General features: G+C 44.7%; 1 protein-coding gene across 3 annotated transcripts; it reads right to left on the reverse strand.

The window, feature by feature from the left end:
* Positions 1-31,551: 31,551 nt before the first annotated feature.
* On the reverse strand, positions 31,552-161,258 carry KHDRBS3 (KH RNA binding domain containing, signal transduction associated 3). Of its 3 annotated transcripts, XR_005454908.1 has the most exons (11): positions 160,996-161,258; positions 110,512-110,630; positions 91,261-91,377; positions 85,726-85,872; positions 79,159-79,298; positions 69,035-69,227; positions 57,523-57,605; positions 40,784-40,842; positions 37,502-37,651; positions 35,994-36,055; positions 31,552-31,946 (listed from the first exon to the last, which is right to left on the reverse strand). XR_005454908.1 is itself a non-coding variant. In XM_038760549.1 (10 exons), the coding sequence occupies exons 2-10, from the start codon at positions 151,439-151,441 to the stop codon at positions 37,560-37,562; spliced, it is 978 nt and encodes a 325-aa protein (XP_038616477.1). In that variant the 5' UTR covers positions 151,442-151,510; positions 160,996-161,061; the 3' UTR covers positions 37,038-37,559. The 3 variants fall into 3 exon arrangements, 2 of the variants coding, with proteins under 2 accessions (XP_038616477.1, XP_038616476.1); XM_038760549.1 differs by lacking the exons at positions 31,552-31,946; positions 35,994-36,055 and adding an exon at positions 151,414-151,510 and having other exon boundaries at positions 37,038-37,651; positions 160,996-161,061; XM_038760548.1 differs by lacking the exons at positions 31,552-31,946; positions 35,994-36,055 and having other exon boundaries at positions 37,038-37,651.
* Between the last annotated feature and the right edge of the window lie 102,324 nt (positions 161,259-263,582).

Raw genomic sequence — 263,582 nt, forward strand, 5'->3', positions numbered from 1 at the left:
ACAGGCAGCTTGTTGTTTGTACAAGAGATAGAGAAGAGATGTCCGTGCAGACACCAAGTGGCTGGTCTGTAGGAGAGCAGTGGGTGGCCCCTGGGTGAGCTGCAATAGAGCAGGTGATGGCCTGGTGACTGGGCTGCATGAGAGCAGCTGGTGGCCCGTGGCTGGGCTGTAGGAGAGCAGTGGGTGACCTGGTGTCTGGGCTACAGGAGAGAAGTGGGTGCCCCAGTGGCTAGTTTGCAGGAGAGAAACGGGTGACCCAGTGGCTGGGCTGTGGGAGAGCAGCTGGTGGCCCGTGGCAGGGCCGTGGGACATAACTGCTCTCCCTCCCTTTTAGACTGTGGGACAGAGACAGTGTTTGATCTGCTCTATCCTGTACCTACCCTAGTGCTTGGCACAAGGTAAGTGCTTTATAAATGCTATCGTTATGATCAGCTTAGAGCCCCATGTGTCTGGCTACATTCTCCTGCCATAGTCTTTCCATTGCATTATTGATTTTGATGCTCACTTTGCCTTTCAATTTCCTTTCTGTCTTAACTGTACTCTTTCCACACTAACTCATCTTTGATTTTTTTTCTTGCTTCAATTTTGAGTCCCTAGTGAATGACTTTCAAACAGATCACATCTCTGTTCCCAGTAGCAGTCACCAAAGGTGTTCTACCCAAACAGAACTCAGGCGGCATGACTGGAAATCAGTAGATACTTCAGAAGGAGTTAGCATTGGACCTCTCCGCAGATGCTGTGAAGTGTAGAGTCCTTTCATCTCTTAAGCTACTTAGAGCCAGACTTAGAAGTCACTGTCTGAGAGGTGTGTGTATGTGCATGTGTGATATGGACATTCTGTCAAACCACGTTCTTTACTCCTACATTAAAGTTATTTCATCACTTCTATGCCACATTAGAATTTGTGTACTTGTGACTTCCCATAACACTTACATACATACCTTATACATCCTATTACTTAAACTCTAATACTTCTGCTCTTATCTCCATTTCTCTGGTCTAATTTATTTTAGTGTCTGCCTCCCCCAGTAGATTGTAATCTCCTTGAGGACAAGGATCATATCTACTAACTCTATTGCCCACCCCTAGATGCTCAATACAGTGCTCTGTACACAGTAGAATAAACTCCTTGAGGGCAGGTATTGTGTATTCTCTTACTGTACTCTTCCAAGTGCTCAGTATAGTACTCAGCACACAATAAACTGTAAGCTCCTGAGAGCAGGAATACTGTCTTCTAGCTCTGTTGTACTCTCCCAACTGCCCAGTACACTGCTCTATACACAGCAGGCACTCATTTGGCACTACTGATTGATTGATAATCTGCTCCACTTCTTTCCTTTGGCAATTTCTCCCCACCCACCTCACCAGGCCCATCTCCAGACTGAAAAAGTCTGGAGGTAGTCTAGATTAATAAAGCAAGATGACAGTTTTATTCCTGTGCATGGTAACAAATCAGCAAGCTTATAAACAAGGAATCTTTTGGTAGAAAGCTTGGTATTCTGGGTCATATGCATCTGTTCAGAATAGCAGTCCTCAAATTCTGATTAACTGTGATCCAGGCCTAATCTTTTCAATTAATGGAAATGGCTACAGTTTGATGTAGTCGATTACCAGAGGGCATCCAGTGATATTTTTATTCCCCACATTTGACCTTAAAAATGTTTTGTAGTCATCAAGGATATAATTTTTCACCCAGTAGGGATGGAGGAATGACTAATTAAGTGGTGTTTAATGACATTTGTTCCTTAAAGGAGGGCTGATTAAATGTAGCATGTAATTTTTTACCAAATCAAGCAATCCAGCCAATTTTCAAATGTGCTTAATAAGCCAGGCCAAAAGCATTAGGCAACTCAGGCCTTTCGACTGAAGTTACTGTGTGTTTGCCGGTTTGGGGGTTTAAGGAGATTTATTGAGGAGCAGCATGGCCTGGTGGATAGAGCCTGGATCTGGGAGTCAGAAGGACCTAATCCAGGCTCTGCCAGTTGTCTGCTATGGACCTTGGATAAGTCATTTCACTTCTCTGGGCCACAGTTACCTGATCTGTAAAATGGAGATTAAGATTGTGACCCCCATGAGGGACAGGAACTGTGTCCAACCTACTTTGCTTGTATCCACCCCAGCACTTAGTACAGTGCCAGGCATATAATAAGCACTTAACAAATGTCACAATTACAATTATTGATTATTGTTTACTCCAAGGCTACAAGGAAGACAGTGTTACCCAGTGGAAAGAGCCCTGGCCTGGGAGTTAGTCATTAGATTGAGGTAACAGCTCACAATATAAAATGTATCGTACTAAGTGTAAGGGTAGGTACAAAATAGGACAGATATAAGCTAAGTCCCTGTCCCAGATGGGTCCCACAGTGAACGGGGGAGAGAAAATAGGTATTATCAATCCACTAGGTATCTCAATCCACTAGAGGGAAAACTCCTGTGGAGCGGGATCATGTCTAACGCTATTGCACTCTCCCGAGCTCATAATATAGTGCTCTGCACACAGTGAGCACTCAATAAATTCCATTGATTGATTTTTCTATGGTATTTGTTAAGCACTTACTATATGCCATGCACTGCATTAAACGCTGGGTTAGATGCAAGATAGTCAGGTCGGACACAGTCCCTGTCCCTCATAGGGCTCACAGTAGCAATCCCCATTTTACAGATGAGGTAACTGAGGGACAGAGAAGTGCCCAAGGTCACACAGCAGACGAGTGGAGGAGATGGGACTAGAACCCAGGTTCTTCTGATTCCCAGACTCATGCTCTATCCATTGATTTACTGATTTTACAGGTGAGGAAACTGAGGTGCACAGAAGTTAAATGACTTAGCCAGTCACATATCAGCAAGGCAAGTGGAAGAGTTAGTTTATCCCAGGAATCCTGTGCTTTCCAAGAAGAGTAAAGTACTGGAGCACAGGCTTAGGAGTCAAGAAACCCATGGTTCTCATCCCCACTTTGCCGTTTGCCTGTTGTGCGACCTTAAGAAAGTCACTTAACTTCTCTGTTCTGTTTCCTCACATGTAAAATGGGGATAAATACCTGTTCTCCCACCCTTCTTTTGCATCATTAGCCCCAGCTGGGACAGGGACTGTGTCTGACCTGTTTATCTTGTATTTACCCTAGCGCTAAATATATATGCTTGGTACACAGTAAGCACTTTACAAATCTGACAATTATTGTTATTACTAGGAGTTCTACCTGATTGGCATCACACCTATTTAGAGATTTTCTTTTTGAGACACCGACTGCTACATCTCTCCAATACCTCAGACCCCAGCCCCACTGAGAACCTCAATAGTACAGAAATAAACCCTCCTGGGCACAGAAGAGCTGACTTGTGGGAGCAACTAGAAGAAATGCCTGAGCCCAGTGTGGGTGTCAGATATAAATCAGAGGCCGAGGCTACTATGAAATGACCAGATGGCTTCAAGTCCACTAGAACAGTCAGGGGCCTTGAGGGAGAGAAGGGAGAGAGCTTCAAACCTCTTCACTCTTACTTCCAGTCCTGTCTTTGTGGGCTAGTGGGGTGTTGGAATGAAGACCCCATGAAGTTGGGAAGGGAGCACTTGCTTTTTGTGACATTTTCCTTAGGAAGTGGTAGTGTGGATAAATTCAGAGTCCAAGTCATTAGTGACATGCAAATCCTTGACAGAGAAAGGCCTGGAAGCCAACTCATTGCAGCAAGTTGCCTCAGTGGATAAAGAAAGGCAGTGGAATCATGGGCCCAGTACAGGGCTGATGCTGTCTTTGTGGATTCCATTTTCTTTTCCCTTCTACAGGTAAGGGAGCAGAGGGGCTTGACTTAATGATGCTGACAGCAGTGGCTTCCTTGGCAGGCTGGAGCCACAGCCTCCCGGTCTGAAACAGGTGTTCGCCACACATGCTTCATCGGGCAGATGGAAGAACACTGACCTCCCCAGTGCCACTGCCGGTGATGTATTCCATCACTGCTACTTTCAACTCAAGAATATGTTCAATCATGTAGAAGGGAGATTGCCATCTGCCTGGTGATTCTGGAATCTGTTATTGAAGTGGAAAGTCAATTTGGAGGCTGGGGAGAGGGCTGTTCTGGCAATAATCATCCGTCGAGTAGCTATGAGAGGTCCGGGCTTTGTATGCTGTGTCTAGGGCTCTGGATGAGGACCAGATGTTGCTTAGAGAGCCACAGAGGAGATGGCAGAGATAATGGACGAAACAACGGCTCTCAGATCCCTTCTGGTGTCATCCTGGGCTCAGAGCTCATTTTCTCCCGCTCTCTTGGAAGAAGCTGATGAGGTCATCCTACCACAAGACTCCAAGTTCAAAGGAAAGTCGACTCTTGCCTTCTCAGCCTGGTTATCCAGGTGGTGGATTATCCAGGACTCTGCTATCCGTTCCCTTTGTTTCTTTGCACCTCCACCTGGGCTTGGGTAAGAGGGAGAGAGAGGAGATAAATCTCCAATCTGTACATTTTTCTGAGTGTTGGGAGCTTTGGAAAAATGCAGATTGAGAGGAGTCGGCATTGGAAATTACAAAATCATGAATAATAATAATGGTGGATTTAAGTGCTTACTCTGTACCAAACCCTCCACAAAGCACTAGGGCATATACAATATAATCAGGTAATAATAATGGTGATGATAATAATAATAATAGTGGTATTTGTTAAGTGTTTACTATGTGCCAAGCACTGTACTAAGGACTGGGGTAGATACAAGATTGTCAGGTCCTACATAATGCTCACAGCCCAAGTAGGAGGGAAAACGGGTATTGAATCCCCATTTTGTGATGAGGGAACTGAGACCCAGAGAAGGAAAGAGAGTTGCACAAAGTTACGCAGCAGACAAGCGGCAGTGGAGCCAGGGTTAGAACCTAGGTCCTCTGACTCTCAGGCCAGTGTTCTGCCCACTAGGTAACACTGCCCTCTCTCCTGCAGTTTCTGCCTCTTGTAAAGCTCACAATCCAAGGAGAAGGGAGAACATGTATTTTATCTCCCCTTTTAGATGAAGAAACGCAGGCACAGAAAGTGAAAAGCAGTGTGGTGTAGTGGATAAAGCAAGGGACTGGAAGTCAGAATGACCGGGATTCTAATCCTGGCTCCACCACTCGTCTGCTGTGTGACGCTGGACAAGTCACTTCACTTCTCTGCCTCTGTTACCTCATCTAAAAAATGGGGATTGAGACTATGAGCCCCATCTGCAGCAGGAACTGTGTCCAACACAATCTGATTGCATCACCCCAGGGCTTGGTACAGTGCCTGGCACATAGTAAGTGCTTAAGAAATATCACTGTTATTACTATTACTATCATCATTAATCCCTCAGCACAGGAACCCACTGAACCTTGGAGGTTCAAAACATACCAAAGGAAACTCCTTGCCCAGCATAGGCAGTCAGCATATGGAATGGGTCTTTACTGGAAGCCTGCCAGGTCAAGAATATCAATAGGGTCTAGAAGGGTTGGAAAGAGAGATCCATCAAGGGCTAATAGAAGGAAATTCTAGGGATGCTGGATGGTGTGTCCCGATCCTTGCAGTTGGATGCCTATGAGGGGAGCCAAGACCCCATTCTCCCAATATTCCTTTGTTGCCACTATCGTAACCCACAAGTGGCAATGCTTAAGTTAGGCTGAGTAGGTCCCCTGGAGGCAGTGTGGCCTTGGGAAAAGACTATGGGAATGGGAGTCAGGACACTGGAGTTCTAATCCCAGCCCTACCCCTAGTCAGCTGTGCTGGTGATTGTGGGCAGGAAACTTAACCTCTCTGGGTCTCAATGTCCTCAGCTGAAAAATGGGATTAAGATATCTGTTCTCCCTCCCTCTTTGACTCTGAGGTCTGTGAAGGAATATGGACTGTGTCAGATCACAGCAAGCACCTAATAAATACCATCATTGGTATTATTATTATTATTATTATTATTATGTTGAGCTAAACTATCAGGAGGTACATCTTAATGAAATAGACCACTTTTGCTTGCCCTGAGACAGTCGGCCTGCTTTATTTTCTTCTTCCCATTCAAGACAGGTCAGTCTTCTTTCCTAGGTCCATCCATCCTTCCAATTCCACTTATGCACAAGAACACTCCTCTTTCCAGGACACCATGCTGATTCAGAGTTATGAACTGGAAGATTAATGAGCTGATGCTGCCTAGGCCCTTTGAAATCCTTGAAGGAGAAATGAGTCAATCAATCAATCGTATTTATTGAGCGCTTACTGTGTGCAGAGCACTGTAGTAAGCACTTGGGAAGTACAAGCTGGCAACATATAGAGACAGCCCCTACCCAACAGTGGGCTCACAGTCTAGAAGGGGGAGACAGAGAACAAAACCAAACATACTAACAAAATAAAATAAATAGACTAGATAGGTACAAGTAAAATAAATAAATAAATAGAGTAATGAGCAAGCAACATAGCTTCTCTGTGCATTGGTTTCCTCAACTGTAAAATGGGGATTCAACGCCTGTTCTCCCTCTTAATTAGACTGTGAGTCTCATGTGAGTCAAGGACTATGTCTAACTTGATTAACTCCATCTACCCCAGTGCTTAAAACAGTGTTTGATACATAGTAAGCACTTAATAAATACCATAAGAAAGGAGATTGGAACTGGTTGCCTGTGACGATAAACATCCCAGTGGTCACCATGGTGAAAGCTGAGATTGTTTATCAAGCGAGTTTTTACAAATAGGAAAGTCTCTGATTAGTTACATTTCACTGTGGCCTGATTTGAAGGCAGGGTCATGGACCATCTGGCCTCTCCAGGATCCATGTTCCTGTGTCCTTGTCTGCAGTTCTCCTCCCATAGTGACTCCTCACTACCTTTCCAATGATTACCTTAAGCAGCATTCTTTTCCCACAGCCACAGATGGGAAATCGGGGACTTAGACAGGTGGAAATGGTAGGTCTGGGCTTAGCCAGCAATGCAGGGGTGGAGCCAGGAGCAGGATTCACTAATGACTGGCAACCAATGTACTCCTTCTTCTGCGGCCCTTGTGGCCTGCCTGCTGTGAGGGAGCATTTCCAAAGTGACAACATTATTATGCTAGTGATGATGGCCTTGATTAAGCACTTACTCTGTGCCAAAAGCCAGGGTTGGTACAGGAGTATCAGAGCAGATACAGCCCCAGTCCCACGTGGGCTCAGAATCTAAGAGGGAAACAGAGGCTCTGTGCTGTTGTGAGCAGGAATCGATAGTTGTCCCCTACTGCTGTCTACAGCTGGGGCCCCAAGGAGAAGAGAAATCAGAAATTAACACTCAACCTTTTGAGTACCAGACAAAGAGTAGCCGGCCACCACCCTCATTCCAGGGTCCTGGGTGGCTTCGGTTGAACCTGCTAGACAAAGCAAAGCTACAAGTCCGAGCAGGTGATTACCTCCTCCTCTTCAGTGGAAGGAAAAAAGAAAACTCCTTCCTCACATGAGCATCTGTCAGCTTTGGACCCTGGGCTGGGTCCCAGTCAGGAAAGCTTGCCCAAGATTAAGTGATTAATCTGGGCTATGGGTCGAAAAGGGCTAGAGAGCAGGACAAATTGCTGAAACAGTTATCTCCCTCCCCATTTAAATCTCTCCACCCGATCCACCCTGGGCCAAGCCCCTGGAAGCTGCCAGGCCCAGAGTTGTGTTAGGTACTGTGGTACCAGGGAGGAAGATGAAGATAAGAAGAGGAAAGAAAGGCAGGTTCCGGTCACCTTGCCCTGTACAACGTCAGCCTTGTGCTGCCGTCGCTTAGTTAAGAATGTATTCTGCAGATAAAACACCTCCTATGCCCTTCCTCATGCACTGCCCTCCTGCCCCCTTGCTTCTTGGCAGCACTCCAGGGTCCAGTGGGACCACGACGGGCAGCAACAAGAGGCATTGTGCAAACCATGAGAAATCAGTTCCTTTGTACGGGTCCTCCATCCAGAAGTCTCAGGGCCATGATCAATCAGTCACTCTTGTTGAGACAGTCCATTTGGGCAAGTCACTTAACTTCTCTATGCCTCAGTTTCCTCATCTGTAAAATAAGAATTCAATCCTGCTCTCCCAATCCCTTAGATTGTGAGCCTCATGTGGCACAGGGACTGTGTCTGATTTGGTTATCTTGGAGCTTCCCCAATGCTTAGTACGGTACTTGGCACATAGTATTTAGCAAATATAGTCATCATTAGACTACTAGATGTCTAGACATCTTCTAGACTGTGAGCCCATTGTCGGGTAGGGATCGTCTCTATATCTTGCTGATTTGTACTTCCCAAGCGCTTAGTACAGTGCTCTGCACACAGTAAGCACTCAATAAATATGACTGAATGAATCATTATTATTATTATTATACTAAGAAGGCCTCCTCATCCCCTCACTTTTTCTCCTCGGTAGAAGTGGAAGGCAGCGGGGAGGTTCCTGATATCAAGCCCTTTCTGATGCTTCTGCCTCAGACTCATAGAAGTAGCTCCTGACTAAATACAAAGCCCTTAGAATTCCACTCGGCTCTGTGGAGTCTGAGGAGGGTTCTAATTAACATCGCTGAAATTGCCAGGGACCCAGAAAGGTTTAATTTGATGTTCAAGTCATAGATTTTGCTGGGTGGGGGGCAAAATATGGACTATTAAAATAAAAGGATGTCTTCCATAGTCAGCAAATCTTTGATTTCTTTCCCCAACTCCTCAAAGTTCCAATTTTTTAACACCAACTTGCTGGAATAATTGACATCTAAATGTCTTACTCTATTTGCCATTCAGTTCTAAATATACATTTTCCCTTGCAAAGTTTTCAGATTGACTGTTTTTGACAGACAACACAGATTTCAACATTTACACAGAAGATGTCTGTCAAGAAAAAAAAAAAGAAAGAAAAGCTCTATTCTAGGCTCTCTCCTAGCTTTTAAATTAGGGGGGAGAGGATATAAAAGCAATTTATGCCAGTATGCACAGCAGTGCTGTAGTGGTTACTAAGCAACCAGCTGGAGATGTACCAGAGGTGCAAAGGGAGAGAGAAAGGATGAATGGGAATGTAGGGGGCCAATTTCAGGACCCAAGGAGGGACTTTCTGTGTGTGTCGGGCTAGAGCTTATCTCCTCCACTGGAACGAGGCTTGTAGAACAGTGCATTTTCAGGGGTTGAATTTGTTTATGTGGACATTTGGAGGAGAGAATTGCCATGGTAATCTGAGGCTCCTCTAAAATTCGAATCACCATGCCAGCAGTTTATCCCTTGTGCTTTTGACTAGCGCTTAGAGGGTGCCCTTCCTAATGGAATAAGTCACTGTGGTGTCATCGGAAACTGACTGATCTGATCGCTGGTTTCTGGTCCTTGCCCGGTTTTGTTTTCCTTCATGTTTCACACAAATGACCAGAAATAGCAGCGTGGGAAGCAGCAGGGCCTAGAGGCTATAGCATGGGGTTGGGACTAAGAAGGATTTGAGTTCTAATCCCGGCTCCATAACGTCTGGAGTGTGACTATGGGCAAGTTACTTCACTTCTCTGGGCCTCAGTGACTTCATCTGTAAAATAGGTATCAAGACTGTGAGCCCCAGGTGGGAGAGGGACTGTGTTCAACCTGATTAACTTGTATCTTCCCCAGTGCTTAGAACAGTGCTTGGCATAGTGTAACAGCTTAGCACATACCATCATCATCACCTGTGGATTCTGGTCTCGGCTCCAAGGCATCCCAGAAGCCTGGTGTTCATGGCCTGCTGTTCATACATGGCTACCCTCAGAGCCCTCCTCTATCTCCCCATGCCACAGAGCCACCTGGTTGTAACCCTTCTCAGCAGGAAAAGTAGCTTCTCTGGGACTCAGAGGTCCTGACTGTGCCTTTCCCTTGAAACAAGATGGAATGAGAGCCGACCCACCATGACAAGAGACATGGCAGGAATGATCACGGCTGTGACCGGAGAGGTGGATAGATGGCAGGAGAGAAAGAACTCTAGAACAAACAGAAACAGCCATCCATTCATTTCTTAGTGTGGTTCATTCATTCAATTGTATTTATTGAGTGCTTACTGGGTGCAGAGTGCTGTACTAAGCGTTCGGGAAGTACAAATCAATGGTGGCTTCCCCCATTAACCTCAGACCGAGATGAGATTGTATTTCATCCACTTGTCAAATACCGCTTTGTATAATTCCATTTTCCCCTGAGCAAAATTAATCAATAATAAAAGTCGATCATCTTTGAGTGGGAAACCACCACTTTTTTAGTACTGACCAATGAAAGAGATTGGCATTTCTGAATGAGTGATTATGAAAGTACTTTACTCTCATATTTAAAAAAATGCAATGGGCACTTCTAGAGAAGGCAGGAAAGTTAAGTTCAATCCACCCCAGGAGTATAGTGTAGCCACAAATGTAATAAGGTGGTTGGATTTATTATATATTAAAAACGATTTGGAGTTTATGTGTTGAACTTGTAGGTACTCTTGGGTGATGACATCATCCATTTTTGATATGTCAGGTTTGCAGGGGCAAGGGCGGATGGTCAAAAACGATTTTTGCCCTGGCTCATAATGAGGTTTGGGATTGCAGTTCTTAATTATAATCATCTTTCACACTGGGGAAAAGAGGCCTTTATTTTACCCGATTCCATTTTCAGGGAAAATTATGGATCCAGTTTAGAGTAAACAAATGGAATTCATTGTTGCTGGATAGGACTAAATTATTCACTGCTAAAAATTAGACTATTCAATTATGGAGAAGGGGAAGGAGTACTGTGTATGACAGCAGGAAAAGTGACATTCAATTTGTCTTTTACATTATTTAATCTGGTAATTGGTGAGTGCTAATTTTACTTTGTAGCCAGTTCCATCTCTGATTGTCTTATTTTAAAATGGTAATTTCACTCTTTTCTTTCTTTCCTCTTTCCTGTTTCCTACAGCCTTTATGAGGTTTTAGGGAGTGGGGAAAAAGTTGAGTGTCTTAACGTTACCATGGCAAAATGTAATTAAGACGTTATTTTAGGTAAAATGACCCAGGTCATGAATAAGTTTCAGTATTATTGTGCATTCAACAACTCAAAGAGAAATGGTACCGTATTCCTCCAAAATGATCATGCAAGTTTGTGTTTTTTGAGCCCTGCAAGTAATGTTTAAAAGAGACCAGCGACACAAGCCTTTCTGCAGCTCCCATGCTGAAGTGATGTGTAACCATGCCGTTTGACTCACTGATCTTGCTCCTCTTTCAACCTGAGCAAAATTGGAAAAGGTGCCTTTTGAAGGGAATTATGGGCAGAGGGAAGTAGGTGGTTGAGTGAATAGAAAGTGAGAGTCTATTCCAAGAAGGAGGGACAATTTAGAAGAAGGCAGTGGGTGGAAAGAATAGGAGACCAGTGAGTGAAAAACCTTGTTATTTCAGACTCAATCCGTTCCAAACATTGTCCAGATTGAAGCACTTTTTCCATTAAAACTCTTCCCCCTAAATTGGTTTTCCCCTTAAAATTTTTCACTAAATCTGGGGTTTGGATGATATATGATATCAATTTGGATAACATAATAATTCCAAAGTGGAAGCTCTGTCCCCAGAATGCCTGGCTGCCTCTCAAAATAAGGATCATTCTTACATTTTAATACCATCCGTGAACTACGCTGATTATTTGTCAAAAGAAGGGGCTGTCCAGAGGATAAAAGATAAATTATAGAGAAGATTGCCTTCTCATGACTCCCACCTTAGAATGAACAAGCAGGATACAGTTTTCAGGTTTAAAGAAGCAGATAATCATCTGGATAATTCAGACCAAAAGTCCTGATCTTTTTTTTTTTTAAATTGGTATTTGTTAAGTGCTTTCTATGTTTTAAACACTGTTCTAAGCACTGGAGTAGATACTGCTCTGCACACCACTCAGTAAACACTCAATAAATACAACTGAATGAATGAATAAAAGTTAATCAGGCTGGACATAGTTCCTGTACAACGTGGGGCTCACAGTCTAAGTAGGAGGGAGACAGGTATTGAATCCCTCAAGTGAAAAAACTGAGGTACAGAGAAGTTAAGTGACTTGCCCAAGGTCACAAAGCAGTCAGTTGGTGGAGCTAGGATTAGAACCCAGGTCCTCTGCATTTCAGGTCTGCACTCCTTTGACTAGACCAAGCTGCTTCGCTATGAAGGAGGAGAGGGACCATGAGGTCAGTGTTTCTGGTTTGATTGTCCTTGATGCCCAAGTTCATTACAGTAATCAATCCCTATGTCTTTGCTGCTAGAGACCCCAGTCTGAAGGCTGTTACTGGAAGAACAGCTGCAGATAATGTGGAAAATAATAATAGTAATAATAATAATAATAATAATAATGGCATTTAAGTGCTTACTATGTGCCAAGCACTGGGGGGATACAAGGTAATCAGATTGTTCCACATGGGACTCACAGTCTTTATCCCATTTTACAGATGAGGTAACTGAGGCACAGAGCAGTGAAGTAACTTGCCCAAAGTCACACAGCTGACAAATGGAGGAGCCGGGATTAGAACCCATGACCTCTGACTCCCAAGCCCGTGCTCTTTTCACTGAGCCACGCTGGAAACTACAACTTCTTGTTAATAATTTGATTAATTAGTTTTCTTTATGGTTTCATTCTGCCACACTTCACTTTAGGCCTGTTAACTAAAAGCCTAATGCATAAATAGGGAGGATGCATGGCCTTTAGGAATACATAATGAGTCCTGTTACCTCTGATCTTCAGAGCTCTAATGTCCCGGGGGCTTCTGGCTTGGTGGGAATATGGGAAATTTATGGAGACTCCCTCTTTCTTAATTAATAGCGCTGCCCCTTGGAGGTCAGTGATAAGTGGCATCCTAAAGCTACAAAAATGAAGAAAGACAACTCAGGGTGCAGTTTTCAATGGGCCCCCTAAAACAACCCACTTAGCCTCTTGACCTGATGAAGAGAAACCGATACGACTCACTACCAGCTTTTCAACTGGATGGGCAGCATTCTTTGAAGTGATCAACCCCATTTGGTGTTAGCTGGCCTGCAGCAATAAACCCCCCTGGTGGCAACTCAGTGGTCAGCTAGAACTGCCAGAGATGGATCCCAGAGACCACCCACCCACTACCTCCAAGTATCTCCCCAAGATTCTCCAAACTCAGAACACACCTTCATTCTTTAAAGTACAGGAAGAGAAAGAGGTGAAAACTAAGGTAGATCCAAATTACAACTTGCTTCTAGATACTCCAGCATCTGTAGATGTATAATCTCTTATGTATGCATAAAATCAATTAAATAAACTAAGTTCAAAAGATGGTGGGTTCACAAACATGACAGGACAGTTAGCATAGCTGGCAAGGAAGGCAAAGAGAGAGAGATCTCCAGAGAGAAACAGCATGGCCCTGTGGAAAGAACATGGGCTTGGTAGTTGGGAGACGCGGGTACTAATCTGGCTTCCCCTCTCCCCCCATTGCTTATATGACCTTATTCCAGCTGCTTAACTCTCTGTGACTCAGTTTTCTCAACTGTTAAATGGGGATGAAATAACTGTTCTCCTTCTTACTTAGACTGTGAGCCCTGTATGGGACAAGGATTTGATAGCCTTGTATTTACCCCAGGGCTTAGAACAGGGATTGACACACAGTCAGTGCTTAACAAGGACCACAATAACAATTATTATTATGAGTATTAGGGAATCAGAGACTCACATCTGCTCAATTTAAAGGATGCCACCCAGCTTGATTGGCTCTCATTCCCAAAGAATTCTAAGAAATGTAGTCCCTTGGTGGCTTCTTCCTTTCCTTCAGCCCTTGGACCTGGCTCCTCGTCCAATGGAAGCCTGTGCTTTATCGTCACTGAAGCTTTTCTGACACTACATGAGGGCAATGGACTTCTCAATTGATGATGATAATCAATCAATGGCATTTATTCATCACCTACTGTGTGCAGAGCACTGTACTAAGCACTTGAGAGAGTACAGTGCAACAGAGTTGCATCCAGTCTACCCTGGATGACGATGATGAGGGTGATGGTATTTATTAAACTCTTACTGTGTGCCAAGTGCTATCTCAAGTGCTGAGGTAGATACAAGATAATCAATCAGTCATATTCATTGAGTGCTTACTGTGTGCAGAGTACTGTACTAAGCACTTGGGAGAGTAAAATGCAACAAAGGTGGTAGGCACATTTCCTGCCCTCAAATAAGCAGCATGGCTCAGTGGATAGAGCATAGGCCTAGGAGTCAGAATCTAATCTTAGCTCCATTTGTCTGCCGTGTGACCTCAAGAAAGTCACTTAACTTCTCTGTCCCTCCGTTCCTTAATCTGTAAAATGGGGTTTAAGACTGTGAGCCCCATGTTAGATACGGACTATGTCCAACCTGATTAGCTTGTGTGTACCACAGCACTTACAATAATTCTTGACACATAATAAGTGCTTAACAAATATTATTATTATTATTAATAATGATATAATAAGGAGCTTTCTTCCAGGTTGGGGAGGCACTGCACCCCCAAAGCCCAATGTGAGCCAGGGCAGGGCAGAGGTCATGTCTCTCCCAGAGCCTTCCGTGCTTGACTTGAGCGTCTGATCTTCACTGTCTAGCCCTAAGATCAGACCCTCCTATGGCCAATGATTTCAGAACTAGTCAGGAAACTAGACCAATTGAGAGAAAATTGCACATTCAACTCTTGCTGGGCTGTAAAACCCCAAAAGGAGGCAGTGTTCCTGAGGGACGCAGAAAATCTGAAAGAAGCCCTTGGGACCCTCCACAAGCCCACCGTCCATGTGATTCATCCAAAGCTATCGGTTATCATTTCCTAGAATATGCTGCCATGGATCGGAGTATCCACTGAGGCTCTCCAAACCCATTTTCCGGTAGCTAGCCAAAGTTAAAACAGTCCCAGGACCTGGGATCCTTCCCACCATGTTATAGTCTACATTCTGTTGTTCAACTGTCTCCTCCTGGGTACCGGAGCCAATAGACAAGCCCAACCCTCCCATCCACCCCATCCAGCAGCTTTGAGCTAGGCCACAGTAATTCTTCCCAGGTCATGGGGTCTGGGAGAACGTGGCTATTTATGGCCTTGAAACTGCCAATGTCCCCTTTGGTGCTGGGGCCGGGCTGGTTCGAGGGCAGGACTGGCTGGAATTGGCCAGATCTGATGTTGCTAATGGAGCTTCCCTCCAGGGGAGTGACATTCTCTGGACTCAGTTATGTCTCTTGGTTTCTAAAGTTAATAATCCGTGAAACTTTCACTTCCAACAGAAACTTTATGATAACCCAGCCAAATCCAAAAAATGCCGAGGCACATATTCACTTTCAAAAGTCCCCAGAAAATGCATGTCCGAGCTTCAAAGGGGTGCAGTTTTTCTGAGAGCACTTGGTATGCATTGTGCCGATCAAAAACCATCAGCGGACACGTATTTCATCCTTGACGTAATTTTTCTTTGGTGTCGGGTGATTTTCCTTCTTGACAAAAGAAAAAAAAATATATATATATATCAGAAAGGCAAAGAATGAAAAGCAAAGTCTTCATAGGAAAGTTTTATTGATTTTGTTTTTCATTTACAAAACCTGGATTGTGTCTGTCTATTATAAATAGAAAGCCCAAGGGCCTGAACCCATAGGCCACTGGAGCCAAAACTTTGTGCTGACTTCGATGAGTCATGGTCCCTGCTGCACTCAAGGCTGTACCACGAATCACAATGAAATTCTGATTCAGACCCTGGCCCCACTTTCTTCTCCCTATTTCTGTCTCCATTGTCATCAGGGAAATGGGTGGGAGGTTAGGAGAAGTTGAGCAGAAAGGCTTGAAGGGAACGGAAGCCCACTCGGACTAATCTCTCATTTCCCCACCCGATTTCTCCTGCTACTGCCTCAGCTGTGCACTTGAGTCCAACCCTCTAAATTTCTCACCCTGCCCTTACAGCACCTTTGTGCACATCTCTATATGTTGTTGCTTCACCTATCTGGAATTGATTTTAATGTCTGTCTCCCTTGTTAGAATGTAACTTCCTTGAGGGCAGGGAGCACTATCTGAGGGATTATGGGTAATTAACATCCCAGAGAACATCCCTCTGCAATAGTCTTCAGGGGTCTTGCCTGGAGGCAGAAGAATAGATTGGATGACCTCTCAGGGTCCAGTCAGTCCCCAAGTTCTCTGATTCATGACAAAGTTCCTAGAATCTAAATTAACCCAAGGAAAATTCCATTTTTTTTCAAAGGAAGGAGTGAGAAGCAGCATGGCCTAGTGAAAAGAGCATGAACCTGGGAGTCAGAGGACCTGGGCTCTAATCCAGGCTCTGCCAGTTGCCTACCGTGTGATTTTTTTTAATGGTATTTGTTAAGTGCTTACTATGCATTCAAAGCGCTGGGGTACACACAATATAATCACTTCGGACACAGATCACGTCCCGCATGGGGGTCACAGTCTTAATCCCCAAGGTCACACAGCAGACAGGTGGAAGAGCTGGGGCTGGAACTCAGGTCCTTCTGACTCCCAGGCCCAAGCTGTGTCCTCTAGGCCATGCCGCTTCCCAAGTGATCATGGGCAAGTCACTTAACTTCTATTTGCCTCAGTTTCTTCATCTGTATAATGGGGGGGTTTAATACCTGTCCTCCCTCCTATTTAGACTGTGAGCCCCATAAGGGACAGGGAATGTGTCCAACCTCATTATCTTGTATCTACCCCAGTGCTAAGGACAGTGCTTAACACATAATAAGTGGTTAACAAACATGACTCCTCGACCTCTCAGCTGCCTTTGACACTGTGGACCACCCCCTTCTCCTCCACACGTTATCTGACCTTGGCTTCACAGACTCCGTCCTCTCCTGGTTCTCCTCTTATCTCTCCGGTCGTTCTTTCTCAGTCTCTTTTGCAGGCTCCTCCTCCCCCTCCCATCCTCTTACGGTGGGGGTTCCCGAAGGTTCAGTGCTTGGTCCCCTTCTGTTCTCAATGTACACTCACTCCCTTGGTGACCTCATTCGCTCCCACGGCTTCAACTATCATCTTTACGCTGATGACACCCAGATCTACATCTCTGCCCCTGCTCTCTCCCCCTCCCTCCAGGCTCGCATCTCCTCCTGCCTTCAGGACATCTCCATCTGGATGTCCGCCCGCCACCTAAAGCTCAACATGTCGAAGACTGAGCTCCTTGTCTTCCCTCCCAAACCTTGTCCTCTCCCTGACTTTCCCATCTCTGTTGACGGCACTACCATCCTTCCCGTCTCACAAGCCCGCAACCTTGGTGTCATCCTCGACTCTGCTCTCTCATTCACCCCTCACATCCAAGCCGTCACCAAAACCTGCCGGTCTCAGCTCCGCAACATTGCCAAGATCCGCCCTTTCCTCTCCATCCAAACTGCTACCCTGCTCATTCAAGCTCTCATCCTATCCCGTCTGGACTACTGCACTAGCCTTCTCTCTGATCTCCCATCCTCGTGTCTCTCTCCACTTCAATCCATACTTCATGCTGCTGCCCGGATTATCTTTGTCCAGAAACGCTCTGGACATATTACTCCCCTCCTCAAAAACCTCCAATGGCTACCGATCAATCTGCGCATCAGGCAGAAACTCCTCACCCTGGGCTTCAAGGCTGTCCATCACCTCGCCCCCTCCCACCTCACCTCCCTTCTCTCCTTCTACTGCCCAGCCCGCACCCTCCGCTCCTCCACCGCTGATCTCCTCACTGTACCTCGCTCTCACCTGTCCCGCCATCGACCCCCGGCCCACGTCATCCCCCGGGCCTGGAATGCCCTCCCTCTGCCCATCCGCCAAGCTAGCTCTCTTCCTCCCTTCAAGGCCCTGCTGAGAGCTCACCTCCTCCAGGAGGCCTTCCCAGACTGAGCCCCTTCTTTCCTCTCCCCCTCGTCCCCCTCTCCATCCCCCCGTCTTACCTCCTTCCCTTCCCCGCAGCACCTGTATATATGTATATATGGTTGTACATATTTATTACTCTATTTATTTATTTATTTATTTTTCTTGTACATTTCTATCCTACTTATTTTATTTTGTTGGTATGTTTGGTTCTGTTCTCTGTCTCCCCCTTTTAGACTGTGAGCCCACTGTTGGGTAGGGACTGTCTCTATGTGATGCCAATTTGTACTTCCCAAGCGCTTAGTACAGTGCTCTGCACATAGTAAGCGCTCAATAAATACGATTGATTGATTGATTGATTGATGACTATTTTTTTTCCTGGAATTTTCTGTTCTCCCTAAGTGTGACTCAATGAGGTCCATGAATCAAGGGACTCAGGTACAGAGTCTTGGCACTTCCAGGGAAAGTATATTTCAGAGACACCAGCAAGGGGCCAATTCACCTCTCTGGCTTTGTCCTTAAGCATCCTGAGGGGCAAATCCTGTTGTAAGTGATGGAGAGACAAGATGTTTCAATGACAGGACATCCTGACTGGTCAGCCCTCCCCACAGCCATCTGGGGTTACTGCAGTGAGGCTGGGATGAGGAAACAAGAACATTGTCAGAGACTCTCCTGGGTAATGTGCTGAAGCTGTGTGGTGCTAAACCAAGAATGAATTTTCTAAATCGTCCTTTTCCCAGATGGGTCCTTAAGGACACTTTGCAATCTGAAAGAGTAAAAGAGATGCAGTGGGCTTAAAAGGTCAATGATATTAAAAAACGTGGAATCTTTTTACATTAATGCCCTAATTGTTTTTATTACAGGGTTTCACTCAAACGTCAAACTTAATCTCTGCTTCCCCTCTCCTAGGTCACAGATGTTTAATATTCCTGACTAAGACATAATGAACCTTTTTATTTCGCTGTAATATTTAGTCTCTTTAAAACATGATTAGCTTCATCTATTGTGCAATGGAAGGATGACTAGACATTTTGGAGATGGGTTTCCATTAGGTTGATATTATTACCAAGCCAAGCTGAATGGAAATTAACCCAGGTTGCAGAGTTCAGCAGTTCTAAGTGGGGCTGCCAGCTACTGGTGAGGTTTCCTGCGTATCTCAAATCTCCCCAAAGTAAGAAAGGCTATGGAACTGGGTGCTTAGGGTTTTATTCTCTTTGAGGGGAACTGTTACAGGTTTGAAAAGTCTTATTTAGCTTTTGGTCAAGTTCTCTGATCTCTTCCTCACATCCTTCCCTCACTACCATCTTCTTGTACGGAGGGAAGATCAACAAAGTCAACATCAAGGAGTACAAAAAATGGAAGGTGATAGAATCACATCACTGCCAACAGGCTGACTCAGAAAAGGCTAGAGACTCCTCCTAAATCGATGGAGTCCGAATAGTTTGCCCATCTTCATCTCATGCCATCTTGATTAATAATGAAAGGATTTCTCATGAATTATGTTGAAACAGATGTTTTCCATTTCACTCTCAAGTTGCCTGTATGCACAAATACAACCAAATGATCTTTCTAGAGTGTTGAAATGTTATCCAATCATTTACTTCTTAACTGGCTGATTTTTCATGCATTAATCCAGTAAGGTCAGACTGGTATCAACTCTTGTGATTAGTCAGATTAGATATACATTCTATTGATTCAGAAGAGTTTTAAAGACAATTTACTCAAAAATTAAATGGATATATAGTGATTAAAGGTGTATCTGCATGTATGTGAGCAAATATGTGTATGTATAAATATTTTATTTATAACAAAGAATAGTTCACCTTAAAGCTGCATACAGAGTGTAGCATTGTCTATTGGAAAGAGCATAGGCCTGGAGTCAGGGGACCTGGGTTCTAAACCCAGATCTGCCACCTGACTGCTGTGAAACCTTAGTAATAGTAGTAATATGACTATATTCATTAAGCCCTTATCATGTGCCAAGCACTGTAGTATGTTCTGGGATAAATACAAGATAATCAGATCATACACAGTACAGGTCAGATCTCAGGCAAGTCACTTAACTTCCCTAAGTTTCCTCATTTGTAACAAAATGAAGATTAAATACCTGTTCGTTCACTCTCTCCCTTAGGCTATGAGCTCCCATTGGGATGGGGACTGTGTCCAACTTGATTATCTTGTATCTTCCCTAGCGCTTAGTATAGTGCTTGGCACATAGAAAGTTCAATAGATGCTGTAATTATTGTTAATGGACTTTGAGATGTACATCCTGAAATGGAACAAATAATAATAATTGTGTTATTTGCTAAATGCTTACTATGTGCCAAGCACTCTATTAAGTGCTGGGGTAAATGAAAGATAATCAGGTCCCATATGAGGTTCACAGTCTACGTAGGAGGGATACAGATATTGAATGCCCCCTTTGCAGATAAGGGAACTGAGGCACAGAGAAGTTAACTGACTTTCCCAAGGTTACACAGCAGGCAGTCAGAGCTGGAATTAGAACCCAAGTCCCCTCACTTCTAAGCCTGTCCTCTTTCCACTAGGCCACACGCATCTGCAACAGAGAACCCTTGTTTGATGGAAGTTGATGTACATAGACTCCATATACCTGATAATAGAGTGAACTGAACATCTAATACTGTGGAACTTTGAAGTGGGCACTTGAGAGAGTGCAATAGAAATAGAAGACCCAGTTTCCACCTTTAAGGAGCTTACAGTCTAGTGCATGTCTGTGGCTATTCAAGCACACACATGTAGAGAGAGCATTACATACATGTAGACTCACTGCAAGGTTTCTTACCTTGACATTTGGTCCATCAAACCCAGATCTCCCAGGCCCCAGTGAAGGCTTCATGCCCCCACCAGGCCAGGAAGCAATTGATGCCACCATCCTAGAAGCTGGGCAGCTTGCTGTCATTCCCCCAGACCATCTGCTGTTCGTTACAAGCCTGACTGTTCCCATTAGCCCTGGGATAGAGACTAAAAGTTCAAAAACAGATGGTCCCTCGCATCACTGAACAGCCCAAGCCTCCGATGTTGGAAGGGCAGGGAACTGTTGAAATGGTATTGAGAGAGGGATCATTGCATTAAGGTCTCCTGCAGTTTAATGGAGACATTTACTGTTGCTGCGGGGAGAGGTAGAATTGAGATGGACACTCAGAGACAGCCAGGAGGGAATGCTGTCACCCATGTGGTGTTCACAAACACACACGCACACACACATGCACACAAAAAGGATAACCCAACTTCAAGGGTTCCCTATTTCCTCTCTGATGGATTTGATGAAGTTTGCCACAGTCCTCAGGGTTTGCTAACCTGAATACTTTTCTCAGTTGTTCCCAGGCTCTGGAAACCATGATCACTGGGTAGAGCCCAGAGAGATTAAAACCAGGAGAAACCTCAGGCACAAGCCCAGTTGCTGGGAACCCAGCAATGGCATTTGCTGAGTGCCTACTGTATGCAGGGCACTGTACTAGACACTTGTACTTGCACCAAGATGGTAGTAGCTGTAGATGATATGGCTGACAGCCAAGTCCACATTGTGCGGGTGGAAAGGTCACCCTCTTGCCCCTAGGTTGCCTGTGGTGCTAGTGGTGCCCCAGTACTGCTTATTCTGTTTGGGGTTGAGGGCTTCCTGAGGCCTCAGCTCTCAGGGAACTTCCTGCATTGGAGGGGATGACTGGGGGGGGTGGGGGGAGATTCTCATTGCCCCTGACTGTCACTGGGTCGAACGCCTCTCCAGTTTGGAACGTGGCAGTAGACCATTTGCAGGGCCTGAGAAATCCCGGAAAATGTGTCTTCAAGCCTCACCATTTCTCAAAAGGCCAGTCAGCGCTCAGTCAGAATATCCGGTTACTGTAATTTACTGCTCTCTAGAACACGGAGTACTGAGAAGTGGAAGTCAATACGAATATTAAATAAACAAGAACTGTGCAGGATAAGCATCCTGATTCATTGCCAGGACAATCTCTTATGAGTCTTTGTCCACCCAAATTACCTTTCTTAAAGAATGTTTTTTTTCTCCTTCCTCCTCACCACTCCACCTTCTCTCCCCATCCCAGTCCCCATGAAAGGGTTGGAGAGAAGTAGTTGACTCTGGGCACAGGAGGGTCGAATTCTACAGTCTTGTTATTGTCTGGTCGTGGCAGGGGACCGGAAATGGGATAAAGAGGCTCACAGGCAGGGGTCTCCACTTCCCTTAGAATGTGACTGGCTGGAATTGGAGGGCGAATCCCTTCATATCTATTAATTACAAAAAAGAAAAAAAAATGTTGCTTTTCACTAAGCATTATGTGCCAAGCACTGTACTACATACTGGAGTGAGTACAACACAATCAGATCACACACAATTCCTGTCCCACAAAGGCCTGACAGTTTTAAGTGGGATTGAGAGGAGGTATTTCATCCCCATTATGCAGAGGAGGAAACTGAGGCACCAAGAATCCAAGTGACTTGCCTAAGGACACACAGCAGACAAGTGGTAGAGTTGCATCTTGCGATGCAACAGAAACCCCTTCTTGTTTCCTTTGCAACTGTATCCCCTTGGCGCCTCCTGGGACAACAGGAGCCCCTTTATCATTCTGAGGACAACAGTAGCCCAGTGGCCTCTCCTGGGACAACAGGTCTGGACTGATACCTCCAAGTGCCCAGAAGGTCAACGGTCAATCCATCATCCCTTCTGCAGAGAACTCTCCAATGAGAAATGCACAATCTTCTTGTGGGGGAGAGTTCCAGTTTCTAGCAGTCCCATCAGCCTAGGCCATCTTTCCTGAGCTTTGCCCCACAAAAAAGTAGTGAAAAAGGTATCTGAACAATATGTGTGTGTGTGTGTGTGTGTGTGTGTGTGTGTGTGTGTGTGATCTGTGTGTGGTGGGAGGTTGTGCATAGGATTTTTGTGGTGGAAGGAGGGTTATGAATATCGAAGAGTAAATGTGTGTGGTATGTATGTTTGTGTTTGTCAGTGTGCACATAAAATATATAACAATTTCAAATTACCTTATGTCTAGGGCTGATCAGGTGGTTGCAAAACAAAGTGGATTTAATGTTCTAGGGAGAGCAGGTTACTAAAATAATGGAACAAAGAAAGCTTTGCTCTCCTTCAAAGGGCAGAAGTCAGGATCCAGAGCTATTGACACTTGGTGGGCTAGCTCTGGATCATGAATAAATATTAAACAACAACATCAGGCTGGACATGGGCTTCCCAACCTGTGATAAAAGGCTAGCCACCTGTCTCTGACTCCCCAGACTTCTCTGGGATGCTGCCTTTCTGCTGCAAAAGTGAGTTCTCATGCTGCCTCTCTCCACCCAGTGCCCTTTCCTCTCCCCTGTCCTTACAGAGCAGCAGTTTCAGGTTGTCTCACTTCACATCATCAGTAAGATTTATCTAACCCAGGGCCCTCAGCTGGAGAGTGGTCTGAGCAGATGCTGGGAACAATGGCAACCAGCTGAATAGAGTGGAGATCACAGTAGCATGCTAACAGAGAGGAAACCACAGCAGACTACTGATGTTAGAGATGCCTCTGATGACAGACCGATCTTTTCCTGCCCATGACCAGTCTGAGCTTTGTAGAAAAAAGAGAGGTCAGGAATCCCCTGGGTGGTGTGTTAAGAGGATCTCTGGCTTAGTCACTGGTTCTGCTGGGAAATTTAGGTGCTGTTGATGCCAGTGGGCCCCTGCCCATCCTCCCACACTCTCGTCAATGCAGCCAAAAGCCCCTTCTCCTCCTTTCCCCTGGCCTGCTGCAGCTGCACTTAGATCTGTACCCTTTAAGCACTTGATATTCACACCACTCTCAGCCCCATGGCCATTATATATGCATATCCATAATTTATTTTAATGTCTGTCCCACTGTCTAGACTGTAAGCTCCTTGTGAGCTGGGAATATACCGACCAACTTCATTGTATTTTACTCTCAAGCATTTAGTGACTTCTAGACTTCCATTCTGCTCCCTCCAAAGAAACCAGCACCTCAGCCCTCCAGACAGATGGATCTCTATCTTATTTTAAAAAGGACTTCTCATCAGCTAAAGGGTGTATAAGGCCCTGAAACCACAAAAGGAAAGCATGGCTCGCAGTTGAGCCCAGAACCTGCCTCTGGAGCAGGAAAGAGAGCAGTTTCCAAGAAGGTGAGAAAGAACTTGTGAATATAAAACTTAAGGGATGTCCATGCTAAATATAATGCTAAGTGTGGCTCCCAGCAAGCCTGGATTCTAGAAATATCATGGTAGGGGGGAGACTGATGCTACCAATGCCCAGAAACTTCACAACCTCCAACTGAAGGCAAAAGGAGCTTAAGGCCTCAGCCCTATGAGTCCCTTAGCCCCCCATCTCTTAAGCCCTGAGCTCCCAAGCCCTGAATTCTTAGCTGGAAACTGGAGGTCACCTTGGTGTACAACCGGATGAGTGATCATCCAAGCTCTGGACTCTGGAGACTCACACAGTTGGTGACCCACTAAGGACAACCACCCCCGCAAGCCTGCAGGCTTTCTCTGCCCTTCCCAGAGTCTGTTGGGCTGAAGCACAAGGGTAGAGCTCTCCCTTGGGGTCTGGGGACATCTTAGAACTGTGATCCCTGGACAACAGATCTCCAAAGTATGTACACAAGCCTTCCACCTGATCCTAAAATCACCTTTCCCAGTTCCCTCCTTGCCTTCTCTTGAACCTCCCCAACCCATCTATCCCACTCTCCATCCTTTCCATTTTATCCCCTCTTCCTCTCCCCTTCCCCGGCCTGTTTTCCACTCCCCTGCCCAGCGCTGGGCCTCTCAGGGAACCACAAAGCATAAACTCCATTAGGTTTTCGCACCTCGCACTATTCATCATAATCCAGCAGACTTCTCAGAGAACAAATAACATCTTGAAAATGATCAGACTCAGTTTGGAGCAGCATTTTTCTCATTAGCCAAGCCCACGGGGTGGGGGTGGGGGCAGGCGGCGGGTGACTCCAGGGGTGCAGAGTGTTCCGAGAGGGGAGTCTTTGTCACTCGCCAGGAAATGGAGAAAGATACAGACTGGATATACTGTATTGCATATTGGGAGATTGAGTGACTGTGTTTAAAGCAAATGCTTACATGTGACCCAGATAATTAAGGGACTCCATAACCCCACTCTCTTCTCTATCGATTTCTGTGGTTGAAACAGACAGTTCTGCTTCCAGGGGCATTGCAGACCGGGATGTTGGGAATGACTCTTTGCTGAGAACTTCTCTGTGCAAACAGAAAGATAACTTTGGCCCCCAGATAACTGCTCTTGGGATTTCCTCCAGATTTTTTCATGGCCTGACACAAATCAAGGGTGGAGATTAAAGTGATCACTTTTCCAAACAATTAAAATGGACTATAGTCCGTTACACCCATTTCATCGTTGTCACCAATTTGGTGTGTGGTGGGAGCAGAACATTGTTGAAGGAGCTGGAGAAACTGTGAGAGACAGTCCTGGTGATGAAAGCCAAAATGAGAAGAAGAATCCGGAACCTGGCCTCTCCACCTCCAATATCCCATCACACTGAAGAGAGGCACAGGCTCTGAGCATTCCCCTTCCACTCTGAGTGTCATGAGGGACAGAGACTGTGCTTCACCTAATTACTCTGTATCTATCCCAGTTCTCAGTATGGTGTTTGGCATAGACTAATTCTTAGCCAATACTATTATCACTTCATGAATAAGACAGTGTCCCTGTAGCTTCACTGTACAAATCTATGGACACTTTCTGCCTTCTTTATCCTTCTTTAATGTAGAAGTAGTGAGTTCCAGCCATATTCACGAGTTAAAAGTATTTACTTAATTCTGTGCAGAGTGTTGTTCTAAATACTTGGGGAACACACAACAGAAAGAGAAAACAGTCTTGCCCTAGAATAACTTACATTGTAACAGTGGAAAGTTGGATGATAAACTTCCATGTTTAACAAAATTCCACCTTAAATAAAACCTCCAGAACAAAATCCCCATCCTTAAAATACACTAGTATTAATAATGATGATGGTATTTGCTAAGCGCTTACTATGTGCCAAGCACTGTTCTAAGCACTGGGGTAGATACAAAGTAATCAAATTGTCCCACGTGCAGCTCACAGTCTTCAGCCCCATTTTACAGATGAAGTAACTGAGGTACAGAGAAGTTAAGTGACTTGCCCTAAGTCACATAGCTGACATATGGAGGAGCCAGGATTAGAAACCCAAGACCTCTGACTCCCAAGCCCATGCTCTTTTCCTTCATTTCAAAAGGAAATAAAGCCAGTAGAGGCTGGTAGGAAAAAGGACCACAGTTTTTTTTATTTATTTTTTTTTAGATTCAAAGGTTTTCAACATACCATTAAATTCAACAAGGGAAATCCCCTTACCTCTCTTGATGTAGAAGAATGAGCTAAGGTTTTTCTATCAAATTACATTTTCATCAAGAGGATATATCTGTACATTTAAATGTTGTGTCCTAAGGTGTCTAGTACTGCTTCTTGCTTTCTATTTGTTCTTTGGGTTGAACGCTCTGTAAATGATTTTTGTCTGTCTGTCTGCCCCATTACATTATAAATTCCTCTGGAGTGGGCCATGGGTGTCTTGATACTGTTGTAATCTCTCAAGTACTTAGTACAATACTTAGGCACCCAATCAACACCATTGATTGACTTTCTGATTGATCAATGAGCACAGAGTTGCTAGCAGAACTGCCGTTGGAGTGAATGGAAATCTAGGATCCATCTTTCGCACAAACAGGGAGGGGGCCGTGTGCCACCCACTGCCTTCATCAGGAAACCTTGCAACTTTGCAAATGTCTCACTGCTGCAGCTTCTGTTCCAAACATGAAGGGTGCCATGTAGCTGTATTCATGCTTTGGGTGCATGTGGAGACAATATGCATTCAGCGTGTCATGTGAGGGCTGTGCCATGCTGAGTGGCTCTGGTCGCTGTTTGTTCAGGTCCATCAAATGCCTTGACACCAGAGTTCTAGAAGGACTGAGGCTGCACAGATATGGCATGGAACAGCCCCATTTCCCACCAAACAGAAGGGATATTGAGATTACTTCTTCCCTTGATCCTTTACCTGGGTCTGCTGGAATCTGTATCCAAGGCACTGGAAGCTAAGCTTTTGTTCCTGGAGATTCCATCTATGGAAGTGTTGAGAGTCTGCCAGATTGACACTGCTGCTTGATAGCATTCATATCTGTTCTTATCGCCACATGCTACTGTTCTAAGGGAACCTAACCCTCTAGGGAGGACCAGGAATACAAGCTTTTAAGTGTTCCATATTTCACCTGACTCTGGCTGTTGTAGGACCTAGTTACCTCCGGCTGTTTCACAAGTGTAGAGTTGACATTTTTCTCCCCCAAATGTGATGATGTCGCTGGTGAGATCCTGTTCCTGTGAGTGGGTCTGGCCAAAGGGAACTTTGAATGACCGACACTCCCTGCCGCATTATTTACACGTGAGGGTAGATGCTAGCGGTGCTGATGGGTTTGCCCGGAGCCCGTCTATCAGTCTGTTTGCCAGCTGCCATCTTACTTATCCAATCTTTGCAAATACTCTGCTATGGCAGAGCAACTGTTCTTCTGATGGCTCTCCCTATAGCAGCCCACCAGACTGGTCTGTCTTCTGTAATAGTCTCCAAAGAGTCCACTGCTCTCTTGCCATTGTTGAGATGATGCCTCACCATTTATTTAAACGATTTATTCTTCCCTCCCAGTCTGTGCCGGGAGAAACACAGTGGAACACAGTCTTCTAGTAGAAGAAACACAGTTCTGGGAATCAGGAGACCTGAATTCTAATTTCAGTTCTGCTATCGACTTGCTGTTTGACCTTGGGCAAATCTTTTAGTTTCTCTGGGCCTCAATTATGAGATAGGGATAATACATTTCCTCTCTCTTCTTCTCAGGGCTGCTGTGAGGATAAAATCTAGGAATGATGTTGAAGCACTTTGTGGAAAGCATCATTCTTCAAGCTGAATTAATTGTGACTGATAAAGTGGGCCACATCTCCTTGGAATCCTGCTGATTAGTGTGGATATTTGATGGGGATTTTGCTTTTCTCAGAGCTTCAGGGGGCAGAATGAGATTAGGGCACAGGGCAGAGAATCTGACAGGTAGTTATAGAGTTCCAGGGCAGATTTGAAGTGAGACACATGAATGCTAGGTGAATACACAGGCCGAAATTTCATTTGCACTAGGTGGCTCTGGCATTGTTACTTTAGTGCTCCACATGAGGCTTACTCCATGAACAGTCTCTTCAAAAATGGGTTTTGGCCCCAAAAATGCTTTCAAAAAACACACTTGCCTGAAGTGGGTGTGGGCAGCAGTTATTTAGACAGACACACACACACACACACTCTATCTCTCTCTCTCTCACTCACTCTCTTTCTCTCTGCAGCAATCACTGCAGCTCTCCTTTACGCTTGGTCTGTATGGTCTGTAATTGGGTCTCGGGGCAACAATCAGGGTAACAAACTATCTCTATTTGCTGTCTTCTCTACAGATCAAAACTCCTATTCGATTTCAAGTTCCACAGGGGCAGGTTTCATGTACCTTTCTCCTGTTTTACCCTTCCAAGTGCTTAGTATTGCACCCTGGGAAGAGCTATGCATTATTGAGCATGCTCATAGTTCATTCTGGACTAAAGCTTCCTAGTTGCAGAATGTCATGGGAAATAACCATTTCTGAGCATGCTAAGGGACCATTCTGAACTACATCTGCACTGCTCTAGGAAGGAATCTGAAATGAACAATAGAATCCCATATAGCGTCACCTAGAAAGCCCCTCCTAACTGTAAGCTCCTTGTGACCAGGAATTGTGTCTACCAACTCTATTGTAATTTCCTAAGCACTTGGTACAGTGCTCTGCATACAGTAAGTGCTCAATAAATACTATTGATGGATGACATTTCCAAATTGTCCCCAGCAGCTGTGGCAGAAGATGTGGCTGACCCCCAGCTGGCTCAAGAAGAAAAGGTTCCATATGGTCAGGACATGCAAAGATCATGTGTGAAGCCCAGGCCCCTGGACGCTAAGGCAATGCCTCTGTCCATTTGGGATATTCAATGTGGCTCTCGGCTACCTATGAAAGGCAAAGGCTTCAGAAACCTGAAGCAAATGGACACTAAGCACCTGTCCACCTGTTTTCCAGGGCAGTCAGATGACCTAGGGGAAAAAAAAACAAAAGTCAGGAGACCTGAGCTCTAGTTCCAGCTCTGCCACATTCACTTACTGTGTGACTGTACGTAAGCTTCCTGGGCCTCGGTTTCCTCATCTTTAAAATGGGGATAGGATACCAGTTCTCCCTCCCCCTTAAACTATGAGCTCCATGAGGGACTGGGACTGTGTCTGATTTGCTTATGTTTACCCCGGGATATAGCACACACCTTCATATATACCATCATCATCATCATCACCATTATTCTGAAACAATACTAACGACAAATTGGAGGGCAAAGGTGTAAACATGGAACACTGCTGGGGCCCCAGAAGGCCCATCTGAGTCCAAAGAAGCCTAATGGAAAGCACACGGGCCTGGGAGTCTGAAGATCTGGGTTCTAATTCTGCCTCCTCCACTCGTCTGCTGTGTGACCTTGGGCAAGTCACTTAAATGTGCCTCAGTTACCTCACCCACAAAACAGGGATTAAGACTGTTAGCTCCAAGAGCAACATGGACTGTGTCCAACCTGATTAGCTTGTATCTACCTCAGTACATAGTACAGCGCTTGGCATAAAGCACTTAACTACCATCAAAAAAAAGTCACCCTTTTTGTTGAGGGTGTGGGGGTTAAAATCAATGCTGATCAATTTTTCCAATACATTTTACTCAGCTCCTTGACTGCTGCAGCCACTCAGCTGCACCAATGCTGCCTGCAGGGGATCCAGCCCAATTTTCTCTCTTCATCTGCAATGGAGGGAACGTGTCTGGGGAGAATACTTCATCTCCAAGCAGCAGCACTGTATCCTGTAGGTTTTGCATTTGCATCCATGACCCTGCCAGTTGCCAGCATGGCCACACTATTAGAATGTATGGAAGCAAGTCAACAACTACATGGTCAAGGTGACAAAAGTCATCAGCATCCACTCATGGCTTGGAAACTTTCTTCACAGAAAACCACTGGGGGCCAGCGGGATCCCAGGAAATGTAGACAACCAGCACCTTAAAATCTCACACCCCAGCATCGTCAGAAGAGGCTGGGCAACTGTTTTGATTTGGAGCAACAGTTTCAATAGACCCTAGGAACAGTCATCCCTAAAATAGTAGTCTTGGAGTCCTTCTTCCAGTTGGATAATACAAATGGCGATATTCAAACCAATAAGGACATGGCCCCAGAAAAAGAACACTGCATTTTTTCTTCCATAAACGACTGTGGCTTAGAAGCTGATAGTATTAAGTATGAAAACTCTATCAGAAGCTGTGAGTAGCAAGAGAGTCGATCAACTTTGGAAAGCTTAAAACAAATTCTCAACTTAAAAGATGAATTCCACCACCAGAGAAGGTTTATGTGATACTATGAGTAAATGGTCCTGAGTGGCTTTTCATGGGCAGGGATGGGTCTCATACTTGTGTTACATCACTGAGGCATTTAGTTCAGTGCCCTACACCCAGTAGGTGCTCAGTAAATACTTCTCTATAATAAGGATAACAATTGTGGCCTTTGTGCCAGAACTGTACTAACAGCTGAGGTAGGTACAAGATAATCAGGTTCCACTGAAAGATGTTGCAGCTCCTCCAACTCCCTACTGGGATAACACTCCTGATCCTGGGAGACTCAGACTCAGTTTCTGGAGTTGGTTCCCGCTTGAATCTCTTTGGATCTCCATGTCTAGCAAAAAGCCATGGCTGGTTGGGTAATAGCAGGAGCAGTGTCATTTCCTGGAACATTAAATCTGTTTTGTTTGTTATCTGATGTCTATATTTTGGGTAAAAATGTAGTCGAGACTCAGACTAGAAACCAGGTGCACTCAGATGGCCAGTTGGGTTTCTATCAGCAGGGCTCCTCTACCATCTGGCCCCAGTGCCCAGGGCTATTGATTGTTCGGTGGGGATCGGTGGACTGTGGATTTGAAACACAAGAAATTTTGTTTTCTATCAGCATTATCAGAGGATGCAGGGAGGCTGAACATCAGAAATGATTTTGTGATGAACCTGACTGGCCCAATGGGTTTGAAGGGAAACAAGTGTAAGTGGACGTCTTGAGGGAGCCTGACTTGCAGGTGTGAGCAATCAGGAGACCAACCCCCGCCACACATCACCACCACGACCATGCCCTAAGAGGAGCCAATGACTACACTGAAGAACACATTGTGTGACTTTCTACTGAGACAAGTTAAGCTCCTCATGAGCTTATTAAAATCATACGGCACCAGTAAATGACATATGGAGAGAAATATATATGTGGAGGAGAGAGAGAAGAGAAGAGAGGAGGGGGAAAGTGAGAGAGGATGAGAATGATTCTTAACATGGTTATTAACATTAACATGGTTCTTAATAATAATAATAATAATGTTGGTATTTCTTAAGCGCTTACTATGTGCCAAGCACTGTTCTAAGTGCTGAGGGGGATACAGGGTAATCAAGGTTGTCCCCCTTGGGGCTCACAGTCTTCATCCCCATTTTACAGATGAGGGAACTGAGGCACAGAGAAGTTAAGTGACTTGCCCAAAGTCACACAGCTGACAAGTGGTGGAGGCAGGATTAGAACCCATGACCTCTGGCTCCCAAGCCTGGGCTCTTGCTACTGAGCCATGCTGCTTCTCTTAAGGATCATGCCCTTCATATTATATTACCAATTACAGAAATAAATGAAAATCAGGGTTTACTCACCTCATTCTGTCAGTAACATTTTGTTTCAGGTAGTGGAGTTTATGATTAACCTTGAATACCATAGTAATTTTGATGAATATTTATTGGTTCATATAAAAAGGTGGATGAATCATTTTAAGAATGGAAATGGACTTGACTTCATGCAGTGATTCTTGACTTTTATAGGATTTTCATTTCTGCAAAATTTACAAAGCAGCACTGAAGTAACAGAAGGACTCTCTTCTCTTTCAAGTAACAGGGATTTAGATGGACTTACTTTATTAGTTACTACATAAACCATCATTTACCACAGGAAGAGATTTCATATGAGGGCAATTGATGAGTGGCTCAAAACTAAAAGCACATCATTTTATAAAATGTTTAAAAGGGCATAAAATAGTACAAACAAAAACAGATTTTCAAGCTCCAAAGCGGATTTCATTATTGCCTAGGCACGTTGGTGAACTGAATAGTCTTAAGGAGTCCATAATTAAAACGGTAGAAGTCCCTGCAAAAGAGGAAAATGAAATAAATTTGTATATATCTGTAAACTAATAATTATTACTAGGGCTCAGGGGACTGTCAAGTTATAGGCAAAGTTGGTAATTAGAAGCACAATAGATTAATGGATACTTATGGAAAATAATGCAAACATGCACATTATTTTTATCAAGAACACAAATGACAAGCAGATTTGTGTTCAATAAGGGTAGATGAACGATTGTTATTAATTTGGGATATCTAAATGATTCATTTGCACATTTTCAGATCTGATTCCCGAGGAGCCTGGGACAGAGAAGGGGCAAACCTACTTTCTCAAAGTGCATATACGCCAGTGAACAGGAAATCCATCCCAATAGCAGAAAATGGCTTATTCATGCCATCCAATGCTTCAGAAAGAAACTTGCATTTGCAGACTCTTAAGACAAGAATGGCTTTTCCTCCTAGAATTATCTTTAAACATGCCTAAAATGACCTAATACAGCCCACAGATGCTGACTGAGGCCCAAACTGAGACGCCCCATTTCAGAAATGTTGGATTAGCGATCCTACAAATCATTGTTACTATTAAAGTACTATTACTAGAGTTAGACCCACGCATGATTTATTCAGTATACCAAAGAGCATTTCAATCTATAGATTTGGATTTCAACCACAAATTAAACCAGACGAAATACTTCTTTCCTCGCACCTCATACGTCTCCCACATCCAAAAGCTGTGTGGCCTAGTGGAAAGAATATGGGCCTGATTATTGCCACCTCTATCGCGTGCCCTCTGTGGAACCTTAAGCAAATCAATGTCTCTGTGCCTCCGATTCCTCAGTTGTAAAATGGAGATAAGTTACCTGTTCTCTCTCTACCTTAGACTGTGAGCCTCATGTGGGACTGGGGCTGTGTCTGTCTTGATTATTTTGTATCTACCCCAGTGCTTAGTATAGTACTTGGCACATAGTACGTGCTTAACAAATAGCTTGACTATGATCATTATTAGTGGGAGCAAGGGTAGTTGGATCTTGGGCATGGTGGAGTTACTCGGGGTCTGGAGTCATCCTTCAAGAGCCCCAGGGGATGTTGTGTGATTTGCCACTAGAGTAATGGAGGGCATCACAGCTTCATGTTGCAAGCAGAGAGATGCAAGTTGACCGCTTCTGCCCCACCATCCCTGCACCATCCTCAGCGACTCAAGTCTGTTGGAAGCCATTGCTCCTATTCTTCATGGGGAAAGTGGGACTCAATATCAGTCAATTGCTCAATCTATGGTATTTTCTGAGTGCTTACTGCATGCACTGCACTGTGTGAAGCACTTGGAGAATAGAGAGAGAAGAAAGATGCAATTCCTATCCTCAAGGAGCTTACAATCTGCTTGGGGAAACGAGACATCATTCTTCCCTTAATATTTTCCGGTCCTTGGCCTTTGGTGCTCAAAAATATTGCATGTCAACAAATTCATCAAAAACAAACCTGGTTCCTTAAACGCTGATTTGAAGATGGCATGTATATTTAAAATATACCCTTCAAAGTGGTGATCTCTGAATTAAAACATGCACCTAAGTACCTGTAAATGTAATCCCATCATGCTTAGAAGGGTCCTGAAGTGCTCTCACAATGGCATTTTCATTTGTTACCTTGGCTAAAAACAGAGAAAAGCCTGAACATCGAGAGCAACTAGGATGAAGACCAGAATTGTCTCCAATGAGGCACCAATGGCTTGCTCTTGATGTGAGCTGTATGTGGGTCTCATTTCCAATCAGAACCAAATAAACTGATCAACAGAGGTCTCACAATTTAGTTCTAAGATTTCTCAGTATATTGGAGAAGCATTAGGTTATAATGGTGAGATTTATTTTTTATCCTCTCACTTAAAAAAATCCCACCTTCTACCTAAATGCCAAAACACATTTAATATGGCTGAACTTCTTCCATCACCTCCTAGTCTAATGACTCAGAAACCCTGACTGAATTTCCTATTTGTCACTAAGCCACAGGCTTAATGTCTCCGGGACTTGGGACTTGCTACTTCCAGAACTTATCAAAGAATTTCCTTCCACCAAATGAGTCTGAAAACAGAAAACAATGCAAATTGAGCAACTAAACACCAATCTTTCTGCTACCCTGAAACACCTTCATTCATAATGTTGAAACGTATAATTCTGACAATGATAATCCCAGTCAGAAATACAATCCAAATTTATTTGCAATAAATCGTATTTAGTCTCAGATTCAATTCACAAAATACAGCCTCTTTCGATTAGACAGCAATCTCTGCCCCAATCCTAACCCTTTCACATGAATCACTGGCTAAAATGGAGCAGAAACCCTATACATTATGAAACCGTGGTATTACATGCATTCGACCAAAGTGTTTTCTTATTACTCTCTGACCACAACATTTAAAAATCAATGCAAATTGCAGATGTATTGCTCAGTGAATAATATTCGTGGGTTTTGCTTTTTATTACCAGCATTTATCACATTGCCTGTATGAAACTGCTTCCATTTTGGTTAATTAAACCTTGGTTTGATTACATTTTCCTACGGACCATTTCATCTAAATTGTGCAATGAGGTATTCTAAGCCTATTGGTGGCTGGAAACCTGTGTCCAGATTCTATAAAAAGTACTCACTCAATTAGGGAATCTGGAAGACTCTGAAGAAAGAAAATAGGGGGGTCTTTGAAACTCAAAACATTTCAGCATGGTGAACTTTTATTCAGAATTCAGAATTCTGACACTTTACACTAAATTTAAAATTTAAGAGGAGATGTGCAGTGGGATTGATACTGTTATTGAGAGTGTAGTGAATGGCTCACTCAAGGTACTTCAACTCTTCCATTCACATTTTGCCATCCCGTACTACCCAGGATACCCTATACTCAATATGGCTGTGTTCAGCTCCTCACTAGAATGGCTTGGAGAGAGCCCAGGAAGGAGGAAAGGAAATGATGGAGGGCATTAGAAAATGCGGTAGGAGAAAGATTGAGGACCTGTTATAGAAAGGCACTAATCAGGTGTGCTCCCACGGGAAGCATTCCAGAGAAAACAGGTGTAAACCAGAACAAGAGTTTGAAGCTATTCACAGGAGGAACAGATAATAGAATCTTCTCCCCTGGAGATTTTAAAGTAGCGAGTGGGCAGCTTTCAGTATTTCCTAGACTTTTAAGGCTGGGGTGACCTGGGTTACAATGCTTGTGATATCTAGAGGGAAAAATCAAGGAGATTCCGCTTACTGCCACTTTCTCTGGCAGCACAGGAAAAAGTAAGCTTTGGGGTTTCAGAGATGGCTTGTGTTTAAGCGGTTCCACATATCTAGAAGCTTCCTAAGGGGTTGGAACTGTGAAACAAACAACTATTGATAATGGGCATCTCAGCACCCTGGAGAGGAAGCCCTGATCTGGACGGGGTGCTGTGTTTATCAGCTAAACTGTCTAAACCATCACACTCAGTTACCCTCCCCCCACCCCCTCCCCCACAAATCAGAACAATGTTCCCTTGCCCTTTGTCTCTCCAGCATGACCTGGCCCAAGGAGAGATTGCTCAGAGGGGATCTTTTGGCCTTCTGCATGAAGAAAATAAAATTCATTTTATGACACCCAGTAAGCGCTCAATAAATATGATTGAATGAATGAATGACAACCTCCCTTCTCTGATACCTTGTCAAAAATCTTTAAGTCTTAAGTGCTTCCCCAGAAGAAATAATCAAAGCATTTAACAGGCTACAGGCACGAGTTGAGTCTTCTGTCTTTAAGCTTCTCACACACCCGGATTTTTGTTGGATTTCATTTTGGAGGTGCTTTATCTTCCTTTTGGAGTTAATTAGATTATAAACTCCTTTTATTAGATTGTAAATTCCTTGAGGAGAGGGGTTGGGTTTCTTCTGTTACATAGATGGCAACTGCCAGGCACAGTGGTATGCAATGCTGGTCAATGAATTCTTCATTAAGCGCTCTAGTCTGGTAGGAAGGGAGGCACCCTGGGAACATTCCCACTTGCAGTAGACGGTCCTGCCATTATTTTCTTCTTCCACTACCTATTGAAGAGAATGAACAAATACCTACCATTGTTTTTTCCACTGGATTCACAATTTGTTCTTTTGGCTTCCCAAGAGAGTTGGTGTTTCCTACCAAGAAAAGAGAGCTTTTTACTCAATTTAAAGAGAATGAACTATTCAAAAATATCAAAGTTCAGCATTTCACATTCAAAACTACCATCAAAAGACTTTATCAGAATGATTCAAGAAAAGCTTGGTCAAACATTTGTCATTTTTAAGAACTGTCCTGCGTTCCTAAAATTTATGAACAAATAATGTATTACAAACTACTAGTTATGAGGTTTTACATTTGTTTAATAGGGAAAGACGTGCCCCAATTAAACTGACTCAACTAAGGCTTTTTAGATGATGGAAACAAATTAAACTTTTTAAAATGAGGATTTAGTGGCCTTTAAAGCCTTGCTAAAATGGATAAGGAAACTTTCTAAGTTGTATTCTTCCTGCTTTTATTAGTTATATTAAGATAAATTAAGTGAGATTAAAATCTTATTTGATTTATTTACCTTTGCAAATGATGACCGTTTTAAGGGTTACACATCCTCAGCCTCTGACGAAAGCAACCTCTCAATGAGCCATGTCAGAATGTCTTTAAAAGCTCTGTGTTTGTTACTTCCAGCTTGGAGCGAGGCGTTCATTAAGATACCCAAATTCTCATAAAAATTCCAAAGTGGCGCTAGTGAAAAAATGCTCAACAAGATGAAAACTAAGCACATCTTTTTCAGAAAACTCAGAAGTTATTTTAAGACCAGTTTTAAACACGGTTTGGCTTTGCGTGGTTTTAATGTGGCGACTGATTGATGGATTGGTTGATTGACTGGCATCCAAGCTGAGTGAAACCTGCAGGAGTCTTGAAACAGCATCTAAGCCTCCTGCAAGTAGAGACCTGGATATTTAAAGGTTATACCATTTTAAAAAGTTGCACAATGTTTAGTGTGATCCTTTTATGCCAAGCGTTGTTAAATGAAGTTTTTCCCTGTTTACTACTATTTATGAAGGCCTTTTTTAAGTCAGAAGAACATAAAACTGTTGTCTCACACACACGGATTTTTCTTTCAAAAGTTTATTAGTATCAAGCAAGAGGAGACTTTGCTTAACACTACAGAACATTTCAAGACTTGAGATACAAAAGAATACCACATTATTTGCATTTGTAATTGGTTTCCCTTTTTACGCATGTTTGCAAGAGAGAAAAAAAAACTAACATATGACTGAGAGAAAAACCTAAGAACTAAAAGTCTGTGGAAAACCTTTAAAATGAAAGGTTACGCTTACGTTAAAAGAATGGATTAACATGTTTAGTCAACCTACTTTTTGTTTAACACTAGTTAATCAAAGGTTATTTGTTCTTTTGATCACCTATTTTTCAAATACAGATTGGAAATACCAAAGGTTCCTTGCTTGACACGTCTTTCTGAACAGTTTGTTGTGTCAACAAATTAGTTAGTGTCTGTCCATCCGCTTGTCTTTTAAGCATTTTGATTTATTAAAAAGGGATTGTTCATAGAAAAAAATTACTTTGAACAGTATACAGGACTTGTGGAGATTTGGGATTTCACAACATCAGACAGTACAATCAGTATCGGGCATACGGCTGGTCTCTATACACTGCTTTTGCTGTCCTTGCCGGAGGTGCCTTGTGTCTTGAGTTCGTCCACTCCTCTTGCCCTAGAGTGGGACAGAGAAAATCAGCACAGTTAGAGAGGGGGCAATTGATTTAGTGGTCACATTTTTCAGAATCCAACTTGGAATCAAGCCAACCTCAGACAAGTTGTAACTTGAGAAGCAGCATGGCTCAGTGGAAAGAGCCCGGGCTTTGGAGTCAGAGGTCATGGGTTCAAATCCCAGCTCCACCACTTGTCAGCTGTGTGACTTTAGGCAAGTCACTTCACTTCTCTGGGCCTCAGTGACTTCATCTGTAAAATTGGGATGAAGACTGTGAGCCCCCCATGGGACAACCTGATCACCTTGTTAACCTCCCCAGCACTTAGAACAGTGCTTTGCACATAGTAAGCACTTAATAAATGCTATCATTATTATTGTAACTATGTTTTCCCAAAGGGTTAAGAAAGATGAGGCTGAGTGGGCAAAAAAAAAATGGCTTATAAATGCCTACAGAAATCACGGTTGGTTAAGAAAGAACCCTTGCTCTCCAGGGTAGTTGTTCCAGGATATCCTTGCCCCTCTTTGTGCATTTTCCTCCTCCTCCCACTTCCTGGAGGTCTCTCCTCCTTTCCTGTCCACCAAGCCCTAACTCTCCCAATTGCCAAAACTCTTCTAAGAGCACATCTCCTCCAAGAGACCTTCCCTGATTAATCTTTCCTCTCCTCTCCAACTGCCACATCACCCTCTCCATGCTGACCAAGCACTTAAGCACCCACACCCCTACCTGGGGTTCTCAAGTATATATCATCATTACTCCTCTTGCCCTATTCCCCATCTGCAATCTGTCAGTGTCTGCCTTCCCTGCTATATTGTCATAAAAATAATAGCTAATTAAAAAAAAAAAACTGTGGTATTTGTTAAGCACTTACAATACAATCAAACATACTTCCTGTCCCATGTGGATGGACAGTCTTAGGGGGAGGGAGAACAGGTATTTAATTCCCATTTGACAGATGAGGAAACTGAAGCCCAGAGAAGTAAAATGGCTTGCCCAAGGTCACACCCCAGGCAACTGGTGCAGGTGGGAATAGAACCCAGGTCTTCTGACTCTTAGGCCTATGCTCTTTCCACTAGGCCATGCTGCTTTCCATGCTCCTTGGTGGTGGTGGTGGTGGGAGGTGATGTTCACATCTTCCAGCCCCACTGAGCACTTCCAAGCTCCACCTGCCCACAGCAAGTGCTCAGAAAATCCTGTTGATTGCCTGACTTGACAAGAATGTGGAAGTTTACATGAAGAACAGCAACAATCAGGAAACAATCCCCACACTTAGGACAGCCCTAGTTTTCAAACAGAGGGCGCAGTGGAAAAAGCACTAGAGAACAATCATGATCTAGGAAATGATGCAAGGCGAGGGATGACACCCAAATGGTGAAACCAGGGAAATGGCAGAAGAAAAGGGTCCAAAGGGAGAAAGAAGGGAAGTTCCCACCTCATCCTCAAGGGATCTTCAAGGGACCAAATGGCAAATCTGCCATAGAGAATATGTGCAATCCAAATGGTGAGCTAGTCCAAGCTTTACATCGTAAATGCTGAATTACATATGAAAGGAATCTCATTTAACACCCCAACTTCCTGGATGCCTGGTAGACCCTGGAGTATGAAACTGCTGTGCCATCTAAAAATTAATGTCAGGGCTCCAGTAGAAAGCCATAAGAAAGCTGGGCTGTGCAGAGACCAAAGAAAGATGGGGAATGACCTCGTCTCTGAATACCAGTGTGTAATCAAAAGGCAACCCGTCAAGCTAACTTGCATCAATTTACGGAGACGGTATTCAGCAAGCCAATGCATTTGGGTGAGTGTTTGTTCTGACAAGCAAAAGTCTTTGGTTATCTTTGCTTCAGGCACACGCTCTAGCAAAAAGCACTTCAAAACGGAACAGCAGAAATGGGTTTTTCAGTTATGTGCCAAAAAAAATGTCAGAACATCTATTAACCAGCCTCACCGTTCACTTGTGCTGATTACCTGAAATTCATGAACTTTCCAAGCCTCTTGCCTGATCAAAGACCGCACGTTCTGGATTCACTAGCCAGAGGTACCTAAGGCAACTTTTAACATGCTTTTGCTTCCATAACAGATTCGTTCCATTGAACCTGTCATTGCCTGCTGCCCTGATTCTTTCAAGACAATGAGCCCTCAGCATCCGGGTGTGTTTCCACCATATTAAGAGTCTCTTTGTTGTTTCCACACAAGGACTGAGGCACTTTGATGTTTACTGTCTGATTAAATGCTTTGGTGACCTTAGGGTAAGGATTCTCTGCCTGGTTTTTAGACTACCTGAGATGGCAAGTGAATTCAAATTCAAAGATGAAAGAAGAACATCAGTGCTACTGACTCAGTTTCCTCAGTTCACTTTGTTCCCAAGCGCCTGGAGTCTCCACTCAGCTCGGACTTTTGGGCGCCAGATGAATCGGCAACATAATCCCTGTGAAACATGGGAAATCCTGCAGTGCCAGGGATGAGCTCTGGAGCTGAAGAAACTCGGGATCCAGGATGGCAGACTTCATGAGCTGTATTTATTTATTTTACTGTCTGTCTCCCCCACTAGGTTGTAAGATCCGTGACGGCAGGGATCGTGTCTCCTAAGCACTTAGTTCAGAGCTTTTCACACAGTAAGTGCTCAGTAAATACCACTGATGGATTGATTTAGGGCTTCCACACTCTTACCACATTTTTCCCTCTTTTAAAATTAAATACGACTTTCAGGCCCCTCTGAAAACAGCACAATAGACCCCGATTGGCTCAAGCAGGCTGTTGGGGTTTGCATAAAGGAGGCTTAATACGTTGGTGGAAGAAGATGGAATCATTTCTTCCACGAGAAGTAGCATGGCTCAGTGGAAAAGAGAACGGGCTTTGGAGTCAGAGGTCATGGGTTCAAATCCAGGGTCCGCCAATTGTCAGCTGTGTGACTTTGGGCAAGCCACTTAACTTCTCTGTGCCTCAGTTACCTCATCTATAAAATGCGGGTTAAGACTGTGAGCCCCTCGCGTGACAACCTGATCACCTTGTAACCTCCCCAGTGCTTAGAACAGTGCTTTGCACATAGTAAGTGCTTAATAAATGTCATTATTGTTATTATTATTTTAAATCATTTTTCTCACTTTCTCTTCACGGTTCCGCATGTCAAACTTACTCACCATAAGAATCATATGCCTCCTCACTAAGTCCATGCCCGTAATCATAGTAATCAGTGCCACTGTAAGAAAAAACAGAATAAAGGTCAGGAATTCAGTTAGGAATAGTCTGCTTAAGATGGAATAGCTTCTTTGCTCGAAATCTGGAAAAAGGTTGCAAAAAGGTAGGCTTGCAGTCTGGATAGGGCCATCCAGCTGTCAGACTCGAGTAAGGATGGCTACAGGTTTACCTATTCTTGCTACTCTGCCATTTATTAAGCACTTACCTCATGCTAAGTGTACGGGTTGATACAAGCTTGATGGATGGAATGGACACAGTTCCTGCCCCACAGGGCTCACAATCTAAGAGAGAAGGAAAGCAGGGATCTTATCCTCATTACAGGGTTGAGGAAATTGGGGCTCAAGAGAGGTTCAATGACTTGCCCAAGGTCACACAGCAGGCCAGTGAAAGAGCTGGGGTTCAAACCCAGGTTTCCTGACTCCTAGTCTTCAATCAATCCAAAAGCGTGTCCGGGTTTAACTCCCAGGCAGAAGTCGTGGGGCCACAGGATTCTGTCTACACTAGGAGGTCTGCAGGGCACAAGGCTCTGTTTTCTCAGACTGGTTGGGTTTGAGTTCCCCTTCTGTCCAGGGTTCAGACATCTTTAGCCTGCCCGTTTTTAGACTTCCTAGCCTTTGGCTGGAGGACAGATGACCTCGGCATTCTTCGTTACTTGACCAGAATGAAATGCTACTTGCCCCCATCGTATCAATGAGGAGCTACCATGTGCAAACCAGATGTGTCCATCCACAGAGGATTCTGACATGTCCTGATACCTTACAAACTAGGGGTTGGGAAGGAAATAAGCATCACTTTATCTTGCTGGCTTATCTTGGGAGGGGGGAGGAAAGAGAGAAATAAAGGGTGAGGGAAGAGGGGTAAAGGGATAGGAAAAAGAGGCAAGGGGCCAGGGTGGGCAGGCTTAAGGCACCTGGCTGGCTCCCTTTCTGAGGGACAGACTGGAGGAAGAGGGGGATTTCCTTTAATTTCCAGAGGGCTCCATCCCCAAACCTACCACTGCCCTATCTGGTATGACATCAGCCCCAGAAACAGAGCTGGGGATGCTTGGAGGACACTGCGGTTCAGAGTTTGGAGTGATGGAATTAACAACTGGATCTGGCTTCCCTGACACCCTGTTTGAGAAAAGTGTTACAAGCAAATTGAAGAAAGACTTGGACTGCCTGGCCATTTGACGTGAATCTCTCAGGACAACCATGAAGCAGTTTAGAAAAGGACGAGGGCTGTAAGGAAGAGACATCTCACTTGGACCAGGTGCGGAGTGGAAACTCGTTCACACTTGGGTTGCCAGAGCCCAACCGTACACATGGATAGGATCTCATGGTCAGCAGCAGTGAGCTCATGGTGTCAATTTATGACTCCATTTTGCCTGGGTAGATCAGTTCTGATTTCACTTTTACATGTTAGACATCTGTACGTGAATAAAATCTTTCATTCACCTAGGCTCCTAAGTTTTTCCATTTCCTTAACACTGCAGGGCAATAACATGCCTGCATTTGGGGCTTCAATCCGTTGCTATGGAAGTGAACACCATCCCAAAATTCCTTATTATAATTTCACAAAAGCACGTTAGAGGACTCTATAAAGGCATATAAAGGAAAGTGACACAGACAGCTCTCCTTAGGCCTTGATTGGCCTCTTCCCTCTAAGGTGTATTAGACACTGGCAGGGCAAATAAAGGAAATATGTAGCTAGAATAATATTCTAAAGATTAAGAGGCTTGCCAGGAGTAGTAGCAGTAGCAATGGTATTTCCTAAGCACCCACTGTGTACAGTGCACTAAGTGCTTGGCAAAGTACAACAAAAAGAAGGGACATGATCCCCACTCACAAGGAGCTTCCACTCTAATAGGGGAGACGGACATATCAGTAACGACAACCGGTGTTGTCAGAGGCTATGCAGCAGCCAGCACAAGCCCTAGGACTACAGTCGTGCTTGCCCTTGGCATCCCAATAGGCTATGTGACCAAAATGCCTACCAGTGGTCCAACTAACCAGGTGACTCTTGCACAGGATATAGATTATAACGTGGGCAAGGTGAGAGCAGGGTCTGCGAATCCAGCCACTTTTGATGGTTTCTATGTTACCATCAACTAAATAATGAAATTACTTGCTCAATGCTCCCTGAAATTTTCATTCCTCATATATTTGATTACATCCTTATTTGCCTAGCAACCTCCAACCTAAAACTATCATTAACGGTTGAAGGCCTAAGAAGCTCAGCTCACCACTTGTCAGCTGTGTGACTTAGGGAAAGTAACAACTTCTCTGGGCCTCAGTTACCTCATCTGTAAAATGGGGATTAAGACTGTGAGCTCCACGTGGGACAACCTGATCGCCTTGTAAACTCCCCAGCACTTAGAACAGTGCTTTGCACATAGTAAGTGCTTAATAAATGCCATCATTATTATTATTAACAATAATAATTGTGGCATTTATTAAAAACTATGTGCCAAGAACTGAACTAATAATAATAGTAATAATTATGGTATTTGTTAAGCACTTACTATTTGCCAGGCACTGTTCTAAGCATTGGGGTAGATACAAGCAAATCAGGTTGGACACAGTCCCTGTACCACATAGGGCTCACAGTCTTAATCCCCATTTTACAGATGAGGGAATTAAGGCACAGAGAAGTTAAGTGACTTGTCCAAGGTCACACAGCAGGCATGCGGCACTATGAGTATAAAAATTAGAAGCCAGGTCCTCGGACTCCCAGGCACGTGAAGCCAACTCAGCATAGTGTTGACACCAAGGGCGATCAGCTCTTGAAGAAGTAGGAGTCCAGGGTACACTTTGCTCTTTGGGCATGGGATGACCCTGGTTGTCACCCAAGTAGGGTTGGAGCCCACATCCCTCCACTAGAATGGAATCAAGTCTTCATTCAGGGCCCAGACTGTGCTGCCCCCATGAAAGACTCCCAGACCACTAGTCTCTCCAACCTGAAATCCCCACCTTCTCCCACAGACCTTCCCCAGTGATGATCTCTTCTCTCCAGGTCACATTCCTCCACCCATCCATTCTGCTCCCTGGACTACCTCCACACCAATAGACTCAGACCCATCTGAGGCATTTCTATACATACTGACTCACTCTACTAAGCACACTACCATCTAGTGATGTCTAACACTGGGAAGCTGTGTGGCCTAGTGAAAAAAGCAGAGGCCTGTGTGTCGGAGGACCTGGGTTCTAATCCCAGCTCTAACATTTGCCTCCTTTGTGAGCTTGGGCAAGTAACTTAACTTCTATGTACCTCAGTTACCTCATCTGTAAAATGGAGATTAAATCCCACTCCCTCCTAACCTGTGAGCCCCATGAGGGAAAGGGACTGTGTCCAACCCAATTACCTTGTATCTTCCTGGCATTCAATATAGTGTCAGGCACATAGGGTTTAAGTAGTACCATTAAAAAAAAAAACCACACACTATATTATCTAAGCAGCTACTCCTCTACATATCCATTGTCCCCTCCTCTTCTATCTGCAATTATTTTGTGTGCCTTCCCTCACCAGAGTGGGGCAAGAACCATGTCTAATCCTACTGAACTTTTCCAAGGATTGAGCATGGTACACTGCATGCAGTAAGCATCAATAAATACTGTTGAATCACTGATTATTTAGGGATTCATAGTCTTACTGTAGATGATCCAGGACTCAATCCTTCCATCCTCCTCCTCCCTGCTCTTTGGCCATTTCATTCCTCCTCACAGAGTGGGCAGGAGGAGAGGAAATCCAATCAGTCTATCACACTGCTTTTCAGAAACTCTGGGGAAACATTTGGAGTGGGAGGAAGATGAAACCGATGGCTAAATTGAGATTTCTGGATTGTGATCACCCATTTTTAACTTTGTTCACAAGCCTGAATAAATTAGAGACAATTTAGGTTTCATGATTGCATTTGGACATTGATTCAGAAATTAGTAAGGAACACTGTTGCAGCATGAGGTCGGAAAGGAGCTTGAAAATCATCTAGTCGTTAATTTTCACCACACCTGCCTTCTCTGTTAAGAGACAGAGAAAACTAGGCCCACAGTGAGGGAAGTGGCTTCCCAGCAAGCGCCCCATTGGTCATGGCTTTCCTCGGCTGCATCCTAGGATGAGGTCTATGATGTCCAAAGCCCGGCCTTCTGGAAACTCTTGTGCTAGGACGATATCATTGCCTATGATAAGCAGAGGCATCACTCTGCACCCCAAACAATTTCCCCTTGCGGGCTTGAAAATACTCAATTTGGACCATATGTGATCTCACTTCCCCTTCTTGGGCTGAAAAGCAGAGGCACAAAGGGTGGCAAGAGAAGCAGTCTGGCCTAGTGGATAAAGCTCTGGCCTGGGAGTCAGAAGGACTTGAGTTCTAATCCCAGCTCTGCCTTTTTTCTGTGTGATTGTGGGACAGGGACAACCTGATTACCTTTTATCTACCCCAGTGCTTAGTACCATGCCTACACTTAGCAAGCGCTTAAAAAATACTATACAAAAATAAAAATAAATGTGGAGAGCATCAAGAGTATCTCCCACCTGATGAGAATCTGGTTGGAATCTCTAGGGGTAAAGGAAAATTGATCCTGATCTAAAGGAGCTCAAGAGGGAAAATTGGTCATTTCCTCAATTGCTAATTTCAGTGCTTAAGATCTGTATGCTTGTTTGTGTGTGAATGGAAAGGCTTCGTTTTTTGGTGTCTGCAGCTCTTCTGGCCATATGCCATGTCATGATGTTGGGGGTACACAGAACCTTACCTGGGTAAGTACACATGAGGATGATGCCCAAGGCTAAGACCCAGGGAGGGGAGGAAAACTGGAAGTTCCAGGTGAGCTCATATTTTACTGCCTCCAGAAGACATGGGTGGGAGAAGGGGGAGGCAAATGACCTGCTGAAATATTTCCTCCTCCCCCTCCCATCCCCGTACTGTAGGGGTTCCTCAAGGGTCAGTTCTTGGTCCCCTTCTGTTCTCTATCTACACTCACTCCCTATGTGACCTCATTGACTCCTACAGCTTCAACTATCATCTCTACGCTGATGACACCCAAATCTACATCTCTGCCCCTGCTCTCTCTCCCTCCCTTCAGGCTCGTGTCTCCTCCTGCCTTCAGGACATCTCCATCTGGATGTCTGCCTGCCCTCTAAAACTCAATATGTCCAAGACTGAACTCCTTATCTTCCCTCCCAAACTCTGTCCTCTCCCTGACTTTCCCGTCACTGTAGACAGCACTACCATCCTTCCCGTGTCACAAGCCTGCAACCTTGGTGTCATCCTCAACTCCGCTCTCTCGTTCACCCCTCGCATCCAATCCGTCACCAAAACCTGCCGGTCTCACCTCCGCAACATCACCAAGATCCGCCCTTTCCTCTCTATCCAAACCGCTACCTTGCTGGTTCAATCTCTCATCCTATCCTGACTGGATTACTGCATCAGCCTCCTCTCTGACCTCCCATCCTTCTGTCTCTCCCCACTTCATTCTATACTTCACGCTGCTGCCCGGATCATCTTTGTGCAGAAACTCTTTGGGCATGTTACTCCCCTCCTCAAAAATCTCCAGTGGCTATCAGTCAACCTACACATCAAGAAAAAACTCCTCACTCTCGGCTTCTAGGCTTTCCATCACCTCGCCCCCTCCCACCACACCTCCCTTCTCTCCTTCTACAGCCCAGCCCACACCCTCCGCTCCTCTGCTGCTAATATCCTCACTGTAACTCATTCTCGCCTGTCCCGCTGTCGACCCCCAGCCCACGTCCTCTCCCTGGCCTGGAATGCCCTCCCTCCGCACATCCACCAAGCTAGCTCTCTTCCTCCCTTCAAAGTCCTACTGAGAGCTCACCTCCTCCAGGAGGCCTTCCCAGACTGAGCCCCCTTTTTCCTCTCCTCCTCCACATCATCCCCTACCTACCTCCTTCCCCTCCCCACAGCCACCTGCATATATGTTTGTACAGATTTATTACTCTATTTTACTTGTACATATTTACTATTCTATTTATTTTGTTAATGATGTGCATCTAGTTTTACTTCTATTTATTCTGATGACTTGACACCTGTCCACATGTTTTGTTATCTGTCTCCCCCTTCTAGACTGTGAGCCCGCTGATGGGTAGGGACTGTCTCTATATGTTGCCAACTTGTACTTCCCAAGCACTTAGCACAGTGCTCTGCACACAGTAAGCGCTCAATAAATACGATTGAATGAATGAATGAATAAATAAATACGATTGAATGAATGAATGAATGAAAGTATTTGGGTTAACTTCCCCGCAAAGCATTCTGAACCAGACTGGGGAAGGGAACAGTTCACACGGCGGGAGCTGGGGAAACAAAAGCAACAGCATGTATTTTCCCTCTTCTTACTTCCTCTTGCCCCCTGCAAAGTACCATCTTGTCCAGGGGTCTCAAGAACCCACTCTTACAGCCAGCTGGGGTGGTGGGAGGCACGAGGGGAAGGGGATGGGTTGCAAGCTTACTTCCTGGCCTAAAACCCCTGGTGATGGTGCTATGTATGTGTGTATAGGAGTGTGCATGCACATACAAAAATGAGCACAGTTGTGGTAGTTGCACTTTGGGCTGTTCATTTCGTGTGCCCATGAGGCTGTCTCTGAAGTGGCAGTAACAGGGACTTTTAGCTAAAGGTTTCATAAATGACTCAGAACAGGAAAGATCACAGCTGTTCCGGGGATGTTTACTTTCATTTGAAGATGAATTCTGGCCACTGGGACTTGATTTATTTTAGAAGGAGTTATTAGATTAGGGTGAACAGCGCTTAAAAGGAGTATTGATGGGAGATGTAATTCCCATGAGACAGTCTGCAACTGGTGGGACAATACCATTTATAGATCATAAAATTTAAACATGGATTTCTGGAAATTATAAAAATGTAATTGGTTTATGAAGAGTAGTGAAAAGCAGACATGCCATTCTTTAATTCCACCAATTACTGCCCACCATCACTTAATTAGGGTGGTTGTTTTTACTCTCTACGGAGCCTGGCAAGGCAAGGATATGGGCTCTGACTGTGGTGGGCAAAAAATTGTTACCATTTTCCATAAAAATATGCAGGGACAAACACCTACTTCTTCCCACTAGAGCATTACGGAGCTCAGATATGAGGTGTGGGAAGCAAAGGAAATGAAAGACAAATGGTCAGTATGCAGGAATTAATGATCAAGGTGCTCTTCAACTCTAGTGAATTTGAAAATGAACTGAAACATATAAAATAAGGAGAAGCACCTACTAGGTCTTGGGCCATTAAATGTAGTTTTCAAGAGCTCCTCTATGCTGATGACCTGGGCTCTGAAAGTACCCACCCAAGAAGGCTGATGACAGGATGCTGAGCAGGAATAGCTTCTCTGGTTCAGCAATGGGCTATGGACTAAACTCTGTACCACCCTAGCATGGAAAACCACATATCCAGGCAAGGAGGCAGTGTGGTCTAGTGGAAAGAGCATGCAACTGGGACTCAGAGGATATAGGTTCCAGCGGGAAGCAGCATGTGGATAGAGCACAGGCCTGGGAGTCGGGAGGTCCTGGGTTCTAATCCTGGCTCCGCCACTCGTCTACTGTGTGACCTTGGGCAAGTCACTTCTCTGGGCCTCAGTTACCTCATCTGTAAAATGGGGATTGATACTGTGAGCCCCATGTGGGACAGGGACTGTGTCCAACCTCATTTGCTTGTATCACCCCAATGCTAAGTACAGTGCCTGGCCCATAGTAAGTGCTTAACAAAAAACCAAAAACCATAAAAACAAAACCATTACCAAAAACCATAACCAAAAACCATTATTATCAGTTCCAGCTCTGTGACATCGGGCAAGTCAGTTAACCTCTCTGGGCCCCCATTGCTTGGTTGGCAAAGTGTTCTCCCTCCCTCTCAATATTGGGAGCTTTGTGTGAAGCAAGCAACTATGCCTGATCTGATCATCTACCCCCAAGCTTGGCTCAGAATAAACAATTAATATCATGACTTTCGACTGCCATCATTAAGGATCTTCAACCATGGTAAAAGGACAGATAATAATAATAATAATAATGATAGCATTTATAAAGCACTTACTATGTGCAAAGCACTGTTCTAAGCGCTGGGGAGGTTACAAGGTGATAAGGTTGTCCCATGGGGGGCTCACAGTCTTAATCCCCATCTCACAGTCTCAATCCACATTTTACAGATGAGGTAACTGAGGCCCAGAGAATCAATCAATCAATCAATCAATCGTATTTATTGAGCGCTTACTATGTGCAGAGCACTGTACTAAGCGCTTGGGAAGTACAAATTGGCATCACATAGAGACAGTCCCTACCCAACAGTGGGCTCACAGTCTAAAAGGGGGAGACAGAGAACAGAACCAAACATACTAACAAAATAAAATAAGTAGGATAGAAATGTACAAGTAAAATAAATAAATAAATAGATAAATAGAGTAATAAATATGTACAACCATATATACATATACACAGGTGCTGTGGGGAAGGGAAGGAGGTAAGACGGGAGGATGGAGAGGGGGATGAGGGGGAGAGGAAAGAAGGGGCTCAGTCTGGGAAGGCCTCCTGGAGGAGGTGAGCTCTCAGCAGGGCCTTGAAGGGAGGAAGAGAGCTAGCTTGGCGGATGGGCAGAGGGAGGGCATTCCAGGCCCGGGGGATGACGTGGGCCGGGGGTCGATGGCGGGACAGGCGAGAGCGAGGTACAGTGAGGAGATTAGTGGTGGAGGAGCGGAGGGTGCGGGCTGGGGAGTAGAAGGAGAGAAGGGAGGTGAGGTAGGAAGGGGCGAGGTGATGGAGAGCCTTGAAGCCCAGGGTGAGGAGTTTCTGCTTGATGCGCAGATTGATCGGTAGCCATTGGAGGTTTTTGAGGAGGGGAGTAATATGTCCAGAGCGTTTCTGGACAAAGATAATCCGGGCAGCAGCATGAAGTATGGATTGAAGTGGAGAGAGACACGAGGATGGGAGATCAGAGAGAAGGCTAGTGCAGTAGTCCAGACGGGATAGGATGAGAGCTTGAATTAGCAGGGTAGCAGTTTGGATGGAGAGGAAAGGGCGGATCTTGGCAATGTTGCGGAGCTGAGACCGGCAGGTTTTGGTGACGGCTTGGATGTGAGGGGTGAATGAGAGAGCAGAGTCGAGGATGACACCAAGGTTGCGGGCTTGTGAGACGGGAAGGATGGTAGTGCCGTCAACAGAGATGGGAAAGTCAGGGAGAGGACAAGGTTTGGGAGGGAAGACAAGGAGCTCAGTCTTTGACATGTTGAGCTTTAGGTGGCGGGCGGACATCCAGATGGAGATGTCCTGAAGGCAGGAGGAGATGCGAGAGAAGTTAAGTGACTTGACCAAAGTCACACAGCTGACAATTGCAGGAGATGGGATTAGAACTCATGACCTCTGACTCCAAAGCCCATGCTCTTTCAACCGAACCACACTACTTCTAGGACAGAAAGAGAGGCTAATCAAGAAGACAAGCATGCCCTTTGTGGGGGGTGGCAGAACATGAAGCTGGCAGAGGAGAAGTTGCAATTTCAAACAGCTTTACTGCTAGGAGTTCTGGAACTTCATCTGTCACCACACTGGTGTTACCACATGCAGACAGGACACACACCTAAGACTGTGAGCCCCCCGTGGGACAACCTGATCACCTTGTAACCTCCCCAGCACTTAGAACAGTGCTTTGCACATAGTAAGTGCTTAATAAATGCCATCATCACCACCTATGTGGCATAATTCTAAAATATGGTTGTAGGAGGCCATATACCAAAGAATACCAATGATTTCTGAAAATGAATAAGTTGTACTAAAATGTTCTATTGCCTAGGGGTTCAACTGTTGTTGATAATGAAGATATGAGCTGTTAAACTTTATCAGAAAGCTAAAGAAACCTCGGGAAGATCTTGTCATTCCTGGGCCTTCCATGCCTCTACATCGAGGGAAAAGGAAACTGGTTTTCCATCCATTTCATGCCAATTTCTTTGATGCTCTGGAATTTGTGTAAATTATGACTTTGGTCCTGACCCAACCTAGTATGGCCTAGTAGAAAGAGTCAGAGGACATGGGTTCTAATAACGATAAGACTGCCTACCTTTCTTGGGAATGCCTTCTAGAAGTAGGATACCAGCTTTTGTCATTGAAACCAATTTTAACAGGTTGAGGAAGACTAATTCCTGATCTAATTCTTTAAAACTGAACTGAAGGGAACAAGCAGTAAAATGGAATCATTTTCACCTCCTTTTTCTCCCCCAAAGTAATTTCTGGGAGAATTGTGTACATACAATAATGAAGGCGCTCTAGCATGTAACGACCTTTTCATGACTGCCAATGGATGTTGTCTTTCATTATTGGTGTCTCTGGAATTTTCAACAGCAGCTGATATGGTGTATCTGGCATTTTCTCAGCTTGTTTACGGTTCTTGGTGGATTAAATAGTGCAGCCTAGGATTGTTTACCTGCCAAGCTTTCTCTGGATCTACCCAGGTATCACTGCGGGGGGATTTTTAATGAACGCACACATGGGGAAGTAAATAGTATGGCATATTCACCCATGACATTTTCAGCTTTCACTTTCGACCCTTAAATAAAGCGATCAACCCTGTCTCCATTCATCTGCAGACAATCTAGTTTGAATAGCATCTGCATACATTTGCTTGTTGACTGAAAAGTGCTCAAACTCCAAGGATAGAGGAAATGCAGTTATGCATCCTGTTGCAGCAGTATTCCACAGAGCATTTAGAGCTGGGATCTGAAACGCAAAACTGTTTTGAACCATTGAGGCAGACAGAGAAGCTCAGTCCACACTCCGAGTTCAGCACCCTACCTGGGCCCAACTGGCCTGAGGCTTGAGGTGGTGAACTTCTTCCCCCATAGGGACATTTCCTATTACATCATGTTTGCAAGGGCCCGGGGAGTCTCACATGGGTAAGGACTGGCTGCCCACTGCATCTGAAACAAGGTGACTGCAAGCTTAAAGTTGAACTTCAGAGTTTATTTTTCCTGATTTTTTCTTAGAAATACATACTCCTGGAGTGGAAGCCAGACTGTTCATTCAACTTTCTCTAGCTACACAATCCTGTTCCCTAGTGAGAGAAGATAAGGTGTCAACAAACTTCGAAGAGGCATTTTGCAAAACTATGATGTACAGTTTCTAAGTAATTAGTGCCCCAACTAATCATTTTTCATGCTAGTTCTTTTTCTGAAGGCGCAAACACACACAATAGTATGGACTTGTGGAAAGACCTGGTTTAGTCCTGGCTCTACGACCTTGGGCAAGTTTTTCAGTTTCCTCATCTGTAAAATGGGGATTCAAAAGCTGTTGTCCCTCCCGCTTAGACTGTGAGCCCCTTGTGGAACTGGGATGCTGTCTGATAATAATAATAATAATAATGGCATTTATTAAGCGCTTACTAAGTGCAAAGCACTGTTCTAAGCGCTGGGGAGGTTGCAAGATGATCAGGTTGTCCCACGTGGGGCTCACAGTCTCAATCCCATTTTACAGATGAGGTAACTGAGGCCCAGAGAAGTTAAGTGACTTGCCCAAAGTCACACAGCTGACAATTGGTGCAGCCGGGGTTTGAACCCAGGACCTCTGACTCCAAAGCCCGGGCTCTTCTCCACTGAGCCACGCTGTCTGATCTGACTGTATTGTATCTACACCCAGCACTCAGCATAGTACCTGGCACATAGTAAGCACTTAAATACCATGATGATCATTTTCCATATTTCCATGAATATACGTGATCAGATATTATTCGAGAGTCTCTACGGTATTTCAAGTCTAGTACAAATGCATTTTTTCATGGCGATTTAAGATGTTAGGGTGAAATGCTAAACACCAAAATACATGCTTTATTATTTAAATGGCAATGTTTTTACTAGTATCATTTTAATTCAAATTAGCTATAATTCAATTATATTCTCCCAACTTCTCAGGACATTACTTTGCATAGAGTAGATACCCGATAAATGACACTGGATGGGCTGATAGGGCTCTCAGATGGTAAATAAAACCAACTTACTGGAAATTGAATTATTTCGAGGCCTTGCTCAACTAAGCCCTCATTTCCTCTTCTCCTACTCCCTTCTGCATCATCTGGCTCTAGGATTTGCAAGATTTATTCACCTTTCCCTCAACCCCATAGCTTTTATGTACATAACTGTAATTTATTTATGTATATTAATGTCTACACTATAGACTATAAGCTCGCTGTAGGAAGGGAACTTGTCCACCAACTCTGTTGTATCATACTCTCCCAAGTTCTCAGTACAGTGCTCTGCACAGAGTAAATGCTCAATAAATATGATTGAATGAATACAAGATTGGACATAGTTCATGTTCTACATGGGGCTCATGGTCTTAATCCACATTTTACAGATGAGGTACAGGCACAGCAAAATTAAATAACTTCCCCAAAGCCACACAGCAGAAAGGTAGCGGAGCCAGGACTAAACCCAGGTCATCTGACTCCTAGGCCTGTGCTCTTTCCAGTAGACCACACAGCTTCCTCGTCCAAATATTTGTAAGTAACTTTTGTTTTCCTGCCTCCCCCATTAGATGCTAAGCTCCTTGAGGATAGTGACCTTATGCTTTATTATGGGCAGGAAATGTGTCTGCTAATTCTGTTGTATTGTACTCACCCAAGCTTTCAGTATAGTTCTCTGCACATAGTAAGTGCTCAGTAAATACCATTGATTGATTCCTCCTGCTCTCTCCCAGGGCATTTATCACAGGGCTCTAGACACAGTTGGTGGTCAGTAAATACCATTGATTGAAAAAAGTGTCAATAAGCAACTTGAGCCTTCCAACATAAAAGAAGAATCAATTGCTCAACAAGGGAATTACCCTCCTCATTGCCACAGAAAATTGTCCTAGGAAAGGGAAAGTAATATCCCTTTCCCCTACTGAACCATAACTCTCCTCAAGGCAGGGGTCATGTCTAATAACTATTACATATCTTCCAAGTCCTTAATATAGTGATTGGTACACTGTAAGTGCTCAGTAAATACCATTGATAGATTGATTAATTAGCTATTTGGGAACAAACTGATGCCTTCACTAGTGGTTCTAGACTGTGAGCCCGCTGTTGGGTAGGGACCGTCTCTATATGTTGCCAACTTGTACTTCCCAAGCGCTTAGAACAGTGCTCTGCACACAGTAAGCGCTCAATAAATATGATTGAATGAATGAATGAATGAATGGTTTTCAGTTCTTTTCCGTGGAGCTTTGCTGCAGACTTCTGAAATGTCTGAACAGTAAGCCCATATACCTCTGCAATCTAATCCAAGCCAGAAAATTTCCTCAGCCCACACTTCTGCAAAAAAGATGCATGCTAGCAATTTCTTATTGCTCTCCTTTTTGGTGATTCTAAGGGAAGTCAACAAAATTTCATGGAAGTCTTCAGGAAATATGCTAATACCTGATCTATTACACTTTTTTTGGAGGGGGGAAAGGAGGGTGGCTCAAGGGGGAAGAATTTAAAAGGGCTTTGGAAGATTCAAGGAGAAATCAAAAGCACTTTCTTAGAGTTTGGCCAAACTACAGAATTTAACAAGTAAATAACAGCTCAGACTATTTGCTAACAAATTTGATTACTACTTAGCAGCCATAATATTTTGATTAGTACCATGCACTAAAGGGAATCAAAATATGTTGAACACTATTACCACGGCCATTAGCAAACTCGATTGATAGATGAAAAACTGAGGATGAAAGAGATTAAGGCATAGGCCTAAAGTCAGAGAGATTCAATAGAGTCTGGTTTTCCCCACTCCAAGTCCACTCGATTACATTGCTAGTTTCACCATTATAGAACATCATTCACGGGTCATCAACATGCTTAGTGTTTCAGAGTTAAACACTGTCGCATTGGAGGCAAACATCTAGTCATTTTTTAATGTGTAAAAAATAATCATGAGGTAGAAAAAACTCCATCCTGAACTAAAAACTAGAAATTCATTTATAGCATTATATAAATGATGCTAACAAGCTTAAGGCAAACAAAATTAAGAACATTAAAAGAAAATATAATGTCCTCTCCTGGATTTGTAGAGATCAGTCCTTTTGCTGCTTTTGAGTCAAGCCACAGTCCTCTAAAGGGCTTTACAGTCTTCTGGAAAGGGCAGGTACATGCACGTCGTCAAATATGAATATATCAAAAACTAGATAAAGATAATAATCCATAAGTTAAGGAGTACGGTATTTTAGCTGGAGATATGGGACCAAGGCCAAGAGGGGGAGGGGGTAAAGTAACTATTAGATAAATGGCAGATTGATTTTTAGGACAGGAAAATGCAAGATGATATTAATTTGTCTCCACCTAGTTTTACTGGTTTTTTTTGTAGCCACCAACTCCCATGAGGCACAGAAGTGTGCAATGGGGACCAGGTTTCCTTTTAATTTTTACCATTTCTTAATGCCTTGAAAAGTTACAGCCCTGACACAGTCCAGGGCCAAAACTTTTCTTTCATACAGAAACCCATAAACCCATAAGAATAAAGCCAAGCCTCTATTTTTTCAAGAGCATTTGGGAACCCTAAAGCTCTCAGGGAGCTAGATGAATCTCTCTGTTTGGCCGCCTTAGACCTGGCTTGTAAGCATTTACACTTTGAGCGTCTACTGGTTTGGTAGTTACCTAGAGATGCACATCAAGGATTCCATTCATGTGGGTTCTGCCAAAAAACCCAGTCTGAAATTTCACCACTGTCCTGCCTCTGGGGACTGACTATCAGAAACAACCTAGTCAAGTGCTTAAAAACTGGCCTCCCAACAGCTTCCTTAGTTTAGAAGCAATACACTCCCTGCTCTAGATTCTGTGGGGAGAGGAGCACCAGGTAGGTGGTTGGAGGAGAGGGAGGTTTTGACCTTTGGATAGGGTGGGTAGAAAAATATTCCTCGAAACACCAACTTTCAAAGCAGTGAACGGAAGCATCGGAGAGGCAACAATCACTTGTTCCTTTCGGCAACCTTGTCACATAATCTGAATTTTAGTAGCAACCTCTTTCTCTGGCATGTTAACTCTCGGTAGCATCTGTCACTGCTATGAATGGCTGATCATAAGTACCTCTGTAGTCATTTTGGTGCCATTAAGCAGATGGCAGTGCTAAATCCGAATGATGTCGTACATTTCCCTGGTGGACTTTGTTTCCATATACTACCATTATTCTACAATTCCTCAGTGATAAATCTCATGTATTCTCGAGAACATTAAATAGTCAGCTGACAGTGCCAATTGATTTATTAATACCAGCTTGCCATTGTCCTATCTTTGTTTTCCCCAACCACTGTGATGATCATGCGTGAAGCATCCAGGTGCAGAAGAGAGCTGGCCTAATAATACTTGATGAAATATTTGAGAGGATGGGCATTTTAATAATATTTGTACTGGTGATGACGACACCTTAATTCGAGGTTGCACATTTGAAGCACCACTGAAGTTGGCATAGCGTCTTTTGGATGATGGATCAGTTTATTTTCTTGATTAAAATGAATACTTAATCCAGAGGGTTTCTTCAATAAACAATAATTTTAGAATTGAAATGGGGTCTCAGGATTTTTATGACAATTCTGGATTTTTTTAAAAAATTAACTTGATTTGTGAGATATGAAATGGAACGTGGACTCAGTAGTGGCTCATGGAAATCCATCCAACACTTGTTAGCAGATGACATCCTCCAAAAGACGGGTTAGTACCAATGTTTCCAACAGAAATAAGAGTGCCCAGTGTCAGAGCTGGCCAAAAATTCAAAATTATCCTACACCTATATAAGACAGTCTTCCAAAAGAAATTACTGAGTGCATCATGGTAATACTGCCAACAGCAATGCTGTATAGCATAGCATATGGCAACATTAATTTTAGTCTTTTTGCTTTCCTTAAGTTGGCAAGGAAATTGTATCAGTAGTGTTCATAGCTTGTGACAGTTTCTATTATACCCTGACTATTTACACAGCATGGGCACACAGATATGTTGTCATATAAGGATTTGCTATATTATAATTTTGAAAAGTTAGGCAAGAGTTTTCCTTTAATTCCTCTGTTTTTTTTTGCGTGGTGATATGAAGTTTTCTAACCTCAAGATCTAACTTCTTTGTGGACATCATCCTGAAGAACTTGAGCAAATTTAATGTCTCCTGACATTTTCCCTTAGTTTCCGTGATGGTGTATGTACAGAGTTAAGCCAGGTGGTTTCCACTGAAACCAACAGGAAATCTGTACAATGAGCTTCAAACCACCAGATAAAGCTTTTCCATACAACCCAAGCCCTTACTGATAAATCCTTCAAACAGAAAGATATGGCATTCCTGTTTGTTTTACTGCACGGAATCAGTTAGACATCTTTGAACTTTGAGATGTGGTTTAGACATTTGGGGGGAACAGTTTGGTAAAATGGAGGAATCCTGAACTCCAAGAGAAAAAAACAGAATTTGAGATATGATTCTTTCCCGTAATGTTCTCCACTATCCCAGATTATGCTGGAATGGTGCAATCTGACATGAGAAGCCAGATGGGAACTTTTATAGAGAGGATCTATCCTGTGCCATGATTCTGGTGCAATGTCCCTTTGGCCATGGCTACTGAGTGAAACAGCCCAGTTCCCAAGTGGTTCAGCGGTAACAGTTTGATAATTCCCAGGAGACAAACTCAGCCTTTCTGCCAGCTGGACATGACTTCATTTACCCCAAGTCTTCAAAACAGGCTGGGGACCACTCTCTGCTAGTAAGGCTGGATCCTTACCTTTGAGCTGGGGTGCTATAGCTGTTATCATAGGAATCATAACTGTGGTCATCATAAGCTGTGCCATATCCATCATCATATTCCTGAAACAGTAATGGGGAGAGAATGGACAAAAACACAAAGGATAAGTTGCTGGAAATGAAAACAAGCACATGTTTTTGTGGACTTGATTCAAACTTGCTGTTTCTACAGTTCCAGAGAACTCAAATCCAAGGAAGAACTACAGACTTCTGAATCTGAATAGGATTACCATGGCATGTTAGAGCCATGATTGTTTATTCAATTTCATAATTCATTCCCATGAGCCATGGATTCAGAACTGCCAGTTTGGAGTTAATAACCTTTCATAAATTGACTTTTGCTTTACATTTGAGTACAATCAGAATTCAGGCTTCCAGGTCCTCCACATCTAAGGAACTGAAGAGACTGCCCCGACCCAAGAAACAGAAAAAAAAGGGTGCCTTTGCCCTCAAACTGAGTAACCCCTTTCAAATACAAGTTCAATCCTGAGAACATCAGGTGAAATCAAAGTGGCAAATACTTCAGTGAAACAAGATATTCAATAACCGGGAAAAACACTGAGCTCACAAAATATCAAATTAGGTCCATAAGTACAAGGATAGCCTGTTTTAGAATCTGAGATGCTTATGACTTTGTTCTGAGGTAAGAATTTTTCAGAAGAATTTAAATAGAGGAAAGGCTGACAAGGGAAGCAAAGTTCTCTAAGCAGGGAATATTATCCTTCAACCTCCTGCTATGTTTCCAGATTTCTGTCAGACCCCCCCTTCAAGACTGTGAGCCCGTTGTGGGCAGAGACTGTCTCCCTTTGTTGCTGAATTGTACTTTCTAAAGCTCTTAGTACAGTGTCTGCACACAATAAGTGCTCAAAAAATATGAGTGAATGAACTGATTGAACTAACACAACAGGATCTTAGCAGAAAGCTTGACATAACGTTCAGTCTTTTCAAACGTGAGTTACACTGGCCCTTACACTCATCCTAAGTGATGGGAGAACTGATGAGCACTTTTACAAGGATATAAATCATTTGGCAAAAGGACTGCATAAAGCTTTAGAATATAGCTGGTGAAATGATTCCATTGCCTACATTTCCCTACATCTTCATCAACAATATTAAATGAGATCTTTTTTATAAAACAAGTCAAAATTAAGGCCAGTCTACCCTGATTACTATGGCAGTTGGTAAGAGCAGATCTGATCTCCACATGTGAAACATGGTAGTTGATTTCTGCAAGGGGGCAGACAACTGCTCATCAGTTTGGATGTGGGGGTGGAAAATTAGATCTGACTATGGTCCTTTATTTTAATTCTTCATTCTCTACTAGTTTATCTACATTATCGGTTCATCATTTAAATTGAATTATCAGGTGACTGGAGACAGCATGTATATGATTTCCACCATCAACAGTACAGAGACTATTTTGGAGCAGTAGAGAATCAAAGGGATTCAACATGGGTGGATGTCAGGGGTCCTGGTTGCTATTTTCAACAAGATCACTGATTTAGGCTTTTTACATGAACAAAATCTTTACTAATGCTTACAGACACCTATTCCAGAGCTTGTCTCTGGAATAGGATACCTGGGTTCTAGCCCTGATTCTGCCTGTTTGAAATCCAAACCAAAGAATTCCAGACTCAGAAAATACTACTCTTCATCTGCAACTCAGGTCCTGTGTTTTGAAGGCAATCTCACCTCCCATGGGCTGTGGCAGTGTCCCTAAATATAAGGGACAGACACCACATCATACTTCATTCTACCTTGTCACAGTACAGTGAAGAACAACTTTTAAGACAGCACAGAATCATTATAAGGAACAGATGAGAAATCTTAAGCCTAAGTAAAACAGTTAAGTGGTTCTTAAATGGAACAAGCAAATAAACAGAAACAATTAAAATAGATTCCTATTGGGGCATCTTCTCAAATAGCTACACAATGTATATTGATCCTTATTTCATTCTTTATCTGTTATATCTTCTGAAGTATATTTCCATACATCTGTCTAGATTTTAATTCCTTGTGGACAGAGAGCCTTTCTTGAACAGTTTTCAAAGTTCCACACCCCATTAGGTAGGTACCCTGTCTACCTAAGCTATTCTACTTTCTCAAGCACTTACTTCAGTGTTCTGCACCCAGTAAGAACTCACATATGATTGACTGATGCCATTTAATAAAGTGATAAAAAGAGGATGAGGATTATTTCACAAGTCCTCTTGGAGCAAAATCTCCATTTAAAAAAGGACAAGACTTTTAAGACTTGTCCTGTTTAACTTGCCCTGTCAGTGGCAATGCATTTCTACAGTTAGCTAATACATGTGATTTTACAGACGAAAGAAAGCCAAATCCCAGAAGCAGCAGGAGTTGAAGCCTGTTCCTGCCTTCCATGAAACACGGGGATGCCTGTTGCTAGGAGAGGAATGTTGTGATATAAATCTTTCTTCCAAGCTTTATTGGGCCATAGAAACCTGGACTCTAAACAATGGCAGATGTGCTATAAAGAAGAGCCCCAAGGTGAGGGTGTGAACCTGACAGCCCCTCAACAACCTGGCCTGAGCAACGCTGCAGGTGATGGGCTTGCAGTGGGAAGGCCCTGGAGTTCAAACTGCTTGGAGCGAGTGGAATACCCAACTGCTATATCACCAGGGCTGGATTAACTCTAAATGAGGCTCAGGCCCTTAGGTTTTGTGGGGCCCTAAATATCTTTCTCCCAGTTCCCTCACAAGATCACTTCCTACTCTTTCAACCCCGAGAAGCCACCAAATACAGCCACAACACCACATGGCAGCTGCTACTGGTTCCAAGGTACTGAATGGTTTTGGATCCACCTGGGACTTGTTTCTTAAGAAAGACCCTTTCCAGTAGTTCCGAATTTCCCTTCTGATCACTGTCCAAAGTTTTCTGAATGTGGTAATTTGACAGGATTCAGGGTCAGATTCCCCTCATTTCTTCCTCTGGACTCCAGATAAAATGAGCTGGGCGCATAAATGTAAATTAAGCACTCTCTCAGGGTTTCCTGATTTTGTTGGGATCACTGAGGCCAAACAAGAGATTAAAAGATAGAAAATGATTAAATCATCTAGTCCATCCTCTTGTAAGCAGAACCCTGTTCTCTAATGATTAAAGGTTTTACTTCAGCATATCAAAGGATTAAGAACCAGGTCGTTTGAAAACAGTACATTTTAACAAAGCTTTCCCACTAAGCTATCAAGAAAAGCCCCTGTTTGGATCAGTGATTCTACTGGATTAGGAGCAGTGTGATCTAGGGGAAACAGAACAGGACTGGGAGGTTCACAAACCTGAGTTTAAATCCCCATTTTGTCAGTTGCCTGTTGGGTGATCTCAGCCAAGTCACTTTAATCTATCGATCAACCATCTCTAGTGGTGAGTAATTACTGTGGGCAGAGCACTTGGAAGACTACAACATAGCTGACAAACACTTTCCTTTCCCACAATGATCTTACTTCACTTGCCTGTGCCGCAATTTCCTCATCTGTAAAATGGGGATTAAATATTTCTCCCTCCCCCTTAGAAGGTAGCCCCATGTGGAACAGGGACTGTGTTGGATCTGATTGTACTGCATCTACCCCCGCACTTAGCCGAGTGCTTGGCCCATTGCAAGTGCTTAACAAATATCACAATTAGTATCATCATCATCATTATCATTATCATTATCACTGTTGGATATTTAAGACTCAGGGGGCCCTGGATGCCATTTCATTCATTCACTCAATCATATTTATTGAGCGCTTACGGTGTGCAGAGCACTGCACTAAGCGCTTTGGAAGTACAAGTTGGCAACATATAGAGACAGTCCCTACCCAACAACGGGCTCAGCATTTCTAACCCAGGGAGGACCCCTGGACCCAGCAGCCCAGGATTCTGGCAGGACACAGATTGATACTGCTCCAGCTCAGTCTCCCGATCTTGGGCTGCATGGGATAGGGATGGGGGCACTGCCACTGGGCCTCTGTGATCAAAAATCATATAAGAGACTCATTCAACTGCACCACTTAACTGCACTCATTGCCAAAGTGTACAGATTTTTTAATGGTTTTTGTTAAGCACAATGTGCCGAGTACTGTACTATGATCATTATCATCAATGGTATTTATTGAGCACATACTATGAGCAGATCACTGTACTATGCACTTAGGAGAATACAACAGAATTGGCAAACACATTGCCTGCCCACAACAACTTTACTTTCTAGAGAGGAGACAGACATTAATATAATTAATGATATATAATTTAAAGATATGTACATTAGTTCTGAGGGGTCGAGGGAGGGGCAAATATCAAATGGCCAAAGGTCACAGATCCAAGTACCTAAGCATCGCAGGAGGAAGAGGGAGCCAGGGAAAGCAGGCTTAATTAGGGAAGACCTCTCGGAGGAGATGTAACCTTAATAATGCTTTGAAGGTGGGGAGAGTGGTAGTTGGGCATATACGTAGGGGGAGGGAATGCCAGGCCAAGGGAACTACTAGGGAGAGTCTAGTACAATCCACTTCCCACGTGGGGCTCATAGTCTTAATTCCTGTTTTACAGATGAGGTAACAGGCACAGAGAAGTTAAGTGAGTTGCCCGAGGTCACAGAGCAGTCAAGTGAAAGTACCAGGACTAGAACCCAGCCCCTCTGACTCAATCAATCAATCAATCATATTTATTGAGTGCTTACTGTGTGCAGAGCACTGTACTAAGCGCTTGGGAAGTACAAGTTCGCAACATAACTTGTAGGACTCCCAGGAGCATGGGACTTCCAGGCCCATGCTCTTTCCATTATCATCATCATCATCATCAATCGTATTTATTGAGCGCTTACTATGTGCGGAGCACTGTACTAAGCGCTTGGGAAGTACAAATTGGCAACATATAGAGACAGTCCCTACCCAACAGTGGGCTCACAGTCTAAAAGGGGGAGACAGAGAACAAAACCAAACATACTAACAAAGTAAAATAAATAGAATAGATATGTACAAATAAATTAAATAAATAAATAAATAGAGTAAAAAAATATGTACAAACATATATACATATATACAGGTGCTGTGGGGAAGGGAGGGAGGTAAGATGGGGGGATGGAGAGGGGGACGAGGGGGAGAGGAAGGAAGGGGCTCAGTCTGGGAAGGCCTCCTGGAGGAGGTGAGCTCTCAGCAGGGCCTTGAAGGGAGGAAGAGAGCTAGCTTGGCGGATGGGCAGAGGGAGGGCATTCCAGGCCCGGGGGATGACGTGGGCCGGGGGTCGATGGCGGGACAGGCGAGAGCGAGGTACGGTGAGGAGATCAGCGGTGGAGGAGCGGAGGGTGCGGACTGGGCTGTAGAAGGAGAGAAGGGAGGTGAGGTAGGAGGGGGGCGAGGTGATGGAGAGCCTTGAAGCCCAGGGTGAGGAGTTTCTGCCTGATGCGCAGATTGATTGGTAGCCACTGGAGATTTTTGAGGAGGGGAGGGATATGCCCAGAGCGTTTCTGGACAAAGATAATCCGGGCAGCAGCATGAAGTATGGATTGAAGTGGAGAGAGACATGAGGATGGGAGATCAGAGAGAAGGCTGATGCAGTATCCATGCTGCTTCTGAGATTGAAATAACAGGTCACAGTTTATACTTTAATAGTTGAACAATCATTTCCCGGCCTTCTCTGACTGCCAGCATATGATGATCTAGCATGGTGCAACCAAATGGCTGCTGAAAATTAAGAAAAATGTACCAAGAGCCACTCAGTCTTACCAACTGGGGACCAAGCTTGCTTGCAAAGCTCATGTGCCCACCTCTGAAGATAGGAGCTGAATCTGGAACTTCTATTCAATTCTTCCACATCCCTAATATGGGGATTTAGACAGAGCAGGGACTTGAGTATTATAGACTGATTTCCTATATTCATAATGAACTCCCAACTCTCAGCTTGATTTGTTTCCTCACAGATGTTGACCTGGCTATCATGGGAGCAGTATGAGACAACAGATTTGATGTGGGACAGTTGGTTCAAAGGGCATTATATATTCATTCATTCAATCATATTTATTGAGCGCTTACTGTGTGCAGAGCACTGTACTAAGCTCTTGGGAAGTACAAGTCGGCAACGTATAGAGACGGTCCCTACCCAACAACGGGCTCCTTTTACCCTGAATACGATCAAATACCATAAGTGTTATGTGGCACAAAAATACTGCATATAATATATTGAGACTCTGCCTTCCGGATAAGCATGTGTTCATACATATGAAAAAATACCCAATTAGTGTGGTCTTTTATATTTAAACCTGTGCCTTCTGAATCATTTAAGTCAACTGGATCCAGGATTGGGTTTCTGAATCTTCAAACTGTCCTAGCACTAAAAAAAATAAAATAAAATAAAAATTATTTGATAGGAGTTCAGCATTTAAGTGTATGGGAGAGGTATTGAGAGCCTCTTACTTTAAAATTTCCCCTAATCTGAACCTCATGTTTCCCTCTTCTCATAACCCTCAATCAACCTTCTTGTCCCACTTAATCAGTAATATTTACAGAACACCTATTCATTCAATTGTGTTTATTGAGTGCTTACTGTGTGCAGAGCACTGTACTAAGTTTTTGGGAAAGGCCAACCCAGTTAGAATACCCAGTATCTGCCCTCAAGGAGCTTGCAATCTATCAGGACCTGACCTACGCTGCACAACCTGGAGTTGCTTCCAATGGGACGGCTGGAATATTGAGCCAACTGGGAAACACACTGGGCAGATGAAGGAATTGGATTAGCATCCCTGGCCTTCTGGAGCTAGAGAAGTTTACTCCAGAGACAGGAATCTGAATGAGTCCAAGTCATACAGCTATGAGCCCAGCAGACTACCATGAACATTAGCAGTGCCTCCTAACTTCCCTAACAAACAGCAACAGTTGTCCTCCACTTTTGTTTTCAGGTTATAACTGGAGCCTTATGTGGCCAGAGTCCACTTGATTAGTCAAGTGCCCAGGGCCTCACTCATTTGCTGGAAAAGTAGCAGCATCTTCAGTTCCCTCCTTTGTGCCTTTTCCTCCAAATTAACCTCTTGCTGAGTTTAGTTCAATTTTTCTTGTCACAAATTTTATGACATCAGGTAGGCAGCTACAAAACACTTTAGCCCATTTGAATCCTGATGGCATACAAGGTGAGATTTTACTGTATTAAAAACATCTCTGATTAAATAGAAAAATCAATCAACTTCCATTATAATAGCCAATGCCTCCTCTCTCCCACCACCCAACTTGTCAGTGATATGGTTAGTTTTTATTGTTGCATCTTCTCTTTCCACCCAACTATTTTCTATGTTCCATCTCCCTACTTCCCTGGTTTAATGCCCACAAAGCATTCTGGAGCATCAGAAAATAAATCCCCCACAAATACTCCAGGAGATTAGTTTATTTTGCCGACACACATTTTGTATATTTCCCTGAGGAGCCAGTCTAGGTTTAATACAATCTGTTCAATTTGGAAAGGAAAAGCTACACTTGGGAACTATCTATTATTTTTGGCCTCAGGCTACTACCAAAATTCAAATCCCCCAAATTGTGTTTTTGGTAAAAATCTCAGTTCATGAAGGCTTCCAGTGTGATGAACTACAAGGAAAAGACATTTCTGTTCCTTTGGAGTTTGGTCTTGTCAAATGCATATGTGGGAAAGCAGGAAGGAGTGTGGAAGGGGGTAGCTTGCAGTTTATTTGCTCTTCACTTAGTTTTATCGTGCCATGTGTGGGTGTTTGTCCCTTCACTAGATTTTAAGCTCCTTTCATTCATTCATTCATTCATTCAATCGCATTTATTGAGCACTTACTGTGTGCAGAGCACTGTACTAAGTGCTTGGGAAGTACAAGTTGGCAACATATAGAGACGGTCCCTACCCAACAGCAGGCTCACAGTCTAGAAGGGGGAGACAGACAACAAAACAAAACATATAAACCAAATAAAATAAATAGTTATAAATATGTACAAACATATATATAGGTGCTGTGGGGAGGGGAAGGAGGTAAGGCGGGGGGGATGGGGAGGGGGACTAGGGGGAGAGGAAGAAGGGGGCTCAGTCTGGGAAGGGATCCTGGAGGAGGTGAGCTCTCAGTAGGGCTTTGAAGGAAGGAAGAGAGCTAGCTTGGCGGATGTGTGGGGGGAGGGCATTCCAGGCCAGGGGGAGGGCGTGGGCCAGGGATCGAAGGCAGGACAGGCAAGAACAAGGCACAGTGAGGAGATTAGCAGCAGAGGAGCAGAGGGTGTGGGCTGGGCTGTAGAAGGAGAGAAGGGAGGTGAGGTAGGAGGGGGCGAGATGATGGAGAGCCTTGAAGCCGAGAGTGAGGAGTTTTTGCCTGATGCATAGGTTGATTGGTAGCCACTGGAGAATTTTGAGGAGGGGAGTAACATGCCCAGAGCGTTTCCGCACAAAGACGATCCGGGCAGCGGCGTGAAGTATGGATTGAAGTGGGGAGAGACAGGAGGATGGGAGATCGGAGAGGGGGCTGATGCAGTAATCCAGTCGGGATCCATCCCTCCTTGATGCCAGGGATCAGGTCTAGTAACTCTACTGTACTTTCCCAAACTCTGAGTACTGCCAAAAGTAAGCGCTCGATAAATTCCGATTGATTCTTTCCTGTAAGTCATAAATATCCAAAGTCCAGACACCTGCCACGTTACCTCTGGAGGGTCTCAAACCCAGTGCCCGGTCCAGGAGGGAAGGGCGAGGTTGGATGAGGCCTTCTCGAGTGTGCAACCCTCTCAGCTGTGTTGTCGGAGCTGGTGATGCACCCAACACATACAACCTTCCCAGAACATTCCACCCCAGAGCTAGAAACATTCAAGCTGCAGTAGCCGAATCCACCTGGGAAGTGCCAATTCGTCAATCCTCCAGGGAGATACTCCTGGTATCAGGCCATCGTCAGCGGCCCAGATGCTTGGAGATGCTGCATGAAGGCTGGGATGAGAAACTGCGCTGCTCCGATTTTAGTGCCAGAGTGCAGAATGCCACTGGGGTGTCCGTCTGCCATTCCTGGTGACACTGCATATCTGCCTGTTTACTCAATCGATCATATTTATTGAACACTTACTGTATGCAGAGCACTATACTAAGAGCTTGGGAGAGTACAATATAAAAGACACATTCCAGGACCAAAACAAGTTTACAGTCAAAAGGGGGAGCTTACAGTCTAGAGGTTCACAATGTCACAATTCAATGGGCGTTGGTTGGTCTTGGTAAATTCTAAGCCAGGAACTGAGGCAGGAGATTGTAAACTCATTGTGGGCAGGGAATGTGCCTGTTTATTGTTATATTGTACTCTCCCAAGTGCTTAATACAGTGCTCTGCACACAGTAAGCGCTCAATATGATTGAATGAACTGGCATTGTTTTCACGTTCCTTACAAAGTGTGGATGTTAAATTGACACATTTTGATTCCTCCCAAAAGCCAAAAGATCAGAAAAAAAAATGTGTGAGGGAATTTACATTAGAGGCCATTCTGAATAGAGCAGGAAATCTACACTTAGTAGGTGCTCAGTAAATATTGGCAACTGACAGTTGCCACAAATTACTCTTAATGAGAGGGGACTCACAATGATGACTAAGGCTCCCACAAAGTCACATACCTAAATTCAAAGCAACCCTTCTTCAGTCAGTCTGTGTTACTAAGATGTACAAAGACAAAAAATCAACTTCAGGCATTCATAATAACCACATGCCAAGAGAAACAGGGTATCTGTTTCAATTCTGTGGTCTTGGACACTTATATTAGAACAAACATCTTTACCAAGCCATCCCCAATCCCGTAGTAGTGCTTTGTAGATGGCTAGGTAACACTGCAAGTAATTTGCCACTCAGCCATAATCAAAGCCCAGTGAGAGACATAGAAACTGGAATTACTCATCCACATGCCCAATTTTTCATTCTCTCTTTTCCTTTAATCGGCAAATTATTTAGTGCCTGTCTTCACACTTGATTCGAAGATTTTTCAAGGCAGGGATCAGGTCTACTAACTCATTGCAACAATGTGGTATTAAGCAATTTTTATATTTCAAGCACTCTATTAATCACTGGGGCAGATACAAGATAATCAGGTTTCACAAGGCACTCGCAGTCTAAGTAGAAGGGAGAAAAGGTATTGAATCCACATTGTGCAGATGAGGGAACTGAGGCACAGGGAAGTTAAATGACTTGCCCAAGGACATAGAGCAGGCACACAGTGTCCAGATTTGAACCTGGGTCCTCTGACTGCCAGGCCCCTGCTCTTTCCACTAGGTTTTGCTATTACCCAATTGCTTAGTACATAGCTCTGCACTCAGTAAGCTCTTCATAAATACTATTATTATCACCACTACTATCACTGATTGAGTTAAACTTAACTCCTGATCCTCTTGGAAATTCTTCCAAATACTACAGACATTAGTATTTAAAATCTGCATCAGTCTCTGAGTAGTTGTGGTGAGCTATGAATTACACTCTCAAAGAAAACAACCAAACAACATTAAGAGCTATTTTACAGAATGAGCACCACCTCACAGACCAATAAGTCAAAGATGCCCAGATGAAGAACAACAAATTGAGGTCAGCCTGTCCTCTGGCATCCTGGAACCTAGAGAGTCATACTGACATAATTCCAAGAGATTTCCATTATAGGTTGTAGCGGGCCTTAATTTTATCCTATTGAATTACCGCATTTTCAGTGAGCCATATACGGTAGTCTAATAGTTTCCGTTTTCTAGTGTGAGTGGTTCATTCAATACGATTTATTTTTCTGTGTTAAAATGAGGGAGCTATTTAAAGATTTCAATTGGTTTCTGTTCTTGATAGTCTCCCCCCCATTATTTTCAGGCATATACATTTTCTTCAAGCCTAAGTAAGCTTTTCATCCACATCAGGAGATGACTGAGCGGCGCATGGAAACCTAAATTATTGGAATTATTTGAGGAATGGGGAGCTGTTGCATTCCATGCTCAGGGTGGCCACAGAGGAAAATCTCCAGGACCCAGCCACCTCTGGGCACATCTGGCTCATTCCTGTTCAATTGCCCTGAGGTGGAAATGTTTTTATGGTATTTGCTAAGCACTTACTATGTGCCAGGTACTCTACTAAGTGTAGGGGTACATACAGGATAATTGGGTTGGACACAGTTCCTGTCCCATATAGGACTTGAAGTTTTAATCCCCATTTTACAGATGATGTAACTAAGGCCCAGATAAATTAAGTGACTTGCCCAAGGTCACACACAGCAGACAAATGGCAGAGCCAGGATTAGAACCCAGGTTCTCTGGTTCTCAGTCCCATACTCCTTCTAATATGTCAGACTGCTTCTCGGCCTGAGCATAAGCATAAACCTACAAACAGCATGACAAAATGAAACAGATGACAAACAGCACCCAAATGAAAATAATAATAACAATAATGGTATGTGCCAAGCACTGTACTAAGCGCTGCCGTAAGTATGAGACAATCCAATCAGAAACAGTCCTGAAGAAAGAAACATGTCACCAAGTAACCGGAACCTTTAAGATGTGACAATGTTCTATACTTACATATTCACCGTAGGTCTCCGAGGTGGAAGGTGGGGGCAGAGGCCGGTAGCCGGCTGGCGGCGGAGCCCCTCTTGCTCTGGGGGTCAGGAGACCTCGGCCACGACTGACCGGACCTCTGTTGGGAGGCACTCCTCGGGACGCTGGGCCCCCTCTTGGCACTCCTGCTGGACGTGACGTTGCCCCTCCCCGGCCCCTGCCAAGAGAAAGTTCATAACTGAGGATTTGCTGCATCTCAGCTCAATATGCATTTTCTTTTTCCAGTAGGTCTGAAAGGTGGAAATGCATTCATCTAGTCTCAAAACAGAAGCCAGGTTGCTTGTATGCACAAGTAGCAATAGTAACAGTATTTACTGAGTGTGTGCTGTGGGCAGAGCACCATACTAAGCACTGGGAAAGAGTAAACAGGTGGGAATTAGTCATGGTCCCTGGACCTCAAGGGACTCACAATCTGAAAATACAAATCGGGGAGCAGCACTGGCAGCAACCTCAGCCAGGAGAATGAAAAAAACCTGAAGATTTGAAAGGGATCTTTAGAATTCATATACGATCCATGTCAGCATTACTATTGGCCTTCCAAATCCACTTTCCCAAAGAGGTTGTAATTACTGGCAGCAACTAATCCATAAAGTAGGAAGCCTCCGGAATGACTCCTATACGGCAGTATAATTTGGGACCATCCCAAAGACTAACAGAAAAGAAGAGGTGGGATGCTTTCTTGGAAATCAGTGCATTTTGGAAATTTCATTCTTCCGCAGTACGAACATTTGAAATATTGCCTTCTCGGCAGGATTGAAGGAATGTGTTTTCCAGGTGTAATACTCAAAGAGCAGAGTCTATATGGCCTGATGCTATTACCCACATTTTCAAAAATCACTGCATTATTTCTTCTTCCCTAACTTTCTACATATTTTGCCCAATATTAGCAGGCCACTGGCATGGGCTGTTGTTTCCAGTGCCAAGTTCAAAGGAGACACCTAATGACCATTTAAGGATAATCATGAGAAACAGAACGAAGGTAGAAAACCTAATGAACCTCAGACTGAATGAGTAATGTAAATACCACTACTGATATACTGGGGAAAAAATTTGCAAATCTCTAATTTCCTTTCTACATAAATGATCTACAATAGAAGGCTAGAAAATGACAAGGAAGAAAAATGTTAGTGGTAGTTACAGGATAATCTGCAAACTACTTACCAAATCACATGGATTGCATTATAGCTAAAACAGTGGTTAAAGATTTTTGGATTGACGACATTTTGAGTGTTGGCAGAAGTCACACTGAAAATTTAATTTATTGGATGGCATCCTTTCCATTGGAAATTTGGCTCAGAGGGGAAAATAAAACATTTGTGTAATTAACCAGATTATATCGGTCTGGTGGAAGGAGCCAGCCCTGGGTGTCGGGAGACCTAGGTTCTGCTACTTGCTTGCCATGTGGCTTTGGGAAGTCACTTTAATTTATAGCACTCGATCGCCTTGTCCCCTCCTACCTCACCTCCCTGCTGTACTACAATCCAGGCTGCACACTTTGCTCCTCTAATGCCAGCCTACTCACTGTACTTTGATTTCAACTATCTCACCATTGGCTTCTCACCCACATCTGTGATTTGGCCTGGAATGTCCTCCCTCTTCATATCGGACAGACAATACTCTCCCCACCTTAAGAGCCTTATTGAAGGCACATCTCCTCCAGGAGATCTTCCCTGACTAAGCTCTCATTTCCTCCTCTCCCAGTCACATCTGTGTTGCCCTGATTCGCTCCCTTTATTCATCCTTCCCTCAGCCCCACAGGACTTCTGTACGTATCCGAAATTTATTTCTATTAATGTCTGTCTCCCCCTGTAGATGGTGAGCTCATTGTGGGACTGTGTCTACCAACTCTGTTGTATTGTACTCTACCAAGAGCTTAGTGCAGTGCTCTGCACACAATATTCACTCAATACAGTTGATTGATTGATTTACTTCTCTGTGCCTCTATTTCCTCAATCAATCAATCAATCGTATTTATTGAGCGCTTACTATGTGCAGAGCACTGTACTAAGCGCTTGGGAAGTACAAATTGGCATCACATAGAGACAGTCCCTACCCAACAGTGGGCTCACAGTCTAAAAGGGGGAGACAGAGAACAGAACCAAACATACCAACAAAATAAAATAAGTAGGATAGAAATGTATAAGTAAAATAAATAAATAAATAAATAGAGTAATAGAGTAATAAATATGTACAACCATATATACATATATACATATTTCCTCATCTGTAAAATATGGATTAAATACCTGCTCGCCCCCTTCTTTAGACTCTGAGCCCCAGGTGTGATAGAGATTGTTCTATCTGCTTGTAGTATATCAACCCCAGTTCTTAGCACATAGTATGTGCTTAACTACCACAATTCTTCTTATTATTATTAAAATGCTGACATTTTAATTCAGTTCTCCGATCACTGGATTTGAATGTCTGAATGGATGATCAGGGTCGGGAGGGAAGAGGGCACTCAAGGGCTGTGAGTGTCAAAATAGAAGGTCTCTTGACTAAGCTGGGTTTTTATCCTTAAAAGGTGCATCCTAGTGTTATAGATACCCATAGAGTTTGGAATTCTGAAAATTAAAATCCAAGCTGGACTTCACAGCCAGAATTGGTTCTCTAATCCCCTTCCTAAATGAGAGAAAATACTGCTCTCCCAGCCGACCATAAAATGTTACAGGAAATTTCATTATCATTAACTTATAAATACTAAAGGAGAAGAACTCAATGTTCTATAGGACAAATAATCATTAACGTAGTCACTGATGTGCTTGATGGCTTTATTTTTCACACATCTGTGTCAGAAAAGGAAGATTCTATCAAATCCAGGTGATTAAATTATGTCCTTTATATTTAACACAACAGAATCTTGGTCTATAAAGAAAACTGCCTCACTATGGAAAAGAATTGGTTTAAGATTTGATTGGCTAAATTTTAAAAATTGCTTTTTATTGATAAAACACACTTGAAAACGGATTTTTCTTAATCCCTGAAATGAAGTGGGTTTTCCCCCTATGAATACTGTAATTGACTATATTACCAGAGGAGTCAGAGTATATTGATACATATATTTTCAATCTGATTATTAGAAATACTGTATTAATGAATATTAAATATTCTACCTTGATGCAGAAATACAATTATATAATATTTTAAGGAAAAAGAATCACCATTATCACTTTTATTCATTTCTCTTACAGGAGGTAAATGTTTAAGGAGGGATCTTGTTGAATAAGTTCTATTTAATATATTAGTTGTATTTTGTAAAAGACAGATAGTTTTCTTCTCAAGTATCAGCTTTTGAAAATGGTCTCCCTGCTCCCATTTTGCCATCATTTTTTTACCTCTTGACTTGTATAACAAGTGTGGAGGTTATCCCGGAGAACGACTCCAGGTAAAGCACTGGACATACAGTCCTGAAGCTCAGGGCCTTTCCTACTGCTCTTGGTATTCTGTTCTGTAACCCCCTGGTTTTCTACATAGACTATTTTCTCTGTTTCAGATTCAAATTTACTCTCTAATACAGGGTGTTTTCAAATGACGTGCTCAATTTCAGGAGTAGAGAGTCTCCAGGGGTCCCCTTTCCATGGCCTGAAATGGGAAGGACGAAACTGGGGAAGAAACACTCCAGATTGAGTGAGCATCAAGGACTCCCTGACTCACGCATCTCATTTCTCATGGTGGCCCGAGGGAGACAAGGAAAAATGCAGTTGAACAACTCCCTGGGTATCCTTCCCTGGGTTGCAGCTTGCCTAACTCAGCCTTTGTCAAATGAAACAAATAGCCAGAAGGAGGTTCTTGGCCCTTTGTTTTCTTCAGGGAGAGGTGAAGGAATCTTTCTGGAATCCAAGGTGAATAATGAAACTGCCGAAATAAGCCTGAAGAAGAGTACAAGCAAGATCCTTTCTGATCTCCCATCCTCCTGTCTCTCCTCACTTCAGTCTATACTTCAATCAATCATATTTATTGAGCACTTACTGTGTGCAGAGCACTGTACTAAGTGCTTGGGAAGTACAAGTTGGCAACATATAGAGACAGTCCCTACCCAACAGTGGGCTCACAGTCTATACTTCACTCTGCTGTCTGGATTATCTTTCTACAGAAGCGCTCTGGGCATGTCACTCCCCTCCTCAAAAATCTCCAGTGGTTGCCTATCAACCTTTGCATGAAGCAAAAACTCCTCACTATCAGCTTCAAAGCTCTCCATCACCTTGTCCTCTCCTACGTCCCCTCCCTCCCCTCCTTCTAAAGCCCAGCCCACACCTTCCGCTCCTCTGCCGCTAAACTCCACACTGTGCTTTGTTCTCACCTGTCCCACCGTTGACCCCTGGCCCACGTCCTACCTCTGGCCTGGAATGCCCTCCCTCCACACATCCACCAAACTAGCTCTCTTCATCGCTTCAAAGCCCTACTGAGTGCTCACCTCCTCCAGGAGGCCTTCCCAGACTGAGCCCTCCCCCTTTTTCCTCTGCTCCTCCTCCCCTTCACCTATACTCCCTCCCTCTGCTCTACCCCCTTCCCCTCCCCACAGCACTTGTCTGTTTGTACATATTTATTACTCTATTTTATTAATTAATTAATGATGGCATTTTTAATTGCTTACTATGTGCCAAGCATTGTTCTAAGCACTGGGGGGATACAAGGTAATCAGGTTGCCCCATGTGGGGCTCAAAGTCTTAATCCCCATTTTACAGACGAGGTACCTGAGGCTCAGAGAAGTGAAGTGACTTGCCCAAGGTCACACAGCAGACATGCTGGAGCTGGGATTAGAACCCATGACCTCTGACTCCCCAGCCCATGCTCTTTCCACTAAGCCACGCTGTTAATATATCGATAATTCTATTTATCTATTTGATGTCCCTCCACTTGTTTTGTTTTGCTGTCTGTCTCCCCCTTCTAGACTGTGAGCCCTTGTTAGGTAGGGATTGTCTCTATCTGTTGCCGAATTGTACTTTCCAAGTGCTCAATATGTGCTCTGCACACAGTAAGCGCTCAATAAATATGGTTGAATCAATGAATGAAGATGATTGACTAATTAGTTGAAAAGGCTTGACACTTATGAGGGAAGGGATCCAGGGTTCATACTGTCATCCTCAATCTCTCAAACTTGGACATGAAAGCTTGCTGACTTAGAGAAACAGAAATGTTTCTCTAAAATGACAACATTCCAATGGCAAAAACTAAAATCCGCTATCATTGTGATTATCTTCTATCCACCCCAGCACTTAGTAAAGTATTTGGCACCTGGTAAGCATTTAATAACACTATTATTTACCGAGCCCATAGATCTCCCCTCTCCTCTCTATCATCCATCTGTGCATCGAGCAGAAACTGACCACTGATTTAGTGGTCCTTAAACAGATATCTTCCTGAACTTATCTACTCATCTCCACCCCTATTTACACTCTTTACTCCATTCAAGCCAACTTTGCCACCACCCACCCTCTGCCAGGGACTCACTCCCTTTTCAAATTCACCAGGCAACATATCTTCCCATCTTCGACACTCTTTTGAAATTCCACCTCCTCCAGGAGTCTTTCCCTGATTCATATCCCAGATCATATCCTCCCAGCTCAGGACTTTTACTCCACTTCTGAATTTAAGGAATCAGCGTGGCCTAGTGGATAGAGCACGGGCCTGGGAGTGAGAAGGAGCTGGGTTCTAATCTGATCCGGCCACTTATCCACTATGTGACCTTGGGTAAGTCACTTAACTTCTCTGTGCCTCAGTTACCTCATCTGTAAAGTTGGGATTAAGACTGTGAGTCCCATGTGGGACAGGGACTCTGTCCAACCTGATTACCTTGTGACTGCCCCAGAGCTTAGAACAGTGTTTGACACATAGTAGCTGCTTAATATCATGAAGGAATCTTCCTGTTCATATCAATTTACATACTCTGCTTTGATCTTCCACCTACCCAGCTTTCCATTTTCTCCTTACTTCTAACTGCAGTGCATTTTCTGTTGGTCTCTCCCATTGGACTTTAAGTGCCTTGAGGGCAGAGATCCTGTCTTCTAACTTTAACTCTCCCAAGTCCTTAGCACAGTGCGCTATACATAGTAAGTACTCAATCAATATGAATGATTGATTGAGTGCCTGCTATGGACAGAGCACTGTGCCAGGTACTTGGGGAACTAATAATAGAAGTCAATGACACCTTCATCTATCTCAAAAAACAAAACAAAAAAAAACTTTTCACCTGCTCTGTCAAAATTATATTTATGGTCCCTGAAGTAAAGACCCAAACCGTAGACTTAAAATGCATCAAGTCCCTCACAAGCCTGTCAAACCTGGACTAGAAAGTAGCCTACTTTCCTTTAAAGCCAAAGTAGCAGCTGAACAATTCTGAAGGATGAAGTCTTCACCTCATCCCTCAGGTGAGAGAGAAGTAGGTTACGCTCGAAAATGACATTGCCAAGAGTGGGATCTTGCCCTTTGTTTGGCCTCGTTGGAACCAACAGATCACTTCCAAAATGCCGGGGGGAAAAAAGCACTGGCTTTGCTGTTTTCAGAAAACCACGTGGCCTCTAGCTACAGAGCCTGGTATCCTTTACAAATCTAACTTTTGGATCATCACGTTTTTCCCAACCTCTTAGAAATTGTGCCCTTATCCTCACCCTTCCCCCAAGGATCGGTCTCATGTGGACCACTGACTGCATCTCTTAATAGCCTGATTCTGTTTAATGATGATGCAATATACGCGGATCAGACACAGCCTCTGTTCCACATGGAGCTCACAGTCTAAAGGGGAGGGAGAACAGGTACCTAATCCCCATTTTAAAGAGGAGGAAACTGAGGCATAGAGCAGTTTAGTGATTTGTCCAAGGTCACTCAGCAGGCAATTGGCAGAGCTGTGATTAGAACTTTTGACTTCTGAATTCCCACCCCCAACTCTTAACTCTAGGTCATGCTGTTATGGTATTTATTAAACACTATGTACTAAGCACTGTGCTTAGTGCTGGGATAGATACAAACAAACCAGATCAATACCATCCCCATGAACCAAATGTGTTCTCATGTAGTAGCAACAGCATTTATTAAGCACTATTACCTTGGGTAAGTCACAACTTCTCGAGACCTTAGTTTCCTCTCCTGTAAAATGTGGATTAAATACCTCTTGGGCTGCCAGCCCCATGTGGAACAGGGACTGTGTCTGACCTAACTGTATTTGCCCCAGCACCTAGTCCAGAGCTTGGCACATAGTAAGTGCTTAAACAAGTGCCACAATTATTTTTGTTTATTACTAGTACTGATCTTCCAAGCTTTTCATTACCAATTTTGTTCTCCTCAACTGCTCCCTCCATAAAATGGGAGAACACATATAATTGAGTCTGTGGCAGGGATCAATCCAACAATTATATTTATAGAATGCTTACTGTGTATAGAACACTGTGCTAAATACCAGAATTGATATAGACATGTTCCCTGCCTACAAATTGCTTACAGGCTAGGAAGGAATACAGGCATTAGAATTAACTGTGTATATTCACATAACTGTAGGGATCAGGTCTTCTACCTCTATAGTACTATCCTAAGTTATCAGTATCTTACTCTACCGACAGCAGCACTCAATACATACATACCACTGAGTGACTGATCCACATGGGACCCGGGTGCACCTAGAGAAGCAGCATGGCTCAGTGGAAAGAGCACAGGCTTGGGAGTCTGAGGTCATGGGTTCTAATCCCAGCTCTGCCACTTGTCAGATGTGTGACTTTGAGCAAGTCACTTAACTTCTCTGGGCCTCAGTTCTCTCATCTGTAAAATGGGGATTGAGACAGTGAGCCTCACATGGGACAACCTGAATACTCTGCATTCCCCCTGCCCACCCCAGTGCTTAGAACAGTGCTTGGCAAAAAGTGCTTCACAAATACCATCATCATTATTATTATTATAACAAATTTTGTGCAAAAAGCTACATAGCTTTCAAATGCTCAATGAAACCTTTCTGGACTTAGTGGAAGGGAATAGCAATTTCCTGCTGTTCCCATTCTTCCTCAGCACACAGCCCCTAAGACTCCCTTTTCACTCACTGACACTTCTTTTTGAATTTACCCAGTTTACATTTTCATTTAATTTAGATATTCACTTAATGTTTGCTTAGCTGCTTACACATCTGTCAAATACCAGCACATACCATTGTTGCCTGCTAAAATGTAAGCTCCTGAGACCAAGATGTACTAATATCACTTGATTTTTGTAGTCTTAATTAGTAAGACACAACAGAAATTTTCAATGCTGAGCATGCCAAAAGGCAAAGCATCCTTACAGGGTAAGCAAAGGAGGAAATGGAATTAGCCAAATAGAGAGAATCCACTTCACCATCAAAACTTTGAAAATATTTGAAAAATGGCAGATGGAAAATATGTTCTATGTCAATAAAATTGAACCATTTGTTCAACTTCCAGAACAATGCATTGTCTCAAGGATCTGTTTTAGAAAGCCACTTCCTTTTAAATACTTCAGTTTAGGAGCCCTAGAACATGGAGTTCTGACTTCATTTTCTGACATGACATGTATGTTAAAAATCCCCTTCCATCAAAAATGGCATATTTGGATCAAGGAAAACCACTTGCCTTTATACGATAGCAACAGGGGCTTGTTCTATTTCCTACAATTTCTCACCGAAAGATTTCTACGCTGCACTTTTAATCCCCACTACAGAACTCCTAGGTCTCAGGGAAAGAAAAAAAAAATCACCGAGTTGCCGCTATTATACATTTCATAAAAAGGAGAGGAAGGTTGATAGCAGAGTGAGAGTCCCTGGTGGTTTTAGTGGGGGTGAGGAAAAAGCAAATCTTTTTTCAATGTCATTTCTTTATGCTTATTTTTTTTGTTCTCATTTTCAAAGGAACTAAGAGGCCAAATCAGACAACACCACTCGTATCTGTCTAAAGAAACAACAGGCGAGGCCAGGCTCTTTGACAGCAGGCAGGCACCAGGTCTATTTATTCTAGGCAGAACTTTACCTCACTATTTTTGTACAAAACTTTCTTTCTTTTATTTTCTCTAATGAGGCCAGAGGAAGATTCAGGCTTTCAGAACTTGCCCAGTTTCTGCTTGAGATTATGTTTCTGAAGGAGGAAGTATCAAGGGAGCAAATTAAAAGGATCGTTTTTGGGGAACTGCTCACACTCCCACCCACATACAAATACCGTTCTGGGGTCAAGTTCTTGACACTTGTAAGATTAAGAGCTCGGTGGCATTGCCCCCAAATAACAATACTCGATTATTCCCTGGTGGGGCTGGCTTGTTTGGCCACACGAGCCCAAAAGCTGGTATTCAGTCAGGGATGAAAGTTTGGAAAGTGGGAATCAACCCTGCGCATTTAGTACAGTGTTCTGCACACAGAAATCCTTCAAAAAATACCATTGATTGATGGACTAATTCTGAGCATAAAGGCTGATCGGAAACCTCACACGAGCCATGAGGGGTTGGTTTCTTGTTTTAGGCTGAGGGTCTTGTCCAACTGCTGAAGATACTAATAGTTACTGTAGTATTTGTTGTGTTTACTATGTGCTAGGCACTGTACTAAGCACTGGGGTGAATACAAGCAAATCGGGTTGGGAAAAGTCCCTAGTCCACAGGGGATTCACGGTCTTAATCTCTACATTACAGATGAGGTAACTGAAGCACAGAGAAATAAAATGACCTACCCAAGACGACACAGAAGTCAAGTGGCAGAAAGCAGAATTAGAACCCAGGTCTTTCTGACTGCCAAGGCCGTGCTTTATCCACTTGACCATGTCTCCTCTCCACTGGGGGGAAATGAGGTGGGGGAGATGAGGTGGGATGAAGCTGGGGGAGCAGGGCATCGGGACAGAGAGCACCCTGAGGAGCCTGAGGGTGGCACATCAGGAGACCAAGCATGAAACCCAGCCATAGATGAGTCCAACTCTAGCACCCTCCCCAGGCCTGACATCCCCCAACCGCAACCCTAAGACAGAATGGTGTGCTGGAAGGTCCTTTGGTCTGAGCCAGGAGAGCAAGGCCAACTGTCTGCACTCAAAGTGATTTGCTTAAAAGGGCTGCAAGGCAGGAATTTCAGAAGGAGCCCTGCATACCACTGGCCCTTCTAGGTGCTCTGGGTACCTTACCTGGTCAGCACAGGAGCTGGTCCCCCTCTTGCTCGCAGGAGCGGCTTCCCCCGGGCCAGAGGGACCTCTGTGCTTTCCGAGCCTCCATTTAGGTAGGTGAGTTCCTGCAGTTGGGCTTGCCTGATTTCGTCATTATAGTCCTGCACACAAGACAAGGAAACCACAGTCAGCCAGGACCGGACGTGGGGCATCTTAAAACGGTTCATAGTGATAATGGCGATATTTGTACTTGCTTACTATGTGACAAGAACTGTGCTACACGCTAGGGTAAATAACATTAATGATAACAGTGGCATTTGTTAAAGTCTTATTCTGTGCCAAGCAAGGTACCGAGAGCTAGGGTTAATGCAATATATCAGGCACGGTCTCCATCCCACATGGGGCTCACAGTCTACACAGGAGGGAGAAAGGACACTGAATTCCCATTTTACAGATGAGGAAATGGAAGCAAAGAGAAGCTTAAGTGACAAGGTCCAAGTCACACAGCTAAGTCACACACCTTGGAAGCTAAGTCCAAGGTCACATAGCAGGCTAACGGCAGAGCCGGGATCAGAAGCTGGGTCTCCTGAGTCCTAGGCCTGTGTTCTTTCTGCTAGACCATACGTCATGCACTCCTATTAAGAGCTAGAAAGAAGATTCCAAACCCGATTAGAAGTAATCTTAGGATTTATTAAGCAACTACTCTGTGAAAAAGCCTGTACTTGGAAAACATATACGAGGAGAATTAGCTACGGCCCCTGGCACTCCGGAGTCTCCCAGTCGAAGAATAAAGATGGAAGGGTGGTTGGTGGTAGAAATAAGGAACACCTTGTCTCCCAATAAAGAGTAAAATAGACTTTATAAATGAAGAGGGTGGGGGGGAAGCCATCAAATACTATCTTCCCAGATCCAGGCACTTGGCCCTGCTGTTACATGCCTTCTTTGTCTTGTCATGTGCTTCGAGTTAAGTTTCACAGTGAGTCTTCAGCAGAGAGAACACATCCTCCTCTGAATGTGAATTTTAAAACTTCGTGAACATCTGGTTGGGAGGTTACACGCACAAGGAGAAAGACAGTACTGGAGCTCTCAAACTCGTGCCAGCCAACATATCTACTAACCCACAGTACACCTTGAAAGAGAGTGCAACTTGCCAATTCCAGTGAATGTATTTCCATTGATTTCTTCCCTGATCTTGAAAAAAAGAACTGCGACCCTACAACTGTAAATGCATTTGCAAGGTAACAGGAGAAACACCGAAAGGAAAAGCCTGTAATCAAAGATGCAAACATGAACAGTAATCAGGATGGTGTTATATTAAATTAGACTAGTAGCAGAGTTGCAAAATCAAATGAAGAGAATGCAAATGATGATAAATAGAGGGAGTCAGGACTGGAGGAGAAAGAAGAGGTTTAGAGGTCTGGAGCTTTACTCCAAACTCTTTCACTTATTTATACTGGGCCTAAAATTTTGGATTATTCATATTAACATCTGGTCTGTCTCCCCCTCCGGACTACAGCTCATTACAGGCAAGGGACATGCATGTCCACTAATTTTTTATGGTGGTTTTTATGATGGCATTTGTTAAGCGCTTACTATGTGCTAAGCACTGTTCTAAGCACTAGGATAGGTACATGGTTATCAGGTTGTCCCACGTAGGGCTCAGTCTTAATCCCCATTTTACAGACGAGGTAACTGAGGAACACAGAAGTTAAATGACTTGCCCAAAGTCACACAGCTGACAAGTGGTGGAGCCGGGATTAGAACCCATGACTTCTGATTCCCAAGCCCATGCTCTTTCCACTGAGCCATGCTGCTTCTCTAATTCTGCTAATTCTGTTGTACTGTAGTCTCCCAAGGGCTTAGTTACAGTGCTTTGCACATAGTGGGTGCTCAATAAATACTACTGATTGATAAGGTTGATCGATGAGTCATGGGGATGCAGCATTTCTTAAGAGAAATAGCTCAGATCTAGGAGATGACCTGGGTTCTAATCCTGCTTTCTGTGGCACTTGTTAAGTGTTTACCATGGGCCAAGTGGTAAGTGCTGACCTAAATGCTGTGGTAGATACAATCCAAACAGATCATACACAGTCCCTATCCCATGTGAGGTTCACAGTTGAAGGAGGAGGGAGAAGTGGAATTTAATCCCTATTTTACAGATAAGGAACCAAAATCACAGAGAAGTGAAATGACTTGCCCAAGATCACACACAGCAGGCAAATGTAGAAGCAGTGTGGCTCAGTGGAAAGAGCGAGGGCTTTGGAGTCAAGGGTCATGGGTTCAAATCCTGGCTCCGCCAACTGTCAGCTGTGTGACTTTGGGCAAGTGACTTAGCTTCTCTGTGCCTCAGTTACCTCATCTGTAAAATGGGGATTAAAACTGTTAGCCCCCCCGTGGGACAACCTGATCACCTTGTAACCACCCCAGCGCTTAGAACAGTGCTTTGCACATAGTAAGCACTTGAATACCATTATTATTATATGGCAGAGCTGGAATTAGAACCCAGGTCCTCGGATTCCCAGACTCACACTCTTCCCAGTAGCCCATACTACTTCTCAATGATTTAATGATTGGAAAACACCTAAAAAGCATTTTATCTCCACCCTCAACCCCACAGCTCTCCTGAACATATCCATACTGTGCAAAGAGAGCAGACCATGGACAAGAAACAATGTAACAGCTGGTGGGCACAGCAGGAGGCAGTACATATGGGGAATTTTAATAATCCAGTGAATGCCAACCTAAAAAAAATTCCTGCTTAGTATAATAACGAGTTGATTATTTACCCAGGTTAGAACAGTGCTTTACATGCAGTAGACACTTAATAAACCCTACTAGTATTACTAGGAAATACACCTGCTTTACAGATCAGCATGAACTGCTATCAAGCAAGGAGTATCTGTTCATTGTTAGACTGTACTCTCCCAAGTGCTTACTACACTGCTTTGCACACAGTAAATGCTCAATAAACACGACAATGAATGAGTACCTTTGTGAGCAGAAGTTTCGTAAGGAACAAAAGACAAGAAGGCAAAATAAAAAGAAAAACAGCATCAGGCACTTAAGACAATAAGCACAGCACAAGGGATAGCAGGAGAAGTTTCATGATTTAGTGGTTAGAGCATGGGCCTGACCATCAGAAGGACCTGGGGTCTAAACCTGGCCCCACCACTTGTGTTCTGTGTGAACCTGGACAAATTACTTCTCTGCGCCTCAGTTATCTCATCTGTAAAGTGGAGATTAAGACTGTGAGTCCCATTTGGGACAGAGACTGTGTCCAACCAGATTAGCTTGTACCTACCCTAGTGCTTAATACTGTACCTGGAACATAGTAGGTGTTTAAACACCCACCCACCTCCCCCCACCCCGTCCCCATCTCCTCCACCCCCCGCAAAAAAAGGGATAAGCTTTTTGTGTGCACAATTTTGCCAGGACTCTGAGCCCCACATTGACCTTTTCAGTCGAACACGCACTCATGGGTGAATTTCACGGTCAGTAGTATCTTCTTCAAGAGCCACAGATAAACTCTGGGCACAGAACTGACTTAGAGAGTTGTCAGGTCTAATCTACACCTACAATATTTCAAGTATTCCTGACCTTATTGAGGGGAGAGAATCTTGTTAGTTTCTAGTTTGGGCACTGTCAGTTGACTGTATTTAAACATGCTAGGAGATTCTCTAACATAAATGGTTCCATTGCTTTCCTGAAAAGGTGTTCCAAAACTAGATATGAATAACACTTGGTGTTTTAAGCCTGACTTCGCATGTTCAACATTCTCTAACAGATCTCTAAGAAAATTGATTTCAGAAAAAACATGTTTCCTGAAGGTATCAATTTCCAAAAACAACTATAAGGTCAAAGAAATTTGATACTGAAGACCACAACAGATGTTGTTTTGAGAAAATCTAATATTGATTCACCTTTAATTATGGAGTCTCCTCAGGTATTCAAAAATGGGGTTTCATGATCCCTGAGGCTCAGTTAAGCTACTCTTTAGCAAATCCCTGATGTTGAACAGTCTTTTGTAATATATGCTTTCAAAGTAGTCCAGAAATACAATCATGGTTATGTAAATATTAGACTGCATCTGAAGGCAAGGTTCTTTGTCAAAAGATTTAAGACTAAATGCTTTAGCATTATTAATTGTAATTTCAGTATTCCATGGAGGAACAAGAGCTTGTCCAGCACTAATGTTATTTTCAGCAAATGTACTGAGGAGAAATAAAGCTGAATTCTCATCTCAGGCAAAGGTTTGAAATAGAGAGAGCATGCACTTGAAAGGGACTTCAGGGAGCACTCTAAATGAATATAAATATTTAGAACAAAGAGAAAATTACCCTAGTAAACAAAGACACACACACACACACACCAAAAAAACCCCCCCAAAAAACTAGATTCAGTTAACTCAAATTCACAAAAATTCCAGAAACAGTGTGTGGGGGGTAGGGGGATCTAACCAGCGTGGCTGGTCTCAAGGTACTGTCTTCTTTGCTGAGTGTGAAGGCATTCATGGACGAAAGGAACCTGTACTGCTTCTATAAAATAAATAAAACCATGAGCTTGATTAAAAGGAATAAAAGGATCTTAATGGATCATGATTAAGAAAGTCCCACCAGGGTAGAAAGACTTATGGTAATTTCCAGATCCAATGACAGAAAAGCTCAGCCTGGAGTTCATCAATACAAACTGATACTTTTCCGTTCATTCAGGTGACTTAGCCTCGGGTGAAGGAATTGAAATCCTAGTGCAACTTGGCAACCTAGAAATTGAGTCATCCTACTCCTGGGAGAGGCTAATTCTGCAAGTCAGCATTTCAATCCACAAAGTGGATTGTAAACTCATTGTAAACTCGAGGGCAGGGATCGTGTGTATTTGCCCGAGCACAGACTAGGCACAACAGACTGTGCTCCAGCAGCCCTCCACACTCACTAGATACACACTCTTCGGAGCACTGGGGAGTGAAGAACCCAAGGAGTCAGTGTGACTCTACAAATCATTCCAGGACCTTGCTGGTTACAAAAGAAATCAGACTGCAGGAAAGTAAGACACTGAGCAAAAATAGAAAGCAGATTTTTTTGACTGTAAGTACAGAGTGGAAATGAAGATTCTTACACTTTAGTTGAAGTTTGCGGCACCTAGAATATTTTTATCAAACCTTATCAATTCTTTCATGGCACAGTTTAGGCAATTCTAAGATTAAATTGGACTCCAAGATAAGTGCACAAGCTATGATGTGAAAAACGACAATAGGAAAATATTTACCGATAACAGATCAAATCAAGGGTCTTTGTTAGATCAGAAGACCTGCCCACTTTGGATGATTTGGGATTAAAGATGATGAAATGATGGACACTGAAGATCAAAAAGAGTAATGGAGCCATGATTATCGCATTTGTTCTTCCTTAAGAACATGATTGTCTGGAGGATATTGTCACAGCAAAAACAGCTAACAAAAAAACAGGAGAATTTCCAGGAATGCTTCAATGGAGCCTTTCATCTTCCCTCCTTAGCAAAGGGAGAGAACAAATGGCCTGGGAAGGCCTTGATGGCTAGGATTTGTTTGCTTTGTGTTAAAACTGATATTTTTCCAAAGGAAGCCAATCAAATGAAACAAGCACTCCTGATAAGCAGTCATGGCGATTTTAATGGGTTTTACGAGATTTTAAGGAAAATCAGTTCCAGGTGAGTCAGTCACAGATATACGGGGCAGAGGTCAAAGACAGTCAGAAGCTTCCGCCTGCAGAGATTGCTGTGGACCAGATCAAAGCAGATTATAAAATCCTGGTCTCCTGTGGAAGCTGGGACTGAGGGAAATGGGAAAAGCTGGCAATCTATAGAAGCCCTGCTGGGGCAACCTGCTGGCTGCCGCCCTGAGAACAGGCTTTGGGGCATCTGGGCACTCAGGAAGGTCACTGATGTTCACACTTCTATGCTTGAAGCTTGGCCATGATGAGCACTACTGACCACTTCCTGCTTCCCCCTTCCCTCATAGCCCTCCACATGGCCCATGGAGGGAAGACTAGGCTCGTTATGAGCAGGGATCATGTCAACCAACTCTGTTACATTGTACTCCCCTAAGCGCTTAGTACAGTGCTCTGCACACAGTAAGCACTCAATACTATTGATTGATTCGAATAGGAGCAGCAACTCTCCCATTCTCCAATCCACATTCTCTGCTCCCCTCTCCATAGTCACCACATGACCCTTCTGGACCTTAACCTATGCTCGCCCCTTACCCACAATCCCAGATGCCTAAAGTCCCTTCCTCCAGCCACCACCCCTCCTCCTCAGTTGAGCAGCAGTGACCAGAGGGGAGAATGAGATGTTACTGGGTCCCTTCTTTGGTTGGACACCAGAGACAAATGTCACAACTTCTCTGGTCTGGAGCTATGGATGAACCTTGGCCAATATGAATGCCATTCCCTGTCCTGCTGAATGACAAAGAGCTCTAGAGAATTGTGGGTTTCCATTAAAGGACCCCCATTTTGGGCTCGGCCTATCTCTTGGGATTTACCACCCTGGATGAATCTGTGGGAAATGAGAATGAGAGGGCCAACAACAATGAAGTTGTCTCCCTACTGAACTCACAGGGATGAGGAACTTCTTAATTTCTTCCAGAGCATGTCCCATCCTGGCGTACGCTTCTGCTGGGGGAGCGAACACTTCGATGAGGACATGCAGATCATCGTTGAGGTGGAAGTACTTTGCTTCCCCGCTTTTCCTCAGCTCTTCTTCCTGAGGGCAGAGAGAAGCCTTAGAATTGGGCCATGGGGCCAAGATTAAAAACAAAACAAGACAAAAAAACACTTAACACACCCAAAGCTGTTTCTTGATGGACTTGCCAAAACCATTAGGCAAAAACCCATCTAAGCTCTCAGCGAAACAATGATGACAAATCAATCCCAATCCCTGAGCCTAATTGGCTGTACACTTGCTTACTCTCACGTAATTTTCGGCATTATCTGGAAAAAACGAGCTTTTCAACATAAAAATATTCCAAGCCCTTCACACAGTGAATGGGAGAGAAGGATGGATGAGGGTGGCTGATTAGCCATAAACTGGGTTTGCCAGGTCCTGCTTCTCTCTAGATTCAGGCCCCTAGGGAGACTCCTCAGTCCCAAACATCTGCCCATTTCCCTGCTCAGGTGAAGCCCAATTCACCACTGACAAATCAGCTCTTGATTAGGATGGAGGAGGGTGGCCCAGGTTGCAAGCTATCACTGTATAGGAGAAGTGGCCTGAGTTCAAGCCAGTTGGTGGGGGGCAGTAGCCCTGGAATGCACTGGACAACTTGGGGGGCAGAAAGGCCATCAGGTATTGGGACGATCACTCTGTCTGACCACAGTGGATAGGGGCTGGAATGAAGGTGGTCTGGCATCCAACAAGGCCATAATAATTTTCTTTGGATACTTGGATCCTAGGTAGTGATGACTGAAAGACCCAGTTTATGATCAAAACAAAGCCAAACTAGGAAATTGGAGCAAACTTTAAACTGCAGAAGTCAGTGTGGGTTTACTCCATTAACAGGGTCAATTTTTGTCTCAACAGTTTTATGGTGGCATTTCTCAGGAACAAGTTAGATGGCAGAGAAAAACTGTTCCTTCTTAAATTTGGTGGAGGGAGGGAGAGGGGGTTGAAAAGGCAAGGGAAGAGAACTGAATTGAAAGGGTGGGAGGCCTACACCAGAGAGTCAGATTGACCTGGGTTCTAATCCAGTCCACCGCTTGCCTGCTGTGTGACCTTGGGCAAGTCACTTAACTGAGGCACAGGGAAGTTACCTCTTCTGTAAAATGGGGATTAATCAAGACTGTGAGCCCCATATGTGGGACATGGACTTTGCCCAACCTGATTAGTTTGTATCTACCCCTGCACACAGTACAGTGTCTGGCGCTGTAAGCTCCTCATAATAATAATAATAATTGTATTTGTTAAGTGCTTACTATGTGCGAAGCACTGTTCTAAGTGCTGAGGGAGATACAAGGTAATCAGGTTGTTCTACATGGGGCTCACAGTCTTAATCCCCACTTTACAGGTGAGGTAACTGAGGCACAGAGAAGTTAAGTGACTTGCCCATAGTCACACAGCCGACAAGTTACGGAGCCGGGATTAGCACCCACGACCTCTGACTCCCAAGCCCGTGCTCTTTCCACTGAGCCAGGCTTCTTCTTCATATTCCTAAATGCTGTTAAAAAAATAATAGTAATATTATATGTTAAGCCCCTATTTCATATCAAGCACTGTGCTAAGCACTGGGGTGGATGTGGAATAATCCACATTACAGATGAAGGAATACACACAGAGAACTTAAGCAACTTGCCCAAGGTCACACAGAAGGCAAGAGATAGGACGAGGATTAGGATGAGTTTTGTGCTCTATACACTCAGCCACAATAAAATATAATGGCCCCAGAATGTTTTAAAATGCTATATAACTCTGCCAACAGCAGACCAATCTTCTAATCTAAATGCTTCATCTACTTTTCAAATAAAATTTTATTATTTTCTTGTAGAACTAGCCTTTCGGTTCAGCCAGCACCAAGACAGTCACCCACCAGTCTGTATCGGAAAACAAGTTCTTATCATCCAGTATTTCCTGGACACCTGGTGGAATATAACATCTGCCCCTGGGACCATGGGAGCAAACAGCAGAAGAGAAATGTTGTATTGTACTCACCCAAGCACTTAGTACAGTGCTTTGCACATAATAAGCGCTCAATATATACCATTGATTGACTGATGGTCTCTGCCCTCAGGAAGAGGCTGAAATGATTATTTTAATGTCAGATTAGAGTTATTTGTTCACCCTCTGCCCTAATTGTTATTTTGAGATCTAAATGAAAAATCTGTTCCATTTTATTTATCAAAACCCTTAGTCAATTCCCTATATCTGTATGGAGTACAAAGACACTCCAGAAATGAGTTGCACTATGAGGCTAAGCCTCTCACCCCACCCATCACCACCATTAGCAAATAAAACAGAGCAGTGAAATTAATGTCACCGGAAGTTGGATGAAATACCTCATAATTTCATTACTATATCAAAGTCAAGGCAGAAAAATAATTCATTTTTATGTTTCTGAATTGACTTTAAGAGAACTTAAATATTTAAGCCTGCTCAGGAATAGAGGGTGAAGGGATTTGAATATTAATGCCAGGTGCTTTGAAAATAAATACATTTTTGCTTGAGAGGAGAATTGAACCAAAGGATCATGCCAGAACAATTTCTAAGTGCTCTGGCTTGTTGAAAGAGCTACTTTCTGATCTTGTTACCATTGTATGCTAGGTCCAAGGAAGTTTTTCAATTGGCAAATTGAAGCACCAAACTCTTTCCTAGAAAACTGGAATTTACAGTAATAATAGAAATAGAATACATTTTACCTAAAGTAACAGGCTGAGGATTAGATCTCTAGCCTTGTGCTTATTCTAATCAGTACAGAAAATCAGTATTTCCCAACAGAATTGAGCATTTCAATTCCACTCTCAAAGCAGCAGCAGCAGCGGCAGTCAAAATAGTAATTATTGGGCTCTCATTGGGTGGGCAGTGTGGCCTAGTGGAAAATGCACCAGATCAGGCAGGAGTCAAGAGACCTGGGTTATAATCCTGGGTCCATCATTTGACTTCTGTGTGACTAAACTTGGGCAAGTCACTAAACTTCTCTGTGCCTCAGCTTCCTCGCCTGTAAAATGGGGATTAAATTCCTGTTTTCCTTTCCTCTTAGACTGTGAACCATGTCTGGGCTGAGACCGATTTAATTATCTGGTATCTACCCTAGGATTAAACAGAAGTCTTGGCAACAAGTAAATACTTAACAAGTACCATCATCATCATTGTCAATGCATTGAAGTAAATGTTGAGAAGGATAAAAGGGTGAAACACTCCCTGACCAACAAGAAGCTTCTAAAAGATGGGGAGAGGAAGGAAGGAGGAAGGGCAAGGAGATAATCTGCCCATCTTCACCTGGCTTCCCATAACTGAAAGATCAGATAAAAGCAGCTATAATGTTTCCACATTTTAGGTACACACTCCAAAACACTTTAGTTGATTGTTTGGGAGAGCATTAAATCAGGACAGAAACTTGTCTACTAAGCCACTGTGACTGATAAAAATCAACTGCATTCCTTCACAAACTCTCTCTCTCCCTCTTCTCTGAATGTTATGTTCATTAGCAAGCAATTGAAAGATCCACTTGTTTACCCATTTTGGTTTTGAATTGAGCCATAATACAATGTAATGCCAAATTGAAAATTGAGTAGAGTCAGGCTTTCCTCCCAAATTTCATTTATCTTTAAATATAAGAACTGGATCAGAGCCTGGAACTCCACAGAGCAAGTTTGAACTGGAAAAGCACATGAAGGAGCATCATCAATACTAAGACATTCTTCAGGGAAATAAGCACATATCCTAGGTCCATACTTATTAGATTTATAGATTAGACTAGATTATGAACTAGATGGATTTAGCCCTTATTCTGGGCTCAGAGTGCTAAGCAAAACACTTGAAATTCTGGAACTGCTCATTGGTTTGAAGCTCTCTATGTAAACTCTGCAAGTTGGAAAAGTAGCACCAAGCATGCAAGAATTTATGCAATATGAAGAATAAGAAAACCTAATTCCAATCAAGCGATAGAATTTACCGAGCTCTTACTGCATACAAAGTATAAAAGACTTAGAAGACATGATCCCTGCCTCCAAGTTTACAATCTAGAGGAAGAGACAGACAAGTTTAAAATTAATTACAGATAGATGAGAAAAGCATAATGGATCTGAAGATGGGCAAGAGCTTAAATATTAGGACAGGTAAACTAAGATGCACAGAGGTGCTACTATGGGCATTAGGTCTGATTGTACTGTATCTGCCACTGCACTTAGCATAGTGCTTGGCACAAAGAACATGCTTAGCAAGTACCACAATTAGTTTGGGTGGGTGTAAGTGTCTGAGTGCTGAACTTGTCATTTTAGAGAGATGAAGAGCAGAACTACTATAGCCACCTAACTGCCGATGACTCTGTGCTTCTGCTTCTATGACTCCTATTTCTATGGAAATATGTGTGGGGGGTGGGGGCACAGGGGTGGGAGAGTGCAGTGTCCAACCCTCCACCCCCTGACTCTCCTCATTTCCCAGCTTGTCCACTGAGTGACCTTGGGCAAGTCACTTCTCTTTTCCTCCATTACCTCACCTCTAAAATGGGGATTGAGACTATGAGTCCCATGTGGAACAGGGACTGTGTTCAACCCGGTTTGCTTGTATCCACCCCAGAGCTTATTACAGTGCTGGCACATAGTAAGCACTTAAATACCATCATTATTATTATTATTCCCTAGGAGACTTCCTGCCTCAGCTCCTGGGTCTTTTTCCTGCCTTGTCAATGGTCACAGCCCCTATGGCTCCCTGGGCCCATTGCCCCCCAACCCCCCACACACCTGCAGCCACCACCACCACCCCCGCCCCCAACAAATGATCTCTTCCAAGCACTGCTCTGCACACAACAATCACTGTTGCCCACAGCTTTTCATTTCTGGGGAAACGCTTCAGCCATCCACACCTGCTATGATGGTCGACACACACACACACACACACACACACACACACACACACACACTCTCAAGCTCTCTCTCTCTCTCACACACACACACACACACACACACACACACACACACACTTGAACTCTCCCATGCGCTTAGTACATGTTCTGCACACAATAAGCACCACTGATTGATTGACATAGCCTCCTCTTTCCCATCCCTGCCTTCGCCTGCTCAGTCCATCCACGGAGAAAATTCCTTTGGCTTCAAAGGTTAAGATCAAGAATACCTGAAATGCAAAAAGCTGGTATTCCCAGAGGTCCCTGAACGCAAGAATCTCAGGAGTCAAACCCACCAGTATATTCTTTCCCAGCACTAAAGTACCCAATAGGTGCTTAATAAATACCATTACTACTACTACTACTACATTCATTGATTTGAGTGCGTGGGGAGGAACTACAAAAGACACCGGTTTAATCCTGAACCTTCCAGAAAGGGCCCTTTTAAACGGTGATGGTAGGGCCAGCTTTAGCCAGGCTTTACCAAAATCGCCAAAAGAGGTGAATTCAAATCTCCAGGTTAGAGGTGCCCAACTTCTTACCTTTGCTTTGTCTCGCATGGAGCCTTTACCCAGAATGGACATTTTGGTTAACGTTTCTTCCTGGAGACGCTTCAGCGAATTGCCACGGGGACCCAAAAGTTTGCCAACGAAGTTGAACTACAAAAAAAAAAAAAATCTTGGCATCAGATTTAGTAGTAGATTGTAAAATTAAGGGATACTGCAAGTTTTATGAGGCCAAATGTGAAATAGTCCTTGACTGTTTAGCATTCCCTTACTTTTGAGGTAGATAATAAACCTTTCATTATGTTGGTAAGCCCATAATTGTACCTCATATCAGTCTGTTTATCCTTAGGTCCAACAAATGTGGCTCTTAAATCAACAAAAAGACTGATTTTTTTTTCAGGCTCTGGGCCCTCTCCAAAATATCTATCTAGTTTGCCCCCCCCCAGGGACCATGGCTTGAATGAAGGTCTCTCCCATGGGAGTCAGAGAAGGTCTTTATGCAGTACCATCACAAAACATGGATGTCTGGAGCAACCCCCTGTTCTGTCACTCCTAAGGTTTCTTGGGTTGACTCATCAAGCTGGTATTTATGGGGCTCATAGCTGTTAAAGCTGACTTCTAAAAAGTGGACTTGTGCATGTTACATTGGACGGTAGTACATTTTAGGAAGCAGTGGGGCCTATAGGATAGAGCCTGGGCCTGGGAGAAGGGCCTGGATTCTAATCCCAGCTCCGCCACTTGTCTGGTATGTGACCCAGGGCAAATCACTTCATTTCCCCCTGACTCAGTTACATCATCTGTAAAATAGGGATTAAGACTATGAGCCCAGTTTGGGTCAGAAAGCTCTTCTGGGTGCCCTCCCTTTTTTATGGCATTTTGCTAAGTGCTTACTACATGCTAGGCACTGTACGAAAGGCTGGGGGTAGATACAAGATAGGTTGGACAGAGTCCATGTCCCATATGGGGCTCATAGTATTAGTCTCCATTTTACAGATGAGGTACCTGAGCACAAAGAAGTGACACACAGCAGAAAAGTGGCAGAGCCGGGATTAGAACTCAGGTCCTCTTACTCCCAGGCCCAGGCTCTTTCCACTACACCAAACGGCTTCCCATGATTATGAGTCCGGAATGGAGAAGGTACCGTATCTGATCTCACTGTACCCCACTGATCTACCCCATCATCATCATCATCATCAATCGTATTTATTGAGCGCTTACTATGTGCAGAGCACTGTACTAAGCGCTTGGGAAGTACAAATTGGCAACATATAGAGACAGTCCCTACCCAACAGTGGGCTCACAGTCTAAAACAGGGAGACAGAGAACAAAACCAAACATACTAACAAAATAAAATAAACAGAATAGATATGTACAAATAAAATAGAGTAAAAAAATATGTACAAACATATATACATATATACAGGTGCTGTGGGGAAGGGAAGGAGGTAAGATGGGGGGATGGAGAGGGGGACGAGGGGGAGAGGAAGGAAGGGGCTCAGTCTGGGAAGGCCTCCTGGAGGAGGTGAGCTCTCAGCAGGGCCTTGAAGGGAGGAAGAGAACTAGCTTGGCGGATGGGCAGAGGGAGGGCATTCCAGGCCCGGGGGATGATGTGGGCCGGGGGTCGATGGCGGGACAGGCGAGAGCGAGGTACGGTGAGGAGGTCAGCGGTGGAGGAGCGGAGGGTGCGGACTGGGCTGTAGAAGGAGAGAAGCGAGGTGAGGTATGAGGGGGCGAGGTGATGGACAGCCTTGAAGCCCAGGGCTTACTACAGTGCTTGGCATATAGTAAGTGCTTATCAAATAATATTGTCATTATTATTAGGGTGACCCTATCCCTCCAAATCCTTGGCAAAACCAGCATTCATGGTGGCTCATTTCTTTTCCAGAAACCAACCTGTCATTTTCAAATCTGCCCCTTCTCCTCCCCAGACTTCCACAGACCCTCAGATATTTCATCAGCTCAGAGATTCTCACACACTCCAGAGCTGATTCCATCATGTACAGCTCCCTCAAATTTATTGAGCTGAGCCTTAAATAGCTCCCTGCCTATTCAATTGCTATTAGACGATGTTGCCGCTTTTAAGATTTATATTCAGCTAAAACTTAAGCAAAATAGATTTTAGAACTTGTATCCTTCTTAGACATCAGCTTTTCCTCCTCCGGAGTTTCAGGCCTGACTCCACTCCTGCCGGCGTCTACCAGGCCTGCAAAAGGTTTTTAGTTGGCTGGGGCTTTTATTCTTTCATGGCTTGCTGGTTGTGACTCATCTCATTTCTTGAACTTCCTGGCTCTGACACGAAATGCAAGCACTGCCTTTTCTTATATCTGCACTTCAGGCAGGCACACTGTCAATGGCCAGGAAGCCTACAGTGGGATGCTGCTCCCCTTTTCTTTACTCCAGAATTAGTTGTTTTCTCAGACTCCCAAGGCAAATGGAGCCTTACTGTACTACTTTTCTGACAGATGTGTGGACTGCAGTCACCACTGCAACTTGATCACTTGCTACATTTGCTCAGGAAAAAAAAATCCCATTTGCTGGTCCCACCCATTCTCTTACTCCATTCCTCTCCCTTCACAAGCCTACATGGATTAGTCAGTGGCATGTACTGAGTGCCTATTGTGTGCAGAACACTGTTTTAAATCCTTGGAAGAGTACAATAGAGATAGAAGATATGATTCTTGCCCACAATGAGCTTACAGTCTAGTAGGGGAGACAGACACTGAAACAAATTAAGGGAAGGGAGAGCAAAAGAGAGCTGAGCAGGAACCTTAGATCACACCCCACCCAGCAGTAAATAAGCAGCATGGCCTAGTGGATGGAGCACAGGTCTGGGAGTCAGAAGGTCATGAGTTCTAATCCTGACTCCGCCACTTGTCAGCTGTGTGACTTTGGGCAAGTCACTTAACTTCTCTGTGCCTCAGTTACCTCATCTGTAAAATGGGCATTAAGACTGTGAGCCCGTGAGACAATCTGATCACCTTGTATACCCCCAGCACTTAGAACAGTGCTTTGCACATAGTAAGTGCTTAACAAATGCCATCATCATCATCATCATCATCATCAAAGGGACTGTGTCCAACCCAATTTGCTTGTACCTAACCCCCACGCTTAGAACAGTGCGTGGCACACAGTAAGCACTTAACAAATACCATATTTATTAATAAAGTATACTGCAAATGGGAAACTGCAGATGACCATAGTTTCTGCCCTTCAGAGCAACAATTCATAATAATGATGGCATTTGTTTAGCGCTTACTATGTGTGAAGCACTGTTCTAAGCACTGCACCCAGTAGGCCCGGCATGATTGACTGGAGATGGGGTGGCTTTGAAGGGCTGGCCGGGCAGCCTTCCCAACCAGAACTAGGCAGCCTGATCTGGCTGGGTCCTCTTTCCACTCTTGATTGAATAATAATAATAATAATATTTATTAAGCGCTTACTATGTGCAAAGCACAGTTCTAAGTGCTAGGGAGGTTACAAGGTGATTAGGTTGTCCCAGGGGGGCTCACAGTCTTAATCCTCATTTTACAAATGAGGCAACTGAGGAACATAGAAGTTAAGTGACTTGCCCAAAGTCACACAGCTGACAATTGGCGGAGTCAGAATTTGAACCCATGACCTCTGACTCCAAAGCCCATTCTCTTTCCACTGAGCCATGCCGCTTCCACCAGGACGGGGTGCAGTGGAAACATGCACAAGGAATCACCCAGTTTAGACCCAGCTACCCATGCATCCAGATGCTTAGATAACCCATTTATCAGTCCGGTTTAGAATAGACTTCCACTACTGAAGCACAGTTATAACACACTTATCAATGCAGTTTAGTAGACTTCCACCACAGGGATCTTCTCTTTTTTTTCTTAAAAAATTCAGAGTGAAAGGATACAAGCCTTTTCGGCAAATTCAAATGGATTTTTTTTAAAGGTGGCTCAAATTCTCTTGAGCAAAATGTTTGAAGTTAGAGTGACGGTAAAAGAAAATGTGCAGTCAGCCAAAAGCTGAAGAGTTTTGCAGTGGTGGAGTTGAGATAATAAAGAGGGTTTAATTTCCATTTTGTTCAATTACTACAATATATCACCTTAAAAGGACGGTAATAAAAATAATGTTTCCTTTTAATAAAGGAAATATACTTTGGGCAGAGAATTTATTGAACAGGTCTGAGTGACATTAATGTAAATATAAATTTCTCTACTAAAACAATTAATCACACCTAAATTATAGCTGGTATCAATGTGACAATATCAAGAAGAAATGGTACAAAATGATGTTAAACTCATCACCTGCACTCCGGAAAATAAAATACACTGAATATTAAAATTCCTATATTTGAATGTACTTTCTACTCCACCTTCCAGGAAAGTATTCAACCGTCAGAATGTGGCATGGAGGTAAATCAAATCCCAGGATTCAAAAATCCAAAAGTGATACATCTTATTAGATGAAGTTGTCTAATCATTTATACACTAAAATTGTCTGGCAAAATATTAACTCTACACATCCCTCAACCGCGGCTTCTTGCATGCTTCATTTAATTGCTCTATATTCATCCAACTCTCAATTAAGCATGCTAATTGGAGGTAGAATAAAAAATACAATCCAAAAATTACTCCACAGTTTTATTTCAGCCAGAAGTTCCTCCCCATCAAATCTTCCCCTGGTGTTGTTGGCAACCAGAAAAATGAACGACATTTCACAGCTTCTCTGTCCTCCATTCACCACTGATATAGTTGATGCTATCCTTCAGGTAGGACTGGCAGAAAGAGAAGGATTATTAGCACTACTGATATCTGTCTCTCCGTCTAGACTGTAAGCTCCCTGTCGGCAGGGATCATGTTTTCCAACTCCATTGTACTATACTTTCCTGAACACCTAGTACAGTGCTCTACACACAGTAAGCACTCAATTATTACCATTGATTGAGTGTCCAGTAGGTGCAGTGCACTGTACTTGACATCTGGGAAGTACAGAATAAAGAAACATCACATCCTTTGTCCACAAGGAGTTTCTACTGGATGATTCCCAAAAACAATAATCAACCCAGAACATGGGACTGAGAGTCTGAAGGATCTAGGTTCAAATCTGGGCTCCATCACCTGCCTGCTGTTTGACCTTAGGCAAGTCACTTAACTGATCTGTGGTTCAGTTACCTCACCTATAAAATGAGGACTAATAATGTGAGCCCCATGTGGGACACTATGTCCAACCTGATTAGTAGCACATAGTAAACACTTCATACCATTAAAAAAAGAAACCCAGGATGAAAATATTAATAGATTCCCAATGCCAGTGGGAATTCATATTGTAAATTTATACTGTGAATGAGAAGAAAGAGGGATTCATAGCAGCAGAAGTGAGAGCATTTACTGAGTGTCCCCTGAATGCACTGCCTTGTACTAAGCGCTTAGAAAAGTACCAGACAAAAAAGTGACATACTCCCTGGCCCAAGGAGCTGACACTCTAATGGGGATAGACATAAAAATATTTACAAATGGAGGAGTAAATACATGGAGGAAAAAGTCCCTCCAAACATACTATTGCTACTCTAGGAAAGAGATTACCGGGCTCCAGGTTGGGCATGGAGTGTTATATATTATGGAAGGGTTGGTGGGATTTATAGCAAGATTAGAGAAGAAGAACATGAGTTTTAAAAATTTGTGAGGTGGGAGTGAAACATTACAAAAACAGCTGAGAAGAGGACAGAGCAATTGCATATCTAAGACATGGGTATATATACTCTTATAACACTGCTAAAAAAAAAAGCCTCCCTCTGAACTTACATGGAGTTTATATGCCCGCTGAATACTTAGTGCAGTAGTAGCCTAATCTATACTTAATAAATGAACGGTCAGGATGAGATGAGTCTTCAGTTTGAAGAGAAAATAGATTTGAGACCAATTAGAAGACTTTTGGCAATTTAAAGAAGCAGGTTAATTGAAAAGCAGTGTGACCTAGTGGACAGAGGGTGGGTCTAGGATTCGGAAGGAGCCGGATTCTAATCCCAGCTCTGCCACTTGTCTGCTGTGTGACCTTGGGCAAGACATTTAATGTCTCTGTGCCTCAGTTACCTCATCTGTAAGATGGGGATTAGGACTCTGAGCCACAAGTGAGACATAGACTGGGTCCAGGCTGATTGGCTTGTATCTACCCTAATCCTTAGTACAGTGCCTGTCACAAAACAAGTGCTTAAATTCTATTAAAAAACAAACAAACACAAGAACGCTGTCACCTTGGTATGTATTCCTTCTCCAGAGAATGCCATCAGATATCAAGGAAGTGGATGAAATAATATCAACTGGCTATAAAAAAAAAGTTTTTTCTCTTCTACCCAATTTGCTTTTCTAATTTATTCTAAATTATGATGGCTAAAATAAGTTGCCAAATAAAAAGAAAAGATGCCTTAAGAGAACCAGTCTTTCAGATTGGTTGTTTAAATTTGCTTCTGTGCTGTAAAACAATAAAGAAAAACAAAGGAAAACCTTCATATCTCTTCTGGAAGGCTCATCACTGACATCTGTTAATTAGGTTTCTGTCTTGGACAGCATTATGAGTGGCTAATTAGTCACTGGTACTATTACACCTATTATTCTCACCTGTTTGTTCTTATGGCAAGAAATTATGAACAAGACAGACAATTATACCTTAAAGAACTTCAACACACTGTACTGAAGAAAATGCCTTCTGGTAAGAACGGAGGTGTATAAAGCCTAGCCCAGTGCCATGGTCTCAAAAGTAGTCCTTGATGAGAATAATGTGGTAAAAATACATAAAAATGGTATTGATTAGTAGCATTGTAATAATCTGTGTGCACAATGAGGTCGGAATTGTGGGTCCCTGTTGGCTTTTTCAACTGAGAACACACTAGTAGGTGAATTCATTCATTCATTCCTTCATTTAATCGTATTTATTGAGCCCTTACTGTGTGCAGAGCACTGTACTAAGCGCTTGGGAAGTACAAGCTGGCAACATATAGAGATGGTCCCTACCCAACAGCGGGCTCACAGTCTAGAAGGGGGAGACAGACAACAAAACAAAACATATTAACAAAATAAAATAAATAGAATAAATATGTACAAATAAAATAGAGTAATAAATGCAAACATATATACAGGTGGTGTGGGGAGGGGAAGGAGATAAGGTGGGGGGGATGGGGGGAGGAGGGGGAGAGGAAGGAGGGGGTTCAGTCTGGGAAGGCCTCCTGGAGGAGGTGAGCTCTCAGTAGGGCTTTGAAGGGAGGAAGAGAGCTAGCTTGGCAGATGTGGGCAGGGAGGGCATTCCAGACCAGGGGGATGACATGGGCTGGGGGTCGATGGTGGGACAGGTGAGAACGAGGCACGGCGAGGAGATTAGCGGCAGAGGAGCGGAGGGCGCGGGCTGGGCTGTAGAAGGAGAGAAGGGAGGTGAGGTAGGAGGGGGTGATGTGATGGACAGCCTTGAAGCCGATGGTGAGGAGTTGAGTCTTCCTTGAAAACAGGGAAATACACACACACCCCAACCAACAAATATTAATATGGAAGGTTCTACTACAGTAGAAAGTTATAGAGAAGCAACATGTTCTAGTGGATAAAGCACAGGCCTAGAAGTCACAGGACCTGAGACCTAACCCTGGCTCTGCCACTTGTCTGTGGGTGACCTTGGGTAAGTCACTTCACTTCTCTAGGCCTCAGTACCCTCATCTGTAAAATGGGGATTAAGAATATGAGCCCTATATGGGACAGGTACTGTAACCAACCTGATTAACTTGTACCTACCCCAGTGTTTAGTACAGTGCCTGGCACTTAGAAAACGCTTAACAAATACCATTAAAAAGAAAAACCTGGATAAATTTGTATGAGCAAAGTCAAGGGTGGGTTATCAGAAGGAAGGTTAGGGATATTGGAAAGAACATGCCTCTAAGCATGGAGTTTAATGTCCAGGAAGGAGGTTTCTACTCTGTTAATAGTAACTGTGTTATTTGTTAAGCACTTACTATGTCCCAAGCACTGTACTAAGCACTTGGGTAGATTCAAGTGATTCAGGTCAAACACAGTACATGTCTTACATGGGGCTCGCAGTCTAAAGAGCAGTCTGATGAGAAGCAGCGTGGCTCAGTGGAAAGAGTGTGGGTTTTGGAGTCAGAGGTCATGGGTTCAAATCCTGGGTCCGTCAGCTGTGTGACTTTGGGCAATTCACTTAACTTCTCTGTGCCTCAGCTACCTCATCTGTAAAATGGGGATTAAGACTGTGAGCCCCCCAAGGACAACCTGATCACCCTGCAACCTTCCCAAGGCTTAGAACAGTGCTTTGCACATAGTAAGCACTTAATAATTGCCATCATTATTATTATCCTTTAGACTGCGTTTCTCTGAGCTGTTTTATTGCCACTGTTGGCCAGATGGGCCCAAGTTGGGACCCCATAATGACTCTGCTCATATACTCTCCACTATCTTGGCCTTTCAGTTCCACTTAAGTACTGCAGTTGCCCAGCCCTTGCAGGGCTTATGTACATACCTTGTAGTCTCATCATCTCCTCTATCTGCAAGTCATTTATATGTCTCTTCTCTTGCTAATTTGTAAGCTGCTTGGGGCAAGGATCATATCTCCACTCTACTCTTCCAAGCACTTATTACAGGGCTCTGCACACAGTAAGCAATCAGTAAATATTAATGATTCACAGAGTTCCTTCTAACACACCTACAAACATCCATTTTAAAATTCCCCCTCTGAAATCTATCCTCTTAGATATCACATTCTTCACTGAATATTGAGAAGCAGCGTGGCTATTGAGAAGCAGCGTGGCTCAGTGGAAAAAGCACGGGCTTTGGAGTCAGAGGTCATGGGTTCGAATCCCGGCTCCACCACTTGTCAACTGTGTGACTTTGGGCAAGTCACAACTTCTCTGGGCCTCAGTTCCCTCATCTGTAAAATGGGGATAAAGACTGTGAGCCCCAGGTGGGACAACCTGATCACCTTGTAAATTCCCCAGTGCTTAGAACAGTGCTCTGCACATAGTAAGCGCTTAATAAATGCCATTGTTATTATTATTATTATTATTATTATTATATACAGGTGTCCCAGGATAGTCACCCTTATTTTCCGGTCAATAACTTAAAAAAACAAAGCATGATTTTCCCAGGCAATAGACACAATATGAGTTAAGAGCTTGTAGCACAGTAGCATAGCAGCTGTTATCCGCAACATTCAGCTAAAGGCCGAATGTTACATTCGTTACTGGGAGTGGGGAGTTGATTATAAACCCTTAGAGATTAATAAGAAGGAAAAATTGGAGGTGGGGGACAGTGAGGAAGGGACTCACTGTGAGCCTGCTGTTGGGTAGGGACCGTCTCTATATGCTGCCAACTTGTACTCCCCAAGCGCTTAGTACAGTGCTCTTCACACAGTAAGCGCTCAAATACGATTGAATGAATGAATGAATGAATGAGGGGGATAGCTTACATACTGTATCCCTTCCTTTCTGTTCAGAGATGTATACTCCTTCAATTCCCCAGGACTCTTCACTATACTAAGCACTGGGGACCTTACAATAAGACCAAAGACATGACACACTTTTTCATCCAACACACTTGGTATGTCCCAAAGGTAGAAGATCAATAGTCTCCTCGATGAAAGTACGAACAGCCAAGTCTGGGCTGAAGGTGCCCTGTTCAACCCACCAGGGTGAAACAAGGCTGAGCAATGACTGCAGTACTTTTTCATCCATTCTCTGGTTTCCTGCTTGCAGATGCAATCAGGAATCTAAAAGCAGAATCCAAATCCCTCACACCCTAAAAATTATTTGATTCATGAGGCTCTGAGCAGCATATGAAACAGTTACTCAGGAACTGCCATGTGCAGTTGACTGGGCTCAGCCTCACAGCGCTTAGTGAGCACCTTCTTGTACAGCGGTTGAGCTGGAGACTTGGAAACAAGCAGCATTTTGACACAAAAGCACTAAGTGACATACAAACTGCATAGTCAACCAAGCGCTGCAGACTGACAATAAAACTTTAGAAAAAATAGGTTCTAGCCAAAACCAAACAATTCCACACACACATCCACACACACACGTCAGCAACACAGAACTCAACGTTGTCATCGGACTCTGCTCCCTACATGGTCCACTACCCAACAATGCACAAAGCACACAACAGATTGAAATAGGTGACTTTATCCCTCCCATTGTTAACCTACCCACCCCCTAAAGGCTAAAGCTATTTTTTTCCTACTAGTGACACTGTTAAGTACTTAACACTGGGACAGATACAAGGTTAAGAGATAAAATACAATCTCTGACCCACATGGGGCTCACAATCTACCTTACCGCCATTTTACAAACTATCTGGTCTTCACTTTTCTTCAACTGTCTTGCCCACGATCACACAGCAATCGTCAACTTGAACCTGGGTCCCCGATTCTCAGTCCCATCCACTGTTTTTTTTATGGTATTTGTTAAGTGTTTACAATGTGCCAGGCACAATACTAAGCATGGGGGTAGATTCATTCATTCATTCAATCGTATTTATTGAGCGCTTACAATCCAGACTAGCCTAAGGTCACACAGCAGACAAGTGGCCGAACCTAGAATAGATCCCAGGTCCTTCAGACTATCAAGCCCATGCTCTATCCACTAGGCTACACTGCTTCTCACTTTCCACTAGCTTTCTGATGTTCAACCTGTGAAATGGCCGTAAGGCAGGACCTACCCTCCCCACAGCTCACTTCAATACAATAATGAAAAGCCTTCACTCAACTCCCTTAGCTTTCCTAACCCCTTCATTTACTAGGTTAAGAACTGAAACCGTGGTAATGCTCAATGATCACCAGGCTATTTATAAACTAGATCAAGAAGGCAGCCAGGCAAGCTAGTAAGAGAAATAACCAATCAGCTCTCAATGCTTTTCAAAGAGGACTCATCCATTCACTGTAAGCCATTCAGTAACCATCAGGATGGCTCCCCTTCTAGACTGTAAGCTCGTTGTTATCTGTTTATTGTTTTACCGCATTCTCACAAATGCTTAGTAAAGTGCTCTGCATACAGTAAGAGCTCAATAAATTTGACCGACTGACAGACCTGAGATGGTAAACTGGATCACATCCAGCCTAGAATTTGCCTCCCACCATGGCACCAAAGGATGCTTTCCTGGGTAAAAAAAAAAAAAAAAAAAAAAAAAAAAAAAAAAATTTGAAACAGAAATTCTCAAATCGAATTCTGTTTTAGATATCCACCTTGGATAGAGTAAAACTGAGCTAGCGGCCTTCCTTTCCCAGAGAACAGACCTGAGGGATTCCTGACTTTTCACAAATTGGAGGAGCGAAAAGAAGCCGAAGAAGCACCTGCTAAACACTTTATCTAGTCCAAGCTCTCCCAGTCGCTCCCAATGGCCAGGAGCAAAATCTGTGATGGTTCCCCAGCATCAATTATATTGCCTGATCTTTGTGGCTACCAATCAACAATTGACCATCCTTAGTGCTCTAGGTGCTGCACACCATCTGCAACAAGCCAAACAAATATGGAGAGGGAAACACCGGCAAAGAAGAGTGCCGTTCACGATTTCCAATTTGAACAGTGACTTGGAGCAAGAGCACCAACTGCCATTGAAAACCAGCTAAGATTTGCTGCATTCAGCCCACTGATCACTGACATCTGGACAGAGAACTGAGGGGAACTGACTCCCACTTGGTGGGAGCTGGTTCCAGTTGTTCTGTGGACAACTGTGATGCCCGAAGAGACACTCCAGTCCCAAGAAAGAGCGAATATAAGCCTGCAAGTGTCTCGGGTGCTCTCTCAGGGAGCGGCTGGTACGTGGAGCAGAATTCCAAGTCCACAGCTGGATTTGCACAATGAGGTAAACCCATGCCTGGAAAAAATGAACAGAATGGGCAAATTTCTTTCCAAGACTTTTCAGCCTGCAATCCACTCAAGAGGAGATCACACTCCAACCGTCTGTTTCGCTTGTCTTGGCACAGGGCATCAGCGGAACCTGCTTTGATTCCCAGAGAGTACTTTTTGATCATTTTTCTCTGCAAGATTGAATCACTGGGAGTGGCTCTCAATTGGTCTGGGAGGCCCTCTGATTGACAGCTTGACACCCAGGGGTCTGATTCTTTCACTGTTACCTTTTTAGGATTTGTAAGGATTTATAGTCAGGCATTTGGTCTCTGCAGTGCCACCCACATAGGAACAGGGTAAAAAAAAACAAAAAAACCAAACATCAGGGAAGCTGTGGTTTGTTAAACTAAATCACACTCTGTGACCCTGCTGTTTCACACACAGGAGGAAAGAAGAGAAGCAGAAGCAGATGCTAAACCTCTCATTTAGTCCAAGCTCTACCAGTCACTCCCAGTGGCCAGAAGCAAAACTTCCAGTTGTCCCCATCATTAATTCTCCCTTCCCTAGGGACTGTTCTGACTTCTCTGAGAAGGGAAGGGGAAGAAAGGAAAAGGGTAAAATGGAAGCTACTCAAGTGAACACACTAACTGCCAGATGAGACTGATCCTGGGGAAAGAAGTAAAGAAAGAGTGTCACTGACGGTTCATTTTTCCTTGTGCAATAGAAACAGTAACACTGGCTTGGCATAAGGCAGCAGCGGAACCTGCTTTGATTCCCAGAGTGCTTTTTGATTATTTTTCTCTGCAAGATTGAATCACTGGGGGTGGCTCTTAATTGGCCTGAGAGGCCCTCTGACTGTTGATGTAGTGCACTAGACTAGGCACTTGAATAGTGCAGAATAAACTAGTGGCTCAATTCCTGCCCACAAGGAGTTCACACTCTAATGGGGCAGTCAAAACAACAACTCGAGTGCTCAAAATACATGAGCCCATGTAGATACATGAGTGAAGAGGAAGGTGCAAATAAATTCATAAATAATAGAATTGGCTGAAAGGATTAACAATGCTCAAGGTGCTTGGAGATTAAATGGGGAAGTCTTATTGAAGGAAGTAGTTTTTTAAATCAGATAAACCAAGATTTTAGCTGTCAGTGTCAGAATTCTCTAATTTCACTTATGAAAATAGGTTGGAGTCCATGATTCAATCAATGGCAGTTATTGAGTGTTCACTGTGAGCAGAGAAATGTGCTAAGCTCTTCGGAGAGTACAGTACAACAGAATTGATAGACATGTTCCCTTCCCTCAATGACTTTACAGTCTAAAGGGGAAGGCATTAGGACATAAACTCCTTGTGGATAGAGGGCATGTCACTTCTTTGTGCTATGCTTTTCTAGGTGGTTATTATAGTACACTGCACCAGTGGGTTCTCAATAAATAATAATGATGGTATTTGTTAAGCACTTACTATGTGCCGAGCACTGTTCTAAGCGCTGGTAAATAACACTATGACTACTACTGGACAGGGGATACCTCTCCCCAGAAATACCTGTTCATACAGTTCACTTTCACAGTTCATTTCCATGAACTTAATGTGAAAAAAGGGCCCAAGTACAATTGCCGGATCATGCAAAAACAATTCAGATCTTGGACATGGGACTCCTGGAGAAATAATTCAGACCTTGGATCTGGGACTGGGCATAGAAGCATCCCAAACTGAGCCCCCTCCTTCCCAGACTGAGCCCTTTCCTTCCTCTCTCCATCCTCCCCCTCCCCCCGCCTTACCTCCTTCCCCTCCCCACAGCACCTGTATATATGTATATGTTTGTATGTATTTATTACTCTATTTTATTTGTACATATTCTATTTATTTTATCTTGTTAATATGTTTTGTTTTGTTGTCTGTCTCCCCCTTCTAGACTGTGAGCCTGCTGTTGGGTAGGGACCGTCTCTATATGTTGCTAACTTGTACTTCCCAAGCGCTTAGTACAGTGCTCTGCACACAGTAAGCACTCAATAAATATGACTGAATGAATGAATAGAACGATTCTGATTCACTTCCTTCTGAGACACAGGGAGATTTCCAATATGGATGGATAATTGGGCAAACACCCTCAATTTGGGAGTCTTGTGCTCTTACCCTCCCCACCAGAGATAGAAGAGGTGAGGTCATTGTGGGAAATCCATTAGTAATCACTTGCTCTGCTGAGTCAACAGTAGGATCAAAGAATACTCTTCTACTAAGTGCTGAACCATCAGCCACTCCTAAATCAGTTCAAAAGCACCACACAAAGACTCAATTGAAGGGTCTCAGGGGCTGGTGCAGAAGGCAAAAAAAGTCAGGTGCTCCCACTTCATGCACCATCTGGGTTTGCACTTGATTCCTGCCTCAAGAATTCCTTGATTACTAGACCAAATCTTTCATCTAAATCCAGATACATTTGTATTGTAATAGACCACAAGGGTGTTAGTTATCCTCACAGGCGAGCATGCTAAAGATGTAGCAAACTTCAAAAACAATTTCTAAATTTTACTTCCGATGGTATTTACTAAGCGCCGACTATGTACCAAGCACTGGGGAAGATACAAGATTAACAGACCAGGAAGAAGCAATTCCATAATTCAAATTGTCTCATGGTTCAATTTCTGAGCCTCAACTGAAGGTGAACTAATTCACTAAAATTAAAATAGGCAAAAAAAAAGGGAATGGGTAGGGGACAAGCAATATTACTTCATTCCATTGCACATTTCATAATAAGACCAAACAGCTACTCTTTAAAAACCAAACAAAAAAAATTCCTTTCAAAACTACCTAATTTGTCACAGATTTTAATCAAACATTTATATTTATTGAGCATTTATTATGTGCAGAACACTGCACTGAGTACTTGGAGGAGTACAATATGACAGAGTTGGTAGACACATTCCCTGACTACAAAGAGCTTACAGGCTTAAGAGGATTTACTATATTATCAGCTTCCCAGTCAAACATGCATTTGCCAAGCGCCTGTGTGAAAAGCACTGTACTAAACACTCAGAAAAGTGCACTAGCCAGTAGACATGATCCCTGCCCTTCAGAACAATACAGTCTAGTAGTGGAAGAGACCCAGCACTGAAATGCTTTACAGTTAAGGGAAAGAAGGAGCTGGAGACACACAGATGAGTGTTGCTTAGGTAATAGGTTATGTAATTCCATTTCCTAGTCAAACTAAAATCCAAATGCAGAGGTAATTAAAAGCTTATCTGAGGACAGCACAACAACTAAAGCACTGGATGTGAATAAACCTTTCTGGGATCGAGAAGCAGCGTGGCTCAGTGGAAAGAGCCCGGGCTTTGGAGTCGGAGGTCATGGGTTCAAGTCCCAGCTCCACCAATTGTCAGCTGTGTGACTTTGGGCAAGTCACTTCACTTCTCTGGGCCTCAGTTCCCTCATCTGTAAAATGGGGATTAAAACTGTGAGGCCCCCCCCGTGGGACAACCTAATCACCTTGTAACCTCCCCAGCGCTTAGAACAGTGCTTTGCACATAGTAAGCACTTAATAAATGCTATTATTATTATTATCTAGGGCTCTGAAAGATTGCAATCCTACAGATTGTAAATAATAATAGTGACAATATTTATTAATCTTTTACTATGTGCCAACCACCACAATAATCATTGGGGTAGATACAATACAGTTAGTTTGGACCCAGTACCTTTTCCACTCTGTATTTAGGACAGGTATTTCATCCCCATTTTACAGATAACGAAACCTGGGCCTTGAAAGGTTAAGTGATTTGCCTCAGGTCACACAGCAGGCAAGTGGCAGAGCTGGGACTAGACTCCAGCTCTCATTCTCAAGGCCCTCTGATTCCCTTAAAGTTCACCTGAACAATTATCAAAAGAACAATGACCATGATCCACTGATGAATGGTTTTCTGCCCTCAGGAAAAAAAAAAGAATTTTACATTAATGTTTTAACGAGGGAATGATTTCTTTTGTTTTAAGGAGGGAATGATTTCTATTGACTAATTCTATGTCAAAGGAGGAAAATCTCTTTGGTAATATCATTAAAGCAAACATTAGTTCTCTAGGCCACATTATGCAGGTGTTTGTATTTATCCAAACTCTGACCTGAAGAAGTAGTTGCTCCCCTGTCAGAACAATGAAAAAGGATTAAATAAGTCTAATTATGTGGAAATCCCAATGAGACCATCTTCTTTGAGGGGAACAATGCATTAACTGATATAGAGTTGATATTTTAGAAGAGTCTGAAGAGCCAAATCTACTAGCTAAGAAATCGATTCCTAACCCACCACTCTGGCAGTCTTTAAGATGAATGGAGATTGTAAACTCCTTGAGGCCTTGGTTCATGTCAACTAGCTCTATTGTAGTTCCCCAAGCACAATGCTCTGCAAAGAGTAGATTTTAAGCTGCTTGAGGGCAGGGACCATGTCTATTAACTGCTGTACTTTTTCAACTGCTCAGCACTGGGCTTGCACCCAAATACATGGATAGTGCACAACTACTTTTGATGATGGATGGTCTGGAACTCAACCCACAAAACATCTGAATCCTATTCCCAAATCATTTCCCTTTGGTTTTTGGAGCCAGTATGGCTGGCATTATGATAGTACAGATTCTACATTGGTTTCTACCTGTATCAAATCCGGACTACCCCAACTCAGGCCAATCAAATATACAAAAATGAAAACAAAAACATTGAAAGTGACAAGGCCCAGCACAATTCTGGGGATGGACCAGCAGTTCAAACAACCTGGATGGTGCCACATCTCTTCTAGTTCTGAGAAATGAAGAAATGAGGAGAGCCATGATGGTCTGAGTGAAAAAGGGAAACCCAGAGAGCAAGAACAGTGAAGGAGACTGGTGAGGTTGGGAAGGAAATGGGAAGAGGCAGACTGTAATGTCACACCACATCTGCAGCTGCAGACTTCCAAGCACCTTAGGGAGACTCACTGTTTCAGTTTATATTTCCTGACAGGGGGAATGATTAAATATAGAAAAATGATTCTCAAGGGAGCCCATGAAGAGTCAAAATAATACAGTAAGGTTTTAGAACTCAAAGTATCATGTTTTCCAGCCATCATAATCAATCCAGTGGTGAAAGCAGACCTTTGCCCTGGTACCCATTATCGTGCAAGCTCTCTGTGGGCAAGGAATGTGTCATTTCTGTTTTGTGCTCTTCAAGGGCTTAGTACAGTGCACTGCACCCAGAGTACACTCAAGTGGTATTACTGTGATTAAGACTGAAATTTGGGATAATTACAGGATCACCACGTCCGCAGTAAAATAGGCCTGTCTTCTGTCCAGTAACTTGAATTCTATAAGTCACACCACAGAACTGTGGGTGCTGAATTTCTGTCCCAGCAATATCCTATGGATAGCCCAGGAAGGTGCACCCATTCACTAGAGAAGCAGTGTGGCTTAGTGGAAAGAGCACGGGCTTGGGAGTCAGAGGTCGTGGGTTCTAATTCCGCCTCCACCACTTGTCAGCTATGTGACTTTGGGCAAGTCACTTAACTTCTCTATGCCTCAGTTACCTCATCTGTAAAAAGGGGATTAAGACTGTGAGCCCCACGTGGGACATCCTGATTACCTTGTATCTACTCTAAAGCTTAGAACAGTGCTTGGCACATAGTAAGCACTTAACAAATGCCATCATTATTATTATTATGCTGAGAAACCCACTTTCAAATTCAGAGTGGCTCAGAACTGGGACCCACAGTGGCCTGGGAGTCAGAAGGACCTGGGTTCTTCCTCTGCCACTTTCACTCATTCAGTTGTATTTATTGAGCACTTACTGTGTGCAAAGCACTGTACTAAGCACTTGTCTGCTGTGTGACCTTGGGCAAGTCACTTCCATTATCTGTGCCTCAGTTCCTTCATCTGCAAAATGGGGATTAAGACTGTGAGCCCCTTGTGGAACATGGACTGTGTCCAACCTGATTAGCTTGTATCAACCCCAGCACTAAGTACAGTGCCTGGCACATAATAATAATAATAATGGCATTTATTAAGCGCTTACTATGTGCAGAGCACTGTTCTAAGCGCTGGGGAATTTACAAGGTGATCAGGTTGTCCCACGTGGGGCTCACAGTCATCCCCATTTTACAGATGAGGGAACTGAGGCCCAGAGAAGTGAAGTGACTTGCCCAAAGTCACACAGTTGACAAGTGGTGGAGCCGGGATTTGAACCCATGACCTCTGACTCCAAAGCCCGTGCTTTTTCCACTGAGCCACGCTGCTTCTCTAAGTGCTTGTAAGTAAGCATAGTAAGTGCTTGCAAATACCATTAAAAATAAAAAGAGTTATAGTAAGAAAAAATAATGATGACATCTCTTAAGAACTAATGTATCAAGTACCATATAAGTGCTGCGATAGATATAAGATTATCAGGTCAGCCACAGTCCCTGTCTTTCACTGGGCTCACAGTTTCAGTATGAGGGAGAACAGGTACTGAATCTCCATTTTACAGGGAGAAAACTGAGGCATAGAGAAGTTAGGCGGCTAGGTCCAGGTCACACAGCGGACAAGTGGCAGAGCTCTTACAACTCAGGTCTTCTGATTCTCAAGCTCGTGTTCCATCCAGTAGGCCACACTGCTTCCTTAGAGACCAGAAACTGAAGTGTGGCCTGGGAATGGCAAGAGACCCTCAAGCAATCAGTCTAATTACTACTAGCAAATGTTGAAATAATCTCATTTTATTTAGTGCTGAGCTCCAAAGGAAGTTCTGCAAATGGTGATTTGGGGACAGAAATGATAGTGTCAGCTTGCATTTCTGAAATTGCAGCTTTTCCTGAAACAAGGAGTTGATAGAGTGGCCTCAGCACCACCACATTCCTAAAACAAAGTCCCTGTCTCTTGTTGGTTCTCCCCTTCACTCTATTAATTGGCAACAACATCAAGCTTTTTTGTTGGAACCACTGGCAGTGCAGAGTTCTCCTTTTCCTTCCATGGTCAATTATTCTAAACTGAAACATTCCTGTTCTAGCATTGAGTGGCAGCGGCGGTCATTAATCCAAACAGAGCGCAGCAATCGGTTTCACCGCAGCAGGCTCGTTCATCAGTTAGGTCTTGCAGCAAAATGGCATGCTATCTGCATAATAAATCCAGAAAGTCCAATCATTGTAGAAAGGTGTGAGAAAGTCACCCTCAACCTTATTTCGTTAAACTGCCCTCACGCAAAATGCTTATTTTCAGGTGAACAGCTCTAATGAACAGTTCTCTTCTTGGAAGAAGCAAAACTAAGACGTTTCTACGACATTTTTCTCCTCGTTTTTCTGAATTGGGTTAACCTACCCTCAGATCAAGTCCCAAATAGGATATTGATGAAAGCTAAATAAATTAAAACAAAAGGATGCAACTTTACCTTTTCTAGAGAGAAACTTTTTGGGCTACAGTTTCAGACCAATGAATGGGTAAAAGACATTTTCATTTGAATAAAACTGTCAAACTGAAACACTAACTTCCCTATGTACTACTTACCTTGGGGAACTGCTTCACAGGAATTAACACTTTCTGTCCCAGCTTCATGTTTTTATTAATCACTACATCAATGTACTTTTCTTCTTCTTTTCCTTCCCCTTTCTGGAACTTCTCAATTTCTGTGGAGGGGAAAAAATACATGTCATGAATTCTTAAATCAGTAACAGATTCCTTACATATGGAGAGTTCAGAAAAGCTTTGTCATTTGGGATGAATTCAAACAGTTGTTGTGGGTCATGAAACAGAACAAGAAAAATTTCAGCATGATGACTGACACAGGTTGGACTGGACTTCTGTGACCCTGTTAGTTGAGTGATTGAATGCTTAGCTCAAAATGACCATAAATAAGGAATATGGAATGGAGGAATGGAGGGGAACTACCCTCTCCCTAACACCAGTTCCACTTATTCTTTAAAAACTCACTTGAGATAGACAACCTATAAATAGGTCCTGTGCCTGACCTGGTTAACTTGTATCTGCCCCAGGGCTTAGAATAGTGCTCAACAAATAGCCCAATTATTATTATTATTAGTTGCATACGAAACCTTAATACAGTAAGTAGCTTTAGCTCCATCTCATCGTTAAATAGTCGCTCCAATGCTTAGTGGTCACTGATTTCTCCTGGTGAACTTCAACTGATAGATATCCAATCTACCACTATATCCTGTTAGTTCAACCTTACAACATCACTAAAATCTGCCCTTTCCTCTCCATTCAAGCTGCTACCTCATTAACCCAAGCACTTACCCTATCCTGCCTTGATTACTCTATCAGCCTCCTGTCTCTCCCTCATCAGTCCACACTTCACTCTGCTCCCCAGATCATTTTTCTACAAAAACGTTCAGTCCATGTTTCCCCACTCTTCAAAAATCTCCCGTGGCTGCCCATCTACTTCCGAATCAAACAAAAACTCCTTACCACTGGCTCTAAAAACACTCAATCACCTTGCCCCCTCCTACTTCATTACTCTCCTACTACAACCCAGCCCACACACTTCTCTTCTTTAATGCCAACCTACTCAGTGTATCTTGATCTCATCTATTTCGCCGACGACCTCTCACCAACATGCTGCCTCTGGCATGGAACACCCTCCCTCTTTATAACTGACAATTACCCTCTCCACCTTTAAAGACTTACTGAAGGCACAACTCCTTCAAGGGGCCTTCCCTAAGCCATTTCCTCTTTCCCCACTCTTTTCTGTATTGCCCTGATTTACTCACTTTATTCACCCCTCCCTCAGTACCACAGTACTTTCATTCATTCATTCATTCAATCGTATTTATTGAGCGCTTACTGTGTACAGTTAAGCACTTGTGAAGTACAAGTTGGCAACATATAGAGACGGTCCCTACCCAACAACGGGCTCGCAGTCTAGAAGGGGGAGACAGACAATAAAACAAAACATGCGGACTGGTGTCAAGTCATCACAATAAATAGAAATAAAGCTAGATGCACATCATTAACAAAATAAATAGAATAGTAAATACGGACAAGTAAAATAGAGTAATAAATCTGTACAGATCTGTAATTTATTTATATTAATGTCTGTCTCCCCTCTAGCCTGTGAGTTCATTGTGGGCAGAGAAGGTGTCTACCAACTCTATTGCACTGTACTCTCCCAAGTGCTTAGTACAGTGCTCTGCATACAGTAAGCACTCAATAAATACAACTGATTGAACTTGGAAACAATCCCTGCTTTTGGCTAAAATATTTTCTACAAAGTTTAAAGGCTTTAAAGAGGACATTTAGAAGCTGTTACATTTACTACTTTGCTTCTTCAACATTGGTATGAAAGGTATCTGAACCCTAGAGGGTCAATGCAATGAACTGAATTAGGTAAATATTCCACTAAATGCAAACAAGCTACTTTAAGGGATACTTTCATGGACTGATTGATTTATGATCACCTTTAATGTCAACAGTAACAAAAAATACCAGAAATGAAATGTTATACAGAAAGACTGCTCACTCTCTGTATCATTAACTATTAATTTTAATGAGTTTCAGATCATTCTCTCACATTACTGAATAAAATATTGGTGAGCCAGCTGAAATAAATTCAATAGAAAGGACACTTCCTGCTGTCTCGCTTATTTCTCTACTCTAGACCCAATAATATTCAAAGGGTGTGAAAGCAAAAACGTTTGTAGAAGAATGCATTCAGTTGACTCATTTTCAATAAGGCTATCTACTGCTAATATCCAGCATGGTATGATCATTTAAAATAAGTGGATCAAGAGCGAGGATGGCTAAATAATGTTGGTGATGCAATGCACAATAAATCAGGTCTCTGGGAAGAACAATAGGCCAGAATGCTTGTCTCTTCCCAGTTCCGTTGCTCTGCTTCTCACATCTGAAAGCATCAATACAGGTCAAAATTCAAAGCTGCTGAAATGTGATCATTGTTCTTTGCAGAATGATCCATCAACAGGTATTTATTGATTACCTACTTGGTGCAGAACACTGTACTAAGCACCTGGGAAAGTACAGAAGACTTCGTAGACAAAGTTCTGGCCCTCCATGAGCTTGCTGTAAGATTCTTACTGAAAGAGAGTGTGTCCTCTAGTAGTATAGTAATATACAGTTATATAGCAGTATATAGTAGGTCCTGCACACAGGGCACAACAAAGGGAAATGAAAGCAAGGTGAGAGTTAACTATGGTCCAAGTCCACTAAGGGACTCAAAATTTAATAATAAAGTACAGAAAAGATGGTTTAGGATAACCAGTAAGTAGTATTTATTGAGAACTTGCTGTGTAAAGAATGCTGTACACAAAGCTTGGGAAAGAGTGAGTAGACAGGATTCCTGGCCAGGATGAGCTTACAGTCTACAGAACGGGAACATACGGAAAGCCCCACTTTTCATTCATTCAAACGTATTTATTGAGCGCTTACTGTGTGCAGAGCACTGTACTAAGCGCTTGGGAAGTACAAGTTGGCAACATATAGAGATGGTCCCTACCCAACAGCGGGCTCACAGTCTAGAAGGGGGAGACAGACAACAAAACGTATTAACAAAACAGAATAGAATAGTAAATATGTACAAGTAAAATAAATAGAGTAATAAATATGTACAAACATATATACAGGTGCTGTGGGGAGGGGAAGGAGGTAAGGTGGGGGGGATGGGGAGGGAAAGGAGGGGGATAGGAAGAAGGGGGCTCAGTCTGGGAAGGCCTCCTGGAGGAGGTGAGCTCTCAGCAGGGCTTTGAAGGGAGGAAGAGAGCTAGCTTGGAAGATGTGTGGAGGGAGGGCATTCCAGGCCAGGGGGAGGACGTGGGCCGAGGGTCAACGGCGGGACAGGCGAGAACGAGGCACATTGAGGAAGTGAGCGGCAGAGGAGCGGAGGGTGTGGGCTGGTCTGTAGAAGGAAAGAAGGGAGGTGAGGTAGGAGGGGGCGAGGTGATGGAGAGCCTTGAAGCTGAGAGTGACGAGTTTTTGCCTGATGCGTAGGTTGACTGGTAGCCACTGGAGATTTTTGAGGAGGGGACTCATCTCCCACTGCCTTCTGCATTGCCCTGACTTGCTCCCTTTGCTCTTCCTCCCTCTCCCCGCCCCACAGTACTTATGTATATATCTGTCATTTTGTTTATTTATATTGATGTCTATTTGTATTGATGTCTGTCCCCCCACCCCCACAGACTGTGAGCTCATTGTGAGCAGGGAGTGTCATTCTTTATTGCTCTTTTGTACTTTCCCAAGTGCTTACTATGGTGCTGTGCACACAGTAAGCACTTAATATGATTGAATGAATGAGTGATGGAATCCCAAAACAACGTAAGACAAGGACAAAGATAAACAGAATATGAGCAACTGGACATTGCAGCATGAAGAGCAGAATTTCAGGCTCTTCGAAGCTCAGGGTCCACAGTAAAAGTAGCTAAAGCCATAATAATGATAATAATAATGATATTGGTTCAGTGTTTAATATGTGCCAGGCACTGTACTGAGTGCTAGGGTGGATATCAGGAAATCAGGGTGGACACACAATCCCTGTCCCATGTGAGGCTCATGGTCTCAATCCCCATTTTACAGATGAGGAAACTGAAGCCCAGAAAAGAGAGGTGACACAGAAGTGTGGTCACATGGCAGACAAGTGGCAGAGCCATCATTAGAACCCATGACCTTCTGAATCTCATGCCCCTGCTCTATCCACTATACCATGCTGCACTTCTGTCCTCTCCCAAGTGCTTAACAGTGTTCTGAACCAAGTAGGTGAACAATAAATACCTACTGATTGATTCTTTGAATGGGTTTTCAGTCTTGGGCCTGTTAACCTCTCGGAGATGCTACCAGGCTTGGGAAAAATCTCAAGTCACAGCCTCCTATTCTTCCACATAAGTCTCCTTTCCATTTCAAACACTGCTGAAAGAGACTGGAAATCTGTATGTGCATACATCCATTCACACACCTATTGATAGATATGCACTCATAGCTATTTCTTATATTAAAAAGTCTGTCTAATCTTAATATGCTCAGAAATAAAATGGGGATTTCTTCTACTAATTAAAGCTGAAGTCATGCACAGTTACACCTAATTGAGCACATGATATGAGACTTACTGCTTTTTTCCTGAGGAATAAAGCTCACTTAATGCATTCACTTGCTGGTACCTCTATGTCATGTGTTAGCAGCTTCCTAAATAGCACTGAAACTCCTCATTTCTATCGGATATTGGTATTGTAAGAAGACTATTGGAAAATGAACAGCTAAAATATACAACTTTTAACAAGAAAGCCATCACAGACTTTGACACTGAAAGACCAATTCACCAATTTGTCTCAAATTGGAACCTCTTCTCAGAGTGTGATGAACCAATCTGTTTTGCCTCCCAAATGACTAGGTGCTAAATTAAACAAACTATACCATTCAGATATGGGTACCAATCACACCTCTTGTCTTACTCATATTCTTTTAAGCCGCCTAAGGGAAAGTAGGTGGAGAGAGTAACAGTCCTCTTCACCTCACCCTTAGCATTTACAGAACTCCTCCTGTCGGCACAGCAGAATACCAGGTGCCAGGAAAACTTCAACAGAAGAGACGTGATACCTATCAATCAATCATCTTGACAATAACCTTTACGTAAGGATTTTTAGAAGGGGATGAGGAGGGGCAGACAATAACCAGTTCAAGGGGATCAGGAGAAGTTTCTTCTCAGAGGCTTCTGGAAGATGGAAATAGCAAGAGGCAGATTTGAAAATAGCAAAAGTCTCTGTAACCAGGAACGTCTTCACAAGGCAAAAAGCCACACTTACCCTGCCCAGAGTGGAAACACTCAGTAGTATTTGTTGAGAGCTTACTGTGTGGAGAGTTCTGTACTAAGCGCTCAGAAGAGTACAATACCAAGAGTTGCTAGAATGCAGAAGAATTATAGAATGATAATTCTCTATTATTGAATGATAATAATAATGATTATTGAGCACTTACTGTGTGCAGAGCACTGTAATAAGTGCTTGGGAGAGTACAATATAACAGAATTGGTAGACACGTTCCCTACAGATGAAGACCTAGTTGTCCCACAGGCAGTCACTCTCCATCTTCTGGGGAAATTCTCCACCAGAGTGGCAGCTGGATTGACGACACCATCCTCGCAGTTGCACTTAGGTTAGCTCACACACCACAGTTGAAGTAGATATTACAAAGGAAGAACAAAACTGGCTTATCAAATGGAGAATAAGTTGATAGCATATCTTTGCAAGCCCACACTAGTCTATTTCTATGAGAGCACAGATTATCTCTGAATCACATCAAGTTTACAGAATTGAAAGGGAGGCAATGCAGAGAGATGGAAGAGATGCTGTAAATAACCGTGAACTGCTGTTGGAAATTGCAATGATTACAGTCCAAATACTCAGCTGGTGCTTGATGCATCATGATTAGCTTTGTAACTTCATCCCCGAAGCCATAACATTTCTCTCACACCCCCGATGTCGAGAAGGGGGAACCAGCATTTCAGCGCTTGTATGAACATCACTGGAGATTTTGCAAGGTCTCTTTGGATCAAGCTCGAGTTCGTTGTGGAAAACGAAGCCAGAACAGAAAGGAAATCCAATCAGATTTTCAAGGTCGAAAGGATAGGAGGATTTGACTTTCTCTAATCCCTAGATTACATTCTGTTGTACTGGATTCAGCTTCGGGTGCCAAGGCAGCCCCTGGGCTCAGAAATAATAAACAAACTCGTGATTAAGGTTTCTGATAATACCAAGGATTAAAATGCCAGGCTTTCAGGCCACAGGACAGTGCATTTGTGACAATCCAAGAATCCATCTGGAGCAATAATTACAAACTCTTTGGGTCTACTGCAGAGGTGTTAAATAAGGATCGCTTCCTGATTGACCTTCAAAATATATTACTGAATTCATTAAGCAACTGGACAACTAGACTGGGTTTCATTTTAATCTGGGAAACATCTTTCTAGGAAAGAAAGCCAGAGTCATTAATGAATGGTTTGTACGTCAAATTCTTCTTAGGATCAAGCAGCACTTAAAGGTTCTACAGATCTACCTCAAAGATCAAAGTGTCCTGCCACCTCACTAATTCAAATTTTCTTTGTGAAACAAATTCCCAGTGCACCCAGAAGGAGTTATGACGATGGTCTTTGTTTAGTGCTTACTATGTGCCAAACACTGTTTTAAGCGCTGGGGTAGATACAAGGTAATCAGGTTATAATAATAATGATGGCATTTGTTAGGCGTTTACTATGTGTGAAGCACTGTTGTTGGATGCATAAAGACAGTTAGCTTACATCATGCAAGATGCTGAATGTCCTTGTTTCAATTTTCACCATTTAGTGGTTATTATCCACTACAATAATAGTTGTGATATTTAAGAGCTCACTATGTACCAAACATTGTGGTTGATACAATAAAATCAGGTCATTGTCCCCATCTCTCTCGTGAGGTTCACAGTACCTCATAAATATTGTAAAAGAATTGAAAGCTTAAAAAGAATTGCCATCTTTGGATAAAGTCACTATAAATAATTTCAAAACAACACTATGTGCAAATCAGTTGATTATTTTGGAGATCTTCGATTTTTTGGTGGTTGTTATTTAACGTAATTACAGAGGACTTAGCAGAGACACCAACTGCTGGTCACATGGTCTGACACCCTCATTTCTCACAATTTTCTCATTCTCCATGAGTCTGAAGAACTTTCATGATCTGAACATCACTTTGCCAGCCACGCTATGCTCCATTAGTGAATGGTTGGGACGGAGCTGGCAATGGCCAAGGCTGAATTCAGCACCATTAACAACAGTGACAGGCCATCCTACAATACGTTCATCCCAGAGATACAGCTTTGTCCTGGGATAGACGTGATAATCAGATTGGACACAGTCTCTGTCGCACATGAGGCTTGCAGTCTATGTTATGTTACAGATGAGGAAAAGTGAGGAACAAAGAAGTTAAGCACTTGCCCAGGATCATACAGCAGGCACTAGCCCAGGCAAAATAAAATACACAAACCAGAAGGATACATACAATTCCATTTTCACACTCTCAAAATATGCTGAATAAATTCAATTTTCCTAGAGAAGAGCTCCTGAAATAATGCCTGCCTTCTGTAACTCATTAAAAATAGAGGGCTGAGTTTTGCACGTATACCCTTGCATCCAAATTGCATTCAAAATATTCTTACTCAATATTGAAGATCAACTAATAGTTTAAAATATTTAAGGAAACAGTCCCAAGGAAATGCAAGTGGTACGTAACCAAGGTAGCAGTTGGCCACTTCATTAGGGAAGAGAAGAATCATGGCCTAGTGGATAGAGAATGGGCATAGGAGTCAGAAAGACCTGTGTTCTAATCCTGGCTCTGCCACTTGTTTGCACTGTGACCTTGGGCAAGTCCTTTCACTTCAATGTGCCTCAGTTACTCCATCTGCGAAATGGGGATTAAGACTTTGAACCCCATGTAGGACAGGGTTGTCCAACCTGATTACCTTGTATCTACGCTGCACTTAGTACAGTGCCCGGCACAAAGTAAGTGCTTAAATTCCATTTTTAAAAAGTTAAGGAAAAACACAGACATTTCCCTTGGAATCACTTGGTCCTAACTTTCCGGAGAAGTGACATCAGGCAGATTATGGGGGTAGTTCTAGGGAGTGCTTCCTCCCTTTCCCCACAAAAAGCATGAGATAAAGAGGAATGTTCTGTTGAGTGTAATATATAGGGTGTTCAATGTATGCAATGTTCATTTTACATGCATACTTACAGAGGGATGAAATTACTTGCCTGAATTTCTTAGCCTCCCAAGATAGCAGCTATAATAGAGTCCCTGGGTGGGAGGGCTGAAAATTCACCAAAGAATGCTCTGAGAAAGATGTCAACTAACAATTTTTTCAAGACCCCAGATCTTGATTCATGATATCATAAGGGCGAGAACAATAAAATGTGCTCAATACACCCAAGCAGAAGGTAGGTAACAAAACACAATAAAACACCCTGTTTTGAGCTTTAACTGAAGACAGAGCCTGGGAAAAAACAACAACAAAAAAAGCCTCTGCTGCAAATGCATATACTGCACCTCCCTCTGTCTTTGCCAACCTGATATCCAACTGATTAGTTAACGCAAAAGCACGTCTCAGTCCATTATCTAAATCCCATAATCTTTTGCTAACATTTAATATTTGAGTACCTAGTCTGTGCAGAGGACACTTCAAAGCACACTATAAGAACAATCAACTTGGTCTCTGCCCTGGAGGAGCTTACTATCTAATATGGGAGGCAGGCAGAATGTACAAACTGGATATGTACTATAGGAGCAGGAATGCTACTACTACTACTACTGATAATAATAATAATGTGATCAATGATAAGCTTTAACTATGTGCCAAAGCATGTGTTCAATGTTAAACTCTTACTATGTGCCAAAGCACCGCACTAAGTACTGGGGGAGATACAATACAATCAGATCCCTGCCTCACATGGGGCTCCCAGTCTGAGGGAGGAAGAACAGATATTTAATTACCATTTTACAGATGAGGAAAGTGAGGCACCGATAAGTAATTTGAGTTGCCAAGGTCACAGCAGGCAGATGGTGGAGCTGGGATTAGATAAAACATAGAAGAAAAAAAATAAATGGAGTAAACAAACAGTCACAGAAATGCTGAGGATGGCTGATGGGATGATAGAACAAGAGGGGATGGGGATTTGAGTTTTATAAATGTAGGGACCCATTTCCTGCCCCAATTAAGTCAATATCCCAGTTTCAACAACCCAACACTCGATCCTTACTCTTATCTCCAACACTTCTGCTGGTACATTTTTATTTCATCCTTTCATAGCTATACTACTTCCTTCTTTTCCTTAATTTTTCCCCTGCTATTTGAAAATAATAATTAAATTGTAGTAGTACATGGTAAGCTCCTTGATGGCTCCTGCTGTACTTTCCCAAGGGCTGAGCACTTCGTAAGCACTTAATAAATACCACTGATTGACAGAGAAAGAAAGAAAGAGTGAAAGAGTGTGTGCTATTTTTCCCTTGTAAGAAAATAGGTCAATTCAAATTAAAGAGATAAAAGACCCAAATATGGGTTCTTAGGTGATTCCACACTGCCTCCAGGAGAGGCAAAAGGAAGAAAAGTCAGCTTGGGTAAGGCACGGGGGATTCTGTGAACTGACCAGACCAGACCAGTATGAATGCTAATTGATTGCTACCATGATTGCTTAACTGGAACAATTAGAACACAAGCCCAGCAGATCAGCAGATTCTCCAGATGATTTCTCATCTAATGGCAAAGGTGTGTAGTTTTTCAAGATGACTATGCAGTTACAGCATAAAATCTACCTAGCTCTGAAGCAGCGTGGCCTAAAGGAAAGAGCAGGCCTGGATGCTTGAGGACCTGGGTTCTACTATTCATTCATTCAATCGTATTTACTGAGCGCTTACTGTGTGCAGAGCACTGTACTAAGCACTTGGGAAGTACAAACCGGCAACATATAGAGACCGTCCCTACCCAAGAATGGGCTCACAGTCTAGAAGGGGGAAGACAGACAACAAAATAAAACATGTAGACAGGTGTCAAAACCATCAGAATAAATAGAATTATAGCTATATACACAGCTACACACACTGTCAGGAGTGTAGCTTCGATTCTGGGAGACTAACTACACCCTGACACTTTGTTTTTTGTTTTTGTTTTTTATGTTATTTGTAAAACGAGAAGCAGTGTGGCTTAGTGAAAAGAACCCGGGCTTGGGGGACAGAGGTAGTGGGTTCTAATCCTGCTTCTGCCACTTGTTAGTTGTATGACTTTAAGCGAGTCACGTAACTTTTCTGGGCCTCAGTTCCCTCATCTGTAAAATGGGAATGAAGCCTGTGAGCCCTACGTGGGACACCCTGATCACCTTGTATCTTAGAACAGTGCTTTGCACATAGTAAGCGCTTAACAAATGCTATCATTATTATTATTATGTGCCAGGCACTGTTCTAAGTGTTGGGGTAGATACAAGCTAATCATGCTGGACACAGTCCATATCCCACATTCATTCATTCTTTCATTCAATCGTAACTATTGAGCCCTTACTGTGTGCAAAGCACTGTACTAAGCCCTTAAGAGAGTTCAATATAACAATAAACACACATTCGCTGCTTGCAAGGAGCTTACAGTCTAAAGGAGGAGACAGACTAACGTCTATAAATAATAACATGGAACTCAGTCATAATCACCATTTTACAGATGAAGTAACTGAGGCACAGAGAAGTGAAGTGATTTGTCCAAGGTCAACAGACAAGTGGCGGAGTGGGGATTAGAACCCAAGTCCTTCTGACTCCCAGGCATGGGCTCTATCCACTAGGCCAAACTGCTTCTCTGTTGTTTGGGATCTTGCTTGCCATTTGATATTGAGTCTAAACCCCTGAGCAACGCGCTGGTGGAAATAGTTAAGGAGCCGGATGTGGCATGGTGCGCGCGTGCGTACATGCATCTGTGTGATCCACGTCTCCCAGCCTTAGAGAAAGTTGGACAACACTTCAGATCTGCATCACCCTGCCAACCTCTTCTGCACGTCCTGCCTCCCATGAAATCATTTTTAAGGCTGAGGCCCTTTCCCCTCCATCCAGTGTGAAGTGGGGTCAGTGCAGGGGAAGGGTCTAATACAGTCCTGGGGTGGGCTGCCATACACACCCTCCCTTCTGTGGGTTGAGGCAGGTTACATGTCTCCCACCAGCTCTCCCCACCCCCAACCCCTCACTCTTAGATTGGGATAAATCAGGTGCTTCCCTGATTCTTTTTGGCCACCAGTTTCCTTGGAAGTAAGTTTGCCCAATATTAAGTCTGAATGGATGGCAAGACAATATTTCCTAAATGAAGTTTGGATTTAGGAAGATCTAGGAACCAGGAGGAAGCAAAGGAGTCCAGGGACTTCTCATCTCTCTCAACTTCTTCTAGAACTTAAGCCCTTCTGCAAATACAGGCTGCCAGGGAAGATTTTCACTGGACACTGCACCATCATGAGTCAGTTTCACTCCTAAACAAGGCAAAATGACCTAGTGGAAAGTCTAATCCCAGCTCTGCTACTGACCTGCTGTGAAAGCTTGGGCAAACCTCTCTCAGCCTCAGATCCCTCATCTGTAAAATAGGAATAAGATACCTGCTCTACCTCCCTCTCTGAGTCCCATGTGGGACAAAGTCTGTGCCCAATCTGATTGTCTTCTGTCTCTACATTATCATATAGCACAGTGCCTGGGCACATAGTAGCCCTGAATCAAATCCATAATTTGGTCTTACTTTGATTTGCCAATTCCCAGCTGCTTTCAGTACACTTCAAGAGAACAGATACTCTGGTTTAAAAAATAATCCACTTATGGGTAGAAGGGCAATGTTAATGGACTGGAACCCAGGGGTCGGTGACTTAAATTCCTGTAGCTGCTAAAGCATAGGACTTAACTCAGTCCACATTAACATGCCTAAAGTCCAAGTGAGAGTGATTCTGAGAGACTCTGACCTCTACTAATATGCAATTTTTATACTTCCGCAGGATTAATTTTAAAAGAAATTTAATAAAAATATCAATCAATGGTTTTTGAGTGCAGAGAACCCTGCTACTCTTATAATTGTGCAATACAATAGAATTGGTAGACAAGATCCCTGCCCAGGAGGAGCTTAGTCTGGAAGTGGAAACAGACATTCAAATATGATTACAGATAGGAGAATTTCACCCGAAGCCTTACGTCCCATTTTCTTTCAATATACTTCGTCCTGAAGGCAGGGGTAGGACTGGATGACCTTTCAAGGTCAATCAACCCAAGCATTTCTACAGTGCCCACAATGTGTCCTGGAAAGACCGTGCAGTGACTAATTTGGGCCCGGTGCCTGACCGACACAGGGCTCACGAGCTAAAAGTGGGAAGTCAGACTTCCAAATAGAAAATACAAAAACAGAAGCAACAGTAACAAAGTAAACATTCTGCTTCCCCCGTCTCAGCTATGCCAATGTTTGAAAGGCTGGCTTGGTTCCCACAAGCTGGGGATGAGGGGTGGGTGATAAGGGATGGTCCCACCCTTCTGGTTGCTCCCCATGGGCCATCGAGCTCTAAAGAAAGGAGGTCTGCTTGCCTCAGGGAGCAGTGGGATGTGGTTCCCATGACATCGGGGGAAGGAGCGGGGACACCCCCAGCCCTCAGCTCACTCCACGTGAACCCAGTCTTGGCCTGGCGGTACATCTGAGACCTCTGGCACCAACAGCAGCTGACTGATATCATCGTACCTAGCACTCAGCGTCCAAAAGTTGTCCTTCAGGCTGGTGGCAGGCTGTGTTGGACCATTTGGAAGAGGATGAGAATCCCACTTCATGGGCTGTGTTGCCCAGTGGAAAGAGCCCAGGCCTTAGTGTATGAAGACCCAGTTCAAGACCCACCTCTGCCACTTGTCTTCTATATCACCTGGGGCAAAGTTCTTCACCTTGCCAGGCCTCAATTTCCTCATCTGTAAAATGGGGATGAGATAGATCATGAGCCCTATGGGAGATAGGGACTGTCCAGTCTCACAGCTTTCTTTCTGCCCAAGCTTTTAGCACACAGTAGGTGCTTAATACATGCCATAATTATTGTTAAGGTAAATGCTCCCAAAGGTCTCAATTCCTCTGATCCCAAAAGATAACTTCCTGGTGAACAATAATTGAATTTGAATCCTAGAGTAGTTAAAATCCATACTGACTTATGTACCCTAATGATGCACTTACCCCTACCCACAGCCATCCTTCCTCTTCTACCTGTAAACTAACACAATGCCCATTTAGTCCACTGGTCTGCATGCTCCTTGTGGCAGGGATCGTATCTATTAGTTCTAGGGCACTCTCACCAGCTCTTAGTTCAGTGGCTCTGCCCACAATAGGCACTCAAAGCTGTCGGTTGATTACAGTATGCAATCGTTATTTTTCAATCAGCCTTTCAAAGAGCTATGAGTTATGATTCTTTGAAGATATGTATTTCTTAAAAATCATTAAATAAAATCAGCAAACAGAAAAGTATCTGATTGAATAACGCAAGCCAGACGAAGCACTGAAACCACAAATGGTAGAATATAGTCTGCTTCCACCATTTTGATTTAATATAGTCAAGTAATTCCTTCTAGCACTCACCCTAATTCTACCCGAGCTACCTTAGGGATGGAGAGCCTGGATTTTATTGTAAAAAACTATCTCGTGCTAGAATGATCATATGGCAAGATGGCTCGATGCTTTGAAATCTCTTTCAAATTAAAACCACAGCCCACTTGGAGGATTTACATTGATTTTAAGTGGTACATATAGTGTTTGGAATCACTGCAAAATGTGTTTGACAGGCTAGTAAAATATTTCTGAGGCTGCTGTTCTGAACAGAAATCTTGGAGTCACCACATAACAAATCTTTTAAGGGAGGAATTGTTTTTAAGCAATTCAAGGCTAATTGAACAACTAATTCCTTCAGACAAGAGTTGGACATTCTACACTGTTCCTTGACTTCAGAGGTGCTCAGTTAATACTACCACCACTACTTGGAGGGCATGTTTCAGACGGGGAGCAGGGGAGGCCTCCTTGGGAGTCCTCCAGCAGTGGACATTTTCAGAATAGAGATTTTAAGGTCTCAGAATATATAAGATGAGCACTCCATCAACAAGAGACTGGAGAAATCAGCAAGTTAATAATGACTTGAGCTGTTTCTGGATAAGTGTTTTCAAATTATTAAAAACTTGAAAAATGAAGAGTCGACTCTTCAACTATATCAGCCCAAGGGTTAAGCTGTATTTCTCACTTTTAATTGCAAAGGCCATTAGAAATACTGCAATAGACCGGCTATCTTATACAATTATCAAGCTCTAGAGGTCACCAATTAGAACCCTGCAAGGATTTGAATTAAAAAAAGCTTTGTGATTAGGTGAAGTAATGATCCAAAAAAGAGATTAGTTCTGTTCAAACTGCACTCATTATAAAACCCATTTCCTTTGTGTGAAGATTCAATGTCTTTCCCATTTGTCCCACTGGCGTTATCACACTAGGAGATAGAAATATGACTGTACTAATGATATTCTATACAGACCTATAATAAAAGTACTTAAGTATATATTACTTCCATATCTAACAGGAGACAAATTCATATTTTCCTATTGTTCAGATGAACGACAAATCAGACTATAAGGCTGAAATCACCAGGTGTTTCTTAGATAATTGAAATAAATACAAAACATGCTAAAATTGTGATCTTTCCCTATATCCCGTTCAATATCCTGATCAGTTTTTTTTTTACATCTAAGACAATTACTAACACACTATAGTCCATAGATAGAAAAGAAAAGATAGGGACTGTGACAATCACATTTTCTGATGTTGACTGTCCCTGGCTTCTTTGTCTTGCAAGCCTCTCCAAAGATAACTGAAGTTTCAGAAATCATTAAGCCCTAAAGAATGCATCCATCTATACTGATGTTGCTTAAGGACTGAATCACTAAAGCCAGAATAAGCTATTCAGACCTTAGAGGGAGATGCAAATAATTACCTTAATGTTGTCTCTAGATTGTAAGCTCCTTGAGGGCAGGTATTATGCCTACTTCCCCTACAGTAATCACCCAAAGACTTAATATGGTGTTCTGCACGTGGCAGGTCAATAAATATGGCTGAAAATGATGTCAGCATGTATTCTTTCTCTTTAGGTTATACATATACACACACACACACACACACACACATTTACACACATGCATGTGATTATATAGCAAACGTCCCTTCTTAAATCTTTTGTGAGCATTTGTGCACCTCCAAATTAGATTGGCAGGCGACTGATGCCTGAGCTGAGAGTGTCTGGCACAGTTCATTCCCCATGACTAAAGAGACAGGCAGGGTGCAAAGGAAACCCTGCTTCAGGAGACCATTTGACACGCTCACAGTCACAGCAAAGGAATCAGAAGCTAGTGTCACTTTGAGGAAAGTCCAGCTGCAGGAACACAATCACCCAAATCACTGAGTACAGGCATTTGGAAAAAGCTACAAGAAGTCATCTGTTCCAGCCTCCTGCCTCCACACAAATGAATAACTAACCCATCCAAGATTTCTTTGAACTCTCCAGTGATGGAGCCTCCACAACCATCACCATCATCAGTGGTGTTTACACTGCATCTCCTGAGCAGGAAGCACCGAACTGAGCATTTAAGGGGCTACAGCATAAGCAAGAGATGACCACTGGCCTCCATGGAGCTTCCACTCTAAAAAGGAGGGCTGGCCAATAGAACATACTTCCAAACAATAGGTGCATCCTCCTGTGGAGTCCCTATTTGAAGTTTCATTAATCAATGGTATTTACTGAGCACTTACTGTATGCAGAGCACTGAATTAGGCATTTGGAAAAGTACAACACAACAGAGTTGGTAGACATGTTCCCTGATCAAAAAGAACTTACAGTCTTGAGAACCCAGGACCATCTGCATGTAAAGCAGACTTGATAACCACTACACTATGGAACCAACAATTTTATCTTCACAAAATCTCTACTGCCTGAATTTAAACCTAATCCCTTTCATTCAATCCTTGGTGGCTGAGGGTGAAAGCTAATCATAAAAACACTTCACCCACTAAAAAAATGGCCACCCCCTAATTGAAATTTTTAATGTACAAGGATAAAAGTTGTATCATAGTCTTGAGGCTGAAAATTGCATGCAGGGGGTGGGGTTCAAACTCATTACGGAGGACCTGGAATAAGGAAGTTTTTGTTGGCAAATTTGAGAAAGAATGTGTTGTGAAGAAGAAAGCAATGGCAAATCCAAAAGTAAGAAGAAAGAAATGAAGGAACAACATTGCATTTTTAAGTATTATTGTATGAATCGTTTTTAATAAAAGAGTCATACAATATAAACAAAAACCTCTTCTTTAGGTTAAACCAGACCAATTCCTTTCACCTTTCTTTATATAAACAATCCCTCCCTCCTCACCCCTGCCCATTTCATGATCTTGCACGCTATCCTCTAGGCTCTTGAAAGGTTCCCCAAATCCTTTTTACAGCCCGGTAGCCAACAATGGACACAATACCTTTAAGACCAATGCAAAAACCTGGTGAATGATGGTTCCCTCCACTAGTCCCCCATCCCTTATACTAAGCTCTGGGGTAGGTAGGTACAAGAGAAACAGATGGGGCTCAGAGTCTAAAGGGGAGCGAGAACAAGTAATAAATCCACATTTTACAGATGAGGAAACTGAGGCACAGAGACAAAGTGACTTGCCCAAGGCTACAAAGCAGGCAAATCATGGATTCAGAATAAGAAACCAGGTCCTCTGACTCCCAGGCTATGCTCTTTCCACTAGGGCACGATGCATCTTAGCTCTCTTCTATCCACCTTTGACCTGTCTTGAAAGCTAATGCCATACTGACACCACCCTCTCTGTCTGTCAGGCAAGCTGCCCCTCTTGAACCTGTTTTCTATTGCCTAACTCTTTGCCATTGGCCAACACACTGCTGCTGAAGCAGAATTCAGTGACAATGAAGCCTTTAGTTGTCTGTAGAGTTTAATGCATTCCTTCAGTTTAGTTAATTAGTCCCTAGCATTTTGCTGATTCTGAAAAGCCATTCACAGTCACCTGAACACCTCCCAGTGTGAAGGTTTCTGCAAACACCATGGAAGTACATAGCTCCTGAGAAACCCACTCCAGGATCCCAGTGGCAAATTTAGCTGGTAGATTTGGAGATTTCCCCATAGGTCTGCGTCAAGAATCTAACCAGGTCCCTTTTTAGGACCTTGAACATGATTTCCTGAAACAGCTCTGCTTTACTCCACTGATGATGGAGACATGGGGACTGGTCCAATAATCCCCTTCAATTTTAGTGTGACCCAATCATATCACAGAGACATCTCAAGTCCTGGAGGAATATTCTGAAGCAGTCATTTAACTAGTGAGTTTCGCAGTCAGGTTCACCAGTAGTGACAGACACTTAGGCAAGGTCCACGAATACCATGAGGCAGCCCTGGTCTCTTGTACTTTCCCTGCATCCAACATACTGCAGAGATAATGAAGGTTTGCTCCCAAGAACATTCACTTGACAACAACCATCAGTAGCTGATCCTGAGGTCCCCTGGCTAGGTTCTTGCTGCCAAAAGAGAGCAATGATTTGCCTTTATAACTGCCATGATTTTTCATCTCTCTTTTTGAGGTTCGTGATAGTGGTGGCACCTTTGAGATCTGCAGCATCCCTTTCAAGCTCCATAGATTGTGGAAGAGGTTGAGGAAATGTAAAAGCAGGGTGCCTCCTCCAGACCCATACAGCACAGCCAGTATGCCACTGGGTCCAGGTGCCTTGTAAGTCTTCCAGGCTCTGTTGCAGTGACTTCCCCAACCAATCCTTGGTGAAAAGTGCCCTGTCTTTACATTTTGGAAGTTTTTCAATGTTTTGCTGGGCCTTGCCTTCAGTATTAGCAGATGGGCTGTGAAGAGTAGTACACCATTGTTGCAATCTCTTCAGAACTTCTGTGAAGAGGCTAGAGTTGCCCTCACTCTACAAGATGATAGCACATCTCTAACAATTTGTAGGCCTTCCTGGTGTATTGGAGAAAGTTCATGAGGTTATCTGGTGGTGCCTGGCTATAAAAGTCAAAGAAAAAGACATGAAGATCTCTGAGGTGTTCATTACTTTGACGGGCTCCATTAAAAAGGGCCACCATTCCGGTTTATTTTTTTATGGTATTTGCTAAGTGCTGACTATGTGCCAGGTGCTGTACTAAGTGCTGGGGTAGATTCAAGGTAATCAGGTTGGACACAGTCCATGTCCCACAAGGGGCTCACAGTCTTAATCTACATTGTATAAATGAGGTAGCTGAGGCACGGAAGTGCAGTGACTTGTCCAAGGTCACCCAACAGAAAAGTGTTGGAGCTGGGATTAGAACCCAGGTCCTGATTCCCAGGCCCATGCTCTACCCATTAGGCAATGCCACTTTCTCATACACCTGAGGGGGTAGGGGGGAGACTAATTTAGCAGAATCACCCATCATCCCTTTGGACAGCAGGAAGTGGTCAATCTGGGCCCATGACAAAAGCTGTGAGAGAAGCCCGGACAGGGAACATTGTGTCTACCTGCCCTTCTATTACTGACCCAACTGGCAGGAGAAAACTCACCTCCCTCACATAGTGCCTACGTGGCACCTGTTTAAAGCACACAAAGTGAGAGCTTTCCTGATTATTCCAAAATTCATTCTGTTAAAACACAAGCTGTATACAGAGACGAGAGTGACACAGCCATCTGGGTAGTGGAGTAGTCAAAAGACTTTAATACTCAATCAATCTTTTGGTCCATAAGGTACTTAGTTAAGAAATTACCCTTGAGAGACAGGTTATAATTTCCAGGCCCAGTGACAATTGATTGATCTGCATTAAGGGAGGAAACCCAGAAGGAACTTTGCTACTTTCTAGAACTAAGGCAATTAAAGGTAAATTGTGAGAGATTTATTCTCACCCACCATGAAGGTTCCTAGCTCAAAGCCAGACAGACACTTAATTTTTCCCAGTGGTTAAACCTCTTCAGATATTTGTTTATAAACTTAGCACCCGAAGATGAAGAGGCTAAAGCTACTGTGCTTTGGGTCCTTAAATCAGCTTCTAAAATCCTGTTACCACCAGCACTATTTAAGAATGGCCACCTCTCTCTCACCTAAGACCATTTTTTGAAGAAAACTGGTTAGTTGGAAATCACTGTAAACTCTAAGTTCCTTGTGGCAGGGATTGTGTCTACCAGCTCTATTGTATTATATTTTCTCAAGCACTTAGTACAGTATTCTGCACATTGTAGGCACTCACATATCATGAATTTGTGTGTGTGTGTGTGTGTGTGTGTGTGTGTGTGTGTTGTATTTAAGTGCTTACCAAGTGCCAGGCACTGTACTAAGTAAGTGCTGGGATACATAAAAGGTAATCAGATTGGACACAGCCCATGACCCACATGGAGCTCACAATCTTAACCTTCATTTTAAAAATTAAGGAACTGAGGTACAGAGGACTTGTGACATGCCCAAGATTACACACAGCAGATGAGTGGCGGAGCTGGGATTAGAACTCTGTCCTTCTGATTCTCAGAACCATGCTTTATCTACTAGGCCATGCTGGTTGATTAAAATCCATTTCCCTGCCTGGTCTTACAAGGCCCACTGAACATGAGCAAGAACTGCAACCTGCAGACAAGCCTTACTTCTTTGGGGTCCAAAACTAGAAAATCTGCCTCTGGATCCAATAACACTTCTGGGTTTCAAGACTGTTTATCCACCGCTGCTGCATAAGAAGTCACCCTTTGTTTAAGCAGTTCTGGGGTACCTGTGTCCAGATTCTAATGGCAGCAAACTATGTTTGGGGAAGCTGGCATCAGAATAGGAATAACATCACAGACTGGCACTTTACAATAGAAACTTAATAACGCTTCCTGGAAGCTGTATTGGAGGAGCTAAGTGGTTGATTTCCCCAATGAAATCTCCTGGAGGACCCGGAGATGCAGGCATGTGGAACTGCAGGTGATGTTTACCTGCTGAGAGCACACGTCTATCAGAGTTTTAATTGGAGTAGAATGAACTAAATTTCTATGAATACATAACCACCTTAGTAACTTTTCAGTGGAAAAGTGTTTATCATCTTTGAAACATTTGCTATTCCAAGAGCTAATTAAGTGCACAAACTGTGTTGTGAATACCAGAAGGCACTATATGTACAAATCATATTGTTAATTATCCCACTGACAAGCATCAGTGGAACAGGTATTACATGCAAATGCTGCTTTCCTGCTAGAGCCATTCAACTGAGCAATCGCAAGCAGGGAACAAGTCAGGATGAACCAGGAACAAAAACTGCATATCTGGGCTCATCATATGCAGCTATCACAAGTGACTGTTAACAGTTGCTTCTGATTCACCTGGTAATTCATGAGACTGTAAACTCCTCCTCTAGACTGTAAGCTCCTTTTTAAAAGAAAAATGGCCTATGTTAAGTGTTCACTTTGCCTGGCAATATACTAAACGTGGGGGTAATTGCAAGAGCATCAGATTGGACACAATCTCTGTCCCACATGGGACTCAAAGTCTTAATTTCCAGAAGCAGCGTAGCACAGTGGATTGAGCATGGGTCCAGGAGTCAGAAGGACCTGGGTTCTAATTCCAACTGCCACTTGTCTGCTGTGCGACCTTGGGCAAGTCATTTAACTTCTCTTTGCCTCAGTTCACTCATCTGTAAAATGGGGATTAAGACTGTGAGCCCTATGTGGGACAGGGACTGTGTCCAACCCAATTATCTTCTATCTACCCCAGTGCTTAGAACAGTGCCTGGAACATAATAATGTTAATAATAATAATGGCATTTATTAAGCACTTACTATGTGCAAAGCACTGTTCTAAGCGCTGGGGAAGTTACAAGGTGATCAGGTTGTCCCACAGGAGGCTCACAGTTTTGATCCTTATTTTACAGATGAGGTAACAGGCACAGAGAAGTTAAGTGACTTGCCCAAAGTTACACACAGCTGACAATCGGAAAAGTCAGGATTCGAACTCATGACCTCTGACTCCAAAGCCCGTGTTCTTTTCACTGAGCCATGCTGCTTCTCAAGTAAGCGCTTAACAAATACCACAATTATTATTACTACAAATGAAGAAGCTGAGGCACAGAGAAGTTAAATGACTTGCTTAAAGTCACACAGAAGACAACTGGGAGAGTCTGGATTAGAACTGAGGTCTTTCTGACTCTAGGGCCTGCACCCTATCTACTAGGCTACACTGCTTCTTCCTTGTGAACAGGGGGCCTGTCAACCAACTCTGTTGTACTGTACTCTCCCAAATGCTTAGTAGTGTTCTTCTCACAGTGAGCACTCACAAATACCACTGATTGATTGATTAATGCTTCCAGGGGAACAGCAGACCATGGCTATAGCTAGACCGTAAGCTCCTCAAGGGTAACTCTAAGTGAACTCTCCCAAACATTTTGTTCTGTGATCTACACCCAGCAGGAGCTCAATTGTCATTGACTGCTTAATTTTCCTACCTTCCCTATGGGATTGTGTCTATTTCATTCTCTCAAGTACTTAGTTCAGTGCTCTGCAAACAATAGATGCCAATACCTACCAACTGGTTACTTTCCCTGCTAGAGTACGCTACTTAGGGGCAGAGAGCTTGTCTACTAACTATTGTTCTTTCCCAGGTACTTAATACAGTGCTCTGTACACAGCATGCAGTCAATCAATATGCTTGAAGGATTGGTTACAAATGGCAAGCAACACAGCTGTCCAGCTCTTGGCCCCACCTGGAAGTGTGGCCTAGTGGATAAGCCTGAGAGTCAGAAGGACCTGGTTCTAATTCTGGCCCTGCTACTCATGTGCTGTGTGAAGTTGGGCAAGTTACTTCACTTCTTTGTGCCTCAGTTACCTCATCTGCAAAATGGGGATTAAGCCCTTGAGACCCATTTGGGAACTGGGCTGTGGCCAATCTGATTAGCTTGTATCTACCCCGGCATTTATTACACTGCCTAGAATATAGTAAGTACTTAACAAATACCACTTTAAAAAACAAAAGAGTGTGTTAGAACCAGTAAACTCTGAATGTACTGCCAAGCCTATAAGGAGAAGACAGGAAAGGGAGTATGGGGGGAAGAAACAGAAAAAAAAGATAGAAAATCAAAAGTGTCTTCACACATTCAAGCCAGTAAAGCAGCATTACTTTGACCCTGTCAATTACTGAACCGTATTGGGCAGTCTCTCAAGACAGTAAATATTATCAGTCCACCTCCCCTCCAGAGGTAATAAACCCTCAGCCAGATCCCTGGAAGGAGACTGGCATAGTTGGAAGGGCTGGAAGGCAGTATGGAGAAGTGGAAACAGCACAGACTGGGGAGTCTGAAGACCTGAGTTCTAATCCTGACACTGGCACTTGCCACCTTTGAGACCTTGGGTAAATCACTTAACTCCTCTATGGCAGTTTACTCACCAGTAAAATGGGGATTCAAAAGTATCCTCTCCCCAACTTAGAAAGTGCACCCAATGGAGGACAGGGACTGCGTCCAACCTGATTATTCTGTATCTACCCCACCAGCCCTTAGTGCAGTGCTTGGCATATAATAAGTATTTAACTAATACCACCATTATGATGATGATGAAGGGGAGGAGGGAAAGGAGGTGGAGGGGAGTCTAAAAGGATGGAAAAGGCTGGACTATTCTTTCTTTTTATGTTCTCTCAGCTGTCATCCTTTTCCCTTCCACTATGTCATCCTTCCTCTTCTCCTTTCCTACTTCACCTCTCCTTTCTCTCGTTACCATCCCTCCCCAACTCTCCAGAGGTATTAGGGACAAGTGAGGGTGGGAGTAGAAAGAGAACCCCACTCCTCACTGGCTCCCGCTACCTTAAATTGGTGAGACCAGCCTAAAAATCAGGCCAAATCAGAGCACTGTAAATAGCATGAAGACCTGGAGAAGAGAGCACAGGAGTGGTATGGAGGCAGGGGACAAGCTGGGTGAGGCTTGGGAATATACTGCTCTGCCCAGAGAAAAAGCTCGATTGAGAAGTACACAGACATCAAATGAACAGCTAATAAGTCCATAAAAGCCAACTTTGAGATTTTTCCTCAACTTTACTCTGCAACTCCCAAGTGTCCCCACGGCACTGAGATGGGCAAGGCTGGGAGTCCACATCGCTACCCCCAGCAGGCTTTCCCAGGAGATGTTTGCAATCCCACTACAGCAGACCCTGAGGGGAAAGCTGCCACACAAGGAGAGACTCCCAGGAAGCAATCAAGACAAGCCAGCTTGGATCCAACTCTTGAGTGGTTTAAGAGGCTCAACCACAGGCCTGCCAATATCAGTCAGCCTGGATCTTGGCCAGTACCAATTTATTTATCCTTTTTCTAGGCTACCTTCCCTTTCAATGTCTGTGCCGGTTGTCTGTTGAACTTCACAATGAACAGAAATTACACCTGGCTTTGCAGTGTGGTTGGGCACCGCGAAGTCATTCCCATGGTCATGCCTGGCCCTGTGACATGCAGAAGGAGACTGCTGGGAGAGTTGGTGGGGCAGCTGGCTGTTAACTTGGGCCCCTGGACTGAAAAGCTGTTTAATAATGGGAGTTTCCAGAGGCCTCAGCTGGAAACACCTGGACCACCACTCTTTTCGCGTTGTCCAGGGTGAAAAGCATTGTGGCCTCATGGAAGGCACATGAGCTAGAAGGCAGAAGACCTGGGTTCCAATCCTGACTCTCCACTTAACTTCAGGGTGACCTTGGGCAAGTCATTTTTTGGTGTCTCAGTTTTCTTAACTGCAAAATGGAGATACAATACCTGTTCTCTCTCCCCCTTAGACTGTGAGCTCCAGGTGGGACAGGCACTGTGTCCAACCTGATTATCCTGAATCTACCCCAGCACTTCGTACACGGCTGGGCACATAATAAGCACTTAAATACCACCATTGTTATTTTTTACTCACATCTACCCCTGCTACCACTGCTTCCACCACTGGGGGTTTGCCTGAGCTCAGGGTCATTTGGATGGAAAACTCTAGGCACCTGGGAAAGGCAGACTAACTCAGAGCAAGGGGCTGCAAGTGATCAAGACCATAAGATCTCACATATAAAACTAATGCAATACCATTTGTTCAATCAGAGCACTGTAGTGAGTGCCAACTCTATACAGAGCACTGTACCAAGCACATAGGAGAATAGACTCCATCCCTGCACACAATCTGTGTGCAGAGCAATGTACTAAGCACTTGGGAGAGTACAACAGAGATAGCAGACATGATCCCTGCCCTCGAGGAGCTCAAACTGGACCCTAAATAAATGCTGTTGCTGATTCAATAAGCACGGAAAGTATTCATGTCATACAAATCTAGATTCTTGGTCACTATTTCTTCCTTTAGTTACATTCTCAGATGGAGAAATAAAAACATGGACCAAGTTGTTTAAAAATAATGAGTGAACATGAACAGCCTCAACAGTAAGAAAAGCTCTCAAGTGGTCTCTCAATTATCTTTGGGCCTGATTTGGTCACAGCAGCCACTCATTGATCTTTTCACTGCTACTATATTTTCTTAATAAGCAAGCTCACAGGCCATAGGGTTAGGGGAACCTAACAGGAGAAAAATCATAGGGAGAAAAATTATAGAAAACACTTCTGAGGAAAGAGTGGATTTGAGACCCTCTAGAGGCTTTAGGCTACAATGCAGCATTTCCACAGATAAGGAGTGTTGTATGCACAGATACGAGGTTCTGATAACCAAAGAGACCTAATCAATAACCCCCTCTAGATCTTAAGCTCTTTGTGGGCAGGGAATGTGTCTGTTATATCGTTATACTGTACTCTCAAAAGAGTTTTTACAATGCTCTGCACACAGTAAGCGCTCAATAAATATAATTGACGGACTGACCGAAACCAATAAGATTTTGTCATCTAAACTGCAGGAGAAAAACGTGCGGGTGGAGTGCGAAGCAAACACCGGCTGTTGTGCCAAACTGTGGAATGTCTAACTGGAATCACGAAGTCATTTTATTTAATCTCCTTTATGAGTTAAAGCTGCAGTTTAATAAGAAGCATGCTGTTACATACCAGCAAATGACTCTAAATACAAGTAATCAAGTGGTTTTTTTGAGTACCTCTTGAATGCAGAGGCTTGTACTCAGGACTTGGAAGGGGTCAGTAGAGGGAGAAGATGTAATCCCTACCCCAAAGGAGCTTACAGTATGGTGGATGAGACAGACAGAAACTAATTTACAAAAGAAGGAAAAAGTGACTTGGAAAGATGGAGACATGCCAGAACAAGTGCTTACATAAACAGTGTGTATAAGCGATATGTGCAAAAGTGCTATGGGGGTTTGTGAGAGTAAAGGTGAAAGTGGGAGGGGACCTGCCTCTCACCCACTAACTTCTCTAAGAAGCAAAGAAACTAAAATAGGGTTTAAAGAGTTGGGCATGCTCCTGTCACATGATTATCTGTTAATGGATAAAAAGATATGGGGAAATTCATACTCTTGCTCTTTGCATTTTTTATGGTAATTGTTAAGTGCTATGTGCCAGGTAGTGTACTAAGATTTGTGGTAGATACAAGCTAATCAGGTTGGATACAGTTCATTTCCCATACAGGGCTCACAGTCTTAAATCCCCATTTCTACAGATGAGTAAGGCACAGAGAAGTTAAGTGACTTGCCCAGGGTCACACAGCAAACAAGTGGCAGAGCCAGAATTAGAACCCAGATCCCTCTGCACTGTTTCAATGCTGTGTTTTTTTATTAGTAGCTTTCTACAACTTTGGCAAAGACTTTAAGCAAAGGCATGACAACCAATTTGTCGATTCTAGCTTCCCTGAATCTACCTAGTTTGGGCTCATTGGTCACCATCTGGTTTTCCTTCCAGAAATGGAGATGGCTGCAACAACCCCTGAAAGAAAGGTCACTGAAAGTCCAAATCACACTAAAGAGGAGTCATTCTGATTTCAGTTGTCCACAATTTTTTTTCTGAAAGACAAAAAAATGCTTAGAGGTCGTGCATGGTGTCTACTCCATAATGAAATTCAAATTTAGCAAACGAGTAGCCAAAACCTCAAGTCTCTATTGAAGTTGTGTCCAAGGAAAAGTCTGCTCCCATCCAATAGCACTGGGGCGTGACAAAGCGCCGTTCCTAGAACCAGGGTGTTACTAAAGCAATTCTTCACAGCCAAGAAAATAGCCTATTTAGATGCGCTTCACACAAGTTTGCTAATTTGTCCTGGGCTAGTATTTCTTTCTTAACATTAGTGTTTATAGACCTGGTAGAGCTATTCTTGTTTCATAAGGCAAAGATACATTAAAGTTAGAATACATCTAATTAGATCAGACAGCCAACCCCTAATGATTTGGATCCTACTTCTCCACTTTGAGGATTATCAGGGTCCTCTGTTTCTCTCCTTTTGGATAGGCGGACACCTTCTTAATCGTTGGGTGTCCAATTTGCACTTCCACCGGATGGTGGCCAGGAAAATAAAAGGAGATGAACTCTGCAACTGATCAACTTTGTTCCTTATCAGTACCTCTTATTAGAAGAGGGAAAGAGGTTAACAACTTCTGGCTAAAATGAGGTTGATTACCCAGGGATTTTAATTATCGATATCATCTCCATCTTCCATTGCTTCAGATAATCAGAAAAAGTTGTATTCACCCTTCTTCCAATCAGGGTGAATCTATATTGCTTGAATACCTCAAAAAGACTGTAGCAGCCACAGTCAATTTGAACTGTTTCTTACTGAGTATATCAAATAATTCCCCTAATAAATGTGAGCTCCCTGAGGGTAGGGATCATGCCCGCCAACTCTGCTGGACTCTCGCAAGCACTTAGTACAGTGCTCTGCACACTGGAGGCCATAAGCTCCTCCAAGCTCCTCCAATATTCTTGATTAATTTTAATCAGTCAGTGCCCTTTGGAAAAAAAAAAGCACATTCAGCTAGGATGGGCATCTGAGCCAGTTAATGTGCCCCAGTATCTCTGACCAATGACCACTGGAGGCAGGTGTTGTATGGCCCTCCACCCATCTCATGTAGCACTGGGCTGTCACGCATTACTGTCTCCAAGGTCACCAGACCCTTTACTTAGAGACTCTTCTCAGGGACTTCCCTTGTGGGGCTCTATGTGAGTTGGGGGAAGGGAGGGGCAAATTTTAAATTTAGGAGGTGAAAGTGAAGGGAAGAAAGCCTCCTCTCCCCCATCCTCGCCAAGATGCTTGCTGCTGGGCAGTCACACCTGGTCGGAAGGTTGGGCCACCTCGGGGAACTGTCTGGCAAACCAGCGTGGCTCAGTGGAAGGAGCATGGGCTTTGGGGTCAGAGGTCATGGATTCAAATCCCGACTCCGCCAATTGCCAGCTGTGTGACTTTGGGCAAGTCACTTAACATCTCTGTGCCTCAGTTACCTCATCTGTAAAATGGGGATTAAGACTGTGAGCCCCCCCATGGGACAACCTGATCACCTTGTAACCTCCCCAGTGCTTGGAACAGTGTTTTGCACATAGTAAGCACTGAATAAGTGCTATCATTATTATCATTATTAACCTCTGTCCAGGGCCTGTGGCCAGCTCACAAAGGGTAGGGAATAAGCTATTGGAAGAAACTGTCCAGTGTTCTCGGAACCCTCCTTAGGAGGACGACATTGTAGCTCTGAAACCTCTGCACACATTAGCCCATAGGGATGTTAATATAGACCACCTTTGGCATCTCCTAAGAGCCCAGACAAATAAAGAATCCAATGTACAAATAGCTGCAAACCCTAGCTGCTGCAGCAAGTTATAAATCTGCTCACTGGAATGCATGGGGGGGGAATGAAATCATTCATTCTTCTTTAATTGCAAGGTTAAATCGCACAAGAAATATCTATCCTGATGCTTGATCTGCAGCCTAGTTCTAATAATAATAATAAAATGATAATGATGGTATTTATTAAGCCACATGCTGGGGAGATGTAATCGGATCTGAAAGAGTCCCTATTCCTTCACTGAGTTCACCTGAGATTTAGAAGAGATATTTTACAGATGAGGAAACTGAGGCACAGAGAAGTTAAGTGACTTGCCCAAGGTCATGTAGTTCACAAGTGGAGGAGCCAGAACTAGAACCCAGGTTTCCTGACTCCCAAGCCATACTTTTTCTACTAGGCAAGAAATTCTAGGAAACACTTAGATCCAAAGACCCATGTTATTATCTGGACGAATGAGCAGATCCCAGATTTTTTTGCTTCCTCACATCCACTTTCAGGGGCTCTGACATGGAACTGTTTGACACAATGAAAACAGCATGGACTAGGAATTCAGAAGACATTGGTTCTAGTGGCTCTGACACGGGCCTGCTAGGTGGCCTTGGGGAGTGACTCACAACCTTTCTGACCCTCAGTTTCCTAATCTATAAAATGGGAATACGATTCCTGCTCTTATTCCCTCCTACCAACCGGGATTGATATCTAGTTCTATGAAATCAGTGATCATCTTTGAGAAATGCAGTGTGGCTTAGTGGAAAGAGCCCGGGCTTGGGAGTAAGCGGTCATGGGTTTGAATCCCAGCTCCGTCACTTGTCAGCTGTGTGACTTTGGGCACGTCACTTCATTTCTCTGTGCTTCAGTTCCTCATCTGGAAAACGGGGATTAAGGCTGTGAGCCTCATGTGGGACAACCCACTGACCTTGTATCTACCCCAGCGCTTAGAACAGTGCTCGGCACATAGTAAGTGCTCAACAAAAACCAACATTATTATCACTATTGAATGAAAGACAATTTCTACATAGAGCAGAGTTTCCAAAAATGAAGATTTCTATGGATCTTGCCAATTGATTCTTAAATTACAACTACAGCCTCATTTACCATGATCAAAGGTCATCAAAAACAAATTTCAGATAAACTTGAAGATCACTGTCAAATCTGATCTTCCTTAATACTAGGAAGAAGATTAGAATACGGGGGAAAAGATCAGGTAGAAGGATGCAAGCAAAAGTAGAAATAAAAATAACAATTTATAGAATAGTCCTCTAGACTGTAAGCTCATTCTGGGAAGGGAACATGTCTACCAATTCTGTTGTACTGTACTGTCCCAAGAGCTTAGTTCAGTGGTTGGTATACATTAAGTGCTTAATACTACTGAATGACTGTGGGAAACTGGTCATAATAATTATGGTATTTGTTAAAGCGCTTACTATGTGCCAACCACTGTTCAAGCACTGGGGTAGATACAAGGTAATCAGGTTGTCCCACGTGGGGCTCACAGTCTTAATCCTCATTTTACAAGATGAGGTAACAGGCACAGAGAAGTTAAGTGGATTGCCCAAGGTCACATAGTGGACTAGTAGCAGAATCGGTATTAAAACCCACATCCTCTGATCATGATGCTTCAACTCATCTTTACTATTTCTCTACTTTAATGACTCAGTAATTTACAATGCTCCTGAACTCTGTGAACTGTATTAATCATCTACTCTCTCCAAATACTACAAACTTAGTTTGCAGGGTCTGGTTTGAAAAAAGGCTGCAGCTATTTCCACAGTAATCTGTATTGGCTCATGAACACCGATATTTTTGAGAAAACTACTTGCTTTGTGATTGCTAGGATTCCATAAATGCTGGCTTAATTCACCAGGCTGAAAACGCAAATCACTAGTCAGGGTGTTCTCTGCTTTTGACTTAATCTTTGCCCGGGGCTTTACTATTTGCTGATCTCATACAGGATTAACTGCTAGTCAATTTGGGTTTCTCCCCTCCTCCGCTTCCCCCCCCCCCCCCCCAACCTACTGCTAATGAGGAATCCAGGTATGCGGTATTAGAATAATAAACTTCGGTGAATTTCTAGGGAGGTAATTCTACCACTTCTTAGATGTGTCTGATCTGATAACCTTAAATAATAATAATAATAATGATGGTATTTGTTAAACGCTTACTATGTGCCGAGCACTGTTCTAAGAGCTGGGACACATACAAGGTTATCAGATTGTCCCACGTGGGATTCACAGTCTTAATCCTCATTTTATAGATGAGGTAACTGAGGCAGAGAGAAGTTAAGTGACTTGCCCAAAGTCACATAGCTGACCAATGGCGGAGCCAGGATTAGAACCCATGACCTCTGACTCCCAAGCCCGGGTTCTTTCTACTAAGCCAAGCTGTTCCTAGTAAGAACTTAGTGAATGGTATAATTACATACCTAAATTTGGCTTAGAAAATCAACAGTATCTTCTGAACACCTATTGTGCAACCAAGCACCAATACTAAGAGGGTTGGAAGAGTACAATAGGATTGATAGACATAACCCTTGCTCTCTAGAAGCCTGGAGTCAGGCGGGGGGTTTGCAATATAGCAGAAGAGTCTATCAAAGGTGATAGAAATGCCTGTGGCCCAAGCATCTGTCCTTCAGCTAGCAACAACATGGATGCTCTGCAGGGCTGACACCACATATGACCGTACTTGTCTTCAAGTTTGGGTAAGCAGCTTTGAACAAAGTCACATCTGTCGCTACATTTAGTTTTCACTTCCCAGACATTTCAATTTTAGGATTGTCCTTCAGCATGTCCTTGGGCTAGTTCTCCTGTCCATCTTGCACAAGACTGGACTTCTTTTGTTATCTCAATCTCAGTTATCTCACCACCGACCCCTCACCCACACCCTGCCTCTGGCCTGGAAGTTCTCCCTCCTCATATCCAACAGACAATTACTCTCCCCTTGTTCAAAGCCTTATTGAAGCCACAGCTCCTCCAAGGGACCTTCCCTAAGTAAGCTCTCATTTCCTTCTGATTTGCTTCCTTTATTCACTTCCTCAGTCAGCCCTACAGCAGTTAGGTTCATACCTGCAATTTATAATAATGTTTGTCTCCTCCTTTAGACTGTAAGCTCATTGTGGGCAGGGAATGTATCTGTTATATTGTTATACACTAGAATTAGAACAGTGCTCTGCACACAGTAAGTGCTCAATAAATATGATTGATTATCTTGGGTATGCCGGAGCCATAGGTCTCTGGAACCCACAAAAGGAAAGCAGACGTGGGGCACTGCAAAATATCAAGTTGTCTGTAAAACCAATCCTGGAAGGAGTGATAGGTGCTATATCTCTCTAGTCCTCAATGAATTCAGCAGTTCAAAATGAACTCAGCGCAAAATTTAAAGAACCCGCTTCTAATTTATTTAAATTAGCAAATTGAACAGAAGCCTATCTATGAATGAGCCCTATGACTCGTACTTGGAGTCACGCTCCTAATGGTGAGATTGCAGCCCTGGGTAGGACTGAAAAAATGGTCTCTTCTACACTGGACACACGGTGAGACAGAGGTCCTTCTCTGAGCCCTTCATTCCACCCTGGGGAGCAGACTGCATTCCCAAATTAGGCTGCTGAGTGTTGCCAAAGGCACTGCTTTATCACTGATATCCACGATGCCAGAATTGAGTTGTCTGCTTACAGAGGACTTACTCTTAGTGCTGCAGTTGGGGCGGGGTGGTAAGCAGGCTGGGAGGTGGGTACCTGATTGGTTTTGGAGGTAGTGGGCTGCGCTGAACCATTCATCACCATCAATAATCATATTTATTGAGCGCTTACTGTGTGCAGAGCAGTGTACTAAGCGCTTGGGAAGTACAAGTTGGCAACCAAGTTGGTTCAGAGAGACCACCCCCAGAGCCAAAGGACCAGTAGTCTGTGGGCAGACTCTGAGGATGTAGTGCGTGAGAGAGAAGAACAGACAGATCCTGAGGCAATCTCAGCCTCCCGCACGGCTCTGTGGTCACTCTTCGCTTGGCCCTTGGAACAGCAGCACAAAGAGATGCAGGAAGGCCAAAAAAGCTGAAGACGGCGTGGCCCAACTTAAAAAAAAAACAAAAGAAAACACCCTTCTACTGTCCTCATTTGCCTGTTCAACGACAGGCCTGCTTAACATCCTCCACTGCAATATGCAACTGGGCCAACTTCTCCAGGTGGGTGCGCTAATGAGCGTTGCAGAGGCATTTTTAATTAGCACCTTTTATAGAACTCTGCGGCTGACTAATGAAAGCCTTTCCACTAGTCCTCCAGATGATTTATCAATTCTGAGGGGGCCTGGTTTCACCCTCCCCATCAACTATCCCATCGACTGGAGCTCTCTGCCTGGTACCTCCAATCAGGGGTCTTAGTGAGCATTTGAAGGGGCAGCCTGCAATGGGATGAGGGAAGGAAAGAATTACAGAAGCCAGTCACACACAGTGTTAGCAGCAGCAGGAAGGGGAAGAAAGGAGAGAGACAGGGGAGAAAACAAAGGTCAGTTGGACTATGCAATCAGGCACAGGGAGAGGACAGAGAGGCCAGCAAAAGTAAACCACAAGCAGGAAAAGAACTCAATAGAGAGAAATCCAGGATGGTCCCAGGTAAAGATGAGGAAGCACAGGTTTTAAGTCCCCTAGAAATTTTCTGCAGGTTTTAAACTAAAGTGTTCTATAGCCCCTCCAAATGTTTTCCCACAGAGAGTCTAAGGACTAAATGCTTTCTTCCTTCTAATCATTCTAGACCAGGCAGTAACAATCTAAAATCGCCCCTACACATCTTTTACAAGCCTTTTTCCAAACCAGATTCACAGTGAGTTCAAAATGCTCCCGATACATCACTACAGGGACTAAAAGGTGTAAGACACTAAACAGTCAGGGACACTTCAGAATATTATACAAACAACCTCTGCAGGCTGGTCAGGCTAATGGGGAAAGACTCAAGATGGCGGCAGCAGCAGGAGCAGCACTTAACTGAGCTCCAGTGGACAAAAAGAAGGCGGGGGACAAAAGGAACACCCAGATTAAGACTGGGTTTGTCTCAGTCATAAAATTGACAAGCTCAGTGTCACGAATTGAAGCAGCATGGCCTACTGGAAAGAACACAGGACAGTCAGGACACCTGAGTTCTAATCTCAGCTTTAGCCCTGCCTGCTGTGTAACCTTGGGAAATTCACAACCTCCCTAGGCCTCAAATTCCTCATCTGTAAATCAATATCTAATCAATATCTGTTCTCTCTCTGCCCTGTAGACTTTGAGCACCATGAGAAACAGGGACTATGTCTGAACTGGTTGTACAGAATCTACCCCAGCCCTTGGCACATAGTAAGTGCTTGAATATGACTATTCTTCTTATTACTGGAAGTCCTTGGACTGAAGACTTAGTTCTCAGGAACCAAATGTGTCGTAAATCAAAATGTCATAACTCTGAACCAATTTGTGCACAGAAACAAATGGAGCATGGTTGTCCTGTTGTTACCAAAATTATCCAGAATTCTGTACTCAGTTAAATATGGGCAATATAGTAACCTTGAAAGATTTTTTTTTTGAAGCCAGAGAGGTCACTTGTTAGGAGAAGCAGAAGGAGAAAGAGAAGCAGAGTGACTCAGTGCAAAGAACACGGGCTTGGGAGTCAGCAGACATGCGTTCTAAACCTGGCTCTGCCACATGTCTGCTGTGTGACCTTGGGCAAGCCACTTAACTTCTCAGGGCCTCAGTAAACTATCTGGAAAATGGGGATTATGACTGTAGGCCCCACGTGGGACAACCGTGTATCTACCCCAGCGCTTAGAACAGTGCTGGCACATAGTAAGCACTTAACAAATACCATAATTATTAATATTATTATTAGCATAGCTGACTTTTTCCTGCATCGGAAGTAGAATGACTGTATCAGCATTAGTTGGAGACACTGAGGAGGTATCTGATGAGACAGTTCCCATCCCCTTTTAAACTCTCTCATCTCTGCTTTTAAAATAATTTCCCTATTTCCATCCAATCCCCATAGCCCTTGCCCCCACAATTAGCATCACGGGGGTGACTAGTGTTGTAAAGTCAAAACAGATGGGTTATAAAACTGAAATGGGGTGTAAATTTAGCAATGTCATTATGTGCACTCCATCTTCATTCTCAAGATCTGAAGTTGAGGGTGGCCTGTAAGCCATTCCAAACTGTCAGCAATATATTCTGAATCCAGGGTGGCAGAGAAAAATAGTTTCAGAGTAGAAGATTCTATTTCCCATAATGTTATAAAATATGATCCGTGGTGTACAATTAACTTTTTTCTTTAAAATCTTTATTGAATAGTTCAAACTGCTGCACTTGAAACTAAATTTCTCTTTTTCTAGGACAACTGGTCCAATATGGGGCTAGTGGGGCTTTAGATAAGAAATTCATGCCTAAGTTTTACAACTTCTTAACAGTGCAATGCTGGAACAAAGTAAGAACGAGAAGGGAGAGAGAATGGACGGAAATTCCAAAATTTTATTTTTTCCCTGCATTTTTCTGTGTCATTATTCCAAAGTTTTCTACAAGAAATGCTAAGAGAACCTTCACCCAACCCATACTCAGGTCAACCACGGGTCAATTCAACGGAGGTTCAGGGGGTAGAATCAGGGAGTCAGTGCCTGCTGCTGATGAAAGCTTCATAGAAATCCATCTTCTACTGTCACCGTATGTCAGATTTCACCACCCCAATCTAATTGTGGACACTCCACGAGCAACAGTGGATGTCAGTGACTTCTCATTCAACACTCTTCTTCTCAATGAAAAAGAATCTGGATTTCCCCTTCCCCCACACACATTCCCATGAGTAAAACATTTTATTTAAACTTGCCCAGTGAAGTAGACAGAATAGCTCTTCCTATTTCAGAGGCATAATAATAACAATGATGGCATTTATTAAGCGCTTACTATGTGCAAAGCACTGTTCTAAGTGCTGGGGAGGTTACAAGGCAATCAGGTTGTCCCACAGGGGGTTCACAGTCTTAATCCCCATTTTACAGATGAGGTAACTGAGGCACAGAGAAGTTAAGTGACTTGCCCAAAGTCACACGGCTGATAATTGGCAGAGCCGGGATTTGAACCCATGGCCTCTGACTCCAAAGTCCGTGCTCTTTCCACTGAGCCACTCTGCTTCTCGTATGGCATGGCTTAGGAAAATGAAAAAAAAAAGTTTTCTGGGGATTCTGTACCAAAACCTAGTACAAAAACAACAAAAAAAAACAAGGACCCAGCATCACTTGTAGCTTTCCTGCTCTTGAAACCCCTTGAGGAGATAAAGGCTGGGGGGGGGGGGGGGGGGGGGGGGAAGAGGTCACACAGCTACCTGTCAATAAACAAGGCTGTAATACAGTGGCGAGGGGTGGAAGCCAGCAGCTTTTCCTTACTAGGACAACCTTGGTGTCAAGGAGTCTCCAAACACCTGCATCAAGGCAATTGAAAGAGCAAAAGGAAGAGTGCAATATTTGTTCTATATATAGGGAGCACTAAAGTGAGACAGTTCAAAGGGGCAGTGTGTCCTAGTGGAAAAAACAGAGGACTGGGGATCAGGATAATAATAATAATTAGAATAATAATAATAATGGTATTTCTTAAGCACTTACTATGTGCCAAGCACTGTTAAGTGCTGGGGTAGATACAGATAATCAGGTTGTCCCACATGGGGCTCACAGTGGGAAGCTGCGTGGCTTAGTGGAAAGAGTCCAGGCTTGGGAGTCAGAAGTCATGGGTTCTAATCCTGTCTCTGCCACTTGTCTGCTGTGTGATCTTGGGCAAGTCACTTTACTTCTCTGGGCCTCATTTACCTCATCTGTAAAATGGGGATGAAGACTGTGAACCCTGCGAGGGACAACCTGAATACCTTGTATCTTCCCCAGCACTTAGAAGAGTGCTTGGCACATAGTATGTGCTTAACAAATACCACTATTATTAATAATAATAATATTAATATATATTAATATATTAATAATAATAATAACCCCCATTTTACAGATGAGGTAACTGAGGCACAGAGAAGTTAACCAACTTGCCCAAAGTCACACAACTGATAAGTGGAGGAATCGGGATTAGAGCCCACAGCCTCTTACTCCCAAGCCTGTGCTCTTCCCACTAAGCCACGCTGCTTCTCAGGAGACCTAGGATCTAGTCCCAGCTCTGCCACTCTTCAGCTGTGTGGCCTTGGGCAAGCTACTTTACCTCTCTGGGCCTCAATTTCCTCTTCTGTAAAATAGGAAGAAGCTTAGATCACAAGTCATGGGCAGGGCAGTGGCTGTGTCTGATTTGATAATTTCATATCTAGCACTTACCACATAGTAAGCTCATAATAAAAAGCCACAATCATTATTCTTTGGAAAAAGACTCTCCACCCAAGTGAAATCAAGTAAAAAAAAGATCTTAGATAGCCCTCAAAGAAAAAATTGTATCACTCAATCTCACACAAGTAGTAACAGTATTTATTAAGGGCTTACTCTATGCAGAGCACTGCAGTAAGCGGTGGGAAAGAGCACACAGATGAGAATTTGACATGTACCCAGGAAGCATGGGCATGCAACAATATAAATTCTGATTTCACTACCTTCAGCCTCTCTACCCACCCGCATTCAGTCTTTATTTTGAGATCCAGCTTTTTACTACCTGAAACCCCTCCCCACCACCCAAATCAAGGTAATTGAAAAAAAAACTTGTACCACTACAAGTTTTCAATCAAATGGAAAATTGCACTTTAAAGTCTTCCTAGGTAGAAGTAAGCAAAATGAAAGTTAAGCCAAGGGAGACGGGGAAGGGTTACAATTGTAACCTTTCAGTTGGTGACACAGTCAGCAGAAAATGAAAGCATTCAGAGAGTCACCATTTTAATACCCCTATATGTTCCAGAGAATTGGAAGTGATGAAGCATGTCATTTAAATGTAAAACCTTTACATCTGATCACTCATTGACTGCCAAAGTAGGTGTGTAAACTGGAGCAAAGCCATTCGGGATTAAATGTGGTCACTGTTAGAAAGGCTGTCAGCAGGCTTCAGAGAAAGGGCTTCTGGAAAAGTAGAAGTACATCTCTGAATGGTGCATTTCAAATGCTGTAATACCCCTAGAACTCTAAGCCTGATAACCACGGGGCACTTAAAAGTGGGTTAGATAAATCTAGGCCTGGTTTAATAGCCGATTTTGATACCTGTTTGAACCTTAATGTTCTCAAGGGCTAAGTGCAGTGCCTGTACCCAGGGGGCATTTGATACTAGCACCGTTACTACTAATTACTGACTGGCAAAAAATTCATTGCATGGAAAATCCATTTGAACAAACTCAACAAGAGCTGGCAAAGCCCTGATACTAAGCTCCCTCCACCAGACTTTCACCTTGATAAATCAGAGAAATCCTTTTGGAGAAGGAACCCAGAAATTATCTGTCCAAGAGTCCCAAACAGGAACTCTTCCTCCCATATGATATAGTTTATCATTGCCTAGTGGGAAGACAGTTGAAGAGTGTGGTGAGCTGCCAAAGTTCCAGCAATAGTTATTGATTACAAATCCCTTGTACTGGTACATAATGATGCTCCCTATGGGTCCTCAACAAATGCTTATGGAGAATGGTTTTTGAGTCAGTAGTAGTGTTGATCCCAGATCAAGCTGTTGACATGGTTTTGTTAAATGTCACACGTTCTATTCAAGGTAAAAGTTGGACTTCGAGTGCCACAACCCATCACCAAACCACAGTTGGTTCCCTCTAAGATTTATTTTTAGCAAGACTCATCTATTGAATGATTTAATACAACAATGTCAGAAGCTGTTCTCCCATCCTCAGAGAAAAGAGCCCAAACCATCATTAAAGATGACAAAACCCAGACCTGAATTCAACCTGAATGATGGCGAGGGTGCTGACGAGTGAAAAAGGAGCAACATCATTTAGTGAATAGAGCACGGACCTAGGAGTCTGAAGGACTTGAGTTCTAATTCTGTCTCTGCCACTTGCCTGCTGAGTCACTAGACTGTGAGCCAGTTGTGGGGTAGGGACCGTCTCTATATGTTACCGATTTGTACTTCCCAAGCACTTAGTACAGTGCTCTGCACACAGTAAGTGCTCAATAAATACAATTGAATGAATGAATGGATGGATGTGGCCTTGGACAAGTTACACAGTTAGCTCTTCTGGAAAGCGGGGATTAATACTGTGAGCCTCACATGGGGTCTGGATGCTGTCCAACCTGATTAGGTAGTATCTACCCCAGCGCTTAGTACAGTGCCTGGCACATAAAAAAAAAGGTTAATCCATAAAAATGCCAATAGTTGTAAAAGGGAAGAAGTCAATTAAACCAAACAATCCAGGAGTTGAATTTCAAGTATATGTCCGCTTAATTTTAATCAGCTAAATTAGTCTTTCTTCAGAAGAACTTGTTCATTCTCTTAAGCTCTTGAATTAAAAGAAACACATACTTGACTGCAGCACACCAAGACTATTACAGTCAGAGGCTGGGATGACTAAACTGAAGAGGTGAACACAGAGCACTGTTCTAGGTGCTGAAATCTGAGACTAACATAGCCTGCTGATTTCAGGCAGACTGCCTACAAGACTTCCCAGAAAGATTAGTGACTCTGCTTTTCTTAGAAATAACCCAAGAACACCTTAAAATATCCAAAGGAGATACCTTTCCTTGATTAGGTTCCATTGTTCATTTCCAAATGAAGTCCCAGGTGCTACATAAACCCAATGTTTAATCTAAGGAGAATTCAGACATGGGAAGTCTTGTACACAACCACAAAGAGCAGGTAGGAACATTGAAGTAAGGCCATGGATGTGCTGCCGCTCACCATTCATCTTTGGGGGCTGTTGGAATTGTTTTTGGAGGCTCTAATGTCAGGGAATATGCTTAAAGGTAGGATCTGAAGGACGGAGACAGATGATATTAGTGGAATTTCTCCCAATTATTGTGATGGAGCCACTTTCCAAGGTTACTATGGAGATGGAGACTTCCATTAGGAACAACCAGAGGTTATAATAAAGTTCCCAAAATTTCAACCACAGAGTCTATACCTCGAGACAGTGTGCAATATCCATGTCCAATTACAGCTATAGAGTGTAACAATGCACTTGACTCTTTTGCACCACCTGAAACAACATTCAACAAGCTTTGGCCTGTTTCAAGAAAAGGAAACTTAAAATACTATTTGAGGAGGAAGGATGCCAATTTCTTCAGCTAAACCTCCCCCATCATTGCTCTTGCAAACCATTATAATCAGATAATTTTGCTCAGTTATTATAATTCCAAGACTGTAAACATATTCCCTCATTAGATTGTACACTCTTTGAGGGTAGAGGATGAGAACTTCAATTCTGTTGTACTCGCCCAAGCTCTAAGAACACTGTCCTACAGACAGTGGGTGCTAATCTTTATCACTGATTGACTAATTGACTCCTCAACATTAGGGTTGATGCAAAGGAAATATCTGCCTTCACAGTTTCCCCAAACATCCTGCCACCACCATTGAAGACTAAATATTTGGTCTGGAGTTTGAACCAGAAATGGCAAGCCTTATGTTATTCCTGATTCCTAAAAAGTTCTCAAGTGTTGTTAAAATGGAAATAGTTCAATAACTTGGGGTTCCCTCCTCCATTAGAAAGGGAGCAAAGTATAAGATGAGAACGGCTTTGTGCCCACTAAAAAGTATTCTTCACAAATCTGTACTTGATTTAAGAAATGAACAAAGAGAGCTTCCAACAGGGATTCCTGAAAACTTTCTGACAGTACACCTGGGGTGTTCTTTAAGCAAAAGGCACAGTAATAATAATTGCGGTATTTGTTAAGTACATCGTATGTTCCCTGCACTGCACTAAACTCTGGGGTTGATGCAAAATAAACATATTGGTCACAGTTCCTATCTTACACAAAGCCCAGAGTCTAAGGGGGAAGGAGCACAGGTATTTAATCCCCATTTTACGGATGAGAAAACTGAAGCCCAAAGAAGTGACTTGTCCCGGGTCCCACAGAAGACAAAGTGGGACAGTCAGGATTAGAACTTGAGCCTCCTAAATTTCAGTTCTGTACTCCTTCCACAAGACCAATGTCTAGTACATATGTCATTGGGATTGAAAGGTAAATCGTGCTGTCTCTCAGCAATTCTCCCTTGGGACCTGATTTTCAAGCCCAGATAATGGTTAACCTTTAACCTGGACAGAGAGCCAACTTTATCCCACCCTGAGAGTGTTTGTGCTGTTGAAATCGACATATACCACAGTAGTATTCCTATTGGCAGCTGACTGAAGTGCGAGTTTGTCTTTGCAATGCCTATACCTCAATAGTATAGGATGAAAGATATGCAAATCATCCTCTTCTGTGGCCAGAGTAATCAGCTGCCAGGTTTTTCTGTCAAAGGAGCCTATGACAGGGGCACCAGCTAAATACTTAGAAATTCAGGCATTCCAATTTCAAGCAACACGAGATGCTAAGGACACAGGGGCCAAGGCAACAGATGCTACGCCTGGCTATAAACTATAAATAATCCCAAAGGAGACCCTAGTTAGAATTAGCAACCTTCTCTTCATCGGAAAGAACCTCCCTGGGCAAAGAGTCATCTCAAACCCCTAGGAGGGCACAGAGGTAAGGGAAAGTTCAGATGACTCTCAGTTTCCCTCTAGAACTACCCCCAACAGGCTGCTCATTTTAGTGAACATCAAGGGGGAATTCAAATGAATATCATCACCATATTCCCTCTTCTCCCTTCTTCCCCAAAGTAGCAACCTCATAACACGTGAGTCAGCATAGAAACACAATGGCAATGAACATCAACGGTCCATGCAGCCCAAAACACAGAAGCCGTAGGCTCCATAACAGATCGCGCTGAGTGTGCCGCAAACAATTCTTGAAAGCATTTACTGAATGCCTAGGAATGGGGTAGAGGGAGGGAAACTGGGCAAAAAGGGGCCCTGTTCCTCTACATTTTCTACTGTGCTCCAGAACTCCTAAATTCACCAAGCAAAGGGAAGGCCTCATTAAGGTGAGGAAAGATTTTCTTTCAGTCAAGGCCCCCAGTGTGCTCAGTCCTTGGTTATTCCACCCCTCTTTTAACACTCAAACAGAGATTATTCAGAGAATTCTGTACTAAAAGTAACTGCAGAGACCTTCCCCACCGAATAATGTAATACAACATAAAATGTCAATACGCCAACTGTCTTCTATCACAGAAGTGAATGTCTTACTAAACAGTAGCACATAAGAGGACACAGCAGTACCTGCTGCTGGAGGACCCAAAACTGCCATTCTTCCCCATGATCACCGACTGCACTTCTAATTTCAGCAAGAGGTCTCAATCATTTGCCAATGGTTAACCTATGAGAAGCAAAACAATCCTGATCATATGACACTTTCACTAAGACATGGAAGAATGGAAGGCAACCAGAATGTGATAACTAAACAGAGTTGACAGATGATACCCTCTCCAAGCACAATCAAGTCAAAGTTCAATATGCCCTAGCAGTGGGAAACAGCATCAGAAGTTAAGTGACTCTGCTGTACTGCAATGATAACTGGGTTGAATACCTTGGAGCTAAGCCTTTGTGAATATCAGGACACTGAGAATGGCAGGAGGCACTGTGGGGAAAAAGCACAGGTGGGTTGCCAGAAGTGAGCTTTCCATTCACATGTAGTTGTTGGGAAAAAAAAAATCACTGGTTTTATTGGAAACTCTCACCATCAGGACATCTGCTAGACTGCAAGCTCTCTGAGGGCAGGGATAATGTCTCCTAACAACTATATTCTCCAAAGTTCTTAGTACATTGCTCTGCAAATACCATTGATTGATTTTACTTGATCTTAAATCTTTGAATACATACCCATGCACACACTTCTTTCTCTCCCTTAGATTGTGAGCCACATGCGGGCCAGGGATTGTGTCTAATCTGCCTATGCTATATCTAGGACAATATAGCATGAATGTGCTGAACAAATAACATAATTACAATTACACACATAAATCATGTCACAAGATTTTTCTCCAAAAGGGACTTCATTGATAACAAGATTATCGCCCACAGAGCCAGGCCTAAACTAAGAAGTTCCAGGTTGCCGGGGGAAAGGCGAGAAAGAGCGATAGAACCTTTCCAGTAAAAATTCCTAGGGGAAGAGATTTTTCTATAATGACCTAATTTCAAAGAAATCAAACAACTACAGATAATTGATCAATGTGACTAGAGATAGAAGCTAGCATTCCTAAGAAAAAGCTACTTACTGATGAAATATAAGGGGACCTACTTTTGATATAGAGTTGGCATCATCTAGTAGGCTCAATGCACTCATTCCTTCAGTGGGTTTAAAAAAAAAAAGGGAGGCTCCACAGAGTGCCCCATTAGTTCCATTTCTAATTAACCATGAGAATCAAGGAGGAATTGAGAGAAGACATCAGATAGAGTCAGAAAGGATTTGACAGAAGGTAATTTTGTTTGAAGGGTTGACATTGAGCAGCCAGTGTTGGCCTGTCCTGACCATCTATCCCGACCACAGAAAAAGTCTCTCAGACTTAGAGTTGGCCTAATCGGTTTGATTTTCTAGCCTGCTGCCTGGTCACAACTCCACTGGCCTTCAAAGGCATCACCACGCCACTTGGGTCCACTGGCATCCCTAGGGACTGCTGTTACTACTGATGAAAACAGTGATCACAATGATGGATGATGACAAGAGCCTCCAGATACAAGGAGAATGGGGACTAGAACCCAGGCCTCCAGGTTCCCACACCAGTGTACCATTCATTGGACCAACAGTAGGGTTTACCCGCCGAGCTACCTTTACAGAGCTAGAGAGTGCATTACAAGTCCTCCATCCCCCTCCCCCCAGACTGCTGGATGATTTAAAAAGCAGGAATGTCATAAGCTCCCTTGTCAAGCAGTGCTCACAACAGGCAGATTATCCTACAAAACACAACTCTCTGAAATGGATACTAATTCTCCTTGAGGAAACTTTTGTAAAAATGGACTTAAAACATTTTCAGCTAAGGCATCATCGAACATGTCATTCTAGGCTGTTTTGCAATCTATGCAGCATCAAATCTTGAAAGGGGGTTGGTGGGAGGAGAAGTGGCTTCCTCTTTTCATGGGCAGACATAGACAATTAAAAGAAAGCCAAACATTTGGTTTCCTACACCAAAGAAATACTTGGTTCTCATGGGGAGGCGTTTGCTGGGATATTTCATGGACAGTATGGTGATACAAAAGAAAGTGATGGCATTACTATATCGTTGATCCATCACCAATTTTAGTATCCAAGTAGCTTGCTGCGCTGCCTCGAGACTAGAAACCTGGTTATACGGGGGCCATCTAGAGGAAAAAAAGTGTTGAACATGTAGGCGGAAAACCAAAGCGTAATAATAAAAGGGTATAAAATGTGGGAACATAAAAGCCACATTCTTTCTCCTCCACTATGATTGCAAGATGCATTTATAGTTGCCCCCAAAGATAGTGGATAAACCTGAGCCTTATATCAAAATGGAAGCTCTCAGAAGATGCCTGTTATCCTACTTAGAGGAGCATCGGTGAATTGCCACGAACACCTTTAAAACCCCTAAAAATAGCAGCCGAGGTTGATTGGAGAAGGATTATGGAAATGTAGAAAATTATGGAAATTTAGAACTCATAAGTTCTCTGTAAATGTCTTATGCTTGTTGAGAAAGTCTGATTAGTGTCCAGACGCATCTTAAAATGCAGAGTCATAAAACTGTTTATTAAATCTTCACCTGTTAATTTCAGCTTCAGGTGCTGTTTCTGAAGAGCATAATAAAAGTGGAGCAGTGCTACTTAGTCATTTAGCTCAAAATTTCATCGAAAAAGAAAAAACTGCAGTAACTTCAAAGACATATTCTCCTTTAGCATTGAGAACCTGGTAGTTTTGTAGGCCCAGACCAATTAGCACACTACCCAGCTGTGCTAAGATAGGGCAGAGTCACTGGGGTAGGTGTCTGTAAGCATGCACTCTTTGAGCCGGAAGAGGAATTTTAGCCTAAAGCTGAATGAGGAAGAAAATCTAGATAACTACTCCATTCTGATACCTGGTCCAGGCAGCTGAATGGTAACAGCTGATCTATTACCATTCATAGTCTGATGCAGAAAAAAGCAACTAGAACTTGCTTTCAATTTAAAACAAGGAGCAACAAGACCTAGTGGAAAGAGCACAGGCCGAGGAGTCAGTGGACCTGGATTCTAATCCTGACTCTGTCACTTGTCTGCTGTGTGACTTTAGGCAAGTCACTTAACTTCTCTGTGCCTCATTTCCCTCAACTTTAAAATGGGGATTAAGACTGTGAACCCAATGTGGGACAAGGACTGTGTCCAAGCTGATTACCTTGTATCTACCCCAGCACATAGAAGAGTGTGTGGCATATAGAAAGTGCTTAATAAATGTCATAAAAAAAAACTTTAAAATAAATGGAGATAAGATTATGTAATGTTTTAATTGTTTACTATCCCCCACAATGAAGCAAAATTGTTGGTGAATTCCTTCAGAAAGGTCCACTTAATTTTCCCTAAAATTTTTCATGACCCTTGTTCAAATCGATTCCCAGAATCCCCTTTGGAAGTTGGTGAGTGCTGCTGCTTAGAAAGCACATGAAATAAAGTAATCAAATAATCAATCAATGGTATTTATTGGGTGCTTTCTCTATGCAGAGTAGGCACCTGGCAGAGTACATGATAGAGTTGGTAGACAAGATCCCTGCCCACAGGGTGCTACTTCACATTATTGTACAACAAAAACAATGTCAAAATGTCATCTACCCACACAAGAATTGCTTGAAGGGCATTCACTTGTCAAATCTAGGAACAATATGACAGAAGGCAGTAGAGAGATGTTTGCTCTCTCGATCTTGCCAAAGCTCATGGAGAGCACCTTCTGACTGCTTCAGGCTAAATTGATCTATCTCCTGCAGCTGTCTCTTAAAGGTCCCCAGGCTCCATCACATTGAGATTCAGCTTTGGGGGCTTTGTTCTTCCCTTCCTTCTTGAATGTGCCTCTCTTGGGGTTCACGGTGTTGCAGTTTTTTTACTACTCTTCCAGCTTTCATTCTCTTCATGTGTTCTACTACCTAAATCTGCGTGACTATGAGCATTGTTTCAATGGTAACTAATCTGTAATCTCGATGTGGGCTGGGAATGTCTGCTAATTATTTTACTGTAGTCACCCAAGCACTTAGTACAGTGCTCTGCACATAATAAGCACTCGAATGCCATCTATTGACCCCTTTCCTTTCTCTTTATCTGTTCCCCAGTGCCTTGCTCAGTGTTCTGCACATAGCTAGTGGTTAATAAGTATTGATGTCAATCATATGACAGTTTCCAGCACCTCACTGTTGCTGATCCTGTCTGGTCACTTGATGCTGTGCATGGCGGCTAGAGGGGGCTGGAGAAATTGCTCAAGAACTGAGATCTCATGCAAGAGACCCAGACTACTCAGCCATTTGGAAAGTTGAACACAGCTACAGCTTCATAGACCTTCAACTGGTTTAAGGCTTGATGAACCATTGTCAAGTTTTCTGTGAACATCCTAAAGGCACACCAATTTTCTTCTTGTGCATCTGAACAGTGGGCTGCCAGGGAAGCAGAATTTAATGACAGCATTAGGTTCTGTGATGCCAGTGTAAGCCTTTGGCTGTGTATAGATTTTTCCAATACATGTGAAGGATGATCAATTAATGAACAGTATTTATGGAGTGCTTATTTGGGCAGAGTATTGTCCTAAGTGCTTAAAACAGTACAATCAAGTTGATACGCATAAACGCTGTCCTCAAAGGGTTTACAATCTAGCAGGGAGACAGACACTAAATTTCAGGTAGGGAGAAGCAATAAATCATCAGTTATAAACGGCCTACTTTGTGTGCCTCTATAACATGGTCATCAGCATTCAGCAAGTTCCTGGTAACTATCTAGAAAGTGTCCGATGATTCTTGAAAACCTGTTCTGCTGGAACAATTCCTGAGGGTCCAAATGCAGATTCTAACACCAGCTTCTGGTCCCCTGTGGCATCTCCAAGCACAGCAGCCTAAAACAGGCTGGACATGATGGGATCCACACCACAACTGTGTTGGTTGGGGCATATGAACAGAATGGGCAAAAGCAGGATAGCCACACAGCTGCTGCACAGCGAGCTGAAATTGGGAAATTGAAAGCAAGGAGGACAGAAGAAATGGTTTAAGGTTACGGTAAAGCAAAGCCTCAGATCATACTGCATCCCAACTGAAAGCTGGGAGCCAATTACTGCAATCAAGAAAAGAATGCCTCTTTCCCAGCAAACACTTCCTAAGAGTCCTAAGTCAAGGAGGCAAAAGCAAAAACAGCTCTAGGCACTGCAAGCCACACACACAACAGCTGAAAAACGTGTATGTGTGCATACCCACAGTACGATCAGGACTGAGGGTCCTGCACTGCCCTTTTCAGACACACGCAGGCATCCATGGGTGAATCTTACCACTGTGGCTCTTCAAGGATGAAGAATAGCTATCTCTCCCTCTTCCCCCCACACCCCACTGCCAATCAGGTGATGAAGTATCCTAAGAATCTGGAGGAACTTTTCAGGGCATCTAAATAGGTTCTTTTGATGTCAAGTCCAGGTCAGCAAAAACATCCATCATCTTAATAATGTCCTTGGAATTTCTCCAGCATCTGGCAGGCTACAGAGAATGAGAAGCAGTGTGGTCTAGTGGATAGAGCACGGGCCAGGGAGTCAGAAGGACCTGGGTTCTAATTCCGGGTCTGTTGTGTGACCTTGGGCAAGTCACTTAACTTCTCTGTGCCTCAGTTACCTCATCAGTAAAATCGGGATTAAGACTGTGAGCCCCAGGTGGGACACGGCCTGTGTCCAATCTGATTAGCTTGTATCTACCCATCACTTAGAACAGTGCCTGGCACACAGTAATGCTTAAATGCCTTTTTTTTAAGTGAGCCGGTGGTGCAAAGTTCTGATCTGATAACACTGGGATTTGGAGGAAGGCAATAGTTAACAATATCTTCTATTAACCTTTCTCAGTGCTTAGAGTGCTGTGCCCACACTGGTCCATCCAAAAGTACTCCAGATAGGATGTGGCAAGAAAGAAAGACAAAGAGCAGCATCTGTGAAGCCTTCCAACAGGGAAACTGACTTCCCTTTCTTCCAGAATCATTTCAGCACCTTCCTCTCCCAAAGGACCGGTATAGTCCCCTCAAACCTGAGCCAATAAAGAAAAGCCTACCCGTTACGGCTGTTCCATATAGATTTTAAATCTTTCTTCCGTTGAACATCCAAACATTAGCAACATAACCCTTTCAGGGAGAAGACTTATTTAGCATGTGACAACATCCTCCTGGTTTCTGGTTTTAATCAGTCATAAGAAATCTAATTAGGAGTTTACGGAAGGAAAACTAATTGCATTATAGCAGGCAAGCTTAATAAGTTCCTCAAGAAAGAACAAAAGTAAATAAACATCTGATTCAAAGCAGATCTGACAACATCTTCTCATTAACGCCTAGCAAAGGTCCCCTGCTGTGCCACCACATTGAAAACTTCCCGGATTGCTCTATTGCTTTCTTAACCCTGCACTTTCACAAACAAGAACAAAGGAAGATTATTGCTAATGGTCTGGTAAAGCTGCTGGAGGTTTGATTCTCCTCTTCACCTGCCCCCCACAGAGCAAAAACTACAGTACCAGGTGCTACCAAGAACTGGTAAATAAATGACGGTGATTTGTTTGAAAGTCATCTCCTTGATGCCAAAAGAATATGTCAAACTGTTCCCTTCTCAATCAGGATGAAAATACCAGTCAGTCAATCAATTGTACTTATTGCGCACTTACTGTACTAAGTGCTTGGGAGAGTAAAATACAACAGGGTCGGTAGACTTGTTCCCTGCCCATGAATGAGCTTCTTCCCCATTGGCAAAGTTTCTCTTACTGTATCGTGCTCTCTCGAGCACTTAGTACAGTGTTCAGCACACAATAAGCACTCAGTAAATACCACCGATTGATGCACAATGACTCGCAAAGCAAGAACGGATCTTTGATTTGAAGTAGCTAGAGTTTTGAGTTCCAGATGCACTAGACTTGAGCTTAGATGATACCTTAACCTCCCTGCATCCATCTGATAGCAAGCCATTTGAATTCAAAGATGACATCGCCACCAAGGATTTCTCTGTGCATGGCTAAAGACAAGTTTCTTGTAGGCTGGGAATGTCAACCAACCCTTCTACACTGTACTCTCCTAAGCTCGCAGTACAGTTCTCTCAATACAGGAAGTGCTCAATACTACTGATTAATTGAAGATGGTAATACCCATTCACAGATTGCTCCTGGACCATTTGCTAATTCTCGTATCCCTTGTGGCCAGGATATTTTGGGCCTTCCTCTGGTTCCCTTTTATCCTGAAGCCTCCTTTTAGAAAGTTTCCCATCCCTGCTAACATCTGTCCCTACCTGTAAAAGGATGCTACCTGCCTCACAAAGTGTACAAAATAATTCAGGCAATAAGACATTCAGAGTTCCTTGTGGACACTAAATAAATTCAATGTCCTTTGGCCCTGACCCTGAAAATATATTCAGCTGTCAACAATCCCAACAAGCTTTCCCCAATAAATTCCCTGCAACCCAAATCACATAAACCCATCTGTCAGCTCTACCTACTTTTGCTCATCCTCAGCACTTAACTAGTTTTTTTCAATTATCTATTTGATTACTCTTTAAATAACTGCATGACTGTCTCCTCCATTATCAGAGTGTGAGTTCCTTGTGGGCAGGGAATGTGCCACTTGCTTATGTACTTCCCAAATGCTTAGTAGTGCAGTGCACCAAGTGGATGCTCAAAAAGTCCAATTTCTACTACTTAATTCCTCGTTTTAAACAAGGCAAGATTCACAGTGCCAGAGTCACTGAACAGCAAGTATTTCCATTTCCAGCTCAAGTGCTAGGAAACAGTTACTATGGGATCTTTACCTAAAAACCACTAAAAGTTATGAAAAGCCTTTTCCTGTTGGACTTTGCAGAAAGTCCGTAGCATGGCCTTAGGTGCGGGGAGAGGCAATGATTCTGACATTTTCAGAAGTGAAAGCTATATTTTATGACTGGCAATTTCAGCGCTTAGAACAGTGCTTGACACATAGTAAGCGTTTAACAAATACCATCATAATTATTATATTATTACTTAAATGCTTGACATTTAAGTGCTTTATAAATGTATCTTGGTGCACCCAAGTTACTAAATCTCGATGTAATTACTCTGATGAGCGTGTCTGGTTCAACAAGAGCAGACTGCAGAGTCGAGGAGCCCTAGTCAATTTCACTACACAATTTAAGAGGGGGAAGCAATTCTCGTGGAAATAGACGGACAGTCATTCAGACCACATACAGGTATTAGCTGCAAGTCCATAAATACATTTGATCAGAAAGGGTTGATCCGCTCCTTTTATGACAAAAGAAACGAAATGCTAGATACACTATAGTTTACGGAGGGCAGCAAGATCCATGAGAATAAATAAGGTTCATGAGGTGTGTTTTCACTATCCCTTCAGCTGAACCAACTCTTTGTCACCTTCGCCTCTCACGACTGCGCTTTAAAGCCGGTCCTTTCTGCCTCCTGAACCTCGCATGTCGCTAATTTCTCTAATCACCTTTCGATGCAGAAGGCGGTTGCTTTTCCAAAGGCGATAGCCCAACAGGCAACAAAAGGAAGGCATCAGAGGAGCTGCAGCAGCAGCCTCGGCCGCTTAACTGGAGAGGGAGGGAGCCTGGCTGACAGTTAAACCAGCCTTCCTCAAATGGAGTAAACCTGGACGATTCCCTGCCAGCGCTTCCATGGACTGGTGAGCTGAACCCCCTGTCACCGTTAGCCCCCCAAATGGGCCGGAGGGGTCCGGCTGTCTCATTCCACCTCATCCCCACGCTGACCCCCCTCTAGATCCACCCGTCGCTCCACGGTGTTTACTGAGCCTACAATGGTCAGACTGAGCCCCTTCCTTCCTCTCCATCCTACCTCCTTCACTTCCCCACAGCACCTGTATATATGTATATGTTTGCACATATTTATTACTCTATTTATTTATTTATTTATTTTACTTGTACATATCTATTCTATTTATTTTGTTTTGTTAGTACGTTTGGTTTTGTTCTCTGTCTCCCCCTTTTAGACTGTGAGCCCACTGTTGGGTAGGGACTGTCTCTACATGTTGCCAATTTGTACTTCCCAAGCGCCTAGTACAATGCTCTGCACATAGTAAGCGCTCAATAAATACGACTGATGATGATGAATGGGCAGGGCACTGTACTGAGCGGTTGGGGGAGTACAATAGAATAACAGCCATTCTCCGAGAGCCTAGGGCCCCTTGGAGCAGAGTAAGTCGACCACCCCAGCACCTCCGACTCGGGGCTAGCTCGGCCGACGCCTCCACCGGGGAGGTCGTTCAGCCGATTCAGTGGAACGTAGTGAGCGCTTCCCGGGAGCAGGGCGCTGTACTGAGCGGGGAGGAGGGAGTTGAGACGGGGGAACAACAGCAGGAGCACCGAGCGTCCTTGGCCAAGGTAACGGCCAACGTCCTTCCCGGGCTGTTGGCGTGGACGCCCCGGCCGGCTCGCCCCTTGCCACAAATACAAGATGCCCCCCGCAGCCGGTCCCTCGCCTGCCCTCCCGCCCGCAGAGTGTCTTAGCCCAGCGCCCGCTCCCTCTGCCCCCCGCTCCGGTGCCTAGCACCTAGTAAGCGCCTAACGGATCCCGTTGTCAGTAGCAGTAGTAGTAGTGGCAGGAGGCAGCCGTGTCTCCCTCCAGGCTCTCGGGGTGTCGGTGGGGGGAGAGAGGCGCCCCCGGCCCGGTGGCTCACCTCGGTTGACCAGCCGCAGGGCGTGGGTGAAGGACGGGTCGAGCGAGTCCTTCTCCGCCATGAGCTCGGGCAGGTATTTCTCCTCCTCCATCCTCCGCCGCTCCGAGGCCGAGCCGGCCGGAGCCCGAGGGCCGAGTCCCCTCTCCGCCCCTCCCCTCCCCAGGACCGGCCGGGCTCCTCTTGGCCGGGCACGGGGCACGGCTAAGTGCGGGCCATCCTCGGCGGGCACATCCTGCCCACCCGCCGGCCCCGCGCTCACTGAACCGCCCCTGGGCAGAAGCCACCGAGCATGCCTGGTGCCGCCCCCCAACTCCCGGCCGGAGCCCCCTCCCCTGCCCTGCCCTGCCCACAGGACCGCCCACCGCCCCCTCCCCTCCCCTGCCCACCGGACCGCCCCTGACACCGCCCACCGCCCCGGGCTTTACCCGCCACCGGAGCCAGGGGCGGGGACTGGGCGGTTGTGGCGGGGGGTGATGAGGGACTGGGGACAGTGTGTGAGGCCCAACGGACCTTGCCCAAAAAACGTGGCTCAGTAGAAAGAGCACGGGCTTTGGAGTCGGAGGGCATGCGTTCAAATCCCCCCTCTGCCAATTGTCAGCTGTGTGACTTTGGGCTAGTCGCTTCACTTCTCTGGGCCCCAGTGACCTCATCTGTAAAATGGGGATTAAGACCGTGAGCCCCGCGTGGGCCAACCCGATCACGCTGTAACCTCCCCAGCGGTTAGAACAGTGTTTTGCACATAGTAAGCGCTTAATAAACGCCATCATCATTATTCAATCAATCAATCGTATTTATTGAGTGCTTACGGTGTGCAGAGCACTGTACTAAGCGCTTGGGAAGTACAAGTTGGCAACATATAGACAGTCCCTACCCAACAGTGGGCTCACAGTCTCACCGTTATTATTATTATCCTGCCCTCCCGAAGGCCCGGGGCCTGATGGAGAACCCCTTCTGGGCAGAGGTAGAACCGTTGGGTCTCCCGCCGCCCCTAGAAGGTCTGTCCAGGCTGTGCTGTCAGGCTGTGAGTCTCTCCTCGAGTGAAAACCTGGCCAGTCCTCAGTCTAGGGGGGAGACCCCAGGTCGAAACCCCATCTTGGAGCCGTACCTCCCTCATAGCTGATCAACTGCTGGTTTGGCTCTTTCCAGCAGCCTCCTCACCACCTCAGACCCTCTCCCTCCCCATAAGGATAACTGTTGTATTTATGTGCCGACATCGAGCCAGGCATGGGGTTAGATGCAGGATAATCAGTTCAGTATAGTCCCTGTCCCACCCAGGGCTCACAGTCAAAGAGGGAGAGAGAAACGGTATTTAAGCCCCATTTTACAGAAGTGGGGAAACTGAAGGCCAGAGAAGTCAAGTCACTTGTCTAAAATCACACAGCAGACACTTGGCAGAACCAGGATAATAATAATAATAATAATGATAATAATAATAATAATGATATTTGTTAAGTACTTACTATGTGCCAAGCACTGTTCTAAGCGCTGGGATAGATACAAGCTAATCATGTTGTCCTATGTGGGGCTAACAGTCTTAATCCCCATTTTACAGATGAGGTCACTGAGGCCCAGAGAAGTGAAGCAGCTTACCCAAGGTCACACAGCAAACAAGTGGCGGAGCCAGGATTAGAATCCACGTCCTCTGACTCCCAAACCTGTGCTCTTGCCACTAAGCCACTCTGCTTCTCCTAAGCACAGATCAGGACCTGTGTCTTCTGACCTCCAGGCCTATACTCTTTCCACTAGACCACACTACTTCTCTTGGGCCTACTCCCCCAGCTCCATATTCCTTTAGTTTGGGAGTCAAACTCAACACCTCTGGGTCCCTCCCTCATCTCTCTCTGCATCTCAGCAGAAACCACGACCTATAGTGGATTTAGTCCATGGAAACTCCCCAGGCAAAGTCGGGAGAGAGGAGGGACGGGGGTCTAGTTTTCCAACGAGGCATGCCTCAAAACCTGTACATTTTCAAATGGAATTCACAGCCTTTGTACTTTCTCCTATGCTTCCCATCCCCGCTCCACCCACCTCTCATCCTGTACCACAGCTGGGGACCCCAGGCCTCCTTTCCCCCAGGGTCCCTGCAGGAGTCCTGGTTCCCAAAGCCAGTTGGTTAAGGCCCCTGGGAATGGCTGTAGGACAGGACCAAAGGCTCCTGTCTGCTTATTTTCTCTCTTCTCTATACCCGCCTCCCCACATCTCTCCCCACAAAGCATATTCTGGCACAGTGTACTGAAGGCAGCTGGGAAGGAGGGTTACCCACAGAGAAATGATTAGTAGAGGCAGTGAGCTCCATGTTCCTGACCCTCCCTCTGCTTATCCTTTCCTAGAGGGCAGCTGCCCAACATGTCTCTTGCCTTTGGGGACGGAGGTGATAAATGCCTCGTTGCTCTATAGAGCAAAAATGTCTCCTCCCTCCAACCTGGTGGGGCTGATGGTGAGGGTTCCTACCTGCTCTGCTTTGTTTCTGTGGAATTGTTCTTGCTTTCCTGGCCACAGCTACACAAGGTCAAGCTAGCCAGCTTCCCACCTTGGAGGAAGGTTGGGGTGGGGGGGTTGGGGGGGGAAGGGATAACTCGACTACCACTTTCAAGTTAAAAGTCTTCCCACCCTCAAAATGCTAGAGATGCATGAAAACAACCCACTTTTCCCCTACCTCACATTCTCCAACTGCTATTTCAGTCCTTCCCCACAGCTTTAGTATTCTAACAATCCCCAACCCATCCTCCCATAGCTCTTAAACCCATGCCTCGATACTCTTATTTCCTCCTATCATAATTTATTTCCGTGTCTCCCCCTCTTCTGCCACCTCTGCTAGATTGTAAACTCCTTGCTGGCAGTGATCATGTCTTCCAACTCTTGCACCGCCCTCCCACCCCACCCCAAGCCCTCAGTAATATTCATTCATTCATTCATTCAATCGTATTTATTGAGTGCTTGCTGTGTGCAGAGCCCTGTACTAAGCGCTTGGGAGGTCGGCAACATATAGAGTCGGTCCCTACCCAACAACGGGAATAGTAACTGTGGTATTTGTTAAGTGCGTACAATGTACAATGTCCCAGGCACTGTGCTAAGCTCTGGGGTAGATATAAGATCACTGAGTGGGGCACAGTCCCTGTCCCACATAGGACTCACAGTCTTAATCCCCATTTTACAGATGAAGAAACGGAGGCACAGTGAAGTTAAGTGACTTGCCCAAAGTCATAGAGCAGAGAAGTGGCAGAGCTGGGATTAGAATCCAGGGCCTCTGACTCCCAGGCCACTTCTCTTTCCACTGGGCCACTCTGCCCCTCCTTAGGACAGTGTTCTGCATGTAGGCACTCAATAAATTCTATTGATCTATAATGCATTTTTCCTTTTGACTTAGGATGATTCACAGAAAGCTTTTACCAGTAAGTAATATCAGATGACCAATGAGAACACAGCGTGGTTTGATCATAGTTGCGCCTAAATTGTTAAAGAAAGAATTTAATGAAAAAGGCAAAAAAATAAGATGGGAAACATTTTATTTTAAATATTTTTTCACATTTTTTAAACTTTTTGTTTACATGGTTCTGAGCAGGTGATTTAGACAAGTCATTATTTTATTTAATCAAATAATGTATTAATATGAGTTGAAAAAAATTGCAAGACTTGAAGAAATTTGAAATGGTATACTGGAATATAAGGCCAATGCTGTTTCATTGGTCCCGGCACTAAAATACGGGGAAGATTTTTGGGTAGGGACCAAAGAAGCCTCTATGCCCCCGACTGCATTTAGGAGCTCCTGGTCTTCTGCTCTGCACTACTCAGACATAACTCCTTAAGCTCCAGGAGACATTGCCTCCATCTCAAACTAAGAACCATGAACTGACCCTTCCTCTGTGGCTCCTAATCCATTTCTGTTGCCTTCCTCCTCCTACATCCTCCTCCCCCTGACTTCTGTGCATCACTAATCCATAAAGACTTCCCTCTATGGCCACTCCCTCACATGACTCTTCAGATCTTCTGCTGTCAAACACCCCCACCACATCCACTACTCACACTCTTGCAGACTCCTAGCTAGTCTGTTCCACCCCCTCCAAAGGCCTCAAGGCATCGCACTCTACAACCTGAATCACCATTGATCCCTCTTCCTATCCACAGTGTTCAGAAACTTCTAAACCTTGCCCAGTTCCTAAAAATCCAGGGGCCATACCTTAAGATCCCAGTCAGAGTTTCCCAGTCTTCCTATCCCATACCTTTTCCCTCCTGCTCCTCCCCTACTCCCAATCAGTTCACCAGGCATACAGACTTTCTGGGATCCCTCTTCTTCCCCATTGCTTCCTTGAATTTCTTATCTCCTCCCAGGACTAATCAATCAAACAATAATTTTCACTGAGCTCACTTTGTGCAGAGCCCTGTACTGAGAACTTGGGAGAGTACGACAGAGTCAGTAGATCCAATCCCAGCCCTCAAGGAGTTTATAATCTGCTGCGTGCAAAGCACTGTTCTAAGCACTTGTGAGAGAACAATAAATTTAGAAGATACAGCCCCTCCCTTCAAGGAGCTTACTAAAAAATTGGAGAGATAAGACTATGTGACTCCTGATGGAGCAGTTCTCAATCCAGAAATAGCTGTTTATAAAACAAAAGTCTCATTTGTAGGAGTAACTGCTCTAAATAAAAGTAACTTTCCAACAGAAGCGTCTATTTCTTTTACCCAAAAGTTGCTTATTCTGTAGGTTGTTTTCCCTAAACAAACTTGTTTTGCAGGGCTCTGGTTGTAGGTCTCTCCCCCATCTCACATGACCTCTCTGCCCTCTTCCCAATCTCCAAGGGCAGCCACGCGGCATCCACTGGGTCACAACTCAAGAGGAGTTTGTCATGTGGGATGCACACCAAGAGATGGCACAACCTTACCTACAAATCAGAAGTCTGAGCAGAGGAGGAAAATCAAGAAAACCTTCTATCCATCCCCAGTCTATAATTTATTCCTGCAGCTCAAGAAAACACATTGCAAGAAGTACTAGAAGACGAGATTGGGGAAGAAAACTGAGAAACCCCTTGTCTTGTCTTATGCTGCCAAGTCATCTCTGACCCATAGTGACACCGTGGACACATCTCTCCCAGAACGCCCCACCTCTATCTGCAGTCATTTTGGTAGTGTAGCCTACTCATCCCCAAAATCAGAAAGCACGGAGTTTTACCTTGATTGCTATGCCTTTCTTCCACTGGACTGGTTGCTGTCTTTCTGGATTTTACCCTTCTTTGTAAAAGTTCAGTCAGTCAGTAGTTTTTATTGAGCACACCCTGCATGCAGAGCGCTCTACTAAATAATAATAATAATAATGGCATTTATTAAGCACTTACTATGTGCAAAGCACTGTTCTAAGCACTGGGGAGGTGACAAGGTGATCAGGTTGTCCCATGGGGGCTCACAGTCTTCATCCCCATTTTACAGATGAGGTCACTGGGGCCCAGAGAAGTTAAGTGACTTGCCCAAAGTCACACAGCTAACAATTGGCAGAGCTGGGATTAGAACCCATGACCTCTGACTCCAAAACCTGGGCTCTTTCCACTGAGCCATGCTGCTTCTCTACTAAATCTAGTTCTCTACTAAATCCTGGGGAGCGTACAGTACAGTAGAGTTGGTAAACATGATCCCTACCCTCAAAGAGTTTTTGAATCCCACACTCTCTTGGGCTTGAATCCACAGTTTTTCAGCACCTGCAACCTGGGTGGCTGCTGAAGGTAAAGGAAAGACCAGAGGGGAATGCCTTCAAGTTTCTGGAGCAAAGATGGCAGGTTAACCTCCTCTGTCCTGGGACACGGGGTCGGGCAATTAAGACTCGGTAGTCCAGGGGGATGCAGCTCCCATGGAGACGGGATGCAGGGCGACTCCTCTTTCCAAGCTATCGGGGGGTCTCCAGAGAGAATGGCCCGGCCCCTCCCCCTGCCCCTCTACGGCTCCCTTCTCCCTCACCACACCTCTGCCTCTCTTTGTTCATTTGCACTTCCCCCTGCAGTTCCTCTCCCCACTTCCCCCTCACCAAAACCACCTGCTCCCACATCCTCTTGGCTTCCTTCCCATCCATCTCTCTTTGACAGTTAATGGTCATTTATGAAAACCTTAAAATGCAGTCTTACAATTAAAACAACACCCCCAGATCCCCTCAACTGTTGTACAAATGAATTTTCTTTTGGATTCTTCGTGGGGAGGCCCAGACACTAGCCGGCCGAAGTGATTATTGTGGCCCACCTGGCCTCTGTGCCTCCAGCTACAGAGCCCTTCAAGACCCTTTGTCAGCTTGCGTCACGCCCTTCCAATATGTTCCCTTTCCTGGGGGTGCTCCAGTCCTGGGTCCTCCTCCTGAATCTGGTAATGTCTAGCCCGTCCTTTCAAGCGCTATGTGCTTTGCACATAGTAAGCGCTTAATAAATGCCATCATTATTATTCAAGGCCCTCATGATGCCTTTAGCAGCAGGCTAGGGGCGTGAATGTTGCCAACTTGTACTTCCCAAGCGCTTAGTACAGTGCTCTGCACAAAATAAGGGCTCAATAAATACGATTGAATGAATGAATGATTGAAGGAGTGAATGATGTGCCTAAAGCTTTAATTCTATTTATTCTAACGGTTTTAACAACAATAACAATAATGGCATTTATTAAGCGCTTACTATGTACAAAGCATGACACCTGTCTACATGTTTTGTTTTGTTGTCTGCCTCCCCATTCTAGACTGTGAGCCCGTTGTTGGGTAGGGACCGTCTCTTTATGTTGCCGACTTGGACTTCCCAAGCGCTTAGTACAGTGTTCTGCACACAGTAAGCGCTCAAAAAATACAATTGAATGAATGAATGAATGAAGCTCCTTCTGGAGGCAGCTAAGCGCCCACGCGCTGGCTCTAACCGCCTCGCAGCTGCTGCACACGTTGTGCACGCGCGCCCCCAGTGGCTGACGGGAGAGATGCTCCCGGAGTCTGCAGTCATCAGAGTCCTATAAAAACAATAAAAATAATAACGACGGCATTTGTTAACGGCTTACTATGTGCCAAGCACTGTTCTAAGCGCCGGGGAGGATACAAGGTGATCAGGTTGTCCCACGTGGGGCTCACCGCCTTGTACTTCCCAAGCGCTTAGTACAGTGCTCTGCACACAGGAAGCGCTCAATAAATACGATTGAATGAGTGAATGATGTGCCTATAGCTTTAATTCTATTTATTCTAACGGTTTTGACACCGGTCTACATGTTTTGTTTTGTTGTCTGCCTCCCCCTTCTAGACTATGAGCCCGTTGTTGGGTAGGGACCGTCTATGTTGCCGACTTGGACTTCCCCATTTTACAGATGAGGTAACTGAGGCACAGAGAAGTTGTGACTTGCCCAAAGTCACATAGCTGACCAGCGGCGGAGCCGGGATTAGAACCCACGACCTCTGACTCCCAAGCCCGTGCTCTTTCCAGTGAGCCACACTGCTTCCCGCAACTATCAGTTTCTTCCTCCCTGCTTGATGCACTGTGAGATAAAAATAACAATCACTGAGGTACTTGATAAGTGCTTACTACTATCAAGCCCTGGAGTAGACTCAGGGTAATCAGCTCCCACATGAGGTTCACAGCCTAAGTAGGAGAAGGGTGGGGTTGTCAGTCAATCGTATTTAAGAGCTTACTATGTGCAGAGCACCCTGCTAAGCCACAGACACACAAAGGCTATTGTCAGGCCATGTTAAGATACAGCCGATTTTCAGACAAAACTGGGGTTGTGGTCCTTTAACATTAAAAGCAACACCATCTGCCGACGATAGAAATTATGGAAATTTACAACTATCAGGAGGCTTGAGAGTCAGGGCTTGTTTTAAGTTGTACCGGAGTGAATACCCTTGGCAGGGGAGAGAAAAGGCTTGGTGTTTAAACTAAAAAAAAAAAGACAACTTTATTTCTCCTTCCTTAGGACTGAAGGAAATCTGCAGTAGAAGTTGTGAAACAAACAAGCAGTGGAAGGCCTGGTTCAGCTGGAGAGAAGAAACGTGTGTCCCAGGTCCCAAAAAGAAAAGGAGAAGAGGAGAGAAAGAAGCCGTGCCCCAAGAACATAGAAGGGCCACTGTTGGCAGAAGGCCCGGTGCCTGAGCCCAGAATTTTTTTTAATGATATTTGTTAACCACTTACTGTGTGTGAAGCACTGTTCTAAGCACTGGGGTGGGTACATTAGATTGGACACAGTCCCGGTCCTGCATGGGGCCCAAGTCTAAGTAAGAGGAAAAGTAGGTATTCTCCATTTTACAGTTGAGGAAACTGAGGCACACAGAAGTTAAGTGACTTGCCCAAGGTCACACCACAAGCAATTGGCAAAGCTGGAATTAGAACCCTGATCCTCTGATTCCCAGACCAGGGCTTTTCCACTAGCCCAGGCTGCTTCCCTGCAAATGGGCAGCGGAGGGCCTGGTACCTGCATTTTCAGCCCCTCCAGGGTCAATTAGGGCAGGAGAGGAACCTCGGGCCCTGTCTCCTGATTGGGACTTGTCACATGCTTCCTACAGAGCTCGGCCCCCAGTGGGCCAATGCATATTCTTGATTGTATGATTGGTGGCCTGGAAGTCCACTCTAAGGATGGCACATCCCATAGCTGCCACTGGCTATGGGCCTCCTCCTTTCCTGCCTCCTGGCTCTCTGACCACAGGGACTCTACAGAAAACCCCTGCACTCTGGAGACCCCTTGAACCCGGGGACTCCCACAAACTCTGGACTCCAGGAACCACTCTGGAGATACCCCTGGACTCTGGGAACACTCCTAAACTCTGGGGACACTCCTGAACTCTAGGGATACTTGTGAACTCTGGGGTTGCCTCTCAAATCTGGACATACCTGTGAACTCTGGGTACATCTCAGAACTTGAGTTATCCTGACCACTGAGGCTGTCCCTGAACTTTGCGGCAGCGGGGGGGGGGGGGGGGGGGGGGGTGTCCCCTGAACTCAGACCACCCTGAGGTAGGCTGAGAAGGAATTTAAAAAAATAAAAATAAAATACAATAAAATCCCCATATAAAAATATTGGGGATTTGTTAAAGGCTTACTATGTGCCATGCTCTATACTAACCACTGGGGGAAGGTACAAGCTAATCAGGTTGGACATAGTCCATGTCCCATGTGGGGCTCTCAGTCTTCATCCCCATTTTACAGATGAAGTAATCGAGGCAGATAGAGAAGTTAAGCGACTTGCCCAAGATAGCACAGCAAACAAATGGAGGAGTTAGGATTAGAACCCAGGTCCTTCTGACTCCCTAGCCTAGTTTCTATCCGTTAGGCCACTCTGCCTACATGAAATATGAACCATATTTAAATCAGTTCAGGAGAGTGTTCCTGAGCATCTCTGGACCATGTGTGCACACCCAATTACGAAATGGCCTCAGCACTATTGAGTTTGCAAGATGTCAAGACCAGACTATCCAAGGAGAATACCCCTGCCCTTTAAAAGACCCTCGTTCTTCAGCGGGCCTAGCTGACTGGAAAGAGATATTTAAAAAAAAAAAAGAAGTGCACTTGATTGATGTCTCAAATCCCTAGTCATATTGATGATTCATTTTTCATGTTCTTGAAAATTAGCAAGGAACATAATACTTCCAAAAGAGATACTTGCACTTTTGCTAAAGAAGCAAAGTTTTATCGACTTAAGAAGTGTTTATCTATCATGCAGACTTCGTAAGAGGGTAATGTTTGAAAAATCACATCCCAGTGAGCCTTTTAAACGATTTTAGGGAACTCAGGGTATCCTCCCAGCCCCCACAACAGGCTTCACCCCAAATCTGAGCTTTGCTGTTCCAGCAGGCCCTCAAAATGAGCATGACTCCCCAAAAACTGTAGACTGTAGACTCCATGTGGGCAGGGAACATGCCTACCAACTCTATTATATTATAAGCGCTTAGTACAGTGCTCTGCACACAGTAAGCGCTCAATAAATACTATTGATGATCCTTTCCCAATTAAGTAGAACAGTGCTCTGCACACAATAAGTGCTCAGTAAATACAATCAGTTGATTGGCTGAAGAGCAAATTACCTCTGGTGGGAGACTTCCTGGGCTGAACGCCCATGCATGCCCATGCATACATCCCCCACACCAGGCCATACGCTCCAGGCCTTGTGCATATCTATGCACACACTCCCACATGCCAGGCCACATACCCCAGACCATGAACATGCCCACACATGCACACCCACATGCCAGGAAAGAAACACACCAGGCCATGCACATGCCCATGCAAATGCACACACATGTCCCCACATATCCCCATTGTTTCATAAAATCAACCAGAATCACATGATTCCTGTCCATAAGGAGTTTCCACGGGGTCCAGGCTTTCTCCATGATGAAAAGAGGAGGTGCAGAATGCTGATGAAAAATCCATATGGGCCAACTCCTGGCCCAAAGGTGGCACTTGAGCCAGAGAGCTGAATTGTATCTCAGAATCACTGCACAGCATGGAGCTAAATAATGAAGTCTCCTCCATCAGCTCTCCTTCCTCCCCACAAGCACCAGCAAGAAAACAAAACCCTATTGGTCGATGCTCTATTTGCCTTCCTGGATTAATTTTCATTATCTGTAAATTTTAAAAAGAGGTGCCAAATAGGTAGAATTCCTGCATGTAGTTTGTGGTGTGCTGGACCCTGCCCACCTATTTGCTCACTGAGCTCTGAGCCCCAGGGGGAAGAGGATGGATAGGATCAAGAGAGTGAGATTGGAGTGTGCCAACCACTGGCACTAGACTCAATTCCTCCTTGTGGGTTCTGTGTTCTTAAGTCTCAGACCGAGGGCTGTTTTTCATTCCTGAAGGGAAACTATCCTTATCATAGACCAGAATTCTTTTACATTTCTAGCGATTTCTACAGTGTGGGGTTCAGGTGGGAGTAGGAAAAAGCAATTTCTACCCTTTCTTAGTGTCATTTGTTTCATGAAGCAGATTATAAGGCTTCGGATACCTCATGCCAGAGTGTTACTATGGGTCTTCCAATAGAAATATTTTTCTATTTACGTATTTTGTTTAAAGCTATAGAAAGCAAAGCCCTTTGAAATTGCAACTCTGAATGCCGAGTTTATGCCCTAAGCTAGGTTTTTTCAGCTAAATGGTTAGTCTAGGGAAGAGTGACTTTATAATGGAAATTCTGAATTATTCTTCTGAGGAGCTGGTCAAGGGAGATCACAATAGCATACCTCGGAATGTTGATATCCAGGATGATTCTTCTTCTCCAGTGGATGGAGGGTTTTGGACTGGGCTAGGACAGGGAGGAGTGAAGGGGGTGGAGCCTTGTTCATCTCCCACTGCCACTCAGCCAACACACTTCACGCCTGTAACACTGACCTACTCACTTCAATCTTGTCTGTCTCACTGTCAACCCCTGACTTACATCCTCCATCCTGGAACTCCCTCCCGCTTCACATCCAATAGACCACCACTGTCTGCCCTACTGAAATCATATCTCCTTCAAGAAGCTTTTCCTGATTAACTTTTCATTTCCCCACCCTATTCGCCGTCCCTTCTGCATCATCTATGCACTTGGATCTGTACCCTTTAAACACTTTGATACCCCACACCCAGCCCTGCAGCACTTCTGTACATTTCTTTATGCGCTGTTGCTTCCTCTCTCTGTAACTTATTTTAAAGCCTGTCTCCTCAACTGGACTGTATGCACCTTGAAGGCAGGGACTGTGTCTACCAACTGTACTGTATTCTCCCATGCACTTAGTATGGGGCTCTGCACACATTAAATGTTCAATTCACTGATCCCAGCAACCTGTACTAACCCTGTCAGCAAACCTTGGCCCTACCTGCACAGACAGGGTGTTTTTAATGTCTATTTTTAATTATTTAAGCATATTTCCTAGAGAAAGCTCTGTTTCTACTCAATTCTGCATAGACACAACCAGCAACTTTCATGAAATGCAGATGTCCCAGGTATCTTGAAATGAAAACTAATAAACAGAGTGGAGTTGAAGCTCCATATCCAGTACCAGGGACTAGGCGAAAGTGTAGCCTGATAAACGTGCTTATGTCTTTAACATAACAGTATGCACCAAAGGTCAACACAGTCACTAGTCAGGGAACAAGACAGACTGGAGAAGCAGGAAGTAGATTAGAATGCTTAACCCTGAGGCTTGCTGCAATGCCTCATTTGGGATTGGAAGAAAAGGGAGTTGCTATTTATGTGAACCAGCTGCTGTGCTTGGAGCCCGGCAACATGTGGTCTTCATATGTGAAGGTTGCGATACACATTCTGAAGGGAGGAATTGTCCCGTGATCCCTTGATGTAGAATGTCATTCACTGGAAGGGATGATGCTTTGGAGTAGATCGAGTTCTTTCATTCATTCATTCAATTGTATTTATTGAGCGCTTACTGTGTGCAGAGCACTGTACTAAGCGCTTGGGAAGTACAAGTTGGCCACATATAGAGACAGTCCCTACCCAACAGAGGGCTCACAGTCTAGAAGGGGGAGACAGACAACAAAACAAAACATATTAATAAAATAAAATAAATAGAATAAATATGTACAAGTAAAATAAATAGAGTAATAAATATGTACAAACATATATACATATATACAGATGCTGTGGGGAGGGGAAGGAGGTAAGGCGGGGGGATGGGGAGGGGGAGGAGGGGGAGAGGAAGGAGGAGCTTAGTCTGGGAAGGCCTCCTGGAGGAGGTGAGCTCTCAGTAGGGCTTTGAGGGGAGGAAGAAAGCTAGCTTGGCAGATGTGGGGAGGGAGGGCGTTCCAGGCCAGGGGGAGGATGTGGGCCAGGGGTCGACGGAGGGACAGGCAAGAACGAGGCACAGTGAGGAGATTAGCAGCAGAGGAGCGGAGGGTGCGGGCTGGGCTGTAGAAGGAGAGAAGGGAGGTGAGGTAGGAGGGGGCGCGGTGATAGAGAGCCTTGAAGCCGAGTTCTTGGTTTGCGAGGGTCTTGAACAGTAGAGTTTTAGAAACTTGTATAAGGGAGATTTGTTCTCCTGCAAAATGGAACGGGTTGATTAGACTTGTCCAGGAATGTAGGCAAGAGCACTAACCAGAAACCTCTGAAATGAAAACCTTATCTTTCCCCAAATCACAGGGTATTCCTAAAGGCCCACATGAATTAAGTTCTTACCTTTTTCCATTTTGGCTACCTGGTGGAACGTTCAATAGCTAGTGTTTTGAATTGATAAAGGCTGAAAGGAGGCTTTTAATGACACGAACTATTCACCTGATCAAATGTTATAGAAAGAACTAAAATTCTGGGCATTCATCAGTTTAGACTTCTTCCACTATGCTACCACCCTCACTCTTTTCTGCAGTAGATTGGACTGACTGCTTCTTAACTGGCTTATATTTATTTTCCTATTCCACAAGGATATGAGAGTCAGCAATTCAATGATCTGATTACCTGGTGCTGATTTCATTAGAAATAATTGCTGAAAAAATTTGAAGGAAGACCTCAGCAAACCAGGAAACCACTTAGAGTAGAGCACAGAGGACTGTTATTCAGTATTGTTGCAGTTCAGGAGATGTTTCTGCATATTGGCTTTAGATGGAGGGGCAATTGTAATGTTCTGATTAGTCCTGGTCAGAGTTCTCTGCCTTCCCCTAAACCAAGATCTCATTTTTAAAAGAAAGCTACCTAAAATGAGATATTTTTCCTATCCGTGACTTGAAGGCCAAAATGTTTCATCCACATGTAATGAAGACAGCTGAAATGGCCTGTCTTGATCTCACTGTTGTGCATTCTCCTCATTGGCCAGTCAAGATCCAGGGGCCTCGAATGATGGACAGCTGTCAATTGTCAGTGAGCTCCATGGAACCGAATAAAATTCTAGACAGCCCATTGCTTGGGGGCAGAAACTCAAACTCTCTCTCAAGGGATTGAAATTTCTCCTGCTTGTCTGTTTGTAAATAATTAGATTGTCCCAGTAAGAGGGTCTTGGGCTGATGTGGCCATGGGAACAAAGAAATGAAAAGCTCAGTAGCCAATACTAAAATGAGTTATACCCAGATAATTTGTCAGCCTTAAAGGTAGCTGGGATGCAAAAAGAGCTTTGTGTTTCCGAGTAGAGAAACATTCACTTTAGCCATACCAAATGTTATCAGGGGTTAAATGCCAAGTCTAAGGGTCTGAATTTCCACTCCATGTCTACTTTTTATAAAATTCTCCCTTTGGTTTAGTATTAATCTAACAAAATGATACCATTATCCTGAGATCAAATTCTGTCCTATTGACATTAATTCGATCAATCAATCAATCAACTAATCAATAGTAATTATTGAGTACCTTAGTTGTGCAGAGCATTGAACTAGGCATTCAGAAATTAGAATAGATGTAGGACGCACAATCCCCACCACTGAGGAGTTTACGATCTAATAGGGTGAAATTACATCTTTATTTTAGATAAGGCTTAGATAAAGTTTCTCAGAATATCTGCTGACTCTAGATTGTGATTATCCACATGGGAAAACAAGGATGCTTCATTGTGAAACATTTTAATTTCTTGGAACTCCACACCAGTAGTTTAGGCAATTTTCTAGTATTGAGAAAACAATTAATGAGAGATTGTATTTCACTGGTAAATTCTTTTGTGTGAAAGAAACCAGCTTTCAGTTATTAAGAAAATCTCTTCTCAAATAAAATCACTGTCGCCTGCTTTAGTCAATTCATGGCTAGTGATGTCTGAGAAGAGAGTGTAACAGAGCACTCATTACTGTTGAACAGCAAGTAATTAAGAGCGTCAGGTGATAGGACTACAGGCACAGAGCTGACCTTTGCCTTGGAAGACGGAGCTTCTGGGAAAGTTATTCTTCATACTCCAATCTTTCCAAGAAGCAGCATGGCCTAGTGGGAAAACCGCAGGACTGGAAGTCAAGAGACTTGAATTCTAATCCTGGCTTTACTGATTGCTTGCTGGGTGACCTTGGGTAAATTACTAAGCCTCAGTTTCCTCACATGGAAAATGGAGATTAAAAACCCGCTCTCCCTCCTTCTTAGACTGGAAACCCCATGTGGGACAGGGCCTGTATCTGATCTGATTGCACTGTATCTTCTCCAGTGCTTGGCACATAGTAAACGCTTAATACCACAGTTACTACTATTATCATTACTGAGATGTATGTACTTTAACTCTGGGGACTGACTTCTGGAAACTTTGAACTTCAATCCAGATCCCGTGGGGACACCCAGGCCTGCCAAATTCCAAATCCTAAGGTTAACTTCTGTGCAGCTTTCTGGTCATCTTAGCATCCAGGAAGATCTGGAACTGGGTATGCAGGGCTGCTCTAAACCAGCGCCAACCTCATGGATTGACACACTCTCCAGTGATTAGCCTGATTTCTGGGGACACAGACAAGTCATCTCTGCGGCCACTTCCTGGTCTCACAGCAGAGGCCAAATCAGAGAAGGCTGGGAACTGCCTTACCAGAATTATCTCTTCCTCCCAAGGGCATTTCCTTCAAGTTTTTGATGACTTCTTTCAACCTTCACCCAACTTCCTTTTTCCTGAGGTATTGTGGAAAGATAGGCTTGCCATCCGAGTCCCCCACCTCAGCTTCTATTGCAGAGGGACAGAATACCAGCACCTCGGCTCATTTCAGGGCCTGCTCAGCAGGAAGCTGGGCTAGGCCGGAGTTGGTTTGCCAAGGAACAGCAGTGGTCTCCCACCTCTTGGTGTCTGACAGGTAATGCTTCCTGACCCCCTGCAGAACTTTATTAGCACCTTTCTTTCCTGCTCAATAACGGGAAAGGCTCTCCCTGTCCAGGCTCATTAGAGCCCGGCTGAGGCGAGATTCCATGACCATTATACCTCTGCTCCAAATAATTTGCCCAGATCTTTTTTTGGTTAGGTTTTTCAAAGGCGACAGAAAGAAGTCAGAAATTTTCGACAGTGAAGAGTGAGTTCTGCCTGGATAATCTGATAAAGGGCACATTAGTAGCTCCATAATTCTAAGGCACTTCAGACTGCAAACCAAAGAAAAAGTACCGGTAATTCATCTCAGCTGTTGTATTTACTTTAGAAAACTCACAGTTATGTCTGGGTTGTGCTATTTTCCCTCCCAGGGATGATTCTTCAGGGGAAATGACATCCCATCTCTGCTGGGGGTGAGGTGGGGGATCCAAGGAAATGTAAATAAAATGGCACTTTTTATTAAAAATCTCTATTGAAACACAGAGTTGGAGAGGAGAGCATGCCAACCCTCTATTTTCATTTTGGAATCGGCATTTCCTGGTGCGCTATCTCTGTGTGCCATCTCTACTACTCCCTCCACACCTCTCTCAGTCCCTCTCTTTCTGGCTCTGTTTAGGTGAGAGAATTAGAAGACACAGAGCCAGAAGGAAAGACCAGCAGGGGCTGCAGCTCTCTGAAAAAAAACTTAACAAAGACCCTGAGAAATCTTTTCACATGTGTCGACTCAGACTGAAGGTGGGAAAAGAGGAGAATTCTGAAAATGGAAAGAATACAAATTTAATCCAGGCTTCCACTGATTTATGAACATTGGTACCATGTGCCTCATCAGAGCTTTTACTTCTTCCAAATAGAAATGAAATTTTATTATAGACTATCGGTCTTTGAGTTGTATTCTTTTCAACCGTATGGTGTCTAAACCACTGTCTTTCGGTATCATTAACTCCATCCTATTGCACATTCTTGCTCATTTTGATCACCATTTACACAGATCTCTGGGCTCTACACAGCAAAGCAGAGCTTGGTCTACTGGTTACAGTGGGACGCTGGGAATTGAGAGGTCTGAAATGGGTTTCTTCATCTGAAATAAGCTTACTGATTGACCTTGGGAAAGTCACTTTACTTCCATGACCTGCATGTCTGCTCTGTACAGCCAGATGAAGATGCCCCACTGATCCATTTGTTCTCACCAATCCCAGGGAGCCACACAGTGGCAGCAGCAAGACAGCATGGCAGGAAAGGGGTCAGATAGACCATTGAGGTCAACTCACCCTCTGGCCATCCAGCCCTGACCTGAATTGTTTAGTTATATGTAGCCAAACAGGGCTCACAGTCTAAAGGGGAGGGAGAATGGGACTCATCTCCATTTTACAGTTGAGGAAACTGAGGCCCAGAGAGGTTAAGTGACTGAACCAAAGACATGCTGCAGGCTGGCGGCAGAGCCAAGACTAGAACCTGGAGTTCCTGATTCCCCATCCCATGGTCTATTCACCAGTCCATTTTGCCACCCACTCACCCTCCCAGGCAGTTTTACCTTCTGCAGTGACAGCCTCAGACACACAGGCCAATTCACAGCTGTCCTTCCCATTATACATCGACTTACACAGACAAAAGTCAAAACCCTGAATTTCAATGAGTTGGGCAATCTGAGAGAGGAATCTCTTTGTCTCCCTGAAATCAGCTTCCTGAGTACAAAGCCGCTTGTCCTTATAAGAAAAATCACTCCATAGAAATGCCATAATTTCCCCTTTACAAAGCAGCCATTTTCTGAGCACGTAAAGTGCAGGTTTGTTGAGTGTGACCTCTGCTTTCACTCTATCAAGGTTGTATCTGATTCAGAGTGAAGACCGATGAAGGGGATACCGTACTTGGAAAAAAATGTTTAGTCTTGGGTCAGTTGCAAAAGCAGTTCATCACTTTGATTGGAAATGTTCTCAATACCATCTAGGGGAGGTTCAGATCTATCAGCCACAAAGGATCTCTGTGATCTATCGGCCTCTCTGGGTGTGGTTGGTGAGAATCAATTAATTAAAAGTATTTATTGAGCGTTTTTTGTGGGCACCGTATTAAGCACTTGAGAGAGTACAACACAACAGAGTTGGTAGACACATTCCCTGCGAACATTGAGTTTACAGTCTGGGGGAAACCTGGGTCACAATCAGCCACCCTGGGTTTGGAACCTGAGACAGGAAGTGGAGAGGAGGAACAAGGGAATCCAGTGAACTTCATACACTGCCTCCCCTTGGCTTTTTGGATCAGGCCATCCTGGAACCTTGCATTTCAATGAAATCGGATCGCTGTGCCAGAATCCACACGCTTTGAAGACCTCAGTGGTTATCGCGGCCTCGGCCCACGAGGTCATGACACTAAATCACATTGGCACTCTGCCATGGTCATTTTGGCTGTTGATGAGTCCTGTCAGTCAAACAGTTTTATTGAGCGCTTACTGTGTGCAGATCACTGTGCTAAGCACTTGAGAGAGTACAAAAACACCACTGCATGCACTTCGCCTTGCACTGCATCCCTGCCCGCCTAACTGCCTCACTGCCCTCTGCATCCTGTCAAGTCCAAAAAAAAAATCGTCGCAGCAATAGAGCACAAAGGATTTTTTACTGCAATATTTAATAGAGATCTGTGTGGGCAAGGACACACACAGTCTGCTGCCCTAAAAGCAGCCTAAACTATATCACCGAAAGGTGGGAAAGGTAGCTAGTTATAGTGTGTGGTGGGCGTGGTGTTCTTTCACACTAGCAACAAAATCCAATCAAGTATGGCTCCAGTTTTCTTAACTGATGACAGGGTGTGGCTGAAGTTGGCAGCAGGGGAAGGTAGGGCTGAAATTGATGACACGGGAAGAGTGTGGCTGAATTCTGATTTAGGAAAACGAGGTAGATTAATGCCAAAATGGAGACTGAAAACATAATGGAAAAAGGCTGGTTAAGAGCTGATTTCCACAGTCGCAGTGCATACCTGGTAAGGGGCAGGGTAGAGGGAGTGTGAGTGGTATGGTGCCAGCCTCCAACAGTAGAATCTACCCCCTCAGAAAGTTAGGTGTTCACTGTCACCCAGGGACTCCATCACTGCCCCAGCATCAAGCTTAGCCCCACAAAGAGGAAGTTTCCAAGGTTTCCCAGAAGCCTGGATTGGGGCAAAGTAACTGTCCCAATGAGCAGTGTGGTGGAAGAGGTGACAATGGCAATGACTAAGCACAACTCTTCCCGACATGGATTGAAGGCTGAGTATGCTGGATCTCGCACCTCTTATGGCAAAACTCAGTAACTGCCCTCAACTGCCCTGGAGGAGTTTGGCCTCATGGAACATTGCTCTACCTCTCCCTCCCTCTGGCAACACTATTGCCAGCAAGCTTCCCTGCAGCTGAGAAGCAGCTCAGACTCTTTTTAATAGCCAGGGCCAGTAAGTGCTGGAATATCACTGTGACAGATTCCCTGGACAAAAGGCCCTGATGGTATTAGCAATCAAATGTGCTCAGTGCTCATCTCTCTTTGCCTTCCTTCTGGACTCCAGGGTCCCCATTGGTCTTTCTGGAGGTGGGCAGAAGATCAGGAGGAGAAATACCCCACCTCCCCTTGTGCAGATATCTGCAGTGCCCACACACTGCCTGGAACACTCAGCTCCAAAAGGGATAAGGGAGGACCATCCAACAGGGGAGAAATGCTTCCCTCTCCCTACTCCTGGATTTTCAGGTCCAGCAGATTCTGTCTTAAAGTGTGTCAGTGGGTGTGGCCCATCAATCAATCAGTCAACTAAACAACCAGTAAACAGTGTTTATTGACTACCTACGACTGGGAAGCTCCTGGAGGAATCAGTCTAATAGAGCACCTGCCCATCTCTCATTCTTCAATGGATCAAGCCCCTCAGACAGCTTTGTGAAACAATTCTTGGGTGCTGCGTCCCTGCCATTCTACTTGATCACTGTGCTTCATGCCCCAGCGAGAACATGATGGGAGGGAATGCAAGTGGCACAGTGTCAGCCACCAGCACTAGAACCAACTCTTCCACGCAGGTTCTTTGGGACAAAGTCTTGGTGACTGGCCAGAGCCTTTGGATTGGAGAGTCCACCAACAGGGTAGATCTTACCCTAGGCTTCTCTCGCTCCCATACTTTCGAAGGAAGAGCCATGACTAACACTCCCCCCACCCCACCTGCCGCACATTGCTCCCACCTGCTCCCACTTGCTCTTTCACCAAACCCCCAGAGACAGATCTAGGTCTATGTCTAAGAGAAGCAGCAAGGCGAAGTGGATCCAGCACAGGCCTGGGAGTCCCAAAGTCATGGGTTCTAATTCCGGCTCTGCCACTTGTCTGCTGTGTGACCTTGGGCAAGTCATTTTACTTCTCTGTGGCTCAGTTACTTCATCTGTAAAATGGGGATTGAGACTGTGAGCCCCACATGACACAGGGACTGCGTTCAACATAATTTGCTTGTAGGCATCCCAGTGCTTAGAACAGTGCCTGGCTCATAGTAGGGCTTAACAGATACTATCATTATTATTATTTTTATTATTATGTCCTGAAGACAAGACATTCCCTTTGCTTTCTAAGCAAGAAAGCCGAGGCTTCATATTCCTCTGGGGCCACCTCAGGGGCTGTGGCTAAAGGGGCCAGGAGATCCACAGTTGGGCAGCCACGTAGAGAAGATGACCCCTTATGGACCATTTCTCCCCCTGCCAGAACTTCTCCTTCCTTTTTATGGCACTGCAGGAGGAGCCATGCGGGGGCTTCTACACTGGCATTCGAGAATAATCGCTGGTGGAAATATCGTGACGAGCTGTACGAGGCACCTGGGCCTTTCCTAACTTGGCCAAGAGTAAAGCAATCACTCCCACAGTAACAGAAGTCCCTCTGCAAATCAACACTGTAAATGTAATAAAAATGGGAGAAAATTGTTGTCCGAGCTCGTAAAAGAGGATGGTGATTGTGCAGTTACAGACTTTTGTAAAACCTTCCAAGGAAGAGGAGGACACAGAAATGGGTCAGAGCTTGGGTCCACATCACATTCGCAAACACAGGCAAAAAACTTCTGGACAAACTTGTTCATTTAGTTCATAAAGGAGAGTGTCACATCTTACTCGACCAGGAACAAGATATAGAGAGAACTAAGCAGAGGTGACTTAGAAGGAAACAGGCAGGGGGAGACAAGGCAGTGTGGTCTAGAGGAAAGAGATGGGACTGGAGCCACAAGACACGGGTTCTAGTGCCAGCCCTGCCACTGGCCTCCCTGCTCCTCCCGACTCATACTTGCTGGGATGCTCATCATCCTCTCCTTCTCCAGTTGGGAGGTTGAGGAAGCAGTCACAGCATGAGGCATTCTCTGCTTTCAGAAGGTTGAGACTGTGGCTTTAATACTAATAATTGCAATTGTTAAGGGCTTATTATGTGTCAGGCACTGGGGTAGATAGAAATAGAATAAGATCAAAAACAGACCCTGTCCCAGTGGGGGTCACAATCTAAGGGGGAGGGAGAACAGATATCTTCTCCACAATTTAATGAAGAGGAAACTGAAGCACAGAAAAGTTAAGTGACTTTCCTGAGTCACACAGAGACAAAGGAGGAGAAAGAGGAGGAGCCAGAATTAAATCCCCATTCTTCTTACTCTCAGTCATGTGCTCTTCTCATTAAACCAAGCCACTTATCATAGCTTTAGCTGTGACTGTCGAACTCTGAGCCATCAGGACTCCAAAACTCTGCTCCTCTAGCCACAGTGCCCTAGCCATCTTGTTGTATAGAACTGTCCTTGTCTTTAATATCTTTCCTTCATTCATTCAATTGTATTTATTGAGCACTTACTGTGTGCAGAGCACTGTACTAAGCACTTGGGAAGTACAAGTTGGCAACATATAAAGACGATCCCTACCCAACAACGGGCTCACGGTCTAGAAGTGGGAGACAGGCAACTAAATAAAACATATTAGCAAAATAAAATAAATAGAATAAATATCTTATGTTTTTATTGTTTTTTCCTTCTTTACGAGTCATGGATCGTGCCTAATTTTCGCCTGTGCATTTTTTCCTAGCCCTTAGTAAGAGTGCTCTACACACAGTAAGTGCTTAATAAAAACCGTATTTGATATTTACTTCATTGTATGGTATTTGTTAAGCCCTTACTATGTGTCAAACGCTGTTCTAAGCGCAAGAGTAGTTGGACACAGTCCCTGTCCCATATAGGACTCACAGTCTATGGACTACCAGTACAGGGTGATCCACATATATATATATAAAATGTATGCATGTAGCGTATACAAGGTGCAATACTGTTTGAGGACTTGAGGAAGCACAGGGACAGTCCCGAGGACAATCATTACCCAATGCGGGAATGACAAGCTGCAGGAGTTCATGATTTCCAGCACTCTCCAACACTGATCTTCTTCTCCATCCCTTAATGATGCTTTCCCCTCTCCTGGAAGAGCCCCAACACCCGGATCGTTCTTTTTTCTCACTGAAGAAAGAAATCCACATTCTTTGGTGAAGGAAACATTGCCATCTCCATCAGCCCCTGGACTGGATGGATTATTACTTGAGTTGCTTAGACTGTGATTAATGGAAGCCCCAGTAGCTCTCTGGGAATGCTATGGAGACTGATAATGACTCATTCATTTATAAATGATGAAGATCTCTCAAGATCAGAGAACCTCCAACAAACGTCTCACAATAAATAAGACCTTTTGAATGGTTCCAGACCTGGACAGTGACAAGGCTTTACTGCCACCTGCTTAGAGAGATTTTGAGGAAGCCAAATTCATCAAAGGATAATAGCAAGACAGAGTTCATTTTATCGACTTGAAGGCTTTATTGATGACTTTCTTCTATTAATGCTTAACAGATTTCTACAATGACCTCATTCAGGGGACGGGTCCAAGGTGCATGCTTGCATCTGTGCAAGTGTATGCAAATATTTGTCTACATGTCCAATGCAACGCTCCCCCCTTAGAGGTGCATTAATCATAGAATCCACTCAGTGGTAGACCTATTCTGATGAAGGAATGACATTTGTATCTGTTGTACTTAAATTATGCTTCAGATCCATGAGGAATCCAGGTCTGAAATTTCAAAAGACTCAGAGATCAGTTTGCATAGCATTTGGCATGGACTGGCAGGCCTGAGTTTCCAAAGAATCACTGGACGAGGCCATCAACTGGGTGGAAGTTTCTGCCCCCGGCAGACTGCTGGGCCAGGTAGAGCTAACAGCTAGGGGCAGAGTGCTAGGTCTGGCCATTCCTGGTCATCCCATACAGATGCCCAGAGTGAGGAGCTGAAGGAGGCGGAGAGGGAAGACTCTCCTCTCCCTTACTTGGCTCTGGCCGCATGAGAGCAGCACTAGCAGGTGAAGCCGGCAGCCAGGGCTCACACAGTTTTCTCCAGAGGCCGCTCCACTGCCACTGCTATGATGTGTTCCCATCTGTCCCTTGGAATAAGACACAGCATCCTCGCCCAGGCCATTCAGGCCTCAGAAAGCCATGTCTCCGCCTGGAGAAAGTCCAGTCTCTGCCTGGAGACAGGTTCATCCATTTATGCCAGGGCCCCAGGGAGTCGGGGCTCTGCAACAGGATGGACTTGTATTCCCAAAAGGACTGGCTCCTTTAGCAAATTCCCATATGGTCCTCTTTACAATTTCATCCACCTGGGAATGGCTCTCAGAAAGACCCTGGTGTAGATTTCTGGCTTAGGGTGGGAGCCAGCCTGTGCCTTGCTGGACTGTTTGAAGCCAGCAGTGGGCAGATCTCATTGTGAAGCCAACAAATCAGAAATCACTCCAACCATCTGCTCGGCAAAAAGCACTTAAAGGCACCTGTCAGTTTGATGGGTTGTTTCATGCGATAATTAGGAACAGTGGACACCATAAAGCATCCATTAAATTTCTCCCTGGAGCTGGCTGTCCTGATATTCTTTGGTGTCCTCAGTAATGGGAGGAATGAGGAATGACCTTTCTTCCTTACTGGGGTCAGAGGCCACTGGCTGACTGACTGACTGGTCTGTTACACTAGAGGAAAGAGTCTGAGGTGGGTGCCCCATGGCAATGTGATTTCACGTGCACCAAATCCTGGGCCACCTCCCCTTCCTCCTCTGGTTCCCGAGGGTAGAGAAGCAGGGTAAGGATGGCAAGGCATAGACACTCAGAGATAGAAACCCTTGGACTCAGTCCTGAACAACTGCGCCCCATCCCTGAGTCAGAGAAACTCAAGCAGTGTGGCCTAGTGGAAAGAGCGCCAGCTGGGGAGTCAAAAGACCAGGGTTCTGATCCCAGCTTGCTTGTTGTGTGACCTTGGGCAAATCACTTAACTTCTCTGTGCCTCAGTTTCCTCATCCATAAACAGGAGATTCAATGCCTGTTTTTATGATATTTGTAAAATGCTTACAAGGTAACAAAAACTGTTCTAAGCAGTGGGGTAGGTACAAATTAACTAGGTCAGAAACAGTCCCTGTCCCTTACGGGGCTCACAGACTAAGTAGGAGTGAGATCAGGTATTTAATCTTCATTTTACAGTTGAGGAAATTGAGGCACAGAGAAGTTAAGTGACTTGCCCAAGGTAACGCAGCAGCAAATTGGCAGATTTCTTCTGAATCCCGGAGCTGTGCTCTTTCTACTAGACCACGCTGTTTCTTCAATGATCATTATCTCATGCCCACACACAGCAACCTAGACTGCTGAGAGCCTCGAGTCTGGAGGGTTTGTTAAGTAGGCAGCAGCCTGACTCTTAGTCCAGTGGATGTGAGCACCACAGTCAGCCCTAGCAAGTGAAATGCTATCCATAATTGTATCATTCTGTTATACTGTACTCTCCCAAGTGGATAGTACAGTGCTCTGCAGACAGCAAGTGCTTAATAAATGCAATTGATTGACTGTTTGAATAGAGGAGGGCCCTGGGAGAAAGCCCAGATATGCTCTGTTCCCCTACTCAGCATCACAGAAATGTCTCCCCTTGGCTACAGAGGAACTGAGCACAAGCATGTGGAGGTGAGTATCTCAGTGAACCCATCGCCAATCCTGGATAAATGGTTCCAGGGATAGTGGGATTCCCTTCCCCTACACCTAGAAACAAAGTCCTTCCCAGATAGGTTCTATCCACGGCCAGTGCCCAAGACTGGGAGCAGCAGCACTGCTTGACTGGAAGTGAGTGGAAACCTACTGCTCTCTGAAAATAGGGGAAGGGGAGAGAAAGGTGACCCCAGCCCCACCGGTCTCCCTCCCAATCAAAAACTCTTTATCTGTGCATTGAGGAAGGCATGGCCCCCTACAACTTTGTCCTTGTATTCTTACTCTCCCATAAGACTGTTCTCCCACTATCCACAATGGTATCATTCAATGAGGAGGACAGCTATGAGAACACTACTGAAGATACTACCCTCATTGTTCTCCTTACTTGATCGCCAGTGATACTATCCTCATTGTTCTTGTTACTCCATCACCAATGTAATTCCACCATCATCGGTCCTTTTTCTGATGGTCCATTAGTAACTCTTTCTTTTCCCGCTACCCCTTCCACTCGAGAAAGTCACTGTGCTTGTAGCTTTCTCAGTTGAGACATATTTTAGATTCACAAGGCACTCAGTGCATTTTGTTCCATAGGGAGTTAGAGTTGGAGGTGACATCTCTTCAAAAGGATACATATTTTCTGGAGGAAGAGTTTTCTTTTTGTTTAAAGAAAATTACAAAGTTACAAAAATAAGACATCTGGCTATTTCACCTTGTTGGCAAGTCCTCTGAAATGATTGATTGCTCCTGCTCTGGCACAAGCAGTAAAATCTGCCAATACTGAAAATTCTTTCAGGGTCCCATACATCTAGATTAAATTCCCAGCACTATTGCTCCAGTCAGGGAGCTAATACCAGACACAGTACCCTAGCAGGAAAAGGGCCCCCGCTGAACTTCATAATACTGATTTAAGTGAATTAACCTCTAGGCATGGGGATGGTCCCTTCTCGTCAGAAAGAATCCCAGCTGCTAGCAGGGGTGGATGGTAGGACATGGCCCTGGATAGGCTCTGCATAGGACAGAGCTTGGACATTCAGCTGTAAAATAAGGTTATCCTCATTTTATGACAAGATGGCTTGGCAGATCAAAGATAGCCCTGAATGACATTGGAATCATAAACACTGTTTTTGACATTACGGGGCCAACACACATCGGGGAGATGGAGGAGTAAAATATTGTTATCAGTGACAAGGAAATAACCTTTTCCGGGCAGGTGATTGGCTCATGACGGGATGGAGTTTAAATCAATTGGGTATGCGCTCTCTGCCTCCTGGTATGGTGCCATTAGCATCATCACCATCATCAATCATCACCATCACCACGCCCACCTTTCACCACAATCATTGGCTGAAGGTAGACTTGGGAGGGCAAGGCTCAGTGGAAACTCTAGCCTGAGCCTGGGCAAACCATCGCTCCTTCAAACCGCCCAAGCAACAGAAGAAAATCCCATAAGAGAGTCCTGCAGGAACAGAATTTGGATAGCCTTGATATGGACACAGCTTGAAGGTGAAAAAAATGGGAGAAAGAGGGGAGAAACAGACTAAGTGAATCTATCCTGGCTCTGCCACTTGTCTGCTGTGTGACCTTGGGCAGTCACTTCACATCTCTGCGCCTCAGTTATCTCATCTGTAAAATGGAGACTGAGGCTGTGAGCCACATGTGGGATAGAGACTGTGTCCAACTTGATTTGCTTGTAGCCACCCCAGAACTTAGTACAGTGCCTGGCTAACACTAAGCACTTAACAAATACCACAATTATTATCCTATATATTCAAAACTACACAGAAAATATTAGAAAAGATTAGATGGATATAGAATGAGATTCTGTCTGAATCTCAGGCTGATCTGAATTATCTCCTTGATATCTGAATCTAATCTAGTTGGAATGGATTCAAGTGGACACTCCAGTTCCCCTGGGTATCCACTCAAGTTTCTGAGAGAGGTCAGAGGAATTCTCTTCTGTTACCAGCTTAACCTCTTCTCTGTGCTTTCCACCCCACAGGACTACAAGTGGCTTCCAACATAAAGAAAGTCTGTTCATTTCACCTAAACCCTGGGGAAAGGCTGGCAAACATTTCATCACCTCCAAGGATCTCAAAGCGTTTCACTGACATTTTAACAATCTAATCACAGAACTCCATCTGCTGTCTCTGACCACAGCAGTCAAGGACAGTGTGGGAAAAGGACATGTTGGCTCAGCTTCATTTTAGCCAATAGAGGCAGCATCACTGTCCACCAAGATAAATTCTGGAATTGCAAAATGAATAAATTTGTTTCCATCCTTTAGTCCACCTCACCTCCCCTGGGATATTTTGAGGATAAAATCAGCAGTACTGACTAAGTACTTACTGTGGAAGGAACACTGTCCTGAATGCTTGGGAGAGTTCAATAGAGTTAGTAGACATGATGCCTGCCCTCAAGGAGCTTACAGCCTATGGAGTGCAGAGCACTGTACTGAGCCCTTGGGAGAAGAAAATGGAGTTAATATAACGGACAATCCTTGACATCTAGGCATTTAGTTTAGCTGAATGATTAAGTGAAAGTCCTCTGGGGATATAGCAGTGCTCACTAAGGAGAAGGCATGATTGTTATTCGCAGTGGTGTCCACTTGAGCACTTGGGTGCTTGGCACCAAGTACACCAAATGCTTAATAAATGCCATCACCCACATTATTACACTAATCTCAGATTTGTAAAGGAGATAAGTAAGAAGACCCTCATGTTTTATATTTGGGCTCATAAAATGAGAGGAACTTTGGCTCCTGGACCTTGGAAAGATTGATGGAAAAGACTATAAGTGGGGAAGAAAAAATTGGTTTTCAATCAACCAATCCATTTTATTTATTGAGTACTAACTGTGTCCCAAGCACTGTACTATTTGCTGAGGCTGGTATAAGGTAATCAGAATGTCTAAGGATCAGAGTTGAAATAAGATTTTTGGTGGACCAACCCAGTGATCCTCCAGGTCAAAGTTCGCTCTCTCCACCCAAATACTACTTTACCCTCACTAACTCTACTGGGCTTGTTACTACTACTTCTGGTAATAGTAATTGTAGTACCTGTTAATGCTTGCTGTTTTCCTGGCACTGTACTCAGCAATGGGGTAGATAGATGCAAGATAATCAGGTTGGACACAGTCCCTGCCCTACATGTGACTCACAATCTATAGGGAAGCAGGATGGGTATTGAATCTCCATTTTACTGAAGAGGAACCCGTGGTACTGAGAAGCTAAGTGACTTTTCCCAGTCACACAGCAGGCAAGCGGCAAAGTCAGGATTAGAATCCAGGCCTCCTGACTCTTCTAGGCCAGCTGCTTAAAGTTCATTACCGGAAGGGAAGAAAATACAAGCTCTTAGTGGATCAGATTTTCAGACACTATACAAAATCTGGTGGACTAGTGTGTGCTGGAAGGCAAAAGCCTGAAAAAGTTGGGAGTAAACGGGATGACATTTAATATAGATAAATGCAAGGTAATCCACTTGGAGAAAAATCGTCCTCAGCGGCAGCAGCACATGGATAAGATGGGGGTTGCCATTTGGAAAAGAGTGAAACAGAAAAGGTTAATAATGGATAATACTTGATGGACTCTGTAAATAATGTATTTTGAGAAAATAAAAACAACACAAAATGCTCTCCATAAGAGGGAAATGACACTGGAGTGTTCAGTGTGATCTCTCCCACATTTCCTGGGCCATGTTTGTCTCTTTGAAAAAGATGACTGACCATTGCACAGAGGCAGGGACTACCTTCCATTACTTCTGGGCAAAAAGAGTCTGTGCCCTGGGAATGAGCAAGACTCTGCAGCCAGTGAAGCCATTGTCCCAGGCCACTAGGACACTCGATCCCAGGACCTCTGTGAGTCGGTGGTAACTCTCTTGTATGGATCTCTCCCAGGTTCAAATCTCCTTTAAATTGATTCTACAGTAGGGTGTGATAGTATAAGTGAGAAGCAGAGGCTTAGTGGAAAGAGCACGGGCCAGGGAGACAAGAAGACCTGCATTCTAACCCTGGCTCAGCTACTCGTCTGCCATGTGACCTTGGGCGAGTCACTTTGCTTCTCAGTGCCTCAGTTCCCTCATCTGCAAAATGGCAATTCAATAACTGTTCCCTTTCCTGCTTAGACTGTGAGCTCCATGTGGGACCTGATGATCTTGTATGTACCCCAGGGCTTAGTGTGGTGTTTGGCACATAGTATGCACTTAACAAATACCAGAATTATTATTATTATATTATTATTATTATTATTATCATCATTATTAAGGGCTTAGTATAATACTCTGTACCTAGTAAGTGCTCCATAAAAACATTGATTGATTGATTATTGATTTACTGAGCCTGATCGAGAACTACGAACTGTGATAATTCGCAACAGACTCTCCAAGAAGCAATTCACTTGCCATGCTCTCTGACATTTGAGGTAGAGAAGAGCTTGGAGTCCACTTTCTCTGGAGACTACATCAGAATTAGAGACTTAGAGGGAAGCCCGGGAAAGGTTGTAAATCGTGGCAGGTGCAGTTGAGAGGGATACCAGCTGGCCAGAACTGCCCTCAAAGGAGAGAAGCTATAAACACTGAGTGGCTTAGTGTTTTCCATCTCGCTCCTCTGCATTTCAGCTTGAAGTGAGTTTTGCTGTGTCTGATCATGTTGCTTATTTGTTTATCACATATCTCATTCGGAGGAATTTTTTATCTCTCCAAAATATCATTTTTGGCGTAAGGTTTAAGTCTGAGGGCCGAGGTGGAGGAGAAATGGGGAAAGGGAGGAAATGAACACTCGTAAACCTGGTAGAGGTTGTGCCCTTTACAAGAAAATGATGTATTCTCTGCTTCTTCGTTACTATGGTTATCTGTTCACTCTGCTTGTAACTGGGATGGTTCAGTGGGACTGTCGGTGCCTACAGACCTGTCTCTTGTAGGGACGGTGTTTGTTGGATACATTTCTGTTGTTGGCCGGACTTGAGAATGCCTCTCCTTTTGTTAATTACCATCTTTCTGAGGGCTCTGAACGAGCAATGACAATACTTTGGGCTGCTACATTGTGTCTCTAAGTGATGTTTCGACACTGTGGTCCAAACTCCTGGAAGATCACCCAGGAGGATGCTGCTCTTCTTCAAGACAGAGAAGGTCAGCCACATGGCACCCCAGACGTTGTTCGAACCATCAATTATCAGGACCAAGAAGGCCCCTGAAAGGTCACTGGCTTACAGATCTTTCTATAAAAAGAATGCCCCACGTGTTCCCCTACATATCTCCTGAGGAGTTTCTACAGCCTCCTTTGCTCTTGTTTTCCAGCAAATCTGCTCCTTGGCAGGCAGGCAGGCAGGAAGAACATCCCAAGGTCCGATCCTTCCTGAGGAAGTAGCTCAGTGAGTGATGGAGCTTACTAAGCACGTACTGAGTGCCAAGTGCTGGAGTGAATATAAGGTTACCAAGTCAGACGCAGTCCCTGCCTCCTGTGGGGTTCACAGTGTGCATGTGGTCTTTCTTTTCCAAACTTCAGAGGAAACAGAAAACAGAACTACCCACTGACACCGTACACTGTACACTGGAAGCAGCGTGTCCTAGTAGAAAGAGCACGGGTCCCAGAGGAGGAGGACCTGGGCTTCCATCCAGGCTCGGTCACTTGCCTGCTATGTGCCCATGGGCAATTCATTAAAGTTCTCTGTGTCTCAGTTTCCTCATTTGGATAATGGGGATTCAATACCTGTCCTCCCTACTGTTTAGACTGTGAGTTCCAATGAGGGACAGAGACTGGGTTTGACCTGCTTATCTTGTATCTTTCATTCATTCAATCAAATTTATTGAGCACTTACTGTGTGCAGAGTGCTGTACTAATCTCTACTAATCTGTACTAAGAAGCACTGTATCTACTCCTCAGGGCTTAGTATAGTGCTTGGCATATCGTAGACACTTAACACGTACCATCATTATTATTATTTGAGGGTCACAAGCCCTACCTCTCTGCTGGAATAGAAGATGGAATGAGGGTGAGGTTGGGGGACAGGTTTGCAGCTTTTTGTTCTGAATTCCCAAATACGATACCTTTCCTCCTGATAGCTGCCTTTGTCATCTTTAGGAGGTTCAGGATGAGTGTTTTCAAAGAAACAAGTCTTGCAGATGAATTTTGAGGGGGAGTAGGAGAAGGAGGAGGTGGAAGGGAAGGAGAAGAAGAAGTGGCATTCAAGGGTTGAGGGTCTAGAACGTTGCTCCTAAACGGAAATAAGAGATGGGAGCTCTCATCCCCACAGTCAGGATGATATGATGATGGATAGAGCCAGGGAGTGGGTGAGATTTGTCAAGGAAAGGGGTGAAGATAAAGGTGCTAGTATGGAGAGGAAAGATTTCAGAGGGGCAAGGTCTGCATCTCTGACATTGCACATGCTGCTCCTGCCTTATCCCTCCTGGTCCAGGAGAGTAAGGAGGCAACACTCTCTCTCCATCATTCCCCTTTATTCACATACAAAAACTACTCTAAAAGCCAAAATGAAGAATCTGGGAATCAAAGCCATCATGCCATCAGGACAGAGTCAGGGAACTGAAGGGGCACGTATGCTCCCCCCAGTTCCGGTGGATGAAAATGAGGGAATGAAGGCTGAAAGAGGATGATTTCACCTCTCCTCCAGGTTGCCCTTTTCAAAGTGACAGGGATTGGGAAAGGTGGTTCCCTGAGTCATGAGTTTGGAGCTGGGTAACTGTCATTTGGGCTCCCAGGGGGTGAGATCATTCCCCAGGAGTCAATTGGGCTGAGCCTGGGGTGATATCTTTGTCTTCCTTGTTGCCTGGGAATGGTCTCTCTCTGGGGGATGCAGGCGAAAACCCAGACTCTAGCTATGGGTCCTAGGTCCATCTTTCCCCCTGTTTTTTCCCTCTCTTTGGAAATTGTCTTCTTTTTCTGAAAGAGACTTGACAAGCCTTCTGATGGGGCCCCAACTTGTCTCCAGAACAGTTTGATGAGTACGTAATGAGACTCGCCTATCAGATAAATATCTTACAATTATCCCCCAATTACAATACCATCTGTTTTATTTTTATACAGAAAAAATACCATCTAACTCTGATATAATCATATTCTACCTGTGTGGATAGTCATTCTAATATGACTTTTCCTCAGTCGACAAGGTGTTTAGTTTTGGGAGATGACAGAGAGGCCAGAAATCTGCTCACACAGTCAGTGGTGGAGACCCTCTGGACGTGCCCCCCAGGTCAACGGGTCTGAAAAAGGGGGAGCCGAGGGACTAGCTCTAATCCACTTGCTCTGCATCATATTACCCCTGTTCAGTAAATCCACCATTCCATTTTCCAGGGGGAGAACAATCTGGGTTTGTGGGTGCCATTTATCTCCACTGGCCAGAATCTGGCAGGCACAATCATGATTTTGCCATCCAGAGATCTTCCATATACTGTAGCGGTCCAGAAAATCCACAGCTTGGCAGATCAGACTGCTTATTTTTCTCCCATGGAGAAATTCTGGCTTCCTTTATGCTGCTCTGTCAGTTGATTGCTTTCATTTATAATGAATCAAAGGATGTAGATCCCTGTTTGCAGCACATTCTCGCCAGGCAATTCAGGGCTGGGGCTTGGATTTGTCACAGAGCTCCAGCTTGGCAGTTTCAGAGGCAGACCAGGGGATCCAGACCCCCTTTATTACATTCTCGGTCGCAGATGGAAATCAGCCTGATGTCCCCCACTCCCAACTCACCCATCACCAGCTACCCAATTCATCCCTTTCTCCAAGCACAGACCATAAAGCTAGGAGGGTTTTGCTCTCCCCAAGTAACCAGATCTGCCCCTTCTTTAATTTGGAGTGGCAATCCTTAATACATGAAGTCATTTCCAATGGGATGAGTAATATTTTCCATAGACCTTGCTAGCCGTATGCTAGCATGCGAGGTCCCACTGAAATTAATTAAACCAATATTAGAACACTCCAAGTGGAACCCATTTCCGTCACCAACATGAATCTTGATCGCTCTGAAAACTCACCTTGACATCCTAAATGGATAAAACTTTAGGCTGGTCTCTTTGGAGGCACCAGAGGAGGGCTGCCCCTCCGTCTTCCCCCTCTGCATCAAGAGGCTCGGCCCAATGAATATTCACTGACCCTGGCCTGACACACTTGGTTTGAGGAAGAATGCAGCATTGTATCTGTGGCTTGGAAATGGTCATTCATTGTGTGTCCTGGAGGCTCTTGTTACATGCCCAGTCTTCTGCTGCTTGTGCAAACAAAAAGATTGACCCTCTACAGCGGCCCAGCTGGTAGATTTTCCTCTGGGAAATCTTCTAGGTCCACTGGGAAAGAATGGCAGGAGAACAAGACGCAGTGGGCAGCTGAGCCTGGCTTCCGAAATAGGGTGGGAAGTGCAAGCTTTCCTCTGGATGGGGGCAGAGCCACCCCCAATCGATCAGCAGTATTTATTGAACACCTACAGTGGGCAGAGATCTGTACTAAATAATCACCCGACAAAGTAGAATAAGAGTTAGAAGACACAATCCCTGACCTCAAGAAGCTTATGGTCCTTCCATCTTACTGTGTGCAGACCACTGTCCTCAGTGCTTGGAAGAGTACAAAAGAGTTAGCAAACACAGTCTCTGTCCTCGAGGAATTTAGGACTGTAACACTGTATCGAGGACATGGGAGTGCTCAAGAAGCTGACAACTGAGTGGAGACAGGTTCAAAACAAATTAAGTATAGGAGGAAGGAGAGACTGGAAAGATGGAAGTGTGGATGCTTGCATAGTAGAGTGTGTGAGTTAATTGTTCAGAAGCTCTATGGGTGGGTGCGAGCTTTTAAGTGCAGAGAAGGTGACCTGGAGAGATGATAAAGAAGAAGAAGAATTGTGGCATTTGTTGAGCACTCACTATGTGCCAAACACTGTACTAAGTACTGGGGTAGCTATAAAATTATCCGGTCTGAAACAGTCCCTGTCACAAATGAGGCTCAGAGTCTAAGGGAGAGGGAAAGCCAAGCCTTAGTGGAAAGAGCATGGGCTTGGGAGTCAGAAGACCTGAGTTCTGATCCCAACCCCACCACTCATCTGCTGTGAGACCTTAGACAAGTCACTTCTCTGGGCTTCAGTTCCCTCATCTTCAAAATGGGGATTCATTACCTGTTCTCCCTCCTATTTACACTGTGAGTCCATTGAGGAACCTGATGATTTTATATCTACCCCAGTGCTTAGTACACTGCTTGGCACCCAGTAAGTGCTTAACAAATACCACAATCATTGTTATTATCATCATCATCATCATCATTATTAATCCTCATTTTACAGATGAGGAAACTGAGGCACACAAAGGTCAAGTGACTTATCCTAGGTCACAGGAGGCAAGTGGTGGAGAAGAGAAAGAGAGTTGAGTGGCTTGCCCTCTGGGACAGCTTTTGGCTGAACATTTTTTTTCCAAGAGTAAAAATCTCCATGATCTCCTCATCTTGCACAGGGCGGCAGGACTCTCAACACTAGGCCACTTTCAGCAAGTGTGAATCTCACCAGATTGCGAGTTTGGGAGGAAAGTTTGCACCCTGGAGGTAGTCGTGCTTCTCTGGGTGACTCAGATTTAGTGAGAAATGAAATGCTTGGCGGGAGCCCAGACACCGAGCCTGTTCCCGGTGAATTCATGGGACAGTGTGCTCTCCTCTCTTCCAAACGCCCCTCCATCCCCCTCCCTAAGTCTGTCTGCGGTTGTGGCTCCCTGCCGCAATCAAAAGCAGACACGTAAGTGGCAGATATGCAGAACTCAGTGTGTGGCTGCTGGTCCATCTGCCCGATGCTGTCCTTGCCAATCGGATGATAGCGGCAAGAAGGGAACTCCATTTGGGAGAAACTATTAATCTCAGTCAAACTTTTCTGATCTGCCCTTTACACGAGTCTCAATGCCTTTGCTAGCCTGAGGAGCAATTCTGTGGCCTCTGAACCAGCTACCCACTCTGCTGGCCTGTCCAGCAGGAAAAGTGTTGAGTTTCTCTGGGGGTAGGCGGTATGGGCTGTGACAGCCTCTGGCGAAACTTAAATGTCTCGGCGCTTGCCCTCAGAGGGTCTTCAATCTAAATGGGGAAACAAGACAAGGAAAACTTCCTAAATAGAAGTCAACAAAAAATGGCCAAGGATGCATGAGAAGCCAACAAAAACAAATTGATGTAAAATTCCTCAACTGTAAAATAGGGATTAAATACCAGTTCTCCCTCTTATTTAGACGGTGATCTCCATGTGGGACAGGGACTGTGTCCGACCTACTTCACCTGTACCTTCCCCAAAGCTTAAAATGGGGTTTGACACATAGTAAACAATTAATAAATAACAAATACCATAAAAAATGGAAGAGGACACTAGAGGGGAAGTTCCTAGTGGGCAGGGAATATGCTACTATTATAGTTTCCCTAGCATCACTAGTTAAAAATGCCAATCACTACAACCATGTCCACATAGGCCTTGGAGTGTGACTGGAGGTTGGAGTGGCAGGCTGGCTTGGGGAAGACTTTAAAAAAAGAATTGGCAGCTAAGAGAGGGGAGAGGATGGCATCTTAGAAGTGAAAAGGAGTGTGGTGAGAGGTAGAGGTATAGCTAACTCTGTTTTTGTCTTATTTCCAGCACTTTAAAATTAGATTTATTCAAATGAATATTTATCTGGAGCCCATATTTTCTCTATGCTCTCAAAAGAGAACAACCTTGACAAGAACTCAAGTGAGGCATAATCAACATGGCAACTAAGAGAGTTTTTCTATTGCTTTGCTCTGAGGAATAGGTCTCAGAAAGGGGCAGAGCTTTGGCAAAGCAATGTTGCCCAAATAAGCATCCAGGTCCTGAATATTAGTGATTTGTTCCAAAATTCAGCAAAAATCTCTCATGTCCACACCAGACTCCCACCAACCCATGGGGTCTCCCACCTGTCTCCCCCATCTCTGATGGACCCACCCACTCATTCTCCTCTTCCCCACTGCTCTTTCACATACCACCTCCCACATTCTTCAAACCTCTCTGTCCTTCCTTTCCCCTGCTGCTCTGTCTACTTTCCTTGGCATTGAGTCTGATGGTTTCCTTCACTCTCACCTTTCATGTTTGCCTGTGCTCTACCTCCCACCTATAGCTGTCTACTCCAGTGCTTAGCACAGTGTGTGGCACCTAGTAAGCACTGAATTAAAATCTTCATTAGTATTACTGAGTTCCCTCCATTGGGCTGATGCTGGAGTATCTTCATCAAAAAGTTCCAGTTGAATCCTGAAAACTGCAACTTCCAGAGTCACCCTTCCCTGAAGATTGCCATCTCTTTTGTTCTCAGTTCTTGGAAGCTTGGGTCTCTCCTTTCACTGGTGCTGGTCCCGCTGAGAGCCCAATTTATGAGGATGGGGGAAGGATGACAGAGAAGGTGATGGGGAGAAAGATTCCCAGGGTCCATTTGCAGAGCTAAGATGGCCAGATTTAGAACAAACAAAGACAGGAGCTTTTGGCAGTGAGCCAGCTTCTCTCGGGGCAGGGTCAATCCACCAAGGCACAGACCCCACCGAGGCACGAGTTGGCTGCCATAGCAGCAGCAAGGTGAGGGGGAGAGGTGAAATGATGTACAATACAACTCTATTGTATTATACTCTCCCAAGGATTTAGCACAGTGGTTTGCACATGTTAAACACTCATTAGATACCATTGATTTATTGACTGATTGACATCTTACTGGACAGAGAGCCCCCAGGAGATATCTACTATCTGTCCCGAGGACACTATCATCAATCGTATTTATTGAGCGATTACTGTGTGCAGAGCACTAGATTTACTGGGATTTGCTGTTCACAGGAACACAACAGGCTTGGGACCATTTCAAGCCCGAGTAAATGGATACATTCTCACATAAGTGTTGTCTTCTTTTCCCAGTCTAATTTTTCATCTCCACCTGAATTTCTCCTTTCTCACCCATCTATGTTTTCTGCCTGCCCCTGGCTGCCTCTGCCTCTGTTTTCCCCCATCACACTCCCTGCTCTGCCTGTGTCTGTGCTATGACAGCATGCAATGATTACTTTCCTCTTGGCCATGTCTCACTGGGTGCAGGTACCTTGGCAAGGATCTGCCACAGGGAGGGACCATAACAGCCCATCTGTCTTTCTGAATGATTCCTTTTTCCTATTCTGAAAAGTGCTCTGTCTCTGAATCCCTGGGCTGAGACAGGAAGTTACACAGTCTCTTCAGATACTCAGAGTGGGAACAGAACACTGCTTGAGTGAAGGATAAACATTTGTCCTTGAAGGGTAATCACCACAATGATGATAATTATTAAGTATTTACTATGTGCTAGGCACTGGGGAAGACATGAGAGAATCAGATAGAACACAGTCCCTGCCCCACATGAGGTTCACAGCCTAAGAGGGAGGAAGAGCAAACATCTTATCCCCATTTTACAGATGAGGTATTTGATGCCCAGAGAATTTAAGTCACTTACCCAAGGACACCCAGCAGGTCATAGGGGCTGAGCCAGGATTAGAACCAAGCTCTACTGATTCCTAGTCCTGAGCTCTTTCCATTGGCCACCCAGCCTGTTTCCAATAACAATGTCCCTCTCTGACGATTCAAGCCCCAGTGGTCCCTAGCGAGGACTAATTCCCTAGACCTTCCCCAGGGCCTGGATCTGAACCCAGAGTCTCTCACAGCAAGTCAGTTTGTGGTCCTTGGCTAAAACCACTGAAAACTCAGAGTGGTAGGCCCCTCCCAAACAAATGTCACCATTCCCACCCCCAACAAAACCCCGAGAAACTCATGCTCCTTGCAGAATGATCTTGGACATTTCCCCAGGCAGGTTGTCCAGTGACCGTGAGGAAACCCAGCTGGGGAGACCTTCAGTGAGTTGAGCTGACAGCCCCAGGAGGACAGGAATGTTATGGATACCCTGATCCCTGGCATGCATGAGTGTTCTGGAGCGGAACGTGCAGGCTATTTACAACTCTGAGGAGCTAGCACGAGGCTCACATATTGTGCAGAGAGCATGGTGTGTTGCATTTATGCAAAGTTAAGAAATGTGTTATCTCAGAAATATTCATTCCAGTGCTTACTGCAGAAGGGTTCCTACTTGGTTACATACTCAAGGGCAACAGCACAATGCTCACGGGATGCTAAAATGCCTATATATGTATATATCAGCTATTGGGGGTCAGTCAGTTTTGTTCCTGATGAATTGAACTCACTAAGCGAAGTCCTAGTCTCAGCCTCAGCCCAGCCCCAGTCCCACCCCTGCCTCAGCACAGCCCAGCACCAGCCCTGCCCCAGCCCAGCAAGCTGTTTCACAGAAGAACTTCAGCTGCTCCAAAGGTTCCTCAGTCCTGGGCCCAGTGGAGTAATTTTGTGTTCAGGACTAACCATACCTATCATCTCCTTCTCTCCCATCACCCTCATCACCTAGAATTCTGATCACCTCCAGTACCTCCATCAGCTATCATTCACATCATCTCCAATGTCAAACCATCATCTCCATCGCCCCCAACACCCCTATCATCATCACCCCTAAACCTCCATCACCACACCATCATCCCTCAGCACCCCAATAACCATACCATTATCCCCAACACTTCCATCTGCCATCATTCTCGTAATGCCCATCATCTATCAGTCTCAGCTGCTGGGGGCAGATCTGGGGTTTGGGAACCTGGGTACTCCCCATTGGAGGGCAAGAAACAATACAAAGTAAAGTTCCACCTGGTACTGGAGAAGTAGATAAGGACACACACTTACAAATGCACACGCACACACACACACACACACACACACACACACACACACACACACACGGGAGGGAGGACCCAGACCACAGGAGTGGAGGCCCCCAGGGAACGTGGCTGAAGTTTGTCATAGAAGCCCACTGGCTGCTTGAGCCTAGGCACTGAAGGGTCCAGCAGCTCAACTCCTGACTGGAGGCCGGAGGAGACAGTAAAGAACCTCAGCCCAATGTGTGGACAAGGCTCCAGTCCCCAGCCAGCATGAACGATAGCCCTCCTGCCTTCAGACAAGGGAGAAAGTACTAAAACAATACCATTTCCCTGCAAATTGTTCAGATTCTTCTCTAAATGGAAGAAAAATCTGTCTTCTACATTTGAGTGTAAGCTCCTTGGGGCAGGCAACATGTCCTTTCTTTGTTTTATTCCTTCCCAAGTGCTCAGTATAGCGCATTGCACTCAGCAGGCATTCAATATTATACTAAATATACTAAATACTGGTGCAATATATTCTGATATTATGCTGTTATAGAAGCAGTGTTGTCTGGTGGAAAGAGCACAAGCCTGGAAGTCAGAGGATCTGGGCTCTAATCCCGGCTCATCTCCTTGTCTGCTGTGTGACCCTGGGCAAGTCATTTAACTTCTCTGTGCCTCAGTTCCCTCATCTGCAAGATGGGGATTCAATACCTGTTCTCCCTCCTACTTAGATTGTGATCTTCACATGAGACCTGATTATCTCACATCTATCCCAGTGCTCAGTACAATGCTTGGTACAGAGTAGGTGCTAAACAAATACCACAATTATTATCAGTAATATAAATTTAAATATACATATACATCTATGTCTGTCCTCCATATTTGTAGAAAGCACTGATGGTAAAATTCAAATTCTATTGCTACCATGCCACTAGATTTGCATGACTTTAGGCAAACACTCTGTACACTTCCTCAATTAAGCAATGGAGATTTCAGAAACTGGCACATTTATTTCCCCCTACATGTGACTCACAAATAATTCTGGCATTCAGTATCATTGAGATATCATATCGCATGACACAGGCAAGGAGATCTTCCCTTTCAAAGCTGCAGGTCAGAACTGCTTTTATCCCACTTTCTTTTCCATTTTCCCAGGGAATATATGGTGTCTTTGTTTCATGCATTTTTAAACAGAGCCTGCTCAAAAGGACCCCAATTCCCTGACTGCCTTGCTCAACTGCTTCCCAGAGAGGGGAGCAGAATGGTTCCATCTCGTTTCTCAGCCCCGTGCTGATGCAATTACTGTGCAGGAAATCCAAGCAGCAGGACTTATCTCAACAACAAAAGATGGGAAAAGTGTCAAGGCAAAAAAAGAAATCACACCGAACAGTTATTGAGTTGACTCTTGCAAATATTTTCTACATCCTCATCCCGGGTCCAAAATGTCACCCAATAAATCCACAATTCATTTATGCAAGAACGTATTGCAGGAATGAAAAAGAACTGGGGCACTGAGCACTGAGGAGAATCTCATTTGTCCTGCTGGGGAACAGTTTACTTCTCACAAAGAGCAGCCGTGAGGCCTGCCCAGAGAGAATATTCTGGATTTCCTTTTCCCAATCGGTGAGCTGGTAAAAATTCAGAGGGAGCCCTGGGTGGGGTTACTTTTGCTCGGTAAAAGCCAGTGAGTTTCAGAAACCAACATCAACACCTCTTTTCTTTCACAAGGGAATTCACTTTCTTAAATGGAAGATATGGTCCATTTCTGGACAATCTTCTGAGTTATTCAGCCAGTAGAGGTAGGGTCTGGATTTCAGACCCACCAGCTCAGCCAAAATTCTATGAGCACAACTCATGATTGGTACAGTGCCTGGCACATAATGAAGTATTTAACAAGTACCATTTTTAAAAAAGTGAGGAATTTGGATTTTCATGGCTTCCATTCCAGGTAAAGTCCTGGTTCATGGTTTCTGTGAGAGCTCATGTGTCTGAGGAAATCACAGGCCCTGTTGGAATTTGTAATTTTTATGTTTTTATTGTTTTCACCTTTCCTCAAATTTTTATTTTCCAAATCCCTCCACTATTCCCTAATTGGGAAGCTTTGGGGGGCCAGGGACTCTGTCTAATTCCCACCCATTTCTCCATCCCCAGCACCTAGTACCATACTTTGCATACAGTAGATAGTTAATAAATGGTATAACTGTTAAAGAATTCTCTTCATCACTGACCTCTCTACCTCTAGCCTCTGCTCTCTCCAGCCCAAATTTCACTCTTCTGTCCAGATCATCTTTCTGAAAAAAGCATTCAATGCATGTCTCCCTATTTCTCAAAAACCTCCAGTCTCTCATCAAACAGAAACTTCTCACACAATCAGCTCTTATCTTTAAGGCACTTATCAACTCTCCCTCTCCTACCTAACCTCTCTTTCTTTCCCACCACAGCCCAACCTGTGCACTTTGCTCCTTTAATTCAGATCTGCTTACTGGAACCTCAATCTCATCTTTCTTGCCATAGACCCCTTGTTCATATCCTCCTTCCTGACTGGAATTCTTCCAAGCCCTACTTAAAGCATAACTCTTCCAAGGAGCCTTCCCTGATTGACCTCATGTCCCTACTCTATTATTCACTTTCCCTTCTGCATTGCCTAACCATCCCCAGAGCACTTACGTGCATATCCTTACACTCTCCTATCCTCCCATCTATAATATATTTTAATGTCTGTCTCCCTCTCTAGACTATAAACTCCTGTGGGCAGGGATCATGTCTACCAACTCTGTGGTATTGTACTCTCCTAGGAACTCAGTACAGTGCTCTGCATTCAGTGCTCAATAAATACCACTGATTGATTGATTGACAGGGCTACTGTTGGAGAAGCAGCATGGCTCAGTGGAAAGGGCACGAGCTTGGGAGTCAGAGGTCATGGGTTCAAATCCTGGCTCTGCCGCTTGTCAGCTGTGTGACTCTGGGCAAGTCACTTCACTTCTCTGTGCCTCAGTTCCCTCATCTGTAAAATGGGGATGAAGACTGTAAGCCCCACGTGGGACAGTCTAATCACCTTGTATCCTCCCCAGCACTTACAACAGTGCTTTGCACCTAGTTAGCGCTTAACAAATGCTATTATTAGAGAAGCAGTGTGACTCAGTGGAAAGAGCCTGGGCTTTGGAGTCAGAGGTCGTGGGTTCAAATCCCGGTTCTGCCAATTGTCAGCTGTGTGACTTTGGGCAAGTCATTTAACTTCTCTGGGCCTCAGTTACCTCATCTGTAAAATGGGATCAAGACTGTGAGCCCCATGAGACAACCTGATCACCTTGTAACCTCCCCAGCACTTAGAACAGTGCTTTGCACATAGTAGCGCTTAATAAATGTCATTATTATTATTATTAGTAAGAACTCTTCTCCTTCCCGTTCATCCCAGCAAATCTTGGATTTTCCAACTTTTAGTTTCTTTGCTAGATTTCAAGAATAAACTCCACACTCCCCTTCCTTCCTCTTTCCATCCCCTGTTATCCTTCTAGAAGAGAGCCGTGTCCACTATAAATCTTTGAACAACCCCTTCATGAAGCCTCGTCAAATGCTTCTTCATCTTTGTATTATTCATTCTTTTAGGAAATTTTAATAGAGTGGGCTTTAATTATGCCGCCCGGAGGAAGCTCCAGCACTCTTTAATGCCACGTTTCAGCCTTCAGACTTCATAATTACTCTGCATTCGATACTGGTCTTCCTTGGGTTTTCCAGGATGATACATATTGGACTGGGCTCTCTCCCCTTCCTAAGTGCAACAAGACACTAGCCAAGCCCTGTCCAGGGGACAGGGGAGAGGCAGCCCTTGTGCCCTGCCCACCATGGTTGGGAGGAGGATGGTTAGATAGTGTAGAGACCCGAGCATTCTGCCGGGAGAGCTTCTGAAGGAGAATTATGGGGAGTTTAGCACCCTGAGTGGAGAATCACCTCAGCTCTGCTTCCCTGAGCCCTGACTACTCTGGACCTGGGAGTCAGAAGACCTGGGTTCTAATCCAGGCTCTGCCACTTGCCAGCTGTATGACCTCGGACAAATCACTTAACTTCTGTGGGCCTCAGTTCCATCATCTGTAAAATGAGGATTCAATACCTGTTTTCCCTCCTACTTGCAATGAGACTGCTAATGTGGGACCTGATTATCTTGTAACTACTCCAGGGCTTGAAAGCAGCGTGACTTAGTAAATAGAGTATGTAACGACCAGGGTTCTAATCCCGGCTCGGCCACTTGTCTGCTGTATAACCTTGGGCAAGTCACTTCACTTCTCTGGACTTCAGTTACCTCATCTGCAAAATGGGGTTTTAGACTGTGAGCCCCATGTGGGACAGGGACTGTGTCCAACTAGATACCTTGTACCTAGCCCAGACATAGAACAGTGTTTGCACCTAGTAAGCACTTAACAAGTACCATTATTATTATTAGTAGTAGTAGCAGTACAGTCCTTGGAACATAGTAAGCAGTTAATAAAAACCATGATTATTATCATTATTATTGTTACTCCTCTAAATGCTTAATAGCGTGCTCTGTACACCATAAGCACTCAATAAATACCACTGACTGATTGGTTAGCACACAACACATACCCGGCCTTTCACTTGAGAATCTCCAATCCCCAAGCGAACCCCTGTAGTTGGGGCTGTAGAGGGAAGGTGGCTGATTCATTATTCCCCAGACGTGCTCATTACCTCCATTGCTCAGCCTTCTCCATCCCAGGCAAGTATCCAGGATGAAGAATGATTACCCTGGACCAAGTTTTATAACTCTCTGGCTCCCCAGAGTTGAGAGAGACTCTGACACCTCTGGAACTGGAAGCCCAGAGGGTTAAATTTGAGATTCCACTTACTTTTTATTCCCGATTAAAATGCTTCATTATTCCTCTTACTTCCTCCCTTCAACTGCCCGCTTCTCCTGCAGACCTTTGCTGGGCTTCCCCTATCTCAGTGTGAGTCCCTGCTTCTGCTCACCCTCCCTCCCCTCCTCCACTATGGCTAATCACTGCAAGAGGCTTGTTTACTGTGCTATCAGCTCTACAGGTTTTAGCCAGCAATTCAGTTTAGTTGTTTATTTACAGCTATGCCTGTGAGGAGGCCTAATATTTTATTTATTTTCAAGCGTGAAAAAATAGCCTGGAGGATATTTCTTCCCTGTTTACCCCTGAAGCTGTGCCATTCCCTCTCCTTCCCTGCCAAGATGTTTCCTCTCCAAGTGGCAGAGGAGAAGGAAAGGGTGGGAGGTGTGGACCTGAATTATCAGGGTCAGCTGAACCCCATGGAGACCTGTCTGCAATGGATGTTGAATTCACTCACTGTTTATTTATCATTGTGTCTATTGACAGCTTACTCTGTGCCAAGCACTGTGCCAAGTGCTGGGACAGATTCAAAATAATCAGGTCAGGGGTCTGACAATCTGATCCCCATTTTACAGGGGAGAAAAATGAAGTTCAGAGAGGTTAAGTGACTTGCCCCAGGTGGCACAGTAGACTAGTGGTGGAACCAGGACCAGATACTTTCATGTCCAGCAGCGAGGCTGCCCTCTGGAAGGGCTGCTGCAACCAACAGACCCTAGGGTTCTGTGCACAGCTAAAGCCAGTGTCCTGTGCTGGGCAGTGGCTTCTCTTCACTGACCCCAGAACTGCATCTCTGGCCTTGTGAACTCTGCCTGGCCTTCATCCCCAGTTCCCTTGAGCCAGACTCCACCCTGCAGTCAGGAGCTCGTGGGCTATGGCTCCTGTGGTCAATGCTTGCATTTTGGCTGATTTACCATGACCAAAGCAGACCAAGTCTGATGCTCAATCGCTGTCTAATCCTCCCAGAGCTTGGGACCCCAACCTCTCCTCCACCCCCATTCTCTGCCCTTACCAACACCCCTGCCGGAACCCCTGCCCACACCCCCATTCCTGTTAACCACCAATTGTGAGCCTGTGAAGGACAGGACTGTGTCCTGTCTGATATGATTATCCCATATCCAGTATTTAATATAGTGCATGACATATAGCAAGCACTTAACAAACACCATAATTATTATTATCATCACAACCCTAAGGCTGTCCCAAGGACCTGGCAGGGAAGGGAGGATAGGGGTTGGGGACCACAGCCCTTCCCTAGCGGCCAAGCGTTCTGGTCACAGACGCAGACAAACACACACACACACACACACACACACACACACACACACACACATACATAATTTCATTCCTTCATTCAATCAAATTTATTGAGCATTTACTTTGTGCAAAGCACTGTGCTCAATGCCATACACAGACACACACTGTACACATACGCTGTACACACAAACACACAGGAAGCCGTGTGCAGTTCAGCATAAACACTGGCCAAAGCCACACAGTCTGCCTTGTACCACAATCCTGATACCTCAATACACCCAAAGCAAGCAGTCCCACTCTATCAATCATTGATGCCTACAGAATGCCAACACTGCACTGAGCTCTTGAGAGACACAACCAAAGCCTAAGTCGCATTCCCTGCCCAGAAGGGGCTTATTTTCCACTCTAACAGTGGGAGACTGAGGAACTGACAAGCAGAGGCAACAGAATACATTCATTGCTGTTAATCGAATGTCCCTATATCCACAGGGCTGAGGACAGCATAAAAATTTACATCTAAGAGGCAGAGGTGGCCACTGATCTGATACTATGAGGAAAGAGAACTTTCGAAGGTGGGGTGATGTCTGGAGATTTGGGGGAGGGAAGGGAGCACCAGGGCACGAGGGGGTGGGGAGAGATGAGACCAGGTATAGTTGGGAGGAGCAAGGAAGGCAAATTGGGGAGGGCATCATGAATAGATTGGTATTAGAAGAGCATAGTATGCAGAGTGGGTTGTAGTGGGAGATTCATTCATTCATTCGATCATATTTATTGAGCACTTATTGTGTGCAGAGCACTGTACTAAGCGCTTGGGAAGTACAAGTTGACAACATATAGAGACAGTCCCTACCCAACAGTGGGCTCACAGTCTAGAAGGGGGAGACAGAGAACAAAACAAAACATATTAACAAAATAAAATAATTAGAATAAATATGTACAAATAAAATAAATCAATAGAGTATTAAATATGTACAAACATATATACAGGTGCTGTGGGGAGGGGAAGGAGGAAAGGTGGGGGGGGATGGGGAGGGGGAGGAGGGGGAGAGGAAGGAGTGGGAGGGAGGGAGAAGGAGATGAGAGAGGGTAAGCAGAGGGGAGAGAACTGGTTGGCCTGTGGCTGGTTCTCAGTCCATAGAGTCTCAGAGGCTTTTCAAGTTTTTCAATGTGAGAAATAACAGAAACTTTTGGTCTAACAAAAGTTACATCCTGCCCCAGTAGGTAAAGTAAGTCTGCCCAGCACAATGTCAATTTAAAGGTATCCTGACATCTTAAAAATTCGAAGGACAAGATGATCCCTACAGAATTCTTACACTTTCTGCATTCTTCATTGGAAGAGTTTTTTCTCAGAGAACTCTGCAGGGGATTGGAGAAGACTGTAAAAAAGAATGAGGGACATCTGTGCTCGTCTGTTTGTAAGAGCAGAATGTTCCCCGCCCCCAAGCCTCGTGGTGGATGGTGGGACCCAGCAGGGACGTGGGCGGGTCCTGCCCAAAGCCCATCTCCTGGTCACAGGGCTCCTGGCCAGAACAACAGCAGTCCCCACTACCCCAGGCATACATGCCAGCTGCCCCCTGCCCACCCTCCCAAAGCAAATGGTCAGACGGAGGCTCACTATCACTGGTCAGCCCCTCATGAATCTGGGTCAGAAGCAGGTGACCCAACTGGGCTGGGATACTTCTGGCTCTATATCATCCCATCTGGGTAGCTGCTGCCAGACAAAGCTGAGAGGAAGACTTCAGATTTGAGGAATTTCAAAAAATAGTTTTCTGTAGCTTGTATCATTTCCAATTCTATATGCGAAAAAAAATTATCATACAAGATCGCATTTAATCCCAAGGACATCTCCAGGAGGTTGGGTGAGGCAGATATTATTAGCCCCATTTTACAGATGAAGAAACCAAGGCCCAGAAGGAGTAAGTGGCAGCAGGTCCGGGGCAGAGCAGGGACTAGAACCTGGAACTCCCAGCCCAGAGCTCTTCCTACTGCCCAGACTGAGAGGAAGAGGAATCAGCGACCACCTCCACAGTGTGGACAGCTTTCTTCTTGACCCAGGTGCATGGGAGCCCTAAGCCCATGTTCCCTTCAGCAGCCTCTCGAGGTCCGGGCAGGGAGTCGCAGTCCAGCTGCTTGCTTCAAAACCGACTGGCAGCAGGGGTGGAGTGGGAAGGGGAGCCGGATGGAGCTCAACTCCAGGGAGTTGAGGGCATTGTTTAGGCCGATCCTCCTTCCAAGAAGTTCAAAAGGACTCAGAGAGGGATGGAGGCTGCTTAATTCTCACACCAGAAGTTCTTAGAGGCTTTTGGGGAGATGTTCCAGAGAGGTATCAGCAGGCAGTGTCAAAGATAGATTCCGGAGGGAGTGTGAGGGGAGTAGGGAAGGGAAACGAAGGGAGAATCATGCTTCTGCCAAGTCCTTCCTCAAGCTATTTGCAGAAAACTGAGCTCTTAAGACTGTGGGCAAGTTTCAGCGAAACTTTCTCCTTGAGCACTACAGGGTCTCAATCTGGAGCAATGCTTGGGCCCAGGAACCCAGTCAGGAAGGCTGGCTGTCTGGAACTCCAAACTCACAGGGATGGGAGGAATGGGGTCCTTCATTCCATCTGTAGAGAAGCAACACGACCTTGTGGAAAGAGCACAGGCCTACGTGTCAGAAGATCTTGGTTTTTATCCTGGCTCTGCCACTTGCCTGCCGTATGACCTTGAGCAAGTCACTTAGCTTTTCTGTGCCTCAGTTTCCACATCAGCAAAATGGGGATTCAACACCTGTTCTCCCTGCTACACCTGTTCTCCCTGCTAATTTAGACTGTGCCCAACCTGATTATTTTGTATCTACCCCAGCATTTGGGGTAAATGCTTAAATACTACAATAGGATTATTAGTATCACGATTCCTATCATTCCCCTGCCTTCAGCCAGGACCACCCTGACCAACCCAGGCCAGAGCAGAGTGTACAGAAAGTTGAAAAAAATTGGATTGAGGTCAGGGAAAAAGTGGGAGCAAATCAAAGAGTCCCTACCTAAAGCCCACATCCTCTATGAAGCCCTCCCAGATTAACTCTATCTCGCTCTGGTCTCCTTCTCGCAGCAGTTACCCCTCAGCAGCTATGGATATTTCTGCAAAGGACAATTTCTGGTAGGACTTGGAGACATCCTTCTTGTGCTAATAGATGTCTCTCCCAAAGGTCTTATTTTGCTAGTGCGTGCCATCCCTGCCTCCTGGTAAGCTCTCCAACACCTCACTGGAGCACTGCCATGGCATCTTCATTCTTCTCAACCCCACTGGAACACAGGAGGCAGGAGGGTCCAATGGAAATTAGCAGAGGCTGGAAGCCGGGCACCCAGAGTTCTCATCCCAGCCCTGCCCTCGGCCTATTTGCGGTGTGATCCTGGTCCCGTCCATTAACGCCACTAGACTCGTCAATGTGAAAAAGCTTTTCTTAAAACTCCACATTCAAGGTATGAATCTCTGCTTCTGGCTGGCAGAGGAAAGAGGAAGGAATTCTTTTGTGGGGGAGAGGGCCAGGAAGGAGTGGGCGAACTCAGTTTCCTCATTATGTCACTTATCCTCGCCTGTTATGCTTGGCTCCCGTATTCACTTCCCCACACACAGTCTGTGCGGCTCCGAGCCATCGTGAAGCTGTGGGTCTGCTCCAACTCTCGCACTTCCTAAATGCCACCTCCCTCCCCTCCTGATCCACGTCCCGTGGAGAGCAAGAATGGAGTCTGCCATCTCAACCTTCCCTAGGTGCCCAGATGCCAGGGTGCTGGGGCTGGTTGCAGGACAGGGATATGCCCTGCAGGGCTCGTTACCACCAGAGAAGTGGTGTTTCTTCACCACTGTGAAGAAACAGTGTGGCCTAGTGGATATAGCACAGGCCTGGGAAGCAGAAGGACCTGAGTTCTAATCCCAGCTCCACCACTTGTCTGCTGTGTGACCTTGGGCAAGTCAGTTAGCTTAGCCCTATTATGTGGGACCGGGACTATGTCCAACCCAATTACCTTATAACTACCCTAGTGCTTAGCACATTGCCTGGCACACAATAAGCGCTTAACAAATACCACCACCATCATTCATTTGATACACTGTGTTTGCCTCCCAATTGATGATGAGAGATGCCCCAAATTCAGGAATAATAATTGTGGAATTTGTTAGGTGCCAACTATGTGCCAGTCCTCTAGACTGCAAGCTTGTTACGGGCAGGGAATGTGTCGCTCATGCAGTTATATTGTACTCTCCCAAGCTCTTAGTACAGTGCTCTGCACATGGGGAGGCAGTGTGACATAGTGGAAGATCTGTGGCCCTGGAAGTGGGAGGCCCGGGGTTCCAGTCCTGGCTCTGCCACCTGTCTAATCTGTGGCCTTGGGCAAGTCACTTAACCTCCCTGTGCCTCAGTTTTCCCATCTGTAAAATGGGGATAAGAATACCTGAACCCTACCTCGCAGGGGTCTTGTGGGGAGCAAATTAAAATAACTAATGTAAGGGGCTTTGAAAATAAAAGCACCAAATTGAAACTTAGCACTCTAGACTGTTGTTGTTGTGGCCAGGGAACATGTCTACCAACTCTGTTTTATTGAACTCTATTAGGCACTTAGTACAGTGCTCTGAACACAGTAAGCCCTCAAGAAATATGATTGGTAGACTAACTGATAAAAAGTGCTTACTAAATACTATTGGTTGATTAAGTGCTTGAATAGATTTTATATAATCCTATCTGACACTCTCCCCACCTTCAAAACCCTTTAAAAGCACATCTTCTCCAAGAGGCCTTCCCTGACTAAGCCCTCATTTACCCTTCTCCCACTCCCTTCTGCATCACTCTTGCACTTTGATTTGCACCCTTTATTCACCCCCACTCAGCCCCATGATACTTGTTTACATATCTGTAATTCATTCATTTATATTAATGTCTGTTTCCCCTCTAGGCTGTAAGTTTGTTTTGAGCAGGGAACATGTCTACCAATGGATATATTGTACTCTCCCAAGAGCTTAGTATGATCAATATGATTTATTCATTGATCAGTTAGGACCTGTTCCACACTGGGCTCTCTGTCTAAGGCGGTGGGGAGGGAGAGCAGGTATTTAATCCCCATTTGACAGTTGAGGAAACTGAGGCCCAGAGCAAATAAATGCCTTGCCTAAGGTCATGTAGGAAACAATTGGTGCAGCCAGAATTAGAACCCAGTTCTTCTGACTCCCAGTTCTATGCTCTTTCCACTAGGTCCTGCTGCTTCCATGGAAGAATAGTTCAGAAGAGGTGCAGAGGAAACTTGTCTGGCCCAAATATGGAGAAATTAGTGGGCCCTGTTAGTGACACCATACAGAGGCATATGTTCCTTTAAATAGAAAGAATACAGAAATTAAGTTTTGAAACAGGAAATGCAAGAAACTTGTTCAAACTGGAGACACGGGTCTCAATGGTTCAAGCACTGATGAAATATTCTGTCTCTTAAGGAAGATGATCTCATCAGTTTTATGTTTGTCTTTCAAGGCTTTCTTCGTGGTCTCATTTCTGTTTCTGCTAGTAAAACTATGGGGAGTCTCTCATCAGTCTGTTCCATAGGTACAGTAAGCTGAGACCAGAACCATTCTCCACCTGCTTTGTTTTCCTACTCGGGCTTGTTGGGGTTGGACTATAATCCATCAATGGCTAAATGATATTTTTTGAGCACCTCCTGAGTTCTGACCACTGTAGTCACTGCCTGGGAGAATATCTGTCAGGAGCATGAGATCTAATGGGGTGCTCTTTCCACTGCCTCGGGGCCCCCTTCCCACAGAGTCAAAAAGGGGGACCCAATCGACCCCATGGGTCCTGGCTGTGGGACTTTCTGGGAGCAACCAAGGCTGCTCAGCACAAGCTGTGATGGAGCCCAAAGAAGAGGAACATTTCATTTCACACTGGATTTTATTCTAAGCTCTTTGCCCCAGGACTTTAGCCTCCTACTGTTGCGCCTTTATTCCCCAAAAGTTATCCATTTCAGATGGATTCTCTTCTGGAAATCCCTAGCTTACAGACTGCATTATGCAAAAGAGAATCTGCTTGAGGGTCATACCGGTGCAGGCAGGAGGAAGGCAGACAGGCCAGTGGACTCTATTTTCTGAGCAGCCATGTACTGAGTAATGATAATAATAATAATAAAATGGTATTAGTTAAGAGCTTACCCTGTGCCATTTACCGTGCAAAATGCTGGAGAAGATATAATATAATCAGGTCGGACATAGCCTCTGTCCCACACAAGACTGCTCACTATCTAAAGAGGAGGGAGAGCAGCTACTTCATCCCCATTTTTCAGATAAGGAAACTGAGGCACAGAGAAGGTGAGTGACTTGCCCAAGGTCACACAGAAGGCAAAAGGCAGGGCTAGGATTAGAATACAGGTCCCCTGACTCCAAGCCCAGGCTCTCTTCGTTTAGCCACGATGCTTCTCTGGGTGCAGAAGAGCAATGGTGGTGGAGTCTCCTGCCAGGAATGATGAGCAACTCTAATCTCTGAGACTCCGTGGTGTTGAACCTACATGGAGGAGTTGATTCTAGTGCTAGAGATTTATACTCTCTTGTCCCTGTCAGGTGTGTTCCTGCTAGGGGTTGGAGTACAATGTTGGAGTATGTGAGCAGGGACGCAGCATCTATCAATGTGTACACACTGATGCTTCATGCACGGGACCTACAGACGGCCAAAGGGACAGCAACCCAGGGCTGGGACTGGGTCATGGCACTGGGACGCAGAGGGCAGTGACCTCCAAAGCCCTACAGTCTTTGCTGGCCATTTTTGCCAGCTGTTTTTCAGGATTTATCCCAGCCCCGTTCACCTCATGGGACACTTCAGCTGGTTTCCCCACTGACAGCACAGCCCCTGGAAGCACAGCCCTATTGGCAGAACTGGGACTACAACCCAAGTGTCCTGATTCCCAGAGCTGGGCTCTCTCGATTGGACCCATGGCAGGGCTGGGAGCAGAATACCATACTAGGGACCAGTGTAGATTTAAAGGATGAAGCAGTCCTGGCCCCTGCCTAAAAACAACTCCCAGTCTCATAGGAGCCAAACTGAAAATAAATACGTGAAGAAAGAATCTATGAAAGACAAGGGGAAAAAGAAAAATGTGAAAAAGAGCCATCAGCACACAAATAATAGAAGCTTAGGAACCTTAATTGACGGAGACAGACAGAGAGGCGAAAGAGTCCCCGGAGAAGAGAGTGCTTTGGTTTTCTCAAGGAACAAATCAAAGACAATCTAAGTAGGTGTTTTCAAAGAGAGACAGGAGGGATTTGGCGACTGATCCAGCCTGCCATGGATCCAAATGGCAACCAGATAGCAGGAGAAAGGTCAAGTGACCTGTCTCCATGATTAAGATGCACAGGGACATGCAAATAGGTGGATTCAATTATACTCCACCCACAGAACATTTAATTTCCTCCCACAAAAAAAGGCCCCAGTCTCTCCAGGGATCCTGCTCCCTGAAGACCCAGGTTGCTTTCAGGGAAGGAGTTATCACTATTACTATTGTTGTTGATATTGTTGTTATTATTATTATTATTATCGTTATCATTATTATTATTAACTTGCACCTACCCCAGCACTTAGAACAGTGCTTGATACATAGTAAGCACTGAAAAACACCATAATTTATAATTTTATATTTTTTGTGGTTTTTGTTAAGAGCTAACTAGATCGTAATGCTAGTGTTTATCAAGTGCTTACTACGTGCCAAAAACTGGGGTAAACGTTGGAGTAGGTACAATACAATCAGGCCAAACACATTCTCTGTCCCATGAAGGGCTCACAGTCTAAATGGGAGGGACAACAGGTCATCATTGTGCAGATAAACTAAAGCACGGAGAAGTAAAGCGAACTGCCCAGGATCACACAGCAGGAAAATGTTGGAGCTGGGATTGGAACCCAGGTCCCCTTTCTCCAGGCCTAGGCTACACTGCTTCAGAAGAGCCTTTCAGAGCATTTGAAGTTCTTTAGCCAGGATGACATTTCTCACATTAATTCACTGTTGGAAGATCTTGACATTGAACATGCTTCATTGATGTCACTCATTTTTGCGTGGCAAGTTTCAATAGGATTGTCCCAGGTGCCCCTCCTGAGTGAATGGGGCAGGGGGAAGTGGCAAAAGGATCTGGCATCAGACCAGCAGCCCCTTTTCCACCCACATTCAAGTTGAAGTGGAGCCACTGCTTCCCAGGGGATTCAGGGTCTACCCGCTCAATCGTCAGCCACAACACTGAGAGGGTTCAGCACTAAAGTGAGGTCCTGATTTGGGTAGGACCACCAGGAAATTTTGGCAAGCCCCCAACCATACAAGTGGAGGGCACCATAGCCTAGTCGGAAGAACATGAGACTGGGAGTCAGGAGAGCCAGTCTCTTGCCCCAGCTGTTACTGGTCTTCTATGTCAACTTGGCCCAGTCAGCTAACCAATCTGTGTCTCAGTTTTCTCATCTATAAAATGGGAATAAGGTACCTGTTCTCCCTCAGTCTTGGACTGCGAGGCCGCAGGTGTCAGGGGCTGTGCCCAATCAGATTCTCTTGCATTTTAGCTTAATAAATAGGAGAATGAAAGTGTGAAAGGAGCTGGGTGCCTTCAGAAGCAGATCTTTACCATGGCTAGTAGTAGGCGTTTCTATTAGATTGGTAAGCTAGACTGTCAGCTCCCTGAGGCCAGGAATTGTGTCTACGAACTCTACTGTATTCTTCTAAGCACTTAGTCCAGTTCTCTGCACAGAGGAAGTACTCAATAAATACCACTAAGTGGTTTTTAATATTTTTTAAACATTTACTATGTCTCAGGACAGTGCTAGGCACTGGGGTAGATACAAGCTAATCAGGTTGGACACAGCCCGTGTCCCATGGTCACATAATAATAATGATAATAATAATAATGGCATTTATAATAATAATAATAGCATTTATTAAGCACTTACTATGTGCAAAGCACTGTTCCAAGTGCTGGTGAGGTTACAAGATGATCAGGTTGTCCCACAGGGGGATCACAGTCTTAATCCCCATTTTACAGTTAAGGTAACTGAGGCACAGAGAAGTGAAGTCACACATCTGACAACTGGCGGAGCCGGGATTTGAATCCATGACCTCTGACTCCAAAACCCATGCTCTTTCCACTGAGCCACGCTTCTTCTCTAATGGGACTCACAATATTAATCCTCATTTTACAGATGAGGTGGCTGAGGCACGGAGAAGGGAAGTGACTTGCCCATGGTCACCCAGCAATCACATGGCAGAGCTGGGATTAGAACTCAGGTCCTTCTGACTCCCGTGCCCTTGCTCTATCCACTAAGCTCCAGTTGACTACAATGAATCCATAGTAGAAGCAGAGTGGTTTAGTGGAAAGAGCACAGAGCTGAAAGTCAACTCTAATGCCGGGTCTAATATTTGATTGCTGGGTGACCTTGGGCAAGTTAAGTGACTTGAAGTCACTTAACTTCTCTGTGCCTGTTTCTTCAACTATAAAATGGGGATCACATACTTATTTTCCCTCCTCCTTAGATTATGAGCTCTGTGAGGGACAGAGATTAGGTCTTCTCTGGTTGTTTTGTATTTGCCCTAGTGCTTAGTACAGTCCTTGGTAGATTATAAGCTCTTAAATATGACAATAAATAAAAAGTAGTTTAAATGCCCCCAAGAGACCTGGGGGGACCAAGGCAGTTTAGGCACCTGATGTTGGCTGGGTCAATCAATCAATCAATCAATCGTATTTATTGAGCACTTACTGTGTGCAGAGCACTGTACTAAGTGCTTGGGTCAGGTAGAGTGTATTTGTTAAGTAATTATAATCTGCCAGGTGCTGTACTAAGCTATGGGGCAGATACAAAATAATCATATAGGATCCAATCTTTGTCCCAATTATTGGGAACTGCTAAATTCCAGGGTTCACGGAGAGACAATTTGTCAAGACCAGTCTTTTCTGATACGGATTATAGCAAATCCCAATAATTAATTCAACAGGTGACTATGTTCCTCCCCTGTTAGGAAGACTGATCTCTGCTAATGAGTATGTCCCCTCGCTCCGTATCCATCTCACTTATTTCAAAGCCATGAGGCAGCCACCTGACCATCCTTAATCTAAAATTGTCAACAGGCAGAAACCCACCGGGATTTTGCAATTTATTTTTAATGCGTAAATTGTCTGCATGAATTAAGTGCACCTCGATATTCATAAAGAACATGTCTCTTCTCCTGAGAAAGAGAACTAAATAATAAATTAAAGCCACTTCACAAAAAAAAAAAACCAAGAATTCAATACAATCATTTCATTTTCACCCTTATTTTGGAGAACGGTGATAAAAATTCCTGCACACTTTTGAGAGCCAGATAGAGGGAGTAGAGGAAACGCAATTCACTTGGAAAAGTAAAATTAAATTATATTTCATTATAAGTGACAAGCTGAATAAAGCAGGGGCAGCGCCGTGTCTGTTTTGAAGGGAGAACGGCGGGTCAGTAACAAGCAGAACAAATCCATAGCCACTTAAAAGCCTCTCACACATTAAAGGGCCCCAAAGAAATCATTCCCCCAGCCCCCCTTCCCTTGAACTGAAAGCGAGACTCTCGGCCTGACAACAAAAGGAAACCCTTTCCTCCCTTTTGAAGGGCTTAACTTTCCAAGAAACGGGTCCCAAATTTTCCATCACCTCATTTTGGGTGGGGGTGCCTCCCTCCCCACAGCACCCCCCACACCCAAGAACCAACCTGCCTCCAGCTCAGGAGAAGATGGCCAGCTTCCCCAAGTATGCAATTAGAACCAAGAACTGTCTTCCCCCTGAGCCACCTCACTCAATCAATCAATAGTATTAATCACCCCCTACTCCTGCAGAGCACTGTACTGAGCAACTGGGGCAGTACAATAGAGTTCGTAGACAAGGTGCTCACAGTCTCCTGTGTGCAAAGCTCTGTTCTAAGCTCTCATAAGAGTGCAATGGAATTAATAGGCATGATCCCTGCTCTCAAGAGGCTTACAATCTAGCTGGAGAGATAGGCATTAAAATAAATTAGGCAGGAGGAAGCAATAGGATATTTGTACACCCAAGTGCAAAAGGGGTGAGGGGTGTGAGTGCTTATATATACAGGTGACAGGAAAGTACTGAGGTGGCCACTGGGGTAGTGAGGCAGGAGAGAATTTTCAGCCTGGAGATGAGAAGTTAATCAAGCACAGAGGCCAAAATACATGCTACCTCAGATCCAGGAGAGGACGCTAGCTCTACCTGTTTTCTGGATGTAGGAAAATCTCCATATTCCAAATAATAACTATAATAATTGTGGTATTTACTAAATGCATACTATGTGCCCAACACTGTGCTAAGCCCTCTTAGATACAATGCAATCAGATTAGACATAGACTCTGTTTTACACAGAGATTACAGTCTAAAGGGAAGGGAGATGAGGTATTTAATTCCCATTTTTACAGAGGAGGAAATTGAGAGGCAGGAAGCTGGATCTGCGTGGTAGTTCCGGATGAGGGGGCAGGGTTGGGGAGGGGAAGGGTGGCCATCAGAGGCATCCCCAGGCGGGACACAAAAACCTTCGTGGGCAGCCTGGAAAGCCCCCCAAATTCCTGTGGGACAATCACTCCAGGTGCTCAATAAGGTTGGGAGTGTTAGCATCTCAGTCAGATCGTTTTCCGCCTCTGTGAGACTGAAGGCGGGGTGAATATCAACCTACTCCTTAAGCACTTTGCTATTCACCCCACTCCCACAGCACTTATGTGCCTATCCATCTGTACTGTATTTCAGTGTCTGTTTCGCCCCTTCTAGACTGTAAACTCCTTGTTGACAAGGATCATATCTACCAACCCTATTGTTTCATACTCATCCAAGCTCTTAGTACAATGGTCTTTTTCATCTCATCAAAGGAGATATGGGGTGGGGAGTGCTGTAAGCAGTGTTCTCCAGGGCCGCCTGGGTCTCCCAACCTCTCAAAATGGCAAGAGAAGGAAGGTGATGGGAAATTCAAATTTAGAATCCATTCTGGCCTCCCAGGATCAGGGGAACAGAATACTCATCTGATGAGCTCCAGGGCTTCTCTTTTCTCCTCAAGGAAAAATTACAGCTGTCCACCCAAGTTCTTTTTTGGACTTCTTCAGGGGATGGGGCAGGGGATGAGACCTTCTCCGGAAGAACTGTCGGGTAGTAGGCTGGGCCCTCCAAAACTCTCCCCATCTGAAGTCTCCCCTCCTCCAGGAAGCTTTCCCTGTTAAATCATCTTCCTCATCAGTTACATCTCTCCAGCTACATCTCCTCCAAGAGGCCTTCCCTGACTAATCCCCTTTTCCTCTTCTCCCACTCCCTTCTGCATCACCCTGACTTGCTCCCTTTGTTCTTCTCCCTTCCCAGACCCACAGCATTTACGTACATATCTGATTGGATGATTGTAATTTATTTATTTATATTAATGCCTGTCTCTCCTGCCCAAACTGTAAGTTCATTATGGGCAGGGAGTGTCTGCTAATTCTGTTGTATCATATTCTCCCAAGTGCTCAGGACAGTGCTCTGCATGCAGTAAATACGATTGAATGAATGAATGGATGGATGGGTGGATGAATGAATGGATACTGCTTCAGTCTTCTCCTGACAGAAGTGGTCATGGGGACATTGACAGGGAGGGAGGGGTAGGGATTGGCACAGGGAAATATGCCCCCACTAAGAGTCCTCCCAAGGTTGTACACTGTTTCTGCTGAACCCTTAAGCCTGAGAGAGTGATCAATCTCAAATATCCCCCCTGAGTTTGATGCCTAGGAGACAAGGTAGCTCTCAAGCCCCTGTCCCTTCTGTTTCCCCTTCTCCACTCACTGGAATTGGCTGGATAATTCATTTTTGAATGCTCCCACATCCTCTTGGCCATCGCAATGTGGCCATTCAGGATGGCAGTGTTACTCTCAGCCCCACAGCTGGTGATGAGAACTGACTGACCAGGGTCCAAGTTCCTTCCAGACACTCTCAAACTACCCCAGAAGTGTCAGACACAGGAATGTAGTTTTAATATCAGATGCAGGAGAAACAATCTAGGCCCCAATTCTTACCTTTCCTCACATACACAAGCTTTCTTGGGCCTGAGTTCCCAGACTCAGTGCTCACTCTTGGATGTTGCCAGCCACTGCAAAAATCCCAACTGCCTCAAATTGCAAAGTTCTATGTGGCTTGCTGAATGGCTGAGCTTTTCCTCCACTCCTATGGGTTGATTCCATCTCTTTCAAAATGCTCCAGTGGCCCAGGCAGTGCTGGGAAATGGAGATTTTTTTACTTTTTTAAAATGACACTTAAGTGCTTACTATGTGCCAGGCACTTAACTAAGCACTTGGGCAGATACAAATTAATCAGGTTGGACACAGTCCCTGTTCTACATGGGGCTCACAGTCTTAATCCCCATTTTACAGATGAGGTGACTGGCACAGAGAAGTGAAGTGACTTACCCAAGGTCACACAACAGGAAAATGGCAGAGGTGGGATTAGAATTCAGGTCTCCTGACTCTCAGTCCTGTGCTCCTTCCACTAAGCCAGTCCATTTCTCTCCTTGGAAGGCCATCGAGGCAACTCACCATTTGTGGATCTCCCTGAAGCAATTCCAGGCCCCTCACAATCTGACTGCCAAACCCCCGATTCCCTCTGGAAGGATCTTAGGGCATCCCTGAGGCTCCCTGCCCTCTCTGCTTTCTTTCCCCCTTGGGATGAGTTGGCGCTCAGCCCAATTAAGTCCAAGCCAAATTCTGTTTCCCAAATAATAATTGCATTTCCCCAAGTCAATCAGGGCTCCCCATGCAGAATAATTGAAAAACCCTGGTTTAAGGGCCTGTCTGTCAACACCGGGAAGGTAATTTATTGAGAATTTTTTACATTTGCCTACTGGGATGATTTAATTTTCAAACAGGTGGTCAGAGAATTAAGTCAAGAAGAGGTAGAAATTGGATCAGAATCCAGACTTGCAAACAGCCATTCCCCCCACGCGAAGATCGCTTCTTGTGCTGAAAACATGGTGATTTTGGTTTCTTTAGTAACCACTGCCCCTCTGGGAGAAAACACTCAGCTCCCACAGACAGCTAGGTCCTGCCTCCAAGTGTTTTCCAACCCCTCCATCTTAGACTAAGGTGGACTTATATGCTTTCGACAAGTCAAGAGGGAGTTCTCTCCCCTGGGTGTTCAGTGTGCATGGCCTCCATGCATAGAGCAATTGGACTGGGGGGGTGGGGGGGTTGGGGGGGGGAGAGAGAGAGAGAGAGAGAGAGAGAGAGAGAGAGAGAGAGAGAGAGAGAGAGAGAGGAGAGAGAGAGAGCTGCTCTTAGAGATGACAACAAAATGTAATCAGAGCATGTGTTTGTGGAGGATAGGTCAAGCTTTTGGACTGATAGTCCTTTCCTCCTTATGTGCTGTAAGGATGCCCTCTGCTGCCTGGTTGCATGTGCTAACCACAGTGCCTGGCACTCTTTTCATGTGCCCCTCTTCAATTCAGGATCTTTCCGAAGCCTCGGTTCGAAGACCTTTACTCAGTTTCTGACTGCTGCCTACCAAGCCGACCTGTCTCCTCTCTCACGGGATATAAGGTTTGCTTTCCTGGCCCCATTATTGCTCCTCAAAGCAATGAAATGTGTGTTTGAGACCCTGACCTGGAAAGGGTTCTGGGATAACAAGTTAGAACTTCTCTCTGCTAGCCCTCTACAGGGTGATGGGATGATGGATTGGACCCGCTCTGTGCTATGGGACTTGAGGCATCCCCCTGTGTCAAGGGTGTTCCAATGTAATAATAGTAGCAGCGTGGCCAAGTGGATAGAGCCTGGGCCTGGGTTCTTATTCCGGCTCTGCCACTTGTATGCTGTGTGACCTTGTGCAAGTCACTTGATTTCTCTGTGACTCAGTTACCTCATCTGCCAAATGGGGATTAAGACTGTGAGCCCCATGTGGGACAGGGACTGTATCCAACTCGATTTGCTTGTATCCATCCCAGCGCTTAGTTCAGTGCCTGGCACATAGTAAATGCTTAATAAATATCACCATTATCATTATTATTATTACTGGTTAAGCATTCAACATGTGCTAACTGCTGGGATAGATACAAGATAGATACAACACATCCCCTGTCCCACATGGAGCCCAGGTTCCAAGTCAATCAGTGGTATTTATTGAGTGCCTATTATGTATGCATCATTGTACCAAGCATATGGGGAAGTTCAGTACAACAGAGTTGGTAGATGTGATCTCTGCCTACAAGGAGCTTGTATTCTATAGGGAGAGATTAAAATAAATTACAGATAGAGAGGTGAGGGAGAAAAGATATTTAATCCCCATTCTACAGCTGAGGAAATGGAGACACCAAGAAGTTAAGTGACTTGCCCAAGGTCACACAGTAGACAGGTGGTACAGGTGGGGTTAGAACTAGGGTCCTCAGACACCCAGGACAGCGACTTTCTCCCTAGGCCATGCGGCTTCCCCTAATCTTTAGCTCCTTTTGTTCTTACTGTAACTCAGTATGCATAATGAAGTGAGAATGGGAATGCCTTGAGTGTTTTTTCCATCTTATGCCAATCCTTTAAAGTTATTTTTGCCCAAGTGTTTTTTTTTTCCTTCTGTACTTATTTATATTTAGCCTAAACATCCTGTTAATTACGGGAGCACTTACAGAATAATTAGGGACACTAAATATATATTTGCCATTTGTGCAAATTGCTGAGAGAACAAAGAAAAATTATTTTAATTAGTTTAATTGCTGAAAATTTGGAAGGGACAAAACAGAAGAAGTAACAAAGGTGAATCAATGAAGAGGTAAATGAAGTAAGAGGGGGACAAGCAGTTTTCACTCAGCAACCAAAATAGGTCATGCAGGATAAATTGCTGTGACCTTCAGCCATCTGAGGACCTCATTGGGAGGTTAGGAATGATGGGGAAGGCAGCGGGGAGAGGCAAGAGGCGTTTGCCAACAAAATTAGTGAGGGAATGAATAGAATTACTCTTTTTCTTGTGATTTGCTCCATTTCTAAATGGGGGATTTTTTGAGATGGGGAGGAGAAGCTCTGAAGAAAAAAGAGGGAGATGTTTTGAGGGGGAGGAAGGTAGTGAGGAAAATGACAGCAATAATGACCTCCATCCTTCCTTTCAGGCTCCTGGTGCAGCTCACATCTGCTCTGCTGGTCCCCTGTCCCTTGCTAGATGTGAGAGAGACCAGGGCCAGAGTTGTGGTGAGAGAAAGAGAGAGAGAGAGATAGAGAGAGAGCTTGCTTTATTATTCTCAGAGCCTAATGACTCTTGTCAGAGCCCTACAGACCATCTTTGGCCTTCACCCTTGAAAAGGGACTGGGAGAATTTAGGGAGAACCCAGGATTGAGCCTGGAAAATAGAACCTGAATGGAAAACACTTAAGGAATTGGGATTATTTAACAGGATCTAATAATGGACTGATGCAAGAATGGTAACTGTCTTTCTTAAAGGCCGGGGTGGGTGGGGGTGTGGGGGAGGGATGGACTCTGTCACCCATCACTTTACCACATTCTCTTCTAGTTTCATTTAACCAAAAAAATCCTTTTTTGAATCATCTTAAGTCAAAGAGTAGCTTTTTCTTGATACACTGGCCTGAGCTCTGCTCTGGAAACCAAAAGACCTCGAAGTATTCTATTCTGCCTATAACTGACTTACAAGGGCAAAGATCACACATGCACTTGGCTGTGTGCTTGTCCCCTACTCAACTGCTCATACAGTGTACTGAGTGCCCCAGCGGGAGCACGATAGGCAAGGATGAGAGAGAGCAAGTGGCAGTATGCCAGCCACTAGCAATAGAATTAACTCCTCTGCACAGGGTTTCAGTCCAGAAGTTTCAGGACAAGGGCTTCCCCGATGTTTGTGAAGAGAGATTCCAACATCAAGCAATCAGTCAGTGGACTCATCAGTGCTATTTATTGAGTTCTTACAAAGTGCAGAACCCTGTACTAAATATTTGGTACGAGACAGGGCCCCGCCTTTGAGATGCTTACAATCAAGTGGAATCATAATTATCAGTTGAACTGTGTGAAACCTAGTACCTGGTTCCTCCAGACTGTGATCTCGGGATCTGAAAACCTGCCCTGAATTCCAAAGAAGAGTGTTGGCAATCCTCAATTCTAGGAGTGTTTCACTGAGATGTTCGCATGATGGATGGACTGTAACCTTAATGAGAACTTCATTTTATGACTCAAGCATACAAGAAAGCATGACTTCTCATAATATAATTACTTTGGATTAATCCAAGAGAGTTATTAATTTCTGAGAGAGGTCTGGCTCTTTGGAATGTCCAGGCTAATGACATTATTTTTATTAGTTTCCAGATTGTTGATAAGGAGGCTGTAATTTAAAGCTGAGCGGGAGATGGGGGTGACTGTGTTACCTGAGGCTGGATTTGAAATCCTAGGCAGTTGGAGTGTTCTGTCCAGCAGAAATGGGAATTCTTTGGGGGGTGGAGTTTCCCAAGTCTTTTCACAATCAGTCAACATCGCTTGAATCCTCTGCATACAGAAGGAGCTGTATTGAGAGCTTGAGAGAGTACAGAAGAGTTAGTAGACATTATCCCTGTCTTCAAGGGTCTCAGAATCTACAGATGGCCCAGGGTGCTGCCATGAGTACTAGAAATGTACAGTGGAATTAAGACACAGCTCCTGCCATCGAGGAGTTTATAAGCTCAGGAATCTGGCTTGGCCATATACCCTTTCCAACATTTCTCCACCTCTTCTTTCAGCTAGGTAGGATCCCTAGTGAAGCAGCATGGCTTAGTGGAAAGAGCATGGTCTTGGGAGTCAGAGGTCATGGGTTCTAATCACTCATTCATTCATTCATTCATTCATTCAATAGTATTTATTGAGCGCTTACTGCATGCAGAGCACTGTACTAAGTGCTTGGGAAGTACAAATTGGCAACATGTAGAGATGGTCCCTACCCAACAGTGGGCTCATAGTCTAGAAGGGGAAGACAGACAACAAAACAAAATATATTAACAAAATAAAATAAATAGAATATGTAAATGTGTACAATCCTGCTTCCGCCACTTGTCAGCTGTGTGACTTTGGGCAAGTCACTTAACTTCTCTGGGCCTCAGTTGCCTCATCTGTAAAATGGGGATTAAGACTGTGAGCCCCCCCATGGGACATCCTGATCACCTGGTAACCTGCCCAGTGCTTAGCACAGTGCTTTGCACATAGTAAGTGCTTAATAAATGCCATTATTATTATTATTATTATTATCCCATAATTTCCCTTCCTGTTTCTCTCTTTGGTTGTGATTTACTTTCTCAGGGGCACAGAAAGGGAGAAGGTAGTTGACTATTGGTATTTCTTCTTAGTCCTTCCCATACCAAGATGGCATAAATGATTCTCTAAAACCTTGGGCTGTATCCTTAGCTTAGCTTAGTTTAGCTTCCTATGAAAAGGCCCTGAGCATGAGTGCTTACAGTTTGCAGAACTTTGCACTAAGCACTTGGGAGAGTAAAACATTACTAAGTGCTGGGATGAATACAATACAATTAGGTAAGTCCCTAGCCCACATGTAGCTCACACTCTAAAGCATAGGGAAAATAGATACTTATCCCCCATTTTATAGATGAGGAAACCAAGGCATAGAGAAGTTAAGTGACATGCCCAAGGTCATGCAGCAGGCAAGTGGAAGAATTGGGATTAGAATCCAGGTCTCCTGACTCCCACTGTTGGACTCTATCCACTAGGCCACAGAGAAATACAGTGGTCATAGAATTTTTTAAAAATGCTATATAACTCTGCCAACAGCAGACCTTTCTTCTGATCTGAACATTCTTCTAATTTTCTAATTTCTGCCACTGCAGTCACCTCCATAGACTTTATCTAGAGAATTCATGCTTCTAAGATCAGTGTTTTTGAGTTCAAATCCAGTGGGGGTTTTTTATTCCTTCAAGAAACAAAGTGCCTGGTTCCTGAATGAAACGTTTCCTGCATAAACACTCTTACAAAAGATTCACACCCCTGAAACTGCTCCCACCTTTCATCCCCTGCGACACTTTCATTAATCAATTATTTGAATAAAGCCTATCAAGAGCAAGCTTCTGAATACTCCATTAAAAAGGTGGCCCAGGGATGGCGACTTGGAATAATCAGGAACTGGAAGATCCTCACAGGAGAAAATTGCAATGAAATTCAATCAAGATGAATTGCCGATCTCTCTATGTAGCTCTGGCTTATTTAGATTCACCCTGTGCTGCGTAACAAACACAGTTGGGAGAGGTGGGGCTTCCATTGGTCATGAAATGGCTCAGAGAATTGGTTATCAAATCACGTGTCCTAGTGGAAAGAGCATGGACTAGGAGTCCAAGGGTCCAAGGTCTAATCCCAGCTCTGCCACTTGTCTGCTGTTTGACCATGGGCAAGCTATTTAAATTCTCTGAGCCTCACTTACCTCATCTGTAAAATGGGGATTAAGACTGTGAGCCCTAGGTGAGACAGGGACATGTCCAACACGATTATATTGTATCTAACCCAGTGCTTAGTATGGTGCTGGCACATAGAAAGCACTTAGAGAAGCTTAGAGAAGCAGCATGGCTCAGTGGAAAGAGCATGGGCTTTGGAGTCAGAGGTTCAAATTGGCTCTGCCAATTGCCAGCTGTGTGACTTTGGGCAAGTCACTTAACTTCTCTGTGCCTCAATTACCTCATCTGTAAAATGGGGATGAAGACTGTGAGCCACCCGTGGGACAACCTGATCACCTTGTAACCTCCCCAGTGCTTAGAACAGTGTCTTGCACATAGTAAGTGTGTAATAAATACCATTATTATTATTATTATTATTACTTAACAAATACCATTAAAAAAATCAATCAATGGTATTTTTTGAGCATTTACTGCATGCAGAACACTGTACTAAGCACTTGGGAAAGTACAATACAGTATTATCCCTGCCCACAAGGAACTTATAATCTACATATATACCTGTATATATGTATATGTTTGTATGAATTTATTACTCTGTTTATTTATTTTATTTGTCCATATTTATTTGATTTATTTTATTTTGTTAATATGTTTTGTTTTGTTCTCTGTCTCCCCTTTCTAGACTGTGAACCCACTGTTGGGTAGGGGCCGTCTCTATATGTTGCCAACTTGTACTTCCCAAGTGCTTAGTACAGTGCTCTGCACACAGTAATCGCTCAATAAATACGATTGAATGAATGAATGAATACAGGCTCTCAAGTAGTCCTCAGTGTTGGCCTGTAGGAGTGCCCCTGTGGCAGAAGTATCTGGAGGACCAAGCCTTGAGAAGGAGGAGGAGGAAGAGGAAGCATTGTGGCCAAATGGACAGAGCACAAGACTAGAAACATACTAATCAAGATCACGGAGGTAATTTTCTTTATTAGGAAGGGTGGATTAACACAGACCAACAGTAGTACTGATGAAGGTACCTGGGAACCTGCAGAAAGGAACAGACATGATCCATAGCCCCAGCCCTCAAGGAGCCTACAATCAAATGGGGGAGTCAGGCAGACATAAGGTTGAGTCCACAAACTGTCTTCGGGCCATTTGTTTCACTATGTAGAGGGGCTTGGGAGTGAGCACATAGCTGATGACAATTAAGGCAAAAGCTGGAGTGAAGGAAAAATTCAAGTGGCAATTTTAGGGAGGAAAATGAGATTTACTTCTTGAGGAATGCCAAAATACACTCTGTATCTGGATCATATTGAGGGAAGTTAGATCTCTGTGTTCCCAATTTGTTTGGGCTTCATTCAGACTGCTGTTTTGCAAGAGCAGAAAGGTCCAGGAAGTCTAATCATTGCCTTGGTTTCTGTTTTAAGAGGGCCAGCCAGCTGGATTGGCCAAGCCTCAGTGGAACTAGTGCTCACAAGGTTTTAGCTGAGCTGGGGACATGAAACCCATGGCTAATGAGGAGGGGAATGGGACAGACACTTCTGCCTCTCTGACGTGGACAAGTCCTGAGCTCCATCCAGTGTGGAAGACATGTTCCTTTGGGCTTTGGCGGAGCTGAGCTCATAGCCCACCTCTGCCACTCGGTCCAGAACTTTCTCTAAATCTTGTTCCTCTGAAGTTTCCAACCTCCTCTTCTTCCTCTTCCTCCTCCTTGAAGTCACCCCGGGCTTTGCCAGTCTGTTGTTGATGATAAACACTTTTCTAAGTGCTGGGGTAGATACAAGGTAATCAGTTTGTCTCATGTGGGGTTTACAGTCTTAATCTCCATTTTACTGATGAGGTAACTGAGGCACAGAGAAGTTAAGTGACTTACCCAAGGTCGCACAGCAGACAAGTGGTGAACGGGATTAGAACCCACAACCTCTGACTCCCAAGCCCGTGCTCTTTCCACTAAGCCACACTGCCACTCAAAATCTCTGACTGCCCCAATCCTTCATTTTCTCCCTCTGCTAATGGGAGTAGCATTCATACACTATGGGACATATTCAATCCCTATTTTTCAGATGAGGAAACCAAGGCACAGAGAAGGTAAGTGACTTGCCCGAGGTCACACAGCAGGCCAGTGGTAGAGATGGGGATAGAACCTGGGTCTCCTCCCTTCTTCCTCCCAGGCTTATACTCTAAGCTCTAGGTCAGGGATTCTTGAGAGCCAGAAATAGGTGCGGGGGTAGAGTCAGTGGATGGGGTGAGTGTATGAAATCTTCCTTTGGCATTTCCCACAGGCCTAAGTGAGAAGTCTGCTTGGGAACCTTTGATGACAATGTTTGATCCTCATGTCTAGCTAGTCTGCCTTCGCCATTGTGGCTTTGGCCTTTCCACCAGGGACTCCCTGGAATGCTGTGCAATGAGCTTACCTCATCCTCAGCTGGAGCCCCAAGCCTGGGCCCCACCATGTCAATGAGGGAGCCAAGTTACTAAGGCCCACTGTCTGAGTCAAACCATTCAGAAAGAGGGGAGGTTGGATCTAACAGTGCAAGGCACCTGGTCATTTAAAATGCCCAACTAATTGGGTTGGTAGGGAAATGAGTGACTTTAGTGTGTGATGAATTAATCACTGAGCACTGCTGTAGATTTCCCCCTGCAATCACTAATTAGAGAGGTGTGAAATGCATGGACAGTGGGTTTTTTTAAGGCTGACTTTTGATCAGGTTGGAGTGAGAAGAGAAGAAAGCTGGAGAGCCTGCGCTCTCTCCAACTTTCTCTGCTCTGGCCCCCCAGTGTCTATGGCTACTCAGCAGAAACATCCTAAAATGATCCTCTCGAAGGATCACCGTTCACGGGATCCAGCAGCAGCTCCACAGCAAAGAGAGAAAGCTTGGAGTCCACTGATGAGGTGGGGAGTCTGAATTGACCATTCAGGCAAACTGACCCCCACCCCCCTAGCTGTTTGAGGCTAGAGGCATGGTTCTTAGCCAGGGAAAGGAAGTGGGAAACTCAGCTTGTAGCCTGGACGGGCACAACCAGAGACTGACGGGGTCAGACCTCCGATGGATGGACCATCCTGGGTGTTTCTGCTCACTTCTGGAGTTTCCACAAAGTGACCTGTGGCCCGGCTCTGGTCCAGCAAAAGAATGGAGTCCCTTGGCATTCAGGCAGACCCTCCCTGACTGTCTGCCCCTGCAGGGTTTTCTACAGGCACGTGGGCAGCCCTGGAGCCACCACGGTCAGGTGCCAGCCTTGGGGAGATGCCATTTCGAGACTCCCCTTAATTCCTCCATATGGTCATGGAATCCGGCAGGCTTAGCTGAGCCTCTGTCCTTGTGATGGAAGAGACTAACTTGCTCGGGGGCTGTCTTTCTCCTGGGGCTTTAATTGATGAGCAGGACAAGGTCGCTGATTTTTCCATTCCACTGGCAATGCTGTTTACTTCCAAAAGAATTACAATGGCAGAGCAGGAGCAATGTGTGCACATACACTCACAAGCACCCCAAAACAGCCATATTCGCACACATATTAAAACACTTGTACATGTGCCCAAACATATTCGCATACATACAAATACCCATGCATTTGCACATTCTCATGTACATGCATGCATATGCACTCATGGACACACTTCCACACACCTGTAACACACACACTCACCCGCTCCTGTGCCAAGGCACAAGCACACATCTGTGAATGCACACACACACAAGTGCTGAGAAGTGTGGGTGTCTGCCCAGCAGTAGGGTAACACTGCCCAGGACCTTATCTGCCTCCTGTCTCCATACCCCTTACAGTCAGAGGGAAAGGCTCCTGGGTATGGGATCCAGATACTACTGACAGTAAAGCCTCTCTATCTTGTGTGGGGGTGGCCACATGACAGACATGTGGCCAATCATCTACTCTGAGCCACGTGGACCAGGGTCACGAGTGAGGGAGTGTGAATGATGCACCAGAAGCCATCTCCATTTGCATCAATGCTCTGGGTAAAATCCATCTGGAAGAGAGAGCTCCAGCAGCATTCTTCAGTGAGCAGAGGCAGCCCATGAATAGCATAAAGCAAGAACCATCTAATGCCTCCTATCTGCCCCAATTCAGAGAGGCTTTTGTCGACTCTCTTATCCATCTTAGGGGTGCAAAGGGAAGAAGAGTCATGGATGTAGTTCTGCATGTGGTGGGGAATCATGGGAAGTAGAAGCTGTATCCACCGGGGACAGGCATTGTGCACGCCCTGTGGCTTTCGACCCTGAGACTCTCTCTGGAAAAGTTTTGTGATTAATAGCTCACTGGGGTTCCTTCAACATAATTAAAGAAGAAAAATTGTGAGTGAATGTGACAGCTTTCAGTGCCACAGCTCTTTTGGATTAGCCAAAGTATAATTAAGGAGCACAAAACAGAAGGTCAGCCTCTTCCCTATTTTTGTGAATGCCATGAAGAAACCCTGTCACCCAATTAAGTTCTCACCAGATGAGAGGGACAGTGGGAAATGTTGAAGCTCTAGAAGGTTTGTTCCCCCGCCTCAAACTCAAAGTCCTTAACATCCTCAGTGCCAGAGATGGGAATTGAAATTGGAGATTAAAGAACAAATAGGAGAAAGGCTGGTGGAGGACCAACCTGAACAATGAGTCATTAAAGAGCAAATAGGAGAAAGGCTGGTAGAGGACCAACTGGAACAATGAGTCCTGTAGAAATTTCCTTCCATCCTGATGGGGCCTCGGTTATTCAGTGGGAAACAGTGGCCTGGTGGGAAGACCACAGGCCTGGGAACCAGAGAATCTGGGTTCTAATCCCAGCTCCGCTGCTGTGTGAACTGGGGCAATTCACTTCACTTCTCTGTGCCTCAGTTACCTCATCTAAAAAGTGAGGATTCATTTATTCAATAGCATTTATTGAGCACTTACTGTGTGCAAGACACTGTACTAAGCACTTGGGAGAATACAATACAACAACACATTCCCTGCCCACAACGAACTCGCAGACTGGGAGGGAGGCAGACATTAATATACATAAATAGCTAAATAAATTACAGATATATACATATGTGCTGTGGGGATGGGGGGAGAATGAATGATGGGAGCAAATCAGGGTGACGCAGAAGGGAGTGGGAGAAGAGGAGAGGAGGGCTTAGTCAGAGAAGGCTTCTTGGAGGAGATGTGTCTTCAATAAGGCTTTGAAGTGGGGGACAGCAATTATCTGCTTGATATGAGGAAGGATGGCATTCCAGGACAGAGGTAGGATGTGGGCGAGAGGTTGGTTGTGAGATAGATGAGTTCGAGGCACAGGGGGAAAGTTAGCATTAGAGAAACAAAGTGTGCGGGTTGGGTTGTAGTAGGAGAGTAGCAAGGTGAGGTAGGAGGAGGCAAGGTGAATGAATGCTTTAAAGCCAATGGCGAGAAGTTTTTGTTTGGTGCAGAGGTGAAAGGGCAACCACTGGATTTTCCTGAAGAGTGCGGAAACATGGTCTGAGTGTTTTTGAAGGAAAATGGTCCAAGGATTAAGACTTTGTGCCCCGGGGAGGACATGGACTGTGTCCAACCTGATTAACTCGTATCCCCCACAGCCTTAGAACAATGTTTTACACATAATAAGGACTTAACAAATTCCATTATCATTATTATTATTACTCAAGAGACTATGTGGGCAGAGTGCTGTACTGGATGCCTCCTGTGGGCAGAGTGCTGTACTTGGTACCTGCTGTGGGCAGAGTTCGTAGCCCTGGAGAAGCACAGACCCTTCGATTACAGAGGCTGGGAAGACTCTGGTGCTCTTTCTGGGCTGGAGAGGAGGGTGCCCAAGAGGGAGCCCCCGACTCAAAGGCAGGATTGGCTGCCAGGCCCAACCCACCCCTCTGTGGCATCCACCACCCCTCCAGCCTCCACCCTCCTTGACAGAGCCCCCCATTGGGAAAGGCCAAAGAGGCTCTGGTCGGTCACAAGGACTTCAGGTCTGAGAAAAGGCACAGAGGAATCAATTCTAGGCCTCATGGCTTCTTCGGCACGATGACATATTCTCATCCCCTCTCACTGTTATTCTCCCTGAACACGGAGCATGCCAAGCAGATAGGAAGGCAGAGATGCCACACGTGGCAAAGAGCATGAGATAATTTTACTTGCGAAACCCACTGGTGGCCCAAGTGATCCTAGCACAGAGCTGATGTCAGGCCACAGCCCCGAGATCTGGCAGGTTGTCGCCTTGGTAGCTGCTGTAATCTATACTGTCTGCACTGTCTGCATCAGCCTGCTATTTTGAAGTACCCATGGGACTTGTTCACCCCACAGAATGCCCTGGATGGTTCTTCAATCAGAAAACTTCACCCCTGCTAGCCAAGGATGTCAGGTTCTTGTCCCACCTCGTGCTTCACACCATACCAGAGGGAAGTGAGAGCCTAGAGGCTTTGTTAAACCCATGGATCCTGGACAAAACCTTCCAGAGACCAAGGGGGAGTTCCCACCTCCTTGCTGTCTAGAAGAGAGTTCGACCAGGCCATGGGCATGTACATGGCTGAGCTGCTGGCCGCTCCTCTGCCTCCCAGATGCTCAGGCTGCTGGTGAATCAAAGCTTTATCTGCACCTGCTCTCTTTCCTCTCCCCCTCGGCATCCTTTGAAGTCCGAGGCTTCCTACTGCCTCCCCAACATATCAATCTCCACCTCGACAGTGTTTTAGTGAAAGATTCATGCTCTCGCCTACGCCTGTCCCCGGGAGATTTACTAAATCGCCACCCTGCTGTCTCCTTTCCACAGGCATATTTTCCGCTTGTCAGTTAAATCAGGTAAAAGGATTGCTTCCTGAGAAGACTGACGGACTCGGACCCTCGAGGTTAACACGGGACAGACTACTGGTGGGTTGGGCATTTCAGACTGGCCTGCAGTTCTCAGACACTCTCCAACTATAAAATATGAAATGGTCAGTGCCCAGTCTGCCCTCCTGAGTTTTAATTTATTGGGGGAATGGACTATTGTCCATATTTGCTTGCTGGTCTTCCTCTGTGCCTCTGATGGTGGTGGGGAAAAAGGGCAGTCTGATCAGAGAAAGTAAGAATGAAAGGGATCGAAGGGAAAAGAAAGACCAGGATGGCTACATTCTCTTGAATTTGGGGGCTGGAAAGAATGAATCAAAAACATTATTCAATAGAACCAGCATGACATTTAACTGATTCCGGAGAGCAACAGAAACTCCGGAGCTCAGTTCTGTGCTCCTGTTGTGTGCAGTGCTGTACTGAGTACTTACTGCATGCAGTATGCTATACTTCTTTATTTAATGACACATATTAAGCACTTACCATGTGTCAAGCACTGTAATGAGCCTTGGGGTAGATACAAGGTAATCAGTTGAACACAGTCCCTGTCACACATGGGGCTCACAGTCTAAATAGAAGCGCTGTGCTGGACATTTGGAAGAGACACAATCCTAATCCTCCTCGACCTCTCAGGGGCCTTTGACACTGGACCATCCCCTTCTCCTCAACATGCTATCCAACCTTGGCTTCACAGACTCTGTCCTCTCCTGGTTCTCATCTCTCTGGCCATTCATTCTCTGTTTCCTTCATGGGTTCCTCCTCCCCCTCCCATTCCCTTACTTTAGGGGTTCCTCAAGGGTCAGTGCTTGGTCCCCTTCTGTTCTCCATCTATACTCACTCCCTTGGTGAACTCATTCGCTCCCACAGCTTCAACAATCATCTCTATGCTGATGACATCTAAATCTACATCTCCACCCCTGTTCTCTCTCCCTCCCTCCAGGCTCATATCTCCTCCTGCCTTCAGGACATCTCCATCTGGATGTCTACCTGCCATCTAAAACTCAACATGTCCAAGACTGAGCTTCTTATCTTCTCTCCCAAACCCTGTTCTCTCCCCGACTTTCCTGTCACTGTGATTGGTACTACCATCCTTCCCGTTTCACAAGCCCACAACTTTGGTGTCATCCTTGACTCCACTCTCTCCTTCATCCCATACATCCAATCTGTCACCAAAACCTGCCAGTCTCACCTTCACAACATTGCCAAGGTCCGCCCTTTCCTCTCCATCCGAACCGCTACCTTGCTGGTTCAATCTCTCATCCTATCCCGACTGGATTACTGCATCAGCTTCCTTTCTGATCTTCCATCCTCCTGTCTCTCCCCACTTCAGTCTATACTTCACTCTGCTGCCCTGATTATCTTTCTACAGAAACACTCTGGGCAGGTCACTCCCCTTCTCAAAAATCTCCAGTGGTTGCCTATCAACCTTCGTATGAAGCAAAAACTCCTCACTCTCAGCTTCAAAGCTTTCCATCACCTCGTCCCCTCCTACCTCACCTCCCTACTCTCCTTTTACAGCCCATTCTGCACCCTCTGCTCCTCTGCCACTAACCTCCTCACGGTGCCTTGTTCTCACCTGTCTCGCTGTTGATCCCTGGCCTATGTCCTACCTCTGTCCTGAAATGCCCTCCCTCCACACATCCACCAAACTAGCTCTCTTCCTCCTTTCAAAGCCCTACTGAGAGCTCACCTCTTCCAGGAGGCCTTTCCAGACTGAACCCCCCTCTTTTCCTCTCCTCCTCCTCCCCTTCCCATTGCCCCCCATCCCTTTCCCTTCCCCACAGCACTTGTGTATATTTGTACATATTGATTACTTTATTTATTTTATTAATGATGTGTATATAGCTATAATTCTGATGGTATTAACACCTGTTTACTTGTTTTGTTTTGTTGTCTGTCTTCCCCTTCTAGACTGTGAGCTCATTGTTGGGTAGGGACCATCTCTATATGTTGCTGATTTTTACTTCCCAAGAGCTTAGTACAGTGCTCTGCACACAGTAAGCGCTCAATAAATACTGTTGAATGAATGAATGAATGAATGAATGAATGAATGGCCTTTTCATAACTTTCGATCTAAGGGGGGTGATGGGCAGACATAGCCATTCACAAATAGTTGGGGGAGGAGAAAGGAGCACCTCTAGGGCCGCTGAGAGCAGGAGGATTAAAGAATAAACAGGCAAGTATAAACTGCCACTTGCAGTTGCTGTTTTCTTACCTGCCTGTTGGTCTCCTGTTCTTTCCTAAGCTTCTACCAGAGGAGATGGAGGGCTGGTCTAGTCTGCCTGAGGAATTTCTCCCTCAGCAACAGGTCAGATTACACCCCACTGCCAGAGACTGCACCCCACTGCACTCCGTGCTTCCCCGGGCCCCACATATTAAGGGTTCTCCAGAAGCTGGGCCGGGCTTTGCTCTGAATGACCCAGGTTCCTCAGAAATCCAACCTTGTAGATGCGCCTGGGTGATGATTGCAGCTAGCCAAGGAAGTCACTTTCTAGTTTCCACAAATGGCAAGGAGTTGTCGGCTGATATTTTAGGGGGGAAACAGTTGAGCATAACCTGGCAAAACATTGACATTGACACTTAAACTAATTGACTTCTAAATTAAAAATATCCTTCCACACAGGGTGTGATCATAATCGTTTGTTGTGCAGTTTTGTGTGGAGTGCTTGGGACACCCACGTGTGCACAGGCACACTAACACGCACACACCAGCGATGTGTCTTAGGGGGATAAAAGCCAATTCTATTTTCCTTCCAGAGCAGATTCCAGCAAGATATGGACTCTGTGTCTATTGATCCAGAGAAACCATTCAGGAACAGACATGTAAGATTAATCAATCTATCGACTGTATTTGTTGAGTGCTTACTGTGTGCAGAACACCATACTAAGCACTTGGGTTAGTACACTACAGCAGAATTGGTAGACAAGTTCCCTGGCCATGACTAAGAGTAAAATCTTAGTCAGATCTGGCAAATTATTCACTTTTACTGGAGTTTCACATTAAAGGAACAATATACCCAATTCTCTCTTCCTTGTCCAAGTAAGTCCAAGAAATGTACATTTCAATCAGGCAGCCAGCCAGTCGGTTGTATGAATTGAGCACCTACTGTATGCAGAGCACTGTCCTGAGCTCTTGGTATAGTATACCAGAAACAAAGGACACAGCCTCTGACCCCAAGGAGTTTTCGATCTAATGTGGGAGCTTGTGATCTCCTGGGTTCCCAGAGGAGAAAACTCTCCCTTCATCCCCTTCCCTGAAGCCTGTGTTCTCAGTGGCCCCAAGAAATGCAGCAATAGACTGTGAACTCCTTGTGGGCAGGGAATGTGTCTGTTTATTATAATATTGTACTCTCCCAAGCCCTTACTACAGTGCTCTGCACACAGTAAGCACTCAGTAAATAAAATTGACCAACTCCAATGTGTTGAACTCACCCAAGCATTAAGTACAATGCTCTGCATACAGTAAACACTCAATAAATACCATTGATTGGATGTATGATTCTTTAATATAGACCAAAATGGGGGAAAGAGTTGGGTGAGGATACAGTTCTCCCAGTCTCTGTACCTGGAGCTCCCCACTCCACAACCTGCCATTTCTCTTCAGGTGCATGCAGTCCTGGTAGGTCTTAGGATGAGGGTACCCCTGGGTTTCTCATCCTCTCCTCTGTCCCCTCCTCTTCTCCCTCCCTCTCTTCTCTTTCTCCTCTCCCTCATTTCCTCCTCTCCTTTATTCCTGGCTCTCCATTTCTCCTCATTTTCTCCCTCCACTCATCTCCTCTTCTCCTTTCCCTCTTCCAGTCTCCCTGGTCCCCTCCTCTCCTCCCTCCTTCAGTCTGTAATCTCTCCTGCCTGAAGAGCAGATTTGGGGGCTGCTCCTCTCCACATAATTACTTCTGCTCACCTCATCTCCACACTGACCCCCAACCCCACTCCATCCCTCCGTTTATCTTCCTACACTATCTGTACTGAATGCCCAGGCTCTTGTTGGATCGGGCTGGAGGAAGAAACTCATTTTTCCCTTAGCTGGCATATCTAGGGGAACCCAATTTCTCCCTTTGTCTAGTGTTTGCCAATTAAATTTGGCATCCAGACTGGCTGTTGCCGGGAACATGACAAAGCATTGGCCTCTGGGAAGGAACCATGAGTTTTAGGTGAATATTCTCCTAGAGAAAATGTGTCATTTGTAACCCAAATGATTTCAGCCTGGATTGGTCACTTGAGAGAGATTTTGCCCTAAAAAGCAATTTTCCTTTTGCCTTCCCCCGGGCTGGTGGTTGTTATGGGTACAGTGTTGGCGGGGGTAGTATCTGGGCTAAGGAATGGCACATTGTCTAGGCAGGGAGTGGAAGTCGTGTTTCTATTTCTCTCCAGGGGACCCAAGGCCCTCTGTTAGAGCAGCAGTGTGGTCTAGGGCCCAGGCCCTCTGAAAGGGCAGGGGTGAGACCAAAGGTCCGAAGCTTCTGAGGGGGCAGGAGTGAAACTGGAAACCCAGACCCTTTGAGGGAAAAGTGTGGCAGCCAAAAGCCAGGCCTTCTGAGGGAGCCAAGGTGAAGCTGAGTGCCCAGAACTTCTGAAGAGGCAGGGGTAAGGCCAAGGGCCCAGACCAGAAAGATCACAGCCAAGGGAGAAGAGGTAGCAGCAGGGAGGCCCAAGATCATAAGCTCCCATTTCTTCCATTAGAAATGTGGCTGGGGAAGAACTGGCTCTGATTGAAGGTAGAAGGAGGTAGAAGACTTTTTGAGTAAGAAATTCTCTTGGTGAATTGACTCTTCCAGGGCCAATCTTATCTGTGCCCCTGCTCTCTCTCCCTCCCTTCAGGCTCGTGTCTCCTCCTGCCTTCAGGACATCTCCATCTGGATGTCTGCCCGCCATCTAAAACTCAATATGTCCAAGACTGAACTCCTTATCTTCCCTCCCAAATCCTGCCCTCTCCCTGACTTTCCCATCACTGTAGACAGCACCACCATCCTTCCCATCTCACAAGCCCGCAACCTTGGTGTCATCCTCTACGCTGCTCTCTTGTTCACCTCTCACATACAATCCATCACCAAAACCTGCCGGTCTCACCTCCACAACCTAGCCAAGATCTGCCCTTTCCTCTCCATCCAAACTGCTACCCTGCTCGTTCAATCTCTCATCCTAACCCGACTGGATTACTGCATCAGCCTCCTCTCTGATCTCCCATCCTCCTGTCTCTCCCCCACTTCAGTCTATACTTCACACTGCTGCCTAGATCATCTTTGTGCAGAAACGTTCTGGGCATGTTACTCCCCTCTTCAAAAATCCCCAGTGGCTACCAGTCAATCTACGCATCAGGCAAAAACTCATCACTCTCGGCTTCAAGGCTGTCCATCACCTCGCCCCCTCCTACCTCACCTCCCTTCTTTCCTTCTACAGCCCAGCCCGCACCCTCCGCTCCTCTGCCACTAACCTCCTCACTGTGCCTCATTCTCACCTGTCCCACCATCGACCCCCAGCCCACGTCCTCCCCCTGGCCTGGAATGCCCTCCCTCCACACATCCGCCAAGCTAGCTCTCTTCCTTCCTTCAAAGCCCTATGAGAGCTCACCTCCTCCAAGAGGCCTTCCCAGACTGAGCCCCCTTTTTCCTCTCCTCCTCCCCATCCCCCCGGCCCTACCTCCTTCCCCTTCCTACAGCACCTGCATATATGCTTGTACAGATCTATTACTCTATTTTACTTGTACATTTTTACTATTCTATTTATTTTGTTAATGATATGCATCTAGTTTTACTTCTATTTATTCTGATGACTTGACACCTGTCCACATGTTTTGTTTTGTTGTCTGTCTCCCTCTTCTAGACTGTTCATCATTCATCAATGAATGATGGAGACTCAAGAAAAATCAGATCCTATACAGCCCCTGTCCACCAAGGGGTTCACAGTTTAAGAGAGAGGGAGAACAGGAATCTCATCCCCATTTTACTGGTGAGCAAACTGAAATACAGGACATTTAAGAAACTTGCCCAAGATCACACGGCTGGCAAGTGACAGAGACAGGCAGTTCTCCTGATACCCAGTTCCATGCAGTTTCCTGCAGGCCTCACTGCCTCTCTAGAAGTCAATTCCTGTGTTAAGTGCCACGGTAACTACCTGATAATCAGATCAGACACTGTGCCTGTCCTGCCCAGGGCTCACAGTCTAGGAGAGGGGGTGCTGATAGAGGTCATGGTGATGATAATGGTAACGGTGATGCTGGCAGTGCAGGACAATGAGCTCCAAAATTAATCTCTGTGTGTATTGTCCAATCACACCCTGCCTTCCCCCCAAACCCCCACCTCGAGTATTCCCTCATTTCATCCGGCTCCTCCCTCAGGGTCAATCATATTTTCACTGCAGTTTTGGGAAGAGACGTCACAGCGACCCACCTCTTTATTTGATTACCCACCAGGCACACATACTCCTTTTCCCTGTGTCTTAAACTGTGCTTTCTCTCATTAAAGTCAGTCGAGGAGAGATCATTTTAGCACCTTTGTCAGTTTCGGAGTTGATGGCAGGACATGGGGGCAGGGGGTACGGTCAGGGCGTGTGCATTTGAGCTGACCCTGGACCAACCGACCCCCTGGCCTGCCCCCATGCTGGCCATACCACCTCTCACCCCACTCCACCACCTCGTGATCAGGACCTACTCTGCATGCTGACAGGTGGCTCCCCCCATAAATCAGTCAAGCAGCAGATCAGTTTCAGTCCGCGCTTCCTTCACTACATTAATATTGATTATTTGGAAGTAACTGTCCCAGCGAATGGAAGCGGATATGCCTCATTGCCTCAAACAATTCTTTGGGCTCTATTGGGACGCTGCTGGGTAAATTAATAGTGCTCTTGCAGACAGTAGATAATGTTAATGTACTTACTATTGATAGAGTGAAATAACAGGAGTAGGTTCAACTTTCCTTAAAACAAAACATTAATTTTCCAAGGCCACACAGATTTATGAAACCACTTGGTATCTTCCACATTGTGTTAGCACTTAAATATGCAGCACTTGTGTTTTAAATGGCAAGGCAGCTTTCCCAACCCAAGATGCAAAGTGGCATTTAATTCAAAGCTTGCTGTTCCAGGCACTTTCCTGCTTTTAAGCTGACTCCCTTCTGGATTCTGTAGAGCAGGAAGCTCTCTCCATGACAGACAGACGGCAGCATCCTTCCCTCTAGTCCTACAACTGTGATGAAGGATTCAGGGAACTTTGTCTGCCCAAATTTGAAAGTCCAATGTCCAGAGGGAGGGAAGGTGAAAAGCCAGCAGTGATGACTTCCACAATGGGGCAAACATGCATGGAATAAAGGACAGCAAGGGCCAGAGACCAAAGTCTCTTTTAGGTAAGCAGGTGGCCTAGTGGAAAGAGCATAGACCTGGGAATCAGAGGACTTAGGTTTGAAGCCTGACTAAGCCACTGATCTGCTGTGTGATCTTGGGCAAGTCACTTAACTTCTCTGCTCCTCAGTTTCCTCATCTGTAAAATGGGGATGAAATTCTATTCCCTCTACTTAAACTGTAAGTGCCAAGTGGGACAGCGACTGTATCCAACCTTATTACCCTGTATCCACCTCAACGCTTAGAACAGTGCTTGACACCTAGTAAGCACTTATTAAGTTCCATTATTATTATTTTACCCTCAGCTCTGGAACCAACTCTCCTCTTCCTCCTCCTCTGCCACTGCTCTCGCTTATTCCTCCTCCTCCTGCTTCCACCTCCTCCTCCTTCTCTTTTTCCCCCTCCGTTTCCTCTTCCTCCTCAGACACTGCCTCCTCTTCCTTCTCCTCTTCTTTCTCCTCCTCTTCCTCCTCCTTTTCCCCTCTGCCCCCTACTCCTTTTCCTCCTCCTCCTCCTCCTGTTTCTCCTCCCCTTCCTCTTCCTCCTCTTCCTCTTTCACCTCCACCACCTTCTCTTCCTTCTCCTCTTCCACTATAACACAAAAAAGGAGATTAAACACTTGCTCTGCCTCCCCTTTAGACTGTGAACCCTGTGTGGACAGCTGATCTGATTGTGTTGTATCTACTCCTACTCTGGTGCTTAGTAGAGTGCTTGGCACATAGTAAGAACTTAAATACCACAGTGATTATTAGATGTTGATTCTAGTGCTAGTGGCTTGTGCAACATTATTCTCACCCTCTCGACTCTGCCAGGAACGTTTCCCCCTTGGGCACAGAGTACAATGATCAAGTAGATGGGCAGAGGTGCAGCACATTGCAAATTTGCTTGCAGAGGTGTTCTACATGCAGGACCCATTGACGGCCAAAGTGATGACAAAATAGGGCCGATGCTGGATTGTAGCACTGTGATCCGATAGGCAATGGCCTCGGTAGCTGTTGCTGTTTATGCCGCCCGTTAGCCAGCTGTTTCGCAGGATTCCTACCATACTTGCCCACATGGCAGAATACCGCTGATGGTCCTTCAGCATCAGGCAGAGCGGAAACCAGAACCCAGGTCTCCTGATCCTCAATTCCTGGACTACATCCATTCACAGCTACCCCAGCCCTCCTCTTCTTCCTTCCCCAGCCTAGACATACCCACCGGGGACTCTAAAGAGAAAAGTCTCAGGAGGGGTAATTCTGTTCCTTCCCTCTCTGTTCTGTGCCCAGAGAAACGCTCACACAGCCTCTTCCCCCCTCCATCTCCCATCTCCGGGTAAGGGCCGGAAACATCCTGGCAGATAACAGATTGAAACGAGGGTACCCTCAAACATCCTGGCAGCCAGAGTGGGAAGGCAGCTGGCCCCCACAGAAGCATGGCATTTTCAAAGCACGGCTGCGTGGGCTCCTCCGACTGGCACTGGCTCAGAGACAGGCTCTCAGCCTGGGCACGGGCTCCACTGGCAGGCCGATGGAGGTTGGCGGCAGGAGACTGCAAGGAGCAGAATGTGGCAAAGACAGAAGGTCATGCCAGGCTCCAGTCAAGAGCACTTTCTGTGGGGACTTTGTTTTACCCTCCTTCAGGAGCTTCTCCATGAAGAAGTTGTGTAGCCTAGTGGAAAGAGCATGGGGTTGAGAGTAAGAAGGCCTGGGTTCTAATTCTGGCTCTTCCAACTGCCTGCTATACGACCTTGGGCAAGTCACTTCAGTTCTTTGTGCCCGAGTTTCTTCATCTTTAAAATGGGGATGAAATACCTGTCTTCCCTCCCCCTTAGACTGGAAGGCCCATTCGGGACAGAGACTGTCTCTAGTCTGACTGACTTCACCACAGTGCTTGACACATAGCAAGCACTTAACAAATTTCACAGATAGCATTGTTATTATTCAAGGTTATGGAAAATCAGGCTCCAGCTGATCTACCCCACAGAAGGAAGGGGACGAAGAGAGGCAATTAACCAATTGGTGGTGTTTACTGAGTGCCTAAAAAGGGTGAAACACTGTACTAAGCACTCGGGGGTTAGGACAAAAGCAAGAGCCAGGCTCTCTGCCCATAGCATCTGCAGCCCCAGAGCCCCTTCCGATAAGTCAGCTGAAGCACTTAGTACGGTGCTCTGCACACAGTAAACGCTCAATAAATACGATTGAATGAATGAATGAACCCACTCAAGCGCCAGATGGCTGGCGCAAATAGAGCAGAGAAATATTACAAGCAGGCCTGAGTGTATTTCTTGTGTCCCCTTCCCTCCACAACCGCCGCCACCGAGCAGCCTTATAAAGATATAGAACTGTCGGTCAGGGTAATACAGCAGATCTGTGTAGCGCCTTAATGCTGCTGTTTTTCTCCTTTATGACCTGCTAAGATGTAAGTGATTGAAGAATGGCGGCATTAAAATCAATGATGGGACCCCCGCCAAGAAAGCACCACAGTGACAGATGACATTTCGGTCCGATCCCCGGCCACTCCACGCCACTGTCCTGAGATGCCCGGCCAGCGTCCGCCGACACCCCACTGCTCTGGAAGTTGGCATTTGTGCTTAGCAGCTGCAGGATGGGTATATGACAAGCACCTGGGTGGGTGAGAGTCAATGTCCACCTGCCTCACCTCCCTCCTCGACCTCCTGGGGAGATCCCAACCATACTTCACATCTCCACCTCTTCAGGAGATCCCAGCTGCACCTCCCTCCTCTGCCCCCTGGGAAGACCCCCACCAAGCCTCCCTCTTAAACCCCCTGGGGAGATCCCTGCCTCACCTTCCTCTTCCACCTCTTGACGATATCCCAGCTGCTGTTATCTTCACTTTTCAACAAAGACCTTAGTTTGGTTCCTGTGCATCTTGGGCTTAGGGTCTGATCTCTTTGGGCTGCTGTGGCTCGGATTGCTTCTTCACCTTCACTCATCAATCAATTAATGGGAATCAAAATCAACTTTGAATAGATCCTAGTGAGTGCAGAGCACAGAACCAAGCTCTTGGGAGAGTACAGTAGAGTGAGACATAGGTTCCTTGCTCTCAAGGAGCTTACAGTTAAGTGGGGGAGGAGGCAAGACACAAAAATGATTTTCAGATTGTCAGATGAACACAGAAGATAAAGCAGGTAGTCGTAGAAATATGTCAGAAAGAAGTGACTGGTTAAATGCTAAATAACTCAGTCAGGTGATCTGTGGTCTGTGAACTCTGGAGCAAGATACTTTAGTTTTCTGTGCCTCAGTTTCCTCACTTGAAAAATGGAAATTAAATAGTAGTTGTCCTTCCCCCTTTGACTGGCTGCCTGTGTCTAATTTTGTCTACCCCAGCACTTAGCCCAGTGGGGGGACATAAGCGCTTAACAGATATCTCAATTATCATTATTAAATAACTGAATGGACCTATCTATGCCCACAGGTGCTGAGGATGGGAAGTACTAAGGAGGCCCAGTTGGAGGGTCAGTGGAGCAGGGAAGGCAAGGTAGGGAACCACCTGTGGGCAGAGCCATCAGGGTCGGGTTTGGAGGCTGAGATGGAGGGGCACTTTCCATGTGAGGGATTGTCGGCCAGGCTTAGTGGGTGCATTCTCAAGCACTCTGAGCTGACTCAGTTCAGAAGAGCAATGGGAGAGTTATGTCACCAGGCAAGACTCATCCATCTGGACAGTCCTTTGACTAACGAGGTCGCTTGATGTCGAACGTTTGACATTGTCCGGGCAGCTTCAGGGATGAGTCTGCAATCAATATCGCCTGTTAAGAAGATGAGACAAGACTCTCTCCACCTGGGAACAATTCACCTCGGGGAAACCAACATTGACAAGATCTTTGTGAGCTGGGTTGGGGCCTGGAGGTGGCGGGGAAGGAGGAAGGAGGTGGGGCAGTGGTCCCATTAAGGACAAAGTCGCACCAGCATTCCAAGTAGTCCGGGGCTTCTGGTGTGTGCTTTCACGGCTGGATCCAGTGGGCTGGTTGACCTTAAGAATGCCATGGTGCCCACATCATCTGTCTTCAGGCCTTCAGACCAATAATAACAATAATAGTAATTGTGGAATCTGTTAAGCATTTATTATATGCTAAGCACCATACTAAGCACTGGGGTAGATACAAGATGATCATTCGGATACCGACCCTGTCCCACATCGAGCTCGCAGTCTAAATAGGAGGGGAACAGGTGTTGAATCTCCATTTTACTGAAGAGAAAACTATGACATAGATAAGTGAAGTGACTTGTCCAAGTTTACACAGCAGGCAAATGGCAGAGGCAGGATTAAAACCCAGATCCCTTGACTCCCAAGCCCGTGCTCTTTCCACTGGGCCGAGCTGCCTCTCTAATGTTTCCCTGAGGTGGTCAGGGACTGTTGATGGCCTCTTGCCACCCCAGGGCAGCAGACTCGGACACCCAAGTGAAGCCATGCTCTGCCTGAGGCCCTGGAGCAGGCTTGAAGAGTCATGAATCCAGGACAGGCCTTGGGACCTAGGAAATCGGTGTTGGGCCCATCCACATCAATCAAGCCCCAGCCCTCAATCTGGTCAATGCCACTCACCCATCCTGCTCCCCATTCTGCCTTAATGTTGGCCTGCAGAGAGACACTCAGAATTCCCCAAGCAACCAATATCAATTTACTGAGTCCCCACTGAGTACTGGGCACTGTGCTAGTTGGGAAAGGGCAACCTCAGCCAATCAGTGGTATTGATCGAGTGCCTACTGTGTGCAGAGCACTTGACTGAGCACTTGGGAGAGGACCATAAAGTAAGTAGACACGATCCCTGACCTCAAGGAGCTTACAGTCTAGCAGGGAAATAAGTGAAACAAAGATTTTCATGGTGGGGAAGACTGCAGCTGCTCCCGAGGCAACTGTCTGCCAGGTCACGTGATACAGCCCGGAGTCAGCCCCGTGTTGCCATCACTTGGGCCATCAACGTGTCGTGCACGAACAAGTGAAGCTAGCACTTCACGCTGTGCTGCCTCCCTATCCTCCCACTTGCTTGCTTCACCCTGTGCCCCAGTGGGAGCACTCTGGGCAGGGACAAGAGAGTGAAAGTGATGCTGGTCCAGCTACTAGCACTAGAATCAACTCCTCCACACATGGTCTCTGGGTCTGGGACTTGAAGCTGGGCTGGACTTCTCAATTGTTTACGACGTGAGATCCCATCATCATCAACAGAGAGCAGGAGCTTAAGAATCCCAAAACCTCCACTGTGCAGAATCTAGCTCCCTTCCTTTCCTAGCTGGAGAGAGTCAGCAGGAGAGCAGAGAAGTGGCACACCAATCAGTCAATCGATCGATCGATCAATCAGCCAGGGCACAGAGAAGGTTAAAAGTCGAATAGCCCTCGGAGGCCTGTCTCAGTTTGATTTAAAATTAGACGGGAAAATGGATGCCTCTTTGAGGGCTATTCAGGCATTTCTCGGACGGCTGTAGCCTGGGGGCCCCCGGGGGCTTTGAAGCCTAAGTCAATTTATTGAGCTGGTCATTAGTTGAGACTTCTAATTCATCTCTTGATAAAGACCAAGTATTGATCAGAGCATAAAAAAGTGATGCCTTCTCCTTAGAGCAATGTCTGTGGGATGGATTTTTCCTCATCTGGTCCAGTCCCCATTTAAAAAGAAAGACCCAGGTTAAATCTGAGTGATTATAATGGAGCCAGGAGGCAACTACAAGCAGAATAATCAAAAGGGGCTTCTCAGAGATACTGCCTCTGAGCTGCCACCCGGGCTACCATCCAGACTGACCCCAGCTCTGGGTCTTCCTGCAAGACAACTCTGTACGATGAAAACTTAGGGGTCATAATGTCGACTTCTCCCTCACCTCCTGACCCCTGGGACAACTTGACTCCCCCTGACTTCTTAGGTGCCCCGGGCAAGTGAGTGAGTGTTACTTTTCAAGGTTACATAGTTCAAAAACATCCATGGGCTCTGGCTTTTGCTTTCAGCTGACTTAGAGCTGCTCCCAGAGAAGACGCCATTAAAGCATCCCCTGGACTTGATGCCTGGAGTTTCCCCCCGGGGGAGAGATGAACCAATTGGGAACTTAGGGTTCAGTTGTCTTGGACTTCCAAAATCTTCCCAAAGCTCTCATGCCGGCGACCTGTCTTCTCCCTCCTACAATTCCCCCAGAGCCCCAAATCACAAATAGAATGTCTCATGCCATTTTTTATCCAAGTTCAAAATGGCCTCCACATTGACCAATCACTAGCTGCCATTCACCCCCAAATCAGTCAGAGAACAGATTCGTATGAACTGAGGCAGGGAAACGGGAGATGACTGAGGTTTGGAAAGATTACTGCCAGTTAATGGATGGAGCAGTTGCGTGGGATGGATGGGGAGGCTGTCTCAGGCTGGATCAGATTACTTTCAGGCCCTTATCTCTACCTTAGGCAGCTATTGTGAAGAGTTGTTTTGGTTGTGTGGTAAAGAGTTTCAGATATAAAACCTCACTTCCTTGAGCCCTCCTCAAAGCAAGACCTCTCTTGGATCTAGGAAGCATCGATGTGCAGCTCTATTTTTTCTTGAATGGTCAGTTATGCCACACTGTGAATTCTGAGCAATGGATTTCTTTCTTCCTTTTGAAGAAAGGTGTATTCGTAAAATAAGTCCTTAAATGTCATCCCCAGATTTAAGTTACAATAGCTCTCCTTAATTCACTGGTTTTTATCAAGCACCCACAACAGGCAGAACAAGAGTTTAAACTGGAAAGCAACATGGCCTAGTGGAAAGACTATTGGCCTGGGAGTCAGGGAACCTGGGTTCTAATCTCGGCTCCACCACTTGTCTGCTGTGTGACCTTGGTCAAGTCACTTAACTTCTCCATGACTCAGTTGCCTCATCTGGAAAATGGGGATTAAAACTGTGAGCCCATGGGACACGGATTGTTTCCAACTTTGTGTTTACCCTAGCATTTCACTCATTCATTCATTCAATCGTATTTATTGAGTGCTTACTGTGTGCAGAGCACTGTACTAAGTGCTTAGGAAGTACAAGTTGGCAACATATAGAGACAGTCCCTACCCAACAGCGGGCTCACAGTCTAGAAGGGGGAGACGACAACAAAACAAAACATATTAACAAAATAAAATAAATAGAATAAATATGTACAAATAAAATAGAGTAATAAATACGTACAAACATATATACAGGTGGTGTGGGGAGGGGAAGGAGGTAAGGCGGGGGATGGGGAGGGGGAGGAGGGGGAGAGGAAGGAGGGGACTCAGTCTGGGAGGAGGGGGCTCGCAAAAGTTGTATTTTGAGAGGATTTTCCCAGCTAATGTCTGGTTTTGACCTGGATCTTCACAGGGCCAAAAGAGCCTTCAGGGCCAAGCAAACCTCAAGGATAATATCCCAATGCAGACGAAACCCCCAAAACTCAGAATCCAAGCCAGGGCCCCCCTGCAATAGAATGTTTTCCCAGTTGGAGGCTCATTAGATTGTGAACTTGAGGTAGGAACCACATTTTTCATTTCTTTTGTGTGTTCACAAGGATTTGCATACTGTAAGCCCTCAGTAAATGCTGCTGCTGTTGATGAGGAAGATGAACAGTTGACAGACAGGCTTTCACACTGGCCCAGAACCTTATACATACACCCCGCTGCAGCCTTGGTAATCTCGGGAAGAACCCAAGGCCTTTTTGAGCCATCCAACACTTAGTACAGTGTCTGGCATATAGCAAGCATTTAACAAATACCATTACAAAAATATTGGAAGAAGACACAACTGATGGTGAAGTTCACCTATGAGTGTGTGAGTAGCTGAAAAGGCCAATGAGGGACCCACAGTTCCAGCCACACGGGGCACACAAAAAGTTGTGCTTTTTGTTGTGCTTAATGTTTGAAGTGCCTGGTGCTTTTTTCTCTTTTGCCTTTGAGCTTTGGCTCAGGGAGAGTTACTCCCTTATGTATCTCACAGGTCTGTCCCAGCAATTGATTCCCAGTTTTCATTCAATCGTATTTACTGAGCGCTTACTGTGTGCAGAGCACTGTACTTTTTCATCTGGGATGCAGCATCATCTGAGGCTTTCTTTTACCATGTCTTTTAAATGCTTCTTCTGCCCTCCATGCTTTCAGTCTCATGATTTCAGCTCCAGTTGGACATTCATTTTCCTCTCAGGTCCCACCCAGCACAGCGAAAGAGCCAGTGAATGAGGTAAAACATTTGTTGAGCGCTCACTGAATGCCGAGCACTACGCTGATCACTACTGGGAGTTCTAAAGCTAAAGCTATCCAGGAGCAAGTTATCACCCTCAGATGTCCTGGATGGCTGTTCCCCCAGGGCCCCCTTCACCCCCTGATCCTGACAAATGATCTGATGCTCAATGGCCCTGCGGCAATCATAATAATAATTATAATAATAATTGTGGTATTTGTTGAATGCTTACTAGGTGCCAGGCACTATACTAAGTTTTGTGGGGGGAATGTAAGCAGATCGGTTGGAAACAGTCCTTGTCCCACAATGGGCTCACAGTCTTAAACCCCATTTTACAGTTGAGATAACTGAGGCACAGAGAAATGAAGTGATTTGCCCAAGGTCACAGAGCAGACAAGTGGTGGAACTGGAATCAAAACCCATGACCATGAATCATGATCCATGAGCCCTCCATGCCTGCTTTGGATTGACTGGTTTGGTCTCCCTAGCAACACCCATGGAATAAGGACCCTCTGTTCTGAGCAAAGGTGAAGGTGCTGAGAATCACTCAGAAAATGATGGAAATAGGCATGGCACACCCCCGTGAAAGTTCACCAGCATACTAGACCATGGGCTGAGAAGAGCCCATCATGATTGAAATGTGGGGTTCGTGGAGGGTAAGCAGGGAGAGCCTAGTGCAAAGAGCTCAGGACTGGGAGAGTCAGGAGGCCCTAGTTCTAAACCCAGCTGTGCCTCTGTGCCCCTGCTGTGTGACCTTAGGCAAGTCACTGTACATCTGTGGGTCTCAGTGAACTCACCTGTAAAATGGGGATATGGTCAATGGATGTTGATCCATATCCATGATTGATTGATAACATTTGGAGGGCTGTCTAGAGGTAAAGTGGGTGTTCACTACATAGCTGAACCAGGTAAGGGAAATGAAAAGGCAAACTCCAGAGAATGGCATGACTATCCACCAGGATATTTTGCCTCCTCTCTTTTGGCAAATTGTATTCACTGGGCTTATTCTTTCAAAGAATTACTAGTTACCACATTCAACTTTGATAAAGCCATTTAGATTTGCTTGGTGGCCCTGGGGGCAGTACCTTTTCCTCTCCCCCTCATGCGCCTCTCCATCCCCCCCATCTTACCTCCTTCCCTTCCCCACAGCACCTATATATATATGTATATATGTTTGTACATATTTGTTACTCTATTTATTTATTTATTTATTTATTTATTTTACTTGTACATATCTATTCTATTTATTTTATTTTGTTAGTATGTTTGGTTTTGTTCTCTGTCTCCCCCTTTTAGACTGTGAGCCCACTGTTGGGTAGGGACTGTCTCTATATGTTGCCAACTTGTACTTCCCAAGCGCTTAGTACAGTGCTCTGCACACAGTAAGCACTCAATAAATACAATTGATGATGATGATGATGATGATCTGTTTGTCTGGAGCCCCAGCGGGGAGGAAGACTGTGCCCTGCAGGGAGGATGGCAGGGAAAGAATCCTGCTGAAGCCCCATCCCATTTAGGCCTAGTCTGAAGTATCTCCTGGAGGCAGTTGGGACACCCAGCTCCCTCTGGGCAGAGTCTCTGGAAATGTTCCCCGCTGTCAAAAGCAGACAGACACGTTCATTCTGCAGAGAGGAAGGGGAAATGGGAGAGTGACACAATATTATTTAAGCAACCTATTACAAAAATTCCAGTTGGTATATATAAACCTTAGCTACAGGGTCTTAGTCTGTCACTTCAATCATTGTGGCTAGGTAAAAAACACCAGGAGTTCAGTCACCAAAGCACTGGCATTACTACACAGGGTATTACCCTTCCAGGCCAGACAGACTGACAGACAGACAGACAGAAAGACAGACAGACACACTCTCTCTCTCTCTCTCTCTCTCTCTCTCTCTCTCTCTCTTTCTCTCTCTTTCATACTCTCCCCCCCCCCCATCCCAAAACTTAGTACAGCACTCTGTAGGTAATAGGTGCTCAATAACCTCTACTGATTCGTGTCCCCCATGGGACTCGCAGTATTAATCCCCATTTTACTAATAAGTGAACTGAGGCACAGAGAAGTTAAGTAACTGGTCCAACATCACACAGCAGACAAGTGGTGGAGTCATGATTAGAACCCAGGTCCTGCTGACTCTCAGTGATCTTTCTTCTAGGTCACAGCCGATCTTTCCACTTACTACCGATCCCTTTCCCAGGTCATCCCCCTGGCCTTCCCTCACCTTCCATATACGCCAGATCACCACTCTCTCCACCTTCAAAGCATTACTAAGTCACGTGTCCTCCAAGAGGCCTTCACCAAGTAAGCCCTCTTTTCCCCAGCTCACTCTCCCTTCCACGTCATCTATGCACTTCAATCTGTGACCTTTGGACACTTGATATTCTCCCCAAACGCAACTTCTGCAGAAGTGCCAGACTTTGAGGCACAGAGAGGGTCGAGAGGCTTGCTGGCAGTCACACAACAAGAAAGTAGCAGAGCCAGGATTGGAACCCAGGATGCTGGCTGGAGGGGTCCCCTTTGCAGAAAGAGAGGCTGCTGAGCCAGCTAGAACATTTTTGGAGACACAGAGTGACTCCAGCTTTACATTTAAAGCATTTTCCACCTCTCAGGGGTTAATTTCTTCTGGATTTCTCTGCCTATCCAGCAGAGAGAAAGGTATCTGCAGTCAAAGCTCCCTCAAAAAATACCTCCAAACTAGTGGGATCCCTCCTCCCACATAAAGATTTGATGGTTGCTAAGTGAACCAACTTCAAATCAAGTTTCAGCCATGGAGCAGACAACAGAGTCACAGGAAACAGTTGTGACCATTTTCAACCAATGAAAACAATATCACCATGGTTTCTAAACTTCCTCCCATATAGATGGATGGAAGAAAAGTTTTCCTCTAGCCACTGGGGCTTTTCCCCTCACCAGCGAAAGGCTTAGGTAAGTCAAATGAAATCAGTCCATCAAGCAATCAATCAACTGTATTGACTGAACACCTACTGTGTGTGGTAAACTATATTGGGATTCTTGTCCACGAGGAGTGTGTGCTCTATCTTACAATCAGTTTCTTCATTTGTAAAATTAGGACTAAATACCTGAGGTTTGGGGGGGTCTTTTTATGGTAATTGTTAAGCTCTTACTATGTGCACTGTACTAAACCCCGGGGTAGGTAGAAGACAATCAGGTTGGACATAGTCCCTGTCCCACATGCAGCTCACGGTATTAATTCCCCTTTGACAGATGAGGTAACTGAGGCACAGAGAAGTAATGTGACTTGCCCAAGGCCACACAGCAGACAAGTGGTGGAGGCAGAATTAGAACCCACATCCTCTGACTCCCAGGCCTGTGCTCTTTCTACTAGGCCACTCTGTTTTCCCTCCTCAGACTGTTTGTCCTGTGTGGGAAAGGAACTCAATCCAATTTGCACATGCTCTTCCTATCCCAGCACTTAGTAAAATGTTTGGCACATAGTAAGCACTGAACTAATACCATAATTATTGGAATCTATTTCTTAAAAAAAAACAACCCAACCCTAACCCAAATTCTTTAGCTCTGCTCAGGTCAGCCTGTAAAGATTCTGGCAATTTAAATGTGTCTGCCTTAGTCAGACTTGCATTCCTGGAGGAAAAGGGACTTTGGGGTCTATAAAGTGCTAAGGGGAGGACACTGGATTTTCATTTCAGGCACTTTCAAGTGACTCATTGTCTTCCCTGAGGCTGACACAGGCTAGATGACAATAGCAGTTTAATGGGGTCTTTTAAGTGTCTTTTTTTTCCCTCAGGTAAATGCCATTATCGTTACTTGCCTTTCTATGCCATGCTACATCCTGAGAGCTTTATGATTAGGACCCTGTGATTAGTCACACAGGTTATGTATTCTTAGCCAAGATAAAGACCATCACCTCAGGTTCAGTCTTCCCTTGAATTTGTCTCTCTTCTGTCCAGGCTGTCAAACCGCCCCTTCCTGCTTTCCCCCTAGGGAGCTTCCTTTTTCCGTGACGGCATAAGCTTGGTAAAGCTGAGGCGTGCAGCTGAGTTATAGAAGTCGAGCACGGGGGAGTCCTGTGAAGCTTCAACACACCCCTGGAACTGAACCGGATGTGGGCACTGGGGGAGAGGGGAAGTGTAAAGCCGAGTCAACCTCCTGAGGTCCCTGCACCCAGATTAGAACCCAGCCTCCGTGGCGATGATCACAGGTAAACCACAGCAAAACAACCCCAGACATAGAACCCTTAAACCCCCAACTCCATTCTCCACTCCCATGGTTTGTTTGGGGGGGGTGGGTCAGTAAGCACTGGAGGGGAGGAGCACCTTTCTCTCTACAGGATCTAGGCATTGCTTAAGACGAAACCCACTGACTCTAAAATTTTACTAGGGATCTGCCCAGCAACTGATAGGGGAGCCTGTGGGTATGAGATGCAGCGTGGCTCAGTGGAAAGAGCCCGGGCTTTGGAGTCAGAGGTCAGGGGTTCAAATCCCAGCTCCACCAACTGTCAGCTGTGTGACTTTGGGCAAGTCACTTAACTTCTCTGTGCCTTGGTGACCTCATCTGTAAAATGGGGATTAAGACTGTGAGCCCCCCGTGGGACAACCTGATCGCCTTGTAACCTCCCCAGTGCTTAGAACAGTTCCAGCGCTTAGAACAGTGCTTTGCACATAGTAAGCACTTAATAAATGCCATCTTATTATCCAAGGGCCTGTCTTTGCTAACAGAGGACAGCCATTGTCCTGATCACTGCCCATCAGGATGGTCTGTTCACTATCATTGCAGTGTCCTTCAGGATTCTCTGCTGGGAAGAGTAGACCCTCTTCTAGTCGTTGCCCACCAGCCTAGTTTACCTACTACAGTGGGCTCCCAGTTGTCCACTGCTGTCTCACAGCAGCCACTGTAGGCCCTTGTCAGCTCCCCTAATAGCATTCCTTGGGGCTTCCGCTGCCATCCACTCTCTGCACAGCTCCCACCCACTGACACCAAGTCGTGGTGAGCGGCGTTTCAGGACTGGTGAGTTGACTGCAATGTTCATCAACCATTCAGTTAATGCTATTTATCAAGCACTTACTATGTGCAGAGCACTGAACTAAGCACTTGGGAGAATACAACGATGATGGTGTTTGTTAAGTGTTTACTATATGCCAAGCACTGTTCTAAGCGCTGGAGTAGATACAAGGTAATCAGGATGTCTCATGTGGGGCTCACAGTCTTAATCCCCATTTTACAGATGAGGTAACTGAGGCACAGAGAAGTTAAGTGACTTGTCCAAAGTCACACAGCTGGCAGTAGTAGAGTCAGGATTAGAACACAAGACTTCTGACTCCCAAGCATGGACTCTTGCCACTGGGCCATGCAATACAATCTAACAGAGCTGGTAGATACATCCCCTGCCCGCAACGAGCTTACAGTCTAGAGAGGGGGACAGACATTAATATAAATAAATAAATCACGGATATGTACATAAGTGCTGTGGGGCTGAGGGAGTGGTGATTAAAGGGAGCAAATCCAAGTACAAGGACAATATAGGAGGGAATGGCAGGGAGGAAATGAGGCTCTAGTTGGAGAAGGCCTGCTGGAGGGGCTTCAGGAAGGCTTTAAAGGTGGGGAGAGTGATTGTCTGTCAAACATGAAGAGGGAGGGATTTCCAGGCCATAGGCAGGACATGGGCAAGAGGTTGGTGGAAAGAAAGATAAGATGGAGGTACAGTAAGTAGTCCATCATTCCAAGCCTTTTCTGCCTGCTGGCACCTGAAGAACTTATGTTTTCTCCACTCAGCCATGGAAATGAAGACACAGCCACGCTCTGGGGAACCATGGAACTTATCCCTGCCCTAAAAGTGAGGTCGGAAATTGCATTGGCTGCTGGGACCTGGCTGGGTTTGGTCTCTGTCTAGCCCTCCTGCCTCACCCACTTCCACTGCTGGGTTTTTTGCCAGTTAGCCAAGCAAGGGGAGGGTTCAGGTCATTGACTCTCTCAGCAGGCTCAAGTCATTGGCTCCCTCAGCGGGCTCAAGTCATTGGCTCCCTCAGTGGGCTCAGGTCATGGGCTCCCTCAGTGGGCTCAGGTGATTAGCTCCGGTAGTGGGCTCAAGTCATTGCCTTCCTCAGTGGGCTCCAGGACTGGATTTCCTCTTGAGACCAGGCCCTGAGCCAATGGGCCCTTAACTGGCCTGTTCTATCCCTGATCCTGATTGAGGCTGACACCAATTAGCAGAAAGAGAAATCTTTCCGATGCGGGAAGCAAATTGGAGTAAGCACTAAATGGAGGCAGTCAGAATGCTGTGCACAATTCATTATCACTTTGGGCCCAAGTGCCCACCTACTCTGACCCAAGAGTTAAAGGGAAATCAAAATGACATAAATAAGACAGGGAAGCCTCTTAAATCTCTGCTTGAACCAAAATAAAGCTTCCACTTTTGTCATTTGTTCTCCTTACCCTCTGGGCTAGCCAGCCCTGTTAACACCTGCAATCGGTGCCTCTGGCACACGTGGACGCAAATGCCTCATACCCATACATGTAAGTGTGTGCGCACACACACACACACACACACACACACACCCATGCTCACACATATATGCACATGTATGCAGGCTAAGTGACTTGTCTATGGTCACAAAGGAGGCCAGGGACAAGAGCTGCAAAGAGAACCTGCTCTTATCCTTGGCAGTGCAAGTCCTCCCAACTGGGCTTTATTTCACACACACACACACACACTCTCTCTCTCTCTCTCCCCCCACCCCCCCACTCCTTTACCTCCCCCGCACCCCCATACAGGAGGCCCAGACAACCATCTTCTTCCTTGGGTGCCTGAATCTTCCCTGGGGCTATCTAACTGGATGGATAGAATGAATGACTTGAATGAACCCCTCTCACCCTTTCTTCGTTGGGTGGCAATTGACAGCTTTCCCTCCCCAGTCTTGGGTGAAGAGATGCATCTAATAATAATAATCAAGGCATTTGTTAAGTGCTAACTTTATGCCAAGCCCTGTGCTAGGCACTAGAGGAGGTACAAAATAATCAGATTGGACAGACTCCCTCTCCCTTAATGCCCATTCATGTCACTTGCCACGTAGCATAGTGTGTTGATTTCATAGACACCATTTTCTGGAACGTGGGATCCTAGAGCTTTTCTCCAGGGAGAAGCCCTGAGCCCCCGCAACTGGCTCCAGAGTCTTGCATTCTTCCCCCAGGTCTGGTTCAAGGTTACCTGGTATTGGAGCCAAAGAAGGCGATGTCAGAGTTGTGGCAGAGGGACGTTGGCTATGGAATTTTTTTTAAAAAGGGCAGAAAAACACAGATCAATGCCAGATGGGGGAGGCCATCTGAAAACTGGACTGTCCCCACAGTGCGAAACCATGCAAATGGTTGCCCTGCCCACGAGGAATTTTAAATATCACCCTCTGAGAGGTTTGATTTTTGAGCAAATAAAGCAGAGAGTCGAATGCTGGTACTTCCAACTAAATCCCATCTGTGTCGCCAACAGAGATCTGGGCGCTTGAAGCAGACATAGATTTGCCACCAGCAGAAGTCCTCCTGAGATTAATTGAATTCTGGTTCAATAAACATTTATTTGAGCAAATGAACAATTTTATTTCTTTTTTCTTTCTCCTTTAAAAGCCTCGATGGATCGTTCAGTGGATTGTTGACAGCCCGTGTCATTTCGGTGCAGGAAGTAAAATGATTTTTCCAGGTTATTTATTGTTTTCCCACTGACATGGTTCCCTTCCATAGTGGCCTGCCCTGGCTCTGGGGGTGAGGGTGGCTGTGGGGGAAGAGGGCCATTCTGGGAGTCCCACCCCTGTTCCCTACCAGAAGAGCCAGGCTGGCTGAGGTGGGGGCTATCAAAAAGTCACACTGCTGGTGGTGCTTGTTCCATGGAAGAAAGTCCTGGAGCATCCGCCACCTTCCTGCAAGCCAGATTTGCTGGCAGAGATGCTGAATTTCCCACTGCTGCTGTTGGAAGTGGCTGGAGGGACACAGTCTGTGAAGTAGAAAGAAGCTCTGAGGTTCTGCAAATCACACGTCTGCTGCCTGAAGGAAAAAAATCACAGTCTATTTTTCATCTCTCTCCTTTTGCTGGAGAAGGCTTCTAGGATTTCCTGGTGTCCCCCATTCTCCTGTGTCCCCCTCCTTTGAGCCCCACCCCGATGTCCACAGACCCAGACGCAGTCCTCTGGTATCAGGGCCTACTCTCTTCTAAGCCAGGACTCTGCCTTCCAGGAGAGACCAGGAAGAGGAGAGGGCTGGGAATGAGGAGGGGCAGACATTCCTACCTGGTACAGGAATGAGGAGGACCAAAAGCCCATTCAGCCTCATTACCTCCTCCTCCTCTTCCTCCTCCTCTCCCCCGTCGTCCCTACCCCCCTGTGTTGCCCTGTCTTCCTGACCCATCCCCAGTTCTGAGCCAAACATGTAGAAAAGACATTGAGGTTCCTGGGGTGAGTGAGGTGTAGGTTAACACAGGCCTTGACAATAAGTGACTTTGGGAAGACAAAAGATGAAGAATGCTTGTGCCCATTCCCTCCGATTCCTCCCTCAAAAGCCTTAGTCATATATATATATATATATATATATATATATATATATATATTATATGCATAAGTCATAGTCATAGACATAGTCATATATATATTATATGCATAATATATGTGCATATCCTAAGTTAAGGATATGCATACATATAATGGCGTATAAACATCAGTGCTCAGGGTGGTGATTGGATAGACATGGCCAGGGAAGGGGTAGCTTAATTAGAGAATTCCTGGAGGAGTTGGGTTTTCTGGAGAGCCTGGAAGGAGGGCTGAGCTGTGGCCAGGATAAATTGAGGCAGGTAGGAATCCCAGGCAGGAGACAAGATGTTAAAGCCAGGAAGATCGGGAACAGAGCACAGTGAGAAGGTGAGAGTTTGGGAGGAATAAAAGGTGTGAGCTAGGGAATAGTGGGAGAGAGTTGGGAGAGAGTAGAAGTGTCTGTCTCCCCCTTCTAGACTGTGAGCCCATTGTTGGGTAGGGACTGTCTCTATATGTTGCCAACTTGTTCTTCCCAACCGCTTAGTACAGTGCTCTGCACACAATAAGCGCTCAATAAATACGATTGAATGAATGAATGAATGGAGTGAGAAATGCTGGAGAAACTTAAAGCCAATGATTAGGAGTTTCTACTTTTATTTTATGGTATTTGTTAAGCACTTACTATGTGTCAAGCACTGTTCTAAGCACTGGGTTAGATACTGAGTTAGATACAATTGAATTAGATTGGACGCAGTCACCGACCCATATGGGGCTCACAGTCTAAGTAGGAAGGAGAGCTGAGGCACAGAGAAGTTAAATGACTTGTCCAAGGTCACACAGCAAGCATTTGGCAGAGCCAGGACTAGAACCCAGGTCCTCTGACTCCCTGGCCTGAGCTTCTTTCCACTAGGTCATGCTGCTTTTCTACCCTGATGCATAGTAGAAGAGTGGACTCGAAGGAATTCTCCAAGGATTGAAATTCTTGCCCTGAAGTTTCTCCCAGGCTCAAGGGATCCAGTTGGCAGGTGCTGATGGGTTGCCTTGGCATCTTCCAATCCCGGGATTTAGGGACTTGCAGCTATAGACCCTGTAAATATTCATCCAAGAGCAGTAATAATAATATCAACAACAGTGGTATCTGTTAAGCGTTTACTCTATGCCAAGTATTCAATTAAGCACTGGGATAAATAAAATACAATCAGACTGGCCACAGTCGCTGTTCCCCATATAGTTCACAGTCCAAGAAGAAGGGAGAACAGGCATTTGATCCCCATTTTATAGATGAGGAAACAGAGGCACCAAAAAGTTAAGTCACTAATCCAAGATCCAACCACAGGCAGGTGGAAAAGCTAGGATTAGAAATCCGTGTTTCCCAATTCCTAACTCCCAGTCCCATGCTCCTTCCATTCTGCCGTGCTGGCAAAGCCAGGAAACCCCAGGTGGTAGGACCTCCAGATTAGGCTCATGCTCCATCCCCCTGAGGCTGCAGCAACGAGGTGTGAGAAGGCTCCATGAATGCTGCAGCAAGTCACGGGTGTCTCTCCTGCCCACGAACCTCGGGAGCATATGGTCCATAATGAGCTGCCAAGGAGATGATTATTATGTCACAGAGAGAGAGTTATGACTTCAGGGGAGGAATAGGCAGCGAGAACCAAAGGGCGCTGAAGGCACAGAAATCTCCTCCATAATAATAAACAAAGGAGTAGAAGGGAGGCGATTCAGATAACAGAGTAGCAGGACAGTCCCTAAATCAAATGTTTTCGGCAATTTCCGTGAGGTTCCAGCAGGTTTTTAATAACATTCATCTGCAAGTAACATTTAGTACCAGCTGATTTAGCCAGTGTTTCTCATTCTGGAACACTTGCCAAGGGAGAGACGGAAGTATTCGAATCATCCATCCTCGGTGACGCGGGCATTTGGGCGCTGACAGGGAGGGGCTTGGGAACCCAAGGAAGCAAGGGGTGGGAGGAGAGGAGGAGGGTTTTCTCCAAAGAGAAGTGGATGGTGGCTTGGGAACACAGACCCTAGCATCAGGGGGTGATGAGGGATAGACAGGGGGTGACCTAGACATCCTAATGAAAGGAAGTGGAGGGATGGAAGGAGGAAGAGAGGGAGAGAGGGAGGAAGGAAGATGGTTTTTAGTACAGTGCTAAGCACTTAGTACAGTACTCTGCACACAGTAAGTGCTCAATAAATATGATTGATTGGTTTTTAAAAAGCTGCCCCATCCAGCTCTGACCTCTTCTAAGTTTCTCCACTCTATCTTAGGGCCCTGATGTTCCTGACTCATCTCACCTTCCCCACTCTCCTCAACCCTGCCTGGAATCACAAGTCAACTCCTTCAGGACTGAGTTTCGTGGCAACAAATCACTGAATCTTCTTGGCACTTGAATCTGTGACTTTTGCACATTTGGTATTTGCCCCACCCCACAACACTTATGTACATATCTTTAAATTATAGATTATGAATTTATATTAATGTTTCCCCCTCCAGACCGTAAGCTAATTATGGACAGGGAACATGTTCACTAATTCTGTTGTATTATACTCCCCCAAGTTCTGCACATAGTAAGCACTCAATAAAAACCATGGATAGATTGATTGATCAATCAAACTTGAGGCAGGTGGCATGAATCCCCACTATACTCCTTGTGGATGTCTTAGGAACCAAAGCAAAATTGCAATTGTGGGGGGAGATGTCAAAGTTCACCAGAGCATGGCAAGCAGAAGGGTTTAAGGAGGTCACACACAGCACTGCTGGTTCCTCTACTTCACCCCTCCAGGTAAGGGACCCAACCGTTGAAGCTTGCAGAAAACAGAAGGAAATGCTTTTTCCCTCAAGGGAGGAACAGGTGAAATCCAGGCCCTCGGATGCCTATATGGATATCCCTCCCATCAGTGATTTCAAGAAGCATTTGGTGAATACCGGGTGGAGAGAGGACTGCCAACCTCTCTTATTAAAAAAAAAGGTGAGCAGTGTTGGATGGCTATTCTACTCAAATACAACACAGGCTCATCCATCATAAAAAGTCTTCCCCTCCCCTTTCGTCTTTTTCCTGTGTTCGTCCCTTTTGCTGAGCTCACCTGGTTAAGGCTTTGTTCCCTGACTCCTTTTTTCCTTTCTTCCAAACTCAAAACAAAAGCCAAGTCGAATTTCTTCCCTAAAACACACCTTGTCTATATTTCAAAAGCCGACCCTTTCTTCTTTTACTCCCTCAGGCCCAGGCCAACACGTTTCTCACTCTGACTTGAGAAGAAAATCTCAGTGCTAAAACTGGGAGCCAGCCTCTAAGGCCTGGACTAGGTTCAATGCCACAACAGGATGTGTGTGTGCGTGTGTGTGTGTGTGTGTGTGTGTGCTTGTGTATGTGGCGTGTGGTGGAAGGGATCTTTCAGCTTCTCTTACTGAGGTTTGAAGCTGGTAAGTGACAGGCAGTGACTGAGAAACAGTTTCAGGAATCCAGGCCCCCTGTTCCATCACCATGTGGTCAGAAAGAAGGAGCATTATATGTCCAGCCTCGGCCTTGGCTTGGAGGTGCCTCAGAGGCTTCATCTAGGTAAACAGAACTGATTCTATGAGAACACCAATGTTGCCACTACCATAATCAATGCCACCACAGCCATCATTTGCTACCATCACCACCCCTGCCTCTGCTGCCACCACCAACATCATCACGACCACCACACAACTATCATTACCACCTCTGTGCCATCATTGCCACTACCACTGCCACCACCACCACAGCTGAGGCTTTTGGTCTGCCTCAGAAAATGCCAAAGAATGTGTTTTTCCCCAAGTTGTTTGTTGTTTTGAGATCCTTTCAGAGTTTTAGATCCATTTAGGAGAGTTGGAGAGAGAGGAGCTCTGTGCCTGACACATTTTACTCTGTTAATGAAAACTTACGTATTTGTTAAGTGCTTACTAGGTTCTGAGCACTGTACTGAGTGCTAGGGTAAATACAAGATAAATCAGGTTTGACGCAGCCTCCCTTTCACATGGAGCTCACAGTCTAAATCAAAGGGAAAGCAGGTATTGAATCACTGTTTTACAGATGAATAGAAAACTGAGGCCCAGAGAAGTTTGGTGACTTGCCCAAGGTCTCATAATAATAATAATAATGATGGCATTTGTTAAGTGCTTAATATGTGCAAATCACTGTTCTAAGCACTGGGGAGGTTACAAGGTGATCAGGTTGTCCCACGGGGGGCTCACAGTTTTAATCCCATTTTACAGATGAGGTAACTGAGGCACAGAAAAGTTAAGTGACTTGCCCAAAGTCACACAGCTGACAATGGAGCAGGAATTTGAACCCATGACCTCCAACTCCAAAGCCTGTGCTCTTTCCACTGAGCCATGCTGCTTCTCCACATCGCAGGCAAATGGCAGAGCCGGGGTTAGAAACCAGGTCCTCTGACTTCCAGGCCTGTCTTTCCACTAGGCCTTGCTGGTCAGTGGAGTACAAATGTCAGCAAGCAAAAATACCTCTGCCCTCTCTGCTCTTTCAACCTCTTGGTGGATGACTCCTTCAGGATTTTTTTTATGGTATTTGTTAAGCAATTACTAAATAATCACTGAAGATTATTTAAAACCAAATGGGAAGTGGAAAAACCACAAATAGTTCTTTGGCGACAGAGTCTCAGAGAATCACAAGATTGGAAGGGACGGTTCATTTCTTCACTTAAAGTTATTGCTCCAATATGTTTTCTCTTTTCTAAGAGTTGATTTTGTCTGTGTTATGTCCTCCCTCAGGCTCAAAAGATCTGTTGACTAAATTGAGGGTGGTAGAGGGAGACTCATAGGTCTTTAAGTAAAACCTCTCAAAGCTTCCAATGGGACCATGACCGCCAACCAAGAAAACGATTTGTTTCCTTTCTTGCAAATGTCTTCAGATGTGGAGTGTTTGCTGGTTAAGATCACTTCCTGGAAATTTGTCATCAGGGGAGATGGAGTTCTCAGTCACCAACCACTAATCAAAACCCTTCATAACTCATATTCTTGAAGACCAACATGGAATCTCTTTTCCTCCTGAAAAATTAGTCATTTCTATCTTGAATGAATTATGAAACGCATTAAATGTTTGCTAAATTCTGAGCACAGGGCCAGTGGAGGAGAATCCAATCAGACACAGTCCTTGCTCCACATGAGGCTCAGGAGTTGGGAAGAGCAGGTGTTTTATTCCCATTTTATGGATAAGGAAGCTGAGACCCAGAGAGGTTAAAAGACTTGCCGAAGGTCACCCAGCAGGGCAGTGGCAGAACTGGGATTAGAACCTGCCTCTCCTGACTTCCAGTACCATGCTCTTTCCACTAATAATAATAATTGTCGTATTTGTTATGCACTTCCTATGTGTCAGGCACTGTACTAAGCGCTGGGGAAAAAGCAAATAGGGTTTGACACAGTCCTTGCCCCACATAAGGCTCACTGTCTTAATCCCCACTTTACAGATGAGTTAATTGAGGCACAAAGTGAAGTGACAGTAGACAAGTGACAGATCTAGGATTAGAACCCAGGTACTTCTGACTCCCGGGCCCGTGCTGTATCCACTAGGCCACACTGCCTCACCAGGTGTCATAATCCCAACCTTTATTCATCTGAGGAGCTCACCCCCTTGAGAAGTGTCTGAGAGAATCCATAACGCCAAACTTGCAGGAAAGTCATCTGCTCAGAGGTGGCCAGAATCTTGCCTTCCTGTGGCCTAATGGTGAAGCCTTCCTCAGTTTCTGGGAGAAAGCCTGTGGGATATTGGTCCATTGGTCTCTGTATTTGCTTCAGAGAGCTCATAGGGCATCTGGGGGGCTGGCTTATAGTGGTCATGTCCTGCCAATAGGATTTTACAAACAGCATGTGGCAAGGTCAGAAATTGACAGAAACATAGAACAAAAGAAAAATCTTAAGGACATCTAGCTGTTGGTGTTTAGAGGCTTACAGTTGCTGGTGTTCTTGCTAGGGATGCTGTTGACCCCCAGGAATTGCTCCAGCCCTTCTGGATCTGGTGTCCTGGATTTCGGGTTGCTATTGGCACAGGGGCGTTACTCCAGACCTTCTGGATCTGTCATACTGATCAGTGGTATTTACTGAGCATTTACTGTGTGCAGAACACTGGACTAAGTGCTTGGGAGAGTACAGTACAACAGAGCTGGTAAACTCTTTCCCTGCTCACGAGTAGCTAAAAGTCTAGCCATTACAGAGCCATTGATTGACGGATTGAAGTCAGAAATAATGAGGTTTTCTGTATTGTCTCGGCTCCCTAAGCAAGTATTTGGGAGTCTCTGGAGAATTCAATCAGGGGAGAGAAGGAGACCTGAGCTTTTTTCTTGAAACAAAATGTCTCTTCTCTGAGTGGCAATAGCAGCCCTGTTTAGCGCCTTAATTGGCCACATGCGGGTGAATCTGCAGAATCAAAGAAGCAAAACTCAAATATGCCTGCCTGTTCCCTGTCAGTCTGTCAGGGAGGGAGGAGAGGAAGGAAGGAGGATCAGAGCACTGATGGAGTCAAAACACAAGGTTGGATGATCCCTGATCCTTGCTTATACCAAGTATGCCTGCTCTGTCCCCTCGGTTGGTAATAATGGTTCAGAGTCTCCCTGGGACAAAGTGCCCACGTGTCCAGAACTGCCAGCAATGTTCTCCCATATTCTAATGCCAGGAGGTAAAAAAGCAAGAAATAACAGTTGGTTTTCTTTACCTCATGCTGAGTTGGCATTACTATATTGGTTGGCTTCAAACCAACTTAAAAACACAGTCATTGCGGGGTGGGCATGGCAGATGGAAGATAAAGCAGAGCCAAAGGATTTTATCTTTACAAGGTCATTTTCCTGGTCCCAAAAAAGTGTAGTTTGAAAAATAAAAAGAATCAAACTCTGAAAGTGCGAACTTCCTCCTGCCATCTAGCTGGTGGGAGAGTGTGGGGATCTTGACCCACGACCTCAAGCATTCTGGCTGCTGGCAAACCTCAAAGGGTTTTTTACTGAGCGCACCTTTGGTGTGATGCTAGGCATTATGGGAAACTCCAGCTGTAGGGCAGACATCATCAGGAGTTGAAGCAAAAACCATGCTGGAGAGCGATTGGAGGGTCCAGACTTCATTATAGCTGACAGATCAGGACCTTCTAATAATAATTGTGGCATTTGTTAAGTGCTTATTATGTGCCAAGGACTGGGGTAGATACAAGATTATTAGGTCCCGCATGGGGCTCACAGTCTAAGGAGGGAGAATAGGTAATGCATTCTCATTTTACAGTTGAGGAAACTGAGGCACAGAAAAGTTAAGTGAGACTTGCCCAAGGTAACACAGCAGACAAGTGGCAGAGCCAGTATTAGAACCAAGGGTCTCCGACTCCCAGGCTTGTGCTCTTTCTGCTTCTGCAGATGCCACTTCCACTTCTAAAGCAGTTCTCTCAATTCCTCCCCTGCTCAACTCTGACTAACAAGTAGCCAGATGGTAGCATAAACAAGAAGCTCTTAGAACACACTTAACTGAAATGGAAAGCTGCTTAGAGTGGAAGTTCTTTGTGGGCAGGAGGCTTGTCTTTTTCTTCTGCTGAACTTACCCAGGCACTTAGGGTAAGTGCACCACACCCAGAAGACTCTAAATAAATGTCATTATTAATTGAATGAGAGTGGAGGGCATTTGGGTAAAGACCAGCTGGTGACTGGTCGTAATCAGGAATTTGTCGTCGATGGGAGAGGCGATTGGGAGCCCCTGAAGGGCTCTGGGAAAGTTAGTGATAGGATTAAAAAGTCATTTGAGGAAAGTGATTCTTGGTGGGAGTAAGATCGATCGGCAAGGAGGCAGGACTGGAGTGATGGAAGCTAGGCCAGGAAGAAGGCCGCATCAGACCCTAGCCACTGTGCTTCTGGTCTATCAATCAATCAACAGTATTAATCAAGCACCCAGCATTGATCTAGCATCCACCATGTTCAGAATGCTGTACTAAGAGCTCAGGAGAATGCCATAAAGTGAGTCGGCATGATCCTCTCCCTTAAGGAGCTTTCAGTTTACTGTGAGCTGAGCACTATACTGAGCACTTGGGGGAGTATACTAGATCCCTGGCCTCAAGGAGCTATGAACCAGAGCTGAAATGAT

Source organism: Tachyglossus aculeatus, chromosome 18, assembly GCF_015852505.1.
Source record: "Tachyglossus aculeatus isolate mTacAcu1 chromosome 18, mTacAcu1.pri, whole genome shotgun sequence".
Classification (NCBI taxonomy): domain Eukaryota; kingdom Metazoa; phylum Chordata; class Mammalia; order Monotremata; family Tachyglossidae; genus Tachyglossus; species Tachyglossus aculeatus.

Coding starts and splice junctions, on each gene's coding strand:
- KHDRBS3 (XM_038760548.1), bottom strand. CDS start 161,086: ATGGAGGAGGAGAAATACCTGCCCGAGCTCATGGCGGAGAAGGACTCG. Junction 85,873..91,260: donor CCATGCGAGACAAAGCAAAG/GTAAGAAGTTGG, acceptor CTCTGCCCTCAG/GAAGAAGAGCTGAGGAAAAG. Junction 79,299..85,725: donor TTAAGAAGTTCCTCATCCCT/GTGAGTTCAGTA, acceptor TCTTGTGTGCAG/GACTATAATGACGAAATCAG.